Below are 288,358 nucleotides of genomic sequence, written 5' to 3'. Positions count from 1 at the left end.
ACCACAGTGCTGTCATGGCAATGAGGTCCCTTGCAGCCTCAAAGGTGTCTGGGATGGATGGCAATTCCACCTCCACAATGACCTGGCTCAGGGAGTCCAGTTGCACTGGACTCAATGGTCCCCCTTATGGGGCCGAAGTTGACTGTGCTGGCTCCAAAGTCTTTGGCCCTAGGTGCTCCTCTCTGGGACATGCCCCATTGGCTGGTTGCAAAGGGATGGGTCTGAGTTGGAGATCCACTCCTCCCCTGCTTCCGGTGCCACTTCTGTGTTGGGGAATGGGACCAGTGCTGGGTCAATCCCGCCAGTTTCGGCGCCAGGGAGCAGCGGTGCTGTGGGCCTCTTCCAGAGTCCTTCCTCTGTGCTGCTTTTACCACTGCTGCCGGGGTGCTGTGCACTGATGAGCTTGGTGCCGGGTCTTGCCGTGCCGATGTAGGCTGTGGTTTAAGTGCCGCCTCCATAAGGAGCTGCTTGAGGTGAAAGTGTCGCTCCTTTTTTGTTCTGGGGCAAAACCCTTTCCAAAACCTGCACTTGTCCGCTTGGTGTGCTTCCCCCCAGACACTTTAAACTTGGGGTTTGCCTGTTGACATGGGCTTGTTGCAGGACTTGCAGAGTTTGAACCCTTGGGACTTAGGCATACCCCAAGTCCTAACGGGGAACATGGTCGGGGTGAAGGGGAAGACCCCCCACTCCCAACCGCTATCTGCTGTAACAACTGAAAACACTAAAACTAAACTTAATGAGGCTAGGAATAACTGAACTAAACTAAACTGAAAAGCTAGGAGAGCTTGCTAAGCAAGTCACCACAGTTCCAATGACCGTCATGGGCAGTAAGAAGGAACTGGGGAGGCGCTGGGTCGGCAGCGTCATTTATTGAGCACCATGAAGGCACCACTCCAGAGGGCTCCACACCTCACCCAACAGGTGTTGCTAGGAGAAAAACTTTCCAATGACTCTGCATGCGGCGCACGTGCACATAATTTGAATTGATGAGAGCAATCTCTGGAACAAGAAAGTCTATTCCTGCAGCTTTCCCATTTTTTAACTGCTTCATTACTCTTTATTTCTTCTTCTGATGGTGGTGTTAGTGCTGATACTGCTTCTTCCTGCAAGATGCCCTGTTCATCTCTATCCTATCTAAAATGTTTGCATCTGGATGAACTACAAGATTCAGTATTTTATCAAAATGCTGCTTCCATACTTCCAGGACCTCTTCAGCATTGTCGTCAGTTCACTGATAGCCTCTCTTACAGCTTGCGTTGCTGGCCTGATGTACAAAAAGGTTAATCTGTATGAAGACAAATGACTTTTCATATCTTGTTTTCCTGATGCCTCCTCTAGTTGTTGAACCTTTACTTTCCAGAACTTCTGCTTGTCCAATCTTGGTGCTTTCTTCACAGCTTTGTGAACACTTTTACTTTTTTCTCTTTCCCAATAGTCTTGGCTAGTTTATACTTTTCCTCTTTTGTTCTTGTTTCATTGCTTGTCCAGCTTTTCCTTGTTTGCCTATGCCTTGAAATAACACCCTCCACTGTATGTTGTGTTGTGTCCCTCAGTATTTTCCATCCAGTCTAGAGTGACATTTCTTCATCACAACAAATTGCCTGAAGTGCCTTCCAAGCATTACCTTGTATGTCTCCCTCACAAAGCTATCCTTTAACTTCTCAAGATAAAATTTGGCTCCAGTTACACCTATTCTTTTCTTGGAATTTAAATTAATCTTTCCCATTAGTAGTTAATGATCATTGCCACACTCAGCACTTCTATACACTCCATCATCCAACAGTGATGGTCTATGCCTTTTACATATAATAATTTGACTAATCTGGTTTTTGGTTTGACCAGCTGATGAATTCCATATAAACCTTGTGCGTATCTTTGTGAGGAAACCCAGTACCCCCAATAATCAAATTGCGCATCTCACTGCAAGTTCTTAACCTTTCCCCATTATTGTTTGCTGTCCCAATGTCATTGGGTCAAACAGTATTCATTTACTTATCATGTTCGCTACCAACGTTTGCATTCATATGATTTTGGTAATGGGAGCTATTGTGATCAGGAACCTCATCTACAATGCTATTCAATTGTTGATAAAATCTGTCCTTGTCTTCCACTTCTCCTGGTGAGTAACAGCAGATCCCAGTTAGCCATAGTGCACTGTAGGCAGTAGTAAACTTGGTTATAAACAATCTTCTCAGACACTGGTTTCCAGTGTTTATTTTTATCTTGTCCACTGCCATAGCAACCCCATACCTATGCTTTGCTTGTCCACTTGAAAGTGTGGAATAAAGGAAAGTATAATTTCCAACAGTGAGCTTTCTTGTAGCCAGCCAATGCGTCTCCTTTATGGCAGCAAAAGAAACTGGTAACTTCTTTAACTCTTCCGCTAATAACTCAATCTGGCTTGGAGCAAATAAGCGTTCTAACATTCCAGTTCACAACACATGTAATATGTTTAGCTGTTATCTGAAATCCATGATAATTTTCATTTGCTAGGCTTGACAGACCTGGGTTTAAACCACATTAGTCTGGCTTACTGTACTGTTTGTAAAAAGAAAAGGAGTACTTGTGGCACCTTAGAGACTAAGGTGCCACAAGTACTCCTTTTCTTTTTGCGAATACAGACTAACACGGCTGCTACTCTGAAACCTGTACTGTTTTGTGTAACAAGTAAATTTCAGACGTAATAGCTTGTTAGGTCAATCCTCCCTATGTAGCTCATGGGCTTGCCACGCTGGCCTGGTAGGAACAGGTATTAGTGGTTCCACCCTAATCTGCTTGCCTTCCAAGGGTAATGAACTTGAACTGCTCAGATTTGAAATCAGAGTTTCCCTTCTAGATTCTGTTGATTTATGGCAATATTATTCTGCAATATTGAGTACAGGTTTCCCCCATGATTGGCTACCCCATTCCCCACCCAGCGTACATGCCTCTACGCTGTTCTATCCCAGAACAAAGATTGGGGATTAGAAGGTATATATTCATAGAACCATTTAGAAACTATTTTAGAAGCTCCCTTTATGGGAAAATGATAGGCTGAGACTGCAGCTAAATAAACTTTAGCTATTGATAAAGATAATTTTGAACACTTCACCCATTTAAAAAAAAAGTACAGTATGACAGGAACGAGAGAAAAAAATAAGTTCCATTCCTTTTGGCTTAAATAAATCTCTGGAACTACTTCCACTTAGAAGTATAACATTTCCTAGTAAGAGTAGACATTTGCAACCAAAGATGACGTCAGGATGGATCGGACCTGCCAGGACTCAAGAGAATTCTTTCAAGAGAATTCCTAAGCAGATCCATGAACCAGTAGAGCCTCCTGTATTTGGAAAAACAGGAGGCTGTGGCTTTTCTCACCCCTGGCTTGGGATAAAAAAAAAACATGAAACACAGGGTAACATTTTCAAAAGTGCCTAAATGACTGAGCCTAAATCCCACTTTCAAAAGTGATGAAGGTGCTTATGAGGCTACATACTTTTGACTCAGTGAGACTTTGGCTCTTAAGTGCCTACATCACTTTTGAAAGTGGGATTTAAGCCATGTCTACATGGCTCTGCAGTTCAGACTATGGGGGGGTGAATTGTGGCGCACACTAGCATGCTGCACTGTGCTGCAACCACCCTGTATTGACCTTCAAAGAGCTAACTCAAAGGTTAGTCATACTTATTTCACAATGCAGTATTGTTTCAAACTACATTAAGATGAACTAGGTTCTGTGACTCTAAACAACCCTGTATTCACACCTGACATACTACTGTAATAATCTTTGCACAAAATATGTCTTGTGTGGTATTTGAAAAACTAACAACTTGGGGGTAGTTGATTTCCTACCATTACAGACTAACAACTAAACTACTATACTAACACTATGAGCAAATGATAAGCTAACTATATACAAACAGCATGAAGAGGAAGATCTCGATCCACCGGCCAGTGAAACTGCAGTAAAGAGGAACTTAATGATGGTTAAGGTGGTGAGCTGCAGGTAGTGGAATGTGAAGCTTGATGGTGCATCCCCCAAAAAGGTTTTGTGGACAGACACTCAGCTCCCAAAGTGTGGAGGCTAGATCATAAGAAAGAACTGTTATCACCCCTGGTCTGTGCCAGATACTCCTGGTGAAATTCTGCACCAAAAAATTAAAAATTCTGCACATTTGTCAAAATAATACTGTATAATCACACCAGTTTCAATTATTTTGGTCATTTATTTCAAAATAAATATCAGGAAGTATGTCTAACAATACAGACACACAGAAATTCTCCTAGAAGTAGAGAGTTAAAGAAACCCCTACAACAACCCAGTTCCTGCTTCTCTGACCCCTCTCCCTCAGAGCCCAGCAAGGGGGCTAGACACTCACACGCCTACCCCCCCAGAGCCCAACCATAGGGCCCCCCAGACCAATCTCCCCCCACTCGAGGCCAGCTGCGGCCCCTATCATGCCCAGACACTCACCTCCCTACCCCCCCACCAAGCCCAGACAGCCCATCCCCTAGTTGAAACCCCCCCAAGCCCAGACACTCACTGGACTTTACCCTCCTAGACCCCAGGGATCCAGAGGGAGGAATAGCCTGATGCTGGGTCCCAAGCTTGCAAGGAGTTTCCTGCGCGCCGCTACCTCCTGCCTTCAGGGCATGCTGGGAACTGTAGCTGCTGGGAAACCTTCAGCTACCTCCTCCTCTCTCTCCCTCCAGCAGTGTCTATTTGCGAGCTGGGCTCTGCCAGGTCCAATGGTCCCTAGTGGTGGCCAACATCTCTGCAGCCCATTTCTGTGAGGAAAAAAAGGAAATTCTGCATACACATTAATTTCTGCAATATTCTGCATTGTGCAGTGGTGCAGAATTCCCCCAGGAGTAGCCAGAACATGAAATTCCATATGAAGCCTAGAAAGCCAACCTCCTGAAACTATGGAAGAATTAACTGAAGAAGCTTCTCTGTGCTGCAAGGTGGCAAATATATAGTAGTACATAAAAATCAGACCATCCTCTTACCTGATGAGGGATTGAGATCTATGGATCAGACTGAGATCTGTCTGAGCAGCATTAACAGTAGGGGGGAAGAAAAGTTGTCGAAAGACAGAATGTGGAATTTTATATTACCATTATTTTATCCTGTGAGGTAGAACCAAACTCTGTCCCATCCCAGTTGCAGCTGGGGAAATGTCTCTTTTATTGAGGATACAAATTTAAGAGGATCTTCCCTTCAAGTAACATTAATGGGATTTGTCTGTCAAGTTTCCCTTAAGGAATGGTTTCTGGATATTCCCTCATTTAAATATGTCATATGTACTGGCACCCTTTCTCCATGTACTTTGAATGCTCTTTATACCTTCAAAGTACTCATGAACAGGATACTTTTTTCTTTTCTTGAGCTAATTCAGTTCCCAACAATATGAAATTCAGAATTTCTTCTAATTTTTAAATGACAAAAACCTAATCTCAAATGTCTTTCTGAGAAAAGCTAAATGTCTGCTGGCTGAAGTCAATGGAATTATATCATCAGGTAATTTGGGCCATAAACTTCTTGTATTCTTAAAAAAGCTTTGTAGAAAGAACTTTACCCAGTCAGCTTTACAAGTCAGTTTATACAGTCAGGGGAAGTGAATGTTCTTTTTTTAAAATAATGTCTCATTGAAAACAAAACCCTGCATGTTAATGCCTTGAAATCAGGATAGTATCTCCCTCCTCATCACTCGTCTGACAGACTCCTCTGTTCCTTAAGACCCTGATCCAGCACAGCACTTAAGCACTGGTGTAACTTTAAGCATATACATGGCTCTACTGATTTCACTGAGACTAGTCACATGTCCAAAGTTAAGCATGCGCTTAAGTGCCTTGTTGGACCAGTGCCCACCCGAGTACAACTACTGGGAAAATAGGTGTTAATGATCTGTTTTTGACTCAAGCATATGTGTCTCATTTCTTTTAGAGTTTTATCTTCTGAATTTTTTCTCTAAAGTGAGCATTGCTCCAAAGATTTTTGCCTTCATTCTTGCAAGATACATCCATCTTGTTAGGACTTGCTCCTTAAATTGTGAATGGAGGAATGGCCATTTGACCATTGGTGGATTACATTATCCCTGCGGTTATCTTTTACTGCATATAGTTGCCGTACAAAAGATTGGATAATAAAACAATTACTGTGTCCTTCGAAAAGAAGGATCTACCCTGTCCTGCTCTTTAAAAAGACTAACTGGATAGATGGCATATGCAAAAGAATGTTAAGGTCTGGTGAGCTGAGAATATAGCGTTGGTGCCAAAGCCCACTGAGGTCAATGAGAAACTTTTTACTAATTTCAGTGGACATTTAAATCAGGCCCATAAAGATTGCTATTAATCTATAAATCAGCTATTGGAACAGATTCTTGAATGTGACTTTTCATATTCAGTCTAATCACTGGGCATGAACTTGCAAATACTGAAGTCAATGGCAAAACTTCCATTGACTTCAACAGGAGCATTATCAGGCTTGCTGACTTTAGGGTTGATAGGGGAGAAACATTTCTGGTACGGGGAAGAGTAAATTAAACATAATTTAGTCTGAATGCCAGTTTAGCTAAAGCCCCCTATCACATGGAAAAATCAGCAATTGTATGTTGTGTAGGTTATTTAGACATGCATTCGATTGGTATTTATTAGTTATCATTAGGATAGTAACTTAGCATAGAAAAAACACACGCTTTTGAAGAAATCTGAGATTGGACATGGTGACTCAACAATGGAGTTTCCTGCAGTGATGCAATACATTATCTGGGATGAAAAAAAGTCATCTTTACTGTAGCGGTAAACTCTATAGAATTTGGAGAGAGATATAGTTATAATGGAGTCTTGATATCCTGTGGTTAACCAGGCTGTATTATTATTGCTTCATCCTCATGACTTGCTGCTACACGGTTCAACCTTATTATGATTAATTATCTGTATTAAGGTAACATCTAGGGTCTGAACCCGATTGTGTTAGACGCTATACAAACTAAGACAATTCCTGCCTCTGAGAACTTACAACCTGAAACAATGATTTTCCAATTAGACTATTTTTAGCAATATGGTATATCGCGAAAATAGAAATATGCAGGAAAGAAATGCACATGCTGTATTCGTTTTATTGCCCTCATGCAGATTTTTCAAAGTACTTATAGCCTACTTTCTTTCCCCCTTAAAAACTTTTCTCACTCCTGGAAACAGTACCATGTGCTGATCATTAGATCTTTTGTTCAACATATACTTATCCTTTGTGGTCACTGTTCAAGAAAAGGAGCTTAATGATCAAAGAACGAATGTATAACCTTATCTTTCAATGTTATTTTGAGAAAGACAAAGCAAGGAGATAAAAGTAGCTCATTCTAACATGGAACTATGCTAGACAATATCTTCAAATCAGCATCAACCTGGCGTGGATCAAGTGTGTGGTTAAAACATAACCAGTTGAAACAAAAATTCCACTGCTAAGTTCTGACTAAATAACAGAGCTGGCTAAGTTTCAGAGTAGCAGCTGTGTTAGTCTGTATCCGCAAAAAGAAAAGGAGTACTTGTGGCACCTTAGAGACTAACAAATTTATTTGAGCATAAGCTTTCGTGAGCTACAGCTCACTTCATCGGATAGCTTCACTATGACATTTGTGAATAAACCACTCAAATTCAATTTGCTGGTATACATGGGGTCATACTATTCATAAAATACTCAGAAAACCTTTGGATGTCCATGAAAATGTTTACAAATCTGGTAAACTTAATAATTTTCACTTGAAATGAACTATTGCTTGTTTGAGATTCAGTGTTCATTCCTCTCCTGTTGGAAAAAATCTCATTCAAGCAGAAAGTATTAAAATATATGACCAATGAATGCAGTAACAAATAGTCAACATGAACATTTGATGAAAATTTGTCCAAAGCATTCAGAGAATGCATTCAGCAGTATTAGGAAAGATTCCAATGATCTAAAAATAAAAAAGGGCTAAATATTTGGTTTGCTTATAACTGAAATCTTTCCCAGTATTTCCTGGATATTTGGTTACACAAATGATATTCAGCCAGCTCTGCTAAGCATCAACTGGTCAGTATTAATGGACATATGCTATGTCACATTATTATTTCACATATAATTATGAACTCCTTGGGGGCCAAAACCTGTTTTATTCTGTGGGCTGAATCATATTCCCATGTAAATAATGGCAAAACTCCCACTGACTTCAATGAAAGCAGAATCAGGGCATTTGGTTTGTAAAGCACTGTTAATTTTCAATGCTATATACAAGACTATTAATAATTGAGAGAGAAATTTAGGTGGCCAGTGCAATAAGAGACAATTTTGCATATGCAAATAAACATCCACTAGTTTAATGAGTTTTCCAAGCAAGCGCTTCCGAGGCCTTTAAAACAGCTTTTGGAGATCCTTCTGGTAGAGCCATATCTTGCCATTGATTTAAGCATGGAGTTCCATACACAGATTGATGGCAGGATATAGACCTTTTAATTTGCATGAACCCTTAAACAGGTGATTCCATTCTATGGATAACTCCTTTTACAACAATGCTTGAATGGAAAAGCAACTGAGCAAGCTAAACTTTTCTTTCCAAGAAGTGTAGATTCTGGCTCATGAGGCTATATCTGTCTGTATCCCAGATGGATGTATCATTTATTTTAATCTACAATTGTTTGGAAAATAACTTGAAGAGAAAGGTGATGAGAGAGATTGAAGACGGAACATTTTCTTTAGAGAATATCCTCTGACATGAAGTTTAAGCAGAGGTTAATCTTATACCATATCAAATCCAATATATTCCATATTAGTTTGAACTGAAAGACATCATTTGTGTATCTTCACTTGTGTGCCTATTGTAAATTGGACAAAAATGTTATCCTAAAAGCAGGCCTGAGATCTTGGTGAGAAGCCTGCAAAAAAATTTCCTTCAGCAAGTCATCTATTAAAACACCAAGGGCCTGATCCAAAGCCCATTAAAATCAATGCAACTCAAGCCTCACGTCTGAATAAGGTAAAAGCAATATGAGAGAAAGACATATGCTAAGCTGTGGGCATGACGGCAAAGGGAAGTTTCATTACAGTGTGAATTATGTGATAGAAGAAGAGACTCCTTAAGGTTCCCAGGAGATGTGGTTTTCACTCTTAGATTATGGGGCCTTGGTCACATAGATTGAAAACTTATTGAAAAAATTCACCTGAAGGCTACACACACGGATTCATGACTGCGCTTTTGGACCATTGAGAAAGGGACGCCATAAAACAATACTGCTAAATTAAAAGGGCTTCAACACCTGAGACAGCTTTTTTTGGTTGTTGTTGCTGTTTTAAAGCTGGATCTAAGCCTATGTACATACTAAAGCTTAAGATGGTATAAGTTGTCACTCAGGGGTGTGAATAAAGCACTCCCCTGAGCGACGCAAGTTTCACTGATCTAAGTGCCGCTGTGGACAGCGCTATGTTGGTGGGAGAGCTTCTCCCGCCAACATAGCTACTGCTTCTCACCGGAGCTGAGGTATTTAAATTGATAAGAGAGCTCTCTTGTGGGCTTAGAGCAGGGGTCGGCAACCTTCGGCATACGGCCCAACAGGGTAATCCACTGGCGGGCTGTGAGACAATTTGTTTACGTTGACCATCTGCAGGCATCTCCAGGGGCCACGGTTTGCTGTTCCCGGCCAATGGGAGCTGCAGGAAGACTATTTACTGACAGACATTGAGATTCAAAAAGCTAAAGCATTATAATTGTTAGAACACAAAATGTCAACATCACGTGTCAAAATGTACACAGTAATTATCCTTAAATCAGACTCTCATAAGTTCTCAAGCAGCATTTTTCTTACTTTGCCTCTAAATTTTAATTATCTATGAAAATACTTCTTCCTGTGTGTACAGTGAAATTGACATTTACTAACATTTACTAATAAAAATCTAATCTTTCCAAGCCTACTAGTTGCTAAATGCGTCACAAACATTCATTAATTTATCCTCATAATGTAAGGAAGTGTTTTAATCCTAATTTTACAGATGGATAACTGAGGCACAGAGTAATTAGTGGACTTGCCCATGGTCATGGAGGATGTCAGTGGGAGAGCTGAAATAGAACTCAGATCTTCTGCTGTCCAGTCCAGTGTCTTTACCACAGGATGATTATTCTACTGTTTCAACAGTTCTTTCAAACGGCAATTTTATTATAGGGAACCTCCTCTTATAGAGAGTTATTCTGAGCTAAAACTTCACTATAATACAGTGTGGGAGATAGCATTGTTCACTACATAGAGTAGTGGAGTCAGACTAAGACTCGGGCAGTTTGGATTCTGCTCCTGGTCCTGCCATTGATTCATTATAGGACCTTGGGCAAATTCACCTCTTTGTGCCTCAGTCTCCCAGACTGTAAAATAAGGATTTCTTGCCTTTTGTACAGTACTTTCAGGTTGACGGATTTTTTTAAATCTAAGTGCTAAGTATTATTAATAGAGTTCCAATATATTTACCAACAATCTTGACAGACTGGAGCTTTGAGAAGAAGTCTATCTTTCTACCATCAATTACACCAACTGGTTTCAATTACACAAAGTATCCAATGAAGTGAGCTGTAGCTCACAAAAGCTTATGCTCAAATAAATTTGTTAGTCTCTAAGGTGCCACAAGTACTCCTTTTCTTTTTACAAAGCCAATAACTTTTCACATTCTCCACCTCTAATATACATACCATAGAGAAACTGAACCAGCAGTGTTCGGCTTTGACAATATAGTATGTTGGGGAATGAGTTTGTAATAGAAAAAGGTAGTAGGCCTCCGTGAACAGTTCAGCAAGTCTGGTGATCATGTAGTAAAGGTGTGTGTGTTTGGGGGGGTAGGGGAGCAAGGGGAAGGTGGATATTCCTCTCTGTAACGACACCTGTCAGTTTTGGACAAACTTAGTTGTAACAGAATTTTCTAAAATCGCTTTAAACTCTGTGGAAATGCTGAATGTGTCCAATATGACAGTCTAAAAATCTTTAGTTTATTTTACTCTTTGAGCTTCATTTATGTAGCGCAATAGTGGCACCCAGTGGTTGGTTAGTTAATCATGCGTTTTTTCTTTAGCTATCCAACGAATATATTTTCCAGTTCTAACTTTCAAGGTGACAGGCTGCATGTGCACCAAATGAAAACTTACTAGAAAAAAAATGTTCTCTTCATCAACTTAACAGACCAGATTCATTCAGAGCAAAATTGCATTAGTGTGTGCAAATGAAACAATGGGTAGCTGTGATCAAGGAAGGCTGCAGATTTTACTCTTGATTAATAGACCAAAATCATTCCCTAAGTTTTTCTAGGGCTAGCACAGAGTGGGCTCTAGGACATGGGTGAAGTAGCTGGCACCCTGGATTAGCCAAGTTTGGGAAGTTTTGGCAAAATCTACTAAGTCCTGTGCCCTTATTGTCCCTGTTTCTGGCTCTTGCATTCATTCATTTGCAGAGCTTCTGTTCTGCCTCCAGGATACATCCAGGCTTCAAAGCTGTATCTAGAAGTCTTAAGAGCCTGAAAGTTGATTCCTTTGATGCATGAAAGCTCAAAAAAAAAATGATGCAGTCAGCTGCAAGTGAAGGAAACCAGACAGAAGTCATATCAATAAGTGAATTGCAAGCTGCGGCAGGAATGGGAAGACAGGGTGTTTGACAGTCAAATGAAAAAGGATCCTAAGGAAAAGGGCACTACATTTTGGTTTGCCCAGGGTACTGTCTGAGCTATATAGCAAACCTAGTCCAGCCAACCATTATATTTATGCAGAAGATATTAGGAGCACAATGAAGCAATCCCATTTCCTTTTTCAGGCAAGGAGGCGGCTTCTCAGTGGATGCTCATATGCCATTGAATTCAATGGAGCTACCTCAGTTTACATCACCTGAGAGCTTGGATCCCAAATACCCCATTTATGGCAACGGACTTATGGCAGGGAATGATTTATCCCATTGCCTTATAACTAAGCCAGTGCTAAGCAAGCAGTAGCCTGAGTGTCCATGAAAACCAACTCTAAAACCTACAGCAAGTGTTGGCAGAATCCAATGAGCAACATTCTAAGACAGGAAAAGCACATTAAGCAAACTAGCATCTGGGTCACCTACGTCTGTGAATGCCTGATCTAGTGAGGATAGAGGAAATGCAGGACAGTAAAGGGCAGCTTGTCATTCCATACACATTCTATGTATCAGATTGTTTGTTTGGACAATTTAAAAAAAAAAAAAAGTACAGGGCCTTAATCTGCAGCCTTTATTCTGGCAAAACTCCCATGTCCTTGACATTTCACAACTGTCTCCATGCTATATCTAGGGTATTTTATAAATATATTCTGCAACTTTTACTATTCAGCAACTGAAAAAAATACACTAAGTATATTTGAGAAATAAACTATTCATATGGATTATCTGCATGCATTTTTGGAAACATTTGATAAAGATTTACATTTCAATAGGAATGGTTTGGTAAAAACCAAGTTCATTTAAAAAAAAGTGTTATATTCTTAAAAAAAATCAGGACAGGCCCATAATCTACTTTTCTAATGTGATCTCATTTTTTCAAGAGAGTTATGTCAGAGAAACTTCCTAAATTAATAAAATATGGAATAATTTAGGACCCAGCAACTAAAAAGGCAGTCAGGTACCCTTCTTGACCCGTATCTCCATGTGAGAATTCATGGTAGAGATCCTGTGAAGGAACAACCCCTGATGGGACAAAAATTAAAATTAGAAGAACTCCCCCCCCCCAAGTGACCTATGAAATCCAGCTCAGAAATAAGCAGAGCCATCAGAGGAAATGAAGTTAAGGATAGGTTTGAAGGGAGTTTGTTTTCTCAAAGCCTTCTATTTCACTGTAGTCAATTTAAAATGAGTGCTGTATTTCAACACAACCAGAGTGTTCAGGAATACAGGGAGTGAATCAAGCTTGTTTTTTGATTGTGGACAGCAAGTTCTGCATTCAGTATGTAGTCATTTCCCAAGAAATATTTGAGAATAGAATCAAAATTGAACTTACTGCTGCAGTCTGTACCCTGGCCTGAATGAAATCTGTTCCTTCAGCTTTTGTGGGTAAAATCCCAAATTCTGTTGCTCTCATTTAGTCATTAGTTTCTAGGCCCCATCCCTCACCCCCAGTTCTTGCTTACATTTAGCAATGATAGTGGCCAGTGCATATGAACCCCTCGGTGATTTAGTACATTGGTATTCACTGCAAAGTTGCTCAAGGGCCAATCAGCCTACTATCTATGCCTGATGGAGCCATTGCCAAGCCAATACCATCTCTTTTAAAATGGTGAAAATTTGAAAGAATTGTCTTAATATTCCATCAGATCAGCTAGTTTTCTTCCCAAATCTTCTTCCTCAATATTCCTAGAAATAACTGCCTTAGCCTTCATCTCTTGCTCGTTTTTATTTTTTACCCTCCTTTTAGCAAATCACTGCAGATCAGAACTGGAGGAAAATGCTCTGAAATGGCTTAGTTATTTCATTAAAACATCTCTGCAGGTCACCTGAGAAGCCTTTACAGAGCACATGTGACCCTGAGGCTATGTGCTAAATGAGTACTCCTGACCTAGTGTTAAAAATACCAAGTTACCAGAGAAAGAGAGAAAAGGGGGAAGGGGGAGAAGAGAACATGAATGCATTGAACAGAAAAAGAATTTGATCTAAAAAAATCCCATTCACCTCATATAGGGCAAGGAGCCATGAATATTTGCTGCATAGTTCAGAACTAAGATTTTTTAATGGGGGTATGTGTGAAGAGGGTCAGTGTATTTCTATAATATAGCAGAGATTTACATGCTAAAACTAAAGGTACTCTAATATTTGTAATTCCAGAATTTGTTAAGCAAATATCAGGGCTGGGAGTGTAATCCTGTAACCTGAAAAATCCTGAGAAACAGCAGGGGATGGAAATTGACCAGCCTTAAAAACTGTTTTGGCAACTTTAGCCCAAATGTTTAGCATGTTTGCAAGTGTAAATGAACATGTATCCCATTCATTCCGACCCTGTTGATTTCCCTTAGGCAGGAAGCTTACTTACAAATCACTGGTTTCAGAGTAGCAGCCGTCTTAGTCTGTAGCCGCAAAAAGAACAGGAGTACTTGTGGCACCTTAGAGACTAACAAATTTACTTCATCGAATGCATAGAATGGAACATAGAGTAAGAAGATTATATATACACACACACACACACACAGAGAGGCTGGAAGTTGCCATACAAGCTGTAAGAGGCTAATTAATTAAGATGAGCTATTATCAGCAGGAGAAAAAAAAACTTTTGTAGTGATAATCAAGATAGCCCATTTAGACAGTTGACAAGAAGGTGTGAGGATATTTAACTTAGGGAAAAAGATTCAATATATATAATGACCCAGCCACGCCCAGTCTTTATTCAAACCCAAGTTAATGGTATCTAGTTTGCATATTAATTCAAGCTCAGCAGTTTCTCATTGGAGTCTGTTTTTGAAGCTTTTCTGTTGCAAAATTGCCACCCTTAAATCTTTTATTGAGTGTCCAGAGAGGTTGAAGTGTTCTCCTACCGGTTTTTGAATGCATTCAAATCACTAAGCAGCATTTAAACTTTTCATCTGCAAAGTACTTACCAACTGAGCAACTCTGTGAGCCAGCACATTGGTGGAGAGCAACTCAATGATATACCTGGCCCCAAACAGAAAGAGCTGTTTCCCCGAGAATATGCCTACTTCCCCACACAAGTTGCTGCCTGTGAAGTGCCCTGTTGCCCTCACGCACACACACACTCCACCCCCCCCCTTTGCCCCCTAGGGTTCACCCAGCCCACCGTAACAAGATACTTCCTTCCCTCTCCAGAGCATCAAGAAATTGGGCTGGAAACATGGCAAGGAGTCTCTCTCTCTCAGGAGATTTTGCAGGGCTTGCAGATCAGAGATACAGCAAGCAGCTATTTCTCGTAGTATTTCAACTGACAGTCAGGCCTGAAGCCAGAATGCAGACGCACAGCAAACTTTTCACGTTTCCTGTGTTTTGAACACATCCATTCCAGTTCACCCATCCTCAATCCCATACAACCAACAGTTAGCTAACTAGTTTCCTGATGATCATTCAGACTAGTTTCGCCACAATCTTTGAATCCTCCACTGGTTTCCTCTCATCTTCAACATGAAGATCAAACATCTATTCTTCACCTACCATTACCTACCCCTCTGGCCTAATTTCTTATTACCATCCTCCTTTACTCCATCCATGATGCCTGCCTCGCCTCTCCCCTCTCTTCATCTCCTTCTCAAACTCTGTCCTTTTTCCATCTCGCTCCCTATGGCTAGAATTCCCTCCCTAGCCCAGTGAATTCTGCATTTATATTATTACCTTCTCAGGGAAGAGCCCTTCTTAATGACCTATACAGCGCCAAGCAGATGGTTTTAAGACACTGGAATCTACGCACTGTTGGCACTGTATAAATAATGAAATACGATTGTTATTTATACAGTTCCAAATGTGTACTAGGGCATTTTACAGAGACGTGTGAGGACAAAGCTGCGTATTTAGTCTGCAGAAGAGAAGAAGGAGGGGGGATTTGATAGCAGCCTTCAACTACCTGAATGGGGGTTCCAAAGAGGATAGAGCTTGGCTGTTCTCAATGGTGACAGATGACAGAATGAGGAGCAATGGTCTCAAGTTACAGTAGGGGAGGGGTAGGTTGGATATTAGGAAAAACTATTTCACTAGGAGGGTGGTGAAGCACTGGAATGAGTTACCGAGGGAGGTGGTGGAATCTCCGTCCTCAGAGGTTTTTAAGGCCTGGCTTGACAAAGCCTTGGCTGGGATGATTTAGTTGGGGGTTGGTCTTGCTTTGAGCAGGGGGTTGGACTAGATGACCTCTTGAGGGCTCTTCCAACCCTAATCCTCTATGAAAGGCCTTGCCCTGAAGCACTTCATCTCTAAATGGACAATGAGCAGTAAAAGGATGGGATGGAGAAATACAAGTAACCTTTGGCATATTATTGAGCCCACGATTTGTTTTATTCCCCCCCGCATCAAAATAAATGTTGTCAAAATTCTTTAGGCTCCAGTTCAGCAAGGGAGCTGAAGCTCATGCTTAACTTTAAGTATATGAGTAGTTCTATTGATGTCAACAGGGTTACTGACATGCTTAAAGTTAGGCATGAGTTTAAGCTCCTTGCTGAATGGGGGCCTTAGTGTGGAGAAACTAGGGTTTGTTGGCCTCATTAGATAAAGATTTGGGGGGGCATTTAAATAATAATAGAGAGAGCTTTCTACTTAAGGAACTTCACACTTGAAATATTATTGATACTATCTATCTGAAAGTCACTTTGTTTATGGGGAAAATTAAATTACATCATCAAATACTTTAGTAAATGCTGCATTATGAAAGATTCAGCTTTGTCATCTCTTTATAAAAGAACATTTATATCAAATAGCATAGATAAATTCATTACGTTGGGTGGGGACCATCCTGTAATCATGGGCCAGAGAATGCAGAACCTGGTCCTATACCCTTATATTTTGTGGATCAGATGCCCAAGTATTGTGAAGCAATGATGGAACATGAGATCTGCCTCAGGACCCACAGTATCTACCTTCATGTCATGTCTGAGAAGCCTTTATTGCATTGTGCCAACAATCAAGCACAGAGCTAGGAAATATGTGCTTCTCATGATGTGATTTCTCAGATGACATTTTAAATCAAGCTTCTGTCTGCAGGGAGGATTGAAAGATCCATGACACTATTTTTATTTGAAGAATAAAAGCATTCATTTTTGCAACTGACTAGATTCACTGTGCTATCCCAGTAGGGCATCCTCACATAAAAATAGTTGTGTTAAATTGCTGTCTGGAACAGGAGTTGGGGTAAGAAGCAAACTCTATTTGCTGAACACTGATGGACTAATCTAATTCCTGAACTAAATCTCTCTGTATTTTATTACTCTGGAACCAACCTATGGATTAACTGGCAATTAAATAATTGCCAAATAATTGTTTTATTTTACCTAAGACTTGAGACCAATTTTTATTTCCAATGTTCATGTCTTCTGTTTATGTTTTTCAAATCATTCATGGTCAAGAGTGGCAGTGGGAAATTATACAATCACTAACCTTGTATTTCAAGGTTCTTTGCCAAGCTGTCAAGACCACATTTTAATTTTAATTTTAAAAAGAGAAAGGGCTGAACCAAGTCAGTTACAAACAGAAGTGGATTAATATTTTTTTAGATTCCAGTGAAAACAGTGTATTTTATTTAAACTCTCTCTCTCTCAGCTCTATATGCCCTCTCATCATTGGAGCGCCTCATGATCATTAATGGATTTTATCCTCCCTGATGGAGGACTGAGGCACACTGAAGATTAAGTGACTTTCCTAGTGCCACATAGGAGCTCTTGGTTAAGTTAGGAACTGAACCCAGATTTTCTGAATCAAAGTCCAACACCCTACTCACTAGACCATGCTTCTTACCCTTTATATTCTCCTTCTGTGCTGAAGCCTCAAAAACTATAGCCCTGATCATGAAAGCACTTAAAACATGCACTTAAACCCTATTGAAGTTTGGGTCTATTGTGTTGTACTGATGCAGAAGAACCCAGAAGTGTCTCTGACTTGTCTGGTTTCATTGTCTAAGCTGAGTGAAATGTGAAAGACATAAAGAGCAGGAATGGGGAACCCCAAAGTTAAAAACTGTATCAATCCCAATCTATGCTGTTTTGAAGAACATAAGCAAGGAATAAAAAAATTCTGTTTTTAGCCTTCAGAGTAGCAGCCCCCAGTACTCCTTTTCTTTTTGTTTTTAGCCTGTTAATTTAAAATGAATACTTATGCATATACAGCTAGAGGTGTTTATTATATTGTTCTAGTTATAGCTCATTTATGTATTTTTAAATCATTTGAATCTCAATGGCTTCAACAATCCAAAAGGAAGAAATGCACTTAATGATCAGTCTTTTTTAGTCTGTATCAACTTTACTGGGTTTTTCATATCAATACCAGTTAATTATTTTATATCTTGATCTTTTGTACTGTGGTGCACCCTCACGCAGATATAAGTATTTAAAGCTTGAAAGTAAGAGCATGTAAATTATTTAAAACTATACATTTAAACATCTGAGTTTCTTTATTTCATTGTTTCATCATCTCAGCAATTTTCCTGGTCATTGACAAGAAAGTGGGGAGAATCTCTTGATGAGCTCCTTAAAATAAGATCAATTCTGTCCATTGCAAAAGGACTAGACACACCTGCTTCAGTGTCCCACCACCGTCTCATATGTACATACCCACAAACAACTGCAATAAACCTTCTGCCCCTTAATTGGTGGGACAATACCTGTAAGTCTATAGCCATGTTTTGTGTATAGCTACTTCCCCCTGCAAGGGAAAAGTTGAGGGGGAAAAGTTGGGCTTGAAGCAGAGAGAGAAAAATGACTGTCTCCCACCTATTACTTGTAGGGCCCTGTTAAGAATTAGATATGTTTACATAAAATACTTTGTCATTTTGCCCTGAAACTGCATCCCTTACCTCAATTAAATTGAGTCTAAGGAAATAGAAATCCAGCTCAGAGGAGTTTATTACACACAACAACTGCACCTTGCCAGAGATAAAGAAAAATTTTCACAGAAGGTCTGCAGCTGTTTGAGCCAACTGAGAATTTAACTGTCTTCCCCCATGCACTCAAAAGTTTAGATCTCCAGTATCCTCAGGAAGGAGAGAATTAGTTTTGGGCTCTAACCCTGGATTAGGATATCACAGCTTTTCCCCTGTCTCTCCTACCACCAACTCAGCAAGTCATAGAAACTAGGCTCCTGCTGGTGTGGTTTCCACCAGCAAGTCACAGGCAGCAGATATGGTCAGTGGCACAGAGCTCCTGGCTAGTCTTTAGAAGTAGTTTCCAGCCAGGTGCTGGGAAAAGTGCATCCCTGGGTTGCCTTGGAGACACTGCGTGGGTAACTCTTCAAGTTCCAATCCAGACCACGTTCATGTCAGTCTCAGCCTTCACCTGGAGGGTCCATGCCTTGGAGTGGAAGAATAACTCCCTTTCCATACTTATTCAAATTTTTGGTTTCTAAGCTGGGACTACCAAGAAGCCTACAAATTGTGGTGGTTATTCTTGTGATGTGGATTTGCAATAAATATTTGGGAAATAAATATTTAGGGAAATTTGCCATATACCTGCAGCTGTACAGCTCTGACCACAAGTACCCTCCAAGAGTCTGTCCTAGGTGTTGCTGTTGATTTATTCCCTGCTTTTGTGCTGCCTGGCATATCCACCCTCTGATGTAGGATCTGCAGGGCTGTGGCAAGATATCTTGGAAGGAGCAGGTTTGCTTCTCAAGTGGAAGTCATTACCCTTTCCTGGGCTAGGTAAACATGAAACTGGCATTCATGATACAGTCATTTCATAAAAACCCCTCTACTAAATAATCAGAAGGGGCTCCTGCTCCTGAAGTTCCCTTCAGAAAAGTAGTAATCAGGTCACCCCTCCCCACTATGAGAAGAGGTGAATATGGGAATTATAGATCAAATTTTAGGTGGGGCACTTGTGGCCTAAACATGCAACCAGATGGGTATCATCTAGGGTGGGATTTTCAAAAGCATTCACCATTGGTCTTACTCTGGTCCGGCTGAAAGCAACAGTAAAACTCTTATGGATTTCAATGAGAGCAGAGTTAGGCCAATGTTGAGCCCTTTAGAAAATCCCATTCTCAGCCCTCTGCTGTGGCTGCTGGGCTGGGCACCCTTCCAGAAGTCTTGGTGCAGCATAGGAGCCACCCATTGCAATGTGAGCAACTATGTTTGAAGCACTGGAGAAAATGGAAGGGCTACACTGGTAAATTAACAGCTGTGAATGGTGAATAGAATGGTGATAGAGTTTATTTCACATGGTGGTGGCAGTAAAGCAGGGAGAACAGACGTACCAAAGATATTGTGTGTCTACACACACACACACACACACACACACACACACACACACTTTTTGGGTAGGAATTTTCCTTCTCTACAACACTTAAGACCCCGAGCCATGCTGCAGAGAAATCTTCAGTAATCCAAACATGACTTCAATAGCTGTTAGCCACAGGGAGTAAACAAAACATTGGAGTCCTAAATCAGTTTATACAAGAATGACAATCTTATGTTCATGCCAAAGAGTAATATGCACCAATGTATCCTGCAAGTCAAGGATGTAACCACTGAGAAACTAGAGCAAATTTTTTTAGGGTTATTTCATAGGCATCACAGGTGCATTTCAATCTTATGACAGGCTGTTGCTTTAAACAGTCACATGGAAAGCTTTGCAGAAGTTTGAGGAATCCTGATCCAGACCTACAGCCATTTTTCTGAAAATGGTTTCAAAAAAGCTAAATAGTTCACTTGAATTCAAGACAAAAATCCTATTTTTATTATTCACAGAAGTCAGAGATGGAAAAGACCTACTAGATCTAGTTCTGCCACTGCAGGATTGTATCCTGCAGGGTATTTTCCCCTTGATTCCCGACCGACTTTAAACTTTTCAAGTAACTAGGCTTTGCCAAGCTTCTCACACCCACTACACTCCTTGGGAGACTACTCTAGTCTATTCGATCATAGCCAGGATGTTTTCCTGATAATTCAGGCAGCACTTCAATTCATAGATTCCAAGGCCAAAGGGACCACCGTGATCATCTAGTCTGACCTCCTGTACAAACACAGGCCATAGCACTTCCCCCAATAATTCCCAGAGCAGAATCTTTTAGAAAAATATCTAATCTTGATTTAAAAAAAATCATCAGTCGTGGTAAGTTGTTCCGATGGTTAATTATCCTCATTGTTAAAAATATATGCCTGATTTCCAGTCTGAATTTGTCTAGCTACAACTTCCAGCCATTGGATTGTGTTATACCTTTCTCAGCTAGATTGAAGACTCCATTATTATTTGTTCTCCAGATAGTTATTTATAAGCTATAAAAAAAAAGTCATTCCTTAACCTTCTCTTGATCTCCTTGAGTGTATCACTAAAAGATAGGTTTTCTAACCCTTTAATCATTCTTGTGGATCTTCTCAGAACCCTCTCCAATCTATCGACATCCTTCGTCACATTCAGCTGATTATCCACCATGACCCCCAAATCTTTACCCAAAAGGGTAATTAAAAAGTGGTAATTCAATGGATAATGTTTTTAAATTACATGCTGGTATGACACATTGGGGTGCAATCTAGACCAGTGAAGGGCTGTGTCACTTCTGCCCTGCAACCTGGGGTGTCTCACAATGCTTAGCTGCTGTAGCTCCCAACCTGGGCCCCTCACAAACAGCATGCAGGTCACACTCTGAGAGTCTGTGTATAGCTGCAGTCCTGGTCCAGCACACCTCAGTCACACTCTTGTTTCCACCAGCGTTGGTTACCACTTGCGGGGTGCAGTATGCTTTGTATTTCTGTTGGGACATGGCTGTGGTCCTACTGAAATGCTTTTGAGTCAGCAAGTGAGTCTTCCCCGTTTGCTAGAAAATGCCTCTGCTTTTTCAACTGGTGTTAACTCACTGCAAAAACTTGATGCTTTCTAGAGATGAGTCAGTTTGGCATTCAGCCATCAAATCAATGAGGTGATGTGGAGAGGGGAAACTGAGGCACAACAGATCATGTTTACTTATGGCTTCACAGCTGTGATAAGCTTTCAGCCTGTTTACATGTACTAGCTGTGGGACAGCATTACCATTAGGTTTAACATGCGTATCTTCATTCACCTCAAAAAGGTCCTTCCCAAAAATTTTGCATTTTGTACGTTTTCCCCCAGAGATCTTGACACCAACACCAAGTCCCCTATTTAAAAAGGGCTCTTACAAGCATGTTGGTCATACTATGTCTTTTGCTGGGACTGACTGTCCTTGAGATTTGTCTAAACATCCATCATGTCTTAACTTTTTTCTGACCTTTGTGTATATTCAGTTACAGTCTCTTTGCCTCAGTGTCCCCTTCCCAGGAGCATCTAATAAGATTTAGGGGTCCCCTCACTTTCCTTCTATATAGGAGATCAGACGGGGAGAACTCAGTTGATTTTCAGGGCACCTCTCTATAAGCAAATAGCCATTTCTGAAGAGTTTTTAGATTTTCAATGGTCCAACTTTAGGGAGTGACTCTTTGCCAAATTGTCCTTTAATTTGTATAGTCAGGGCTTGTCTACGTGAGAAAGCTTTCTTGACTTAATTGAAAAGATGTGATAAATTGGCACAGAAGGCTTTGAGACACTTATTTTGGTTTAAACTAGACTTACTATAGTTCATCTTAAATACATGAGGAACAGGTTTAAACTAAACTGAAATAAGCCACCCTTTTACGCTGAAATAGGAATGTTCACATAAGAATTTGCACTGGTTTTAACTAAGTTGGTTTAAAAACTGAGTTAAGTTAAACTGGTGCAATTTATGTGTCTAGATAAGGCCTACCTAAAAAAATAGGTAGGAAACTGGTGCATTGTACTTCTAGAGCCGCAAATTAAAAACAGTTCAGTAGGAAAACAGATCCATGCTGACAGCTTCTAAATCAAGTTCCATCCTAATGGAGTTCAAAGTATCCGAGAGGATAAAATTCTGAAAGTCACAGCTTACAATGAACAGCTAAATTTAACTTTAGTTGCCATAGCAATGACCAGACCTCTCACAGGGCAACTCATCCAGTGAAATATAAAATTCCTCAAAGACAGAGCTGACAAGCTGTGAGGTTTGATAGAATTTAGGGTGCTTATGCCAATATTCCATGAGCTACAAAGGCTTTTTCACAGCTAAAGAAAATGTCCTCCTGTGATGGGATCTCCTTATCCTTGTTGAATCCATCCCTTTTCCTGTCTCTGTGCAATCACAGCATCTTTACCCTTGTCTAAACTAGGCTTCTTAAAAAAAGTCTACCATCTGTAGAGGAGTGGACTTGCCACTAGCGCACCCCCTTGTGGCTTGGCTCTTCATCCAGCATCCATTGCCAATAGCCACCTCGGCCCAGGGGCAGTCTGCCTCCTCTCATAACTTAACCCTCCAGCCAAGTCACTATTAGTCCCCCCTGATTCCACCAGGGCAACAAAGTCCTCTTCCTGCTGCCCTTCCTTTATAGGAACCACCCAGTCTGGTTCTAATTCTTAATCATCTGTCTCCCCTCAAGGTGTCACAGAATGGGCTAATTGGGTTCTCCACTTCCCCTTAACCCTGTCACTGTCAGTGTGGAATATGCACCCTATCACAACCATGAGTGCATCTCTACAGGAGGCAGTGAAGATGGGCTAGGATGGCCTTGCGGCTAGGGCACTGGACTGGGACTCAAGTGGAGTGGATAAAGATTGATCATTTAAAAATCAGATTTTTATATAGATTAAATACTAGGGCTGTGGCACAATTAAAACTAATTGCAAGATTAATTGCACTGTTAATAGAGTACCATTTATTTAAATATTTGTGGATGTTTTCTACATTTTCAATTATATTGATTTCAATTGCAACACAGAATACAGAGTTTACAGTGCTCACTTCATATTTATTTTTGATTACAAGTATTTGCCCTGTAAAAAACAAAAGAAATTGTATTACGTAAATTGAAAAATACATGTACTGTAGGGCAATCACTTTCTCATGAAAGTTGAACTTACAAATGTAGAATTTTGTACAAAAAAACTGCATTCTAAATAAAAATGTAAAATTTTAGAGCCTGCAAGTCCACTCAGTCCTACTTCTTGTTTAGCCAGGCTGAAACTATTTTTAATGTCCACATGCTAGAGAAAAAAAAAAAAATCTTACAAATAGGGCTGTGTTCAATCCATGTTATAAGTGGTTATATTTTGTGGTTTAGAAGAGAACTTGGTCTCGCTCCAGTCCTGTAATGCTGCTTCTTAGTTGGCCAGAGGAGTCACTATTGAGCAACATGAGATTCAGACCCAGATCCAAACTTTTCAGCCAGGGTTCATATCCGCGATTAAGTTACGATCCTAGTGCTCTTTAAGATGCTCAGCTGATAGGCAAGTACAAAATATTACGACATAACAACATAAGACATCAGTGGAAGCTTTGCTTGCATAAGGAGTACACAACCGGAAAAAGTGAATGGGAATTTTACCTTGTATAGATTAACAGTGCCTTCTGGCCTTAAAATTCATTATATAATCAGCTATCCTGACCTCCTTTGTAGCACATGCCATGGAACCTCACCCCAAATCATTTACGGTTGAACTAGACCCTATTTTGTACAAAGATGTCCAATATTGATTTAAAAAACCTCAAAGATGGGAAAATTTACCATATCCTTTGACAAAAGCAGGCATTGAACTCAACACAGCACTCCCTATTCACCAACTTCTAGTGCTCCATCTTCCGCTGCTATAGGACTTGCTAAACATATAACCAATATACTGGGAATGTCAATTACATTCAAAGATTAAGTATTTACAAGAGTCAGATATTATAAATAGTTCTAGCCATTCAGGGAGACCAATAGGCCTTTCCAACCTATCTATTCTATGATTCAAGTTCAGTGACTTTACACTCAAAAACCATTCCATGCACAGGAAAATGAAGTGCTAAATTGAAGGGAGCGATAGCTCCTTTCACTCATATTTCTGATGGTTTCTCACAGTTGACATTGGTTTTCTAATTCCTTCGGACATCACTCAGGAATTTCTGATCCAAAACACTTAATATCTGAAAGCCCATCGTGGCTCACAAAAGAAAAGCAAATCTTTCAGGCTAGTCAAAATTAGCTACTCATGCCAGTGACTAAAGAAATCACAGCTGAAGTCTGCCTGTTTCAGGGCCACGTGAATAACACAATGTTTCCTATTTAGTATTTAGAAATAGGAAATTCCCCTCAGCAGAGCTAGTAGTTGGGCTAGTGAGAAGCCTAGCATTCAGTTTTCACAATTCTAATGATCATCATCATTTGTCAGTACCTTGTTTTATATTTCTAAGCCAGAGAGGATACAGATCTAAACTACATTACAGTCAGGAGACAGACCCACAGAGGTAGGGTGGTACCTGGTCCTCTGACCTTTACAATATTGAATTCCCTATTGTTACCAAGAAAGGAATGTAACCCTGTAACCTTAGAACATTCCAGAATGACAATGGAGTGTTGCTGAGGGAACCAGAGATGCAGTTCTGGCATCTAGTTTAATGTTATTTAGCAACTGCCAAAAATGTTAGTTTTACTACAGCTCAGAATAGGGTGGTATTTGGCAGACTTTGTCCCCCAGGATAGCTCCTTAGAAAGCAGGATTGAAGTGCCCAATTGAACAAATCCCATTGCAGGTCACAGAGAAGGGGCAGGACCAAATTAAGATAATCCAGGGCCCTGGGACACCACAACATGGGGGTCTCCTTGGATCCACCCCATAGCCCTCTCATCACACTATGGCCCTGTTCTTCCACCCGTAGAAAGACTAGGCAGAATCACTGGGGCCCTCCACCCCTCTAGGAACAGCAGGCAGGCCTCCTGCCCCCAGGAACAGCAGAGGGTCCTCAGCACTTATACATCCTGGCTGCTGAGGTGTGTTGAGCATGCTGCACTCTAATCCACCTGTCACACGAGTCCTATGTTGACAGGGCCTCCCAGATCTGTGGGTCTTTCTCCAAGTCATATGAGGCAAATTATACTTCAGGGCAATTTTTTCAGGCTTTCTGCAGGCTCAGCCACATGTCACTACATCAGCCAACACTTGGTTCATGTTAAAATTTTCTTCACAATCACGAGGATTAGTATTAAAGAAAGATGAGATTCTGATGTAATCACAAGGCTTCAGAAGCTGTGGCCCTAGGTACAGGCATCTAGTGTCTATGCCTTCATCTGGCCCTGAAATAAAACGTTCTTCCAGATAAAATTTCTGGAAGTTCCGTGGAAGACTGCAATTATTGGATTTCCAAGACATCCTTTAGACACACCTAACAGAAGTCCAAATGTAGCCAGTCAGCGAAGAAGTATTTTTAATCCACCAAAAACTGAGCCAGGACAAGTATTTATTGAGATTTATAATATTAAGAGTAATCCATAATCAACATGGTCTCCAGCACAGAGCTGTTAGCTCACAATGACAATGGAATCAGTGGATTGCAGACTTAGTGAAAAGTAGAGTGGGTACCACCACATTAACCTTTCCCCTTTTTATATAAGCCACATAGTTAGGCATCATCTTGCATTTCTTCTGTTATGTGAAGTACCATGTTTTGGAGGAGGGAGTCCAGACAAATTTGGCTTCTCTCAGCCATTTTCCAGTTATTGCTTCAGAGATTAAAGACAGCAAGGCTTTCGACAAGAGAAGAACAAAGATATAATTCTGCAGTCTACTGCAATCATGGGCTGAATATTTTTAATCTTTGTAAGCCTGTAAAACATGAAGAATGCTTTCAAAAGTAATTATGAAAACACACACTGTTGCTATAACAATGAACTACAGAAAAAATAAAAACTGTCCTATCAATCAGAAACAAATACTTCTGTTAATTACTTATAGGACTCTAAGTTCTGTGGTTGCACAAAAGTGTCAGCTCAGCTCTCATACTATTTTGACGAGCACTATAAAAAAAGTCAATAAAAAACAAACATGAAAGACTGAGTGCACTCATTAGCTATGGTGGATGCACTAGTGTTGGCGCAACATCTGTTCAGAGAGATGCCCGTGTATTCATTTGTTCTTTAAATAGAATATTGGTGCACTTGGAATCACAAACATAAAAGAAGAACAGGTCCCTGCTCCACGGAGCTTACGTTCTGTCTGAACCAAAACAGAAATTTTCCATTATGTAAAAACTTGCTACGGATTTTAGCATCCAGAAGGCCAAAAATTCTATTCAGATAAATCAATAACTCAATAACAGAGTTTGTATTCTCTAGATAATAGGTCAAGTGTATGGTGGTCCCACAGGGAAACTATTTCCAGCTTTGCATGTCAAATCCCATCTGAAAGGAAGGACTCTCTGCATCCATTATAAAGGCTTGTTTCTAGTTTTAAAAATACCTCTTTGACTCAATTGCAGAACTAAAGCAGTTTTTAAAACAATCAGGGCACCACCTCCTCACACAGGGGATCCAAGTTCTGCAGCTACAGCAAATATGCAGCTAACTGATGTGCAAAAAGAGTTCCTACAAAAAGTTTACAGAGCAAGGCACTTGCCCAGATTAAAGTTAAAATGTGCAGAAACAGAAAAAGGCGGAACCAGATAAATCAGCAGGGGTTTAAAACAATCAACTTGTTATGCACTGAACACTCCAGTTTCATATATAATGCCCAACCTCCCAGACTAGAGAAAATATTTTAAAATACCTTTTAATAAGCCTGTGCATTGCATAATGTTGGTGCTTATTAACATTCAACATCTTTGTATGAACATTAACATGTATTTAATGTTTTAAAAACTTTGGATTTTTAAGAATATGGATGCCAATGCACAGAAAACTAATTTTACTCTCTCCATACTAACATGATTTTAGCCTGCATCTGCCTTCAGTTGCTCCTTCCCAACTTGACAACTCCCTACAACTTCCTTTTCTGTTTCTAGACTCACTTTTTCCTCCAGCTCTTAAGATCAAAACCATTTTTATTATAAATATAGCGATTAATTCAGCCCCAGCAAAAACGAGTTATATCAACAGGAATTGCACCTGTCCACGTAAGGGCTGAATTTGGGCCATATTTCCTACAACCCGGTAAAAAAAAAAACCAACACAAAACTGCCCATCCTGCATATCTTTAATAATCCTAGAGATTACTAAAAGCCAAGAGCAAGTAATAGGGATATGCTCCACAGATCATTAGAAAACTCTAAACAAGGTAAGTGAAATAAAAACATCCCTTTGGCTAAATGCCCATATTTATTTACATCATCCTAAATTGAGCCTTTTTATTGTTTTGTTTTCACATCTTCCTCTTCTGAGCCTTGGAAAGGTTTTTTTTGGGTAAAACCAGAGGGGCTTTGAGTCTAAAAGCTTCACTATGTGTTTGTACATTGCCTAGCAGGTGGGTTCTAAATCTGAGGGTCATGATCCCCCTGGGGGTCATGAACAGCTATCAAGAGGTCATGGCCACCCTCCCCTTCCCTACTGCTAAATGGGAGGCTAGATGGAAAGGGGGATGCTAATATTGAAAAGCAGAGAACTACAAGTCTACCACAATGGGACTCCAGTCTTGAGTGGGGCCTTTGAATGATAACAGTATAAATCATCATCATTCTAACAGTATTGAAAAACCCCAGAAGCTGTGCCATAGTAAGCCATGTAGCTGATATTAGACGGTCATTCAGCTTTCATTGCACTGCACCTTTAAATGTAGAGGTGCCTCCCTTCTTGTTGAAGGGGTGCTGTGACTGTTTCATTTCAGATGTAGAGCACTGCAGTGCTTCACTTTGCTCATGTGATCATTCTTATGCTATCTTCCTGTCATGGAGACTTTACTTTTGTTCTTTCTTTGTAGTTTCCCCTAATCTGAAATCAAACCATGTTTTGATTTTTTTTTATTCTGTGTGTATGGGAGGGAAAAAAACACCACTAACAGAAGCGTCACAAGGTGCTCTGAGCAAAGACAAGAAAGCTACCCGGTACAAGGAAAGTACAGAAAAAAGGGAGAGAATGATTTGCATTCATCCAGCACACTCCAGGCAAGTCAGGCCAGCTAACACGTACTAATATGTTTGCAGGACCAGTCCCTAAGTCACCAGTCCCTGTTCTGTGCTTATGAAAGAAGGCCTTACTGCATTACACAATGCTTCCCCACATACCACCTTTTTTTTTTTTTAAAAGCTGGAATGGATGAACCCGATATAAAGAAGTCTCTCTACTGAATACTCGACAGCAATTTATGAGAAGCCATGTATGTCAAGGAAGTTAGAGAGAAAAGCAAGAATCAGAAGGGTCATCAAAAGGAAAGCAAAGCTACCTACAAGAAGAAGCTGGGAAATTTGAACAAAAGAGATGAGCCACATACTGAAGATGGAGAATTAAAGTACTGTCAACACCAAGCATTCAAAAAATTAGGAGTCAAGCCTCAAAAATCATGAGGTTTATTTAGCTCATGATTTTTAAAACAAGAATTGAGGTTTATTTCCCACCCCCTTTTCTTTTAGTTTGAGACCATTGGGTGAGGTCACATTTTCAAGCTTTTCTCCATAACCTTGAAGACAACTTACTTAAGCCAAAAATAGTGATGAGATTCTCACTTGGCTCCAGGGCTGGCACTCTTAAGAAAAACACCAAACATTGCACAAGTGATAGGATGGAAGACGAGAAGCCAGACAGAAAATAGAAGTCAGCAAGATGGAGAGCAAGTAGTGGGAGAAGAGATGGTATGCAATTTATTTTTAAACATAGCTACAGATTATACTGCTCCTGCTGTCCCCATAGTCTATCTTTTGGGGGAGCTTCACTGTCAGAGCTGTATAGGAAAATCCGTTAGACAGCTTCTCTCGTAAGCCACATTTGCCACATGGGTAGGTATTTTGCCAAAATGGACTATTTCCCGTTTCTCTTGGTGGTTCCATGAATCCCTGTACTTCTAGAGTTGGTTTATTGGACATTTATACCTGTGGATGTGTCCAAACCTTTGCTAGGCAATCATCTTAAGCCTCTTGCCACAAGGCCCCTCCTTAGTTAGTCTGAAAGGTTTTGAAACTTTGAAACACTGATGAGAAGGTGTCATGGGTACTCACCACTAGCAGCCCCTCCTGTTGGCCATTCTGGGAATTATCTCCGCCAGGCATGTGCTCTCCCTCTGGTGGTGTCTTCCTCTATCCTGTCTCACTCTGCAGCCCCTCTCACTCCTGGATCTGCAGTCACTTCTTTGTGGTTTGGCCCTCTGGGCAGGTCACTCAGGTCCTCTCCTTGCAGAGAACGCAGTCCTTTCAGACCACTATCTGGCTGGCATCTCCAATGCCCTTGCCACTCCCCAGTGGCTGGTAAGGGAACCCAGGCCTGCTCTCTACACTGGGTTCCAGCTTAGAGACCCTACAACAAACAGCCAAGGTCTCTGCACGGTCTAACCCCTTGCTGCTGTTTCCTGGGCTTCCCCCCTGGCTTGCCAGACTCCCAACCAGAGGTGAAAGTAAGCCGGTATGCCCCGGTATGACGTACTGGTAAGAGCCGGTGCGCAATACCAGGACCAGCTTTCCGAGAGGGCAATTTAAAGCCCTGGGGTAGTGGTGGCGGGGATTTAAAGGGCCCCAAAACTCCAGCCGCTGCTATCCCCCCCCGGGCCCTTTAAATCCCGGCCTGAGCCCTGCTGCTCTCCCGGGGTAGCGGTGTGGGGCTCTGGCAGGGATTTAAAGGGCCCCAGAGCTCCAGCTGCCGCTACTGCCCTGGGGCCCTTTAAATCCCTGCCTGAGCCCTGCTGCCCAAGTCCTGGGGTAGTGGCGGCAGGGCTCCGGAGGGGATTTAAAGAGCCGGGGCAGTAGCAGTGGCTGGAGCCCCAAGCCCTTTAAATCCCCGCCTGAGCCCTGCTGCCCAAGCCCTGGGGGTAGGGGTGGGGGGACTCTGGCGGGGATTTAAAGGGCCCCAGAGCTCCAGCCGCCACTACCGCCCTGGGCCTTTAAATCCCTGACGGAGCCTGGCTGCTGCTACCCCAGGGCTTGGGCAGCAGGGCTCAGGCGGGGAGTTAAAGAGCTCGGGGCTCCAGCAGCTGCTACCACAGCGGAGCCCCAGGCCCTTTAAAGCTCTGCCAGAGCCCCGAGCAGCAGTGGCAGCCAGGAGCCCCCAGGGCTCCTCAGTGATTTAAAGGGCCCAGGGCTCTGCTGCGGTAGTGGCAGCTGGAGTCCTGCGCCCTTTAAATCGCCCCCGAACCCCAGGGCTCCCAGCTGCATCTGCATCTGGTAGCTCAGGGGCGATTTAAAGGGATTTCATACTTGTGTCTGATGACATTCTCTGTCCCAGTCGTTTTATCTGCTAGTTCGTTCCTAACCACTACGGGGTGCGTGTATTGACCCCCTGCCAGATCCATGGTCATCACCGCCATGTCTACCCTGGTGGCCTCTGACATATTCCAGTCCTGGACACTCTCTTCCCCAAACTCTCTGGGGCTGGTGCCTTCCCCTTTGCTACCTGCCCTTTCTTAAAAGGGCACTGCCTTTTTATATGGGCAACCTCATGGCACTGAAACATACCCTTTGCTTAGTCATTTCAGCAGGCCACGTTTTGGCCTCCCCTACTCTAGTCACACCTCCTCCTGGGTTAACCTTCACCCTGCAGCTTATAGATGGGCATTGCCTTCTTAGGTTTCCCTGCTGACTGCAGGCAAGACATGCCCCTGCCTCTCCTGTTCTCCCTACAGGATGGGCTCTTTTGGGCTTCCTTCTTTGTGAGGCTTCTTGTCCCTGTACAGGTAGGGGCACTCTCATTTTAGGCATCCCTATCGCTCGCAAGCATAGTGCTCCCTTTGTTGGGCCTCTGGCCTAGGCACCTCTCTTCCCCTCTCACACTCCACAGCCCCTGCCAATTTCCTCCTGCAGGAGCTTAAATAAGTATTGCCGCTGTTCAACCAGCTGCATCAAATAATTGTACAGGTACACCTGGGCCTCACTATGTCTCTGCTGGTTCTCCAGCATATGTCTCAGCAGGACTTGGCTCCATCCCCACTGTTTGTCAGCCCCGCTTCTGCAGGGATTCTAACTCCAGAGCCCAGCCTGGAAGGGTGTAAGGGCCCTCCACAAGCTTTCTTGTGCCACAGCTCCACTGTGTCTTTTCCTTTTTTGATTTCCTGCTGTGGCCTTTTATACTCCCCTTGTATCAGTGTGACCATCATATGCAGTCTTTTACAGTTCACTCCAGTCTCTTAAACTCCCCTTCTATTGGGATGGCTGCACATCCCTGTTCACCAATTATCACAGGGATTACTGACCACTAGCAGCCCCTCCTGCTGGCTGTCCTGGGAATCCATGCTCTCTCTCCAGTGGTGTCTTCCCCCATTCTGTCTCACTTTGCAGCCCCTTTCACTCCTGGATAGGCAGTCTCCTCTCTGTGGCTTGGCTCTCTGGTCAAGTCAGCAAGGTCCTCCCCTTCTGGGGAACTCACAGTCCTTCCAGACCCACTATCTGGCTGGCAACTCCAGTGCCCTTGCCATTCCCCAGTGGCCAGTAAGAGAACCCAGACCTGGCCGCTGGACTGGGTTCCATCCCAGGGACCCTATAACAAGCAGCCAAGATCTCTGCATGGTCTGACCTCTTGCTATTTCCCTGGTCTTCTTCCTGCTCATCTGACTTCCCCTCTCTGGGCTTGTCAGTCTCCCAACTCCTTCCATTCAGGGAGTGATTACAGCCTACTTCCCTGCCTTCTTACAGCCACCTTGTTGCTTACCCCTCCCAGGCTTTATACTGGCCCCACCTATTCCTGCCCAGCTGAGCCTCCTTCTAATTAGTGTCATGTTCCCTGGCTCCTCCTCCAGGTGCACCCCGTCTGGCCACCTTTACTCCTTTCAACCCTAGATGGGGAAGATGCCCCACCACAGGGGGGTGTATGACTATATTCGTTGTTTATTATCTGAATTATGGTAGCACCTAGGAGACCAGTCACGGGCCAGAACCCCATTGTACTAGGTACTGTGCAAACACAGAACAAAGACAGTGCCTGGCCAAAGAGGAACACATAGGCCCAGATCCTCAGATGGTGCAGCTCGGCACAGCTTCATTGAAATCAGTGGAGTTACCCCAATTTACAGCAGTCAATGATCTGACCCATTGCCTTCAAACAATATATTGTGTGTTGATCACAGTAGCACTGCTTTTCCTTCTCATCAGTGTGTTGTTTTTATTTGACTGGCACGCCCCCTCTCTGATGAACTTAATTTAAAGTTTGTTTGTGCAACATGCTGATCGCATACTGAATTTTTTATCTCACTTTTGCACCCGCACCCTGTCCTTCCAATGACTGTTTTCTTCTTATGTTGAGCAAAGTGATTAAAAAAGTTAAGCGCAAGGGTCTCTAAATGGAAAATACAGTCATGCCAGAACACATAGTGATCAATGTTGATATATTCTGTATTTAAATAAGATTTTTGAAATTAGAAAAACTAGTCGAGGCACTGACTCCTGCTTCAGGACTACTCAAAGTACATGTAAAAAGATGAACTTTTTAGCTAATTTTTTTTAAAGTCATGAGTGGAGAAAAATCAGTGAAAATATTTCTTAATAGCTTGGAAAAAGGAAATTGTTTACCTGTAATTCTAATTCTCAGAAGACACCATGTATCCCAAGGAAGCCCTACTTCTGAGTCTTATACTTCCAGCGTGAAATTATCCAATTAGTACATTGTGATTTGAACAGACTAGGATGAAGAAGCATAACTGTACTGGCCAGATACTGGAGGATCAAGATCCAGAAGTGGGAATCTAATATTTGTGGTGTCTTTAAAGAAAAACACTATCACCTAATTCTCACCCAGCAGAAAATGGAATTTTATCGAGCTTTAAAAAATTTAAAAAAATGTTCTGGGTTGACATCAAGTAGCAGAAGTGCCATCCCCCAAATTGTGTGAAAGTTACAGCGGGCTGTAAATAAAGGTTTTGCATGGAAGTGCCACTTAGTCTTAGTGACAGCATTTTTGTCACAAAAGCTCTAGTGCACATTTGACTTTACTTGCTCGGGCTGCAAAAGTTACAGTAGCCCTGATTCATGCAGCTGTTTGGGCCATTAATAAAGAACATTGTAGAATTCAGGTTTCAGAGTAGCAGCCGTGTTAGTCTGTATTCACAAAAAGAAAAGGAGGACTAGTGACACCTTAGAGACTAACAAATTTATTTGAGCGTAAGCTTTCGTGAGGTACAGCTCACTTCATCAGATGCACTTCCACTGAATGCATCTGATGAAGTAAGCTATAGCTCACGAAACCTTATGCTCAAATAAATTTGTTAGTCGCTAAGGTGCCACAAGTACTCCTGTTCTTATTGTAGAATTCTGTTTTTCTGGGGTTTTTTAATTTTATTTTTAAGTAAGGAAGGAGCCAGGAGCAGCAGGCAGGAAGCCAGGTCAGATTAAAAAAAAACAAAACAAAAACCAAACAGTAAGAAACAATCAGTGACCATGATCAGTACCCAAGAGCACTCTGTAGATCCACTTTTAAAACGGAAACCACTGCTTGAGGCCCAGCTAAGGAAAGCCAAGCTGGAGAGAAAAGCAGCTTCAAAATATGTCTAAGGTCATGACACTTGACCTTTTCATTTCTTTTTCTCTTTGAAACCTGATTATCTCTATTTTTAGGCACATGGCTGGGGGGAGGAGTGGTAAGAGAGGGTAACTGAACCTGGCACACTAGTGCTGCTCTCTGATTTTCTCTATCACTGTATCCCATGTTTGTGTGCACATCTGAGCAATATTCCATGCATCTCTTTAGCGATACCAATTTGCTTTACCAAAAGTAAAATTCGGTATTGAAGCAACAGCCATTTTGTTGTTGCAATTATTTTTTAGGAGTAGATGTATTATTGGATGAGGTGGGGGTGACAGTTTTGGGACGCTGTGCAAAAATAAATGTCAAAACACTGATGGACTGATATAACCACTTGTTCTCTGTGATTATATGACGTGTTGGTGAGTGAAGTGTTGGTCAAATTTCTGATGAGGTACATGTGTAAGATTATTTTGGGCTCAAAATTCGATGTTTCTTCAAGCCCAGGACTTTTATAGAAATACCTGAATACATTAACTTGGTGAATAATATCCATAGCATCTGCAGCATCCACCACATACAGATGTAAAAAATATTTTGGGTACCAGAATTGTAGTAATCAAGAAATGTGTTCATATATGCTGATTCAGACTAGACAGAATGACAGATTGTGTCTGTGCTGACTGTATGCTTCTGTGTGAGTAGGGGTTTGTAGTGGGATAGTTTGATCTTCCCAAATTCCGCCCATATTACAATCCTTCCCTCTCTCTCTCTCTCTTTTGTGAATGAGGAGTCAATATATTGTAGCTGGTTCTTGCTTGGGATTGCTTATCAGTTACATTCATACAGGACTAGCTTCTAAATTGAAGAAGCTTACAGAGCAATTTGGACTAAGGGAGGAATAATGGGTGTGTTTGGAAATTACTCTAGTTTATGGAAAATGACTCTGTACTTAGATCATTCAGTATAAATATAATAAGTGATGATACAAATAAACTGCCAAAAGGAGGTGCGTGGATTCTAGACCAAGATGTCCATGGTGGAATACAGAGACTGACCAATTTAACAGTTTGATTGTTTCAAAACATTGATGTCCAAGTCCCTTATTTCCGTGTAAGATGGCAAACACATGAACTAAAACAACAAAAAGAGGTTTAGCACCCAGACAACATTCTCCATTAACTAATTCCATGATAAATAATCTACATCCAAAATGTGACCTGATAAGGACCTTTGAAATGCACACAAGCCATTCTATTTTATAATTTTAGTTTAAACTCACAATAACCTCTCCTCCCCCTGCCCAGAGATTTTGGCTGAATGCAAAGTGATTATTTAGAAAACAAACAAATATCAAATCCACCAATTGTTTTTATACTGTAACTATCTGACTGGGGGGTGGGGAGGTAGGGGTAACATGGGGTGGTGTTAACCACATCGATTCCTTAGTCATTTTGGCTATTTACCAGTTTACTACAAATCAAAACTATACTGCAGTAACACTCAGAATGTAAGCACCTGAACCTGCCAACTCCTATTAGAATAATCCCATTGACTTCAGTTATTCTGTCAGCCTAGGTACTTGCCACGACCCCCATCACTAATAACGAGCACCTCACATCATTAACAGATTTATCTTCAGTCACCCCTGTGAGGCACTCAGCATGATAATGTAATGTTTACACATTATCGCATACCCTCCTAACACACACCACGGTATTTTGTTATTTAAAATGAGACTAGACTATGGACAACCAATTTCGCTGGCTGCTTAGCAACAGGCAATTGAGAATGCCTATCAATTCTCAGTTTATAATAACCCGAGGCAGACCTAGATTTTTGTTTTCCCTGGAGCTTATGTCTTCCCCTGCCTCGATAATAAATACCAGAAATCTATGGGCAGTGTGTGTCAGAAATCCCCTAGTGGAATATCTTTCATCACACTTGCTGGGTCTGCCTGCCCACTAGGACAAAACTCCTGCTCTAAAATGTGTTTTTATTTGTTAAAAGGATTTTGAGATTAATTTGGAATTGACCCCCACAGCTAAGATAGGAGATATTTGAAACAAAAAACATTGGCATTTTGTATTTTTAAAAATGTAAAGAGAGCAGCTGGACAGCTAGACTAAATACAACATTGTTATTATCAATATCCAAAAGTAACAAAAATAATCCACACTTCCAATGTCCCATAAAAATTACAGAATGTGGATCATTTTACAGGCGAATGGAGCCATTGGTGTTTCCATAGCACTAATACCATAATCCCTAGGCTACAATCTTACACATTGGAGACCATGGCATGATCCTATGTGGTACTGAGTGCCCTCAAGTCCTATTAAGATCAATGGGAGTTGAGGGCACTCAGCACCTGGCAGGATCAGGCCTTAAAGCGGTAGGACAAACATCTTAAAGGATCAGAAAATGAGCCTTTCACTTCCCTGTTTCATTCAGGTCATCTTTACTACCAAGTGTCAGATTTTGTTAGAACTGAAACATAGAAATTTGCCACAAAGGGAGAGGCCAATGATCCACCTGGTTTAGGAGAGCAAATTGGTATAGTCCAGCAAATAGGGTACCGCAATAGGAATCAGGAGACCAGGGGCCTAGTCTTGAGCCTACCACTGACCTGCTGTGTCACTTCACCTCTCTGTGTTTGTTTCCCACCCATACTTAGTCCTGTCTGTTTAGATTGTGAGTTCTTCAAGGCAGGTCTCTTCAAGGTCACTTATATTTTTATACAGCACCTAGCACAATGGGGCCCCAATGTTACTTGGGGTATCTAGGTGCCATTGTAATAAAAATAATAACAGTCTACCTCTATTAGTGCCCACTGCTAGATGCTAATATCTTATTTGCTATTCTCACTGTCACTAGATACCAGGCAGATGTCCTTGGTAATTTATATATGATGTACATGAAGTCACAATCAGTCAGTCGCAGAGGTGAGCATAGAATGCAGTTCTCCTGACTCCCAGTCAGGTGCTTTATCCATTAGACACACAGCTTCCCCAGCAAGCATTCAGTTTTCCTATTTGCCTCAGTCTGATGCATTCCTAACTTGCTCCCAGCAGCCTGCTGGTCTACAAACAAAGCCCTGCAAGTAGTTCTTCTCTTATTCTAACCACCACTTCAGCGGCTGCAGTAGCTTGACACAGGAGGGGGAGCTGTGGGAGGGAATGCTGTCTAACATGCCTAGGAGAGAGCGGGAGCTGCTAGCCTTGCTTAGTTTGTTTGCTGGCCTGTGTCTCACTGCGATCCTGTGATTCTGCAGCGCTGTAAAGAACAGAGATCAAAATATATATTTCTTCTCCCTCTGTGTCACCAGTAGAAGCATGCTGTAACCAAGCCCCCTATCTCAGGTTGACACTGCAAGTGCTGTGGTAGCCCTCCCTCCCCTGCAGCATCTGGCAGCGTGCACTACGTACCATTAGCTCAGAGGCAAGTGCCGTAGGCTGTAGGCTGTACCTCTCAGTAGGCTCCCCTTAACACTCACACATCGTGAATAAGTAACCAAGGATTACACTCCACTTGGGCTGCCAGAAAATAAAGATGCAAAGACTTCAGCACAAATTGCTTTGAACACTTACTTTAAAAAAATCAACTCTGCAATTCTCAGCCCAGCCTCTAGGAGTTGTCCAGAGCAGGATTATAAAGGTAACTCTGTCTCACTTTACCCCTTCACAACATCTTCCTGCCAGCTGCAGGCTGCATTTCTGCCCAGTTCGCAGGCTGCCTACTGTCTGGCCTTCTTTGTACGCCGGGGGCTGCCTCTGGTCTCTTGCAGCTTTTAGCTCTCTTGAGCCTCATCCCCTCTAACCTCAGAACATTGCTGCCTTTTCCTGTATGAGGAGGATTATGGAGCCCTTTACTGGCTGGCTGGATGTTAAACTGGGAAACACAGCCCCCTCCACTGGCTAGACATTCACCTGAGCGGAGGAAAGCCACCTGGTAGTCACCAGGTTCAGTACAGATTCACCAGAGTCTGGGTTCTCACACTCCCTGTGCAGGTTGTTCAATGCCTTGATGATCCTCAGGAGCAATAAAGTGCAACACATGCTTTATGATTGCATACATCCTGCTGTTAAGCCTAATAGTAGAATCTAAAGTACAGGACTGTTCAGCATGTTGGCCATAAGCAGAAACTCTTCTGAAACACCAAAGGGCTTTGTTATGAATTCATTTCCTTGGGCAATCTTAGCCAAACGATGTTGAAAGATGGAATCAGAGCCCATGGTTAAAGGAGCCCCCAACAGAGAAAATTTCCCTTCTGTCAGAACAGGCTTCAACTGAAAAGTTTTTTAGTAAGTTGGAATCTGCTGCTACCTCTTTGGCATGATGATAGTGGGCCAAATTCAGTACTGTTGTACAGAACAGCTCCAGGGACTTCAGTGGGGCTAGAATCCTTATTAAGAATATGTTCAAGTCTATAAAAGGGCTCAAATGAATAAACTAGAATAGACATACAGCTCAAACCTTGAGGAAAAGGCGCTGCTGATGGAGAAGGATCGGAATGAAAACCATTAATCTTAACACTTCCAAACTTCTTTCGGGGATATTGCAGAATTAAAATGTTCATTGGCATCTGAATATTGCATTTGGTCCCTGAACCAAAAACCCCAGATCTCTTTATCTCCAGACTTCGGGGTGTTCAAAATCAATCCATAACCACATTGCTGCTGTGACAGCTAGAACGTTATCCTCCTTTCCTTCTGGTCTCTCCAGAGGCTGCTGGTCCCCAATAACATACGGTTGCTACTGAGCATTGAGGGACCAGCCAACTGTGTAGCTCACTGTACTCACTGCCTAAATCCTGGTTCAGAAACAGCTGGCAAAGCCCCTCCTTTTCTTGATCATCCTATGTGGGCCAACGGCCACTTTGATACAGAGGAAGGCAGAGATCCATGAATGAGACCCTGAGAGATAAGTGTGGGGACTTCCTGCAGAGATGGCAGAAACAGACTTCCACATCACCTGAGCACGGAAAGAACTTGAAGGAACCGAACACCAGCAACACAAGGCCCAGTCCCCTGTAATGGAACAGAGGAAACCTAAGCCACATAAGGAAACAAATTATACAGAGGAGGCATGCAATGTGCAGGTGGCATATAACATGCAAGCAACAGACTAGAGAAAGTTCCCGTCAAATTGATGCACGTATGTGACAACTGTTCCTTCTCTCAAACACATGTGCTCATGGTTGCTGTGCCAGAAAAACTGCCATAGAGGAAGTCACAGGAGGAAACGCTACCTAGGGATTAGCGCAGGGGATTAGGAATCAAGAGATTTGGGTTCTAGTCTTGTTTCCATTGCTGACTGTCTGTGTCACTTTAAACAAGCGACTTAGCTTTTTGGTGCCTCAGCTTCCTCATCTATGCAATGGGAATATTAAGTTTTGCAAACCATGTTGAGCTTCTTGGATCAAAGGGGCTCTGGCAAATATAATTAATTACTGTGTAATTGATCCTCAGAGCTTTCCCTGTGTTTTAATGCCCCTTTCATGCAGTTTTGCATGTTCATGGACACATAACAGTCAGTTTGATATATCATAGACACATAACATCATAGCTTTGTTTCAGTTTGCGAGGAACCTGCTCACTTTGAGATGAGGATCAATATGCCAAGCTCTGAAGGTCAGGAATGCAGTTATCTGAGAAATCATCAGTGGTCCTTCAGCAGGGTTACAATTTGGTGGGTTGTTCTTATCAGCTCTCAGGATTTAAAAGTTCTCAGGACAGCTGCAGGGCGTATGCCTCAGGGATCTGCTACCTCCAGCACTCTTCCAGAGCCTGGGTTTGGTGAGCTTTGGGCCATAGACACAATTTACTTGGTTAATGTTGCTGCTGCTGATGGACCTATAAGATTAGTGTAATAAGAAGAGGGATTTTTTTGTGCATTACTGAGCAAGAGGTTCTGATTTTGTTCCCTTAGGTTGAAAGACTCGTATTTTGTTACCTCATTAATGTTTATTCATCCCAGGTGCTTAGGCAATGGACACTGATCAAAATTTCTACATAGATAAATAAAATGTTAAACATGTCCCCTCCATACTACTCTCTAGTGGCTTGATAGGTCCCAGATGCTTGAGGCTCTAGAAGAAATTGTGTACATTCCTATTGATTCTTTGGATCTGTTTTCTGTCTAATGAAGACAGCAGTTGATCTACTCCCCTCAGGCCTGTGATAAAATGTCACTAGTCAATCACCTTTCAAGTCATGCATATGCTACTGGGAATGAAGCAGGCATTGATAAGCATCAGTAGGGCTTTAGTTAATCTGGTTTTGTATATATTATCTATCTACTAATCAGCAAACAAATGTCCAGGATGGACATAAAAGGCAGATTGCTACATTTCTAATGCACTAAATAGAACATGCTGAGTTTCTTTCACAAGTGCACAATCTTACTGGTAATATGAATGGAAAGTGCTTTCTTGTTTTATTTCTAATGGTAATACTGCAGGGGAAACCATATTTTTGTGGAATTTCTAGTGATGAAAGGGCAGGGTTAAGTGACAGCAAACATTTCCAGAAACGAGAGCACTTTTATTGGGAATGCACACCATTAACGTGAAGCTTCTGGTAGGAGACTCTCTATCAAAACTTGTTGCATTAAAAACAATGTTCACATTCAGTGCAGTAAGAAAATCACTAATAATTTGAAAGGCTCCAATTAAAATAGCCCAGACCCATTTGGCTGTGAGAAGCAGAGTAGAGATGAGGATCTGAGAAGCAGATTTCTGCAATGGAGAAGCAATTTACATCCAAATGGTAGATCCTAGATTTGGGGTTTTTAAAAATCTGTTTAAAAGCTCAAGAAAATTTTTGAACCACCACCAAAATAAATAATTCTGTTGCCCTGACTGCCTATAATATCCTCTTACACTTCAGCCCAAAGGATCACAGAGGATCACCAAAATGGGGCCATTTCTAGGGAGAAGGGCAGCCGTGAATATATAGTGTCCAAGGCCATTAGAAAACACTCCTACTCTTATGAAAGATGTCCTAAAATATTTAGGGCCCTTGCAGAGCAGACAGGATGTTGAGGGTTCATTTGATATCCATTCAGCTGCAATTTACCTCAGCAGAACTGGTCAAAAATAAGGCCAAATTGTGAATTCTCCCCCCAAAACTTTTCTCCCCTTTGCCCACAAAATGAAAAATGTTGTCAAAGTGTTACTGAGCTCAACACAGAAGATTTATCTGCTGAGATCTGAGCCGGTGGTTCCTGAAACTCTAGAGGATCCCGACCGAAGGTGTAGACTACTGTGACACCCTTCCAGCTAAGAGCATGCCACACAAGAGCTCCTTGATGTTACCAGAACAAACAAACTTGAAGCCAGTCACCCCTGAGTCTTGCACCCTCCCTATTTGGCTATGGTTGGCAGCCAAAGCACAGAATAAGGGTAGCCTTGGGTCTCTCCTAACCCATGCCTTGCATTGCCATAAGTCTGTTTGGGGTAGTGGAGAATTGCCAGGGTCTCCAACATGTCCCCTCCTCGCTCGGATGTGCTTTCACCCTAGAACACTTCTTGTACTGGCAACTCTGTGGGGGCAGCATCGTACTTGGGTGGCGTGGGGGGGAAGAAAGGGAAGCAAAGGGAAGTTCATAGGCAGGGCAGATGGGGGGCTATGTGGTCTAGCCCAGAATAATTCAGTTCCACTCTTGGACACAGCTTGCTTAACACACATGCAGCCAAATCCAACTACAGTGTGAGGAGGGTTGGCTCTCAGAGTTTGTAGAATCTGAAGGTCCAGCAAGCTTTATTCCATTTTATATGAAAGCAGCACACAGATGGATCTGCTCAGCCTCGCAGCCATCTGTAGAGTCTCTCTACTTTCTCACAGCACTTCCTGTTCCCACTGTATTAGGCAAAATGACAGTAAAAGCAGGTGTCCTCTTATACACTCAAATATCATTCAAAAATAAAAAGGATGTCCTGTTTCTTCTCTCATAACTCACATGCTATAACAACTGCAGCTATTAATGAGACAGGGCAAATTTTGCATAATCATTTTTCAACAAGTATAAGTTGAACAAGTATAACAATAAATGCTCATTCATCCATGTGAAGCCAAAACTTACGTTCATTCATTCCCTTCTTTTTGCTTTTGAATATCTGCCATTACCATGTTGCAGGTCAGAAATACTCAAGAGTTTGGGAATTCCCCTCCCCTCACTCCAATTTATTATTGGCCCACTTTATCCATGCATGTAATGGAGGTGACTTACTGGTGGAGCACCTCTTTGAGCCCGGGCACAGCATTTGGCCCATTAGAAGCCTAAACAGAAAATTCTTCTGCCCTTCTTGGATTACTTTTCAGCCTGCCTTCTAGACTCAGGTCTCGGCTCCTGTTCACTGACTGCCAGGTTGCTTTCCCTGGAGTCCAGCTCGTAGTCTGCCATTCACTGAAGTGCCCTACTCATCACCTCTACTCCTGGGCCCTGCAGAATTGTTCTTTGCTCTTTTACCTGAGCACTACATCCCAGGGCTTTCTCTCTGCCTCCCCTCCCAGAGCACTCTGGCACCTTTTCCTAAGACCCCCACCCCCCGCTTCCTACAGGCCCTACCTCTGGGCTTCTCACAGGACCCTAACCTGCTTCCTGGAGTTGCTTCCTTATGGAGTTTTCTCAGCCCTTTTTATGAGGCCCAGGTGTTCATCAGGTTAACACTAGACCCCCACTGGCCTCACCCACTCTGGCTGAGCGGCAGATAATTATGGGGTGTGTGTGTGTGTGTGTGTATGGGGGGGGGATTATCCCATTTCCTCTTAAAGGGCCAGTGACCTGTGACAAAGAGCTAAAGTTTTCTGGTCAAAACTAGTGCAATCTGATGCAGCAAATTGGCAGAGCAAAGATTGCTGGATGCAGTGCTGTAGAAAGTATCCTGCATGGATTCCAACAGATACATGCACAAACATTTCCTTTCCCCCAAAACACTGCGTTGACTAGCGACAGTTAGGTCCTAATTCTGCTTAGTTAAATTGGTGTAAAACAGGAGCAACGCTACTGAAGCTGCGTGCTTGTGTATGTGGGAAGGTTATGCTGGTATAAGATAAGGTGTGAATTTAAAGCAGTATAATTGTACTAGTATAACTCCCCCAGTGGACACTCTTAGGGCTTGGCTACACTTGCGAGTTACAGTGCGATAAAGGAGCCCCGGGCTCACTAGCTCACTACCCGTCCACACTGGGAAGGCACATAGAGCGCTCTGAGTCTGCGGCTACAGCGCTGCTGGTACTCCACCTTGGCAAGTGGAATAACATTTGCTGCGCCCCCTGCTGGAGCGCCACAGCACCAGTGTGGACGAAGTGTTGCATTACTGCGCTCTGATCAGCCTCTGGAAAAGTCCCATAATCCCCTTAAGTCAAGTGCCCACTCTTGTCATTGTTTTTGAATCACTGCAGGAATACGGATATACCCTTTGAAAGCTCCGTTTCTGACAACTGTCTGCTTATCTGCTCTGAGACAAAGCAACCATTAGTGTGGAATGCTGTGTGTGAGAGAGAGAGGCAGGGGGGGAGAGGAGGGGGGTCTGCTGCTGTCTGAACTTACAAGACAGCATGCTGACATGCTGTCAGTCCCCTACAAACCCACTCTCTCTCTCACCACATACACACAACACACTCCCTGTCACACTCCACTCCCCACATTTGAAAAGCGCTTTGCAGCCACCTGCTTGCTGGGATAGCTGCTCATAATGCACTGCGCCCAATGCCGCTGCAAGGGCCGCAAATGTTGCCATGCCAGTGTACTTGAAGCTGTCAGTGTGGACAGACTGCAGCACTTTCCCTACTGCTCTCTCTGAAGGCTGGTTTAACTCAAAGTGCTCTACATTTGCAAGAATAGTCATGCCCTCATTCTGCAAGTACAATTTTTTTTCAGATTAGTTTGGGAAGAGATTTAAGCAAAAAAAAAATCAATCTTATTCCAGAATAAGAATATCCAGATGGGTCATTATACTGGTATAACTGGTGACATGTTTTCATGCAGACAAGCCCTGAGTTATACTAGTGTAAATATGGTACAAGTGAGAGCAGAATGAGACATTTTTTCTAAAACAAAATCCATGAAGGAGCAGTAGTGAGTCCGTAGTTAAACTTGAACAGATTCTTTGAGAAAGTGGCTCTGATTTTTAAACAAAACATATCAGAGGATACCAGTAGCTTGTTTGAGTTTGCAGAGAGCCAGAGATGTAGGTCTGACAGGAGCAAAATGATTCACAGCATTTACTTGCAAGCAATTTGTGTGTAAAACCATTTTGATTACATCACACACACACAAAGTGCACAAGATGATGCATATGAATTCCTGCTGGCAAGAAGGCCATTTACAATTAATGTATGCCTCCTCTCTCTCTCCACCTCGCTTCTCTCCCAAGTAACATTTGTAGGAAACATTTACATGTTTATTACCATGTGTTTAGTTAGGAAGTACTAACAGGTTCACAAATCCTTGCCATGTAAATATCAGAAATGAAACTATCATTACAACTGTGAGCTTTTGTTTCAGGGGACATTGTACAGGAATAGATTAATCAGCTCTATCGAATGTTAATCTTAAAAATATTGTGCAGGTCTGGGTCACCCCCATGGTGAATGCACTTTTCATGAGGATTGAATGAAAGATAGATATTTAGATATTTGGGTATTTGTCCTCTGTCTATTTTGCAGAGTATGTAATTGCTGTGTGTATTTTTCCAGAAATACAACCTTTTTTTTTTTTTTTTTTGGAACCATTCCTCTATGGTTGGACTATTTTTCTTCTTCCAACTAGGGGTTATCTGTAGCTGAGCAGCTACTAACAGATGAGAGACAAATCCTTCATTTCCTTGTGTGCGTCTAGGAAGCCCCAGGAGGATTACCAAAGAATCATTCTGTAATAAATATCCAACAATTTGTGATATTTGGTTATGGATTGTATTGCAATACTCTCTAATGACTGGTCATGTCCACAATATATGCATAAAATTGCAGGAAACTTTATTAAATGCAATAAAATATTACAAACAGAAAACTTGAAGAGGGCAATCATGTCCTTTTCTGTTAAACTAAATAGCATAGCCCTGTTGCTAGCATGAGTATAATGGCTTTGAGCTTAGCTAGAAATACATTTCACAAATCCCCATAGTCCAGAATGAATAATTGAAGACAATATATACCAAGATTCTTGTTTGCTACCTGCAGAGTCTGCTCCTAGAGGACCATTAAATTCATTTTTAATAAAGCAGGCTATGGTTAAAGCTATAGAACACAAAATTTGACTCTAAATAAGATCATAACTAAAGAGACAATCCCAAGGTTATGACCTGGGCACTAGGTTTATAATAACAAATACAACAAAAAGGAAACAAGATGATCTTGCATTTATTCCAGTTTGCCTTTCACATTTCAAGTGTTTAGGCTTCCAGATTTAAAGCCACATACCAGATCCCTATACAGTGCTATTGAAGTTAATATTCAAAGTTCGCAGAAAATGCCCAAGTGTTTTTTAGTTTGTACTATCATTTGTATTTTTGAATCTGCTGTAGGAAAGTGGCAATTTCTTTTGACTGAACAGTGTATATGCAACTTTTCTTCAGTATTAGTTACTTGTGACTCTGTCAATGAGGGTACAACCTATATAAATGCCCAATAAATTGACATAAAACAAAAGTGGGAGTCCTAGCCCATTTATGATTATTGATTAACATTCCATTAGTTGGTCTAAATGCAAGCATCTGACCTAGACAGCGTTGGCATAATACTCTATCATCAAGAGACTGCAGAGAGTAATCTTTCCAGTATACCTCCATCTGCTCCCCAATTAAACTCTTTAATCTTCTTTGCAGTAAAGGGGCTCAACCTTCATCCCATAACTCAGAACGCTCTTCAACTTGTTCTGCCAGGTATGAGGCAGAGAGGTTAAGTTACTTGCCCATGGCCATAAAGAGCATCAGTTATCAGAGCTAAGGTTAGAACTCAGGGATTCCTAGCTCCCTCATGAATACATGCATGCACGTGGCACTTAAAAGGACAGCATGGCCAGGATTTGTAAGGAGTCCTAACCTGTCCTCCTTTTGCAGAAAAGGTGTTGGCTGCAGCTTGAAACTCTGTGGGAATCCTTTGGCTCTACTCAGGCACATGGAGCTCTTCCATGATGTGTCTTTGCAAGAGGGGTATCGTGTAGCCTTGGACACAGGATTGGGAGCTAGGAACTCCTGAGTTCTAGTACCACCTCCGTTACCCACTATCTCACTTTAGTGAGGCAAAAATTAGGGTTTGTAAAACTCTTTGAAAATCAAGTGTTAAATAGTTTTATTCAAGGAGTACTTGTGGCACCTTAGAGACTAACAAATTTATCTGAGCATAAGCTTTTGTGAGCAGTCAGTGGGTGCATCCGATGAAGTGAGCTGTAGCTCACGAAAGCTTATGCTCAAATAAATTTGTTAGTCTCTAAGGTGCCACAAGTCCTCCTTTTCTTTTTGCGGATACAGACTAACATGACTGCTACTCTGAAACCTAATTTTATTCAGAAACTCTTTCTTGCTGAGTATTTCCAGTAGCTGTGGAAATATATATACAGCAGACCATTACAAACCACTTTTTACTAGACCTGGGAACATATTACAGAAGGCCCTGTGATACTGTACAATATTGATTTGTTTTATTACAATATACTGCCTCTTTAGCAAGCATGTCCAGATGATCTTTTGCTTTATGGAGTTTGCTACATCTAGATTTTTTTTAAAAATAATGAAAAAAAAAATCAGAGATTACTCTAGAATATTTACAGGTTTCAGAGTAGCAGCCGTGTTAGTCTGTATTTGCAAAAAGAAAAAAGGAGTACTTGTGGCACCTTAGAGACTAATAAATTTGAGCATAAGCTTTCGTGAGCTACAGCTCACTTCATCGGATGCACCCACTGAATGCTCATGAAAGCTTAAATTTATTTGAGCATAAGCTTTCATGAGCATTCAGTGGGTGCATCCGATGAAGTGAGCTGTAGCTCACGAAAGCTTATGCTCAAATAAATTTGTTAGTCTCTAAGGTGCCACAAGTACTCCTTTTCTTTTTTCTAGAATATTTGCTACTGAGCAATTCACTATCTAGAATGGAGTTTCACTTCTCCATAAAATGGTAAAAGGCAGTAAAGGAAGTCTCAGAAAAAGGTGCAGTTATTAATTTAAAAGTCTTCTCATCACCTTGTTCCTCTATAGCGGAGGATGTAAGGAGTGATTTAACAATACTCTGAACTAGGAGTAGGTATACTGTGATGCCAGGTTTCTAACTGATTACATGAGGATCCTTCTCCTGCAAGAGTCTTATATGTTTGGAGTGAAGGTGCTTGGATTAATATTTCATAATGGTCCTTTTAGAATTAGGCAACTATAATGAAAACATAAGATCAATTCCTCGTAGTGAACTCTCTCATGAACAGATCTTATTGCTTGGATTTTTGAAAGGTGATCTTCAGTGGTTCCTTAATAAGGCTTGCTAATATTGAAAAATATGGTTACTAACCTTTCTGTATCTGTTGCTCTTTGAGATCCGTTGCTTATGTCCATTCCATGATATGAGCACACTGCGTGCACAGTTGCCAGAGAATTTCCCCCCCCCGGGGGGGGGGAGGAGACACTCGGGGGGGATGAGGAAAAGAGGTGCAAGCAGCAGGTGTTCTTGGGGAGGGGGCCAAGCTGGGGCTGGAGCATGGGCAGGGCCTTGTGGGGGGGGGGGCAGGGAGGCTGAGCAGAGGCAGGAATGGACATGAGCAAGCATTCAAAGAAGAACATGCATCCCAGTGATAACCTTTTATAAACTTTAACATTTAAATTAAAGGACATTTGAGGCTCACAAAAACCAGAAACGTTCATCTTTGCATCAGGAAAGAGCAGAGAGGTGGATCTGTTTAGTAAAGATGCCTCCTCTAACCTTAGCTCACCCAGCTTGATTATGAAAGTATCAGAATTTTCATAAAGCACAGCTATGTTGAAAAACTGATAGGCCACATTTAAATGCACATCTACTGTTCATTAGGTCCAAGGGCAAGCGGGGTATAAAGATTTTGGAATGAAACAAATGGAGTTTTATTATACTGGGAGGATGGAATTTTAAAAAATGCTCAATATTGACCTAACTCAGTTCCCACAGAAGTTTTGACTTCAGTGGGAGCAGAGTAAATGGGATACTCAACACTTCTGAAAATCCACTCTCAAAGTTGCGGAGTGCCCACCATCTTTGTTACTGTTGTATTCATCAGTTTGGGAGAGCGGGGATCTTTCCATGGCCATTTCAGATCAAGAAGCCTGTGACGACCCCAAGTGGCGCCCCCTCTTGCCGTTCTAGGAATTAGCTCTCCATGGTCAACACCCCTTCCTGCGGTTGCACTCTGTCTCTTTCTGCCTCTGTGGCCCCTCCCATGAACTACAGTCTTCTCTTTGTGATTCAGCCCTCTGGCCAGGTCACCCTGGTTTCTCCTTCTGGGGATTTGTATCAAAGTCTCTGCTCACCAGCTGTCTCAGGCAGCCCTCCCATTCACTGCCTCGGGGACCCAGGCCAATCCTCTATTCCAGGTTTCAGCTCAGGGACCCTCTAAACAGTAGCCAAGGTCTGTTCCCTCCTACACCTTGCTGCCTTTTCTTGAGCCTCTTCCTTACCTTCTGGCCCTCCCTACTCCTTTGGATTTGCCAGCCTCTCAGCTCCCTCCTCCTGGGGAATAACACTGGGCTACTTGTCTTTATAGCACCCCTTCTTCCCAGAGAGTAACTGCAGATTGCTTCCTCTGCTTCCAATTTCCTTTCTTTCTATAAGCCCCGCCTGTTCCCACAGGTGAGCCTCTCCTAATTAGGGCTTTCCTCAGAGGTTTCCTTCTCCCAGATTGCAGCCTATTTGGCTCAATTCAGCTCTTGCAGGGCTAGTGGGGAGTACACCCCATCACAGAGCCAAAGGGAACTAGCACCTGAGACAGCAAAGGGATGAGAGAAAAGGAGGATGATGAGTGGAGAGCTTGCTTAGCGTATGATCTTTCCCTTTTCTTCTCAAGGGACTCCGCCTCTTTTCTCTTCCTTTGCCCTACACAGATAACTTATTCTAAATGTCTATGTCAGTAACAAGTTCCAAACCATGCTCTACTCTAGGAGTGTAGGCTAACGTACCATTCTGGAACTTGCTCATAAAATTCATCCCCATCCATACTGGCCATGCCAGAATACAGTTGGGTAAAAAATCAAAACACAGCACCCCCAAATTCTGTTTTTATTTTTTTAGACAAGAGCAAAGCCCATAGTTTAAAGATGGTTCTTGCCAGAAGAATGCTAACCTGGTTTCCATGGCCGCTGTAGATGGCATGCAGCGTAAAATAAAACAGTTTTTAAACCTGCTATCCAGAAAAGTGGAGAGACAGCGGCTGTAACATGGTTCTGCTGAGACCCAGGCTAAATAAATAAAGAACAGGAAAAACTTCACACGTGGGTTAACATTGTTGACATATTTCTTTTTATTTATGCAAAACTGATACAATTTTAGAAGCAAAGCTCACTAGTGGACAGAACAGGAAAACTATTACCATACTGACAGGTATAAAATTAGATGGGAAAACAAGGTGTAAGAATGCAAACATTAATGTGAAAGAGGACTGCACCATTTTAATTGTAATCACAGAAATCTATGATTTATTAGCTCTTTTTGATAATAAAAATGCAGAGCATCTGTTAGCTGACAACTTAAATGGCAATATTTGCTCCTAGACATGCAATAGATTTATGATATCCTAAATATAAATGAAAGCACCTGGATAACACATTGATTGGATTATGACTACACAAAGGTGCACGATGGGGCATATTCATCTTCACCAATTTATGACCCTGTTGATGTTCTGCATTACTGCTCCAGATTTCCTTTATTTTCACCAGAGGTCCCTCAATTTTTCTATGTGATTGCATCTTTAACTCAGAGGGCAGAGTACCGCTTAGTATTAAATCTTACAGCACCTAGGTTTTCCTTGAATGTTCCTTCCATATATTTATTATGCCTAATCTTGCTTAGTTTATGAGATGAAGAAAACGCAGGCCAAGTTGGTATAGTTTGCAGGGTATTGATCAGATATCATTCTGGGAGAAAATACAGAAATAAGTGATTCAGATCTCAGGCCTCAAAGAGAACACATCTTACTCTGTACATAAGTAACCTTTATCCTAGGGGTGGGCAAACTGTTTCACCCAAGGGCCACATTTGGATGGGGAAATTGTATGCCGGGCCATGAATGTAGGGCTGGGGTTGCAGTGCAGGACAGGGTCTGGTGTGCAGGAAGGGACTCAGGGCAAGGGGTTGGGGTGCAGGAGGGGTGAGGCAGGGGGCTCAAGGCAGAGAATTGGGGTGTGGGGCGCAGGCTCCGGCCTGGTGCCGCTTTGCTTGAGGTGGCAGCAGCACTTACCTCCGGGGTGGCAGCGGCACGCCGCAGGGCTAAGGCAGGCTCCCTGCCTGCCCTGACCCCACACCGCTCCCAGAAGTGACCAGCATGTCCGGCAGTGGCTCCTGAGGGTGGGGCGGGGCAGGGCAGGCAGCTCTGCTGCATGCTGCTCTTGCCTATGGGTACCACCCCCCAAAGCTCCCATTGGCCACGGTTCCCCGTTCCCGGCCAATGGAAGCTGCACTGAGCCCTCTGCCCCCTCTTCCCCAAGGGCCACAGGGACGAGGTGCCAGCTGCTTCCAGGGGCCAGGGGAGGCAGGGAGCTGTAGTTTGTCCTCCCCAGCTTTATCCTAATCTTAGATTACTGCAGCTATTACCTTGGATTTCTGAAATAATGCCCCCCCAACCCTCTTGAAGATATAGAATTTTTGTTTTAGAATCCCAGAGAAGGGAAAGTGTTGACAGAGAAGCACCATAAAAGAAAACTGGAGAGAGTACCAACAACTTCAACTTTTATTCCTGAAGATTAATAGGTGCCAAAGCCATGGTAACTGAGAGGAATGGAAGTTTTTGATAGCGAATGTGTCAATGGGAATAGTGCATTAACCAGCACACAAAGTGATGGTCAGGGAAAAAGAACTACAACCAAGCTAAACATCTGCTTGAGAGGCACAGTGGGATCACAAGGCATCTTTTAAGTTGTGTTACAGACACTATTGACTCATCTTCAGGTCTTGTAAGGACACTCAGTGCCTACACTGAATGCAATTTAAACCCATTTTGTTTGGGTTGCTCCAAGTTTGACTAGTTAAATTAATTATCAATACATTGAATAGTTAAATTACAGTTCTTCATGACATTGCCACCACAGACCCACACGTATAGGAGTTACATGCCTATTCATACTGTCACAGAAACTTTTTGAACTATAGTTTGCATGTCAGGGCATATGGATATGTCTCTTGAGCCCATCATTCCATACACCAACAGTGTAAATACCACATACCTCAACTGAGCCTTAGTTTCTCTGTCCACCACCTGGAGGGTCCATGAAGCTATCCTCATCCCTCTTTCTGTCACATACAAAGATACATCTATGTTCAAATTAACAGATTTATAGTTAGCTTCCATTTCCTCTCCCCCCACTCCTCCAAATACTGAGGAAGATTCAACAGGACTGACCCACTAGACCAAATTCTCAGAATTTCTGTCCTATAGTCATACTGGGGAGGCAAGGTTACACACCCTGAATAGCAAAGAGCTACTAACTACTACTTAGGCTAATTATTTATTGTTTGAATTACCATAGAGCCTAGGAGCACTAACCATGGACCAGGCTTCCATTATGATAGGCAGTCCCTGCCCCAAAGAGCTTTTTGAACTGCTTAGTCATGCTTCGTCTAAGACTTTGTGACCTTTGGAGAAAGTTCTAGAGTTCAAAGGCTAAGTGGGTAGTACTATGCATTCATTCATATTATGAACTGATGTCCCTGTGCATGAACATCTAAGGGCCTGCTTAATTAGGAAGATGGCAATTTTAATGATACGTATCCACAATGCACCCTTATTTGAAATCTGTAGGGCTGCAATGCAGAGTTGGTGCATAACTTCATGAATCATCATAGTCTCAATTCTTCTGGTTTCAGGAAGGCTTCAGTTACTGCTTAATTAGCAAGGTTCCTCAGCCCACCTCTTCAGGGAGGTCACTGTATCTCACCTCAGTGGGGCTCTATAATCAGTGATCATGAAGAAAGAATATTAACTTACCAGTAGTAAGTCTGGTTCACTGGACGTATGTTGCTTTCACAGATACAAACTGACCGAAATGGGCCCTGAATACAGTGTGTCCTGAATGATTTACAATCCAACACAGGAACAGACTTAAAAGTCATTGTTTTAGAAGAGATGTGGTGTTTATACCTTCAGTCTACAGAATGCTGGGACTTAGGGGTATGCATATGAACACCCTTTAATGGCCAACTACTGCTCAAAGAATCTGTGACTGTGGCTAGAAATGTAACTCCTACAGTTGAGCTCTTGAATGTCAATATATTCAGAGAAAAAAAAAATAACCCATGTTCTTGGTACATATCATTAATTGGGCACAAACATTCAATATGCTCCTGTTTATAAAAACACACTGAATTAGAAAAAAGTATCCCTGGAGCATGGCAATTTGATGGGAAGAATAATGTGCAGCAGTTAGATGCGGTATCAAGGAAGTGTCTTGATAATGAACTATATTTATGTTTAGCTAGTAAATAGGTGCCAGATCACAGAACGTGGGTCTACAATAGCAGACTTGAAGGAGGATACCAGGTAACCATTATTGGCTCTAGTAATGAATCCCAGAATGTTTCATTATGTGCTGAAGATACACATGCCTCTAATGTTACTAGCCTGCTGTTGCATGCTGCAAGAAAAATGAATATGTATAAAAATGAGTCGGACAGAACAAATGTTTAAAAACAAAACATTACCCAGAAATAATTAAAAAGAAATCAAATGTGGCCCAGTTAAATCTAACTGCCTTTTGTTCTCCAAATCAGCTGTAAATACAGGAGAGGGTGAAGACAAGGTGGTACTAAAACTAAAAAAAGATGGATTGTTTTCTTATCAAACCTTGCGTCAACTTAAATTTGAGATTGTGGTTGAAACCACTCACTTTTGCTCAAGCTATAAAAGGAAATACCTACCACTACTGTTGATCAATACCATTCACTCCACCTGTTTAAACCCAAGCTCCATGTCTTTGGTAGGAGTCTGATAGAAACAGGGTTGCAGCAACCCAAACCACTTGTAACCTACAGTGTATTAGAGGCTTGAAGTCAGCCAAGTGGTCAGTACAGTTCGCAGCATGGGATGAGCTATCCCAGGAGAGGCAGGGCCAGCTGTATATAATTTAAAACAGCTTTCTCATGGCAAAACATTCTGGGAAGGGCTAGGGTAGTACAATCATGCTTTGGGAATGAATCCCCCTTACAACACAGCTGTTTCAGCCAACTTAAAAAGTTAGAACAAGAATCTTGTTCTAATATGTCACTGGAGTTTAGCTTAATGAAATCTAAGCCTTCCTCTATCCTATAAACTCTGCTGAAGTTTTATAAATATAGAAAAAATAAACCTATCATTAATGATTTGCTATCCTTTTTAAGACATGTCATCAATAAGAACTCAAACTCTGATACAAACTCTTGATTAACTCAGAGAACTATTATATAGATTTTTTTTATTGTCTGATATTGTTAATTTTTAAAACTATGTACGAGTTCAGAACATCAGATAGGCACTTAATTTCTAATCTTATAAATCAAAATACATGGATAAACTCTAACTCTACCTTAAAAATGCATATGCTTGAGATCTGTATATAGTGTAGATTATATAGTTCTAATTTCATAAAAAGGTGGAAAGAGTCCAGAGAATGGTCAAACTCAGGAAATGAAAGAACATTACAAGAAAATTTGTGGAACGTGAGAGAGAGAGAGATGAAAAAACCCCAGAAAAAAAATCAATCAAAACATTTAAGTTCCACTAAATAAAAAGATGATTTTATTGAAGTAAGGAGCTGGTAATGCAACCAACCTGACTATTCAGCAATTTAGTACCCCATTAGTGTCTTAGCTAAAATTGAGCACTAAATTATTTGTTATTTAAACAATCACATCAGGAATAAACATCTGTAAAAACAAACTGCATGACAAGAGCATTTCTCTGTTAGTCCAGGAAAGGATATGCTCTTTACAACTGTGTCTTTTCAGTGAAAAAAAAAAAAAGCTTTCTGTAGAAAACTTTTGGGTACCGCAGGGATCAGTTCTTGGCCCTATGCTATTTAACATTTTTATTAAGAAGAAAACAAAATAATCACTGACAAAGCTTGCAGAGGACACAAAAATTGGGGGAAATGGTAAATAATGAAGAGGACAGGTCACTGATACAGAGCGCAGTAAGGTAGGCACAAGGAAACAGAATGCATATAATATGGCTAAATGCAAATGTATTAATTTAGGAACAAAGAATATAGACCATACTTCTAGGATGGGGACTCCATCCTGGGAAACAATGACTCAAAAAGATTTTGGGGTTGTCATAAATATAAAGGGAAGGGTAACCATCTTTCTGTATACAGTGCTATAAAATCCCTCCTGGCCAGAGGCAAAATCCTTTCACCTGTAAAGGGTTAAGATGCTAAGATAACCTCACTGGCACCTGACCCAAAATGACCGATGAGGGGACAAGATACTTTCAAATCTGGAGGCGGGGGGGGGGAGAAAGGCTTTTGTCTGTCTGTGTGATACCTTTGCCGGGAACAGATCAAGGATGCAAGCCCTCCAACTCCTATAAAGTTAGTAAGTAATCTAGCTAGAAAATGCATTAGGTTTTCTTTTGCACCTGAGAGACTAACAAATTTATTTGAACATAAGCTTTGAGCTGTAGCTCACGAAAGCTTCTGCTCAAATAAATTTGTTAATCTCTAAGGTGCCACAAGTTCTCCTGTTCTTTTTGCGGATACAGAGTAACATGGCTGCTACTCTGAAACCTAGGTTTTCTTTGTTTTGGCTTGTAAATTCGCTGTGCTGGAGGAAATGTGTATTTCTGTTTTTGTGTCTTTTTGTAACTGAAGGTTTTGCCTAGAGGGATTCTCTATGTTTTGAATCTGACTGCCTGTAAGATTATCTTCCACTCTGATCTTACAGAGTTGTTCTCTTATTTTTTTTGTCCAATAAAGTTCTGATTTTCAAGAATCTGATTGGGTTTTTTGGGTCTTAAAAATCTAAGGCTGGTTTATGCTCATCTTGTTTATTCTCAAGCCGCCCCAGGAAAGTGGGTGTAAGAGCTTGGGAGGATATTTTGGAGAAATAGGAACTCCAATTGGTCCTTTCACTGTTCTTTGTCTAAATCACTTGGTGGTGGCAGCATACTGTTCAAGGACAAGGCAAAGTTTGTGCCTTGGGAAAGTTTTTAACCTAAGCTGGTAAAAATAAGCTTAGGGGGTCTTTCATGCAGGTCCCCACATCTGTACCCCAAAGTTCAGAGTGGGGAAGGAACTTTGACAGGGGTTGTGGCGGATTCAGCTGAATATGACCTCTCAGTGTGATGCTATGGCAAAAAGGGCTAATGCAATACTTGGATGCCTAAACATGGGAATCTTGAGTAGGAGTAGAGAGGTTATTTTACCTTTGTATTTGGCATTTGTCAACTGCTGCTGGAATACTGTGACCAGTTCTGGTGTCCATTAATAAATTGGAGGGAATTCAGAGAAGAGCCACAAGAATGATTCAAGCATTAGAAAGCATGCCTTATAGAGTGATAGACTAAAAGGAGCTCAAGCTATTTAGTTTACCCAAGAGACGGTTAAAGGATGACTTGATTACAGTCTGTCAGCACCCAAATGGGGAACAGATATTTGATAATGGGCTCTTCAATCTAGCAGACAAAAGGTATAACAAGATCCAATGGCTGGGAGCTGAAGATAGACAAATTCAGATGAGAAATCAGGGGCGCCGGAATGGGAGGGTCAAGGGGCCATGGCCCTCAAACTTTTGAAAATGGATGGGTCTGTCCTGTCCACTTTTCACCATGGCCCCACCCCCCTGCTCCTTCTCTTCCCTAAGGCCTCATCCCCTGGCTAAGTTGGAAGCTGGAGCTCAGCTCAGGTAAGAGTAGCCTGGGGAGCCTGGGCAGCTGTGGGGAGCCGCAGCTCCTCCACCAGCTGGGAGGGGGGTATGAGAGCAGTCCCTGGCCCATGTCCCTGCTCTCCTGGTCCCCCATCCATGGCAGGTGGAAGGTCCATGGCTCCCCACGGCAGCCAAGGCAGCTCTTACCATAGCCTAGCTGCAGCTCTTTGGCCCCTGAGGCCCCATCCCCAGGCCAAGCCGGCAGTCAGAGCTGGATTAGGGTAAGAGCCATGTGGGCAGCTGTGGGGAGCTGCACACCCTCCACCTGCCCTGGGTGGGGAGCTGGCACAAGAGGCGGGGACTGCTCTCGTGCTCCCCCATCCCGGGTAGGTGGAGGAGCCCAGGCTCCCTGCCCCGGCTTCACTGGGGTGGAACCCTCCCCACCTTTTAGGAAGAATCTGTCACTCTGCTGGAAATAAGACATTTTTAACAGTAATTTAATGGTAATTAACCATTGGAACAATTTCCTCGGGGTGTGGTGGATTCTCCATCACTAGCAATTTTAAAATAAAGAACTGATGTTTTTCTAAAAGATCTGCTCTTGGAATTATTTTGGAGAAGTTCTATGGCCTATGTTCTGTGGCCTACAGGAGGTCAGACTAGATGATCACAAAGGGCCCTTCTGCTCTTGGAATCTATGAGAAGACAGATTCCCAGTTTTTCATCTCAATCTTGGAAGAACTAAACCAAGTCCTCTCTGTAATATTCAACTATTCAGCTTATGCAGGGAAAGACTGAATCTGTAACTTTCTAAATTTATATTAAACTTTTTGCCATAATTAAACTTTATCCTTGCCAACTGGGTCAGATATGACTTGGCCTATAGCATCACCAAAAATGCATATTTATAAAGAAAAAATTGAGACAAATTCACTACTACATACATTTACAAATCACACAATGTATAAATATACATATACCCATGAAATCATACAAATATCCTCTTTATGGACAAATGCTGCATATTAGGAGAATGAAAAAAATTTTAATTAACAGTCTTTAGTTTCACCTTTTCCTCATAAGAGGAACAGTTTTTCAGCTACAGTGAACACAATTTAGGTTATATACCTAATTTACTTTCTGCAAGAAAAATGAATTATTAATCCCCTAACAATGTAAATCAGCCACTTGTCCTCTATAGGAGAATTTTCCTTTTCTATCCCATCCACACATCGAATATATGCTTGTCCACACAGCAGCAAGCCAGGGTGCCGAATGCAGAGCGCACTAGCCTGCTACGCATTAACTGGCTGTGTGGACTCTGTTACTGTGCATTCAAAGTATGGAACTTTTAGTGTACGGAAGCAAGGTCTACAAGGCCAATTAGTGCACAGGCTAGCATGCTGTACATTCACACCCCAGCTATCTAGTAGCCATGTAGACAAGCCCTGAGATTCAAAATTGAAACTTCAACACCTTCTAAATCGTAAGTGGATACAAAAAACTGTTAGTCCATGAGAGTACTTCATAGCAGGTAAAAGCCAAAAGTACAATGACAAGATGGGCAACCGTTTCAGTTTTCATACACAGCACTAGGAGTGAAAGAGGCATAATGAGTAAATATGGGGGGAGAATGTTTTGGATACTGGAGAAATGTCTTAGCCATATAATTACCAAAATTAATGCTCCTGTTTGCCAAAACATGATCATAAAGCCACAGTTGTACATAGGATTGGAATTATTGTTGGAATTAGTCTTTAAAAATTAAATGTTTATCAGTTTGTAAAGATTAACAATCTCTTCTGTTTAAGCATCATGTCTTTTCAATTTCCCTTCGGTAGCAATGGTGTGGAAAAGAAAAATCTACTAAGGCCCTTTCACCTAAATCTCCCTATTGCAGAATAGCTGTATGTGCTAAGGAAGGATGAGGTCATATAAGTATATAAGTGGGTGGCCAAGGGACGCTATGACAGCAGGGGGGTTTCTAAAAGTCCCTGACTATCCAGCCAGTTCCACTTAAAAAACCCGACTGCAATATTGCAATATACAACCCATGGTCTACAGTCAATCGCACTTGACCTACTGTTTAACCTCAAAGCTTGCTCAAAACTAGAAAAAAGTTGCTTATTGATGCAGTATGTATGATATTGTCCTTATAAGACATAATTGGTAGGGTCTGTTGGAAAAGTACTCATGCAAAGTGTATTGTTCAAAATGCCATTGAAAACCCTATACAAGTTTGTTGAAGTGTATGGAAAGCAGAGCAGCTTGCAGCCTTGCATGGGGCTATGCTGACTCTCCTTGCATATATGCTTGTATAAAATAAAAGAGCCTCAGGCGATTCTGATTCTTAAAACAATGATTTCAGAGTAGCAGCCGTGTTAGTCTGTATTCGCAAAAAGAAAAGGAGTACTTGTGGCACCTTAGAGACTAACAAATTTATTAGAGCATAAGCTTTCGTGAGCTACAGCTCACTTCATCGGCATCCGATGAAGTGAGCTGTAGCTCACGAAAGCTTATGCTCTAATAAATTTGTTAGTCTCTAAGGTGCCACAAGTACTCCTTTTCTTTTTTTAAAACAATGAGTGGTTAATTTTCAACAACAATGGTAAAGACTAAACTACTTCTTGAAGTCTGAATGACATGAACTGGAATGTCCTGGTTTGATAATGGATGGTCCACCTCTCTTAAATCTTTGATCACTGGTTGAGATTCAAGAATTGTTACCTACCTTTCCTTCAAGTATTTGGTTTTAAGTAGTCAAAATTTCTAAACAAGAGAGAAGAAAAAGTCTCAAGTCTCAGCCAATATGATTATTAAACATTAAATCACTGAATACTCAAAAATAAAACTGGCTTTGGATTTTTATTAGTTATTGATCACCGCCCTTTTTTCTCATTCCACACAAAAAATAGATGTAAAGAACACTGAGGGCTGAGTTAGGCAATCTACATTCTGGTATTTCCTAACTTTTGAGTGCTTAATTTTGCAACCTTATTTTCAACATTGTTTGTGTATTATTTCCTAGTTATTTTTTTTAAAAGAAATTGAAAACACAAATTCCACAATGTGACATCATATTGACAAGCCATGGGTCAACAACAGGGTTGAAAACTTTAGATTCACCACACAGACCTCTCCAATAGAGTAACTGATAGCAGGAGTAGGTTGTCATCCTCTATGTGGACCAGTACTAATGGGAGATGGGACACACACTATGACAAGGGTTGCACAGATGTTTGCTGACAGCAAAGAAGTGTGAGACTCGGCAATCTTGGGTTCTATTCTAGATTCTGAATGGGGAGTCTAGAATAGAACCCATGCTCCAGTGGGCACAGACTCTCCTTCCCATTTCCCCCGAGCCTGACCCCTTCTGTCCCATCCCGTCCCCTCCAACTTATCCCAGTCCTGTCTCTTCCCCAGCCCTGATTCCTTGTGTCAGTCCCAATCTCCTCATCTTGCTACTCCCAGCCTCCGTTCCTTAAATCTTGGCATCTCAGTCTCCTTGCCTAGCCAGTCAATCTTTTCCCCCTGGGCATGCTGTCCCCATCCCCTCTGCTCCCTGGCTCCCCGTCTCTTTCCCTCCCCACACCCAGTCCCAGTCTCGTCACCCAGCTAATCCCAGTTCCCCACTCCTTACCCCAACTCCTTGCCCAGCCAGGCCCAGTCTCTCCGCACCCAGCTTTTTGACTGGGTCTCTCCCCTCTCCACACTAGCTCCTACTTTCAGTCTCCCTTCCTGGGCTCCTCATCCAATCTCGGTCCCCGCCTCCCACCTAGGCTCCTTGTCTCAGTCTCTTCAGCCAGCCAGTCCCAGTTTTCCCCTATAGCCAACTCCTTGACAGATGTCTCTCCTCCCAGGTGCCCTGCCACATTGGTTCCTAGTCCGTGTCTCATCTTAGTTCCTCATCTGATCTCAATATCTTCCCCTCCCAGCAAACTGACTCCCAGTCCCAGTCTCCTTCTTGCCCAGTCTCTCCCCACCAATCAGCTTCTAGTCAGTAACTCCCCCATTCCAGTCCCACTCTCAGAAGACTCCTTGTCCCAACATACTCCTTTCTCTCCCCTCGGGTCCAGCTTTTGTTCCCTCTACCTTCAAATCAATTGGCTACATTGTCCATACTGCCTTGGTGCGGACTTCAGACGGAGTGACATTGAGAGCAAAGGAGAGACAGGCTTCCTGGTCAGTTCTGGTGCCTGGTGTTTCCCTGGCCTCAAACAGCTGTTACAAGGAAATTTTGAGCCCTCGTAATCCTGGGCTGTAGCATACTCAGCTGTTCTGAGGGGCTGGTACATGCACACACCAGAGCGATAAGGGGCTGGAGCATATACTCAGTGAGGATGGAATTTTTAGAAGTTTTAGCAGTTAAGCTCTAGCAAGGCTCTACTGTGCATGTGCAAAATGCAATTCTTCAAAGACTTAAAACTTGGCCAAATTCAAGTGGATTTTCATGGGGAAGACAAGAGTCACATCCTTGACACAAAAATCAACCCTCTTGCTCCAAAGCATAGGGGTGCTAAGGCAGTTCAGAAAAGAGCAAGAAATATTTAACATGGGCTAAATATTTTTTCCTTTGCTTCATTCTCAGAAATGGTGAACCATTTCAGCTGAAGTTTTCCAAAAAATTCAGCAGAAGGCAGACACCTAGTATTGAAAATTTGGGCCCAAACTGTTAAAGTACAGCAAAGTTATAAGCACGTGAAAACATGATCTTATAATGGGAGGTGGTGGGCAATCTTAACACAAACAATAATGTACATAATTTATACATATTTATTTTACAGTATTTTTGCCAGTTCTGAAAGATGAATCCAAGTCCAAAAAATGTTAAATGGCTCGTTCCTTTCAGATGATTTCGCAAGATGTAGAACTCAAACACGGTGTGTATTTTAGAGTGAAATACAGTGAAACAGCAGCTTTTTAACGTGTCTAACATTTACTCAGAAAATAAGCTCTCAATCAGCTATTGGAGTTATCAAGTATAAATAAAATTCATTATGCCTGATCCTCAGGGTTGATTGTGAACCTCACTTACATTAGTGAGCTCTTACTGTTATGAGTAGTCACACTGACTTCTACCACCCCTAGACTTCACTGGGACTAGTCATACAAATCAGCGCTCACCAGTGTGAGTAAGAGTTTCATGGTCATGCCCGTAGCTACAGTGTACTTAAAAACAATTGATGCATTTTATACTCCAGTAACAAATGATAGTAACAATAATGTAAGTTGGAGATATATTTACAAAGAGGATGTCAAATATTTTTTAAGTGTGAACACCTACTCCAACGGGCAGATCTTAAATTGATATTTAAAATAAACTCCTCAAACAAATGTTCAAAGTACTGTTCCTGTCTGCATATAAAACACTGAAGGGTTTTTCACTCTTCTATATTTCTTATATAGTAAGATATACAACAATATGTAACTACAATATTGGCACCAGATAATTAATGATATATGAAGGACTCTAGAATTACTTCTACAGCTTTTAAAACTACTTTGACAAGATATTTCTTAATTTTTGAATCCAGTTAGTTACCTACTTTAGATAGTACATAGTGCTTGGCTTTAAAGGTACAATTTCTATGAACTTAACAAAATCCATCCTGGAATATTCATGTACATTACAAACAAACCAAATTTGTAACCTTCAAATCCAATTCAAAGGTTTTGTTTAACTATCAAAAATGCCCTTTCATTACCCCTTCCCTATGATGGGACTTCAAGAGGAGTATGGAAACCGTACAGAACTTTATGCATGAACTAGCAATACTGTACATTATTCAGTAGGCTGTCAAGAACTGAAGTTCTACTTTCTGAGCAGCAATTAAAAGAAATTCTTAGATTAGTCAGAATACTGATATCAAAATACACGTTTAAATAATTTACTCTAAAAGAAAATAATTCATGTTTATAGCCTCTTAGTGAAAATAGACATTTCCTCTGATTATTAGACAGGCCTCAGCTTTTCCAGTTCCAAGGGATACAGAGGTCTCCATCTTGCAACACTGAGTAAAAGTGTGAAATGCAGAGGTGCATGCCTTGCAGGTATGGGAGCGATTCTTCCAGCAGTCGCTTACAACAATCTATCATCTGTGCATGGGAAATACTTGGCTCCTTATACAGCTGTTTCAGAGAAAATTTTTCAGTGGAAGCACTGATTAGCTCTTTTTCCATCACTGTCAACCTAGTATATTTTAAAAAGTGAGAAATTAGCACTAAATATGAGGACCAAATACAATGATAAAATTAGTGCTTGGGCCTTTCCTCTCCTCCCCCCAAATGTCCTTGAAAGACAAATATTTATACACAGTGTGCATTTAGTTTCAATTTTTTCATGTGTAGGTATAGTGTGACAGTTTTGAACATGTAAAAATCTAACGTTTTTGTGTACAAATATGCAAACTTTGTGTGCGCAAGTGATTATGCCAAGTTGAATACCTACAAAGGGAGACCACATTTTAAAAACATTACTGACTCACTTATTTGAAGAGCACTGTGTCGTGAAAAAAATAAGAAAGTCATGAGACTTCATTTTCAAGGCATCTTAGAGATAAAAAATGTTTGTTCCTTTTTGAGATATTTAGTCAGCATTAAGAAACCAGGCTTGAAAGTATAAAAATAATTTCCTCGTGTACCCACCTATCAAACCCTATATTCAGTATTCTGCAGGTGACTGAAAACACTGGATGACATCAAACAAAGGGGAGTGTAGCCACCTGCTCTATTTTAGGTGTTTGTAATATAGTTTTACTGTGCAAAAATACAGAATTCTTAACTCAGGACAAATTAAATTATTTTTCAGTTCACCGTAGACAAAAAGGAAGAAGAATAAAACGACAGACAAATCCAGCTTCTTTTTCTTTAAAGAAAAAGCTAGTAGGTACGTAAATTTGAGAACTGTAGTTTTAAAAAGCTGTCATATAATACAAATCTGACAGTGTTGGTACAGATAAATGATGGACAAACTGAGCCATTCTAAATCCTGTATTGCTAAAACACTTTTAAATATCCTATATGGGAGGATATACAGTTTCTTTATTTAATACACTCCTTAGGAGAATGCAAACAAACAGCCGACAGAATCAGAGAACAGAAACCCTTTCTTATTATTAAAGAAAGTTTCACATGTACTGTTCTTAAGATCCAGATAATAAAGAGGATACATGTGCAGACTTAGGATGTGTCTACGTTATGGAGACTATAGCAACGTAACAGGTTTCAGAGTAGCAGCTGTGTTAGTCTGTATTCGCAAAAAGAAAAGGAGTACTTGTGGCACCTTAGAGACTAACCTTAGATGCTCTAATAAATTTGTTAGTCTCTAAGGTGCCACAAGTACTCCTTTTCTTTTTGTAAGGAGAGTGATCACTTAAGATGAGCCATCACCAGCAGCGGGGGGGGAAGGGAGGAAAACCTTTCATGGTAACAAGCAAGGTAGGCTATTTCCAGCAGTTAACAAGAACATCTGAGGAACAGTGGGGGGGTGGGGTGGGGGGGAGAAATACCATGGGGAAATAGTTTTACTTTGTGTAATGACTCATCCATTCCCAGTCTCTATTCAAGCCTAAGTTAATTGTATCCAGTTTGCAAATTAATTCCAATTCAGCAGTCTCTCGTTGGAGTCTGTTTTTGAAGTTTTTTTGTTGAAGGATAGCCACCCTCAGGTCTGTAATCGAGTGACCAGAGAGATTGAAGTGTTCTCCAATTGGTTTTTGAATGTTATAATTCTTGACGTCTGATTTGTGTCCATTTATTCTTTTACGTAGAGACTGTCCAGTTGGACCAATGTAGAGGGGCATTGCTGGCACATGATGGCATATATCACATTGATAGATGCGCAGGTGAACGAGCCTCTGATAGTGTGGCTGATGTGATTAGGCCCTATGATGGTGTCCCCTGAATAGATATGTGGACAGAGTTGGCAACGGGCTTTGTTGCAAGGATAGGTTCCTGGGTTAGTGGTTCTGTTGTGTGGTTGCTGGTGAGTATTTGCTTCAGATTGGGGGGCTGTCTGTGAGCAAGGACTGGCCTGTCTCCCAAGATCTGTGAGAGTGATGGGTCGTCCTTCAGGATAGGTTGTAGGTCCTTGATGATGCGTTGGAGAGGTTTTAGTTGGGGGCTGAAGGTGATGGCTAGTGGCGTTTTGTTATTTTCTTTATTGGGCCTGTCCTGTAGTAGGTGACTTCTGGGTACTCTTCGGGCTCTGTCAATCTGTTTCTTCACTTCAGCAGGTGGGTATTGTAGTTGTAGGAATGCATGATAGAGATCTTGTTCTAAGTCAGCCATAAAAATGTTGGCATACTGTGGGGCCATGCAGGTACCCATTGCAGTGCCGCTGATTTGAAGGTATACATTGTCCCCAAATTGTCATTATGCAAGGCACTGAATTTAGCCGTATAGAGTGGAAATCTGTCAACTTCATGAAAAAACTCGCACAGATACAGACAGACATCATCTTCCTCTCCAAATGCAAACAGATGGACATCATACCAAAAGGACTGAAGGTAAAAAATCCATTACAATCTACATACCACACAGACTATGCCGACAGCTTGTGCCACACACTCTCAAAGAAACTGCGGAACCACCTGATCAACATCCTCTACAGCAAACAGGGAAAGATTAAGAATGAGCTCTCAAAACTGGATACTCATAAAGAACCAACCTTCCACACAAACTTCCTCGTGGCTGGACTTTACAAAAACTAGACAAGCCATCTACAACACACACCTTGCTTCTCTACAAAAGAAAAAGGACACTAAGCTATCTAAACTACTACATGACACAAGGGGCCACAACAGTGGTTCCCGTAACCCACCCAGCAATATTGTTAATCTATCCAACTATACTCTTAGCCCAGCAGAAGAATCTGTCCTATCTCGGGGCCTCTCCTTTTGACCCTCCACCCCCACGAACATGATACAGTTCTGTGGTGACCTAGAATCCTATTTTCGACGTCTCCGACTCAAGGAATATTTCCAACACACCTCCTCTGACCAACATATTAACCCACAGAGACCTTCCTACCAACACTACAAAAAGAAGGATTCTGGGTGGACTCCTCCTGAAGGTCGAAACAGCAGACTGGACTTCTACATAGAGTGCTTCCGCCGACATGCACGAGCTGAAATTGTGGAAAAGCAGCATCGCTTGCCCCATAACCTCAGCCGTGCAGAACACAATGCCATCTACAGCCTCAGAAACAACTCTGACATCATAATCAAAAAGGCTGACAAAGGAGGTGCTGTCGTCATCATGAATAGGTTGGAGTATGAACAAGAGGCAGCTAGGCAGCTCTCCAACACCACTTTCTACAAGCCATTACCCTCTGATCCCACTGAGAGTTACCAAAAGAAACTACAGCATTTGCTCAAGAAACTCCCTGAAAAAGCACAAGAACAAATCCGCACAGACACACCCCTAGATAGAATACCCCAGGTCGGGGTTCTACTACCCAAGATCCATAAACTTGGAAATCCTGGACGCCCCATCATCTCAGGCTGATGACTTTGTCCTCATCCATAAGTATTTCACATTTGGGGACAATGTATACCTTCAAATCAGCGGCACTGCGATGGGTACCCGCATGGCCCCACAGTATGCCAACATTTTTATGGCTGACTTAGAATAACGTGTCCTCAGCTCTCGTCCCCTAATGCCCCTACTCTACTTGCGCTACACTGACGACATCATCATCATCTGGACCCATGGAAAAGAAGCCCTTGAGGAATTCCACCATGATTTCAACAATTTCCATCCCACCATCAACCTCAGCCTGGACCAGTCCACACAAGAGATCCACTTCCTGGACACTACGGTGTTAATAAGCGATGGTCACATAAACATCACCCTATATCCGAAACCTACTGACCGCTATTCCTACCTACATGCCTCTAGCTTTCATCCAGATCATACCACATGATCCATTGTCTACAGCCAAGCTCTACGATATAACTGCATTTGCTCCAACCCCTCAGACAGAGACAAACGCCTACAAGATCTCTATCATGCATTCCTACAACTACAATACCCACCTGCTGAAGTGAAGAAACAGATTGACAGAGCCCGAAGAGTACCCAGAAGTCACCTACTACAGGACAGGCCCAACAAAGAAAACAACAGAACGCCACTAGCCATCACCTTCAGCCCCCAACTAAAACCTCTCCAACGCATCATCAAGGACCTACAACCTATCCTGAAGGACGACCCATCACTCTCAGATCTTGGGAGACAGGCCAGTCTTTGCTTACAGACAGCCCCCCGACCTAAAGCAAATACTCACCAGCAACCACACAACAGAACCACTAACCCAGGAACCTATCCTTGCAACAAAGCCCGTTGCCAACTCTGTCCACATATCTATTCAGGGGACACCATCATAGGGCCTAATCACATCAGCCACACTATCAGAGGCTCGTTCACCTGCGCATCTATCAATGTGATATATGCCATCATGTGCCAGCAATGCCCCTCTACATTGGTCCAACTGGACAGTCTCTACGTAAAAGAATAAATGGACACAAATCAGACGTCAAGAATTATAACATTCAAAAACCAATTGGAGAACACTTCAATCTCTCTGGTCACTCGATTACAGACCTGAGGGTGGCTATCCAACAAAAAAACTTCAAAAACAGACTCCAACGAGAGACTGCTGAATTGGAATTAATTTGCAAACTGGATACAATTAACTTAGGCTTGAATAGAGACTGGGAATGGATGAGTCATTACACAAAGTAAAACTATTTCCCCATGTTATTTCTCCCCCCCACCCCACTCCCCACTGTTCCTCAGATGTTCTTGTTAACTGCTGGAAATAGCCTACTTTCCTCCCTTTCCCCCCCCTGCTGCTGGTAATGGCTCATTTTAAGTGATCACTCTCCTTAAAGTGTGTATGATATAACCCATTGTTTCATGTTCTCTGTGTGTGTATATAAATCTCCCCTCTGTATTTTCCACCAAATGCATCTGATGAAGTGAGCTATAGCTCACGAAAGCTTATTCTCAAATAAATTTGTTAGTCTCTAAGGTGCCACAAGTACTCCTTTTCTTATAGCAACATAGCTTTGTTACTGTAGCTATGCCAGCATGATCCCATATATTGTAAGTGCAGCCTACACCAAGAGAGGGTGTTTTCCACTGATGCAGGAACACCACCTCCCCAAATTATAATAGCTATATTGACAGAAGTACTTTTCCATTGACATAGATGCGACTACACTTCGGGGTAGGTCAACAGAGCTATGTTGGTAAGGGGTGTACATATTGACTCTTGAGCAGCATAGCTATGTCTGTCTATTTTTAAGCGTAAGGCAGGCCTTAAAAATTACACCTTTACACCATGATCCTGCAACTGGATTAGTGCAGGCATCCCCTTGCACCTGCCTGGAACTCTGCATGAGCTTCAGGGGCAGCCTCTTGCATTGTTCCAGCTGCAAGTTTGGGTCCTTAAAGATCAATTTTAATTGGTTAGATTGGTATTCAAAAATTTTGGGTTCTTATTTTCTCCTGAAGTACTGATTATATGGCAAGCTCTCGAACAGTGAAGGGAGCTGCATCATTATGCTGCATTAGGTGTATGTGATTTCACTAACACTAACTCTGAATTCAGGTCTTGCCAAATAAGTAAAAAAAAAAGAGGAAAATTTTCGGCTGTTTTAAAACATACTTATTTCTAATTTGAGTTCATATTAAGGATTCAGGACCTTAAAGGAAAATTTTAAAAACCTTTACTTGTATGTAGCAAAATATTTCCATATTCAATAAAGAATGCTCAATTGTAGAAATTATTGAGTCTGTGTACTTTAGCAAGATTATTACAAAATCAAGAGAAAGTTTCATTGTATCTTATAAACAAAAAAAAATTAATTTTGTAATGAAATACAGCTGCTATATAAACTGATAAGGAAGTAGTCGGCTGAACAGCAGTTCATAACAAATGACAGTTGGATGTGGCAATATATTTTATTGGACCAACTATTGGTGAGAGAGACAAGCTTTCAAGTTGGGTAAAACAGCAGATAGAACAGTGGCGGGAAAGGTGAGAACTTTTTTGTAGGGAAAAGTTAACTCCCTTTTATACATCCTCAAATTTCTCTTATTGTTATAGATGTAAAACAAATAATTCAGTAATACAAAAAGTAGAAGAGAAACACAAGAGCTAGTGTACAAACTTGTTGAGAATACTTACTCTTCCTTTCTTTTCAGATTCTCTCTTGCTTGCTGTGCTTTGGTAATAATAAACCACTGAAGGGTTGCTGGATCACACATTGTTGGGATGTTAAAATGACCAAGTTCATGCAAGCTTGGAGCATACCTATCACTGTAATGAAACATGATGCAAGTCAAAATAGGTGTATCTTATCAATTCTTGTACTAAAATATTTGTCATGGACAACAGAATGAGAAATTAAGGATAAGAAAATCCCATCTGATCAATAAATTCTACATAATTATTTGGTAAAGGTTTGAGGCATGAGTACAGAATGTTATTTTAGGTGTTCTGATTTTTTTTTTTTTTTTTTTTAATTTCAAGGAGTGTGGATCAGCAGAAGCAACTCAAAAGATACATATTAGTTTCCTACTGCAAACAAACTATTGACTCACAAAACTCACTTTTTCCAGATAATTTCTCAGAGATTTAAACAAAGATTTAGATTTCAGAGGACTTTCTCCATTAGTTTAGCAATTTTAAGATATGTTAAAATTTTACATTTAGCAGTCTTGTCAGAACCCTAACAAAACAACTGCAACTGAATTTCTTGAATCCTGTGTTCAACCAGTCCAATGATCTTATTAGCACAATATGTGGATGAAAAGCTTGCTCTGAAATCAATTCAAGCCAAGTACTCCCTTAGCAATAGCACATTATCTTAGTCACATAAACAAAGCCTAAATACATATGCTCTGGGCAGGGACTTCTAACCCCATTGAACTACAGTGGCTTATTAGATGCACATACTTGTGCATCAGTGTAACAGCTGTTCATATGCTTGACAGATTGTTCAATCTATTCAAGGCTATATTCCGTACAGATGAGTTTAGAACGACAAAAATGCAATCCTCACTGGATGTGCACGATTTCCTTCTAGCTAACGACTCTCCAACTCAAGAGAAACAATTTGACACAGTTACATCATTTAGAAACAAATCAATATGATTCCATAACTACAAACATGACTGATAGTGCCTAGTAAGTTGTAATGTGTGCATATTGTTTACAGGTTGTGCAGTCTTAATTAACTTGATGCAGGCAGTTAATATTTCCTGAAGCTACTTTAAAAATGTAAAATGTATTACAATCAACAGGGGATGTGAAAATGCCAAAGGAACAATATTGCAGCAAATGAGACTTTATGTATTGCTCTTAGTAATATTACAATCAGCATATATTGTAAAATGACCAAAAAGCTTTATAGAAGCAGCTATCCTGCAGACACATACCTTTCTAGAATCATTTGCAAGCCACGCAGACTACGAGGGTGAAAAGATAGCCTACTGTTTAGCAATCTATTATAGAAAGCATCAAGAGTGGTGTAATACTCTTCAAGAGTTAACAGTGGTTGCAGCTCTTCAATGTATGTTATTTGTATGCCTCCGAGAAGATGACTTATACGGTCCTCCAAAAGCAGCATCTTCTTTTGAAGTTTATAATAGCTAGGCAATCTCTCAAAAATCTGCACACACAAAAATACATTTCCTATAATTACACAACATGTGATAAAACTCTCTCCAAGAAATTAAGCGCTTATTAATTCACAACAGAATGAACCCTGAAAAAAATGAAGTATCTAATGATTCAAAACAGAGAATTTAAGTGTTACAATTGAAATTTTTATGCACTGTGAACACAAACTTGATTGACAGAACTGGGTGAACAGACAATGTTGTTTTGGGGGGCCCATGAGAGAGAGGGGGGTTACACAGAATCTCTATGAGAAGTTATGCTTTTTTGCTGGATTTTGTCCTACAAAGTAGCATTCATGTGCCGCCACTGACATGAGGGCTCATACACAACTGCTGACAGATTAAAAATTGTTCTCTCACTGCATTTCTAGCCCCATGTGCATGGTCCATAGTGTACAGTAGAAATGGTAACAGTAAGCTGTGTGCTTGTGAATGAAGAATGAGAGGGCGTGATTGTTAGGCAGCTAAATCTATTTCTGTGTGTGCACGTCACATTGTATATATAGCAACCCTGTTTCAGAATGACTTTTGTGTCTTTATATATAAAAAACTCAGGACTGCTTGTGTCCCATTATTATACACATTACCATGATATACTAAATGAGATGACTAGTATGACACAGCCTATGAATTATTTGTTGTGTATGTGCTAGTTTATCTAAAGTACATTAATTATACACATTGAATTCTTAAGTGTGCACATGGACATAAATGAGAAAGAAAAAGTTTTAGCTATAGGTACTGACGCCAACGAATACTAGAATTGCACACAGGCATCAGCATACTATGCTGCAGTGTGAACTGAAGGATCTTTCTCTTCCTTTTATGCAAAAAATCTGAGCTATCAGCTTGACAGAGTAGAGAATAGTTTCAAAAGAAAAGACCGTGACAAACACTCAGTGGTACTAAAGTGGAAGTACAACCTTGTATACATACAGATTTGCTCTGGTTTAAATAAAGGTGCGTTTTTAAACCAATTTAGTTAAACCAGTGCAAGACTATGTGTACTTTTATTTTGGTTTAATCCTATAAAAATGAGAGATTCAGTTCAACTGGTGAAGTTTAGCTGTAGACAAGACCTTCCAAACAGCAAATGCTGATCAGATAAGAATGAAAGCAGATCTTGCCAACAGCTATTATATCCCAGAATGGACAGCTAATTTATCAATATTCATCAATGTTGCATTATTTTCATCATGAAGAAGTCAAAGCGAAAGCTGCAATTTCCAATGATGATTTGCAGCAGGAGGTCCAATCTGGTTATACAGATAATGCAGTTGTTACCTTTTGCATATGATGACAAAGCTATTTTAAGTTGTTTTAATTATGCTGGCCAATTTCTCATTAGTTTTAACTACAATATTTCAAAAAGAAGTGAATTTACCCTTCAAGAACTTAAAGACTTTAAATCACACATTATCCTATACAAGTCTCAAAACATCAGCTTCCTACTCAATGTTTAAAAATACATTTAAGACACTAAATCATTAGAAGTTGTAATTTTTCTTTTTAATTAGACAAGGTGGTAGTTTGGAATCTTAACATACAGCTTCCATTAAAAAGTGTGAACATTCAAAGCACCTTCTCTCAAACGTTTTCTATTCAATGTGCTTTTGAATGAATTTTGCATTTAATTCCAATTTCTCAATTTACCAAATATATAAATCATTCATATTAACAAAACAGGAAAGAGAGAGTTAACAGAAACCTCTCACTCTACTGAGCTTACATAGACAAGGAACTAATCATCTGCTATAGAATTTTGTGTTGAGTAGTTGACTGCAATGTTAACTGCAGGATGTAAGATAGGAATTTTATGGTCCTGCACTGCAACACTGTACATTTCCAAACAAGATAACTCACTCTACCCACCTCCCCTTCTTTCTTTTTGAATTTTATCCACATTTAACTCCTTTTATGTAAGTCCTTTAAAAGGAACAACTCCTCAGGTGACCAAATGCTACTTACTTATGTGGGCCAAGAACTGACAATACTGAACTAAACTCACTGGTGCGAAGAGTGATAATTCTGCATATGCCCTATGTAAATCTCCTCTTCAATGCCTACAAATCATATAATTGAACTGTACATTGCTAAATTTAAATTCACTGGAACTATGAAATATATGAAAATCATGTTTGAATGAAGTGACAAATATTTTCAGGCATTTTGTTAAGTGATATCCTGGTGGTATCTGTGTATTATATTAAAAGATTACTCCCTATAGTTCTTTGGAAACTATATATTATTATTAAAAAAATGCCATAGAGTTTGCCACAGCCTGTTGGCAACAACAAACATTGAAATACCTATAGAAGTATGTAAATAAAGGAGACACAAAAAGGGATTCTTTCAGTCCAAGATGGCTAGTTAATGAACAAGATGGAGTGTTGGGTACAGAAAGAATAGTTTAGTAGATGTTGCAAAAAGAATTTGTGATCAACACAGCTCCCACTGAAATAAAGAGCAAAAAATTCCCATTGAGTTCCCAGTGGTAGTGGGTTTTTTTTGGGTTAGTTGAGACATTTTAGGAATGAAGAAACATTTCACCAATGTGTGATCATGTTGCATTCTAGTTGTGAAAAAAGCCAATTTTGTTCACCCTTAGCATTAGACCAGAAGTTGATTTACTAGCAAAAACTGTAATAAAAACCCAACCGTAAAGATTATGGTTATTAACATCTACTGCAAAGAATTCGGTTTATAATGCAAGTATCAAGTTACACTGAACATAGTAACTACATGCATTACGTTAAGTTACTTACCAGTTACCTGTAGTAATTAAATGTTTTGGTTATAAACCTTTTAAAAATAAGTCATTTATACAAGGTGCCATTAACTAAATTAAGAAAAATATTAATTATCCTTTATCTGAAATTCTCTTACTTCGATCCAGTGGTGGTGAACATCCATTGTGCCTAGCATGACATGGCCCGTTGCACTCATACCTGAACAGTCCGTGAATACTACTGTGTGTCCTAATAATGAAACACAGTTTTTAGTCACTTTCCACAACTATGTAAGCCTTAACAATACTATTGCGTTTCACCAATAGTAAATCTTCACAGCAGAGACAAAAATAAGTAGACGCTTTTGCTACTCCCATCAATTGGAAACTCTCGTTCTGAAAGCTCAAATTCAAGGATTTTTCTACATGAAACTTGACCTAGTATTTTCCTTCCCTCCCCCTGTGTAGTTTCACCACTTAGAGTCTTATCTTACAGAGAGATTATTTTTGGACAACTATCAATATTGGGACAATACCATATTTAAACAACCCAGAGAACACTGTATGCACTCAAGAAACAAATCATTAGATCACTATTATTTGTATTAAATAAAGTAACTTTAAGCTGAATATGGTAAATATTGCCCAGATCACCACTATAACATTTCCCGGGGGGTACCCAGGGTTGTGAGGCACCTCTCTACCACTTGCCCTTAGAGTGAAGAAGCCTTGTCTGTGCCTGCCATGGATCAGCTCCCCTCATCAGCCTCTGGCAATATAAGCACTCCCCTCTAGGCCTCTGTCACTCTGTAGGTTCGTGATAGGCATGCTTCAGCCCTCCAAGTATCTCCTTGGAGTGTCCAGCCCCCGTCTATTGGCCACTTAGAGTATTCACTGATTTGCTGCTTCCAAAGAAACAGTACATCCTAGTTTACCAGTTGCACCTCAAATCACTACTCCACTTAACTCACAGTGTTTAGGTTTGTTTACAGTGACATCAAATACAAGTTTATTTAACAAAGCACAGAGATTCAAATAGTAACAAGGAGAAATATTGTAAACCAAAAGTTGCATATTAAATAAAATCGTAACAAGCATTCTAGAGCCAGACTCAACTAACAAGATACTCTCCTGTCTAGTACAGTATTGCTCACCCAAAATCCTTGCAGCGCTTTACAGCTAGGTTGGCTGTGACCCTTTTTTCATGAGACATGCATGCTGTCAGTTTGCGTCCTAGATGAAGGATTTTCAGTCTCTCTCTCTGCACTCCAAAATATACTAGAGCAATCCTTTGTCTTTATTCATAAAGAGGACACCCCCCCGCTGTTAGTTTCTTCCTGCAGATTTTCTCTCTTGTAGATTTTCCAATCTCTCAATTCGCACCTGGCTCAGTATGCAAATAAGCATACGATATACAAATGGCCAGACAAGGAGACAGGTATGTTACCTTCTTCCTGAAAGGAACATCTCCATGGTACATCACCTCCTGGTGACCTGCCTTAAGTTCAAGACCTTAAGAGCATAATTTTCAGTATAGATACATAACTTCTTAAATATTATATGTACATACATTTCACAATGGATTATGACAAGCACTGGATAACTGGCTCTCAGTAGAGAACTCACATGCCACCCTTTGGTGAACTTTTATGCAGATATCTGACTCCAGTGTATACAATCCTACACACCCTCTGTGCTGTTTGACAGCCTTCTCTCTCGCCGACATAGTGCTGTGCACACGAGTGCTTACACTAGCAAAATTTGAGTCACTCGAGGTGTGTGCTTTTTCACACCTGAGTGACAAATGTTTTGCCGTCAGAAGTGTTAATGCAGACATGGCCTTAGTTTTCCATGAGAAAGACAAAGTTGAAAGGAACACTCCCAAGGAGTCATCTCAAAAATAGGGATACAAGGAAGTAAAAGTATTCTCATAATGACCTCTACCTACCTGTAAGTTAGTAATTATTCCTGGGGATGGGAGAGAAGGCTGAGACTGTGGACACAGTTAATCATCCGAGTATTCATCTAGGGCAGGCGCCAAATTTGTAGGGTCCAAGGAATAATTGTATACACAATCATATATTAGCATATTGATACTTCTCATTGATAAACATTACCTTTCCAAGGTTCTTTAGAAGGCTGAACAATGTGGGACAGTCTCACCTGTCTTTTAATTTAATAAGTGTGTTCTCAAGTGAATGAATAATTATTCAAAACTGAAAATCTTGAGAAAGACCAAGTGTGATGCCATGTGTGATGGCCAACAGTTATTGCCACAGATCAAGCTGCCATATCAGAGGAGTCACATGGTAACCTGAAAGTGTTCAGAGATGCTCAATCCTTCTTGGACAAGAGATTTGATTTCAGAATGTAGGTCTTCCGGAATATGATCTACAAGAGAAGGTTACTTGACCCAAGTAAAAAAAGTTCTTAGCAGCCCTACTGGCCAGGTAATTGGGTATTCTGAGAGTTAGTGATCCATCTTCTTGTCTCCTTGTCCCTAAGGAAAGATTATAAATTACTATACCAACTTACTCATTTCCAGGGCAGCAGAGACCATAAGTGAACCCAGTATCTGGTTCTGGTAGAAGAACTTTTGTCCTGCCTGGGGCACCTGTTAGAGTTTATCATTCTTCGTGGATACTGGTGGCATGGATGAAGCAGAGAGCCACAGATCTCAGGTAGTTCCAGAAGTCCCTCTGACAGAAAAAGCTATCTTAGAGTTATTTGTCTGGACTGCGTAACTATTTGTGGGATTTCTCCTCCATAGTGCCAACAGGCAAATGTAGTTCTTTCACCTGTCTATCCAATAAACCTTAAATAACTTGTATTCATAGATACTAAGATCAGAAGGGACCATTATGATCATCTAGTCTGACCTCCAGCACAACGCGGGCCACAGAATCTCACCCACCCACTCCTGTGAAAAACCTCACCTATGTCTGAGCTAATGAAGTCCTCAAATCGTGGTTTAAAGACTTCAAGGATAAGAGAATCCTCCAGCAAGTGACCCGTGCCCCATGCTACAGAGGAAGGCGAAAAACCTCCGGGCCTCTTCCAATCTGCCCTGGAGGAAAATTCCTTCCCGATCCCAAATATGGCCATCAGCTAAACCCTGAGCATACGGGCAAGATTCACCAGCCAGATACCACAGAAAATTCTTTCCTGGATAACTCAGATCCCACCCAGCTAATATCCCATCACAGGCCATTAGGCCCATTTACCATGAATATTTAAAGATCAATTAATTACCAAAATCACGTTATCCCATCATACCATCTCCTCCATAAACTTATCGAGTTTAATCTTAAAGCCAGATAGATCTTTTGCCCCCACTGCTTCCCTTGGAAGGCTATTCCAAAACTTCACTCCTCTGATGGTTAGAAACTTTCGTCTAATTTCAAGTCTAAACTTCCTGGTGGCCAGTTTATATCCATTTGTTCTTGTGTCCACATTGGTACTGAGCTTAAATAATTCCTCTCCCTCTCTGGTATTTATCCCTCTGATATATTTATAGAGAGCAATCATATCTCCCCTCAACCTTCTTTTAGTTAGGCTAAACAAGCCAAGCTCCTTGAGTCTTCTTTCATAAGACAAGTTTTCCATTCCTCGGATCATCCTAGTAGCCCTTCTCTGTAGCTGTTCCAGTTTGAATTCACCCTTCTTAAACATGGGAGACCAGAACCGCACACAGTATTCCAGGTGAGGTCTCACCAGTGCCTTGTATAACTGTTCTAAAACTTCCTTATCCCTACTGGAAATATCTCTCCTGATGCATCCCAAGACCGCATTAGCTTTTTTCACAGCCATATCACATTGGCAGTTCATAGTCATCCTATGATCAACCAATACTCCAAGGTCCTTCTCCTCCTCCGTTACTTCTAATTGATGTGTCCCCAGCTTATAACTAAAATTCTTGTTATTAATCCCTAAATGCATAACCTTACACTTCTCACTATTAAATTTCATCCTATTACTATTACTCCAGTTTACAAGGTCATCCAGATCCTCCTGTATGATATCCCGGTCCTTCTCTAAATTGGCAATACCTCCCAGCTTTGTATCATCCGCAAACTTTATTAGCACACTCCCATTTTTTGTGCCGAGGTCAGTAATAAAAAGATTAAATAAGATTGGTCCCAAAACTGATCCTTGAGGAACTCCACTGGTAACCTCCCTCCAGCCTGACAGTTCGCCTTTCAGTAGGACCCGTTGTAGTCTCTCCTTTAACCAATTCCTTATCCACCTTTCAACGTTCATATTGATCCCCATCTTTTCCAATTTAACTAATAATTCCCCATGTAACATGGTATCAAATGCCTTACTGAAATCTTGGTAAATTAGATCCACTGCATTTCTTTTGTCTAAAAAATCTGTTACTTTCTCAAAGAAGGAGATCAGGTTGGTTTGGCACAATCTACCTTTTGTAAAACCATGTTGTATTTTGTCCCATTTACCATTGACTTCAATGTCCTTAACTACTTTCTCCTTCAAAAATTTTTTCCAAGACCTTGCATACTACAGATATCAGACTGACAGGTCTGTAGTTACCCGGATCACCTTTTTTCCCTTTCTTAAAAATAGGAACTATGTGAGCAATTCTCCAAATCATACGGTACAACTCCTGAGTTTACAGACTCATTAAAAATTCTTGCTAATGGGCTTGCAATTTCAGGTGCCAATTCCTTTAATATTCTTGGATGAAGATTATCTGGGCCCCTGATTTAGTCCCATTAAGCTGTTTCAGTTTCACTTCTACCTCAGATATGGTAATATCTACCTCCATATCCTCATTCCCATCTGTCATGCTACCATTATCCCCAAGATCCTCTTTAACTTTATTAAAGACTGAGGCAAAGTATTTGTTTAGATATTGGGCCATGCCTAGATTATCCTTAACTGCCACTCCATCCTCAGTGTTTAGCGGTCCCACCTCTTTCTTTGTTTTCCTATCTATATGAACCTTTTACTATTGGATTTAATACCCTTTGTAAGGTACAACTCTACTTGACTTTTAGCCTGTCTCACTTTATCCCCACATGTTCTGACCTCAATAATGACAGGTTTCAGAGTAGCAGCCGTGTTAGTCTGTATTCGCAAAAAGAAAAGGAGTACTTGTGGCACCTTAGAGACTAACAAATTTATTAGAGCATAAGCTTTCGTGAGCTACAGCTCACTTCATCAGATGCATCCGATGAAGTGAGCTGTAGCTCACGAAAGCTTATGCTCTAATAAATTTGTTAGTCTCTAAGGTGCCACAAGTACTCCTTTTCTTTTTGACCTCAATAAGGTAGCTTTCCTTGCTGATCCCTCCCATCTTCCACTCCATGAATGCTTTTTGCTTTTTCTTAATCACCTCTCTGAGATTCTTGCTCATCCAGCTTGGTCTACAACTCCTATGAATTTTTTCCCCTTTCTTGGGATGCAGGCTTCCGATAGCTTCTGCAGCTTTGATTTAAAGTAATCCCAGGCCTCCTCTACCTTTAGATCCATAAATTCTTGAATCCAATCCACTTCCCTAACTAATTTCCTTAATTTTTGAAAGTCAGCCCTTTTGAAATCAAAAACCCTAGTTGCAGATTTTTGTTAATCCTTCCGTTCAGTTTGAACTGAATTAGCTCATGATCACTTGAACCAAGATTACCCATACAACCATTTCTTTTATGAGGCCCTCACTACTCACCAAAACCAAATCTAAAATGGCATCCCCTCTAGTCGGTTCAGCAACTTCTTGATGAAGGAATCCATCAGCTATCGCATCTAGGAATATCTGAGCCCTATTATTATTACTAGCACTGGTCCTCCAGTCTATATCTAGGAAGTTAAAGTCTCCCATGATCACGCAGTTTCCATTATTATTTACTTTATTAAAAAAATTAAAAAGGGCTCTATCCATATCCAAATTAGATCTCTGCAGTCTATAGCACACCCCAAGCACTATCCCAGGGGAGGCTCTACTAGTTTTCTTCCTCAATGTAATTTTTGCCCAGACAGACTCTGTCTTATCCATTCCATCGCTTCTTATTTCTTTACATTCTCCCTCATCATTGATATAGAATGCTACTCCACCACCTTTACCTTTACTTTGGTCTTTCCTAAACAGCACATACTCTTCAATATCTGTAGTCCAGTCACGACTACTATTCCACCATGTTTCTGTTATCCCTATAATATCTGGTTTCACTTCCTGCACCAGTAGCTCTAGTTCCTACATTTTGTTACGTAGGCTCCTCGCATTGGTGTACAAACATCTTAATTTTTGCTGTTTGGCCTCGCTCACATTCTGTACCCTATTAGGCACAGTCATTCTACAGCTAGTATAACGTATTATACAAGTATCCACACTGCCCTTCCTCCTTATATATATTCTCCTACCCACGGCTGTATCCTTTCTTACTTTGTTTTCTTCCCCCTCAATGCTAAAATCTGGCATGGAGATTACCTGGACGTCTCCCAACCATCTCCCCCAAATTCCTAGTTTAAAGCTCTCTTAATCAGTTGTGCCAGCCTCCATCCTAGAAGTCTATTTCCTTCCCTACTCAGATGAAGTCCATCCCAAGAGAACTGTCCTCTGTCCATGAATGCCTTCCAGTGGCCATACATCCCAAAGCCGTCTTTATAGCACCACTGCCTAAGCCATCTGTTGATGGTCAATCTTTTCACACCTTTGTTGCCCTTCTCTAAGAACAGACAGAATCCCACTAAAGATTATCTGAGCCTTGATTTCCTTAAGCGTCTTCCCCAGCCTAGCATAGTCTCCCTTAATACTTTCTAGCAAGAATCTAGCCATATCATTTGTTCCCACATGAGGGATAATTAGGGGATTCTTTCCTGCTCCCTTTAGGATCCTTTTCAACCTCAGGTCTACATCCCGTATCTTAGCACCCGGAAGACAGCACACCCTTCTATTCTCTGGATCAGCTCTAGTTACAGGCCTATCTATTCTTCTCAGTAAAGAGTTCCCAATCACATAGACCTGCCTTTTCCTTGTGACGGTGCTATTCTCCAGTCTATCCCCTGTTCCCTCTGGCTGCAAGTTCTTTCCATTCTTATTCTCCCTTGTAATCCTCTTCAACCCATCCTGTATCCTCCTGGGGCTCATATTTGGTGTAGTCTCCATTGACTCTTCCCCTTTTCCTATAGGACTAGCCACTCTTCTCTTCTTCCTTGCCCTTCCACCTTCAGCGACTACCTGCTGAGCCCTTTTTTCATTTCCAACTCTGCAAACCTGTTTTTGAGCTCTATTTCTCCTTCACTAGCCCGTCTTTTCTTCTGCCTGGTTCTTTTAGTCACATGCTTCCACTGACCACTTTCCTCACCCAGTCTCCCCTCAGAATTCCCCAGCCCTGCTTCCATCTGCAAGTCTGAGCTTTTCCCTTCAGATACCTCATGTCTTTGCTCCATAACCTGCTCAAACCCCTTCCTAAACTCAGCCAGACTTTCCACCTGAATCTCCAAACCTCGGATCTTTTCCTCCATCAGCTCTATCAGACAGTATTTCATGCAGACAAAACTCTTATCAGGTCCCCCCTCCAGGATCATGTACATACCGCAGCTTCCACATCCAGTCATCCTCATCGTGTCTTCCACTACATGGGTCACTCCCACTCCCATTGCTGCCTCTGTATCTGTCATAACCTTCCCACCTACATCCTATTAATCTGGGAAACACAAACCACACCAAAACACCACCACCCACAGTAAAACCAAATCCCAAACAAGCACAACAATACAAACTCCCCCATTTACCGCTCTGTTTGCTGGCTCCTGTGCCGCTGCAGCTGTCTGTGCCGCTGCCTGAATAGCTGGCTACCTTTTAGGACCCCTAGTCAGAGAAGCCCCGCCCCCTAATCAGGGCTCAGCTTCTCTTCCAGCACAAAGCCCCTACAAGCCTCTACACATACAAGTAGTAAGACAGAAGCTGATTCTAGTGTCATCTAGGTCAGGAGAGCTAGAGATGGAGGAAGGAGCTTCTAATCCTTTACTGCAGGGGTAGCCAACCTGTGGCTCTGGAGTCACATGCAGCTCTTCAGAAGTTAATATGTGACTTCTTGTATAGGCACCGACCCTGGGGCTGGAGCTACAGGCTCCAACTTTCCCATGTGCTGGGGGCTGCTCACGCTCAACCCCTGGCTCTGCCACAGGCCATGCCCCCACTCCACCCCTTCCCACACCCTCCCCTGAGCTTGCCATGCCCTCTCTCCTCTGCTCCAGAGCCTCCTGCATGCCATGAAACAGCTGATCAGGAGGTGCAGGGAAGTAGGGGAGGCACTGATCGGTGGGGCTTCTGGTGGGTGGGAGGCGCTGGGAGGAGCTGAGGGGGGCTACTGGTGTATTACTGTGGCTCTTTGGCAATGTACGTTGGTAAATTCTGGCTCCTTCTCAGGCTCAGGTTGGCCACCCCTGCTTTACTGAAAATAACTTCCCAATGATTCACCCATTTCTAATCCGAAGGATCCTCTTGAAGAGCAGCCATCGCTACCCTTGTGAGTTGATCTGGGGCACTTTGATGACAATACATCTCGATTCCTACATGTATACATCTCTGAAGGAATGCAAAGAGATGGGGCATTAAGCCCAGGTTTCACATGGGCCATACGAATAAGGGGGTTGTGTATAGGAATCTCAGGTTCTAAAGCAGGAGTGGGCAAACTACAGCCTGCAGGCTGGATCTAGCCTGTCAGCCGTTTTAATTTGGCCCTTGAACTTCTGCAGGGAGCAGGGTCTGTGGCTTGCCCCGCTCCAGCACTCCAGCCAGGGAGCAGGGTTGGGGGCCGCTCCGTGCGGCTCCCAGAAGCAGCTGCATGTCCCCCCTCCGGCTCCTACGTGTTGGGACAGCCAGGGGGCTCTGCTCCGCACATTGCCCCGGCAGCTCCCATTGGCCAGGAACCGCGGCCAATGGGAGCTGCAGGGGCGGTGCCTGTGGATGGGGCAGCACAAAGCAAAGCTACCTGGCCGTGCTGCTGCGTAGGAGCCAGAGGGGGGACATGCAGCTGCTTCCAGGAGCTGCTTGAGGTAAGTGCTGCCTGGAGCCTGCACCCTGAGCCACCCTCCCATGCCCCAACCTCTTGCCCCAGCACTGATCCCCCTCCGTCCTAGCTCAGAGCACCCTCCTACACCCCAACCCCAGAGCCTGCAGCCCCAGCCCTCCCACTCTCCATGTCCCAACCCCCTGCCCCTATCCCCCTCCCGCACTCCAAATCCCTCGGTCCCAGCCCGGAGCCCCCTCCCGCACGCCAAACCCCTCAGTCCCAGCCCCACCCCAGAGCCCTCACCCCGGCCCCCCCTGCCCCAGCCTGGAGCCCCTTCCCATACCCTAAACTCCTTATTTCTGGCCCCACCCCAGAGCCCACACCCCTATCTATAGCCCTCACCCCCTCCCGCACCCCAACCTCAATTTCGTGAGCGTTCCTGGCCAGCCATACAATTTCTATACCTAGATGTGGCCCTCGGGCCAAAAAGTTTCCCCAGCCCTGTTCTAAAGTGTCTGTGCCTTCATACCTAAACATTTCTCTGGCAAATAAAGTACAGCTCAGTATCTGGAAGCATGGAGTTGACTAGCGTTAAGACTAAAAATACTGAAGCAAGGGTTAACACTTAGTGTACAAATCAGCATGCCAATAAAAAAAAAAAAATCAAATATACTGCATCTATGGCTGCTTCTTTACAAGGAGTGTACTTTCAAGGTATTCAAATACTCAAACCTCTTGAGGTATTCATTAAGCATTTATGTTTAATATGGCTAATATGAATGAATGTCAACTATATAATGTGACAGTAACAAGAAATGCTAAGAATCATATTTATAATTATATTTTGTGATCACTGATATGTTGTGACTATTTTTCACTTGTCATTAAACATATATAAACATATGTATATTTATTGTAAGACTGATAGTATGAATACCTTAAATTGTGAGTTTCTGAATATCTGAAAGTACAGTCTTTAAATGAGTCAAGATGAAGATTTCAAGCTGAAATAAGCAAGTGCTTTTAAATCCTGATATTGTAGTCAGTTACCAGACAATCGTCAGTATTTTAAATAACTATGAAATAAAATAATTTGAATTTTAAACTATGTATCTCCGCTAATTTCTTAAGTAACTCAGGCAGGTTGTTCTATGCTTTCATGAGGAACACCATAAGATTCATGCTTATCTTTACATGATTACTATATCATGACACACAAAAGAGAAAAAGTAATAGGAAATATACCTTTAACGTTCCTTAGTACTTCTGGGCTCTGCTGAGCTAAACGACCTAGACTGTGTAGCTGGCTACAACGATGGGCAATACCCCAGCTTCTTTGCCACCTAAAGAAAAATTACTTGAGAATATCACTAAGTCTTTTAAAAGGATTTTTTTTTAAATGTAAGACAGTGCCCAAAGTGTGCTAAGACCTTTACAATAAAACAGTAATTCATAGCAACAAAAATCACAGTCACTGGAGAGGAATAAATAGCAAATAACCCAACTGGGAATGTGTATAAAGTGATCTGAGTCATACACTACTCAAATTTTATATATAAACCAATAATTAAGGTAATTAAAATGGAAAATGTATAATTTCTTTTGCAGTGAGTGCCATATTGAAGATGGTGCAGGTGAAATGGGGAAAAACAAACTGAAAAAAGCTAAAAACTATAACTTGGATATGCAAAAAGCAGCTATTTGTTTCTCTGGATACTTTCTTTGTATTTTTTTCTATGCACAGAAGGGAGTTCAGTACAAAAGTTTTATTCATAAAATCTTACTGATTTCTTAGAAGAGGACAAAAGGTTAGGATTGTGAAGTCTATTGCAGCCTAAGCCCTGTTCCTAAAAAGACTTACACATGTACTTTATGCAGTGAGTATATAGGCACCAACTTCATGCATGCTCCAGGGCTAGAGTACCCCTGGAAAAAAGTTAATGGGTGCTTAGCACCCTCCGACAGCCAGTGCCCACCTTCCTCCCCAGTGTCCCCAGTCCACTGGTGGCTCTGCCAATAAGCACCTCTTGCCCAATGTGATCAGCTGTTTCATGGGATGCAGGAGGTGCTGGAGGGGAGAAGCAGGGACAAGGCGCACTCAGAGAAGGGGTCGGAACTGGGTGGGACGAGGTGGGGTGGAGACAGGGCCAGAGCAGAAGACTGAGCGCCCCTGGGGCCTGGAGGAAGCTAGTGCCTATGAGTATGTCCATTGATTTCAAGTGGGTTACTCGCATGACATGAAGTTAAGTAGGTGTACTTACTAGTAATTAGCCCTTACTCACTCAGATATACAGGTGCTTTACAGCCAAGCAAGGAAAGATTCCTTTCCCCCTTGAATCCTGGAGAATTCAGCCCAGTATTTAAATCACATACTGGATGGGTTGATTTGGCTTGCTATTAGGGGAATTACTGTACTGGAATTGAAAGTTTTATATGCATGTACTACAAGTAAGTAGTAAAAACATCTCTAAAAAATATCCTGCATTATATTGTGGAGAAAGTAGTGTCTTTGCTTTTTTATTTTTTTTTATTTTTTTTTTTTGAATGTCCAGCCAGAGTAAGTTATCCTTTCATAAGAATGGCCATACTGGGTCAGACCAAAGGTCTATCTAGCCCAGTATCCTGTCTTCTGACAATGGCCAATGCCAGGTGTCCCAGAGGGAATGAACAGAACAGGTAATCATCAAGTGATCCATTCTCTGTCGCCCATTCCCAGCTTCTGGCAAACAGAGGCTAGGGATACCATCCCTGACCATCCTGGCTAATAGCCATTGATGGATCTATCCTCCATTCATTTTTCTACTTTTTTGAAACCTGTTATAGTCTTGGCCTTCACAACATCCTCTGGGAAGGAGTTCCACAGGTTGACTGTGCGTTGTGTGAAAAAAAATTCTTCTTTTGTTTGTTTAAAACCTGCTGCCTATTAATTTCATCTGGTGGCCCCTAGTTCTTATAAGAAGGAGTAAATAACACTTCCTTATTCACTTTCTCCATACCAGTCATGATTTTTATAGACCTCTATCATATTCCCCCTTAGTTGTCTCTTTTCCAAGCTGAAAAAGTCCCATTCTTATTAATCTCTCCTCACACGGCAGCCGTTCCATACCCCTAATAATTTTTGTTACCCTTTTCATAGCTGGATTCATACAGATGTTTATGATTTACAATATTAATTGACATTAGGATAACTTTTGTTGCTATCAAAATGTGCCTATATTACAACCACAAAAATACATGAACTTTAATTCACCTTCTGTTCAGGTATTATAGCATGTGTATATTAAAAAAAAAAAATCATTCACTATTTTGAGATCCCCTCAACACTGACACAGAACAAGCAAGTTAAGGATAATGTTTCAGATAGTGATTAAACTCTGAGGTTTCTTGGTCACTATACCCTCAACATTATGTTAACACAGTTTACAATTATGGGCCAGATCTTCAGCTTGCCCAGGTCCCTTTTCAGTGTATTTAAAACTGCCTCAAACATAAAACTGACTTACCACAGAATGGGAGAACCCTCAGTAGGCATAAAGCCAGCGTAGCAATTCAGTATCAGGGGCGCAGAGGGATGGTACCATGCAAGGGCCCTTTTGGGACAACTACAGCAGGCATAACTCAGATCAGCCTAAGAGCTACTCCATGTTACACTTTCAGGCTGCTTTGACCCTCAATAGTTCCAGGATTGGGGACACAAAAAAGGTGGCTTAGAGCCTGTACCCTCTGCTAAAATGTCCCAAGCATAAGCTTGAAATGGCTGAGGATCAAGCCATTTATTTACTTTTAAAACCTCCAACCATGTTAGTATTGATCTGTAAGAGTTAGAAGTAGCAGTTTCCCATTAAGATACAATTACTTCTCAGTTAGAAAAATTTATGAACAGGAAGCTGCATTTTTTTTTGTAAATTTTTTCATTAAAATGTTAACTTTCCATAAAATCTAACAATATAGTATTACAGTATTTTGAAAGGTTTCAGAGTAGCAGCAGTAGTGTTAGTCTGTATTCGCAAAAAGAAAAGGAGTACTTGTGGCACCTTAGTGACTAACAAATTTATTAGAGCATAAGCTTTCGTGAACTACAGCTTGCTTCATCGGATGCATTTGGTGGAAAAAATGGTGGTTTTTTTCCACCAAATGCATCCGATGAAGTGAGCTGTAGCTCACGAAAGCTTATGTTCTAATAAATTTGTTAGTCTCTAAGGTGCCACAAGTACTCCTTTTCTTTTTTAGTATTTTGATAACTGACTATGAAAGAAAAATTAAAAACCACAAACAAGCAAATTTAATTCAATGTTTAGAAAGATTCTATCAACTTGTTTTGATTTGGTTTTACTATGCAGTGAGGACTTCATAGAAGAGCTAGTCTTAGGAAATAACCTTGGATCGAGCGATCATGAACTAATCGAGTTTACATTAAATGGAAGGATAATCAAAATCAGCTCGTCAACTATGACCTTTTATTTCAAAAGTGCAGACTTTGGGAAATTAAGGGAATTAGTTAAAGAAGTCAACTGAAAAGCTCAAGAACTTAAATGCGGAGGAGGCTTGGAATTTTTTCAAAATCAACTTCTAGCAGGGCATTTTGAGTCACGAGTTGACTCAGCACCCCGTCACTCAAATCCTCACCAGTATACATTAATTGGGACTGGACTGAAAGACAGGTAGTTGGCAGAGCATGCCAATTAACTGAGTAAAGATATAGCTAAGAGCTAATTGGATGGAAGAAACCCCTGCAGCTGGGACTATAAGTAGATAGGGAGGAAGTGCTAGGGAGGAGAGTAGGTAGTCGGAAGGAAGGCAGTAGTAGACAGGACTGGCTGCTACTAATACTCCACCCTTTCCCCAGAAGCAAGTTGAGGAATCTAGCTACTGACGGTAAGCAGTATGTAAATAACGCTCCAAGCTGTGGCCTTCTGAAGGAATATAAAGCATAGTGCTGTTTAAGACAACTTGGAGTTATTGTGGTTAGTCACTGAGGCTGGAAATGACTGTCAGGGGACCACTCTATGACACAATTATACAAAAATTACCTGAAATTTGCATCCCAAGCAAAGGAAAAAAGCTTGTAGGGAAAGGCTCCACACCAGCTGGATGAATAGCCACCTCAAAAGGATTATTAAAGAGTAAGATGAGAGTTTGTAAGGAATGGAAAATAGGGTTGATCAAAAAAGAAAGCTACATCTGGAGGTTATAAAAATGTAAGAATAGTTAGAATTGTTAAAAATCAAGATGAATTAATTCTTGCAAAGGAAATTAAAATCTTTTTAGTTTACATAAAAATAGAATAAGGGTGAAGTTAGGCTGTTATGCAGTGAGGATGAGAAGGAAATTAAAGATAATCTAGATATGACTCAAACTAAATGAATTCATTGCCGGGTTTCAATAAGGATGATCATATGGAACACGTGCATGAAGGCAGTATAGTTGATGAAAGAGAGTGTGTAGAAATGGAAATTAATACATCTGAGGTGGAAGAAAAACAGATCTTAACATGCTTGGATCAGGGGCCTGGATAATTTCAATTCCAAAATATGAAAGAACTGGAACATGAGATTGCTAGTCCAGTAGCAAGGATTTTTAATAAAGTCAGGGCTAATCTCACGTGACTGGAGAATAGCTAAAGTCAGACCTATATTTAAGGTAAAAGAAGTGATTCAGGCAGTCAGAACAACAGGTCAGTAACTAGTATGTAAGGCTTTAGAACAAATTGTGAAGGAAAGAGCAAGTTCATGGGAGATAAAATGCTAAAGGGATGTAATGCAACATGGATTTACCAAAAGTAGATCACATCAAACTAACGTGATCTTCTTTCAGAAAATCTCTTATTTTAGATGAGAGAAATGGAGTAGATCTTATATACCTGGACTTCAGTAAAGTATTTAATATGGTACCACATGAAAAATTATTAGTTAAATTAGGGAAGATGGAGATCAGTACAAGATCTGTAAGATGGATAAGGAGCTTGCTAAACGGGAGAAGGCCATGGGTTGTGCTGAAAGGTGAACTATTGGACTGGAGGGAGGTTTCTAGTGGAGTTCCTCAAGGATTGGTCTTGGAAACAATCTTTTTCAATATTTTTATTTATGATCGTGGCACAAAAAGTATGTGAGTGCTAATGAAATCTGCTGATGATACTAAATTGGGAGGCATCGTCAATATAGAGGAAGACTGGAACATTTTACAGGAAGATCTGGATTACCTTGAGGACTGGAGTGACAGAAATGGGATGAAATTCAGTAAGACAAAGCAAATAAGAATTTTTGCTACAAGCTAGCAGCTCGTCAGTTGGAAGCAACAGAGGAGAAGAGAGACCTGGGTGTGTGGGTTGGATCACAGGATGACTATGAGCCACCAGTACGATGTGGCTGTGAAAAAGTTAAATGAGATCCAAGAATGTATCAGGCAAGGCATTTCCAGTAGAGATAGAGACATATTAATGCCATGTACAAGGCACTGATAAGACCTCATATGGAATATTGTGTACAATTTTGGTCACCCATGATCAAGAAAAATGAATTCAAACCAGAAAAGGTGCAGAGAAGAGTTAATAGGGTGATCAGGGGAATAGAGGGCCTAATCTTATGAGAGAAGGCTGGAAGAGCTTGACTTGTTAACTCTAGCAAAAAGAAGGCTGCTCTCTAAAAATATATTAAGGCAGTAAATTACCAGGGAGGCCAAAGAGCTATTTAAGCTAAGGAGCAGTGTTGGCACAATAACAAATGGATATAAACTGGCCATGAACAAATTCAGGCTGGAAATTAGAAGGAAGTTCCTAACCATGAGATGGGCGAGGTTGTGGAAAAGCCTCCTAGTGGGAGTTGCGGAAGCAAACAACTTAGTTAGTTTCAAGAAGGAGTTGTACAAATGTATGAGTGAGATTGTATGATGGGGTTGGTTGTGACAGTAAGGTGCAGCTCAGTCCAGTTTGTCTGATGTTCCTAAAAGCTCATGCTTCAGGTTTTTAGCCAGCCACCTGCAGGGGTCAGGAAGGGATATTTCCCCAACCCTCTACTTCCCCCCAGTGGATTCTGGATTTTCTTAATATCACTCCTGTGAAGCATCAGGGACAGCCATGGCTGGAGAGGGCCATTTGACCAGGACTCTGAGGTGGCACCAAGCACTCTCTCTGTCTCTCTCAAATGCCTGACTAGCTGGTTCTCGCTCCTATGCTTAGGGTCTAACTGATCGCCATATGTGGGGTTGAGAAGCACCTTGGGGGTTTTTCACCTTCCCCTGCAATGTGTGGGTGAGAGTCACTTGCAAGGATTATCTGGGTATTTCTCATTCATTTCACTATCATAGGTGCACCTTGGTCCCTCCTATTTTCTGCCTGTGGCACATAACAGTCTAGTCTTCTGTGGGCTGAAATACTTGAGTTTAATTTCAGTTGCTGGGTTACTGTGTGGCTGTTGGGTAGTGGTGGCTTGTGATATATAGAAGGTCAGACTAGGTGATCTGGTGGGCCCTTCTAGCTTTAAACTCTATGTTACTGGACTAAACAAACCTAAAAGCTATTTAACTCAAAACTTTCACAATATACCCTGAAGAGATGCATTTTTGTTCTCAAATATTAACGACCTGTATTTTCTAAGAAATATTCTGGAGTAAAGAAACCCAAGTACAGAACCCTGCCTGGTTTTTAAAGCTATTACAATATTCCCTCTGTGGATTCTTTGTTTCTGATATTTTGGACAACAATACCTTTACTAAGTATTCACAGGTTGTCAATAAGTACTATATCTAGCATCAGTAGAAAAGTTAAGTTGTTTAAACTAAGTTAGTTATACAAGAAAGCTCAAGCCCTAATTCAGTAAAGCAATTTTATTCAGCAAAGTACATAAACACATGATTAGGTCCTATTGACTACAATAGGACTGAAGCACATGCTTAAGTGTTTCCCTGAATTGGTGACCAGTCTACTAGGTAGTACAATCTCCTGATTTATAAATGCAAATTTTTAGTCCCATACAAGTTTGATGAAAACAATCTTATTCAGTGGAGTTCTGCCTTTATGACTACATATAAAATAGACATTTTGCTGGAATGTTTTTTTTTAAAGCTTAATTGCATTACTTTTAGTCTGTGGCCTTACAAAATTGTAAATTATGCTTGTTTTGTCCCTTTTAAATTAGATCTTCTGTACTTCATTACCTGATATCTGAGAGCTGTAGCTGATGAGTGAGTTCATCTTTTAAACGGTTTAGTTCTTCCCTAAGTGGTAAGCTGTTTCTCAGCTTCTTTACTGCACTTTTTTCACTATTATCTAACCAGGAGCTGTAAAAAAGAAAATATATGGCTATTCAAGACCATATTTCTCAGGCACATTGTATTGCTATTTAAAAACATTAATGTCTACTTCAAGAATTATGTCAAGTTACCAGATCAGGTAATGTTTTAAAAGAATGTTTTTTTGAAAAGAGTAAATCTGTTTTTAGGGTAACATTTCTATTATAGTATAACCAACAGACAACTGTAGATCAGTCACTGAATCATGTTCCCACGGGTCTAGAACACTTTGAAAGCAGCATCTTAAGAGATTTAATGGATAAAACATTTTGAAATGATCTAGTTTATCATCATCATGTTCCCATTATGCCTCTGGTGTTTAGGGCAGTGACAAAGCTCCTCCACTCCTGTCTGTTTCTGGCAAGTCTTTCAATGGCTCCCCAGCTGTGCCCCAGTTTTTTTCAACTCAGCTTCCACAGCTCTTCTCCATGTTTTTGGGTGGCCTCATTTTCACTTGCCTTCAGGTGTCCATTTTAATGCTATTCTGGTGATGGAATCAGTTTCCATCCGAAGCACATGGCCAATCCACCTCCAGTGCCTCCTCATAATGATGGTGCTCTTATCTTCTTGGCTGAACTGTGTGAATAGGTCTTGGTTTGAGATTGTACGGAGGCGACTCATAGGAGGTTCATGAAAGATCACGTGCCCTCCCAGCAGCAAGTCTGGGCGGGGAGAAGGGGCAGGGCCAGAGCCGGTAGTCACATTGCCTGGGATGCTACCAGTGCAGCACAGTGTCTCGGCTGACGGGGAGAGCACCTGGCTGTGGCAGCAGTACGCTGCCCTCCACCAAGGCTCAGCTTCTGGCATGCTCAGAGTTGGCTCCTGTCCCAGAAGCTGAGCCTGGGCATTGAGCAGGCTGCTGCCGCTGCCACTCCCTCCCCTGGCTCAACTTCTGGGGACAGGAGCTGACTGAGCATGCTGGGTGGGGCGGGGGCACCGACTTGCTCAGCTGCTATCCTGGAAGCTAAGCCTGGGCAGGAGGCAGCCTGCTGCTGCCACAGCCAGGCATTCTCTCAGGCAGCAGCTGCACTAGGCGGTAGCCAAGAGTGGCTCTGCCCCGCTCCCTGCCTGGCTCTAGCTGCCAGGAAGAGCAACCAAATGTGCCGGAGGAGGAGTCAACACAGCGAGAGGACAGAAACCCCCTCACAGGTAATGTGGGATAGGGAGAGCATGGGGGCCCTGGGCTAGGGTGGAAACACATGGGGAGGTCACATATCCTCCCCTATAGCTGGTGCCCCCGCTCCCTCAATAGTGGGGGGGGCACCAGTCATCATAAGGATTTTTCTGAAGCAGGTTGTATGGAATGAAGACAGTTTGGACATGACATACTTTCTCATTCCCCAACATTCTACATTATAAAGTAGTATTGAAAGTACACAGCTCAGATAAATCTTGAGTTTAGTTTTGGTGTTGTATTTTGATGATTTCCAGAGACTGTATTTGAGCTCCTAAAGGTGTTCCTAGCTTTACTGATTCTGTTCTGGATGTCGTGGCTTGTTCCACTGTTCTGGCTGATGGTACTGCCTAAGCATGTAAAATGTTCCTACATTGGTGAGAGCATGACCCTCTATCTGTACTGGTGATGGTGATCCAATATTAAAGGTCATGATATGTCTTACTGAGGTTGATTTTCAATTTGCTGGATGAATGTGTTGAGTCGAGTTGTTTTTTCTTGTATACCGTGTTGGGTATGTGATAGGACGCTGAGATCATCTGTGAAGTCCAGGCCTTCAAGGGATGAGAAGGGTGTTAATGCCTCAATAGGTCTTCTCTTGTACGCCGCATTACCCAGTCGATGAAAATATGGATGAGGACTGCAGACATGATGCACCCCGATGTACTCCTATTCTGACTTCAAAACTGAGCTCACTGTGATCAACACTACATGTAAAGTTGGAAAAGAAGCTTTTGATGATGTTGATTATACAGAGAGGGATTCTATATGCCCGCAGAATGCGCCGTAGGCTGGTCCTGTGAATGCTATCAAAAGCCTTTTCAAAGTCTATGAAGTTTATCTAGAGTTGCCATAGCCATTCTAAGTATTGTTCTATTATGTTTCGTAGAGCGAAGATCTGGTCTGCGCATCCAGGCTCTTTTCGAAAACTGGCTTGCTTTTTTCTAAGAACGCCATCAACTGCCTCTAATATACACTGGACTATGATCTTACACAATACCTTTGCTTGGAACAGATAAAAGTGTGATATCACGCCAGTTATTACAATCACACAGTTCCTTTCTTTGGTATCTTCACTATAACCCCCATTGGTCCACTTATCTGGCACTTTTTCCCTTTCCCAGACAGATGTAAATAGATGGGCCACTATAGATGCTGATAACTCAGGTTTTACCTTGAACAATTTGCAAGTTATCCTTGCCAGGAGATTTCCCATTTGTTAAGGATTTGATGACTTGAATGATCTCTTTCGGAGCTGGGGTGTCTGTGTTGATATCAAGATAATCATCTTCTCCCTCCTGAATGTTTGCTTCCTCTATAGGTGGCTCCCTGTTCAGCAATTCTTTGAAATGTTCTGTCCAAAGCATTTCTTGTTCTTTTTCTGTTGTCAGTAAGTGGCCTCGTTTGTCCCTGATGAGAATGTTTGTTGGTGTCTCCTGTTTGCCACTGATAAGCCATGTTATTTGATAGACAGTTCCTTGCTCAACACGAGCAGTTGCATCCTCTGCTTGTGTTGTCAGATTATCAATATAATGTCGTTTGTCCGCTCTCACAAGGCGTTTGACCTCCTGGTGTGCCTTGCTCTACTCGTGGTATTTGTCCTTTAGCTTCTTGGATTTTGTGTCTAAAACTTTTTTTCTTCAGGGCTCGTCTGATTTATATGATGTTCCATGTGCTGGGTGTAATCCATTCCTTTCTTCTCTTCTGCCGGTAGCCTAGACAGGCTACACTGCTCTGTTTATAGATTGTCCCACTTCTTGTTGATCTCCTCATTTGCATTCCCCTCCTCTTCATCAAGGGCTGCAAGTGCCTGAAACCTATTCTTTAACTGCAGAACGAAAGCTTTATTTCAGGGGATTTTAGATTGTCAATATCATAACGTCTATGTCTCTTGTTTGGTGGACTCACACTTCTCAGTTTTAGTTTGATGGAGGCTGTCACAAGGTGGTGGTTGTGGCCAACGTCTGCTCCCCTTCTCACTTTCACATCTGTTAGCAAGTGTCGTCATTTGCCATTGATCATTGTATGGTCAATCTGGTTCTTATTTCTGCCATTTGGAGAACCTCATGTCAGCTTGCGAATTTCACAATGTTGAAAATAGGGTTCCACTGATGCCTAGATCATTCATATTGCAGAAATCAACAAGCCTCTCCATTTTCATTCATGGTGCCACACTCATGTCTTCCCATTGCTCTGTCATTGTTTGTGTTGTCCTTACTGACCTTGGCATTCACGTCTCCCATGATGATAGTTAGGTTGTGGTGTGGTACTCTCTCTAACTATGTCTATAGTGCAAGGTAGAATTTGTCCTTTGATTCTTCATCACTGTCATTTGTTGGAGCATAGCACTGGATCGGGGTGATTATTGTGTTTCCCTTTCAGTCGGGCTCTCATAAGACCGCTGCTGATTGACTTCCACTCAAGCAGGGACCGCTCCACTCCCTTCTCCAAAAAGACGACAACAACCTCAGAATGTTGTCCATCATCCCTGCCAGAATACAGCAAAGTTTCTCCCAAGACTGTTAATCTTTTGTCTGGCCCCTCCCCTACAGACCAGTCCTGCATGGTTGAACCTGCCAGGAGCAAAAAGTCCTTGCTGAGCCAGACTCTGGGGATTGTTACAGCGTGCAAGCTGTCTTGCTATGACAGGGCACGGACACCAGAGGGCAATTAGCTGATACAGAAATATTAAATTTGACCACTCTTGTGGCAATGAAATGTGTTCAAGCTCTTTCCCAAGTCTTTGTACCAACTATGGCATGACAAAACAATAGTCTGAAAGTTTAGTGCCACAGAAGCTCCATCTGTGTATGTTATCCCAGCTCTCAAGGCACCCAGAGAATGCATCAATTTATTGAGTTACTTAAAAACTACAGCTACACCTCACTGGCAAAGTCAGCTACAAGTTGAAAGTCTTTTCAGCCCTATTGGTACCGAATGAGTTTAAGCACTATGGGAGTATTATCAAGCCTCATTTAACCACAGAAGTCAGCTTCAAGAACCACATGCTGAGGACATGCTCATTGCACTACAGCAATATTGATACTGTACATCTAGCTGACTGCTCTGAAAGGATGGAAGTAGAATGATGAGATCTATCCCATCAGACCTACACCACCATAGAAAATGCCAACCCCAGTCTTGATGTGAAGTAGGACCAGCCTTAGGGAAAATAGCGCCCTGGGTGAACTTGTATTTTGGTGCCTCTGGCCCCCACTGCCTCCCTGGACTCCCCACCCACCCCCATTGTCCTGGCCCTCACTGCCTCCCTGGGCTCTCCACAATGGGTCAGCAGCCTAAGGGGAGGTACAGTGACAGGAAGGCACCAGAGAGCTTTGGTGGCAGGGAAGGATGGTGACCAGAGAGCCCCAGAAAGGGGAGAAGGAACCAGAGGAGTACAGATAGTTTGCTTATGTGGGAAGGCAGGGAAGGGGTAGTGACAGGTAGTGAGGGGTAGGAGGCTCCAAAAGGGCAGATCTCTCCCCACACCCCAATACTGAGCAACCCCAATATTCAACTGCCCCTTCCCAGTCCCATAGAAGGGGGGTTATTGGGGAGCAGGGAAGGTTAAAATGTACTCCTGCACACTGGAGATAGCTAGGATGAGTGGTGATGGTGGAATGGTCGCTCCCGAAATATCTCCAACCCCCTGCAGTGACAATTCCCTTTAGGATGAGCAAGAGAAAGGTGGAGCCCCTGAGAGCTGGGGAACTGGGTGGTCAGTGTGTGGAATGGGTGGGGGGGAACCTCAAAGACCTGGGGGATACCCTGAGAACTGGGGAGAATGGGGAGGCCCTGAGAACTGGGAGGCTGGCACCTGGGGGGCTGAGAGAGGGGCTTCCTGGGAGCTGGGGGTATAGGGAGGGTCCCCCTGGGACCTGGAAGCCCTGGGAGGCCCTCTGAGAGCTGGGACATGGGGTCAGGAAAACCCCTCCCCCATACTCCCTCTTGCAGTTTCAGCTCCCTTCCTCTTCCAAATCAGAAGAGGCCAGAAATTTCTAGTTCTCACTGGCCAGCTGAAATGCCACACTCATCTTCTATTGGGAAGCACTGCTTTCATTCAGGCCACCCATGGAAGGAGGAATGGCCCAGGCTGGGACAGTCCCAGAGGGTGAGGGGAAGAGCTCATTGGCTTGCAGAGTGCAGAGGTGGGACTGGGAGGTGGGCTGGGGAACCAGGTGTGGTGGCAAGCAGGGGGCATCTGCTCCGGACCAAGCAGGTGGGCGCTCCTATCATGCCAGGCTGCACCCCACAGGCAGCGAGGGAGAGCCTGAGACCCTTGCTTCTTCACCATGGTACCCTCCTGACTACAGCACCTTGGGTGGTTGCCCAGGTTGCCAACCCCTAATGCCTGCCCTGATGTGAAGCATGAGGTATCAATTCTGACTCATTTGAGGCCAAATTCTCTCCAGTCTTATCAGAAGCACTGGAATTTATAAGGAGGAGCTCCCACTGGGACCTAATGGCTCACACTGACATCTGTGATCATCTCACAGCCTAGTCAATCGTGATCCTCACTGAAGCAGGACACAGCAATCATGCCTACTTGTGAGGGATATAGTAGGACCACATCCACCTTTTTTAAAGTTGCAGGGGGCCTCTCTCAATCCGAAAGAGAAAGGGAAGCAGACAGAAAACACAACACATGATCCAGAAAATGTGCTGAGAAACATGCCACTGGTGCTTCAAAGATAAAGCACAGCAGTGATGTGCACTCTTTTCACACTCGGAGGAGCAAGACCTTAAGGGCACTGAAGATGCCCTTGCATTAAGGTCAGTCTATGAAGCTCAGTGATGTTCCAATGGGAATGAGACATAAGTGACTGAAGCTGCTGAATGCCTCTGATGTACCTATAAGTGAGAACTTGAGCTCCGCAAAAGCTGTGCACCAACTGCCACACAAGTTGCTTTGAAATCTCTGGTATTAGAGATGCACTCTATTACCTCTAGCTGTTCTGAGGGGTGTGAAAGGTAGAAATCTGAAGACTGGTGTGGTTTACACGAGCAGCTCTAAAACAACTCTGTCAGATGTCAGTGCCTCTGAAGACTAACACAAAAAGTTGTGGTGTGTTTTGTTTTGAAATTTAAGGAAACTGACACCAGAGCCAAAGGATATAATAGAGCGCGGGGAGAGATATGAGGGATGAAATACTTTGATACCTCACATGAGCTAGGATGAACACTGATGAGTAGAGGTCACAGTTCTAGGGTTCCTTCACCATTGATAACCATCAGGAATGAATTGACTTCTGGAACATACAGGTATGGCTCTGGGGCAGGAGAGGGAAACAGGGCAATCTAAATATCTAAGCAAGGACAACGTGAAGTACGTACAACAGCACGTAATTTTAAAACCGTTGATGCTTTTACCAGGCCCACTGAACCAAAAGAGAGGGATCTATTGAGTGCAAAATCTCAGGTCTTAGCAATTGTGTACAGTGCACATAAATAAAATTAAGGCCACATCTACAGTATTAAAAATAGCCCATTACTTTTGTGCTGCACAAATGTGAACAGCAAAATGCAAATATACATTAGTAATACTAGAGCATTATTTTACAATCCTAAAGTAAGAGAAAAATTATTCCACTATCACATTACATATTTTAGTAATATTTCAGATATGAACGTTTTCAGATACTACACCTTTTATCAACTTGTTTTCTGAGCTAAATCCATACCATTAGCCAATATTTTGCCCCGATTGTGACCACTCTGAGCCCCCTGCAGGCTACCTGTCTTTGCATGCCATTCAGTCCTCTGGCTGAGAAGCTGCTAGTCCAAATCCCTTTCAGTTTAACAAAATGTTCAAGCATAATCCAAAACTACCAAAAAAATCAATCTATCTTCTGGGCCCCTGTGCTTAACCCTTTCCTTGGGGTTTCACTGCCTTTCCTCATTTCTGGTATCAAGCATTGTCCCATTGAGTCAAATCTTCCTGAGGCCTCTAGCCTCCACTATTATCTAGCACTTTGGCTCTTAGCAGGAACAGCCACAGGAAGCAGGAGGGTCTTCTCCCCAACACTGAATTCTCTCAGCCTATTTATAAGGCCCAGGTGTCTGCTGAGTTATCTCTGGATTTTTTTTTGTCCCCTCTCTCTGGCTGATAATGATCTAATTTCCACCCATGTGGAGTGAATGTGCCCAACTGGCCTTTAACCCTTTCTTGCCAGTGATGGGGATTCAGTTGCTCACAGGAAGGTATTTTGACTGAACTGTAATTTTGATACAACTTCAAGCAGCAGATGGACTTCTCAGGGCTTGCCCACATGGAGACCACTGTGTGGCAAGCCAGGATGTGACTCTACAGTACACTAGCTTGCCATGCAGTAACTGGCCATGTGGAACCTGCTAATGCACAATAAAAGTTCTGTAGTTCTGTGCAGTTCATCAAAGCATACTCTAGAATTATTAGTGCACAGTAGCAGTCCACATAGCCAGTCAGTGAGCGGTCAGCTAACGTGCTGTAGATTCCTACATGGCAAGCCAGAGTGTGAAGTCTCAGTGTAGACATGCCCTACGTCAACAGTGTATACTGTTTTCTAGTCAGAATACAGATCGATAGGAAATGTTATTTTTACCACAGACACAGACAGACACAAAACAGTAAATGATGCTTGTAATATTGGTCAGAAACCTGGTAGTAGAGCTTTTCCTATAACTGGAAAAATATTTGAGACACTCAGAGAAAGATTAAAATCAATTATTTCTAAGAGATACTTAATTATCTCCTTTACTCTATTTACCCTTTTCAACCATTTCAGCTATCCAAATGCCCACTATACACAACTGATTGATTGCAGTTTCTTGTTTTTACAAGAGCAATATTATACTCCACCACTAAGAAAAAGTACTAAACTCAAGCATGAAAATAAAACAGATACAAGAAAAAGGTCCATCTTCAAATGACAATTTATACAAATCATGAAGTAATCATAACAGGCTCATGATATAGAAGAAAAGGATGTACAATTACACACAGACAGAAAATAAAACTCATGTACAACTTAGATCTGTTACGTGTTTTACAGTAGTACAATGACCTTATGTGCTAGGTATCATGCTCTCTGCTCTGAAGAGCTTACACTCCAATTAGTTTGGTACTTGGAATAATCACCACACATTTTGCATTGTATTATATTCAAGGGAATAAAAATTAAATTGTATAATGCTGTTTGTTTTAATTCAGTCATTTTTAAAAAGTGTCTCATGATTAGTAGTAAGCTTATTCAGGATTTATAAACAATTAAGAGTACTAAGCAATTTTCAGCAGTTGATTTCTAAATCACAATTTAGTGTAAGTTAACTGCATATATTAAATTGCCAAACCTTTGGATATTTAAGATGGTGCCCGAAGGCTGAAACAGACGTTAGGCACCGCAAAAAACAAACAATACAGATTTAAAACATTTTTATAGGGCTCTACAACATGGTGCCCAATTGATGTCTTGACTTGCATAGATTTAAATGTATTATTTTGTGTTCCGAAAGCTCTAAGTGATGTAGAATACTGACTGAGTTTTAACACCTGAAATCTGTTGACTACCCTGATGAATCTACAGTGGTATTCCACAGCAAACTAATGAAAAACTAGGATTAAACATCCACATTTGAAACAATCATTGACTATGAGCCATGACATTCTTTGCCCATCGTTCACCAGAGTCTATGATTACTGCAGTTGCTCATCTGAGCACCCTTCAATTACATCACTATAGGGTAAGGAACAATACTTGGGGGTGATAAACATTTTGCAGTTTGTCAAAAATTCTTAGCCTATTTTACCACTATTAAAAACAGACGAATGTATATTACAAAACAGTAGTTTAGTTAAATAAAAACCTTTACCTACATTAGAGTAATTTCCACCCTCTGGGCTTGTTCTAGTTCTTCCTCAGGATCCTTGAATCCAGTAAATGAGTAATAAGTCTTGTCCCATTTGATAGGCCTGTAAAATGTCCCTTTTACTTCTTTGTGAGGCTGAGAGTTCACACTTTGGACATGCTCAGTAGATAAGCTGCAGGAGTTGAGAATATCTAACACTGTGCTTAGTAAGTCCCTGGTGTGCAAAGTAAAACTGACGGCTCGAAAACCTATAAAAAACGCAACCGTCAAAACAATTAATATCGCATTCAACTGAATGGCTGAGCTTTAGAAGCATTCACTAAATGTTGTGAAGATGTTTCATTCTTGTCTTAAAGCTGAAACAAACCATACATGTATTATAAGTTTCACAGTGAAATTATAACATTTATTTAACAAGTACTATAGACTTCAAACTATTAGCATGGCAGAAGGCATCAGAATATAGTTTAATATTTACAATTGTACAAGTCCAGAGCTATAACTACTAGGATATTTCAACTATTTGGTTCAATGGGTAAGTCTGAAGCTTATCTGCAATTGTGACAAATAGAAAATAAATATGAAGGAGGCGCAAACATTTCTATTGCTTTAACTCCAACAGTTTTGTTCGAGAGCTCTTTATATAAGATTTATTAACAAAAAAATACTACTTTGGATTAAATATACTGTAGACAGGCAAGGATCTAAGACTACTTCACAAACAGTAAGCCTCAACACCTAGGAAATTCAAGAGACAAGCATTACACTTGTTATACAGAAATGTAAACTAAGGCACAGAGATGTTAACTGACTCGCATAGTGTCACAACAAGTCAGTGGCAAAAGCAGGAACAGAACCATATAGACCCAGTCCCTCCTGTTCTAACTACTAAACAACCCCCCCTTTAGTCTTATATCTAAGTGGCTCAAATATACCACTATTTTTCTCTGCAGGCTAGTATGATTTTCTTCTTCTAGCAGAATGATCACTCAAAATTCATTTGTGTGAGAATTTTCTGACCACTAGAAAATAGAACATGAATTAAAATACAGCCTAACATTTCATTAGACAAAATTATAAAAAAAATCTGAGGAAAATTCAGAGACAAGCATACCAAACTTGCCAGTGAATTATCCTATGTTCTCTTAAGCGAATATTAACTGAAATTTACAAATTGCACTTTAAAATGTACCTCTGCTGCTCTAGGTCATTCAGCACTTCTATAACATACTGAGAGTCTACATGCTACAGCTAGACTAAATAATGAGAAAATAAAAGTAACACCCTAAACTATAACTATCTTCAAGTTATAGACAGACATTTGAATTAAAAGCATTGATATCTGGCAAGTTATGTCAGGCTATTATTTCAATTTCATTGTAAGATTATCGACTGGACTCCTACTTACATTTAAACCCATTATAACCACTCGCTCTTAAAAAAGATTTTCCATTAGAAGAATGTGTAATTACTTGGGATGGCCTTTAAGGGCCTGATACAATGCCAATTGACATCAATGGGTAGTAGATAAGGCAGTATAAAAAAGGGGTGAATAGTACAAATGGAATGGATTTTCAGTATTTAATTTTGCAAGAGAAATTATCAGATTAAAAAAAGCACCTGCAGCACTGAAGGATTCTTGGACATCAGAAGAGTTTTGTTCTCTCTCTCTCACGTAAAAAGTGAGTTGAGTTGGCTTAAAAGACTTAAATCCTGGTTTCTGGAGATTCTCCAAATAGCCATTTAACCTCTTAAGAGAGTTTTCATTGATTTCCTGTAGAAAACAAAATAAGAGCCACTGTAAATACTTAATTTTGTCTCCTTTATCAACATGGCATATTTATTTAAAAGTAGGCTAACAGTGTTAGTTTAATAAGATACAACTAAATTTCAGCGTATTAAACATAGTTCATAATTCCATGAAACACATCAATGTATTCCAGATAGAAAGGTGACTGAGTAATTTCATTAAAAAATTATCTTCATTGCACGAATAGCTGCCTTGATGGTAGATAAGAGTAAAACAGAAGTTAAAGCATATATAATGTTCAAGATAGCTTCCAAAAACAGGTAAAAAAAATTAGGTTTGATTAAAAGTAAAAGGTCATTCTTTGTAAGGGCTGTCACAGGTTTAAAAAAAATAAAATGGAGTGTTGCATTAGTTCTATGTTTTGTATGGTTCAAGACTCCAGATTGTCAGAGAAAGCAATGCACAGTGAAAGGCTGATTAGTGAGTTTGGGGATATAAAAAGAAAAGGAGTACTTGTGGCACCTTAGAGACTAACAAATTTATTTGAGCATAAACTTTCGTGAGCTACAGCTCACTTCATCATATGCATCCGATGAAGTGAGCTGTAGCTCACGAAAGCTTATGCTCAAATAAATTTGTTAGTCTCTAAGGTGCCACAAGTACTCCTTTTCTTTTTGTGAATACAGACTAACATGGCTGCTACTCTGAAACCTGTCATTTGGGGATATACTTTGTCCAAATTATAAGAATTTGCTGGAGAATAAGAATTATCTTGTTAAAGTTGTATTTTCCTGATCACCATGTTAGTTCTACAAATGGTAGATCAAACTTTGACAGTGTAAAATCTAAACTAATAAAATATTTCCTTTCTTCATATACCATATACATGAAAAACACCTTTAGAAACAAAAATATATTTTTACCCTCTCTCTGGGATGCTGACCAAAGAAATCTGGATGCACAGCAAAATAGAAAGGTCTGAGAGCATTGAAGGCTTCGGCCCCTGACAAAGGTCTTGCCTGAAGAACCCACTGTAGCAATATTTTCTCCAGACACAACCTAACAAGAAATAAAAGCTTTATGTATTAAAGTAACCACCAAATGACGAAGTAATATAAACTACATAAAAGAAATGTTACCAAAATGGTGCAAACACTCATCTGAAATACAATCACTTAAAAATAAGCCGTACTAGAAGGCTGGATTTTGTCTCATAGGATCAACAAAATTCTATTTAACCATAACAGGCCTATTGTGTTACAAAGATGGTTGATGCTAATGGTTCTGATTAGTGGCATTCAAAAAGTGGTATTTGGAGAAGGTAACGGATGAATCTTACAAGTTCATATATGAAATTCTCCACACAAATACCTCTTTTAAACACTGGTGATTGGAATAGTCAGAGGTACTGAGGGCTGCCATCTTGGAATTGGCATTTCTCAAAGTCAACTTGAAGGTTCGAAAGTAGCTAAAAAGTTTAATATTTGTAAAGCACTTTGCTATTCTTGGATTAAAAGTGCTATAAAAACAAAGCATTAGTTCTGGACTAAAAAAAACCTGAGTTACTTACCTCTTTTAACTGTTGTTCTTTGAGATGTGTTGTTCATGTCAGTTCCAATTAGGTGTGTGCGCACTGTGGGCATGGCAGCCGGAAGGTTTTTCTCCTAGTGGGCTCTGTCGGGTTGGCCTGGGCGGCCCCTGGGGTCACACCTTCATGGCAATCAATATAGGGTCCTGCTGACCCGTGACCCCCTCAGTTCCTTCTTGCCGGCTGCTCTCACAGATGGGTAGGAGGATGGGTATTGGAATAGACATGAACACCACATCTCGAACAACAGTAACGAGAAGATGAGTAACCGTTTTTTCTTCTTTGAGTGCTTGTTCATGTCAATTCCAATCAGATGATTACCAAGACCAAGTTTTGGAGGTGAGGTCAGAGCTCAAAGGTTTGCTGACTGTAGCACTACTCTACCAAAGGCTGCATCATCTCTGGTCTCTTGGGTAATAGTGTAATGCGAGGCAAAAATGTGCACTGATGACAGCATGCACCAGGAAATATGCCGCTGAAGGAAGCTTGCGCCCTCATGGAGTGTGCAGTGAGCGGAGGAGCAGGACATAAAGTTGGAAGATAGAGTTTGCGACATCCGAGTGCGAGAACCATTCATGGCCGTGGAACAACCTATTGAGATAGTTTGCCAACTCGTTCTGTACTCCAGGGAGGATAGAGTGAGCTATGCAAAAGTCCCACAGTCTAAGGGCTTCCTGGCACAGGGGAGAGGAGCATGCACCCTGTCTGTTTATATAAAACATCACTGTTGTGTTGTCTGTCATGACCAATACACATTTCCCCTCCAGATGAACTCGGAAGGTCTGGCATGCTAGGCGGACTGCTTTCAACTCTCTGATGTTGATGTGAAAGGAACTTCACCTGGGACCAGAGACCTTGTGTCCTGAGGTCTCCTAGGTGTGCCCCCAACCCCAATGCTGACACATCCATCACCAGCAAGGAGGATGGGTGAGGCCTGGTGAAGGGGACCCCGGCACACCCTACCTGTGGGTCGAGCCACCACAGTAGGGAGTTGAGGACTGGATGAGGCAGTGACACAATCTTGTCCAGACTGTCCCGAACCGGGCGATACACTGAGGCTAGCCACACCTGAAGAGGTCAGAGTCTGAGTCTGGCGTGCTGTACTACATAGGTACAAGCGTCCATGTGTCCCAGAAGCTTCAGTTAATTCCTTGCTGTGGTTGTAGGGAACTGTCTGAGGTTTTGAATGACATCACCTAGGGACCAGAACCACGATTCCGGGAGGTATGCAATGGCCTGTGTGAAGTCTAGTACCACTCCTATAAACTCTATCTGCTAAATGGGAGAGAGTTGACTTCTGCACACTGAGAAGGCCCAGTTCGTCAAAAGTTGCTCTTCTGAAGCCAAGTTGTGCCTCCATTTGTGTCCTGGAGTGGCCCTTGATTAGCCAGTTGTTGAGGTATGGAAATACCTGTACCTATTGCTTGTGCAGGAACGCAGCCACAACTGTGATGCACTTGGTAAACGCTTGAGGAGCTGCTGACAGGCCAAAAACGGGAGGACCGTAAACTAGTAGTGATTGTGGATCACCATGAACCCAAGGTACCTTCTGTGGGATGGCTTAATTGAAATGTGAAAGTAAGCATCCTTCAAGTCGAGGGTGGCATACCAGTCCCCTGCATCCAAGGAAGGGATAATGGAGGCCAAAGAGACCATGGGGAACTTCAGTTTCTTCATGAACTTGTTGAGATCTCACAGGTCTAGGATGGGCCTGAGGCTGCCTTTGGCTTCCGGTATTGGGAAATACCAGGAACAGAAGCCCTAATCCTTCAGCTCGAGGAACCTCTTCCACTGCCCCAAGCGACAAGAACAAGTGCACCTCCTGTATGAGGAGCTTCTCGTGAGAAGGGTCTCTGAAGAGGGATGGGGAAAGGGAGTGGAAGGGCAGAGAATTGGTGGGCCTATCCCCTTTCTACCGTGTGGAGTACCCAGGGATCCAATGTAATACAAGCCGACATGGGGTCGAAAGGGGACCGTCGGCATGAGAAGGTAAGGTGGTATGGATCCAGTGTCCAGACTGGTGGGTCGCCCACGGCGCATCTTCACAAGGTCTGCTTCTGGCCAGCAGACTGCTTCCCCTGACCAGAGCCCTGGCCTCTTTCTGTTGTTTCTACCCCACCCGTGGGAGAAGTCCTGCCTAGTTTGAGGCTGGTATGAACAAGGCGGGGGTCTGCGGCTTAAAATGTTTCTGCTGGTTTGCTGGAGTGCGGAGGCTCAGAGACTTGAGGGTGGCCCTTGAGTCTTTCAGGCTATGAAGCTGGGAGTCTGTTTTCTCTGAAAATAGGGCTGAACCCTCAAAGGGGAGATCTTGAATTGTTTGCTGGACCTCATAAGGAAGCTAGACACCTGTAGCCAGGTGATTTGTTTAATGGCTATCCCCGAGGCCATGGTATGGGACACTGAGTCTGCCAATTCAATGGCTGCCTGAAGTGAGACTCAGGAAACTAGCTTTCCTTCCTCTACTAGAGAGAATTCTGCCCTGGAGTCCTCCAGGAACAACTCTGAATTTGGCCATCATTCCGCAGGAGTTGTAGTTGTACCTGCCGAGGACAGCCTGGTGGTTAGAGATCCAAACTTGTAGCTCCCTGGCGGCATAAATTTTCCTCCCAAAGAGGTCCATCTTTTTTGCCTCCCGATTTTTGGGGAGGGGCCCTGGCAGCTTTGGCACTCCCTAGTGGTAGCCACGGCAAATGAGCGGAGGGTGGGTATACAGGTGCTCGAACCCTTTAAAGGGAACGAAATACCTCCACTCATTCCTCTTTGCCATTGATGGCAAGGAGGCTGGAGTCTGACACAATGTCTTAGTGGTCTCTTGTATGGTCCATATTAGAGGCAGGGCAATACGGGAGGGACCAGAAGGGGCAAGGATGTCCACCGTCAGGTCAGAGGACTCGATGACCTCCTCAGCCTGGATGCTCAGGTTTTGTGCCACTTTGCACATCAGTTGTTCGAGCACCCTACTGTCCTCTAAGGCTGGGGCCATTGATATGCACGCCACTGTCTTGTCATGTGAGGAGGACGACAAGGCCCTAGTTGGGAGTGGGTCCTGCTTGCTATCCCCGGAACTGAGGGGAACTCCTGGCACAGCTGGTGCCAGTGTGGCCAGGGCTGGTGCCGCTGTTGGCGCCCCAGTGAGCACGGCCAACATCAATGATGCTGGAGGTACAGCGACCATCTGGGAGGCCGAGGGCACACATGTCGCTGACCTAGAATAGGACCAGTGGCTGTGGACCGGGCGGAAGGCCCAGGGGTCCAAAACGGCCACTGGGCAGGGGGCTGCCACTGACCCGGCCATGGTCTCAGTTGGAGTTGGTATCCTTGTCTGTGGGACCTCAAACTCCTGCTCCTCCTGGAGCAGTAGGAATCTGCTTCCAACTCCGAGGATTTTGTGTAAGACGACCAGGGAGGAGTGGAGCCAGTCTGTGCCGGAGTGTGGCGTTTAGGTCTAGGACTGGTGTGGCTCTGCTACCTGCAAGCTCGTTGATAGCACTGGTGACCTGTGCTGAGGAGATGGCAATTGGCATGGCATTATCACCAGTTTGCCCCTGGACTGCGCTGGGGTCTCATGGGTGCTTTTAGACTGCTGTGGGCGTCCTGTCCTGTTTCAGGAAATGGGGGAAGGCAGTGCTGTGAGGGTGATCAGGTCTTCAGCTGCCTCGAATGCCTCCGGCATGGACAGTATCTGCAAGTCACGGCTCTCCCAGACAAGGGAGGGGAGGGTGTCCAGACTCAAAAGGTCCTAGGGAGAGTCAGGAGTCAACACAACCCTCAATGTGGATGCTGAGCTTGTGTGGCCTGATGCAGGTCTCACAGTGGTGGGCTCCTTAAGTGCTGCTCTGGGCGTGGTGGAGCGTCCCCTCTCGGGTCTTCTCTTCTTGTGGGGGACTGGAGAATGAGTGTGCACGGAGCTCCTATGAGGAAACGCCTGCCAGTGCCGAGTGTCTCTATTGGAGTCCTTTCTTGGTGCTGTCTCATGCCCTGACAGTTCCATGGCACTGTGCCCCGGTGCAGTGTTGGCTCCACCGAGCTGGGGTCCGAATGGGCATGCAAAGCAACTTCCATTAGCAGTATCTTGAGGTGCTGCTCCCTCTCTTTTTGGGTCCTCAGTCGAAAACCTCTGCAGACTTTGAAGCGCTCCTTGAGGTGGCCTTTACCCAGACACTTCAGGCAGGAAGCATGAGGGTCACTTTTTGGCATATGCTTGCCACAGTCTATGCAGGGTTTTAACCCTGGGGACAGAGGCATACCCCAGTACCAGGGAAAAAAGGGGGGCCCAAAAGGTGCACCCCCAACTAAACCTTATCTAAAATTATACAAACTATTTACACAAAGAAGTTAAAGAAACTAGGGGAACTACACTTGCAGAGCAAGAGCCACGAGCGTTCAGGCTGACTGTCACAGGCAGTAAGAATGAACTGAGGGGGTGGCAGGTTGGCAGGGCTCTATATTGAGCATAATGAAGGCGTGACCCCAGGGGCGCGCAGGCCAACCCAACGGAGGCTGCTAGGGGAAAACCCTTCCGTCTGCCGTGCATGCGGCACGTGCACACCTAATTGGAATGGACATGAACAAGCACTTGAAAAAGAAATCATCATATTTCAACATAGAGAAGGCATCCCTTGTTCCCTTCTGAGAACCATGGCTATTTTTAAACCTGAGCAAACCTATACAAGAATATGCTTGGGAAATGAAGTAAAAGACAAAATAATGGACTGGAGGGAAAGAAAATAAGCTTATTTGAAAATGAGAGTGCTGAAAGCGAGGAAAGATGCAAGAACAGAGGCAAGAAGAGAGATGTTGACAGATTTAATTTCCATCATAGATAAAGAAGATTGTTTAAAGTAAGATTTGAAGAGAGGGAGTGTTTGGATAGATAGATCAGAAAGCACAAGTTAAAGGGCGAGATTCAATTGTGGATAGTTAAAGGAGAGAGTTCAAGGTTGTAAGAGCAAGTAGTGGGCAAATGGGAAATAGTGTGTCTTTAGAAATTTGTAAATACCAGGATTACAATTCTGAACTAATGTGAAAACTAACAAGATGCAATGAATACGATATGGTTCCATTTCCTGGAGTGGCAGAGTTATATGACCACAGCACTCTTGATCGCCCCAGAAGGATCTCAGGAGGCAGAGTTGAAGTAAGGGCAAGTTCTGGCAACATTCTGGAAATGACGAAGAGCAGACTTGCATGGCAGATTAGAGAAACGAGAGGAAAAGGCAAATTCTGGGTAAAAGATCACTAAGGTTTCTGACCATAGTACAAAGCTGTCTGAGTTATTGTGTTAAATGAACAGGACAGCACACTTATAAATACCAAGGCCAGCATGTAAATGGTAAATATTTAACAATGGATTTTTTCCTTCGCAACTGATCTCACATAGTATACTAATTAATTTACCAGGAGAAATAATTTTTCCTTCCATCAGCATTCACATTCAGTTTGAAACTAAGATGACGAAGAGCACTTCAGTTCTGTTAAGCAGTAAAACACTTACATTTATGCAGTGTCTTTCATTTAAACTATAGACCAAAACAAACAAACAAAAAAAAAAACAAAACAAAAAACAAAAAAAAACACTTCACAAAATTAAATACAAGACAGACAAAATCATAGTATGATCAGAAGTTGATAAACTCAAGACAGGCGAATAAATGAAAGATAAGAGGCACAGTTGCATATCCTTCACATAGAAATGATGACCATATAAAAATAATAAGATAGCCTTATAAAACTCCATTCACCTGATTTCCTGGGGTGAGTAATTTTACTGGAGAATAAATTATGAACATTTCTTTTTGTCTACTCCTACTCTATAAAAAGTTGGCTAACAGATTTTTTTTGTGTGGCAGGGAGAGGGAGGAGGGGAGTTGGGTAGAGGAGTATGTGCCTGGACTGTTGCAAAATTATCTTGATAATTTTGCAAGGCTGAAATAAGATGACCAAAAGGGAGATCAATCAATCAAGTTTTATTGCACCAGCCAAATGCCTTTGCAAACAAACACCATAGCCAAATCGCAGTTAGTTCAAATTTTATGAGATCTAGTAAAACCATCATCAACAAACCCAAGAAAGGCAATCAAAGTCTGTTTTAAAAGCCAAGATCTGTGCAAATATGGATATTCTGAAAATCAAATAACTTAACTTCATATTGTACTTTCTCTTAACAACCAAATAATTTGGTCTTTGGGGAAAAAACTTTTATTTTCTAAAATCATTAAATAGTGAGTCAAATTAAAATAGAATTTACTTAGATCCATAACATTTTAGGGTCATCTCCAAATATCTTTTACAGCACTTGGGCAGCAGATTCATTCATGTGAATACCTTTCCATCCAGCAATTAAAACAAGGTCAGATATCAGAGTCTCATGTGCATGTTTAAATTTTATTTTTAACAATTTTTTAAAACAAGTGTTGAGTTCTCAAGTTGAGATAAGGACTCTGATCTTGTTTTTCAGTATCTCTAACACTTTGTCAGGGCTTAAATTCTCCCCAAGTATTTCCTGGGGCTTGGCGCCAGGGCTCCCGCAGGTTTGAAAATATTTAGCAATATTTACCCAGCGCTCTGTTCTGGATGGCTCTGGCTGAATTTAAGTCCTGCCTTTAGTTAACAACAGAACAACTGATGAGGCTAATAAAAAAGGGTAGGTGAATAGTTAAGATTCAAATAAACTTGCAGGGCTTGAGGAATCTGACTGTGACAAGCACAAAGCTTTCTCTGGCAAAGATGGGGAGCCCTTACAGTTATAAAAATAACCTTTGAAATGTGAACTAAATGTAAACCAAGCAACACAGTCTTGTATGGGCTGAGAGACAACTCTCCCACCTCTTCTGTTACTCCTAGTTTTGTCAAGAAGCAGAGTGAAATTACCAAGACTGGTCAGCTTCACCACTGTTATTTAGAAAAGGACAGTAGTAAAATTTATCCCCTCCCACATACACCATCTTTACAGTAACCAGGAGGCTCTGAGACACTAAGAGAAAGATTTTCCCTTCCAGACACTCTTAAGTACTTTACATTTAATCAGACACCCACTAGCTAGAAGCTCAAAAAAAAAAAAAAAGGTAGAGTCTGAAAAAAGATCCATGGACAACACCCATACAAGAATGCCAGCACCCTACTCCTTCATAGCTGCTTGGCAAAAGGCCTAGGCTTCCTGTACCTTACCTGTTCCCATCTTTAAAAGTTACCTTTAAAAGTTACTGAACATAAAAAAAAAAGTTATGAGGAAAAACTTGTAACTGAATGCATGTCTTGAGACATACAAATCACATTTGTCCAAGATCTTAATGAGAAAAATGGCGATAGATGGAAACAAAATAAATAAAACTGCTATATGTAACATTACCATGGTAGAAGATAGTTTTTTGCTAGGATCCTCAGCCTATTTTGAACTTACCCAAAGGAGGAACACTCACAGACCATAATTAACCTAACAGAATGAAGAATATACACAGAAAAGATGGAAGACAGAGCTTTGAGGCATCCCATAGCTGTAGGGTCAAATTAAGAAATTAAAAATGAATTTAGAGAAAAAATGCAAAGAAGGTGTCCTTGACTTTTTGCTCAAGGAGTGATAATTTCCCCCCAAAACCACATTCAGATTAAGGAGGATAAGAAGAGACAGGGATTCATGTTCAAAAGCAAAATCACCACCACCTAGAGTAGGGCAGTCTCACTATTGTGAAAGATATTATCAAACAAAATCTCTGCAACAAGATGTTATGCAATAGGATTGCAAGACAGAATTATTGATGAAATTATACCCCCTATTGAAGATTGGTGTCAAAATTTATTAACTTAATTTTTTCCTGTAGTTTTCACATTGAATATCTTTGGTAAAAGTAATTTACTTTATCCTTACAGTTCACTTTATCTGTAATACTGAACTTTAATAGCATAAGAATTCAGTTATATTTTGGATATTTAATTTTAGCTTTGTCATATCACCTTATTTCACACAACAAAGCCATACTCAAACCTATGTTCTGTTTAGCCTGTGTCTGAGTACTCATCCTCCATTGGATGATTGAATGTTTATTGCAGCTATTGTGGTAAAAACGGCACATGGATAACAAATGATTGATTCAGAGAAAAATTGAAAAATATTAAACACAAAACCTTCAGTTTTTAATTACAAAGTTAAAGCGTAGATTAATTTGGCAATCAGTCTTACCTCCTCACAGACCCCAAATGGGAAAACATCTCACTGATTATGCTCAAGTCAACTTTCAGACATCCGCTAGATCACTTAAAAGAAGAATACAGAAGGAAAGTATATTTAATGATTGTATCCATGTATATTTTCCCCTTTCAGTTCTCTAAAAAACTGTTCTACAATTGAAGTAACAGTGGTAATGAACAACTAAGAAAATCCACAATGTGGGATTTGGTTTTACACAAGGTTGCTTTTAGATTTTTTCCTAAGCTACAGAAAAAAAGTATCCTTTAGTAAATTATGTGATAAAATGTGTACTCTGTATTGACATAAGTGGATCTGAACTGATACTATTTAAAAATCTTAAACAGAATAATTTAAAGATACTCCAGTTTCTAAGGAGTATGGCTTTTAAAAAAAATTCCTTTGAGATATTTAAAATGTTTTTTAGTTTCCCTGTTGATATTTATAACTGTCTTTTCAGCACAGGAGAAATTGACTGGCTACACAGGGGAAAGCAGTGACATTGACTATGCACAAAGTGCTATCAAATCCACAAAATAGAACAAACAAACAAAAAACAAACAGAGCAAAACAGTTTTTCACTCAAACTTCTTCCAGTTATCTTAGGTGCTACATTTAACTTCATATTTGTTTTGAAAAATCTGATTTTCAAGTTGGTTGTGTCCCTTGAAAAACAGGTGGCAGACACCTTTTCATACAATGTATAATTCGATATGAAATCCATTCCCACAAGAGATCATTGAGGCAAAAAGCTTAGCAGATTCCAAAATGAAATTAGCAATTTTTTGTATGGATAACAAGAAAAATCTAGAATCACAGTAGTAAACACTAAATAAAAGAACAAAGAAAAGCCATCAAACAGTTTTGGAAGGGCTTAAGCCAATTTCTACTGAGGGTTAGGAGGGAGTACTTCTGGAGGCAGATTCTCTCATAATTGCCTGCTGCAGTTTTCTTCCATCTTCCTCTGAAACATCTGGTGTTGGCTACCGTTTTATGTTATTAAACTGATCAACTGAACACACACACACACACACACACACACAATTATTTCATCTGCACCCTAATCAAAAGGCAGTTGTGTATGAGCAAAACACAACTTTATTTCCTCAAACTAGATTTATACTCCACGTCTAACACCAAAAAGTCTTTGAGAATAAAGCATCATTTATGCCTTACCACTTCAGAACTCAAAGTGAATATATTTGGTTTCATATTCCTATTGAGTCTTAGTTCTCAATCTTAACATGAAGGGAGAGTGACATGCAAAAAATTACTGCATTTAAAAAAAAAACAAAACAAATCCGAGTCTTTAAATTTTAATGTATTTTTTAATTTTTATAGAGTGATAATCAAGTGATAGCTAGGGCAGCTTGAAACAAATTGTGTTTTAATAGTCCATTCACCATATATTTTTAAAAACAGTCCTAATAATTTTTGCTTTAATACTTTTGGAATTCTCCGTAGATGTAGGGCGAAACACTTCCTTACGTCAAGTATAAGGGTATTTGCTAATATGTATGTAGGCCCTTTTTTCCTCTTGGAAAGGCATGAAATAGTTCAGCATAATTGGCAGTCTCCTCAAGGGAAGCAGCAGTGTGTGTATATGTCAGCTCCTCGCATTTAACTGAGCACTTGATTGCTGTGAGCATTCCCAGCAGCATGCTGAACTGAATAACTGAACATTCCAGGTATACAATGTTAATAAGAATGACAGATGTCATGAACAGGCAAAAGCTGAAGGAGTTTAAATACAAAGGAAATATTCACTTTTCTCATACAGCACAAAATCTGCTTTGGTTAACCAGTTAAGTCAACAATTTGATTACTTTTCTAAAACAATTTAAAAAACCCCAACACTCTCTTTACAAACATCTTTCACCAAATCACACACTATTGTAGATTCTAATCTTATGCCTGCTGAAGAAACTACCCATTTCCCTAATTAGCCAGACTGCAGCATGTCTATTTCAACAACAGTATATAGGGAATTAACTAAACAAACATATAAATATTTTAGCTACAACAACATTTCCATAGGTTAGGAGTACAACACTAGAGCTGGTTCTGTGGCTTTTTGCTACCTCAGGCAAATTCAGAGTGGTCATAAGCAGTGCAATGTAAATTACTCAGGTCTTTGAATTTTTGTAAGTTTTTAAAATATTTCATGAAGCATCAGCAAATTCTATCTCCAGACTGCAAAAACGGCCTTAAAATTAAGATCTAAAATGTGAATCTTTAGCTCTATGCAAGAGAGAATGAATCAGGACTGATTTGCCAATAGGAAAATTTAAAAGACACAAGGCTGAAACCCACACCATTAACCCGTGACTAAACATTTTGCTGCCTCAGGCGAACACCTGTTGGGCCTATACTGCATTAGGTGAAAATAATAGGAGTACTTGGTGCTACTCTGAAACCTGCATTACGTGGGAGATCCGAGATGCAGTCATGTACCTGCAGTTCCAAATCAAAGTCTCTTGCGAGAGGCAGGAAGGGTGGAGTTTTAGACTGGTCTCCAGATGAGCTGGGCAGGGTGCCAGAACGCACACGGCCTGGCGGCTTGCACTCTCAGCATAACACAGAAGAAGTTCACAAAACACAACACAAGCCAAGTGCCTTCCAACTCTTGACCATCCCTAGCGTATAAGGCCAGAGAGCACCATGACCTCTTGTATATCACAGGCCCCCACCATCATCTAAACCACCCACCTAAACTGGCCCCAAGTATTACAGCCCAGGGGACGTGAATCTGCATCCAGCCCCTGAGCAGAGCCCACGAAGGGCGCCCAGACACAGCAGCCCCGCCCCTCCCAGCGGACTGCGTTTCCACGGGGTTATCGGTTTAACACCCAGCCTCTCTGAGGGTGCGTCCGAGCCAAAGCGGGCGTGGGCAGCGCTCGTCAGCTGGCCCCGCACAACGCCGGGGTTACAATCCGGGCACAAAAAAGGCTGCCTTCAAAAGCGGCAGGGGCCCCGGCCACCGCGTGACGGGAAAGCAGCGCCGCCCCCGGCCTCAGTCCCCGGGACAGCGGGCCCGGCGGAGCAGCGGGATCCCGCGGGAAGTTTTAAACGAGTCACGTGGCGACCGATCGCGATCTGGGCCCCGTTAGGAAGGTCAACGGGCAGCTCCCGAGGGCTCGTGGGCCTAGGAAGGGCCCGTGGGCGCAGAACCCCGCGAGGGCAGCTGAGGCCCTAGCGCGCCCCCCGAGATAGGCAGGGGGCCAGCAGCACCTGCCGCCGTGCCGCGTCAGCCCCCCTTCCCCGCGCCTCCTTACCTCAGCGTCGTGACAGCGGCCCCCGCCTGCCGGGGCTCGGTCCCCATCGCGGGGCAGGGGCGCAGGGAGCTGACACTAGTGAACCCCCCCGACAGGGAGAAGGAGGGGCGGGGTCGCCGCCACCTTCCCACCTCCCGGGCAGGTTCCTCCTCCGGCTCCGCCTACGCTCCGGAGTCGCGCGCTGGTCCGTGTTCGCGCGCAGCCGCGTCACCTCGCGCGTTCCTCCAGCCTGCGACCGAGAGAGAGAGAGAGCGCGCGCGCGCGCGCGAGTGTAGCCGCGCATGCGCGAGAGCTCGCCAGGGCCCGAGCAGCCCGGGGCGGGGAGAATGTTTAATTCTCGGAGGCAGAACGTAACGCTCCACGTGCCGAGCGACGGCGGAGCCCGGCCCCGCAAACGCTGATGAACGGACTCTCCCTGCGCCCCGCCGCCGTTACCGGGCTCGCTACGCCGCCGCCCCGCACTCCCATCCCAGCGCGGGTGATTTCAGCCGAGCGGAACCGGAACCGGCCGGAGTTGAGCGGGCCCCTCAGGCTTCCACCGCTCCCGCAAGAAAGCGCGCGTGTAACGTCGGGGCTTTCACCCTGTTACCTCTAAGGCCTTGCCAGTAACCGCACACGCCGGAGCAGCTGTGCGGGCCGCACGCCCCGAGCTCCCGCTGCTGCAAGTTCTTCCACGGGATTGGGGGCTTGGCAATGTCTCCACCCACGCACCGGGAGTAGCTAGCCCCACGCTGCTCTTTCTCTGAGCTGGAAATCAGTTTTCACTGCTTGTGAACGCAGCTACCCAGCAACAGGAGTCTGGTGGCACCTTACAGACTAACCCATTTATTTGGGCATACGCTTTCGTGGGTAAAACCCCCACTTTTTCAGATCAAGAAGTGGGGTTTTTTTACCCACGAAAGCTTATGCCCAAATAAATCTGTTTGTCTTTAAGGTGCCGCCAGATACCTTGTTGTTTTTTGTGGATACAGACTAACACAGCTACCCCTCTGATACATGGCAGCTACCCAGCAAATTGGTATTTATTCCGGAGCTAGAAGTATAAGCAAAGGGGACATTATATTCCTTTTAAATAAACACACAAAGTACAGCCTTGAGGTTGGTGGCCAGATGCTAATATGGCCCTTATCCTTATTTCTGGCAAGTTGGTGAGCAAATAGAATTCCTCAACATTTCAATACAGAGATTATTGAGCACTTTGCATACACAATAGCAACGGTGTTTGGGATTCAATGCAAAGCATAAAAAATGGTTAAATTCAATAGTAATAGGCAATATATGAAGTCCATGACTATTACCTAGGATTGACAGAATCTGATTTTTTTTCTTCATAATTTTGATGAATATTGATTATTTTTGAACTTTTTTTTTATCAATTTAAATGTTAAGTTGTGGGATGTTAGGGCAATGGTCAGAAAATATTTAAAGAGTTAAGATTCAAAAAGTTAAAAGTGTTGTAACTATTACAACATGTCAGCATCACATGTAAATCTATACAAAGTAAATATGTTTAACTCACTCCAATAATTTCTCAAGCAGCATTTTTCTTATTTTGCTGATTGTAAATTTCAGTTTAGGAGGTGAGGAGAATGGATCAGTGTTCATGGTGCACTCTATCAGCACTGGGCCCAAGTCAGGGAAGCTAATGATCCAACCAATGGACCAAATGCAGTGATGAATCCTGGTCGCTGTCACCTGAGGCACATTGCGCATACACTAAAAAGTAGTAGTAGTTTGATCAGTTTGTGGGTGTGGTGAAATCAATGTTTATAGACATTTACCAATAAGCTTATCTTTCCAAGCCTACCATAATCGCCTTCCATCTTGTAAATCAGAATGTTAGCATTTTACAGCCACTTTACAGCAATGTGTGATTACACCAGAGGCAAGAAAGTAGAAAATTTGTCCTCAGATTTTCAGTTAAATCTAGTTTAAATCACTGCTTCTCTAGTTATCTAAAAAAACAAGGACTACTTGTGGCACCTTAGAGACTAACAAATGTATTTGGGCATAAGCTTTCGTGGGCTAAAACCCACTTCATCGGATGCATGCAGTGGAAAATATAGTAGGAAGATGCGTATACACACACAACATGAAAAATGGGTGTTGCTATACCAACTGTAATGAGACCAATTATCAGCAGGAGAAAAAACCTTTTGTAGTGATAATCAGGATGGCCCATTTCAAACGGTTGAGAAGAAGGTGTGAGTAACAGTAGGGGAAAAATTTAGCACGGGGAAATAGTTTTTTCTTTGTGTAATGACCCATCTATCTCAAATTTCTCATGCTAAATGCATCTAGGACAAGAAAGTGAAATTCCTAACATGAGAAATCACTACCATCAAAGATAAATATGGGAAATGAAAGGCATAATCAATCTAAACTAGGTAGGGATATTTCAAATTCCCTCATTTGGTATAAAAGGAATATCAAAAGGAGTGAAACCAGCATCACCAGTACCATGGTCTTTTGAGGGGTAAACAACAATTATATCTGTGAAATACAATCATACAAATAATAGTCATGCTACAATATATTTTTAGATGGTACTTGGGACTCAATCAGATTATTATAGATAATTGTAACAACCTCACAGTAAAAATGGTGTTCACTGTGGTAAAAGTTGTATAGCAGTAGTATGATATATGGAGAAACGGGGAGGGAAGCAGGGTTTTCCTTGCAGAGTCTAGGAATCTGTGGAGTTTTCAGGATCCACTTCTTTCCCACAGCAAGAGATTAGAAAGAGGGCTGATAAGTTACAGGACCCATCCATATTTCAGTGAAGCTTTAAATTAAGTCAGCATCCACTCATTATCTCTGTGGTGTTCTGCATAAATATTCCTACATGCACTCTGGTGTTTTTGCATCCTAATAAATGCCAATCAATAAGTCATGTAAGCAAATTGGTTGTATAATTATGCAGATTTGTGTGATGTCACCTGCTGATTCTCTCTCTCCTCCATTGACTTTACCTTTAGTAGATCAAACATTTTCCACTGAAACTGGTTTTTGACAAAAGCAGGTTTTTAATTACATGAAAAATGTCTTTTCTCAGTAGATAATTTTGAGTTTCTGTCAAAAAAATGGAACCACCCCATAATCCCCAGCCAAACAAAAAATTGATTAGGAATAGTGCCTCCTGGGGGTTGTTGTTTGGCTGCTTCATGCCTCTATTCTCCTCTGTGGCTGAAATTCCCCAGTCATATGACCTCTCCCACGATACTTCACAGCCCGTGACTTCCATGATGTACTGCAAGTGCTCAGTAAGAAGGGAAAACATGGCACATCATGAGAATTATAGTTCAGCCAGAGACACCAGCCCATAGAGGAAAATGGAGTATAGAGCACCCAAACAACAACTCCTAGCATTTGGCAGCATTTCTGAATTGAAAGTTTTCAAATAAAATGTTTTGATTTTTCACCGAAAATTTAAAATTTTAAGCAGAAAAAACCATTTCAGGAAACTCAGGGTTTACAACATGTTGACTTCAGGGAATTTAGAGCTACAGAAGGCCTCCAGCATCTTTGGCCTGTCCCCAAGCATCAGGTGATGAGATACAAGAAATCTGGTGCACCACGGATTGGTTTCATCCACTATATCTGGTCACCTAGCTAGTCTGTTCTTTTGGTGCAGAACTAGCAGGAGTTCCTAACCCATGTAGAGAATTCTTAGTAAAGAAGGTCTCGGAGAGATGGTCCAGAGGTGACAGATGCAGGGAAGACTACAAACACTGCATAAAAATACAGATTTTATTAGGGTTATTGGATGCTCTATCTAGGATGGAGGCAGTTCTATTTAAAGATGCATTTGTTGTGGCCTTTGGTGCTTTTAGGGTTAGTGAGCTGGTGCCACAGGCAGCAGGGGACAAGTCCAAGCATGCATTAGAAATAACTGATTAAGGTTTACACAAAGAGCATTTTGTTTCCATTTGAGGTATTTGAAAACAAACAGGAAAAGCAGCCTTGGTGCTGCTAAGAGAACGCTTGGATGACTATCATAGAAGATTAGGGTTGGAATAGACCATGGGTCATCTAGTCCAACCCCCACCAGATTACTATCTGTGCTGTATAAATGCAGTCAAAGCCTTTCTAGCTATATGGGAAGTTGAGCCTGGCCCACTATTTGTACATTGGTTTGACAGCTATCTGACCAGATATCCGTTTGCTGCTGAAATGGAGAAGGCATTATTGGCCTTAGTTCTTCATCTTGGTACATTTTCCTTCAGTATTAGTGCAGTGACATTCATAGGTGCCAACTCCGTGGGTGCTCCGGGGCTGGAGCACCCACAGGGAAAAATTGGTGGGTGCTCTGCACCCACTGGCAGCTCCGCAGCCCGCCCCATCTCACCTCCGCCTCCGCTCCACCTTCTCCCAAGTGCGCCGCTACGTCCTGCTTCTCCCCACTCCCTCCCAGCGCTTGCGCCACGAAACAGCTGTTTTGTGCAGCAAGCCTGGGAGGGAGGAGGGGGAACTTGGAGTGCTTGGGGGAGGAGGCGGGGCTGGGTCAGAGATTTGGGAAGAGAACCAACAGGGGCAGGGAGGGGTCGAGTTGGGGCATGAGCACCCACCGGCGCCGACAAAAGTTGGTGCCTGTGGTGACATGCACAGCATCAGAGGATTCTGATTCCCCGAGAGTTCAGGAAATAGGGTGCTAGAAACCAAACTGTTACAAGACTTAGTTTGTCCCTATGAAAGCGTTGCTGGGGTCCTTTCTTTGTGATCGCAGGAGACATCCCAAACAAGGCTGACTCTTTGTAACTGCAACACTGTGTAGCGCATTGGGCCCACAGGAGGGTGGCCAGGTTAGCAAGTTGATCACAGCTAAGCTCCAGGGCTGAGACGGTCTGCATTCAGTAGTTCAGCAGGAGAGATGGGGGAAGGGGCAGTACAGACGAGGGTGAGAGGATTCAGGAGTGAATTGAATCCTTGGAGTAGGCTGAGAGAGAGAGGTTATATAGTGGAGCTCTGTAACTCCACTTTGAACCCACTTAAATGCCTGGTACATGAGAACTGGGGAATAAGGGCAGATAATACTGCAGAGAGGCATTAAATTAATAAAACTGCAGCCTGCCACTTAAATCCATCCCTGTGTCTCTCTTCGTGTATCTGTATGTCCTGATCACTAATTTATGGTAAGCTTCCACACCACATGTCTCTTTATTCTATCTGAGAAATTTCAGGTCTGGCCCCTCCTACTTAATAAAAAAACTAACCTTTTTAAAGAGAAAAATGTGTAGTCAGAGATGTAACAGATATTCAGAAAAAGGGAAAGTGGGGGCATGTCCTGTGTCCCACCTACTAAACATTTATGACTATATACAGGCCAAAGTTCATAAATCTTCTTACTGAAGGAGACTGGTTGGGAGTTAAAAGGGATCATTCAGCTCTATTAAGAGAAGAGTATCTGGAATAAGGCACCTCTAAGCCAATTATTGTTCAAAAGTAATCGGGGTGAAAAAGGCATTCATCTGGAAAGTCTTACCAATAATGTGCCCAACAGATATTCCCTTGCATTTTAAACATAGGGGACTAGCTTCAGCAACAATCTATGAAAGGGAGGAATGGGAAGTTGAGCTTTTTTCCACTTTTGAAATTATGACCATTCAACACTGTTTTACTCATACTGTCTTCAGCCTTAACTCAGCATCTCCCAGGCCTTTCTGAATATTTGCCTAGAGATACAGGTAGGACAGGATCTATTTCATTTTCTATGTAGGAAATAAACTAAACCTTTAGTTAGAGCAGATTATCTAAAATTACTTATGCAGCTGAACTAGATTACATTTTATTTTATAAATTTGTGAATATAATGTTGAAACAATTAAAAATGAACAGGAGGGTAAAATATATGCTGTAGGTCCATGAAAGCATAGAGGCCTCGCACACTGAAAACATCAGAACTGCCAAAAATCTCTGCATGCCCATATCATTTAAAATATAGGTATGTCCATGGGGGAAAACAAAATAGGCTGTAAGGGAGAGAAGATGACTCACCACATAGTTACATAAGATTCTCCAAAATCATAAAGGAGTTCTGAATAAAAGACTTTTGGTTTATATGCTTGGGGATTTGTGTTCCATGTAATTTCAGCAGAACTTTTCTCATAGGAATTTCTCTAATGATGTGCGTGTCTAGCTATGTTTTAATGGACTGGATCAAACAGAATGGTCTAATCTCTTAAATTCAGAAGCTTGATAGGCACCTAAGAAAAATGGCAGTTTGCATCTTAGTAAAAATGACAAGGCAGATAAGAAAGGGAGGTGTCATTTCTATTGGATGTCTGGCATTGCTTAGGTAAGTGCCAAGATGCGAGTTCTGTTCTACACTATTTTGTTCATTATATTGTTACTTCAGCTTCCCAACTCACTTCCACTTCAGATGGAAGTCTGTGTCCTGTCTGACAAGTAGACTGTGAGCTCTCTGTGACAGAGACTGTTCTATTGTTTGTACAATGCTTATAGGGTTCCTAGTCACTAGCATAATTCAAATAAATAGTGATTGGTGGTTTAAAAAATAGAAAAAATATGGCTACTTCAAAAAGTAACCTAGATATTCTGAAGAACTAAAACAAATGAAAATCTATTATGATTCTCATTTCTCAGTTGGAAAAAGGAAATAGTTAACTGGCAACTGTGGAGGATATTCAACCATATTCAGGGTATTTCTGATGTCAGTCACTGGAGGCTAACGTGACTCTAGTGAGGTAATCTATGCAATGATACCTGCCTCAAGAAAAAAGTTATTCTGGTTCTATGTTATCTCTGAAAATCTACAAACGTTCCAAAAACAGGTTAAGATTTGAAATCTTATCTAATCAAGTGTTGACTCTTACAGTTAATCAATAACAGTCTGAACACAGTGGGAACTATCTATTGATTTATTATTTTCAACAATGATTACTTCAACTACTCAAAAAAGAAAAAAAAAGAAGTCTTTACCAACTAATGACTACTGAAAAGCCAGACCTTTCCAGCCCATTTCATATTCTCTTTCAGCCATTTTAGAGCAGAATTATGTTCCAAACTGTAAACCTGTTCCATATTAACATTCATTGTCATGTGCTTAAGAAAAAGCTTTGGATTGGATATACGAGCAGCTTGAATCAGTCTCTCAACTGCTGCTCGATAGTCATCTTTACTCCGCATTTTTTGTTCTTCGGATCTGCAAAAGAATTTTCACAAGTTCAAAAATCATGGAACACAAACACTAAGATATGTCATTCATACATGGTTTTCATTTATTGGCATCAAAATTACTAAAACAGTAAAAAAAATCCTTGTGTTCATATTTCCTAATGCAAATATTGTAAACTGCTAGACACTGATAGCTGATTATTCTGAAGTTTATGAACTAAGCACCTATCAGAAAAAGTAAAATGCAACACATTTTAAAATACTGGTGCTTTCAGGAGTTTAACATCTCAGTGACAAATGAGTCGCAAGCTTCCACAATAGCACACTCCGTCATGAGTTACTAAACTCTGGAGTGGGAGAATTAGAAACGAGTGGTAGAGCATCTTAGGCACTGACCTGGCAAGAACTTGGGCATACCTTTGACTATATTCACGGTACATAAAGTTAAAGGATGTGCTTAAGACATTTCAGGATAGGGGAAACCAACAAGAAAAGTTACAGTAGTACAGACTTGAATCTGGCTATCTAATTTGGGCTGTAGTTTTTTAAAAAATGACTTGCTATGTCCAATGTCAGTAGCAGATTTTGTTCTACTTCTCAATAAAGGGAGTTTCTGCTTAGGGGGCACGAACAAGCTGGAAACTGGATTGCTCCTTTTCCTTCTGTCTCAGGTAGCGCCACCTATGAGCAGATAAAAGACTGGCACTTTTCTGTCCTCAGCTAACAACCTGACATCACTAACCAAGGACTGATCAAGAGTTGTATTATTTATCCAAGACAAACTACAAATACATATTAATAATTTAAGAATTTTAATAGAAAATCATAGTTCTAGAAAAGTGTTTAAGTCTTCAACTCAATCCCAGAGGCAATACATTTCTTAAGACACCCTGGGTAAAGAAGGATGTATCCTGGAAATAATCTGGTTGATGACTTATGGATAAAGATTACTGGAGGAGGGCAGGAGGAAGAGCTCAGAAAAAAGTTATTCATTTTCTTGTAACTGTTGTTTGAGATGTGTTGCATATGTCCCCTGCATTAGGTGTGGGCATGTCCCATGCAATGGAGCTGGAGAGTTTTCTCTAGCAATACCTGTAGGTGTAGCCATACCTGCGCCCTGATATTCCTAATACGCTGAGCCATGTTATAAACGTCAGAGCCATCCTTGCCCATCCTTCAGTTCCTTCACACTGGACTTTTAGATGATAGACTCTGACATATTGGAGAAGGAAGATGGATCATGCAATGGATATGTGTAACACATCTCAAAGACCAACAATTACCCAAGTACCTGCCAATGGGGGGGGGGAGGGCCTAGGAGTCTTATGGGAAGAGAGATTGCTGAACTGCTTTCCTTAGATTCACATCTTCCCTTGATGTGGTAGTCATTGCATAACGTCTAGCAAAGGTGTGGACTGAAGACTATGTTGCTGTTCTGCAGATATCCCTGTTGTGGACATTTCCCACAAATGCCCTAGAGGCTGAGCATGCTCTGGCTGAATGTTCAGAGTGCTTTTCCACAGGCATGATGCCCTTAATCTTGTAGCACATGACAATAAAGCTGATGATCCACCTGGACAGCTATTGTGCTGTTACAGGATGCCCTCATTCATTCCACATAGGAGAAAAGCTGGGAACAGACCCCAAAAAGCTTTGTTCTTTCCTGATAAAAAGCTAGTGCTTGGCCAATATCCAAAATGTGGAGCTTTTGTTCACCTTTCTGAGCATGTGGCTTTGGAATGAAGACAGGTAACTATAGAGGTTAGTTGAGGTGGAAATCAGATACTACTTTGGAGAGAAACTTAGGGTTTGGCCTAAGCTTTACACTGTCTTCATAAAAAACAGCATACAGAGGATCCATCATCACAGCATGAAGTTCCTTTTTTTGCTGAGATGATGGCTATTAAGAAGGCCACCTTAGCTGAAAGAGGTAACCATGAGCAGGTTTGAATGGTTTAAAAGGGGGACTCCATAAAGACTGATAACACGAAGTTCAACTCTCACTGTGGATAGGGTCCCTGATAGGTGGAAACAATCTTTCTAGGCCTTTAAGGGACCTGATGGTCATAGGGTTAGAGAATACAGTCCTACTTGTAACATAAGGGTATGCAGCCAGGTGCATTTTGCTAGAGCTGATTGCCAAACCTGACTCTTAAGGGTAACAAATAGCCTAAAATTTTTTATCAGAGGGGTAGCTGTGTTGGTCTGGATCTGTAAAAACGGCAAAGAGTCCTGTCGCACCTTATAGACTAACAGATGTATTGGAGCATAAGCTTTTGTGGGTGAATACCCACTTCTTTGGATGCATGTAGTGGAGATTTCCAGAGGCAGGTATAAATATGCAAGCAAGAATCAGGCTAGGGATAATGAGGTTAGTTCAATCAGGGAGAATGAGGCCCTCTTCTAGCAGTTGAGGTGTGAACACCAAGGGAGGAGAGACTGCTTTTGTAGTTGGCTAGCCATTCACAGTCTTTGTTTAATCCTGAGCTGATAGTGTCAAATTTGCAAATGAACTGAAACTCAGCAGTTTCTCTTTGAAGTCTGGTCCTGAGGTGTGTGTTTTTTTTTTTTTTTTTTTTTTTTTTTTTACTGTGGATGGCTACCTTTAAATCTGCTATTGTATGTCCAGGGAGATTGAAGTGTTCTCCTACAGGTTTTTGTATATTGCCATTCCTAATATCTGATTTGTGTTCATTTATCCTTTTACATAGGGACTGTCCAGTTTGGCCGATGTACATAGAGGGGCATTGCTGGCACATGATGGCGTATATTACATTGGTGGATGTGCAGGTGAATGAACCGGTGATGGTGTGGCTGATCTGGTTAGATCTGCTATGTACATGTAGGTGTGATGCTTTGAAAGTCAGGGAATTTTGCATACAGAAGTTCCAGACCCTGACTGCCTCCTCTTTGATCTAGCACCCCCAACTTGCTAATGCTGAACATTGCTTTTGTTGTTGTTAAATACTTGGATAGTTCTGCCTGTATTGAGGCAGAAAGTGGTGACAGGCTCTAGTGCCTGTAATTCTAATAAGTTTATGTGCAGCCTGACCTCTTGGATGGACCACAAGGCTTGAGCCTGCAGGTCCCCCAGGTATACTCTGTACTCCATGGCTGAAATGTCTGTTACCAAAGACACCGAGGGAAGAGATGGGGGGGAAGGGACTCCCCTGAAAATGCGGTCTTGGTTCAACCACCAATCTAGGGATAATAGAGCCTTGCATGGATTCAAAATTTGTATCCGCATCCGATCCGCAAACATAGTCCATGGATATCCGCAGATATAAAGTGGATATCCGCAGATCAGCAGGGCTCAAATAATAGTACTTTGTCTGGGATGCATACTTGTGTGTTCGGATGATGTAATTGAAGATGGTATGCTGACTCGAGCTATGTCTGTAACCATCTAAAATGCAATGTGGTAGGGGGATCACATAAGTACACACTACCATATGCCTCAGAAGCCTGAGTCAATTCCTCACCAAAGTTCGGGGATGGTCCTTGAAGGAGGCACAAAGATCTCGCAAAGCTAGAAGCCTCAGAAGAGACAGAAAGCTCTGGCTAGGGTTGAGTCTAGGACTGCCCTGATAAATTTTATTCTCTGGAGGTGTACGAGGATCAAGTTCTCTTTGTCCATGCCTAAGCATAAAAACAGGTAGAGCGTTTGATGGACACTTCTTTTTATGTGCTGATGAGAGTGACCCCACCCCTTCCAGACCAGGTACTGATATACTTGTACATCTTGATAGCAGAAATAGGCTGCTACTACCACCATTCATTTGGTGAAAACATTCAGCGTGACTAACAGGCCAAACGATAGAATTGCAAACCGGAGGTGGTGTTCTTCTATGAACTTCAGAAATTTCCTGGGGCCAGGGTAGATTGCTACATGGAAATAAGCATCCCTCAAAGCTGAGTGCAGCATACCAATCTCCCAGATCCAGTGAAGGAGTAATAGTTGTGAGGGAAACCATATGGAAGTAGCAGGAGTACAACCTCCAGCCCCAGTACTGAGTAGGCTTCTCAAAGAATGTAGCATCTGCACTTTCTTGCTTTAGTAGATTCATGAGATAGATCCCTGAAGGGGGACAGGGAAGGTGTGAGAGAAACAAGAACTGCAGAGTATATCCTGATTCCACCATGCTTATCACCTACTTGTCTGAAGTGATGAACTACAACGCACTTAGGAAATGTGACAACCTGTTCCTGAAGGATGGGTGATTCTCTGGTACGCTGTCCTTGACGAAGGACTCTTAACACTGCTTTGAGGCATGTGGATGCCTCCATTGCTGCTTGTGCTTCTGCCTGTACTGATCTGCCTGTCTAGGCATTGTAATACTGCTGCCTTGGTGGAAATGGAGAACAAAACTTTGTTCTTTTCGGGGCTGGTGTGTACAGACTCAGTGATTTCAGCACTGCCTTTGAATCTTTTAGCATACATAGAGCTTCATCAGTCTTTGAGGAAAATAAGGCACAACCCTCAAAGGGGAGATCTTCAATAGTTTGTTGTACTTCTTCAGGAATCCCTGATCACTGCAGTCACAATAAGCAGGACATGGTTACTACTGCCACTGCCATGACTCTTGCAGCTGAATCTGCAGCATCCAAGGAAGCCTGCAGTGTGGACCTTCCAGCCCGATGAACTTCCACAAGGAGAGACTGGAACTCACCCTGGGAGTTCTCTAGCAGCTTGTTAAGGAATTTGGCCAGTTTATTCCAATTGGAATAATTATAATGGGCCAAAAGGGCTTGACTATTCACTATGCATAGTTGTTACCCTGCAGCTGAATAAATCTTTCTGCCAATAAAGGTCCAATATTTTTTGTGTTTTTGTCTTTGGGATTTGCTTTTGCTCTATCTTAGTGGTGTCTTTCATTTACTACCACCACTGCCAGGGAGCCCAACATGGGGTACTGATAAATCAGTTTATAACTTTATGAAGGAACTTGGTTTTTGCACTCCGTGCACTTTTCCATCAGTGTGAGGGATGACAGAGTTTGGCATAAGGCTTTCATAGGCTACATAATTACCTCATTTATAGGGAGAGCAACCTTCCCTGATGTAGCTGGGTGCAAAATGTCTGAGTTTGGGGGGATTTTCCTCCACAACCTTTATTGGTATCCCTAGAGATGTAGCCATCCTTTTTAGGAGCTCCTGGGAGGATTTAAAATAATCTGGTACCGTAAAAGGTTACTTCAGTTTTAGGGCCTCCGACAGTGAAAAGGACAAGGTGTTCAGAAGAGGCAAGTTAGAATCCTCCTGAGGCTGGTTTTGCATTTTTGATGTTAGAGGCCTGTCTGAAGCAGGCAACAGGCAGGGCTGATCTTTATGTCCTGCAGAAGATTGATATCAACATCAAGCAGTCTATCAGTACCACATGCAGAAATGTTCTCCCTCAGGGACATATGTTTCCACAGTGTGGTGGTTGCCCAGCACCAATTTTGGACGGTCTTTTGGTACCAGGTGAAGAGACCTCTCTTCTTGAGAGCCTATTTCTGTAGTGCAATGGAGAAAATGATCTAGATGCCAGAGGCATCCCTCACGGTACCCAGTAGGGCCAATGATGGAGTTGGTATGGTAATGAAGGCTAGCTGCATCTAAACCAGACACTCCATTCTCTCGATCTGCTCTCGTCAGGATGACTCCTATGTTGTTACTATGACGGGGAGATGTTCCCTGAAGAAAGTCCTGGATTCCCTGAAGTGGGAGATGTAGAAACCCTCTTCAGACTCTGAGGAATACTCTGAAGGCCAGGGTGTAGCAGTACTGGGTGTTTTCATGGGAGATTGGGACAGTGCTCTATGAGGGATCTGCAGTACCAGAAGCAACATCAGGGGCTTCCTAGCTATCAGAGCAGAGCAGTTACTGCTGGTCTCAGAGCGAGCATTGAGATTGCTTGAAGTCATTGATGCTGTAGCAGATCCCAATAATGTGGATTCCCATGTGCAACAGGTTTGGCAAGACACTGTCTTAATCAATCAATCAATTAATCAATGAGAGCGGTTCCAAGAGGTTCAGCAGATCCTTCCCAGCTGCGTACGTCTCTGTGACAAAATGGGCCTTTGCCCAGTTGTGAGCAGAAGTGAGGTTCCAGTGTCTTCAATGAGGAAGGAGCTGGCCTTGACGGACCCAGCACAGGAAGTGGAGTCAATGGCTCTGGTCTGGTCAAGCTGCTACTAGGATTCAGTACTGGTAAGCAATAGGCCAAAGGGCGCACTCCATCTTTGGTATCAGAGTGGCTTGCCTCTATAGTTAAGAAGTCAAAACACTGTCTGCTTCTCTAGCTTCAGAAGCTAAGGGTGCTCTAAGTGGTTGTGCCCTTTGAGGACTGTCCGAACAAAGGGAATCTCCCTTTGTCTCTTTCCCCAGTTAAGACATGGGGAGCACTCCCAGATGGGGAGGAACTCCCTCTAGTTGACTGAGATGGTACGGATGGCAGACGAAGAGTAGCCTCCATGAGGATGTACCAGAGGTGCTGTTCCCTCTGCTTTAGTTCTTGTCTTGAAGCCCCAGCAAATTGTACACCTGTCCCCGCTATGACCCTCACCCAAGCACTTCAGGCAGTGAGAGTGAGGGTTGCTCATGGGTATCAGTTGTAACACCTGGAGCAGGGTTAGAAGCTAGGGGACCTTGGCATAGGGTTCCCTTGGTACTGTGTGGAGCATGGCATCCATGCACTATGGACAATCAGGGAAAGAAAAAAGATCCGAGGACCCCAAAACAAGTATCACTATATAACAATATAAACTAACTAAAGATGGCATGTTTGCTGAAGGAACGAACAGACAGCATGCTCCGACCACCAATCATGGACTGTAAGAGGGAACTGAAGGGGTGGCTTCGCCCTTTATACCCTTAGCTTGGCGCGTGAGGAACACCAGGATATAGAGATGGCCACCTCTATGAGTACAACTAGGGAAAACTCTCTGGCACCAACACACAAAATGCCCACATACCTAGTATAATGGACATACGCAATTACTTGAAGAAGAAACAAGATTACTAGTCTTGGGAACAAAGTGAAGGTCTAAGTTAGCAAGAGTGGCAGTGGAGTCGGAGACAGAGGGGACAACTTTAGTTTTAACTAAAGAAGCAGAAGAATTGAGGAGAGGATATCATCTGTCTACAAGGGCTCTCCAAAGCTGTAACTAATGAAATATTCCAGACAGAGAAGGCAAGGACACAGGGTTGGGATATTCCGTAACAGAACAGACAAGGTGTTTCTTTGAAAAGTGTTACTATGTTTTCTGATTCAACCATATATTTCTATATGCTTAAGTATAGGACAATGTTTTATACAACAACATATCACAGAATCCTATTCTTTTTGAGAATATGGTGCATTGTTACTGTGCTGGACACTTTGGGAAGGTATCTAGTCTCCCTATTTGAATCTGAAATAATTTTTTTTTTGAAGTTCATGTACATATTTACTGCCCTCTGTAACCAGAGGAAAAAAAATGTTATTTTTTTAAAAAAGGAATTTTCTTTTCTAATCACAATAGCAAATTAAAATTAAATGCATGAGCAAACTTTTTCTTTTCCAGATATATCATCATATACTGAGAATCAGACATAAGAAAAGTACTAAAAATTGACCAACTAACCTTTTCAGTACTATCTGAAGTGTCTGATTGGTGGCACCCGGACTCTGAATATTACTAGCATTTGAAACTAGGAATATTTCAATGGCCAGCAACATCTCAATCTCTGACATGTAAGAAGGAATCAGTAAAAGTTTGCGGTATAAATTTCCCTCTAGCGGTGGGTAGCAACCCAATGATAAAGCACCTGACAGTGGAAGCATAAATGCAAAAGTTAGGTTAAAATTGAACTATTAGCTATTTTGAATGTGTGTGTGTGTGTAGCTTGAGATGCGGGGAAAAGCAAAAAACCCCAAACCTCACAACCCTAAGTATCTGAACAGACTTTTTGGTTACAATGATGGTCACTGAGATCTTTACTTTTCCAAAGCACTAAACTTTGAAGAAAGTAATTTCATACAGGAGTTTAATTCATTTTCTTCCCCAACACTAATTTTTAGTGCAAAATCCTGACCCCAATTGCACCTGCTATGCTTACCTATAAATAAATTGTGCCCGTGGAATTAATCTGCTTTCCCCCAAAATACCACGGATTCAGCATTTGTCACAGAATTCGCCACATACACAGCATTTTGTTTTGTTTCCCTGCTTTATGGGGATCAACTTGCAGTTGCCTCTTGCTTACTTGCTTCCCTACAAAGAGGATTTAATTGGATTACAGTGCACATTCCCTTCACTTTTTTGTGGAGCCAGGCAAATGGAAGATCAGATACTCGTGGGGGAATTCTGTGCCACTGTGTAAGGCAGAATTTTGCAGAAATTCATGTGTTTTGTGTAGATGGGCTACAGTGCTGCCACTAGGGGCCACTGGACCCAGCAGAGCCCAGTTCAAACATAGAAGACACTACGGAGAGCGGGAGAGAGTTCCTAGCAGCTTCAGTTTCCCACATGCCCTGAGGGAAGGAGAGAGCAGCGCACAGGAAACACCACACAAACTGGAGACTGAGCCGTTTTTCCCTCTGGATCCTTGGGCTCTGGGGTGCAGGTCTCTGGGCTGCTGGGGAATGGCTGGACTATGTTGGGGAGAGGTGCAGGTGTTTTTGTGTATGTCTGTATTGTTACAGACATACTTGCTGACAGGTATTTTGAAATAAATTACCAAAATAACTGAAACTGGCATGATTATGTAGTGATAGTTTGATAAATAAAATTTGAATTTTGAAATGTTCTGTGCAGAATTTTTAATTTTTTGGCACAGCATTCCCCAAGGAGTAATCAGAGAGCTAAAGACTAGATTGCAGCTAGCGAGTGGGGAGAGACAGAAGTGTGGCATGCTAAGCTGGGCAGCTTGAAGAACAACACAGCAGCTAAGGACTGGAGTGACAAGCTGCTGAAAGCAGCTACAAGTTTCCTGCTACCATGGGGGAAAGAGGTTCTGAGACTAAGAATATAAGAACGGCCGTACTGGGTCAGACCATAGGTCCATCTAGCCCAGTATCCTGTCTTCTGACAGTGGCCAATGTCTGGTGTCCCAGAGGGAATGAACAGAACAGGTAATCAAGTGTTCCATCCCCTGTCGCCCATTCCAAGCTTCTGGCAAACAAAGGCTAGGGACACCATTCCTGACCATCCTTGCTAATACCTATTGATGGACCTAGCCTCTATGAATTTATCTAGTTCTGTTTTGAACCCTGTTATAGTCTTGGCCTTCACAACAAACTCTGGCAAAGCGTTCCACAGGTTAACTGTGCGTTGTGATGAGCAAAGAAGAGTGGAGTGGGATGCCTGAAGGCATAATAAAAACCCCCATCTGCTGAACAATCCCCATAGAAAATCAACAAATTTTACACCAATGAGTATTTTCAGCTGAGCCATAACTGTGTGTCAGAAGCTGGGAACGAAGGATATTTCACAAAGACCATATAAATTAATAGTGCAGGGAAATTTAGGAGGAGTTCGTTGCCAGTTAGAATTTGGTCCCATTGTGCCATGAAATACAAGGGGCTCTCGTCCACAACATTTACCAACTGATATTTAATTGTAATTTTAAAATAAAAGGCGTATTATATGTTAGAGCACAAAATAAGAAAATGGGATGTTACAATCGCCTTGTCATATATTGTTTTGAGTGTCACATTAATGAAAATGATAGGGGATCAAAGTTAAAATTGTGTGCTGAGGCATAACTTTCATGGGCGATTGAAATGAAGAGGAAATATGTGGAATAAATAAAATGGATGCATTCTTTAAATGTTCATTTTCAGAGCTTCAGATTTGTGATATTTTGTACTGAAAAAATTTTATGAAAATATATTTTCAGGGTGTTGGGTAGATTCCACTGATTCACAGTTTCAATCTTAACTGTTTTCTATTGAAGTTTTTCTTTACAATAAAATAATGCTCAACAATGAAGCAGACAGGATTATTTTCTTCTCTCCACCAAAGATGAGGCTGATAGTTCCATGATATACTCTGTCAGACTGATGCCTTTTAACTCTGTATAGATTGAACTGTATGAATTTCTGATTTTACATATAAACATTCTGTACTAGGAAAAACGTAAACACTTTTACTCTATTTAATTTTCTGAAGTCTCAGGGTTAACTCCTGGCTCCTCTTCTACACCACTCCAACTTTATGAAGTAGGCAGGAAGCTATTCTATCTGACTGGTTAGTAATTCCCCAGGTAAAGGGGAATTCCCAGCTGAATGTGTGCTCCACGCCACATCCTCTGGCCTTGGCATAGGTTTGTGCCTAGAGTACTGCTATGCTCTGGTGATCCTCAAGCATCGGCATGACCCCCTAAGGGCTCTTGTAGCCTGTGACACTTAGAGCTGCCATGTTTCTCTCTGTGACTGTCCTGTAACTCAGAGCCACCTTTGGGGACCTATACCCAGCCCAACACCAGGCATAGAAAAGTTGTCTATGGGGTCTGGCCCTCAGTTTAGTGCGCTAAATGTCTAATGTTACTTTTCTAATTGATTTACCACAAAAATGTATTTGATTTCTACCAGTAGTCTTACCCATTATTTCCCAAAATATTAAGTTCTTATGAGTACAGCTTATTCTAGGATCATAAGCAGTGAATAAGATTTCAAAGGAAACTTACTTTTGTAATAGGTCCTGGCTTTAAGCCACAAACAGCTCCTTCCCAATGCTGTAATTAATCCTCTAATTAAAGTAAAATCAATGGGGATATTCTTTGACAGCATAAAGTCTGTTACAGAAGAAGATATACCAAGGCTCTTGCTCTCAATACAGGCATCTAGAAGTTTGTTAAAAAGAAGGCTGTACTGGGAGACATCTAGAGTGTCTGAAATGAAAAAAATGTTAATTACTGAAATTAGTCAAAAGCAATCCTAATTGCTGGATATGTTCCCAGTACTTCCTATAAACATACCAAAAGTTCAATCTCTCCAACCTTAAATCAGAGCAGTTGGTTTCAGAAACAAAATGGTGCAAATAAGAGTAAATGCCTTATGATAATGATGCACTTTCCTCCCTGTTGGAAGTTCTCTTTGTGCAGATCCCAATGACACACATTCTGTTTACATTGGTTTAAAAAAGTGTTAATGGATCAAGTGATAATTAGTTTCAGTTTAAAATAATTTAATGCTGAAAGCAAAAAAAAAAAAAAAAAGCCTTTAAGATGACACTGAATTCTGATGGTGTATTGAAAACGGATTCCTAAATACTATGTTATGTTAACATGCATGGAAGCAACACATTTCCACACTGAGCAATAATGCTATCATTACCAACACCAACTGTCTTTTCAAGGATATAAAATAATATTAAGGTCTGTAGAAAGGGTGTTTGAATTTTGTTAAGCAGTACAGGATCCCTAGATCAGTTTTATCCTTCAGCAGAGACTTGAAGTACTGGGGGCTCTCCATCGGGTTCAAGAAAGGGAGAAGCAACTGGCAGAAGGCTTTGAGCATCAATGGTAATAGAGAAAGACCTCCCCTCCAATTCCTATGCCTTCCTGGCTTCAAATGAAGAAACCCCTGCTGTGCTTCTTGGACAGCATTAGGACCTGGTGGAAAGACTAGGGAAGGCATTATTCATCCAAAGGACTCTTCTCCTCCCCATTTCAGCCCAATATGCCTTGTTGGGCTCTTCAGCTTCCCAACCAGGGTGGATAAATATTAATGTTTAACCCCCCACCCCCATCGGATTTTTTTTTGATAAAATGCTTTTTGAGGAAAAAACCTCTCTAAAGATAGCTTTAATTAAGATGCATTATAGCTCAAAGATATCTCATCATGGAATAGGGATTACAAATTCTAATTCTATAGTATGAGACAATATATTTGTGTAATGTTTAAGTTTTGTAAATGAGTTCCAATAGTTCATGGATTAGGGACCCAATCTTATGGAGTTCCAGGGGCTTCTGTATAGATTATTTAGATTATCTTTCTATCTACCCAATGGGACTCAGTGCTCAGTCTAGAAGATACCATTAGACATGCTTAGTTTTGCAGTTCTCTAACTGTGGATTTGTGTCTCCAGAGATAACATGCTTGTTAACAGCAAACATGGTTTTAAATAAATAAATAAATAAAATAAATAAATAGAGAGGTGAGAAATAACAGACCTCAACCTTATTGTCCCTTTACAAATTTGTGTACTCAGAGTCAATCCCTTACCTCTCTCTAAAAGTGCAAAATTTCAAAAAGTTCAATGAATAGAAGATTGTTGGGGGCAGAATAGATCTGGACAAGGAGAAGAAGTCTGGAGATAAATGTGAGAAGGGAGGGACAGGCAGTAGAAACAAAAGTGAAACTGTTTGAGCAGCATATTCCAGAAGTCTGGAGGTCTTTCTGAGTGTAGCCTTCATTGATTTGAGATCTACAATACCATTCTGTCATTAGAAGGGAAAACCTATAATGGGAGCAGGCTGTAAAAGAGACCCAGTTTGGGAATATTTTAATGAAGTTCCTCTACCTGTGGATAAGACAAGCATGTGTGCAAAATGCAAACAGTGCAACAAAGAAATGCAAGGCCTGGTTGCCCAAATGAAACAACATCATAAGTGTTCCTTCTCAGACGGAAGCTGCGTTGAAGATGATGGAAGGAACATGTCTGAACATGCAGGATCTTCAGGTTGGTAAAGTTTTTTATTTCATACTTCTTTCTTAAGGACTGCCTGTCTTCCTTCTGGACTATTCTTGAATTCTCATGTTTGAGCAAAAAATATAATTGTTACTCTATGGTACTATCATTTTAGATGCAGTTGCGATAAAAAAAAATAAATAGCTGAAATAGGCAGATCTTCCTTTTACAATTTCACCTTTAAAGCAGTACTGAGTGTCAGGGAATGCAATGAGTAATACTATATGAGCAGTATGGTAATAATAATTAAATAACTACACTGACTTATTTTGTTTAGGAGAATCCATCCTCAACATGCAGGATTCTGAGGACTATCCACCTTCAAGATCACCTCTTTTTCTATAGTTTCAGAGTTTTCTGCTAACGATAGTGTTTCAGTTACATCATGTATGTCACATAGCCACAGTATATCATCTGTAGCAAAAAGAAAAAAAAAATCTCCATCACCCAGAAACAACCATAGATAAGTTTGTGATAAGAACCAGCAGATGACAAAAAGAGGTAAGTGATGAAAAAATTGCTCCATTTGTTTATGCAACAAACTCTCCTTTCCGTATGATTTAGAACCCACACTTCATTAACATGGTTCAGTCATTAAGACCAGGATACAGGCCACCCAACAGAGCAGATGTCACAGGCAAACTGCTGGATAAAATGTATGAAAGAGAAATTGAACAGTGTGCAAAAGGTCTAGAGGATAAAATTGTTAACCTGAGTCTTGATAGGTGGAGCAAGTCCACAATGATCCTATTGTATATGCTTATGTGACAACAGAAGAAGGGAATGTCTTCCTTATTGATACATCAGGAAATGCACACACAGCAGAATACTTACAAGAAGTAGCAATAAAAGCTATAACAAACTGTGAAAAAAAATTCAAATGTCTAGTATGCAGCTTGGTCACAGGCAATGCTGCAAATGTATCCATGATGAGAAGAAATTTAGGAGAGAGTAAAGAGAGTCCCAAGCTTGTAACGTACGGTTGCAGTGCTCATTTGATGCACCTCCTAGCCAAAGACTTCAGTGTTCCAGAAATAAAGGCTAATGTTGAAATTGCAAAATACTTCCGGTAACAACCACTTTGCAGCAGCTGCTCTGAAAAAACTGTGAGGAACCAAGCTAACTCTCCCACAAGACGTGCGATGGAACTCAGTAATGGACTGTTTTGAGCACTATATCAAGAACTGGCCAAATCTGATGACAGTTTGTGAACAAAATCGTGAAAAAATAGATAGCACTGTCACAGCCAAAGTTCTCAGCAATGGGCTTAAGAGAAATGGTGAACACATGTTGAGTACCCTGAAGCCTATTTCTGTAGCCTTGAACAAAATGCAGGGAAATAGCTGTTTTATTGCTGATGCTGTTGAAATTTGGAAGGAACTGAGTGAGATCTTAAAAAGAGAAATATGCAATGACAGAGTTAAATTACAAGCATTAATAAAAGGAATGGGACAAGCACTATTTCCAGCTCATTTTCTTGCAAATATTCTCAGAACTCGGTACCAGGTCAAACCTTAACTGCTGAAGAGAAGTAGTTGGCTATGACATGGACATCCAGCAATCATCCCTCCATAATGCCAACTATAATAAACTTCAGAGCTAAGGGTGAACCATTCTTGCTAGCACATTAAAAAAAGTATGGGTTGGATGAATGGACTATAAGATGGATAGAAAACTGGCTAAACTGTCAGGCTCAACGGGTAGTGATCAACAGCTCAATGTCTTGGCAGCCGGTATCAAGCGGAGTGCCCCAGGGGTCGGTCCTGGGGCTGGTTTTGTTCAACATCTTTATTAAAGATCTGGGCAATGGGATAGATTGCACCCTCAGCAAGTTCATGGATGACACTGAGTTGGGGGGAGAGGTAGATATGCTGAAGGGTAGGGATAGGGTCCAGAGTGACCTAGACAAATTGGAGGATTGGGTCAAAAGAAATCTGATGAGGTCAACAAGGACAAGTGCAGAGTCCTGCACTTAGGACGGAAGAATCCCATGCACCGCTACAGGCTGGGGACCGAGTGGCTAAGCCACAGTTCTGCAGAAAAGGACCCGAGGATTACAATGGATGAGAAGCTGGGTATGAGTCAGCAGTGTGCCCTTGTTGCCAAAAACACTAACGGCATATTGGGTTGCATTAGTAGGAGCCTTGCCAGCAGATCGAGGGACGTGATTATTTGGCACTAGAAAGGTCAAATCCAGACTAAAGACTGATCTTGATTAGCTCTGAATGATGGTAATTGTCAAAGACTAAGCATGCGGCTTGTCTCAGGAACAGCAACCGATTGACTCTGTGAAGTTGTCCTTTTAAAACTTTTCAGGAATAAAAAAAGGATGAAGTAAAGGAGAAAGCTAGTGACACTATCTGCCAAGTTATTTGGGAGAAAAGAAACTTTTGCTGAGAAGCAGAAAGTGAAATATAAAATATTAGAAGGTTGGAAGTCTCATTAAAAGTTTTCATGGCAAAACTAGAGACATACTGTGAAAGGGCATGTAGTGACTTTGTAGGACAGAAACTGCAAGTTATAATAATTGTAGAATTCAGAATGTCAAGTGGGAAGACCAGATTGAAAAATATTAGTGATGTAAGGCATGTGGGTAAATACCAAACAGCTGTGGCCTATGCTCTAGCAAAGGGGTTTTCAAACAATGTACTGCCATGGGGGAGGGGCATGAGAGGGTTGTTGGGGGAGCTCATCTGGAGTATTGCATCCAGTTCTGGGCCTCCCACTACAAAAAGGATATGGACAAACTGGAGAGAGTCCAGCAGAAGGCAACGAAAATGATCAGGGGGCTGGGGCACATGGCTTACGAGAAGACGCTGAGGGAACTGGGCTTGTTTAGTCTGCAGTAGAGAAGAGGGAGGGGGGATTTGATAGCAGCCTTCAACTACCTGAAGGGGGGTTCCAAAGAGGATTGAGCTCGGCTGTTCTCAGTGGTGGCCGATGACAAAACAAGGAGCAATGGTCTCAAGTTGCAGTAGGGGAGGTCTAGGTTGGATATTAGGAAGAACTATTTCACTAGGAGGGTGGTGAAGCACTGGAATGAGTTACTGACGGAGGTGGTGGAATCTCCATCTTCAGAGGTTTTTAAGGCCCGGCTTGACAAAGCCTTGGCTGGGATGATTTAGTTGGAGTTGGTCCTGCTTTGAGCAGGGGATTGGACTAGATGACCTCCTGAAGTCTCTTCTAATCCTAATTCTCTGATTCTCTATGAAAGGCCTTGCCCTGAAGCACTTCGTCTCTAAATGGACAATAAGCAGTAAAAGGATGGTATGGAGAAATACAAGTAACCTTTGGCATATTACTGGGCCCACAATTTTTTTTTTCCCCCAATCAAAATAAATGTTGTCAAGTTCTTTAGGTTCCAGTTCAGCAAGGGAGCTGAACTCATGCTTAACTTTAAGCACATGAGTAGTTCTATTGATGGGGGTTGGACTAGATGACCTCTTGAAGTCTCTTCCAACCCTAATCTTCTATGATTCAAGAAATACGTTTGCTGATGATGTTTAAAAGTAAGTCACACCAGTGAACTGGTGGAAGTCACTTAAGCACTTGGATTCAGAGACTGTTGAACTAATAATCTCACTTTTAACAGCAGTAGCTTCTTTTGCCAGTGTAGAAAGAATATTTTCTTCCTTTGGAAGAATTCATTCCAAATTGAGAAATCGCTGAGGACCGAAAGAAGCAGGAAAGCTTGTTTTTCTTTTCCAGATTATGAACAAACAGGAAAATGAAGATGAAGATGACTGAGTTAGCTGCAGAAGCCAATATTTTAAGTTTCTCACGTTGACCTGGCTGACATAGTTGATTTTTTTTTAAAATATTTCATTTAACTGTTTTAGTTAAAAACAATTTTAACAAAAACAAATCTGATTTTAAAAAAACTTGAACGTTTAACTAAATTTAAAAATTCATAAGCTTGTTTTGTTAAAATATTATACGTTTGCTGTCGAAGACAGAAGTCCAGAATACATAACACTGTTGTTTTAATTAAATAAAGCCATTTAAAATGTCTGTCTGATGATGTTCTCCTCCTAATACAGCATGGCAAGAAAATCCTCCAAATATTAATGATTAACCTGTAGAATTGGAGATAGTTCACCTCCCAGTGACTTCATAAATATCTGCTTCAGTTACCTTTGGTAAATGAAATAACCAAACAAGCATTCATTTTCAAATATAGCCGTAAAACTAATCTGAAAAGTTTTCAAAATAAATCGCTTAAAAAAATGTGGTGTCGACCTTCTAAAAATGAAACCTACATCTATCTCTGAGTTGTGAAGAATATGTATTAAGGTTATAACAACCAACAAGAATGCACTTTTATGTAGAAATCCATGATTAAATCAAGTCTTCCTGACTAGTGATTTAAATCAAACCTACCTTGCTCCCAATAATCATAGTTAGAATGGCCAGCCTTTGGGGGGAGGATGTTGAAAGATCAGGTAAAGGTAGGAGGCTTCATTCCCCAGGATCACTGAATGGGGCTCAAAAACAGTAGGATAATGACAAGGAAGATGATGCAGGATTTCTTAATTCCTGTCTATCGGGGTAGAGAATAGGACAAGACAGATAGGGAGTGAAGAATCCCTTTCTTACACCCCTCTATGCTGCCTCATACTGCTCCCCAGTTCATGTGGGTGTGCTGAGAAATGAAGATTCCCTTCCTCACTCACCCAACAATCACTAATAGGCTGTTGAACTCCTTGGTGGATGCAACAGCTATTTGAGGCTTGTAAATCTAAACAGGCGTGTCAGCTGAATAAGCTTTGCTGTGATGAGGTGAAAGTGGAAGGGGAACTGGGAAATGATCACCTTTCCCTAGATGCTACTCAAGAAGTAGTCAAACAGTAGATCTTCATCCCCCACTTGGAGAGCAGCTGGGTACAGGAAGGCCAAGGGAGCAGGATGACAGGGGAAGGGTGTTTTCAGGATGCAGTGGGTCCGGGGGAGCTGTAGGTAGTGATAATAGGATGGTTACTAATGTGATATCTATCCATCTTAGAATGTCCCTATTCCATCCCTCTTAATAGACAGCCTAAAATCCTTAGGAGATATACAGGAATTGTGCTCCATTTTCATTGACCTCAGGGAATTGGGACTGGCTAAGAATATGGGAGAAGTAGGGGATGGATATGGTAACCCAACTTGCAGTTTTTTTTTTGGATTATAGATTTAAGTATAGTTATCTATATTAATTTTGAATTGTCATGTCTCCTCTAAGAAATAAGAGTTCTAAATCTGCACTGCTCTGCAACACATCTTAAAAAACTGAATCAGAAAATCAGATATGATAGAAACCATGTTTACTAGTACCAGATTCTCATCTTTTAATTTGTTGGCTCTTAACACTAACTTTTCTTACTTACCACAACAATTTTGGAAACCTGGTAGATTCTGCAAAACTTCAAATGCTTGTCTACATAGATTCTTGGTCAAATATTCACATGCAATTGCACACAGCAGGTTGTGTCGATTGAGGACATCCATTCTATCACAGGGCCACAATGGAGTATTTATTATCCATTCTGACTCTGAAGCGAAGACAATAGAATTGTTTTGAACTAAAATTGGGAATAATAAATAATAGACTGTGAAACCCATACTGAATACTGACATGGAAGAGGAGTTTCAAAACTTCACAGAAAAATGCACCATTTAAATTACCAGGTTTTTGTTAAAAACAAACAACAGTTTCTCACAAATTTGATTTTTAAGAAGCTTTATTCCTTTAATCTAGGCTAAAACCACATGAAATTGGCTCTTTCAATAGCTTGCCTCTTTTAAAGAGTAATAATAAACTCTTCTATCAAGAATTATGTGAAATGCCCAAATTTTGGATCTCCACTTTCTCTATTGCCTCACCACACCCTTGTTCTCTTTGACTTCTGTGCATTCTCTTTTCTTTCAGGCCCAGACCAGTATGCATGCCAAAAGTACAATGATGACAGATTGTTTTATGGTAAAGTATGAAAGAGTACAATATTCCAATTTTATTTTCATTACACACAGTTAGCACTATACTTCTGGACTAGAACATGTCACTAATGTGGCTCTTGAAAACTTTTGATGCTAATCATCATTTTGGTGTCCACTGGGCTAAAGGAGACAGTTTAACAGTCAAAGTGGACCCCAAACAGGCAGGTTATCTGTCTTTTTCCAATACAGTTGCATGGGTTTGGGTTTTTTAATTAAAAGAAACCCATGTATGGTAGTCTTTAACTGAGTTTAGTCTCCTGTAAAAGATATTTCTGAAAATAATTCCCATTTTAATTAAGATTAAGCATAATATTTCTTATATTATCAAGAATAGTATTAGCATTTAAGGCAGGTCACATTTCCTTTTAGTGCTCTCAATATTAGTGTATTTTCTATAATCTAACATGTGGAACAGACTATAACCTTGAACTCAAATATTTCACAAAGAGAACGGTTTAAAAACAAGCAAGTTATGTTTTACCAGTATATTATATACAAGTTTAACTACAAAACTTGACTCTGATAAAATAACATTACCTCTCAATACCCATGTTGCTCCATCCAGACTTCCACTTTTAAGGAAGATTTCTGCAGAAGAATTAACAATTTGGCATCTTGATGCTAACCTTTCTGGACCAGTAAGTCCTTTCAAGCTTGTGAAATGAATCTGCAGTTCATGTAGTTTATCCAAAACCTTCCTGCCCTAAAGCAAGAGAGAAAAAAAGCAGAGGTGCAAATGGATGTAGCAAATACATAATTTTTCATAATTAAGCTAAGTGTAGCAATACTAGCCAACTGTTCAGATTCTAGGACCAGGTTTATATTAAAAAGATCAATTTTAATATGTATTAAATATGTATGTTTTAAATTTTAAAACAGAACTTTTTTCATCTTTTCAAATTGTTTAATTGATAATCTTACAGAGATAGTCTAATTGTGATTCTACTCTGAAAAGTGACTATGCAAACAACATACCTCTTATTGACACTATCTGTTACACTTTGTGTAATTCAGTCATATTTACTTACTGGATTAAACTAAAATAAGTTTTTACTTTTTACTTCAGGTAGCACTACAAACTGGATTTTGTTCCTTTTTGTATATCAATAACAGAACTATTTACTAAGGTGTATCAATTGCTCCTGTGCAAACCTGCTAAAGAGTTGAATTGCACAGTAGTCATTCCGGGCATAATTTGGTCTGCAGAATCTTTATTTAAGGTGGTGATGTGCAAAGAGATAACCCAGCTTGATTCTTGCATCCTTGCTGAGTTTGTAGATCTTGAGGTTAGGAAAAAACATGTTTTTATTTCTGCATACATAATATGGGACTCAGATGCAATAAGTAGACAACTGTAGAGTCACTTTTCAAAGCAGAATGTCAACTAAGATGATCTTTTTGAAGGTGCATCTTTAAGTCAATTAAGTAGGATTGACAACAAATATTTTCTTTGTCAAATTAACCTTTTCAGTTAGAGAAACCCTGGTGTTTAAAATTTAATAAGAATTGGCACAGTCTCCCCATCAAATTATTATAACCCAGTAAAATACCTTTGACCATTGCTGTACTGTGTGATAAGAATACATTACACTGATCCCAGTCCTTCCCAGGAAATCTTTGTCTGCTTCATTATGTTGTGGATTTTTGATAACTGGGTGGAAAAAAAAGATTGATGACTGCTATTTTCAAATCCTGGCATAGGACTTTTTTTTTTTTAATGTAAGCTAAGTCTAAAGAAAAATATATGTTCTAAAAAAACCCTATTTCTCAAGTATATAAGATATATTTTTTGAACACATGGCACTGGGCACAAGTATTTCTTATGTCTTAATACAAAAGTTAAGGTAATTAATCCATTAACATTTTTATTCAAAGTACATCACTTTATTCTCTCACCCATGACAATAAAATGCCTGAATAAGTGATGACAATACAGAACAAGTTTTTGTTTTTAAAGTGAATTCTGTGACTCTGAAAGCTTACCAAAATGGCCTTACCGGGGAACGAAGTCCAGACACAGAACTGGTATAGAATGGGTGTTAGTATGGCAAACTTCTCCATACTATGCTACCAATCTGTCTCAACTTCATTATGGATGTAAGCCTCTAGGGCAGAAAAGGTAGTCCAGGCTCCCAACTGTATTAGTGATTTTGTGATATGAAAGCGTGAATTTGGACTAAGACCACAACCATATTATTGATTCATATAATTTGAGTCAAACAGCCATCAGATAATTTTTGGTTAGTAACAGTCCAGGCTAGATTTGAACCAATAACCTACAAAGACAAAAGGCTTACTGCTATCCCACTGTCAACATCCTGAGCTATCCAGTTTTCCAGAATGAAAGTTCTGATAGGAGCAGTGCCATGAACAGGTAAGAGAACAGGTGAAGAGGACTAAGGGCTTGTCTACATTACCCGCAGAATCAACAGGCAGCAATCGATCCAGCGGGGGGTTGATTTATTGCATCTAGTCTAGACATGATAAATCGACTGCCGAGTGCTCTCCGGTACTCCACTAGAGCGAGAGGCACAGGCAGAGTCAACAGGGGAGCGTCAGCTGTCGACTCACTGCAGTGAGTAGATCTAAGTATGTCGACTTCAGCTACGTTATTCACGAAGCCCTTAAGGGCTATTCCTTTAGCCCTTAAAGGATTAAACAATTCTGAAAATCCAAAAATGAAGTTAAACTAATTGCTATGTAATCTTGTTAAACAAATGTGTGTACAGGCACAAACAAATATATCTAGTAAAATTTTCAGTTTTAAAAGGAAGGATTTTTTTCAAATAATCCAGAATATTTAAATTACCATTACTGAATCCCTTGTCAGGAATCAAATTTTTGACTTAATTTATCATCTGCAAAGACAATATGGAAGAACGAGGAGTACTTGTGGCACCTTGGAGACTAACAAATTTATTTGAGCATAAATTTGTTAGTCTCTAAGGTGCTACAAGTACTCCTCGTTCTTTCTGCTGATACAGATTAATACGGTTACCACTCTGAAAGACAATATGGGGAACTGTTACCATGAAAAAATAATTTAGTTGAGGAAAAAACACTTTTTCAGCTTAGTGAATTTTGAGATGAACTACAATGTTTTTTTTTTTAAAATATACGATGTTTAAGTTTCCAAACCAATAAAAGAATGTTTGTGTAAACAGCTTACAAATAAATATTTTAAAGATTTTTGCAAGGTTTTTCCTGCAAAGATCTGAGGTCAGAAATGTGTGCTTTAACTTGCTGCTGTTGATATTAAGCAAAAATGAAGATTACACACCTGCAAAAGGAGTTCTTCAAGATGTACTCTGCATTTTCATACTCTTGGGATACTCCAACCAGTGCAGCCTGAACAGTAAAGCTCTAACAGTAGCTGTTGGAGCACTCATGCACTTCCATCACCCCTTCCCTCAATGAATGAATGTTTCAGGGCAAAGGTATAAAGGGGTGTGGCACTCCAGCCGCCTCAGTTTCTTCCCCTACGACAGGACTTTGAGATAGGGGAGAAAATCCCATGAGTGTGAATACGCAGAGTCCATTTTGAAGAACACTGGTTACAGGTAAGTAACCTTCATTTCTCCTTTGAATGTTCTTTGCATACTCCCACTCATGGGATAGATTAAAAAGCAGTACTCTGATCCAGGATTTTGGAACCACAGAATTCTACTTGAACAAGGACCACAGAACTGGCTTGCCAAATTTTGCATCAGATCTAGATTCCAAATCTAACAAGTGGTGTTTAGTAAAAACGTGTACTGAACTCCACGTTGCCGTTCTATATATCTCTATTAGAGGAATGTATCTAAAAAAAGCCACAGAAGCTGTCTTCAATCTAGTACAATGTGTTTTAATTCCCTGTGGAAGAGACAAACCCATCAATCTATAAACTTCGTAAATACATAATTAACCATCCTGAGAGTGTTTGAAAAAGAAACAACTTTATCCTTGTTTATTGCATATGAAAAAAGGAATTTTAGAGATTGTCTTGTTTATTTCTGTCTAAATAAAAGGCTGAAGTCCTATTAACATCTAGGATATGTAATTTAGCTTCCCCATCCTGAGCATGAGGCTTGGGAAAGAATATTGGTAAAATTATAGACTGATTTATATGAAAATCCAAGACCATCTTTAGTAAAAACCTTGGGTGCATACGTAAAATTATCTTTATAAAAAACAATAAATGGTGGATAGCCAGTAAGGCGTGTAATTCATTTATGTGTTTTGCTGAAGTGATAGCTATCAAAAAACACCGTCTTAATAGACAGGTGGAACAATGTACAGTTTTCCCAAAGGTTCAAAGGGAGGTTTCATCAGTTGTGAAAGCACTGTGTTCAAATCCCAAGATCGCATAGGGTGTCTTATTGAAGGATATACATTAGTAAGACCTTCTAAGAATCTTATAGCTCTTTCATGAGTAAAAAATGATTTATTTTCCAAAGCTATACGGTATGTTGATATGGCTGAAAGGTCAATCTTCATGGAAGATAGTGAGAAACCCACTCTCTTAAAACAGAATACATATTCTAATATATAATTAATGAGTGCTGTATATAGCTCTATATCATACATGGAAATCCACAGTAAAAAATCTTTTCCATTTATGACTATAAAACATTTTCATCTGGACTCTTTTATTGAATTTATCAGTACATTTTACACCTTTAACAAATAAAACTTTTCTATCAATCCCAGAGTTTTATTCCCCAGGCCGTTAGAGACACACACTGATGATCTGGGAGATAACACAACAAGAAGGGATGGTCTAACAAATCTGGTACAATGGCAGAAATTCAATTAACCCTCTGGACAGGCAAATTAAGTCCAGGTATCACTGTTGTCTGGCTCATGCTGGTGCTATTAAAATTACTCTGGCTTTGTCTTATTTTGTTTATTACTCTTTAAATGAAGAAAAATGGGGAAACACATACATTACTCCTTGACCCCAATTTATTAGGAATGCATCCGACACTGCTCTCAAACAAAATCTGATGCAAAAAAGATTACAGGATTCCCCCACAACGTGAAAAGGTGTGTTACTATTTTGTCCTTCCAAAGACCATTCTTGTATTTGAGAAGTCAACCTATTTAGATGACCTGTAGGGTATTTTGTCTCCAGAAACATGAATTGCTATTGGGTGAATGTCTTGTTATATACACCAATACCAAAGATACCTTGCCACTATGCACAATCCACAGAATGAGCTCTGCCTTGTTTGTTTAGCTAATTTAACGCGGTCATACTCTGTCACCACCTGCATTCCCCTGGTGTTTGACCCCAAGCAGAAATGACTTTAGAGCCAACATGATTGCTCTCAGTTCTAAGATACTGACATGTTCCTTTGGTGACCAGTGAGCTCTGACTAAACGTTGTTTAAATGGGCCTGCCATCCCAGAGTAGACGCACTGGAAGTAGGGGCAGTCAAGGTAAAGCAGCTTATGTCGTCCTAAGTATGTGAGCCTACATAATACAGTGTTCCTTCTGCTGCTATAATTTGCCCACTCTGTCAACCTAGTAAATCCACCTCGATGAGAGGCTTAAGGCTTAGGACTATGTAGTTTGGGCGATGCAATGTCTGTACAGACCATAGGCTGCAGCACCCACGGGGAAAAATTAGTAGGTGCTCTGCACCCACTGGCAGCCAAGCTCTCCCTACCCCCACCTCCTCCTTCGAGCACGCTGCGTCCCTGCTCCTCCCCCTCCCAATGCTTCCCGTCTGCCGCCTAACAGTTGTTTGACGGTGCTTAGGACTTTCCAGGAGGGAGGGTGAGGAGTGGAGCGCGGTGTGCTCGCGGGAGGAGGCAGTAAAGAGGCAGGGCAGGGGTGGGGACTTGTGGGAAGATGGTGGAATTGGAGCAGGGCCAGGGGGTTGAGCACCCACAGGGCAAAGGTGAAGTCGATGCCTATGGCACAGACACTGTGTTGCTTGCATCGCCTGTTGGCTGGAGCTGTGAAATTGACTTCTTGACAAGAATGCCAATTTCACTGCTGGCAGGGTCCCTGTTTTGAAACTGAGGGGGGAGGAGGAGGGGAGGGAGGGTGTTTCAGCTGCGAGCTCCAGCAGAACTGACAGCTGGAGCCTCGCTGTCCGGCACTGAGAGCCTGGATGTGGGCTCCTCACAGAGCTCCCAGCTGCTGCCAGGGCGCTCAGCTCACAGCCCCTCACCTTAGTTCTCTAGTTGGTGCAAATGTTCTTGGTGAGGACGCACACCACAGACAGAAGGAGGATATGTGGAAATGAAAAATCGCAGTAATTACTGCAGTGGCTGTAAATCAACCTAACATAGGTCAACTGAATTGTGTAGTGTAGACATGGCCTAAATACCACTGATGGCAGAGAGAGAGAGAGAGAGAGACTGAAAGATATACCCTTCATTATATTTAGAGCACATGTCCACGATATCAATGTTGTCAACAACTGCTGTGGAATTACTAATCTGCCATGCTTGTTGTCTAAGCCTGTTTTGTAATATCTTGCTAGCCAGTGTTGCAGGTCAGTCATCCAAAGTATGGCACCACTCATGTGGTTGATGCTAAGAGACCTAGTGAACCAGAAAAAAGGAGTATTGACTGTTATGGGGACTTCAGAAGGAGATGTATAAACTATTTCATTTTCATAAAGCTTTCTTCTGGGAGAAGGCTTTTGCTGAAGTCGAGTCTGATTAAGGCCTTATGAAAAGGAGCCTTTGAGTAGGATTTAGGAACAATTTTTCCCAATTTCCCTAACCCTAACCCTCCCAATACCAGGTTTGCAAAAAGTAAACATATTTGTTCCACACACAGTAAGACTTCTTACTTCAACAACGCTTTTATTAAGCGGTCATCTAAGTAAGGATATACATAAATTCCATTCCTTTAGATATGCTGCCACTACAGAAATACATTTCGTAAATATCCTTAGAGCTATGGATAAACCAAAAGGAAGAACCCTGTACTGAAAATGGTCCCCTTCTACCACGAAGCACAGGTATTTTCAATTACATTGTTTTATTAAAATATAGGAATATGCATGTTTTAATCCAGAGCTGCAAACCAATCCTGAAGGGAAAGATAAAAGGATCCTAGAAATTAGAGATAACATGCAGAACCAAACCTTTTTATGTAGGCGTTTAATTTTCTGAGATCCAAAATGGGATGAAGATGCCCATCTTTTTTCAGAATTAGAAAATAGCGTAAATAAAAACTCCGCCCTTTGTGTCTGAAAGGCACAGTTTCTAATGCACCCAACTGTAATAGATACTGAATCTCTTTTCTGAGCTAACTGAGTTGAACCTGATCCCCAATCAAGGAAGGAAGTGGTAGTTTTTTGGGAAGGAGAGTTATGAATTGTGTTGAATTCCCATTTGCAATAATTTCCAGAATTCACCTCTCTGATGCTATTAATTTCCACTGATGGTGAAAACAGGACAAATGATCCCCAAAGAGAGAGGTAAAAGTGTGTAACAGGACTAACTTCTGGCTGGGTCTCTTGCCAAATCTGAAACCTTGCAGGAATTGCAGAAGATGAAGTCAAAAATTTCCCTTTATTGTTACAAGGTTTAAACTCTCTCTTCTTCAAACGCTGATGTTGACAAGAATAATATTGAAGGCTGGTGGTAATAATTCCTTCTTTGACAGGGGTAAGGAACTGATGAAGAATATAATGGGTATTGCCTTTGGTATCTGAATCGTGGAACCAAAGATGATCTTTATGCCATATTAAAGAAATCTAAAGATTTAGCTGACCTCACATTCTTCATTTTCTCTAGCACCTCATCTGTCCGCATGCTAAACAGACCCCACTCTCCCATAAAGAAAGATCCTTGATTCTCATCTTAATCTCTGGAGGACGACCCACTGATCACAGCCATGCATGCTTTCTGAATGCAATAACCAAAACTATTACCCTAGCTGAAGCAACCAAAGAATCAAATGCAGCCCTTAGCTGATGTTTAGCAACATTCTGCCCCTCCATCAAAAGGGCATTTGCTAACCTGCTATGCTCTTCCAGTGAAGAACTGAGGAATGATGACTTTCCACCCACAGATGATTCTGGTATCCAACCAGAGAGATCTTCATGATTTTAAATATGCATGCCTAACATAGCTGAGGGAAACATTTTTTCCCCTCACAAATATATCCAGTTTTTCCCCTTCTTTATCAGGAATACAGTGAACTTGGGCATCTTTCCATCTATGTAGGTCAGCCTCCATCATCATCAAAGTAGGAGATGGCAGAGCATAAAAGTATAAATATAGCAAGATCTTTCTGAGGGAACTGGTATAATTTGGCAGTCTTTCAACATAGGCAACTGAGGGAGCATTCCAGCTTGTTTTTGCTGGTTAAAGCCATCATTCTAATAAGGAGAAAAATATCAAAACACAGGTGAGAATTCCTCAATAGGTACTGACATATATGATGTCTGTGTCATGCAATCCATAATTCATGAAATGACACCACATCCTCTGATGGTGGTGCTGCTGAAGTGTTGCCCACATTTTCCCCTAGAGAAGGCACCCCTCCAGAGTCTGGATCTGACTCTTGTATTGCTACTAATTCCTCCTTGTCTAATAATAATTCTCTTACTACTGTAGACTTATCAGAACTTAGATGCATTGGTGGATATGTATCCTTCAGATCTGATAATATCATCTCAGTACCAAACTGGCAATTGTCTATTGCCATATAGAGAAACATGCTGATAAGATGCAAGAGATAGCCAATGACACCTGAAAGCAGTACTTGCCAGTCAGGCCAAAACTCCATACTCAGATCAGTTGGACATTTCTTTGTCCATATGGATCCAGAACACATGAATGAGGTTGCTGATAATACTTTTTCTCCAGATCAGATCTCTGAGCTGTACTACTTCTCCAATCCGAGCCCATTCTCAGTTCAGATGGAACCAGAGACAGCAGTCTCCTTGGTTGAATAAAGGAGAACAGAGAAAAACTCTTTTCTGGAGACCCAGAAGGGGTCTTAGACGGCGGAAGCAGAAGAGAACCTGAATTCTTCAACTCTTCCTCTCTGCCTTGGGGGAGCATCTAATTGAATCGGTTGCAGCAAAATGTCCAATTCTGCTCAACTGAAATACATGGGTTAATTACCAATGGAGCCAGATCCAACTGATGAAATTGTGCCATAACTACTATTTGTTGCAGTGCTGTGTCAATATTGTCTACCACTTCCATATATTTTTTTCCCTGCCTCAACAGATCCTTATCTCATGCTTTTGGAACTGGCTCATCTAGATCAGATGAAGAACGTCTGACTCTACCACAAGAATATGTATCCTGCATATGTTCCCTGAAGACCCTTTGGTCAGATGTCTCTCTCTCTCTCTCATGGACTCGCTCTTCAAAAGAAGCCGACACCAACTAGGACTAAGCGCTAATGCTCTCCATAATAGCTGTGTCCTTTTGCAGTAAACTGGCTCTGGAAACAGAAGCCAGTACCACAGTAGTTTTCCTCTTCAGATCCTTCCCACTTTCAGATCCTTTAGTACTGGGTACGAAGGTGGAGGATTTGTCCTCCTTCCTTACAGACTTGCTCGGCGCTGACACCGGTCTTTGAGACTTGTTTGAAGCTTGTTTGGTTCCATATAGTTTTGCTGACAGTGCTTCTTGTAATAAAGTCACCTGAAGTCTATTCTGTCTCACCTTTGTTGCTTGTTTTATGAAAATAAAGCAAATAAAGCATTTTTTAAAAGTGAGCGTCTTTCACCCAAGAGCCAGGAATGTGAAGATGCCAGAAATAGAACCAGATTTAATACACCTTTTTAAAATGGGGCTTTTTATTCTTCAGTTTTATCTCAAAACCAAAATATTTACAACCAAGTTAATCAACACTAACAGACAATTAATTAATTCTAACTAGAAATTATTAACTAGCTGACAAGGTATGGATCCGGAAGCAGTCCAGAGCATTCCCTGATTTGTTCAGCTGTTTTCAGTTTGAAAGACCTGAGGCAGCTGAAGCACCATGCCCTGGAACAACTGACATTCACAGAGGGGAGGGGGAAAGGGACATGTGAGCTGCTACTGCTAGCTAGAGTTCTACCATTCAGGCTGCACCGGCTGGAGCATCTCATGAGTGCTAACATGCAGAGAATATTTAAGAAGAAGGTGCTGCATTTCTTACTATAAGTGTACATAACGTCACTAAGGACTTGTTTACACTTACAATGCTGCAATGCTATAGCGCTTCAGTGAAATTCTCCCATTGGAGCAGGTACTCCACATCCCCAAGAGGTAGTAGTTATGTCAATGAGGGAAACCCTTGCATTGACACAGTGCTGTCTACACCAGAAGTTTGGGTGATATAACTGCATTTTCCACACCCGAGCGATGTAGTTATACCGAAATAAGTTTGTAGTGTAGACCAGGGCTAAGAACTGAAGAGAAAACAAACTTCTCAGCCAATGAGTAAATGAAGTACCAATGTTCAAGAATTGTTTGAAATGTATTTGAAATTAAATGTTTGTTGTCAATAATTTGAGATCTTGTAACTTTTTGAACTTTAAAAAATTAGGTTCACCTTCAAGTTTAATTGAAATTGTCCCGCTGCAATATATACATTTTCATTAGGTAATAATACACAAGCTTCAGCTTGAGTCTAACAAATAGGATAGTATTCAAGAACCCATAGAACATGGCAGTCCCCAGAAGACTCAGATTATGTGTTTGATTACTCGACTGATATGCATCAGCTCTCCAAATATGTTCTGTGGAAGATATCACATGTTGTGTTAATAATGAGTTGGTTATTCTTATCAAAATTCTCACTAAACTGAGATGATTTTTCCCCTTTTTTGTGCATTAACATTACTAAAACTCTAAGCATGCCTGTGGTGCAAACTGCAAACGAACTCTTAACAGCCAGTCATCTAAATAAGTGCATACAAAAGTCTCTTGTAGACTGTCACTACACCTGAGTACCTGATGATAATGCTTGGAATTAGAAACATCCAAAAGGAGGATCTTGTATTGATTATGATTCTCACTTAGGCAAAATCATAGTTACTTCTATGTGTTAGTCTGATGGATATAAAGCATGCACCATGACAAGAGCTCCAAACCAACTGCATATACTTAATAAGAGAATTATGCAGGGTACAGTCATGGGAATAGAAAATACTGAGAGCAGACTCCCCATTCTCCCAATACTGCTTTAGAAACTTAGAATGTCCAGAACAGAAGGGAAAACTTCATCTCAACTTTCCAGGGAAAAATGTTGGGGGCAGCATGAAGTAGAAATAGAGTAACCTCTGAATAATTTCCAGCACCTATTTTTTTTGAACTCCCAGAAACACCTTCAAGTCTGATGTATGAAAGATGAAGTAACAAAAGATGTGCTAGGAGCACAGTGCCTGATTCTCTATATCCACACAAACAGCTTTCTTTTGGAAGAATCCGAGAGGACAATCCAATGGCTACTCATATTACCTTTGCTACTTTTGGACCAAAAGAGAAAATTGTTTTTTTTATAAAAAAAGATGATTCAGCCCCAATAAAGTGTGGATCTAAAGTATTATAGTTTCTGAAGAACGTAATTTACTTTCCAGCCTAAAAGCTCTAGTCCCTCAAATCAAATATTTTCCACCTTACTTGGAATATTCTGCTGAAGGCAAGAGCACCAAAGGCAACACAGCCTTTCTATTGTAATTAGGGCTGCCAAGTGATTAAAAAAATTAATAGTGATTAATTGCATGATTAAAAAAATTATTCACGATTAATCGCACAATTAATCACGTTGTTAAACAATAATAGAATACCATTTATTTAAATATTTTTGATGTTTCTAAATTTTCTACAACGTCAAACTTTGCAGAGGTTCTCAAACAACGGTTCGGGACCCTCTGGGGGTTGTGAGGTCATTACATGGGGGGGGGATCATCCTCCAAGACTTCTATAACAGGAGATAGATGGCAAAATGAGGGTAAAACAGAGCAGGAGACATACAATTCTCCTCCAAGGGAGTTCAGTCACAAATTTAGTTAACACATTATCTTTTCTGATTTAGACACCTTTGAGAATGATTCTGATTAGAACAGATGTTCATACTACTGTCTCCAAGATGGGCTGAAAACACAAGCCGTGATAATCATAGAACTGGAATGGACCTTGAGAGCTCATCTAGTCCAGTCCTCTGCACTCAAGGCAGGACTAAGTATTATCTATACCATCCCTGACAGATGTTTGTCCAACCTGCTCTTAAAAATCCCCAGAGATGGAGATTCCACAAACTTTCTAGGCAATTTATTCCAGTGCTTAACCACTCTGACAGTTAGGAAGTTTTTCCTAATGTCCAACCTAAACTGCCCTTGCTGCAATTTAAGCCCATTGTTTCTTGTCCTATCCTCAGAGATTAAGAAGAACAATTTTTCTCCCTCCTCCTTGTAACAACCTTTTATGTACTTGAAAACGGTTATGTCTCCTCTCAATCTTCTCCTCTCCAGACTAAACAAACCCAATTTTTTCAATTTTCCCTCATAGGTCATTTTTTCTAGACCTTTTATCATTTTTGTTGCTCTTGTCTGGACTTTCTCCAATTGGTCCACATCTTTCCTGAAATGTGGTGCCCAGAACTGGGCACAATACTCCAGCTGATGAGGCCTATTCAGCATGGAGTAGAGCAGAAGAATTACTTCTCATGTCTTGCTTACAATACTCCTGCTAATACATCCCAGAATGATGTTTGCTTTTTTTGCAACAGTGTTACACTGTTACATCTCCTGGTTAAGCAAGGGTGGTCTCTTGCCATACTTCCTATCTTTCCTATGCAGTGGGATAGTTTGCTCTTGTGTCCTTAATGTCTCTTTGAAAAACTGCCAACTGTCTTCAATTGTTTTTCCCCTTAGACTTGCTTCCCATGGGATTCTACCTACCAACTCACTGAGTTTGCTAAAGTCTGCCTTTTTGAAATCCATTGTCTTTATCATGCTGTCCTCCCTCCTACCATTCCTTAGATTCATGAACTCTACCATTTCATGATCACTTTCATCTGAGTTGCCTCCACTTTCAAATTCTCAACCAGTTCCTCCCAATTTGTCACAATCAAATCTAGAACAGCCTCCCCTGAGTAGCTTTCTCCACTTTCTGAAATAAAAAATTGTCTCCAATACATTCCAAAAACTTGTTGGATAATCTGTGCCCTGCCATGTTATTTTCCCATACAGACGTCTGAGTAGTTGAAGTCCCCCATCACCACGAAGTCCTGTGCTTTGGATGATTTTGTTAGTTGCTTAAAAAAAAAAAAAAAAGTCTCATCCACCCCTTCTTCCTGGTTTGGTGGTGTTTAGTAGACCGCTACCATGACATCACCATCATATTGACATAATGTTGCACAATGGCATGGACCCAGCAGTATAAAACACAATTTTAGTCCAATTTAACCTAAAAAAACCAAAACAAAACAAAAATCAAGAACTATACATAAATAATTTAAAGAAATTAGGGTAGTTGAGATGAAAGGGGACAGACCTTGCTCTGTCAGCTTGAACAAATGAGTAGTCTCACTCAGGGCCTGCATCTCTTTAAACCTCCCCACACTGCATGTTAGTACAAAATGTATTTTCCTCCTTAATTGACAGTATTTATACAACAGCATATTACATCTCTGCTCCAGAAACATTAATTGCTTCAATTTGTTTGTGGGTTCAATTCAAGGTGTTTGCTTTGCCCACTGAAGTCCTTAATGGTTTGGTCAAGTCGTGTGCACTTAAGAGCCTATGTCTGCCTCTCCTTGTGCCATTACCCAAGACGGAGGCAAGCTATTGGCTCTTATATTTGTTTGTCTGGAGCACGTCATTCTCAGTAGAGGGCCCTCAACTCTGGAACATGCTTTTCTTCTTGGCCAGACAAGCAAAGTTTGCATCTTTTAGGGCACGCTGAAAGGCCAATAGATTTACTCTGATTTTTTTTTTTTTTAAGGGGTAGTTGAATGCGATGGATTTTACTTTTTCTTTCTGATCTGGGGGTCAGGGAATTTAGCTACTATTGAACATGTTTACTTAACGTTAATTTTACACGTAGCAAGAGGAATTTTGAGTAGTGCACAATATACATTTAAATAAGTAAGGTCAAGAAAATGGTAGCTTTATAATTCAGCACATAATTTCAGTTTTCTTCTTACACCTGTTCAGTGTAGAGAGTGAATGCTAAAATGTCAAAACGCAACATATAGATTATCTTAGTTTTACCTGCTTCTGCAAATTCACAAAAAGGAACTCCTGGTCTCTCTTCCTTGGAGTCTCTTGTTAGTATGTCAGCAATATATACACTCAATTTCTGAAGGTCACCAAAATTTTCACATCCTATTCTCATATTAACATACAAAGTTCCCAATTTGGCCCAGTCACTTTTTTCTTTACAGTGCTGTTAAAAGTCAAATAATAAATGTAAATAAGCTTGCAACAAAACATGATACATTAGTTAACTCAGATGGTACAGCTGGCAGGAACTAGTAGGTGCTCAAAATGCACCTTGTACAAATTCTCCTCTTATATTCTCAAATATGTTATCTAACCTTCTGAACATTTCCCTCAATGATGTGTCAATCAGCTTTTATAGTAGGCTGTTTTATTGCTCTTATTTTGTCTAGATCAGATAAGTTAGTTAGTTTTTCCTAACTTTAATTTAAAAACAGTAATTCTTGTAATACATCTGACTAGCCACAAGTAGGTCATCCCCTCTTTTGTATTATTTCCTTTCAAATGTTCATACTGTTTTAATTCCATTTCTCTATGATTCTATTAGTATCTCCTCATGTATCATGTCTTCCAACCCTGTTTTCTTTGTTATTCTTCATGCTGTTTTATTTCCAGCCTTTTTAAAGTGAAAAACCACTAACTGAACTAAAATGAGGTCTCCATCACTACTGGCAAAGGAACATTAATAGTATTATATGCAATACCTCAGTATGCACATTCTAGGTATTTTGTTATAGCCTCACATTCCAAGTTTCTATAATCTGCTTTTCAAGTCTGTTAGGCATGTTCAACCAACTCAAATGTTTTTCTGCAATGTTTCTAACACATTCTCCCATTTAATATTTTTGTTTAATATTGACCCTTTCCAAATGTATACAATTAGAGTTGTTTATCAAACCAGCCCTTCAAAATGTAGCTCTTTATTCTTCTTGTACCATATACTGTGTTTGCTATACATGGAATTTCTGAATCATCTGAAAATTTGATCTGATAGCCTCACAAATCAGATAAATTTATAAACATTAAATATTTTTTTCCCAAACATACACTCAAAGTTCTGTTCTACTCTGAAAAGTGACTTTAGAAGTGGCACTGTATGGTTTCATGTTTAGTGTGTCTCCATTTTCATACTGAATTTACTCAGTTTTACAAGTAAAGCGTTACTAGAAATAACATTTTCACTTGAAAACTGATAAAAACAAACTTCTTAATGTATATTTGTTTAAACAGATACACTTTTCAGACAACAATCACACGTATATATCAGTTCTGGCGTATTTACTGCCCTCTAGGCAGATTAGGGTCTGGTCTACACTAGGAAATTAGGTCAGTATAACTATGTTGCTCAGGGATGTGAAAATCCACATGCTGAGCGACACAGTAAAACTGACCTAATGTCTGGTGTAGACAGCACTAGGTCAACAGGAGAATTCTCTCATCAACCTAGCTACCACCTCTCGGGGAGGAAGAGTACCTTCGCCAATGGGAGAAGCCCTCCCATTGGCACAGGTAGTGTCTTCACTGAAGTGCTCCAGTGGTGCAGCTGCAGTGGTGCAGCTGTCTCACTGTAATGGTTTATGTGCAGACAAGCCCTAGGGGTAGGATTGAGGTTCAAAACCAGCCAATACACAAGCTGGAACTCAGCTGCCCCTTCAAAACAGTTAGTTTATACCATTTCCTATTTGAAATACAGGAATAAAGAGAATGGCGTTTGTTCCCAGAAAAAATGATTACCTACCTTTAATAACTGTTGTTCTTCAAGATGTGTTGCTCATGTCCATTCCAAGTAGGTGTCTGTGCACATGTGCACAGTCGTTGGAAGATTTTTCCCCTAGCGGTACCCATTGGGTTGGTTGTAGAGCTGCCTGGAGTGGTGCCTTTATGTCACTGTATATAGGTCCCTGATGACCTGCTGTCTCTTCAGTTCCTTCTTGCTGGATACTCTAAGAGAGGGAAGGCGGCGGGGAGGTGGGGTCCTTGGAATGGACATGAACAGCGCATCTCAAAGAACAAGTTACGAAAGGTAGGTAGCTGTTTTTTCTTTGAGTGATTGCTCATGTGAATTCCAAGTAGGTGACTCCCAAGCAGTCCTCTGGAGAAGTCAGAGTTAACCGATTTGCAGACTGAAGCACTGCTCTACCAAACATGGCATTGTCTCTAGCCAGCTGAGTGATGGTGTAGTGCAACATAAAGGTGTGAATCGACAACCATATTGCAGCCCTGCAGATGTCCTGAATGGGGACCTGAGCCAGGAACACTGCAGAGGAAGCTTCCACTCTTGACAGCGCACTCTACAATGGTGGAGTCGGAATCTTTGCCAAGTCATAGTACATCCTGATACAGGCTGTGATCCAAGAGGAGATTCTTTGGGATGAGACAGGAAGACCTTTCATCCTCTTGGCAATGGCCATGAAGAGCTGGGTCGACCTTCTAAATGGCTTTGTCCGCTCAATGTAAAAAGCTAGCATGCGTCTAACGTGCAAGGAATGGAGCATTCGTTCCCTGTTATTAGCATGTGGTTTGAGGCAGAACACCGCCAGAAAGATGTCCTGATTCACATGAAATTGCGAGACTACCTTTGGGAGGAAAGCTGGGTGTGGTCATAACTGCACCGTGTCCTTATAAAACATGGAATAAAGGGGCTCGGAGTCAGAGCCTTGAGCTCAGACACTCTTCTGGCCAATATCATAGCCACTAGGAACACTATTTTCCATGAAAGGTAAAGGAGAGAACAATTGCCAGAGGCTCGAAGGGAGGGCCCATCAGCCTAGAGAGCACCAAATTGAGAACCCATGGGGGGATTGGTTGCCGTACTTGAAGATACTTGAAGTCTGTCTACACCCTTGAGAGAAGGGCTGATGACAGGGCTAGCAAACACCGAAGCGGCCCACTGCACAGGGGTGGAAAGCCGAAATCGCAGCCAGATGAATCTTTATTGACGATACTGCCAACCCCTGCTGCTTTTAACTGGAGTAAATAGTCCAGGATGAAAGGAACTGAAGTCTGCAATGGAGGAATGCTCTTATGAAGTGACCAAATTGAAAACCTCTTCCACTTAGCCAGGTAAGTGGCATGAGTGGAAGGCTTTCTGCTGTCGAGGAGAACCTCCCTAACTGAGCCTGAGCATGCAAGCTCCAACGGGTTTAGCCATGGAGTTTCCATGCCATGAGGTGGAGAGACTCCATGTTTGGGTGCTAGAGGCGGCCGTGGTCCTGGGTGATTAAGTCCGGAACCAGGAGCAGAGTTATAAGTGTGTCCACAGACAGGTCCAGCAGCGTGGTGAACCAGTGCTGATGTGGCCACGTTGGAGCTATCAAGATTAATGACGTTTTGTCCTGTCAGACCTTGATGAGGATGAGACCTTTGTGGATGAGACGGAATGGTGGGAATGCATACAGCAGGCACCCTTTCCGTAAAAGGAGGAAGGCGTCTACGAGCGAGTCTTCGCTGTGATTCAGGAAGGAGCAGAACTGCTCACATTTCTGTTGTGTCGTGTTCATGACACAACAGGGAGAGCCCCATCTTTCGAAAATACTGATGGTAACAGCTGGGTGAAGAGACGAAACATGGCCGTGAAAGGATCTGCTGAGGCAGTCAGCTAGTTTGTTCTGTGAACCCAGAAGGTATGAGGCCTCCAATTGTAGTAAATAGGCAATGCAAAATTCCCACAGCTTGAGGGCTTCCTGACACAGGGGGGTAGGAGCGAGCACCATCTTGTCTGTTTATATAAACACTGCTGCGGTGTTGTCCATCAATACTGACGCACATCTACCCTGAAGATAGGTTTGAAATGTATGGCAAGAAAGGCGCACTGAACGCAGCTCCTTGATGTTGATATGCAGTAAAAGTTCTGCCTGGGACCATAGACCCTGAGTCCTGAGGTCGCCTAAATGCGCTTCCCATCCCATCTGTCAAGGTTCCTTTCCCACTCTGAACTCTAGGGTACAGATGTGGGGACCTGCATGAAAACCCCCTAAGCTTATTTTTACCAGCTTAGGTTAAAACTTCACCAAGGTACAAACTATTTTATCTTTTGCCCTTGGACTTATTTGCTGCCACCACCAAGCGTCTAAAAGATATATAAAAGGGAAAGACAGGAACAGGAAACGTCCTTCTCCTCAAAATCCTCCCCAAACCCTACACCCCCTTTCCTGGGGAAGGCTTGATAAAAATCCCCACCAATTTGCATAGGTGAACACAGACCCAAACCCTTGGATCTTCAGAACAATGAAAAAGCAATCAGGTTCTTAAAAGAAGAATTTTAATAGAAGAAAAAGTAAAAGAATCACCTCTGTAAAATCAGGATGGTAAATACCTTACAGGGTAATCAGATTCAAAACATAGAGAATCCCTCTAGGCAAAACCTTAAGTTACAAAAAGACACAAAAACAGGAATATACATTCCATTCAGCACAGCTTATTTTCTCAGCCATTTAAACAAAACCGAATCTAACGCATATCTAACTAGATTACTTACTAAGTTCTAAGACTCCATTCCTTTCCTGTTCCCGGCAAAACATCACACAGACAGAGAGAACCTGTGTTTCTCCCCCCCTCCAGCTTTGAAAGTATCTTGTCTCCTCATTGGTCATTTTGGTCAGGTGCCAGCGAGGTTATCCTAGCTTTTTAACCCTTTACAGGTGAAAGGGTTTTTGCTCTGGCTAGGAGGGATTTTAAAGGTGTTTACCCTTCCCTTTATATTTATGACACCATCGCTGACACATCCTTGAGTAGTGACAGTGTCAGCTGAGGTTTGGAAAAGGGTATTACTGCATATACTGTTTGTGGGTCAAGCCACCACCAGAGAGACTCGAGAACCTGAGGGGTAAGAGTGACCAGTCTGTCCAGGTGGTTTTGGTTCAGCCTGTAGACCCGGGCCAGCCAACCCTGAAGGGGACAAAGCTGCAGTCTGGCGTGCTGTACCACATATGTGCAAGCAGCCATATGTCCCAGTAATTTTAGGCAATCCAGTGCCGTTGTGGTGGGGAATCTCCTGACACTCATGGCAAGGAAATGAGTTTCCGGAAGAAAAGTCCTGGCCTGGGTGGAGTCTAGCAGGGCTCCGATAAACTCTATCCTCTAAGTGGGGGGTTATAGTTGACTTTCAGAATGAGACCAAGCCTGGGGAATGTCATGTGCACCAGACTCTCATGGGCCTCCACTTGGGCTTGAGATTGACCCTTGGATTAGCCAGTTGTCCAGGTAGGGAAATACCTACACCTGCTGTTTCCGTAGGAATGCTGCCATGCACTTGGTGAATACCCGAGGGGCGCCGAGAAGCCGAAGGGGACGACCATGAACTAATAGTGGGTGGTGTTTACCATGAATCGAAGAAATCTTCTGTGGGATGGAATTATGGAGATGTGAAAATACGTGTCCTTCAAGTCTAGGGTGGCGTACCAGTAACCCGGATCCAAAGAGGGGATGATGGATGCCATGGGCACAGGTTCCTCCTGATCCTCCAGTTCATGGGGTTCCTCCCCACCATGATGCAGTCTATATGGTGGCAGGCATGGTGCCAGCCACCACCTCGGTGCCAACTGTGGTGCCGGGTTGGGTGTCAGGTTCCGATCCTTTTGGAGGTTCCCTTACCATTGAGGAAGGGGGGGGCCCCGCCTGTCTGAGGCAACAGCCAAGAATCTGGAGCTTGCAAGCCTGCCATTGAGAAGGCCAGGGTATCATAGGGACCTGGTGTGCCTCCTCCTGCCGGGAATGAGAATGGTGCTGGCTCTACCTGGAGATGTAGGACTCCGATTCCAACGTGGAGTCCGACCTTGAGGACCATGGGGGTGCTGTGAGGGATGGTGCTGTAGAGCGGTGCCAAGGAGAACAGTGCCCCGGTGAGGGGGACCATTGCCAAAATATGGCTGGTTTGCCCTTGGAGAGAATTGGCCCCTTGTGCAGCGCTGGCACTGGTTCCGGTGCCGTAGACTGCTGGGCCATCTCCTCTATAAGGTCTCTTGTGGCCTAAATGTATTCGGGGTAGATGGCATGTCCAACTCCCTCACCTGGCTCTCCCATGCCAGGGAGTCCAATGGGACTCGACAGTCCTTCCTGAGTGATCAGAGTCAATAGTGCCGGTTTCGCCTGAGCAGGAGCTGAATGTCCTGGCACAGGACGCACTCTCCGGGCCCCATTGTGCTCCATGGGTTTTAACTGTTGGACAACGCCCCCTCTCGACTCTTCTTTGCTTCTTATGCGGCACCGGTCAATGTGACCAGTGCCGAGAGATAGCCGAAGTTGTCTTTCATGCTGGAGAGTGTTCGTGCTACGAGTCTCTGAGTTCCTTTGCTGGTGCCGTGGCCTCCTTTACTGAGGCCGGTGCACACTGAACTGAAGTGCTGGGTTTCGGCACCAACACAGGCTCTGACAGCTGGGGGCGAAGAGCCAACTCCATAAGGAGAAGTTTAACTCTGAAATCCCTCTCCTTTTATTTTCTTGGGTGGAAGCTCCTGTAGATCCTACACTTATCAGTCTGATGGGCTTCCCCCACACACTTTAAGCAGGAATTGTGAGAATATCCCTAGGCATAGGCTTCTGACAGGACCCCCATGCTTAGAAGCCTTGAGACCGAGGCATGCCCTGGTCCCCAAAAGGAAGAGCATGGGGGAGGGGAGAGTGATAGCCCCCAACAAAGACTTAACTATAACTACACTAAAAATCTAACAATACTATGCTAATAAAAATATTTACAAAACAAAAAAAAAAGAGAATGCTAGGGAATCACTTGCCCAAGGCAAGAGAGTAAAAGAAGCTCCAACGACCGTCACTAGCAGTAAGAAGGAACTGAAGAGGTGGCGGGTTAGCAGGGCCCTGTATACACCAGCATAAAGGTGCCACTCCAAGGGGGGTCTCCACAGCAAACCCAACAGGTACCGCTAGGGGAAAAATCTTCGGACAACTGTGCACGTGGCGCACACACACCTACTTGGAATTGACATGAGCAATCACTCGAAGAACTGAAGGTGCTCTTCTTAGACTCTCTACATTCAGCCTTGTTATGCACAGATAGAGTGATCTCTCTTTCAACAGCAGACTGTCATTTATTATTCCTGTCAATGGCCTGATTCAGAATATTGCTTAAAATACAAATATCTTGCGTCATTTTTACCTTCACTGGCTTTCAAAAGCAACATGTTTATCTACTTTCTACATTCAATGATATATGTTTGAACTCAAGAAGGGCAATTATGCTCCTAACTGGAACCAATATGCAAATTCAATGCTCCTACCAATCTTAACATCAAATTAGCAATGATTCCCCTTTTAAAAAAAACAAAATAATACATTGTGGGGATAAATTAATGCCTGACATCTGAAACTTCAAATTACCATGAATAACGATTTGTTGATATGTCCAATAGCAATTACATCACCATCCTCCATTCCGAATACAAACCAAATGCATATATAGCACTCACATGTTGCATAACCCACGAGAATTATAGAAACCTGGTTTCTTACTAGAGAAGTGTACAATACTGTGTACCACACAGTGCTCTTACCTTGTGATTTGTCTATTACAGCACTTCAACTAATCTAGGTAAAGGTCTTTTTATCATTTTTTTTAATGAAAATAATTCAAGAAGGGTAATGTAACAATTACCATTCATAATAGACAAGGAAAGGAAGTTTGATGGAAAACAAATCAAAATCCACTGCAAATTCTGTTAACTAGAGAAGTTTTTAACCCTTGTGCATGGCAGTCACTGTAGTATGTATGTATTTGTGGCATGTCTAAGGTGCTTAACTCTGGAATTCAAGCATTGCATAGTACTAGGACCTAGGTGCCAGATAAATATTTAAAGATTATGAAGGAATTTTCAGTTAAGAGCTCTGCTCTCTGATGTGTGGATCAGGTGCTCTCCACAGGTGTTTTGCATCCTCCTCTTTTCCTCCCACCTTATTTTTCCTTTCATGAGGAGTGCAAGATTATGATGTCATTGTGAAACGACTTCTGAAGAGGTATATCTCACATCATGGCTTAAACATGGTTAGACTCTAGGATTCATCTTGATGTCTGAGAGCACGTAGTCCTATAGTTTAGGGCCTTCTAATCTGGATGCCCTGCCTTCTATTAGGTAGGGTTTCTACCCTCGTCACACACAGATTCACTACCTCCAATGAATTTAGTGTCTTTGTGTGTCACAACAGAAAAAAAACAGAGGTTTTTTCCACCAAATGCATCCGATGAAGTGAGCTGTAGCTCACGAAAGCTTATGCTCTAATAAATTTGTTAGTCTCTAAGGTGCCACAAGTACTCTTTCTTTTTACAACAGAGAAATTGTCTGTAAGAGAACAAGCTGGAGTAGAGCAAAGAGTCTTAAAGATTAGGACCACAATCTTGGATTGGACCTGAAGTTAAATGGGGAGCAAATGGGACACTGACATTTGGTGTTGCTGGTCTTTCCTCCATAGGAGGCAGGCAGCTGTATGTTGCATGAATCAAAACTTCTAAGTGGCCTTCTTCTTTAGCCCTAGGTGAAGCAAGTCACAGTACTCAAACTGGGAGATGAAAGAGTGGAGCACAACTGTCTGGTCTGCATCTGAGAGGAATTGGCACAATCTCCTTCCCAGCAGAAGGGGGAAGACAATCTTTCTTTTTACTATTGCTATGTGTGTCTAGAAGCACTGCTAAACCCACCACAGTGCACTATTTTGATATCTGGTGTGCAAAAACTCTCAATAGTGGATGGGGACAGAGGTCTCAGATATAGAAAGACACTGAAAAAGAAGAGACAGATTGAGTTTTGAGAGAACTCTTGGAAATGTAAAGCAGTTACCATTCACAATTCTCTCAGAAATATCAGACAGGAATGATATTGCCAGCTTGGTGCTTCATCATCTATTCCAACTGTCTCATATATGTGAGGCCATTTCAAACAATGCTGTAAAATCAGCAGCTGCAGTGTGCGTTATCTCACCAGAGGTTGGTGAAATGCTTGTGTAGTACTCTCATGCTCCTGTTCAGTATGAAGCTGCTTCATGCTGATTAAGTGCTATGAAGTGTCAGTAACTTGAGCCCCTCAAAATAGAAGAGATTTTGATTCTTCATCATGACATTAATTGGGGTGGATTAAAGGTTCTCCCCTCCTATTTAACAAGAAACCTCCATCCACTATTTCCTTAAATTCTTGCTCAAATGCACACCAGCTTTGGGGACAGTTCTTTAAAAACCATAGTATTACTGTTAGTGCAAACAACAGATACTACAAAATAAAATATGTATTAATCAGAAAAATAATCACATTGCTGCTCTTATTTATAATTTGTTAACCATTATCACTCCAAATAGGCCCCTTTTGGAATAGTTTTTTGCATAAGACATGAATCGTATTAATTGTAAGTGAATATAAAAAGTATTTTCTTGTTAAGGAATGATATACCATGACAAATCAAAAGCACCACAAATTCCAAAAAGGTGAGTCATACAATTGTTTCAGCCAAAAACAACAAAATTTATTAGGCTCCTTAGTAGGCTCTATTTCAATTAAACTAATTATCTTCCTGGTAGCACCATAATCCTAGCTCTCAGCACTAAGTAATGTAGATCTTGTAGAGCTTTAGGTATTTGTTATGTTACCTACTATTCTAGGAGGTGCTTGAATCTGAATCGTGGTATTGTCAGATAAAAAGTTCTCAGTTTACATTAACGTTTTAAAAAGGTAAACTGAACCACATGCTATTAAAGAAAAATAGTTTGAAATCCAAAGTCATTTAAGACAAAGACAATCTACAAATATCCACAACATTAAAATCACTTTAACTCATCACTTTATAACAAAGATAGTCTTCTTACTGGATGTTAGCCATCCTTGTCTACAATTTTGCTTTGACTAAAGGAACATATTTTCATATTCTTAATAGTCTTCAAAGTAAAAGTAACTAATATTCCTTTATGACTGACAAAACATTGCTATGCTCTATGACTTTAAAGAAATAAAACCAGCTACTACACTAACAAAAACTCACTCATTAAGTACTATATATTTTGTATGGTTAATTCTGAAATTTTTTTCCAAAAACTAAATGCTCATACTGTACCTGAATTTCAGCTATTGCCAAATTTAAGTCACAAAGCCAGTTCTTTTTAAACTTTCTTGCCTGGAATCTTCAACAAGAGAAAATTGTTAATTATAGTTACCAGTTTAAGATTATAGTACTTTGTATTATCACTTTAAAAAATATACTGTTTTCAGTCCGAGATCAATACCTTTTTAACCCCCCAGCACCATGGCTTACATACACCGCTCAAGAGGGAAAAGGCAAATATATTTAATCGTATTAAGAATGTTATTTGTGCTTCAACAGTGTACTATTGTAATGAATACTACACAAATCATTTACAACAAATATTTTACTAGACTATGTATCATATTTCTCATAAATATTATTCTAGTGAGAAAATTATTTCCACAGAAAAAGGCACTCACTTGCAATAGAAAAGATTTATCTTAATGTAACTATTAATGAAAAGGCAGTGATAAGACAAAATGTAAACTGAATTTTGTATATCCCACTAAGTTCTATAACAGTCTCAAATTATGTCAAATTACACGAAGTGTGAACTACTGAACAGAGCAAGAGCATGGTTGTAAGGTGTTTTTTTCTAGCTCTGCAACTGACATTCTGTGACACCGTGCATAGCATACTTAATTGTGCATCAGCTTCCTTATCTGTAAAAATGATACAACCTACCTCACATAGGTGTTGCAAATAATTTAAAACACTGAGTTCATTAGATGATTTTTCCAGGATCACACCGTAATTTGTGCGTTATATTTATTTATGCTATACCCAGCTGTGCTAATCAGATTTAATAATCATGAATGCTGTGGAAAATCTAATAAATAAACAAAAATCCTGGCCTTCCGATTCCCATTACTTGGTGTTAGCATTCTCCATTAAACTGGCAGCCCTTTTAAATATTATGAAAATGTAGTTATTGATTAATTAAACTTCTCATTTTTGTAGAAAGTGTATAAAATGTGCACCTTTTTACCATGCTTTCTAATTAGCCACAAATCCAAAAAATGGAATGTACTTTGTCTGTTCTTTACATAATTTTGTATTAAATGAAAACCAGAAGAAACCATTAAATATATTTCGCACATTAACTGTAAAATAACTCCCTAAACTAAATACGCACCTTGATTTCATGTTCAAAACAACATTAATTTCTTGACTGGAAACTTGCAGTTGGTGAAGGAACTTAATAATACAGTTAAAATGTTCATGCTCAAAAACCATCCCAGCATCAAAAAGCTGTAGCATCAAAAGAAAAAATGCAGATGTATATACAAATTAGCATCTCTGAAATATTTCCAGAACCAAGCACAATGGAGGCTATAACATATAACATAAGAAATAAAGGTGAGAGAGAAGATTTTAAAAAAATAAGAGATAAAGAGAAACCTGTACAAAGAACCTAGCTACATTAGAGAAAAGACGCTTGTTTTAAATCAATCTTTAAAAATAGGCAAGATCTTTTTGTGAAACTGCCACACAGAAGGAGATAATGGAAAAAAGTCATACCTTACAAAAGATATCTATTAATGAAGGCACAGCATCTCTTATATTCATGGAAGCCACATGCTCAAACACCTTCAGGAATACATCAACAGCTGGCTAAATAAAAAAAATATAGTATTTTAAAAAATTCTAACCGTTTAATCATTTGTCTCCCGTAAAGGTTTTAGAGTTTTCATAATAGTAGTTTAGGAGTTGCCTTATGTAGAGTTTTGTTTTTCAAAACTGAGCCCACGTACACAAAACAGAAAACTTAGTACAGTTAACTTCATAAGTTTTAGGAGAATTATGATCCCCTGAATCCAATAGACTTTCAAAATGTTTCATGGTCACTTACCAGCATTTTAATCATTACAGCAACATTTAACAACTGAAATACTTCTTTCAACAAACAACACTTGATCAAAGAAATGAGAAGATCATTCAGCACTTGTGAATCAAAATGCACACCCGGAGTTACTTCTCTGTAGTAATTCATAAATATCTGGACTGAAATTAAAAAAATGGAACAGTCAATCCTATTTTCAGGTATCTGAAATTCTTAAATATTTAAACAATTTATTTCCTGAAACAGAAGTTATTTATTAATACAGGCTCTATATTAAAATACAAAAGTGAAAACAAAATATTTTGCAATAAATTCTGAGTTTAGTTGTGATAATGGGAGCCAGACTGACTCAGATTCCTGAATTATCCATAAAACAGATACTATGAAAGGATCAGCAGTGCCATACTATATTGCCACACAGACGAGCCTCCACCATGCACTGGAGAACACTTAAGAGAAGGTAGAGTTCAACCTCCATATCCATTTAGTGACTGGCAACTCTACTGAGATAGACGAGAAAGATACAATGCAAACTGAGATGGTGGTTATGTCATGTCAATACCTGTCCACTAAATAGACCTATTTCACACAGGCCACACAAGTGTCAGACAGCAATCACTTTTTGTCAATCCCAAAATCAGATATTAATCAGAGAGAATACTAGAGATTAAAAGATCCATATTCTATTATCAATCCTCAGAGCCATTCAGCTTTGCTCATCATATTTTCATTGATCACAGAAACTATCAATAAAAAAGTTATTACTAGAAGATCTATTACTATTCTACAGTAAATTTAGTCCAGCCTCACTGGAAATACAGGGAATCTGACTAGAGCACTTGTTCCAACTGATTTAAACTGCCCCAAACAATATGGCTTCACTACTTTGGGAAGACAATTTAGCAACACCTCCACTGTCAGCAAGCATTCCACCTGACATTAAGTTTTAACACCTTTCAAAGAAACACTGTCAACTTAAAGTCAGACTTCCATCTGAATACTTTTCATCTACTATTGTAACTAAGATTGCTAAAAATGAAACAGAGAAAAACTGTCAATGCACTTTGTGCCTCAGACAACATTTGGCATTTGTGTGAGCCTTCTACGAAAAACCGGAAAGAGAAACATTTTAACACACAAAACAATGATTTATTTGACCAAAATTGGCAGAGACTTAGAAACATCATATTCCCTGAATCTGCTATTTTTTTTTGAAAACTAAACAGATTTCAAGTTCAATTTGATCCCATTACTCCCAGTTATAATTCTCCTGTTCCTTGTGTACCAATCTTTATGGCCGTAAGCCTGCAACTGAATAATGCGAGCAGAGAATTCTATTGAAGTCAACAGAGCTCTGTATGCATGCATAGGTATTTCTATATGGATCTGATTCCAGGATCAGGGCCTAAAATTGCTGTCCATCTTTGGCATTTGCACCCTTCAAATACCTGTACAGTGTTATAGTCTTCACACTATCTCAGAAGCCACACTATGCTTATTTAGCTTTTTTAGTCTTCATCAGAAATCCATTTCTCCAACCATTCTTATCCCTATTTTTTAAACTCCCTGTTGTGATGTCATGAGATGGAAAAATATAAAAAATCCTGAATGTATCTGGAATCAAATACTAAAATGCCTTAATCATAATTGTATGGTTACTGCTTGGTTTCATTACAGGGCACAGTTAAAGTTGTTTGGGTGTCTTAACTGCATTTTTTTTTTTACTTTAACATGTTTCAATTTCTTTTAAATGTAACTTTAACTCTGAATTTCCTAGGTCTGTAATGCTTGGTTTTGGAATGATTACATCTCTGTAATATTTTTTATCTTTAAGTATTGATATGCACTCTCAACTTTAACTTTATTTTAGCATAGTTTGTCTGGGAATACATTTAGGACCACGTACAGCCATCAATCTACAGCAAAGCTCCCACCGTCAATGAGAGGTTTGCACAAAAAAAGGACCAATCATGATTCTCATGCATTAACTAACTTGTAGTTATCATTACTCATTGTGATTTCACATGACTAGTCTTTCTCTCTGCTCATGGCTCCTGTCCAGGACTTACTTTATAAATCACTATATTACACATTCATTTTCTGTTGTATCATACCTGAACGTTGTAGCAAACTTGATTCATTGATATTTATATACGTCTTAAGTATTGCCATGCAAATCTAGAAAAACATAAGCAGAATCCATTACAACAATGTAAGATGTATTCCAACATATGAGTAGTCTGAACGTCAATTTTATATTGCAAGTAAGCATTAGGTTGCTTCTGGTTGTTTAAATTACATATGACAATGATAAACTCGTTGGCCTATAGTCAAAGCAGTGCTAAAGCAAGACAGATACTGTCAACTTTAAAAGGTTTTAAATGGCTGCTTTGGGACCTTCCTGAAGGAATTGTTGGGAATAACTGCATATGTGTATAAATAGACCTATATGAGAATTTCCCAACAGATATTTGCATCAAGCAGGAAATAAAAAAGGCTACCATGGTATTACCAGAGTTCACTAAAAGGTGAAAACAGGCATTCAGGGAAGGGAACAGATAAGGGTAGAAAACACAAGTTTGGAAGAAAAAATGTACAGAGACCCCAAGTCAAAAGGATGTCCAGAAATAAAACAGACACATGCACATATTACCTTTTTCCTCATAAAGCAATATAAGGCAAGGCATGTAAGAAAATTGTCAGAAAATTGACTTGAAGTTATTTCACTAGAGACCAATGCCAGTGATAAAGAGCCTTTTAAAATAATTATTTTGCAAGATTAAAATTAGGTTTTAAAATATTGTCAAGAATTTCATTTGAAGATCTTAAAATGCTTTATAACGCTAATGAATTTAGCTTTGCAATATAGAAGTATTCTCCTGTAATTTTACAGATGAAGAAACCAAGGCCCAGTCAGATTAAAAGGACACTGTCAACTTGAAATCTTGTATGCAGTGTTGTTGTAGCCCTGAGACAAGAAGGTGGGTGAGGTAATATCTTGTATCAGACAATTTTCCACTGGTGAGGGAGACAAGCTTTCAAGCTCTGTGTAAACTTGAAAGCTTGTCTCTCTCACCAACAGAAGTTGGTCCACTAAGAGATATTACCTCACCCACCTTGGAAAAAGAAGAGAGTCAGGGGAGATATGATAGAGGTATATAAAATCATGAGTGGTGTGGAGAAAGTGAATAAGGAAAAAATTTATTTACTTGTTCCCCTAATATAAGAACTAGGGGCCACCAAATGAAATTAATGGGTAGCAGGTTTAAAACAAATAAAAGTAAGTTCTTCTTCACTCAGCGCACAGTCAGCCTGTGGAACTCCTTGCCTGAGGAGGTTGTGAAGGCTAAGACTATAACAGGGTTTAAAAGAGAACTGGATAAATTCATGGAGGTTAAGTCCATTAATGGCTATTAGCCAGGATGGGTAAAGAATGGTGTCCCTAGCCTCTGTTTGTCAGAGGGTGGAGATGGATGGCAGGAGAGAGATCACTAGATCATTACCTGTTAGGTTCACTCCCTCTGGGGCACCTGGCATTGGCCACTGTCAGTAAACAGGATACTGGGCTGGATGAACCTTTGATCTGACCCAGTATGGCCATTCTTATGTTCTTCTTCTCTCTCTCTAACTTGAAATCTTGTCAGTTAAAAAAAAAAGTTTCAGGTACAATTGCCTTTTCAATTTTTGTGGATTTACAACACATTCCCTTATATTTAAATGTCTTTTGCTCCCCTATTGTTCTGTGAAAGACACAAAAAAGGGAACTGACTGACTATTCCAGCAAATAGTGAGACTGAAAATACATAAGTATGCTATCAAATATACAAAGTAAATTTTTTTTGCTGTATCCTTCATGTTAGACTTGTGTGTTACTTGTAGCAACTATAAGAAACAAAAAATAGACAGTTTAATTTTGAAGTTGACGTGTCCCTTCCAGTACCTTGTCGAAGGTGACACTGAGTTAATGTCAGAACCTGAGCTATGACTTAACCATAAGTCAATCTTTATTCCCTAAAAAAAAAATGAACATCTGCAGAGCAGCAAGGCTGATAGTCAAAGAACCAGACACTCTTAATACTTTAGAATCTTAGTACTCCAATTTATTATAAATAAAACCTATGCAGAACATCACAAATAATAGTCTGTATTTAATTTTTTGAGTAGCTATTAGTACCACCTTTTGTTAAGGCATAAAAAGCTCCCTTTTGGAAAAAATTCACATGGGATCTTTTACAGTTAAAAAAATGCAATGTCACTTGGCACTGGATGAGCTAATTTAACCCAATCTAAAAATCCAGGTGGCTGAGGGCATTTAAAACAAATTTTAGCACAGGCGGAAAGTATGTAAATTAATTTGCTTTCTTTTGGAATCTATTTTCCTCCTCCTTTGGACTGATGCCCAAAAATACCAAGACTGCATCTGGAGCAATCATTGTTCCAAATATTAGTGAAATTGCTTGGAAAATCCAGTTGCAGAAAGGTTTAATCATGGGACAAGTCCACATTACATGCATAAAAGAGCCTAATTGTGAGCCTCATTTCCAGCTTGCATGAGACTTTCCTTGATTTAATTGTCTCAATTTACAAGGGGTATAATTGAATCTATGGACCATGTAAAAATAGAAAAGTCTAAATTTAGAGTTAATTGTAATAAATTTAGATGGGAGAGGATATATAAACTTAAATTTCTATTGAGAATTTAGTCCAAGCCTGCCTCTATGACATAGTCTTATTGAATGATGGACAGGGACAATAGCTTTTGGCATCTGAAAATGCAATGGATTTTAAAGTCCTTGATTCCTGTATGGAAGTGTTTCAATTAAGTCATTAATTTGTAGAAAACAGACAGTTTCAGAAAGAGCCACATCAACTCTAATTCGAAAAAAGTTGACAAGATATACTTTTCCATGCATGAGTAATTTTGAGGAGATCAATATGCAGAAGTCCAGAAGAATTTTAATGACAACGCTGGATTCTAGACTAGGAGTTGATGCATCCATCAAAAAATAGGTCAATTGAAGCCTAGAAGTTAGTAACATTTAAAAATCAGAGTGTGATAATCTTCTGATTTGAAGTGGGATTGGAAATCATGCTGCTTATTAAAGGCTCCTGTTGATTCCACATATAGTTTCCCTTACACAGGGCTTAATTTTATGAAAAAGAAGCCAACATGATTGTGTTTCATATGGGAATAACTGATTAGCATGGCAGATCTCTAAGGATCACCACACATACAATGATCCACTACATTAAAAACAAAAACAGCAGCACATATGAATTCATTTAAGGCACTACTTTAGTATGAGGATTCAATGAAGAATGCGTTAGACTGAAACCTCCCTAGTTTGTATTCACTGTGTTTTCACTTGAAGGTTCATAGATCGATATAGATGACCATAACTAGAAGGACAGAATAATAAGGACAGCAGTAATTTGCAAGAGACATTTCCCTTAACAGATGCAAAATAAAGACCCAGTGAAGTTACTGGGCAAGAGAAAGAAAGGGCACTACTTTGTGGCATAAAGTCAGGAAACGGTTCTTAAAGTAAAAGACAAAGCAAACCTACAATCATATTTCTAATGAAAAACTTATGTTTAAAAAGCTACACTGTGCATATCTGTACATTTTCTATACGACTATAATGGAAAACAGCCATCCATGCCAGAGTTTGAAGTGGCATGTAGACTAAGTTTATGTATTATAGAAATTTTTGTACAGACTATAGATGGGCACAAAGAGGAGTCTATATGTAATACCTGTTCTTGGAAGATATTAATACATTATTTTTAATTTGATCAATGCACACAAACAGAATTGGACTGTTTAGAACAAATCGCTTAGCAGTTAAAATATCTCATCAGCAGGTGGTATGCATCTACTGTGTCCAATGACGCTTCACAGCCAGTAACTGTCTGCTCCTTTTATAGCAATTGAAAAAAAATGAAAAAAGTTTCAGAGTAGCAAAAGTCCTTCATGACTGTGAGGTATTAAGATAAGAAAGAAATTTTCTTGCTTAGTGACTTTTCTCTTCCAAATATCAAGCTTCACTGTTTCTATCAGTGGGCTTTTCCTTTTGCCCCACTGAACATTAGATCCACGCCAGATCCATCGCCAGAGACAGAATAATGGTTACTCTACTTGGAAGCCCTGCCCGAAACAATGTTTCTGGGATAGTAATATATTCTAATTGATAAGATTATGCATTCCACTATATTAAAAAACCTTAATCCTGTATCTGTTACATTTTGTGGACAAGGGAAGTGATCAAATGAGGCCAAGATAATCCATCCAGAATGGATAATTAGCCCTTTGAAATAAATATCTGGCAAGCATATTTCTCTCCCCTCAAGGCCAGATTAATTACTGGTAGCAGCAGGATTTTAACAGCAATGAGATTCCAAACAAGTATGTAAACAAATCTGCAGCCCGGAAAGTGGTTTCACCCCGAAAATATGCAGTAGCTTTCTGCCAGTTTCTGTGTCTACTGAAGACCGTATACTTAGAAAAATGTATTGACAGATGACTAAGTAGCCAATTCACAAGTCTCAGAGGCATGAAACTTTTCTGCACAAAGTAAGGCTAATCTTGTCTGATAATCAGTTGCTGATTCAAGGGGTTTGATATCTTTAGAATTCTAAATTTTGATACAGAGTTTTAACCCTTAAATTAAGAACTTTACAACTTTAATCCTTTTAACTGCTGAATGACAAGCTGAACAGAGGATCTAGCCCTTTCTGGATATGTTCTAATTGCCCTTCATATATCCAGTCAATGTCATTCTTTTTCCATAGCAAATGTTTTCTAACAGAAGGAAGCACCACCTTTTAATTAGGAATGAAGATTGGAGCCTCTAAGAATGGAAAGTTTAATACTAGGACTCTATAGACAAGATTAGTAGTTCAGAAGTTGGTCATAGTGAAGTAGCTGCTACTAAGAAAGTTAACTTGATAGAAAGGTAAAATAGCATAGGAGGTTCACAAAAAAATTTTAGGGCATCCACAAGAGGGTTAAATTTTCCATTGCTTTACTTGCTGGATTTCCTAAGGATTAAGGAATGCCACTACTCTTAATCTTTTCATATAGGACAGCGAGGAAATCAAAATTGGTTTACTTACCCAGCATACTTGAGAAAGCAGAGGCATGTTTGACTATAACTATTTAGGTAGGAAATTGAATATCAAAGGAATTTTGGCAGGTCTGGTTTATAAATTTTTCCTCTTCAATTTACCTCATATCTGGTGATATTCTGACTTAATCTATATATCTGTCTGTCTATATACTAAAGGCAAAAGTGTGTTTATGACCGCTGAAAATATTCTCTCTCCTTTCAAATTACAAACTACCACATGGGGCTTCCCTGGGTTTGATGGCCTTAGAGGATAGTATCCAGGAGATACTCCCTGACGGGAAGATAAAAAGAAATGTCTCAGATAATGATTAGATCTTAGAACCAAGGTCTGAGAGGCTAGTGTAGTATCTGAGCACATCACCAGCTTTACTGTAATTTGTCTTCACAACACCCCTATGAAATAGGGAAAGAATGATTACGTGTCCTACAGTACCTCTGGCTCTTCAAGATGTTGTAATCCGTGTGGACCCCACTGTAACCCGGCATGCACCTCATGCACGTGAGCTCAGAATCTTCTGAACAGCAGCATCCGTTAGTGCCATGCATGTGCCTGTGTCTCCGTTTGCTCCCATGTGAGGGAAAAAAGAGCAGAGTGGTTTCCACCCTCCCTCAGCAAACCTGCAATTCAAAGCCAATGGTAACAGAACTTCAAAAGCAGGGATGAAGGGTGGGTCCTAGGATCCACACTGACTAACAGTTAGGGAAGGACAAGTAACTTTTCTTCTTTGAGTATGTGTTGATGTGGATCCCACTGTAGGTGACTGGCGAGTAGAATCCTCTACACGATGTTGGGGATGAAGAGTATGAGGGGCATCAGTCGAATAGGGATTGGAGTAATACCCCCACACCTCCAAATCTGTGATCGAATCTCAGAGCTAAATTCAGCACATATGTGACAAACATGAGTAGGTTGCTCCACTTAGTTGCCTTGCAGATTTCAGATATCAGCACATTGTGCAGACGGTGACACTTGGGCTCTGGTGGAGTGCACTTTGATGGAAGAGATGCATCTTATAATCTGTTTGGAAAATCTTTGTGATGAAATGGCCTGACCTTTGGAACAGCCCACTATAGCCACAAATAGACATGTGGACAATCTGAAAAATACTGTTCTGTTGATGTACAAAGAACTCTGGATATGTCCAGAGTGTGGAGCTTTTTCTCCCCCTGTATGGAATGAGGCTTTGGAAAGAATAGAGATAAGCTGACTAATTGGTTTCAGTGGAACTCAGAGACCACCTTGGGGATTAAATTTTGTGTGACATCTGAGTACAAACTTGCCTGTATGAAATGAGAAACAGGGTTCCACCATGTGTGTCTGAATCTTACTCGTTCCATTGGCCAAAGCAATGGTCACTAGAAATACTGTTCTGAGAATAAGATGATGGATGGAGCACCCTTGAAATGGCTTGACAAAGTTCAGGTCCCTACCTAAGTTCTCCAACTGGCAGGTAAGTGCATTAAGCCTTTAAAGAATTTGGATACGGACAGATGAGAGAAGACTGAGAATGGCTGTGTGGAAATGATATTGCTAGTATTGTTGCCAAATGGACGTACACTGAGAAAGTTCAGAATGTTTTAACTTCAGCAAATAGTCAAGAATCTTCAGTATTGGGACATGCACCATGGCTGGGCTATGTTGGGCCACCCACATAGAGAATCTTTTCCATTTGGAGGCGTGAGTCTTTATTGTGGATAATTTCTTGTTCTGTGCCAGGATTTCATCAATGCATGAGAGGCAATCCCTTTCCACAGAGCTCAACAGTCCACAACCAGACTATGGAGGTGCAGCAACTTCAAGTCTGCAAGTAACACTTGACCCCAATCCTTCAACAATAGGTCTGGGCAATCTGATGAGTGGTTATGTAGACATTTATCACTGATTTGTCAGCCAGAACTGCTTCAACCAATAAAGAGCTGTGAGGATGAGCATGGCCTTGTCATCTCTGGCCTTGGCAATCACTCTGGGGATTAGGACAATTAGTGGGAAAGTGTAAAGGAGGCCCTGATTGCACTGTAGAAGGAAGGCGTCCAGTAAAGATCCTGGGATCTTGCCTTTTCAGAACAGAAATTTGAATGCTTGGCATTGTTCATGGTGGTAAAGAATCTATTACCAGTTTCCCCAATGGTGTAATGTAAACTTTATACAGGGATTTCTGTAATGATCGCTTGTGGGTTGTTGAAAGACTATCTGCTTAAGAAGTCTGACAAGTAGTTCCTGGTACATATAGGGCTATTGGGTTTATGCCATGCAGGTAGCATCCAATTCCATAGCTTGATTGCCTCTCTCTAATGGGGGGGGGGGGAGAGAAAGAAGAGAAGAGCAGGTGCCACTGTTAGCACAGGTCAACTGTCATATGATGTATGCTACACCAGGGGTTAGGTCAGCTTAACTACATCACTCAGGGGTATGGATTTTTCAGACCCCTAAGCAATGTAAACCTGGCCTAAGTGACCTGTCCATGGTCACACAATCTGCGGCAGAGCAATGAATTCAAACCAGATCTTCCAAGTCCCAGGCTAGAATCCTAACCTACTGGACAACTATCCTTCCTCTGCTAAGCGGAGAGGATGTCATTCCCCTTGTTTATTGCTAAAGGCCATCTTAAAAGGTAATGTGCTATTTCTTAATTACATTAGAGAGCTGAACATGTGGCCATCACTTCCAGCCAGTTTATACTACTGGAGGCTTCTACTGATTGCCATCAGCCACACACTGAGTGGGTGTGATGAACTGATATCTATGCAACTTATGAATTATGATTGATATTATGAAGTTATATTATGAAAAACAGCTATTATGAGTGTCTATCTGTATATGGCTCCACCACTGCTGACAGGGGTTGCAGCATGTACACCCCAAACGAATACACAGAAAAATATTTAAGGTTAACTATAGTAATTAGACCTGAGAAAGATTATTAAAAAAAGCAGCTGCATCCTTAGAAAAACCGGTTTAGCTGACTCATCTGAAGGGAGGGGGAAGAAAAGAGCAGTGTAAAGTTAGCAGGCAAACAAAAGAGGCCAGGTGACCAGGATGGATTTAAAATGAAGAAACACAAAGGAACAGGGCCTAGACAAGAAGAGGAATCTTCTAGTACATAGATGTTTCTGTGATTATTAACTGACTTGTGAAAATGTCTGTTATCCCTTTATTGCAGGAGAGAGACAGTTGCAGCTATTTCCTAATTTGTAATGGATTAATTTGGAAATCTTCCAAGAAGGGGCAGATATGAATTCCCTTTTTCTGAGGTCTATCACTAAAACCACAAACACTTCAATGAATACTTTGCCAAGTATAGCAAGCCTTATACTAACAGTGGCCTTAGTCTTATTAGAAGTGGAGCTATTTCCTGTGTGAGGTCCTTATTGGAATATATAGATTTGCTTACCTCATGTAAATACAGTACAGGTGACTGTTCTGAGAAATGGATGCAAGGGTATACCTTAGAGTTTCTAGTTTGTATTTCATTTCCTTATATTTTTGTTCAAGTTCTTTAGACCTAAGTCAGTCTGATCGCCCTAGATTGTACAGGCAGGAAAAAAAGACAGTAAATTCCTTGACAGCAGAGCTGATTCTATTGCTCTTATCTGCAGCACATATATAATTACTGGCTTAAGTGTATTTGGTACATATGGAGTGGGGGAAGAAATTGGTTGTGTAACATCCTCTGAAGTTCAAAGGTATAAACCTTGCTCGTATTGTGGAGGCCCCTCTTTATGGAAAATGCAGAAGTTACTGTTTTGAGCAAACAGCTCTGAATCTACCTTCTCTAAGCTCAGCTTCACTCTTCTCTGAAACAGTTGTTGTGTCTCTCTATCAAAGAAAGTGAGTAGGCATTCATTCGGAACCTACACCTTTTAGCCTAGTTTAAAATCCCTTTTCTGTTTCCTGAATGAAGGAAGCTTCTCAACTGAAGCCAACAGAAAAGAACAATATTATGGCATGTAAAATGTTGATAGAAATCAAGAGGAGTACGAGTGAACTGAAGGTCCAAATACCCAAAGACATGAAAGGAGAAATTCTATGGGAGTCAGTGGGTATGCTGGTCTACCAGGGATTAAAGACAGCAATCAAGGGAGATAGGGGAAATGATGCAAAAAATCCATTTAGCTTCTCTGCAATGTTACAAATGATACTGGGAAGATATCTATCCCCAGACCTATTCTTTACATGCAACAAAAAGAAGGCACTGTCAGACTCAGATGTCAAAGGAGGAAATGTAAAGAAGCTGATAAATTAAAGAAAAATCAAGTACCAGGATCATCTGGTATTCATCCAAGGATTCTGAAGGAATTTAAGAATGAAGTGTCTGAGTTGCTAACAAACATATGCGATGTTTGATTAAAATCAAACTAATAACTAGACGCATGGAGGATAGAAAATATTGCACCTATCTCTAAGTAAAGTGTGAGGAGATAATTGGTGGATATTACAGCCCTATTTCAGTATTAGGAAGTCTGTTTGAAACCATTATTTAAATAGAGTTATAAAACAACTAGATGAATGAATCTCAATTTTTCCATACCATGCTGTAACTGAAAAGTTTCAGGACCCTTTTCATCCAGCCATAATGGAAGAGAGGGTGGCTGCAACCCCCTCGGAACATAATTTCAGATTCAGAAGCTCTCACCCAGTTTAATATATGATAGGGACACATCAGCATAGTTTATGTGAACAAAAATTGTGCCCCTTTAATCTACTCAACTCTTTATGCAGGTCAACAAGATAGACACAGGAAAACCAACTGATATAATTTATTTGGACCTTTCTTATCATTCTCTTGTGAGGAAGGTTTCAAAACTATGGGCTTGTCTTCACTGACAGTTATCTTGAGTTAGTACACTTGAGCTACTGCATTTGAGCTACCCAAGCTCGAGTGAGAGCAACCAAATGGCAAAACTACACAGATTAGATTAGCAGCATAGAGTGATTGGATTAACAGTGACTGGATTAGTTGCTGATGGATTGCTTATAACAATCTGTTATATCCCCACTGCATTATTAGTTTGAGCACCAGCACCACTGGAGTGTTAATCAACCCTCCTGAAGAACCAGCTGGTTTAAATTTAAAGCACCACCTTAGCTTGAACTAAGTTTTTTTTGCGTATGAAGAGGAGTTGAGTTTGGGTTAGTACTCAAATTTTAACTCAAGCTAACTGTGCTGCGAAGACCCACCTTAAGTAATCAATGGTGAGAGGTGAAGTTCAGAAACTGGCAAAGAGAAAACAAAATCTAAATGTTGAATTTTCAACACAGAAAAAGATTATGGTGGATGCCCCACGTAAGCATACTATGTACAATGTATTTGTTAAGTGATCTGGAAAAGTGAATCGATAAACTGTGAGGTAGCCAAAATGTGCATCTGAAAAAATATTTAGGAAGGTTAGGACCACAGAAGACTGAGGAACTCTAAAGGTACCTAACAGAGGGTTAAATAGAAAGCATGATGGCAGACTAAATTCAATGTTGATAAATGCAAGGTAATGCATAAATAGTTCAAACTGGTCCCTCCAGTGTTGGATTCTGAATTAACTGTAACCACTCAAATAAAAGACATGCTCACTATTATGAATATATCAATGAAAATCTCTAATTAATTTACACTAGTGATTAAATACAAATAGAACATTAGAAAGTATAAGAATGGGATAAAAAATACTGAAAATACGCTATTTTATAAAAAATGGCACATTCTCACCTGGATACTATATTCAACTCTGGTCAGCCCATCTCAAGTGGTCTAAGTTCCTAAAAGATTTATTTTCCTTGGTTTTGGACTCAATCACTTCTTTCTTTTTGCGAATACAGACTAACACGGCTGCTACTCTGAAACCTGTTCTTTTTCACTGATTCACCAGTTTTCCCATCAGTATACTCTGATGCAACCATGAAGCCTGCTTATTAGCCTTCAACCAATATCTTCACAAAATACTTCCCTGGCTACCATGTGGGACATATGCAAAACAATAAGTCTGATACAATGTTGCCACTAAGGAGATCTTATAGAGAATAGATTTTAAATATTTCGTTATTTTTTAGGACATCTTGAAATACAGAATCACTAATAATCACGGTGACTCATGTAAAATAGGTGGAAGCTGTGGATACTTGTGAACATGCCAAAGATGCTTCATAGTTGGGACACAAAGCCAGTTCTACTCAGTCTGCCAGTTCTTTGAGGAGGATTATATCATCTGTACATGCCATTGCTACCTACCTTTTGGAGGATGACACAACGCAGATGGCCTTGGAGCATATACAATTTCTGGGATTGCTTATCTGGTCTTTTGGGTTTACTGAGGCATTCCCATTAATACATCATTACCTTCTACAGAGAGTGGGCTAGTATATATTTTTCTATATAATTTTGCTGCAGTCCACTCTCTTGAAAATATGCCGCCTCAAGTCCTACAGTCTCTCTAGGGTAACATTTTTTAAAAGAATAGTTAAAAGCACCTGGAAGGAAGAGTTCTCCTGGGTTGCCACTTCGGATTTCTCACCTTCAAAGGTAACTCATACTGAACTAAATTGAATACAAAACATTTTATACAAAATAGAAAGTGTTAAAATTGAGGATTCCCTCTCGCAAATTAAACCCCTTTTACCTTTTCATCTCCTTGTTCAGGAACATGCCAAAACCAACATTCCACTCTCTCACAGCCACGCAACGTACTGAAATAAAATCTGCAGTATTTACGGGGCAACTCAATCATCCCAAGGTTCTGCTGGATCAGATGGGAAACCTAAACATCAGATAAATGGAGGGTTACTTGTCTATAACTGGAGGTTCTTAGAGATGTGTGGGGTCCCTGTCTGCATCATGCGCCCGAGTCCAGATATTTTTCGTAAGCACTGTCTGTTGGTCAGCACATTTGCAGTTCTCCTCATGCTCTGATCTGAAGTACTAGGGCAGTGCAGACCAGCACCATTACAGTTCCTTCTCTTTCCACAAATCTAACTATGATCTGCAGCAGAAGGGATGGGTAGTGGAATACCAGAGGATGGGTAGTGGAATACAGATAGGAACCATACATCTTAAAGAGCCACCTGTTACAGATAAGTAACCTCCATTTCTTCTTCAAGTGTTGGTTCCAATCTGTATTCCACATGTGGGAGATTAGCAAGCAGTAGTCAAACAGGAGGTAGGTGCAAGAATGCAGAAGTGATGGCTGTCTAATATTGCTGTCCCTATAGCTGTGTCTGTAGCAGAAGATTGGAACAAAGTGTGATGGTAAGGAGCTCCAGGTAGCTGCCCTACATATTTCTAGTAGAGGTACATCTTGCAGAGATGCAGCAATGGTTGCTTGGACGCTGATGGAATGGACCCTCATCCTCTCCAGCGGAGGGAGGTGAGCCAGTGAGTAACACAGGGTAATGAGATCCATTTAGAAAGTCTCTGTGTAGATACAGCTAGACCTCTTGATCTCTCTGCTATGGTAACAAAAAGTCTAGGTGTCTTTCTAATTGCTTTTGTTGTTTATAGATAAAGGCCAGTGCTCTTGGGATGTCTAGAGAATGATGCTTTCTTTCTGCATCAGAGGCATGCAGTTTCATAAAAAATATCAGTAAGTGGATGGTATGACTCGTGATACTCTTTGTCCCCTGGATTGCCAGGGCTGAGTAAGTCTACTGTGAAAAGTGATATTTGTGTGTTTGCTAATATCACTTTTCACAGCAGACTTAGTAGCTAGCAAGTCTAAAAAAAAAAGCAACCAAAAAAAAAGCTAAAGAAACAGTAAGAAAAAAGGCAAGAACGTGCAGAGCATCTTATTTGTGTTTCTCTTCCGTTTAGATCCAGTAAAGAACAGAGACAACTGTATGTTATTTTTATTATTGAGTATGCTAAAAAAACCCTACATAAATAAATTACAATGATTTGGGACATGCATATATGCATATTTATTTGTTTTTCCTAAAGTTGATTAAGTATTTTAGGAAAAATTGTCTGAGCTGGTGGCGGCACTCTGAGGCCGGCAAAAAATGTTACGAGAACCCCTGTGCCAAATGAACCAAGAGGGAAGTAATTGAGAGAACCAATGTGTTAACAGTAAATAGATAGTCTAAAATAGCAGGGATCCCAGTAGAATCTGGAGATAACTGGTATTGCTGTGCCCAAAAGGAGAAAAGCTTCAATTTTGCTAAATAGAATCTTTCCTACTTCAGTAGAAGATGGATTGAAATGCCCTGGGGCATAAACACTCTACATCTGATGCCCATCCAAATACCAGGCCTTGAATTGCAGTGGTTCTGGGTTGGGGTGCCTGACGGTGCCATTGTGTTGCATTAGCAGGTCTGGAAATGGTTGGATTTTGATGGGCAGACAGACAAAATCTCAGTGGGTCTGTGAACTAGAACAGTCTCAGCCAACTGGGCAAAATAAGGATGACTGGAACCCTTTAATGACAGATTTTTTGCAGGACATGTGGTATTAATGGGATGGGAGGGAAGGTATATTTGAGGTGGTCCTTCCATGGTAGTAGAAGGTTATCTCCCTTTGAGCCCCTACCTAGAGCTGCTCTGGAGCACTACAGAGAAAGGTTTTTTTTGCTGCTTGTGAGGTGAAAAGGTCCCAAGATGGCATTGTCCACTTGGTGAAGATCTTATTCAGGATCGAATCATGAATTTCCCATTCATGGTCTACAGAAAAATATCTGCTGAGACTGTCTGCTGCAGAGTTCTGCAAACCTGACAAATATGCTGTTGAGAGGGTTTTGTGAAGTCTGATACACCAAATCCAGAGAATGACTGTCTCTACACACAGAGGAAGGGATCTTGTTTCCCCTTGTTTGTTTATATAAAAGACAGTCATATTGTCTAAAACTATCCAGATGTGCTGGGACCAGATGAATGGACGAAAGCACTGCACGCTCGATGGACAGCTCTTAGTTTCAGTAAATTGATAGGCATCCTGGACTCCCAAGAGGTATAGATGCCTTGTGCAGTATGATTGTCCATATGAGCTCTCCAACCTAACAGGAAAGCATCAGTAATGATGATAACCTCAGAAGTAAGTGTGAGGAAAGGAGTTCCGACTTGAACTTTCTCTGGCTTTGTCCACCAGATGCGAGAGCCCAGAACCCTAGATGAAATTACTTTGGCATTGATATTGATTTTTTCTGGTGAGTACACAGATTAAAGCCAGGTTTGCAGTCAACAGAGATAGAGCCTGGCAAATGGCATCATGTGTGTGGCATGAGGCAGAGAAGGAAAAGGCAAGTTCTAATTGAAGTCTGAGGGTGACCTGTTTTATAACATTGCCCCTGGCATGGAATCTCTTGATAGGCAGTTGCTGTAGTCGAGTCCAAGGTTGATTCTTGGAAGGTGAAGGACCTCATGGGGGATTCAAAGTGGACTTTTCATGGTTGACACAAAGTCCCGGGGAAGGTAGAAGATGGAGCAGGAGTCAGGTTGCCAACTGGACTTCCTTGTATGATCTGCTGTAAGTAGTCAGTCATCAAGCTATGGGAAGATGATAAAACCCATTTCTTCTCACCCAAGTTGCCACCAATGAAAAGACTTTTATAAAGACCCTGGATGTCATACTTAGCCTGAATGGAAGGACTCAACTGGTACTGGTCGTGACCAAGGAGGAACCCAAGGGACCTTCTGTGTGATGGGTGAATGTTTATGTGAAAGTATGTCTCTTATGTCGAGAACGAACCACCAGCCTTCTCCCAAAGAGGGAATTATTGATGCCATTGTGACCACGTGGAATTTTAATTTTCAGATTAATACATTTAGCCAGCATAGGTCAAGAATCAATCTCCATCTTTCATTTTTTTGGAGGACTAAGAAGTATGGGGAGTAGAATCCTTTCCTTTGATGTTGAGGTGCAACTCTTTCCATGACTCCCTGCTGGAGAAAGGAGTCCACATCTTGACACAGATTTTCCTCGTGAGAGTGGTCCCAAAAAAAGGAACTGGTAAAGAGGCTTATGGGTTTGGGTGGACAGAAACTCAGATAGCTGTAAATGGAATATCATCCATTTTCCATTTGTCTATTGTAAAACCCCTTCAGTTTTAAGCAAATTGGGTACATTGTTCTTTAAAAAACTGAGGGGCAGGATGATGTGGAATTAATAAAGGGTCTGGACAGTCCTAACAAAAAAATTATTTGGATGTGGGTTAGAGTGATGTATGGCAGTGGATGTCGCAGAAGCTGTGTATTTGGGCCTTTGTACCCTCTGTCATTTGTGTGATGGTTCCAGGGGGTGTTGATAGCAAAATAGTTGTCGAGGTGGTCTTGGTCCTGGAGATGTTTCCTCTGAGGGGCAGGGGCATAGATACTCAGAGAACAAAAGCATTGTATTTGAATCCTTGAGAAAGTGTAGAGATTAATCCATCTTTTCATTTAACTAAGTAAACTGCCTCAAAAGACAGATCCTGAATGGTACTTTTCACCTCTCTAGGGAAACCTGAGGATTATAACCGGGAATATCTCCTCATGACAATGGTTGTATCCATCCCTCTGGACACAGTGTCTGCAGCATCTACTTTGGCATGGAGAGAGGTTTTGGCCACTAATTTGCCTTCAATAATTAAGGACTGAAACTGAGCTCTATCTTCCTGAGGAAGCTTGTCCTTTAAATCCCACAACTTTGCATTATTAGTGAAATCATATTTAGCTAGGAGTCGTCTGATAATTAGAAATTCTAAATTGGAGAGAGGCAGAGGAGAAGACCTTTCTCCCTGGGAGTCATTGGGTACCTCCATCCAAGGGTGTAGTTTTGGGTTGATGTAATGTGGATCTTTTAGTAACTGCTTGTACCACGAGACAATTCAGCAGTTGGTGAGAAACTAGAAACTATACCCCCTTACGAGGAAAGTAGCAGCACTTCTCAGCCCTCTTTGGGGGTGGGAGTTCAAGAAGCAGGTGCTTGCCACATTGTTCTAGCTGGATCCACAGTGGCCTCAATCTGGAGGTCTACTCGACTGGGACCCAAAAGTTGCAAGATGTCAATCAATCTATGTTGGGGCTCCTGAACCTCTTCAAGCTGTATCTGAAACTCAGATGCCACCCTTTTCAGGAACACCTGATTGTAGTCATCAGGTGGAGATGGTGAAGATGGGGTATTCTCCTCATCTATGGAAGATGATGAAATTGCTCCCAGAACTGTTGGATCCAGTTCAAATTCATCTTCTGCATATGCCGATGGGGCCAATTGCTGTTAACCAGGAGATGGTAAGTAAGGCAAATGTATTGATCCTAGGTGCCTAGAATAGAGCTCCTAAGGAGCCCAGTAATATCAGTACAAGAAATCAACCAGCTGAGAACTACCATCTGGCACTGGGTACCAAATGTCTCTTGGAAAGTCATATGTGGTCACAGAACAGAACCCAGATACCTTAGGGCTTCTGTCCAGCCTCCTTCTGTATGATCTGCCTTCTTCTGGAATCGCTGACTCATCAGATGAAAAAACTGGATCCCAAACTTCCGCTGGAACCAACGGTACCAACGATTGAGTACTCAGGCTCACGGATGGAAGAGGACAGTGGCTCTGTGTCTCCAGGATAGCTTCTTCCTCCTGCATAACCATCTCTGAATAAAGACGGACCTGAGAGGAGTGGGGAGTGAGAACAGGAGAGAGCAAAAATGTCCTCTGGGGAGATGTAGGTCTCAGAGTGTTCTGGGGCACAGGAGGAGTCAGTTAGTGGAGCCATTGGATCCGGTGCTTCCCTGGTCACAGCAGAAGTCAGATTCCTCCGTGGCTATGATGATATTGGCACAGAAGCTGATCTAGATGTCGAAGGGAGCAGTGGATGTTTGTCTTTCAATCTGCACATTCAAACTGGTATAGAAACCAATGAATCTATGCTCCTTTCCCCACTGAACAGGTTTACCCACGCCTCAGTCTTTAGGACCCATGCACGAGAACTCTCCCGACTTGGAAGGAATCAGGGAGGAATCTCTTTTCTCTGGGGCAGATTTGGAAAAAGGCAGCTTGTCTCTTAATCTCATGAGAAGCCTTCTTCTTAGGCTTGGAAGTTTTAACCTCAGATCCTGAGCTTGTGCTGCCTGTTGATTGAGGTTGATATACGGGGAACAGTGGGGTGTCTCCATCAAAATGCTTTTTTAAATCTTAGTTCTTGACCCTCACAAGTTCTGGGAGGGAAGAAATGGCAAATGTTGCACTTATGTGAGGCTCACATTTCAGCTATGCAGTAAGGGCAACGTTCATCACTCACTGAAAAGGAAACAATTCTTGAACCCTAGTTATAATACTCGCCTCCCAGGAAGAATTTCCCCAGGATGGGGAAAAAACAACTACACTAGTACTTAAGACCAAAGAGTAAATGAACAAAATAAACTATTTACAATACATTTACAGACGGAAGCAGTCAAAGGAAGCTGTGGACAGATGCAGATTCTGACTCAGGCCACGTGGCGGTAAGAAGGAAATGGAGAGATACTGGTCTGCACTGCCTCTTATACTCTCAGTTCAGAGTACAAGGAAAACTGCATGTGTGAACCAATGGGCCCGGCTTACTAAAAATCTTCAGACTCAGGTGCATGGCACGCATGCATACCCATATGTGTAAAACACATAGGGACCATCACTCAAAAGTAGTATAATTTCTCCTTTCCATCCTTTCTCATTTTCCATCTTTCATTAGAAAAGAAGTGTATTTACATTTTAGAAGAAGTTAGACACTAACTATATTTTAAAGTGTAACAGACAAACTGACAAAAACATAAAAAATCCCCTAACTCTGTGTTAGGCACTGTACACATACTCACCGTAAGAGTCTCCACCCCAAAAAGCTTATAATCTAAATAAGTAAAATGGACTACAAGTGGGAGAAGTTATGGGCTCAGAGAGTTGAAATGACTTGTCCGAAGTCACATAGTAGGTTAATGACTCAGCTGTGATGATATCCCAGGTCCCCTTATCCTCAGTCCAATGACCAATCTAACAGACATTGCAGCTTCTGCTAAACCTTAAAAAAATATAAGCTACTATCCCTCCCAATTAGCAAAAAACACTGTTTTTCTAGTTTCAGAGTAGTGGAGCAGAAGCCAACACGGTTGCATTTTGAACATGTTTGTTCATCACTGATTATGCACTTTATTCACTATTTATTCACTAAATTATGCCATTTTTAAGGTGGTTGAAGTTTTGGCTGATATCTAAATATTTTTATGAAGAACTGTTTAAATGTCCATAATGAACAAAATTAACCCAATATTACAAGCGTTCATTAAGTGTTGGCAACTTACCATCACATTTTTGTCCATTTTCCATGGTTCATAACAGTCAGAATTTGGCAACGGCAAAAGAGAGCTTTTTCCTGAGTATCTGAAATCTAAGATTCAGGATAAGAATATTTAATGGACTGTGTAATAATATGGGTCATATACTAGTCATGAATCTTAGTTTTCTTTAAATTAATTAAATCCTGAAAACAGCTCATTATTATTTTCCTTTAATGACATTTCAGGTTATTTCCTACATATGTAAGACAGGTCTACTTTTTGCACTGTAGCAGGAAAACCGATCAGATATACTATAAATATTTTCACCATGAAAACATGAAATTTTAAAATGACTTGAATAAAATCATATTTATCTATACACGTCATGTACACACCACCCACCGTATAAGACACAAGACTTTTTCTTTTGAATAATAGTTAATACAAGTATTGTTTATATATCTGAAAAAAATAAACTAAGATTTTCAAACAGTGAATAGTGTTTTTGCGTGCCTCAACTTTTGGGTGCTCAATTTGACTCCTTGAAAGGACCTGATTTTTAAAGGGCAGGTGCTCAGAACTTTCTGAAAATCAGACCCATTTATGGTGTCTCAAGTTGTGCACCCAAGAACGGAGGCACCCAAAAATCACTAGTCACTTTAAAAAAATATCTTTATACTTCTCATTCCAAATAACTAACTGGGAATATAATGAGTAAAATAATCGTATTGCTCCAGTCACAATTTTTTCCCCCTCCCCAGCCTCTTCCCTGGGGGTTCCTCCAGTTAGTTCAGAAAGTATCATTTAGAGCTTTTTAGATTTACTCTTTATTTTTTCAACTTTAAGTATGGGCAATCATTCAAGAGCAAATGTTTTCTAAGGGGGAGTTCTGGTCACCCACATTAAATCCAACATATTTGATAACTCAAATCAGAAATGACAGCAAATGCATATTAACAGTTTGAAAAACCCGATTCTAAAAAAATAAAAAAAACTGTAGACCACACAATGTGAAAAAATCATGCTAAGATGCTGAAATGGAGCCCCCTAACAAACTCAAAATATGCAGATATTATGGAAGAATTCTCTATAAATGCCAGCTAAAGGGACAATATAATCAAGTTTCTAAAGAAGCATGAGCCCTAACAGCTGAAGTTAAAGTGCTCTAATTAAAATGTAGATTAAATAGAGCATGAAGCTAAAGCACAAACTACTGAATTACAGAATAAAATACCATTGATCCAGGGTTTCAGTACTGTCTCTTCCTGGTAGGCATTAATTTGCAGTGATGGCGGTTGCAATCCTAACTGAAGTTCACTGCTCACAAATTCTATATATTTAGAATCATTGCTAAATAGTAAAAGAAAAACACATGTTTAACAAAATAAGACAAGTGCTTCTCTAACTCATGTCATGTATTAACTATAAAACACTAGATAATTTCTTCAACGATAAAAGCAAAACTTAAATATTCACTGTAAATTTAAGTAGCTGAAGAGCAATCCCCCAATATTGCTTTAGTGAAAGATGATCTTCAAACTTGTCCATAGTTATATTAAAGCAGGAAGAAGGCGATAGCAACTATGTAACCAAGACTTAAAGGCAGTAACTTGGTGGAGGGAGCACCTATGAGCCACTTGTTTAAAAATCTGCCATAAAACTGAAAAGAAAGTTGGGATGACTGAACTGTATGCCTGAGTTAAATCCTTTTCTAAGTACTGCTAAATCTTCCCTGCCAGAGATGAAATCTGTGGGGCTTATAAAGTTGCTTCTGAAGAGCAAATATTATTTTCTAATGGACAAATTACACTAAAAGGAATAATTTTTTAACAATTTCTCAAAGGAAAAATATTCCTGAGCCCCAATTAAGTGTTCTACCTCACAACTGATTTCAAATATATATGCTCAACACTGTTAAACAGTATATTTTTGAGAAGTATGAATATTTTCAGCAAGTGCAGCAAAATATATGTTTGTTGTTTCCTTCCTTGGTTATAGTTAAAGAAATAAGAAAATTTATCCCTACTTACCTGAAAATTTCCTTTCTTTGAGTAATAAGGCACACAGATCCATCACAATGGCATGTCAGCCTATTTGCAGTTTGGGGGCAGAACCAGACCTATCAGTCACTGGCAGTATGGGAATGTCCCATCCCTGCAAAGTTCAATCCAGTGAGATAACTTCTACAGCCAAGGTGATTCAAACAGATTGTGCTTAATATACTTTGAGGAAGAAGCATGGATTTCTCCTACTAAAGAGCATGGCAAATTACACCCAACAATGACAAATCCAAATTCTTGGATGTCAATTCCCAACTCTATTCTGAGGAATCCACTGGTCTCCCATGTGGTCCGCATCTGTGGACCTTATTACTCTAAGAAGGGAAATCTTCAAGTAAGCACAGATAAATTTTCCTCTTCTTCGTGCTAAGGTTCACAGACCCATTACAATAGTATTTTCATAATAGTGTACCTCTAGGGTGGGAAGCAGGATCATCTTTTAAATGCAGCCATCCAAAACAAGGTAGATTATATATAAACTACATCTTCCCTGAGGCACCACAGCATGGAGACTTCTTCAAAAAGAGAGGAAATGGGGCTGGCTAAGATTGGATGACCAATATGAAGAACTTGGTGAACTTATGAATTGATGGCTATGTGGCTGTAACGAGGAGGCATGGCCTCCTTCAGAGGTTGATAGGGAGGGACCAAAACACACCCTCCCCCTCTGGTGGGCAGAACCAGGAAATCTACGCCCACCCCCCCCCAGAAGCTATGAGGTGCGACAGGAAGTGGAAGTACAAAAGGTGGGCCCTGGAGCTCAGGTGGTAGAGCTGCCAAGGGAGACAGACGCATCCAGCCTGCTGCTGGGACCTGTAAGGAGCTCCATCGTGCTGAGGACTGATCAGAGTTCCCCGAGGAGACAGAGGATCCCCACAACAGAGGTACTAAACCCTGGGGATGTAGGAAGTAGCCCAGGGGAACTAAACGATCGTCTGGTTAAGTGCTGGCCTGATCCTATGTCAGCATGTCATCACTCTGCCACTGTAAGGGCCTTGGGCTGGGACGTGGTGGAGTCGGTGGGCCCGTGTCCCCCTACCACCCCATCCCTGGGGTGAAAGCTTCCCCACCTTAGGCCAGGAGGCCTGTGTTGGTCTACCGCCCCTGCCTGATCCCTAGACTGCTTTGGTGCTCGCCTCTGCCTGAGCCCCAGACTGCTTTGGTGCTCGCCTCTGCCTGAGCCCCAGACTGCTTTGGTGCTCGCCTCTGCCTGAGCCCCAGACTGCTTTGGTGCTCGCCCCTCCCCGGCCAGTAGAATAAGTTGCATTTGTTGTCTTTTTTGGGATCCATGAGAGAAATAAGTACTTTATCCAAGTATTCATTTCAAGCCTGTCTAGTCCCAGATGGAAGATTGGTTTTTCAACAACAGACTTCCTCTGCAAAAAAGAGACATCTGAAGATAGAATGCTATCAGGCCACTGAGCCATAGCCCCTACAACAAGAAAGGCATAAAAAGTATATCTTCTTCTATCAAGTTCCTAGATTTTGTACCGTCTTGCGGGGCAGTGGAAAAGCTGGGAAGACAAAGCAGGGTCCTTCCACAGCTTTAAGAGGGAGGTCATTCATCCCCTCACATTCTGGGTCCTGACAGAGGCTCCCAAAAGTACTTTTTCCAAATGCAAAGAGATTGATTACAAGTCCACTATATTGACTTATGATGAGTGAGAATACTTATGGACACCGGTTCCACTCTGCTACTCAGGCTTCTGCCATGTAAGTCTTGGTGTTCCTCTCTCCCTTGGTGAGCAGTGCACATAGGAGATAAAGGAATTTTGTTTCACCCAGAACAGGAGAATTTCTTTCTGGGGTAGGATTGTTTGTGTTGTTCTCAATTATAACAACCCTATCAGACACACTGAGTATCGTGACAAGAATAGGTCTGTTATCCATGAAAGGAACAGTGCTCTGAGATCTCAATGAATCATTACATGCCAAAAAAGAAAAGGAGTACTTGTGGCACCTTAGAGACTAACAAATTTATTTGAGCATAAGCTTTCGTGAGCTACAGCTCACTACATCGGATGCATTCAGTGGAAAATACAGTGGGGAGATTTATATACACACACACACAGAGAACATGAAACAATGGGTTTTATTATACACACTGTAGGAGAGTGATCACTTAAGATGAGCTATTACCAGCAGGAAGGAGGGGGGGAAAAAGGAAGAAAACTTTTTGTGGTGATAATCAAGGTGGACCATTTCCAGCAGTTAACAAGAATATCTGAGGAACAGTAGGAGGGGTGGGGGTGAGGGGAGAAATAACATGAGGAAATAGTTTTATTTTATGTAATGACCCATCCACTCCCAGTCTCTATTCAAGCCTAAGTTAATTGAATCCAGTTTGCAAATTAATTCCAATTCAGCAGTCTCTCGCTGGAGTCTGTTTTTTGAAGTTTTTCTGTTGAAGGATAGCCACTCTCAGGTCTGTAATCGTGTGACCGGAGAGATTGAAGTGTTCTCCAACTGGTTTTTGAATGTTATAATTCTTGATGTCTGATTTGTGTCCATTTATTCTTTTACGTAGAGACTGTCCAGTTTGACCAACGTACATGGCAGAGGGGCATTGCTGGCACATGATGGCATATATTATATTGGTAGATGCGCAGGTGAATGAGCCTCTGATAGTGTGGCTGATGTGATTAGGCCCTATGATGGTGTCCCCTGAATAGGTATGTGGACAGAGTTGGCAACAGGTTTTGTTGCAAGGATAGGTTCCCGGGTTAGTGGTTCTGTTGTGTGGTTGCTGGTGAGTATTTGCTTTAGGTTGGGGGGCTGTCTGTAAGCAAGGACTGGCCTGTCTCCCAAGATCTGTGAGAGTGATGGGTTGTCCTTCAGGATAGATTGTAGATCCTTGATGATGCGTTGGAGAGGTTTTAGTTGGGGGCTGAAGGTGATGGCTAGTGGCTTTCTGTTATTTTCTTTGTTGGGCCTGTCCTGTAGTAGGTGACTTCTGGGTACTCTTCTGGCTCTGTCAATCTGTTTCTTCACTTCAGCAGGTGGGTATTGTAGTTGTAAGAATGCATGATAGAGATCTTGTAGGTGTTTGTCTCTGTCTGAGGGGTTGGAGCAAATGCGGTTATATCGTAGAGCTTGGCTGTACACCATGGATCGCGTGGTGTGATCTGGATGAAAGCTAGAGGCATGTAGGTAGGAATAGTGGTCAGTAGGTTTCCCATATAGGGTGGTGTTTATGTGACCATCGCTTATTAGCACCGTAGTGTCCAAGAAGTGGATCTCTTGTGTGGACTGGTCCAGGCTGAGGTTGATGGTGGGATGGAAATTGTTGAAATCATGGTGGAATTCCTCAAGGGCTTCTTTTCCATGGGTCCAGATGATGAAGATGTCATCAATGTAGCGCAAGTAGAGTAGGGACATTAGGGGACGAGAGCTGAGGAAGCGTTGTTCTAAATCAGCCATAAAAATGTTGGCATACTGTGGGGCCATGCGGGTACCCATCGCAGTGCCGCTGATTTGAAGGTATACATTGTCCCCAAATGTGAAATAGTTATGGGTGAGGACAAAGTCACAAAGTTCAGCCACCAGGTTAGCCGTGACATTATCGGGGATACTGTTCCTGATGGCTTGTAGTCCATCTTTGTGTGGAATGTTGGCGTAGAGGGCTTCTACATCCACAGTGGCTAGGATGGTGTTTTCAGGCAGATCACCGATGGATTGTAGTTTCCTCAGGAAGTCAGTGGTGTCTCAAAGATAGCTGGAAGTGCTGGTAGCGTAGGGCCTGAGGAGGGAGTCTACATAGCCAGACAATCGTGCTGTCAGGGTGCCAGTGCCTGAGATGATGGGGCGTCCAGGATTTCCAGATTTATCGATCTTGGATAGCAGATAGAATACCCCAGGTCGGGGTTCCAGGGGTGTGTCTGTGCAGATTTGTTCTTGTGCTTTTTCAGGGAGTTTCTTGAGCAAATGCTGTAGTTTCTTTAGGTAACCCGCAGTAGGATCAGAAGGTAATGGCTTGTAAAAAGTTGTGTTGGAGAGCTGCCTAGTAGCCTCTTGTTCATATTCCGACCTATTCATGATGACGACAGCACCTCCTTTGTCAGCCTTTTTGATTATGATGTCAGAGTTGTTTCTGAGGCTGTGGATGGCATTGTGTTCTGCATGGCTGGGGTTATGGGGCAAGTGATGCTGCTTTTTCACAATTTCAGCACGTGCACGTCGGCGGAAGCACTCTATGTAGAAGTCCAGTCTGCTGTTTCGACCTTCAGGAGGAGTCCACCCAGAATCCTTCTTTTAGTAGTGTTGGTAGGAAGGTCCCTGTGGGTTAATACGTTGGTTAGAGGAGTGTTGGAAATATTTCTCGAGTCGGAGACGTTGAAAATAGGATTCTAGGTCACCACAGAACTGTATCATGTTCGTGGGGGTGGAGGGGCAAAAGGAGAGGCCCCGAGATAGGACAGATTCTTCTGCTGGGCTAAGAGTATAGTTGGATAGATTAACAATATTGCTGGGTGGGTTAAGGGAACCACTGTTGTGGCCCCTTGTGGCATGTAGTAGTTTAGATAGCTTAGTGTCCTTTTTCTTTTGTAGAGAAGCAAAGTGTGTGTTGTAGATGGCTTGTCTAGTTTTTGTAAAGTCGAGCCACGAGGAAGTTTGTGTGGAAGGTTGGTTCTTTATGAGAGTATCTAGGTTAGAGCGCTCATTCTTATTCTTTCCGTTTGCTGTAGAGGATATTGATCAGGTGGTTCCGCAGTTTCTTTGAGAGTGTGTGGCACAAACTGTCAGCACAGTCTGTGTGGTATGTAGATTGTAATGGATTTTTTACCTTCAGTCCTTTTGGTATGATGTCCATCTGTTTGCATTTGGAGAGGAAGATGATGTCTGTCTGTATCTGTACGAGACTCCAATAGACTCCAACGAGAGACTGCTGAATTGGAATTAATTTGCAAACTGGATACAAACAATTAACTTAGGCTTGAATAGAGACTGGGAGTGGATGGGTCATTACATAAAGTAAAACTATTTCCCCATGTTATTTCTCCCCCCACTCCACCCCCTACTGTTCCTCAGACATTCTTGTTAACTGCTAGAAATGGTCCACCTTGATCACCACCACAAAAGGTTTTCCTCCTTCTTGCTGGTAATAGCTCATCTAAAGTGATCACTCTCCTACAGTGTGTATGATAAAACCCATTGTTTCATGTTCTGTGTGTGTGTGTGTGTGTAAGTGTGTGTGCGTGTGTAAATCTCCCCACTGTATTTTCCACTGAATGCATCCGATGAAGTGAGCTGTAGCTCACGAAAGCTTATGCTCAAATAAATTTGCTAGTCTCTAAGGTGCCACAAGTACTCCTTTTCTTTTTTGCTAATACAGACTAACACGGCTGGTACTCTGAAACCTGTCATTACATGCCAGCTGCTGGATGTGGTGTTCTCTTTCTGGTACCCAATTCCCTGAACTGAACTGGGAAGGTCCCTTAAAAAAAATCTGACTCCCAGTATTCCCCAGTTGGGGGAACAGAAAATATACAATTAGAGCTAGATCTCTGCCAATGGATAAGATAGGTAGATACACAGAGGGATACCTGGAATTAAAGGATAGGTATATGAACTCTCGACCATTGAAGTATACTTGTTTATGAGATCAGCATTCCAATAGGCTCTAATAAGAACTGGAATTGTTTTTGTAGCCCCACTTATTTTCTATTACAGCCATCTTCATCTTCTGAAAGGAGATCATGTACTGGATTGTATTCATCCTCAGCCCAGGCCTATGACTGACTTCCCTGGCACCACATATGAATGTTTGTTCTAAATCCAGGATGCTTCAGAAATTGTATCACTTTGTTCTGTACAGAGAAAGCTGGAGCAAATACACTGATAAAAAAAACTGCCCAGGAAGATGTAACTGAATTTCCTTCTTCCCTAAATCCAGTATTATTGCTACCATGGTCCCAAAGAGAGAACCAGAGAGTGCAGGTAAGATCAAATGGTGAAGCTCAAAACTGGGAAAACAAAAAGGCAATCTATCTGCAAAACATAATTATCTGGGGATGGTAAAATGGGAATACTTTGAAAACAAGCTTCCTTTGGGAACTTATTTGTGTGTCTCAGGCAGAGCCCTGCTCTGCTTGCCGTTCATTCTCTGAGGCTAAAAACAGGAAGAGCAGGTATAATTCTCCAATCTGAAACAGAGGAGAATAATTTCATTCATGTTATCACCTCTCTGTGGATTGCTGAAACAGGGAATGGAACAAAGCTGTTCCTGAAATTCTTGCACAGCTCCAAAAGTTCCATCCTTTTGACAATGCCCAGTGACCTTACTGATCAAAGTTACAGCCAGCCCTTTGTTCCCAACATGAAAGAACCTCACACAAATCGGGAACCTGGTTGGAAGACATGTAGATAGTTCTGAGACAGCTACTGGTGCTGCACTTGTTCTAACTACCATATGCAAAAAGGTATTTTTTCCTGTTGTACTTCCTGGAATGTTTCAACCCACCACATGATCTGTGTCCTCTATGTAGTACCTGGCAGAATTCTAAGTTGACTCTTCTCATGATTCTGAATAACCTCAGCTACCAGTTTCCATTATATCAGTAAGATAGATGGGAACTGATTTGTTTGATCATCTGACCTCAAGGATCAAAGCTCCACAAAACTGCATGAAACAGATGTGAATACCCCTTATCCCCAACCAGCGAGTAGCCAGCATTAGGCCATGCGATTTTATTTTTTACGTTGAGAGGAGCTGTACTTGCAATATTGTCAACCCACGTTAGCATTGCTTGTGAAAGCATGCAGGGGCACACTGGATGTCAGATGACAGCCTGTGTTTGTCTATTTTTGTTGTTCTGATGCCCCTGAGAATTTGCATACGTGAAGAAGGGATTGTAAAGGGCCAGTACAGTGAGATCATTCTTTCAGGTGAAATTCTTCCCCGTTAGAAACGAGTCCCTGATCACCAGGAAAAATGGTCACATTTATCTTTGGTAGTGGTACCATGTTACAAAATGGAGGCTCAGAGGAGGATGAGGTAAAAAGAGCAGAAAAATTTCTTACTGATAATTTCCTTTCTGCTAGTAACGTCTCCCACAATTCTTGACATCTGGGCTACTCTCCTCCCTTCAGCTCATGAAGGCAGATCAGCATTTTGGAGCTGCATGGTCTGTCCATGCCCCAATAGCTCCTGTTTGCTTCCAAACAGGAATGCTGGAATCAGGGGTGGAGGGGTGGGCAAGGGAGCTATGCCCTCCTACACACACACACACACACACACACACACACTTTTAAAAGTGGGAGGGCCATGCCTGTCCACTTTTTAAACACGGGCATAGTACCCTCAGGTAGGCATGGCAGGGGAACTAATAAGGTGATCTGTTCCCCCACCGCAAGTGCAGCCCCTGCTAGCAGCACCAGCCTCTTCCCAGATGGGGGGCTGAGGTGGGCCTTAGTCCCACCTCACCATGGGGCCCCGCCCCTGCTCCTCCTCTTCCCCCCAAAGCCCCACCCCCTGGCCAGAACAGAAGACAGAGCCAGGTAGTAGTAAGAGCCATCTAGGGAGCCCAGGCCGCTGTGGGGAGTTCCAGACCCTCCACCTCCATGGGATGCATGCCCTAGAGGGTGGGGACACGGGCCAGGCGCTGCTCTCGGGCACTCCAGCCCTCCCAATCAGGGCAGGTAGAGGGTCTGAGGCTCCCCACAGTGGGCCAGACTCTCTGGGCAGCTCTTACCACTGCCTGGCTCTGGCTTCCACCTGGCCAGGGGTCCAGTGGGTCACGGTTACAGCACCAGTGCCCTCCCCTGCCCATTTCTATACAGGTTCCAGCGCTCCTGCTTCCAGATGTGTTATTCCCAAGCTGTAAAACCTGCATAACATCATTATTAATATTTCAGAGATAACAAAATAACTAAGTATATTAGAATAAGGAAGATGGCCATATGGTAATGATTTCACTTAATATCTGGCCCTGACTCATGAGCCCTCATGGGTAGGTAGAATCGTTGGAGACGCTGCTAACAGAAATGAAATTACTGGTACGAAATTTTCTGTTTCTCACAATTCTTGATGTCTGAGAAATAGCAAGCAGTACACAAAAAGTCAGAAAAAGGAAAAACTGTCCCCTCCCAATCTATAATATTTGCTCAAAGGGCAAAATCATATCTAGGCCACCGCTTTCAGCACCTTCCTGCCAAAGGATGACTCTGCAGACGGCAGGAAGTCTATCTTGTAGTGCTTAATAAAGACGGTAACATCTGAACACCTTACACATTTCTGCTGTGGATGCATTAGCCCTTTCCGTATGTTTGAGGTAAATTTTCAGAGCCCTTTTGACATCTAAGGTGTGCCACCTTTCCTCAGTAGGATGTTGTGGCCTTGGACAGAATGAAGGTTCCTTGGGAAACATATAAAAAAAAAAAAAAGAGTTCACCTTTGGAATAAACAATTCTTGAGTCCTGAGCACCATCTTGTTCTCATGAAACACACAATAAAGTTCCTGAATAAAGAGTGCTGCCAACTCTGACACTTGCCTGGCTGATACGATGGCTATCAGAAAGCAAGTTTTGATATACAAATAAAATGCTCATACTGACATCAATGATTCAAAGGGATAGTTTCTCTGGACTCTCAGTACAATTTGGGGGGGGGGGGGAGAAAGAGGTCTAATTGCTGGCTTGGTTAACCAGACTGCACTAGGGAGTGTGTGTACCTGGGGATTCTCTACCAAAGAACCCATAGATCCTGCAAACATTGTGCTACTAAGGACAGACACCTGATGCACAATGATGCTGGATTAGAGACCTCTGTCAAATCCTTCTTTAAGAAAGTCTAAGAAAGCCATAATTCCTGGATTTCTAGGATTTACTTCATATTCCTGGCACCAGTTGTAAAATCTAGTCCAAAAATACGCTTTCAAAGTCAATACTCTTCTAAAAGACAATGCAATGACACAATTGCTTCCCTTTCAACAGCCAGGCTGTTACATGCGGCCAGTTTGGATTTGGATGAAGCAGAGGCACCTGGTGAGGATGTCCTGTCTCTTTGAGAGCTGTAGAGGCGGTCACAATTTCAGCTCTACCAGCTCCAAAGACCATGGTCTCCTTGGCCAATGTAGGAGGTACCAATATTACTGTTGCCTGTTCTAGTTTTAGTTTCTGGACTACGTTCCCAAACAATGGGAAGGGTGGAAATGCACAGAGGATCCTGTAACCATTATGGGATAGGGCACCTACCCCATGATCTGGGGCCTACTTCCCTGGTGAAATACTTTGGTCTCTTTGCATTGATGTGGTTCGTGATTTAGTCAGTTGAGGGCATGCTGAATGACTGAATGATTAACTCAAAGACTTCCTGATTCAGCTACCACTTGGGGTTGTTCATCTTGCTCCTGTTGAGCCAATACGCCTTCTGGCTCAGGACTCCCTTTATGTGAGCTGCCCTCAGGGAGAGGAGAGAATGCTCTCCTCACTCCATGATTTCCATTGCTTCCATATGTAGCGCTGGGCTTCTTGTCCCCCTTGGTTGGTCATGCTGTCTGACTGAATTGGAATGTTTCTCTTTAGGCTGGACTGGAACTTTCATAGTGGCAGCTTGACTACTCTTAGTTTATGAGGTTTATGCTGTAAGGTCCTTTCCTCCAGATTCCAGATGTCTTGAACTGTTTGGGATCCCAGGTGTGCTCCCTAGCCCCCCAGGAAGGCCTCGGTTGTGAGTATCAGGGGTTCAGGAAGTCACATGGGTATGCCCTTGTGGACATTGCCTTAGGTTGACCACCATTTAAAGAGTTGATCTCCTGTGTCAGAACCATCACTTGATATTTTGTATGTTCCAGGGAGTGATCCCATACCTTTAAAATGAAGCCTCAAAGGTGCCTGATGTGCGACTGCGCCCACAGAGTGCTCCCCATACACAATACCAGGAGACATAGCAATTGAAGGCTCAGTTCAATAGTTGGTCTCTTGCAGTGCCAAAACAATGCAAGGAGGTCTTGAATCTTCTAGAACATCTCAAGAGATGGATATACGTTGACTATCAAGATGCCTATATCCACTCCCAAAGGTATTATTTGAGTGGACAGAATCAGTGAGCTTTTCCTGATTTTGATGATAAAGCCATGCACCTGCTGGAGATTCAAGGACAGGTATGTAGTTCTATGTGCCGTTGCTGTGGATGGAGCTCTGATTAAGATGTCCAGGAAGATGTTCAGTGAATCCCCTGTGACCTGAGCCTGGCTAGGATTACCATTAAAATCTTTATAAAGACTTGGGGGGGGGGGGTAGGAAGGACAAGCCAAATGGGAGCATCCAATAAATGATATTGCTTCCTGCTACTGGCAAACCTTAAGAACTTGCGATGGCACAGTGATGGGGATATGGAGGTATGCATCCACCAGATCCACTGAAGTCAGAATATCCTTCCTGGACAGGGATGACAGTGTAGAGGTTAGGGTCTCCATCCGGAACTTCATTTTTCTCATCAACTTGTTGAGCCTTTTGAGACCTAGAATGGCTCTAATTCCCCCTGTATGTTTCTGAAAAATTAAGAAGATGGAGTAGAACCCTGAGAGTCTTTCCTCTGAGGGAACTCCCTCTTACTTCCATATCCAGGAGATAAGAAATCACATTCTGGATTAGACCACGCTTTACGGAGTCAATAGAGAAGAGAGACTGGATGAAAAATAGATGAGGAGCCTGTAACTCGAGAGTATTCCTGGTTCACTAGCTCTGTGGTTCATGGTCAATGCAATGAATGTTGCCAATTCCTCCAGGAAATGGGAAATCCTGCCCCCAAGCTTCAGCTGTAGGCAGAGACCTATGCATTTCTTGTCATAAAAGAGGTTTTGAGAGCAGCAGGATTCCCTTGGGGCTTTCCTCAGGAGAACTTGCTGTTTCTTCATTGGTATTTCTGCAAGGATGATGGCCAAAAGGAATGCCCTTGTCAGAAGGCTGGTCTCTAGTCTCTCTTAGCGGCATTGTGTGGGATTGGAAGGGACCATTTAGATGTTGTGGCATTGTCCGCTACTACCTTATCTTTGAAAAGCAAGGCTCCGGGGAATTTGGCAAAGCACAGCACCTGCTTCAAGTGTCCAGGGACGAACACATCAGTGGCACCTGGTTACTGAGCTGGAGGACAGGGCTTTTGCTGAGAATCTCATTGCATCAGCAACAACACTGTTGCCAGGGAAACTTTATTTAAAGCAGAGCCAAAGTCAGGTTGATCTCTATACGTGAAGGCTATGAGATCTTTCCAGCCAGGAGAGAGATGGCTTTGCAAAGCAATTAGCTGTTAGGGACACCCTGAGGAAGCCTCAAAGTCTTGAGAGTGGTTTTTCCTCTATGAGGTCCTTAGGCTAGAACTCCCTTCTGAGGGGACAAACATAACTTTAGCAAGGGACAATGTCAATCTCTGGTATCTCAGTAATTGACATTTTTGGTTCCTGGATCCTATAGAACCTAAGATCTCTTTTGTTAATGTGATTGCCCTCATCTGGCTTATCCCATTCATCCCTGATTACTTCCTCAAAAGTGGAATGTAGGGGAATCATGGCCCCAGGGAATGATTTCAGGGGAAAAAATTTGCTCAAAGGCTTACTCTTGATAATTTTGTTCAGGTTGAATCAGAACAGTGGATACAACCTTGTTGCACATGGCCTCCAATTTCTCAGGGGAAAAAAAACCTTTGCTAAGGCTTCCTCTGGTCCTGATTGGAGTTAGAGCCCACCCTCCAGACAATTCACCATCCTCTGTTATGGAGGAGGAGAAAGAGGAGTCAGGAATCATACCTCCTAGATCTTTTATGTTTTCCTTTGCATTTTTTGCTATCTTTGATTTTTTAGCTTGCTTAGAGCGTACAAGCTGTTGCGGCTTTGGTGATGTCTTTTGCAGGTAGCCTTGCTGAGGGCCTGAAGTCCTCTCATGAGCTTTCTTCCTGAGATCTCGCTGCTTGGATCCCATTCCCCCATGGGGGTGCGGGGGGAACTCTTCCAGAGCCCTCCTAGCCAAACTGCAAAGGGGGGTTGTGTGCTTATGAGCCCTTTTTTCCCCCAGGGTGCTCAGGACCCATTTTAGGACTCGGGCGGGGGAGATTTGTGACTTCACAAATCTGCCCTCTGTTCTCTGGGGACACTTGAGAATTACCCCTGAGTTGGTTGACTGGGGTCCTCCTTGTCCTTGGAGTCTTTTCCTGCTCTACTCAGACTCCTGGTCCATTTTTCCCATGTCAGAGTTGTGGAAGAGAATCCACATGCCTGACCAACTCCATGCCCCGCGACCTAACAGAGTTAGAGCCGGAAGGCTGGGTGCAAGTTAGGCATAAATTGTTGTCTGCCATGCCTGGAAGGGGAGTCACATAGATGAAGCACTGTCTGGATTTCATTCAGTGCTTTTTAAGTCACTCTGCCATACCTGGAAGCTGCAGAGGAGCCAGTAGGGAGGCACCACAGCTGAGGCTCTGGGGGGTGTCAAAACACAGCTCAAAAACTAGCCCAGGAGGGAGAAGGGGATGGGAGGGAGATCACAGTTCACCACTACTCCTCATTTTGACAAAAAAAAGTCCTCCTAGACAAATGATGTGAAAGTGGGAGCTGCAAAAACCATCATCTCTGCACTGCCACGAAGGCAGAGAAACTGAAAGCAAGCAGGAATTGAGGGGGCATGGCCAAACCATTTGGCTCCAAAACTCTGATCCTCCTTTGAACTGCAGAGAGAGAGAGAGACGAGAGAGCAGCTCAGATGTCAAAAATTGTGGGAGACGCTGGCATGCAGAAAAAGTGGGCAAGAGGCCCCTTACTGCCTGCGGGTTGTTCAGCATCTGGGCCGTTGTCCCTCATACTCCACAGCCGTTTGCTGGATGGAGGTGGTAGAGGTGAGACATGGCAACCTGTTATAGAAGCTGGGAACAACAACCTGGACGTTAGGGTATGATGACCTACAGCAATAGCTGGGAATGACAGCCCAATAGTTATGGTATATGACCCACACTAGCAGTTCAGGATGACAACCTGATACCTTTCCAGTGTTTTAGACATGGCAGGAAATTCCTATCCCACTATTACAACTTCCCAGGATGCATCAGAATGGATATATAACTATAGCTCCCCTAAGGCAGTTGCCGAGCTCCTACGCATAGTTTTAAAATACCCACTAACACTTCCCTGAAAGAGTCTATCCTTTGGTTTTTGTTTTTGTTTTTTTGGTGGGGAGCAGGTGATTGTTTCAAATATATTTTACTATTTGATTCGCTAACTCAGACTTGAAATGCTGGGCCTTCCTCCCTGAAGGAGAAAGAATTCCCTTTGTGGGGTGGTGTGTACCAATGCCTAAAGGAATCCGCACGCATTTATGTCCTGGTCTTTTCTGCACTGATCTGCCATGCTAAACCCTTTGAGGATGAGCATGGAAACTAGGAGCTAAGGATTATCTGCCCTGCTGCACGCTGTGAAAATGAGAAACTCCCTTTGGGAGTTTGTCCGCATAATAGTGCTTCAGAGAGAGTGAAATTGAGCTCAGATTACTCTGAAAATATTACACATGGCTACTGATCTCCCAGTCCTCAAAAAGGCTGGGTTTATTTGCCTCCAGCATTTACCTTAAAAGCGTGAGCTCAAATGTGAAAAGTCTATTAAATGTCACAATAACCTAGAACAATGTGTATTGATGGGAAAAGGTGCAAAAGGGGCAGAAAAACTAAATTAGTCCAAACAAAGAGGCCTACTGATATAATTCTAGGACTGGGTTAAGAAGAAGCCTGGTAAATAAGAGAAGTTTGGGATATCCATGAACCAATATTGGTTTCTCAGAAATTGGGCCTTATTAGCAGACAAAATAATGAGAAGATAGGCTATTCCACCCACATTCCTTTTGGGGATCCTCAAAGAGACTTTGAGGGAACATATATGAACACTGGTTGACTAAAAAACAAGATAGAAGGGGAAGGAGCAAGCTTCACCATCAAGCCTGTGACCAGAGAGGCAACTAAAAGCAATACCCTAAATAGACTGATGCTGGTACAAGTGTGCCAGCTCTCAGAGTGGCTGATAAGACAGTGTGATGTATCAGTGTTTCTCCAGCAATAAGGTTGCAAGTGAGTCAGTAGCAGAGAGATCCGCTGCATTTTCTCTCTTTGCTTCTCTTTTCTTTCCCCTTGTGTGTGTGTGTCTTGTTTTGTCTTCTAGGAAACAGGACCAGATTTCAACAATAGCTCCAGCCCATCTCAACTAACTTCCTCTCTCTCTTTCCCAAAAAGGACAGTTATTACCATCTAAGAGACTGTTGAAATAAAGGGATTTTCCCTCTAAAAATTTCTGTACAGCTAAAGGAAAAGGGAATAGGGGATGTTGTTAAAATGAAAAAAATATTTTATACTTTACATTTCAAGTTGTTTTAACTGTTTTCCCTTGGTTTTTTGTATCTTTAACAAAAAATTAAAAGATTTTTAATTACACGTGTGCAATAGTACTAAGTAGGCTGAGATCAGTTGACTAAACCCCAAGCCTTGTTTAAAACAATTTAGCGTCGGGCAATTACAGGTCATGTCAACACTTTTTACTCTTTGGGCCCATTTATTTAATCTAAATTAACATAACATATGTTTACATGTGCCCCTTGTGGGTCTGTCAAGAAAGGCACTGGTCTGAGGCTCATGTATGGGCTTCCTAGAAGCTATGCCCCTCTACATTGCATGGAATCTATAGGTCCAGACAGGTCTGATTTGCTTGGTGTTCTCAGCCTGGGGTACGAGTCAGGATTCTCTTGGGTGGAGGGAAGATGCTCCTGCTATAGAGGTGACAATAGAGGGAGAAGGCTAGGCCCAAAGACCCTGTTACCACATTCTCCAGTGTTGGCGGTATCCATGCTGTCTCTGGTGTCTTCCATCCACAACCAGTAGGGAAATGGAGGGAGAGGTTGGAGCAGGAGGTGGCTGAACTCCACAGTCAGAGGCACGGTGGCTGGTAATGGACTATAGGGACTTCAGGTGCAGTCTTTCATTTGTCGTGTTGCCCTCCTGAATCCAGTCACCTCATGGAGATGGAGAGAGTGGGGGCTACTTGTCCCAGAGCCAGTTCTTTTCCAATCTTACCTGTCTCCTTTCCTGCTGGGGGGGCAGGGAACCAAAACAACTCTGCCAAGGCTGGGCTGCTTCTTGCTCAAAAGAGTCAGCTTTTCTGATCCTGACAGGCAGTTCCCTCCTTTCCCAGGGAAAGGGAGCTGAAGTCACACCACCAGAGTGGGTTGTAAGGGAAACTACCTCTGCCCACAGAGCCAGACAGACAATCTCCCCAGTGAAGAGCACGAGAGACTTTTTTTGGCCTAGCTCTGACCCTGAAGCTTGCAGGAACACCCGCTACCAAAAATGCCTGAAAAGCAAAGTGGACCAATCACCCCAAAAATCAAGTGCATCCCTCAGACATAGCTGGACACGGAGCAGTTACTGAAACAAACTGTTGGTTTAAAAATTTGAAATAAAGTTTGGAATTTTCCTCAGGAAATATCTAAAGCAAGGGGGTATGACCGAGCTGCTACCTGCTGTGGTGGCAGGTAAAACTAGAGGGAACTTCAGGAGAAGGAACATTCCTATGCTGCTAGTGACTGGTTCTGATTCTGTCCCCAAGCTGCAAAGAAGTTGAAGTACACATTATAACAGATTTGTGAACCTTAGCAAAGAGAAAGTGTATTTGTTAAATAGGAATAAAAAGTAAATTTATTCCCCAGACCCTATTGCAGTTTGCAAACACATGCACTGCTGATATGTTGGAGTTTTGTGTGTGTACCTTGTTAAGAGCAGTACATCATCATTTTAGTTCATTCTTGTTGAAAAAGTTTGTTTTCTTAATTATTTCTGTCCTAATCTTTCCAGGCTACCACTCTTCTAAACTTGTTCACAATTTTTTATTTGTCAAGATGGTAAATTAAACTGGTTCACAGTCAACCTTTTTTGCTCTGATGCTGTAAGTAGATTGTCACTAAATCAAATTTCTTTCAGCTCAGCAATGTAAAGTAATTTAGCTGACTACCACACAAGCTGAATTTTAAGATAGTGAGGTCTGTTTGTTCTCTACACTGCAAAATGTGCATTGCAAGTAAAGGAGTACATCTTTATCTCCAATGCTATATCAGAAGAAAAGCTAAAGCAATGGGATTTTACTACTTGCATAGAACAAAAATCAGATGCAAATACATTTGTGCCCAGTGTAGTCTACTTACCTGTGTAGTAGTGACACTATAAAGACCTAAGTGCCAGTTTCAACAGTACTATGTCAGCAGGAGAGCTTCTCCTGCTGAAATAGCTACCACAGCTCACAGGAGCTATTGTAATTAAGTCAATGGGAGAGCTATTTCCCATTGGCTTAGAGTGTCTGCACTAGCAATGCTACAGTGCAGATGTGACGCTGTAAACTCTATAGTGTAGCCATAATCTCTCTCTCTTTCTCTCTCTCTCTCTTTCTTTCCCACTCTCCAGAGCCTCCTGGTTGCTGAGTGAGTGACTCAAACTTCAGTTACCCAACCTTTCCTCCAATTTCCTGGACGCTGCACTGGACACATGTATTTCTCAGAAGTTTTTCCCCACTCTCAGCTTTTGGGTCAATCCCAGTTCACAAAGCACACAAGCACATGTTTCAACTGGACATACTTGAATTTAAGTATGTGCTTAAGTGTCCTGCTATCTCAGGGACACAGTACATAGTTTCTGCAGCCTGCCTCTGCTATAGATCAAAGAATTCCCATGCTAGAATGGACAGATATTTCCATTCCATTCCACAGCCAATTCTTTGACTGCTGCACAGTTCTAAACAGCAGCAGTGAACATTTACACTCTTTATTTTCACTCTGACAGTTTAGAAAATCTTTGAGCAGCAACAGACACACTTGAGCTGTCTGTGAACTGGCAGATATTACTTCATGGTTTAACCCTGGGTTCACATTTGCAAGATTTCTTTTGCAATCTTAAACTTAATTAAGCTTAAGAACAAAAAGCTTAATTAAAAAAATGAAAGCTTAGTTTCTGCAGAAGTTGATGACATTAACCTGAAAAAGTTTCCTACTGGTCAAATTACAAGTGGATTTTTTAAGCATTGATAATAAATTTTGTCAGAGCCTGGGGAATCGTTTTCAATGGAAATAAATATTTGTAGTGTGACAGATATACAATTTATCTGAATACTAGGGTTAGGAAACAACTATTTCTATTATTGAAAATATTGAGTGAGATTAATAAGAATACCACCTCTGTCACTCCCAATATCTATATTGTAAATACTGAAGAGCAAAATGTCCAGTACTGCTAGAACTGGTGACACTACAGAATGAAAGACTCGTACCTCTATTTTTGCAACACTGACACTACCCACAGTTAGCAACTGATTATAATCTTTCATAGTTATGAGAATTACAGCAACTTAAGCATTTTCCCTGTTTTTGGAAGAACTAGGTTACAACTTGATTTGGAAAAAAAAAAGTCTCCTCCCTCTTCAGTTTCAAAATTTCTTAATTTTTCCATTTAGATTTCCCCTCCATTTCCAATCTTTTATTATGAAGTGTCGAGACACCAAATAATGTCTTGCAGTTCCAAACAAGCTATTATGATATAAATCAACATAATAAATGTAAAATTCTGTTTTCTATAGAGTTGCTAGAATTTCACATTGCCATATTCTAGTAAAAAAACTAGCCAATACATGCACTTGAGCAGTTTTAGACAAAATCTTATCATAGCCAATTATTTCCTGGATTATTTAATTTGGTCAAATTATTAGTTCTACAAAACAGCAAATCCAAATATAGTCAATACTACTGCTTTATAGTTAACCACCTCAAGACTGATCATCCATACTGGAATACATTTTCAACTGCATCCATTCTGAGATGCTTGAATAGATAAGACACCGATATACATCAGACAAAATAAATCAACTGCAGACAAACAAAATTCTGTCCAATATACCAGAATATAACAGTAACTACATTTCACCTCTGATACTTCTGGCTCTGTAAACATATTAAGTTACGTCAGTTTAATTTTCTACATAAATAGTGATGATGTAAGCGAAAGAAAAAAAGAGTAAATAAAATCAGGCTGATGAGATTTGGTTAAAAAAAAAGAAGAAGTTGCCTTTCACTTTATCATTAGCATACATTACTCAAGAAGAAATGGCATACATTACTCAAAGGTATGTCACGGCACATACCTTTTTTCAGCTTCATGAATATTAACTTTTTCTTCTTTTATAGCGGCCAACTTGCCTGAAAATCTGTACTGTGAAATGATTATAGTTTAAATAAACATAAATTCAGATAACTCTATCCTGTATATCAAACAATCTTTCATAACTGTGCCCCATGTAAGAACATAAGAAGGGCCATACTGGGTCAGACCAAAGGTCCATCTAGCCCAGTATTCTGTCTTCCAACAGTGGACAATGCCAGGTGCCCCAGAGGGAATGAACAGAACAGGAAATCATCAAGTGATCCATCCTGTCGCCCATTCCCAGCTCGGAGGCTAGGGAAACCATCTCTGCCCATCCTGGCTAATAGCCACTGATGGCCCCATCCTCCATGAACTCACAGGCGCCAACCCCGTGGGGGCTCCGCAGCTGGAGTGCCCACAGGGAAAAATTAGTGGGTGCTCTGCACCTACTGGCAGCCAAGCTCTCCTCACCCCCACGTCCTTCTCCTCCCCTGAGCACACCATGTCCCCGCTCCTCCGCCTACCTCCCAGTGCTTCCTACCCTGCCACCACCAAACAGCTGTTTGGCAGCATTAGCACGCTCTGGGAGTGGGAGGAGGAGTGGGGACATGGCGCACTCAGGGGAGGAGCAGGGAAGAGGGGGGCTGGGGCAGGGATTTGGGGCAGAAGTTGGAATGGGGGTGGGGAATGGGTAGGAAGAGGCAGGGCCTCATGGAAGGGATGGAGTGGGGCCGGGTCGAGCACCCACAGGAAAGAGGGGAAGTCGGTACCTATGCTTGTTCTTGTTCTTTTTTGTACATATAATATATTTACAAACACTAAGTTTCTGCATATCATCTTCACTTTAATGGGGGCTCAAACATGACCAATTATCTTTTACTACATAAAATCTAATGCAGATAATGGCAACTACTGTTATCTAAAGGGAAACAAATTTAAAAATACATTCTGACTTTTTCTTAAATTAATATTGCTACAAGTAAGATTATTATAAATGAAATAATAGAGGAAAAACACCTTTTCAGATTGTGCATAGCCTGTTTCATGTTTTTCCCATATAGTTAGTTTCACCTGAGGTTTGTTGGATTTTTCCCACAACCCCAGGAAAGAGAAGAAACAGGAAAATATTGCTGAAAACACAAAAATTGGTAAGGGGACTCGAAACAAATATTCTTCATTCAACCATCTCCTTCTCCAAACATGAATGACTGATTTTCCATCCCTGGGGAAGAGTTGAGGTTATGATGTGTTGTATGTGGTAGATGACGGTTGTTCAAGTGGCAAGGTTTATACCTTAGGGTGAAGAGTAGAGGGTATATACCAGGGATTGCTGAACTTACTGAGTCTCTGAGCCGTGCATGACAATCTTCATTGGTTCGAGAGCCGGTGTGCACCTGCTGGGGCTTGGGGCTTCAATCCTGTTTCTGCTGAAGACCTGATCCCCAGCAGGCGTGCCCCGTGGCGCTGAAGCCCTGAGACTCCTCTCCCCACTAGGCAGAAGCCCCTATCCCATCACCTGCTGCAAGGCAGAGGTCCTATGCTTCCAAGTCTGATAGGTGGAGAATGGTGAAGATGTAGGGGGTTCTGTGAGCTGCACTGTAACTATTAAAGAGCCGCATGTGGTTCATGAGCCACAGTTTGGCCACCCCGGTATATATTGCTGTCTTGTCGTCTTGTAGTGTCCAAAACAAGACACCAGGAATGGGGCTTAACTAGGCTGCAACTTTATTAAGTAACACATATAGGAGCTATCTTGGAATTACTCATCTAGCACAGGTCATCCTTTCTTCTTCTGTAATCCATACCTTACAGCGAAGTACTATTATCACTCCTCTCACCCTGTTAACCTGGTCCCAGCCCGTTGCAGGGGCTCCATCGCCCTCCCTCATATGAGGGTTAAGTGTGTGGTGAAGAGAGGGTTTGTCTATCCACTGCCTCTGACATCAGGAGCCCTGACCCCATTCCCCATTTTCTTTAGGAGATAGAGTCACAAGTTAAGGCCAAAAGGGACCACCAGATCTGACCTCCTCTGTATCACAGGCCATGAGTACCACACAGCACCCACACAAATTTTAAAGCAAATTTGCTTCCAATTTCAGTTTATCAGGGAACCAGATCCTCTGTTGATCACTACCTGAGCTGAGCACCTGCCAAGACACAACAGAATTTATTTTACAACTTAATCTACCCTGGGCTGCTTAGAGGAAGGTGAAAAAATCCACAGCACCCTGGCCAATCTGGCAGTGAGGAGAAATTCCTTCCAAACTCAAAAAGGTAATTAGCATGAGGCCACAAGATCCAAAAAACCCAGTCCTACTCTAATTTCAAGGGAAGGAAGAATTTTTCTTCCTTGTATAGAATGGTCCCCTTGGGCAGGGGTAAGGGCTTATAAACTCCCCTGTTAGGTTCTAGGGAGCCCACCAGCTTATATGGCATCCCTTCTGTCACAACCAATTAGCCACAGAGCAACTGTCTTCCCCTTCTTAAGTCCAGCAGAAGAGGGGTGTGGGGCAATTCTTAAAGAGGCCAATGCTTTTTTTTCCCCTGCAGGTCCAAAGCAGGCTGCAACATGGAGAACATCTGATGCCGTAACTTCACTTCCTCGCTTTTCTTGCTTTTTGTTAGGTACGTTATATACAGACCAGTCTTAATGGACATATATGCAGTGTTTGTGCATATTTTTATTAGAATAACATGATTTATATTATTGGTAAGACATGAGTAATGTTACTGTAATTGATGTGGTAATATCTTATTCAAGTTAAAATTTTAAAATTGAAGTGTCAGTAACAAAACAGAAAAACAGTTTGTCAAATAAGACTCTGAACGGGTCTACAGAACATATCAATAAAACCCTCTTTAGAAAAGCTGCTGTACTCTTTCATACTCATGTTAAGACTTTAATTTTATGTAGTACATACCATTAATAATTAGGATTTTCTGTGTGGACTACTGTCTTTCCTGCCTAGATTAGTTTGTGAGATAATGCAATGTACTTTCTTTAGTACCTTCTCATCCATGTGAGAATCCTTTAAGAGTTCATCTGATTCAATCAGCTGCCCATCCTCGAAAGACTCCTCAATTACACCTCCCAAGGGACAGCTTCCACTTGAGGAATCATGTTTTTGAATCTCATTAGCTGAAAAGGTGGAACATATTACTGCAAAGTCTCCCATACTGAGCTGTTATAGCAATGAAATTTAAGAACTCCTATTGCTTTCTATATGTGAAATTTGTATAAAATTATTTCAATATGAAAGCTTAAAGAGTTTCTTCAAAGTAAATATTACAGCAATAGAGAAGCAAGAAGGGATATACTATTGATCTGACAAATATTGTAATTTATTTTAGAAAATGATTAAGGTATGGGTTTCGCTACTGAATACCTATATATCTGTTCTCCCTAACTACGCATTTTAAAAATTTCCATTCTTACCTATCAGCAGTGCATCATATGAATCTGTGACAGATTTCAATGTTCCAGATTCTTGAATAGGACTCCCTCTGTTTTAAACAAAAAGTACATTTAAAATCTCTAGTAAAGAGGCAGACTAATCTAACCTAAGTACACAAAATCAAAGCTTTCCAGTCCAACAATGAATGCTTTCAGCTATGGACAGAACATGTTTACAGCATAACAGTCCCACTATGAGTTGGTTTTTCTACACTCACATATTGCTTTCCTTGAAAACCTCCCCTTCTAAACACATTCACAATTGTTTTAGTATTATCGTAAGTATAGTACTAATATTTACATTATTAAAGTTCTTCAATTTTGGCTTTTCTCCTCATCACACCTTTGCCTAAAATATTGTTGGGGGAATCTTTCATATCATAAGTCAGACAAATCCAGCAGTTACAGAAAATAAGGAAGATTTGTAAATACTGTGTTAGTTAACCAGTTCACCAATTTCAAAATATTTATAACACTTTCCTGCTAGATGAATCCCAAAAGGTATTTATTGAAAATGTTACGCAGACTTCACCCACTTCTGGAGTGAAACACAGTATGGTAACACTACACAATTTAAGCGAGGAAAAGAAGAATACTGCATTCAACAAACATTGTGGCTTAAAAATTGGTACAGTCTGAAAAATTACTATTTCCCAGAAACCATGAACAAGTAAAAGGGTTATCTGAAAAGTGCAACCAGACTTACTCAGCAGGCAAGAAACTGCACAAAACATCATGGCACAGCAGTAATGAGCTGCCAGTCTTAGCAAGGTGATCAGAGGGGGCAGGTAGGAATGCAAACATTCTACCTTGGGGAAATTTAGCAAACAGAGTACAAGGTTTTGCATTATGTGCAAGTTGATGTATACAGACTCTTGGCTTAAATACAAATACCTCAGTGGACTGACAAAAATTCATAGACAGTTAATTATCCATGAGTTTCACGTCAAACAACATGTTTACTTTGCAGAAACTATACGGAGCTTTCTGATAAAAGGCAGTCTTTTTACACTTATGTTTCTCCCCACAACATGTATGTGACATCTTTGCTAGTCATATGAAATTCAAAGGATCAGACAATGTGTTATTTTGTTCACAATTATTAACTGCCCTGTAAAATTAATGTCGGGAGATCCAGAAGTTTGCCACCTGGTTATCATTGCTTACCGGCCAAACATGATTTTATTTTTAGAGATTTGAAATACTTTGCAACTGGCAAGCCAAAAATAGCCCTAAATCTTGGCTCAAAGTATCTTAAAATAAGTATCCAGTGTGAAAGACTTTATAAAAACAACTGAGGTTGTCTCAGAAATTGAGATTAATTACTGTACTTGCTGATGATCCATTCATAGGCCTACATCTGAGTAACGAGCCCATGTACGTCACATTCATGCAGGACTGAAAAATATACTGTCTTTGTTGATGTAGCACATTAGAAATATAGAACAGCTGATGGTATCCCATAGAAATAGTATTAGAAGGTCTAGGAATTAGAATAGCTATAGTCAAACATGCTTGGCTTGAATTTAGATGGTATAGTGAATGTGGGCTGTTCAAATGGCATGCTGCAGGCCAAGTTTAGACAAGAACTTTACACGTTATTGTGTATTGAATCAACCACAAACTGTGAACTTTCTATTCTAGGTAGCAAAAAGAGATTTCCCTATCATAAAGACTGAATTTAGAACAATTTTCACACTTTACTGTTTAAGTACAGGAGCTCTTGTTGATGCCTTAGAGGCAAATGAGCTATTTTTGGGTGATCTTCACCATGGAGATTGCTTTGCTAGTCAGGTCTGAACACTGGAGACAATGATCAAAAAGAGATTATTTTGCTTGTCATCCACACACTGAAGAAGCAGACTCAGGGTCATTCTTAAAGAGATCAAAACAGACAAGACACAGGGCATATTGTATTGTATCAACTTAAGTCATCAGTGTGACTGAAGCTAGAAAATGCTATGCTGGAACTCATAAAGCAGAATTGTTTCCACTGCTATGTCCAAAAACTTACCAGAGATGAAAAATGTGAAAGGGTAAACCCTTAAAGTTGCCCTTGCACACAGAGAACAGATTCATCAGGATACAGCAACTACCATTCACATGCTTTCAATGCTTTGACTCCTCAAAGAAGCCTAGAGACAAGAAAGAACTGGCCCATTATAGCAACTAACAGTCTATTAGCTCCTCGATTTTGAGTTAGGAGGAAAAAGCTAGTTATAGAACATAAATTATAGACTGTATGATGCAAGAAATTGGCAAGCAGATATAACTAACTTTCTATGGCAAATCAAGGGAAGGTTCTGACAAGACACAGAATCCTACATTTTCACTGAAGAGACAAGCTGGGTGAAGTATCATCTTTTTCTGGATCAACCAGACTGCCAACCCCGGCCATCAACTGGGAAGGCCTGAATTAGAGAGTGTGCCCATATCTAAAATCCTTGGATAATCTTGTTCTTAATTTATGAGCCTCAATTTCACCATTTATTCAATGGGAGTTACATTTACGTACTGTATAGAGATGCTGTGAAACCTAAGAAAATTTTATTGAAGTACTATATAAAAGTAAATATTACACAGCAACTAACAGGGAAAAGAGCTCAGAAGTTTTAGGCTCCCAGCCCTGAGTATTTTACTCTAGGCCTCATGGCCTAAACAAACAAACTCCAGCTTTTAAGCATTTGTATGTTTTGACCAGCCCTGCTATGTAAATCACTATACAGTTAGCCAGCTTTGTATCATATCAACATTTAAGGCCACCTTTTAAAAAGTATTTTCAGCTATATATGCACCATGATATTGTGTATTTCGGATAGTTTTAAAATTAAACGGTTCTCAAATGTTTTTTCTAGCTTTCCCTGATGACTGTTTAAGGGGGGGTTTTTTTTTGTTCGAGGAAAATTTAACTGACGTTTTTCTCCTTCAAACACCAAAAAGTCATATTGGGGTAGAGACCAAGAATAAAAAGTTTCAGCCCAAAGATGAGTATTTTGGAATGAGCCTGGGTTCTGCAACAGGTGGGAGAGGGGGGGTGTGTGCTTACAAATTAACTGTACCAGCACTTCTCTGAAGCTACTACTTTGTTCTTCAGAATCACAGCTTCTATTTAAAAAACAAATTTTCTAGCTGTTATAGTTGTGAAGAAAACATCAAAAACATGAACCAAACATCACCAAGGCAGAAAAATCCGGTCTCTAGAAACTGGGAACAATAGGTCTGATATTTGTTCTTTCATTAAGATGTTAATTCATATCCCAGTGATAGTTAATAATGTTGACATTTCAATTATTTCATTCCTCATGTAAGGAGAGGAAGAATGACAGATCTATACAATATATTGTGAGTCAAGTCTCGTTTTGATGCCAAAAGAGGGTGGCATTTGGGAGATACCACCAATTATTTTGAGTTTCTCGAATCAAGGAGCCCAGCAAAGCCCATGGCACACTGAAACCCCACCAAGGGGGAGCCAACTTCAAAGAGTTCAGTGGAGCTTAGAGAGCACGCAAAAATATATTCTGAACATCTGCAAAATGCATGGTGGGCAGCATCTCATTTTGGTGCCTTACAAGGGAAGATCTTGGAAGAGCACCCCCTACCTTTCCCCTGCTCAACCTGACCCCTGGTTATGAGCATGTGATAACTGGGATCTCAAACTACAGCAGTCACCACAAGCTATCACTCTTGGTTATAAGCATATGAAAGCCCATGTGGACTGGATGTCTCAGGAGTTTGGTAATGGGCATACAAAGCTTTACACAGGATTTCAATCTGACAAGATTTCAGTATTACTATCTGACATCCCGATTATGTGAAACAATGTGATCTCCATTCAGCTCTTAGCAACGCATGTTCATATCATAAAACACACCATTAATTGGTATTCTTGATGCCCCCAGTAAAAAGGGCAAGGAATAAATGGGTATGGTAACTGAGCTTTAAACATATTTCCCCCAGCTCATGGTTAAGGATCAGCGGTAAGGCAACATGTGAGAAATATTGTTGCAACACTAACAATGATCTATCACTTGTTCTGGGAACAGAAAACTTCATTTTCTATTAATAATTATGTCACCTTCTTGGAGCACTAAACTGTCAAACCCTGAGACCAACATTTATCTGCATGCATTAAGAAACTTTCCTAAAGGTCTTTGGATTTGTTTTTGTTGGGGTTGTTTTTTTTGCTGCTGCTGCTACTTTACTTTCTCAAAAGTTAGATTCCAAGATACACAGTTAAAATTACACTTTAAAGTGGATATTTAAATCACACACTTCAGCACTACACTAAGCAAAATTCCTACTTTCATCCTTTGTTCACCATAGTTTCAGGAGAGGAAGAGGGAAATACCTTGAAATCCTCCTTGACAGTTAAGAAATTGGCAATATTTTAAAAAAATAGTTTAAAATGTTAGTTGTAGTATTAACCTAAAAAAGGTTAAGATGACAGGGAGCAAAGAGCATGCACAGAGGAAGCAAACACAAATTGAAGGGGAAGGCACTTGTCTTCAGGTCTGGAGAAAATTCTGTATACTATAAACCTCGATGCAAGTTTTATACTTTTCTCATAAGATGACCAATTTTGTACAACAGCTAATATATCAAGCAGCTATAAAAAGATTTTGAGTTTAGAGAGACTTATTAAATATTCTCTAGAACTTCAGGGCTGATCAACTACTGAATCACACACACATGGTGAGCTGCCATTTATAGAAGTTTGCTAGTACATTTAATTCTCCTCTCGCCCCCTTACTGTACCCTATGATCTCAATGTGTAGATCAAACACCAAAATGCAAGACTGGTAAAAATACTGACTAGAACCGAGTAGATAAATTATAGTTTTAAAAACTATTAAGCATGTGAGAAAAATGTATGGCTATTTGGATAGCCAAAATCACTTACGCATGGGAATGCAGAAACAGCAGAAGTTATAGCCACAGAAAAAAAGTTATAAATATTTTGAAATGCCATACTACAACCTAAAGCTATCATTAAGGGGACACTGATGAGATAATTCATAAATACATCATTACAGCATTACCAGTATTACTCCCACACCTTACTTAAAAAGAATTTTAAATAATTAATGTACTTTTCAGCATTTTTTTTTCATTTCGCTCAGCCTGACCAATTCAGTTACTTTGGTTTATAATCAGTTTTACTTTCTGGTTCTCATGCAGTAACCATACACTGTGTTAGGATTCAGAACTTTGCCAAGAAATGTTTCAATTCCCAAAGTCCATTTTTACTGATTTTTTTTTTCAATTTCATGAAATTGTTTCTGTTCACATTGAATGCATAATTGTGCTGCCCACTCTGCTAAACATACACATATACAGTGTTTTTGGGGAAACCTGAATACTTGGAGTAAACTAAGTTGATGTCTCAACATACTCACTAGAATAATTATGAAGGTAAAGTAACAATATGCATACCTAAAGTAATCCCTTGAATCCTTAGTTTCTGGAAGGACAAGGCATTTTGGCTTGACATCCTGTTTTTCCTCTGGGGTAGTACTGATATTACAGCACTTTTCAGTCACATGGTTCATTGTGAATGCAAGCTCCCCTTCATCAGTGTTTCCAAAAAGGTCAGGGTCATCCTGAATTACATCAATCACAAGAATATCATCTTCATAAGCCTTAAGAACATCTGGAAAGTTTTTAATCTTACTCTGTGAAAGATCCATTCTTGATTTCTTTTTATCATCATCATGCATTTCTAATGAAACAGAATGGTCAACTGTTTTACTGGAATAATCTAGTGTGCGACTTTGATCTATATGTGCAGTACCAGAAGAGTCAGTAACATCTTCAAGAGCAGATGACTCCAATTCTCCCTCAAGAAAAGCACACTGATATGTAGAAACATGTTCAGAAAGTATATTCATTTCATTTGAAAGACTTTCAGAATCACCACTGCCAAAGTCCTTACTGCTCATTTGGTCAGCATTTTCCTTTAAGGGGCTTACAGAGATATCGGCCTCTTCAGAGACAGGTTGCTGCTCAGAGACTACCACAGAGGAATTCTCCTTGGATCTGTTCTGCCTTGCTGGAGCAGCAGCAGAATTGTGAAGGCGTTCCAGTGGACTGTATGTTTCTTTATCTAATGATCTAATATAGTCCACTTTCCTGGATTCAATTTTATTTTTGCGTAAAGGAATTTTGAAATTTGATAGATTTCCTGTGTTTAACATTTTCATTAAGTTTGGAATTGTAACTGTTTTTTTCACCATTGATGTCTTATGATTAACAATGATTTTACTTATATTGTCATCTTCAGGTATGCCATCCTGGAGAGCCATCATCAGATTTTTCTTTGTTAAAGCTCCTTTGTTTTTATCATTTTGCTTTTGTTTTACTGCCAAATTTAAGGTCACCTGAGCTTCACGGATACCTTCAGACTTAGAAACTATGGGACTACTATCCACTGATGACTCTAGATTTTCATTACAGGTGACCCTCAAAGTCCCACAAATATCCAATAACGATGACTCTGGTGTTCTAACAGAAGTCAGACATTCAATGTTAGAATCCATTATTATTTTACATGCAGATTCTTTGACACTTTCTGCCTCTAGCATACTTCGATCTAATTGCCTGGAGTTATCAGTTAAAACCATATCTCTTAAAGCTTCAGTATTGTTTTCATATGAGCATTCCTGAGAACCAGAAGTTGAAGTTTTTCCTTCCAGGAGAGACACGTGATTTTTATGAAACCATTCAGAAGTCCTAGCACATGATTCACGAGGCCAAACATTTTTACCAGACATTGGTACTATTCTTTGACAGCTATATAGTTGTAATTTCTCAACATTAACTATCAGTTTTTCATTTGACACTATCCTCTCTCTCTTTTGGCAACTGGCATCATTGTAGTAATCAGAAATGTGGTCATTGACCGAAGTAACCACTTCTGGACTATTTGAGGTATTCAAGCGGTCTTGTTGTTCTATGCTTTCTGAATCAAAACCACCCTTTTCTCCTTTTGCAATTTCAGATAGCTCAAGTCTCTTCTCAAAACTATCTTCTGTTGTACAGGGTTTCAAGTGCATTTTTCCATTAACTGAGGCAGTACAACCATTTTGTGCTCCTTGAGTATTTGGTTCTAGATGGGGATTTGATTTTTGATCAAACGAAGATGAGGAAGTAGTTTCATTGCTATTTAACTCTAAAACTGCTAAAGAGTCTGTTGTGGCAGTTTTATCTTCCGTATGTAACTCATATTCACAGTATTTGTTGTTCATAACTGGGAGAACATTCTGGACTGATGATTTTTCAAAAAGTTTCATCCTTTTCCTGGGCTTTCTATCAATACTCCACTTTCTTTCCCTCAAGCACTTACTGTTTTCATTTTGACCATTTTTTCTATTTTGGCATATTCCTTCTTTATCAAATGATATACTTTTCTGTGTGGGAATTTGCATTACATTAAGCTTGCTATTCATGTCACTCTGTCCCGTAACACTGTCAGGACAAAACCTCTCTCTCTTACCCTGTGCTACATGCAAGAATCCACCACCAATTTGGTAACTGCTGTTGGTTGCATCAACTGAAGACTTTACAAATGTATTAAGGTAACGACAGTCATATAATTTTACAACTGGATTCTTTTCTACTGTGGATGGCATGCTATTATGATAATTTGGGGCTTCTCTGCACTTTTCATCCTCAGACTCTACCAGTCTGCTCTTTGTCACTTTATTTTCAGTTACTTTTACATCCAAATTCTGTAAACATCTGATCTTGGTGATTGTATTTCTTCTCCTGTTACATTGTACTGCAAATCCCCTTGTTAAACCGGGGCATACTGGTATCTTGCTCTGAGTTCCATCTGACTTAGCTACCTGGAGATATTCCGAGTACGCTACTAGTGGTTTCTTTACGTTATAATCTTTTGATTTATTTAGATTAGTCTCTAGCTGCTTTCCATCCTGTGCATCTGAGTCTTCCTTAACTGTTATTTTTTTCTTTGCTGATTTAAAAAAAAAAAGAATCACAGTCAGTCTTGCACCCTAATACAAGTGTTTTAAGAAAAAACTGAACTATTGCCTTTTTAGAAAAAATACTGCAAACATGGTTCTTCAAGACTATTATCTACCAAATAAAAACTATAGAGATGAAATGTAGTTGTGCTACATTCTGACTAACATTTTTACATAAAGAAAATAACTAGCATATTAACTGGCTTAAAATATCTATTATATAAAGTCTTTACAGAATGCTAGGCTGTTATAAGAAAAAAAATTGAAAGAATTGATAGTAACTTCAAACATATCCCAACTGGCAAATCAAACTAACGTATTTTTGCAAGATAACGTTAGATACTATTCCCACTTTTAAATTTTAGGTAAAACCTTTTATTCACATATTATGTGTTGAAATAAATATATTCAAAATTACAATGTGTTCAAGATCACCTGAGCAAAGAGCAAAAAAAAAATTTAATAAATTTTTAGAACTACAGTCCCTGTTCAAGAAGAACCAGAAAGACACATTCTTTATTATACTAAGCAAATTAGTGTTCTTTTAACAAGAAGTATTCATTAGATCTAAAAACTATTTGTGAACATTTCAATGCAAATCTCAAAACATCTTGGTTAAACTTTGTGAGAAAATTAATAATACTTCACATAATGTATCAAAATAATTAAACTAAGGCAATGGTTTTCAACCTGAGGTCCGTGAATGCCAGAGGAGGTGGGGGGATGACACCACAGACAATGTAAGATTCCCGAAGGGGTTCGCACCTCCATTCGAAATTTGTTAAGGGTCCGCAAATGAAAAAAGGTTGAAAACCACTAAACTAAGGTGCCTGTTTAGTAAGATCTTAAATTTTCAAAATAGGTCATAATTTCATTCTTACAGTTTTTCCTATTGCAATAAATCATGCCTGTATGAAAAAGGACTCAAATACATAATACTATTTTTAACAAGAATACAGAAAAAAGTTTGTATTTCCATCAAGAAATTAGAGGCAACAACAATGCTCCTAGTTCCCAACCCGCATATTTATGCGCATAGACCTGATCCAAGTTTCCAATTCACTAGAAAGAAATTCCTTCACAAATGGATTCATTTTACAGGTATATTTACAATCTCTCCCTCTTATGAAGATTTTACTTTGTATCTTTCAGCAAAATTTACAACTTTGTTCATTTTTAAATATCTCTCTAGTTCAATTTGTCCCATTTTGAGAAAATCACTACTAACATGCAAAAAACCCACCACTCGCAAGTGCATTTTTTGTTTCTGTTGCTAGTGGGATATTATTTTGAATGGTATTTAAAAAGAGGCAATAGGGTTGAGAATGTAAAGCAATTGGGACAGCATCCTACAAACTAGAGGAGCAATAAGAAAGACAGCAACATATACGCAGGGGAAGTGGGGGGTATGGATATAAGACAGCAACGTATAAATATATAGGCAGATACAGAATAAGATCTTACTAGGCTTTCTGATCTTTAATTTTAGTTCAGCTGAAACCACAGCCTCTTCCTTTCCATCTTTTTGTCTCTCACCATTGTCCTCTATTCTACTACTGAACAGATCATCAGTGGGTGTAGAACCCACTTCTTGCCCTACAACCTGTTGCTGCTCCATCTTCCCTCGTCTGCTCCCTCGAGTATTTCCAGCAGCAGAACCCCTGCCTTGCCTCCAGCGCTGGTCTTCATAATCCTTCCCACATATCAGCCTTGGCTGAGAAGCAGCCCGGGTCACCATCTTCACCCTTTCATCTGCTGAGGAGCCTCTGCTCCTCTTCCTGTGTTCTGAGGTTCCTGTCGCCTCCAAGTAAGTCCTACCCTTTTCCCCACAGGCTTCCTTCTGGGGCCCTGGTAGCCATAGTTCCACAAAAGAGCTCCTGCCTCTCCTTCCTGGGCTACATGCTCCCTCATGGAGGCCTAGACTCTGTGGCTGCAGTACCACCATGGAATGCCTGTCCCTTATCCTTAGGCTACCTGTACTCTCCTGGGGACCTGAGCTTTGGAGATGTGATTCCTCAGTAGTGCATGAGTGCTTACCCCTCTTCCCCAGGCTTCCTACTTCCTCCTGGGGGCCTGAGCTTTGTAGTTGCAAGGAACGCCTGAGCCTCTTTCCTGGGTTTACTGGTTCTTCTCGGAGGCTTAGTGTCTGTGGCTGCAGCACTCCCAATGAGTGTCTGCCTCTCTTCCCTGGGCTCTTTAGTTTCACTTCCACCAAAAACTGCCTACCCTTTTTTCCCAGACTCCTTTTTTCATCTAGAGGCCCTGACTCCCCCATCTCTGTTAAAACACATCTGTCCCTCTTCACTGGGCTCCCTATTTTCTCCTGGGGTCTCGGGACAGATGAGGAGCACCTTCCCCTCTTCCCCAGGCTCCCTGTTTTTACCCAAGACTCTGTCCCTGCCAACGAACATCTGTCCCTTTTCACTGGGCTTTCTTCTTCCTCCTTGTGCCTCAGCACTCTTGGTTCTGAAAATGAGCGCTGGCCCCTTTTTCCCTGCTTCCTTACTTCCTCCTGAAGCCCCGGTTCTACCAAGGTGTATTGGCTCCTCTCACTCAGGCTCCCTATTTCCTTCTCAGAGTCTGAGATTTGCAGATCCAGTGCCATCAGGCTCCCTGCATCCTTCCCAGGCCCCAGCACTTCTGGTTCTGACAAGGTGCATCTGTCACTCCTCTCTGGGCTCACCAGTTCTTCCTTGGGGCATGGAATTTGTAACTTTAATTCCATTAAGGAATGTCTGCTCTTTTCCCCTGGACTTCCTAATCCCTCTTGGGGTCCCAACAGTCCCAAATTTGTTGAGCAGCTACTACTTAGTTTTCCCTCAATCTCTGTTGCCAATTTCTCTTCCAACCTAGTTCCAGAGGAAAACTGCTGCAATCCCTGTCCTTTCTTTCTATGGATAGCCTTTTCCCAACTCCTCCCTACTGGCACCATCACCTTGTCCCAGACTTCAGTTGCAGCATGGTCTGAAACCTGTAAAGCTGCTTCTCTTCTGCCTCCAGCAGCAGCAATGCCTCTTCCTCTGCGGCCTCGTCTCCCTTCCTTTCTTTTACCTAGAAGCCTCGTATTAGTCCCATGTTGCTCCTCCATAGATGCTACTCCTGGGAGCTGCTCACATGGGACCCTGGAGAACAGGATAGGTGATGAAGAGCAGGATAAGGAATGCATTGCTCTCCTCTTCGCCTCCCGCTGAGGGTTCCCCCTGGCCGCAGAGAAGTCCCCAGAGTGCGCACCCATCCCTGCATCTACAGGTTGTGGGCAGGGCCCCATCGTAGCAGTCAGTGCCTCCCTACTTAGCTGCACTTTCCGAGGTCTTAGCTGTGGCATCCCGCAGGCAAGGAAAGGGCCCCCAGGCTCTGCAGAAAAACTGCCTTTAGAAGCAAGCAGCCACGTCCTGCAGCTATACTACAAACCAACCTGGCAGTAGCCTCAGTATCTGGGGAGAGAGCAGGACCGATGGTGAGGAAACTCGGGGACAACCTGAGCAGCCTCCTAAAAACAGCTCCCAGGGCGCCAGGAGGGCTCCGACTTTGAGCGGCGGCGCCCGAGGCAGAGCAGCGGGATTCTGCGGGAAAGCTCCGCCCGCCTCTGGAGTAGGCGCGGATCACCCAGCCCCCCGCGCGACACACCGCCCCCTCGAGCTCGCGCCAGGGGAGGAACAGTTACAGCCACCCTCAGCCAGCCGCCTGCGGTGCCTGGCCGGGGCTTGGTCTGAGTCTCTTGCCGATTTCAGGGGCTCCACGCCGCCCCGCGGGCTCTGAATTCCGCGCCCTCCACAAACTAAAGATCTGGGAGCTCAAATACAGATGCCCCCGGGCAGGACCGCTGCCTGCAGCCCCTCACAGCCAGCAGCAGCCGCTCCCGCTCTCTCTCACGCCCGCCTGCCTGCCTGCCTGCCTGCTCACCCTGCCCGGCCGCTTCCAGCCGTGTCCCCGCAGCGCCCCGCCCCACCACTCAGCCAGCGCCTTCGCCAGGGCTAGGCCGCGCCCCCTCCCGCGCTCGCGCGCAAGATCACACGGCCGCGGGGAGCTGCGCAGGCGCAGGGCTGAGGCCGAGCTGTGAAAGAGGCGCGTGACCGGCGCCAGCCGCAGTGTTTCTCGAGCTTCTCTAGGGAGCGGGTCCGGGAGCCGGCGCAGCACCTCGCGAGGCTCCTGTGCCCCGTCTCCTTGTCGCTCGCTCGAGGAGATCTGCTCAGCTGCTCCCGGCTCTGTGCGCCTGGGGCACCTGCTTCCGACCGCTGCCGCGCTGGCTAGGGGGGGAGGTTGGTCCCTGCTGGGTCCAAGCCAGGGCGGGGTAAACCGAGCAAACGGATGACAAAAGCGCGACGTAGCGTGCACGGCATAGTCAGCGTTAGGGAGCAAGAGCTCGGGCGAGAGAAAGAGGAATCTCTAGGCCCTTTGCAAGGAAAACGTGGAGGCTACAGACCTACTCAGACGCCCGGGAAAATGGCGGGGCCCTCCACTGCCTAAAATGGGAACTGCCTAGTTAGGATCTCAACCTCCCCGCTTCCTCACCAGTAGCCCTTGTTTGTATCCGGTCACAAGTTATTTACCTTTTGTGGCGGAGCCTTTCCCCTTCTTTTTGTTTCTTTAAAGCAAGACGCTCACATACAAAATCATCACAAATAGCACATTATCGATACTAAATACGGTCTGAAAGTTTACTTTAAAACGAATATGGATTAGACGCTAGGCGAGGCCCGGAATGGAACCTGACAACCCATTAAGTAACAGAGTTTAACCTAACACTAGTTGAGGATTGGTAGTTGCTTAAGTTATCTCCATAAGTTCACAAACCTGCAAACCCCCCAAAATGCTTATTTTTAAAAATCAAGCCAGTTTGCAGTGTACTCAAACATGAATTTGAAGAACATTAGGTATTCATCTCAAAATTAGTAAAAAAGCGCTTTATCCAGTGAAAGAAATTAGCCTGCATTTCTCTTTTTGTCCACAATGAACTGGATTCAGTGTCAGCAGAGTTTGGCTCATTCTCTGTATCTACTTTTAAGAAAGTTAGAATTCCAAAGAGATGACATGTATTTCTTAGTAAATACTACAATGCTGGAAAGTTGTTAGCTTGCGAGAGACATAGCCAAAGAGACAGCTTCAGTTTCAAATTTAGTGATAGTTCATTTGTTAGACACAAAATTCACAAAGTAAGAGAAAAATGTTCTTCCATGTTTTAGAATTATGCAAACATTCTAAAAATTTGTAAGTGTACAGAATAGTACACTGGTATAAATGAATTATTCTAAAGGAGTTTTACATTACCAACACATGCTAGCAAAATTAAAATAATTATAGTTAGCAATATTTAATCATTTTAAACTAAAAATAGCAGCAGTGGCACCAACATTGTACATACCTTAACAAATGTGTTTAACCCAATAGTCCCACGCTATTCTTGGATGTTTGAAAGAGAAGGCACCTGATTAAAATCCAGTGCACCTTGACTTGTTGCCTGATAGCATTAACATTTCAGGAACTCTAGACCTGGGATCTGGGAATAGTAAATAAACATTTTTATTTTAATATATTCTAAATAATAGGACTAATGAGGTAAACTAGGCGTTAGAGTACAGTCTGGGAGTGAATAGATTTAGATACTAGTCCAACTGACTGGCTCATTAAGTGACTGTAGTCAAATCAATTTTACAATGCCTCTATGTCTCCATCTGTAAAATGGAGATAATGTATCACTAATTCAAATGAGGCAGAGGAAATTTAATAAGATTTTTTAACATAAGCCATCTGTGAATGAAGAAGCAGCATGTAGGCTAGGAAGCAAACCGTATGCAGTCTTCTATTGCTTATGATCTTTTTTTAGACTGAGTGCCTGTGTGTGTTAAAGATACTAGCTGCAGAAAAGGACAGTGGGCAGATAATTAAAGCTAATCAAGGCAGAGAGTACAGATAACCAAGGTTTTATCTGAAGTGTATGGTGTTCCAGGTCCTCAGAACCAAAAAAGATCCAATAAGAGGGTTTAGCTATACAGCATTCAGCAATAACAGCATTCTTCAGACCCAGTGTTTGTAAAAAAGTGTAATGTCTGACCTATTTGGAGAGCAAATTTCAACCTTTCCCAATTCAGATGTATAACACTGGCTTTTAAGGTGCGTAACAAAGATCAAGAAAGGGAGAGACACAACAGAAAGGAATAGAGGAGGAACTATGAAATGATGTGATAGTAATTGCTTTATTGATTTGTAACTTCAGATTGAGTATTTATGATGTCAATTATGTACAATAATGAAAAGTGGGATCAAGCCAGGTTTGTGTGAAATGGATGTAAATGTGTACTTTAAATGATTCTTTCAAAATGAGGAACAGTTAAGAAGTGTAAGCACTGACTTGAATCATGCTGCTTGAAAATCTCTTTTACAAGGATCATAAGGGAAGGCAGACCTCCAGAAAGGACACGTCAGCAGCTATGGATTGTGTTGCAAAAACCAGGTGGTGCTCCATTCAAAGAATTTTCTAAAAAAAGATGGCATGGAATGGGCCCGTCTAAGTGCCTCAATTTGACTGTGCTTTAGAATTCTTGAAAGAAGAGTCAAGACTTTAAAGAGACACTGTGAGGTTAAAAATATTTTCATAAAATCTAATTTCTTTACCGCTATTATTAAAACCTTATGTTATTAAAAAGGAAACAATTTTATAACCTGACTCAGTTTGCACAATTAGCACTGTTCACTCTTTTCATTCAGCTCAGATAAAGACAATAAAATAAACTAGTTATTTTCACTTTCATGTACAGTCAATTTCATATTTTGGTTCCCATGCATTAGCTAGCATACTTCAACAACATACGGATTGCAAACACTACAGAGGAATGTGTCTACATTTTTTAAAAATGCTGTTTTAATTGGAATTTAAAAGAACATGTAAATATTTGTTTTTGCTAGGTTTTGTGAAATCTCATTTCTCAAAGTACTTACATTTTAGGTTTAAATCAACTTTATAGGATCCCCTTAATTTCTTTATTGTACTTTAGAATATAAAAAGAAAGCAGGACCCAATCCTTCTACAATTAATGCAAAATAAAATATGAAAAATGTAGCACACAGTGGGACAGTGTAGTCCTTCCTCTACCCTTCTAAAGGCTAAAGACTCAATAAGATAAGATTATTTCCTGCTTTGATTATCCAGTACGCCTTTCTCCAGCCTTCTTGCTCTTATTGGTATCTCTTTCTCCTCTGGGTAATCAGAATGCTGTCTTGGAGATCATTTTCCTTTCCTGACACTCTGACAGTGTTTCCTCAGATCTCTCTAATAGCGTGGTTCCACTCTTCTGTAAAAATTTCAGGTTTCCATCTCACCTGTAATGCACTCCATAAATCCACTCCACCATGATCTCTGCTCTCATTTACACCTCTTCCTCCTCTCTGCTTTATCCATGCTTCTTTCCTGATGATTATTTTTGTCTCTCTAACCCACTCTCAACTTCATACTTCTTTTCATGTGGCGTTGTATGCCTAACTCTGTCTCTTTCTCAATATACCCCAATCTTTTCTCCTTAAAAAAACAAACTTCTAATGGCCACAACACAATTTGTACTCATTCTATACTCTATGGCATCAGCCTGTGCACTTAGTAAATCAGGGTAGAGATTTTGTTACTAGTGTGGTCCAGTTCACATTCTGTGCAGCACGGTGTATTTCTATGATGCAATATTCATTATGATATGATTTTAAATACTACTTAAAAATCAAATGAGATCACGGCGAGAGTGTTGCATCAAAAGTAGTTCTGTCAGACTCCTGTTTGACCTAGACAGACCAAAATTCCAACTAATACCTTTTCAGATTTGTACTGTGTCCAATAAATATCAAGAGCTAACATTTGGCATTTCACTGAATGCTAACTAAATGGATTAACTGCATCTCTAGAAGAATCAGAAAGACCATGGTAATTTTAATGTAAGAGAGTTTATTCTATCTTGATGCTGCTACTCTTGGTCAGAGCAACAACAAATTGAATTTAAATAATCATCTGTATAATTATAAAAGTGATTATTACATTATTTCAGGTTAGAAGGAAGTAATTCCTTGGATTGTAATAGCTTATTATACAAGAATCACTGATAAAGTTTTCAGGTGACACAAAAATTGGGGAAGTGTTAAAAAATGAAGAGGACAGACACTGATACAGAGCAATCTGGATCGCTTGGTAAACAGGGTGCAAGCAAATAAGATTAATTTTAATACAATAAATGTAAATGTGTACATCTAGAAGAAAATGTAGGCCATGCTTACAAGATGTTGGCTTCTCTTCTGAGAAGCAATGATTCTGAAAAGATTTAGGGGTGTGAACATGAGCTCCTAGTGAAATGTTGGGGCCAAAATGGGTAATGTAAACCTTGGATGCAAAAACTGGAGAATCTAGAGTAGGAGTAAAGGTTATTTTACCTCTGTATTTGGCACTGGTATGACTGCTGCTGGAATATTGTGACCTGTTCTGGTGTCCACAATTCAAGAAGGATGTTGATAGATTGGAGAGGGTTCAGAGAAGAACCAGAAGAATGATTAAAGGATTAGAAAATGTGCCTTATAGTGAGAGACTCAAGGTAATCTGTTTATTTTAACAAACACAAAGGAAAGGGTGAATTGATTATAGTTTTAAGTATATATATGAGGAACAAATATTTGATAAATGGTATCTTCAGCCTAACAGAGAAAGGTATAACACGATCCAAGGGCTGGAAGTTGAAGCGAGACAAATTCAGACTGGGAATAAGGCATACATTTTTAAGAGTGAGGTTAATTAACCATTAGAACAGTATATCAAGGGTTGGGGTAGATTTTCCACTACTGGCATTTTTAAATCCAGATTGGATGTTTTTTCTAAAAGATCTGCTCTTGGATCATTTTGGGGAAATTCTGTGACCTGTGTTATACAGGGGGTCAAACTAGATGATCACAATGGTCCCTTCTGGTCCTGGAATCTATGAACTTATGAATTTACGTATCACACGGCTGCAGACCCTGCAATAAAAAATATTTCAGCACCTTCAGTGAAGTAATACTTGCCCTTCCCTGTACTCAGCGTGTCTCCTTCTCTACAGCAGCAACAGCAGAAAATGCCAGCAATTATCTGGGGTCCCAGCACTTCTTTGGATCAGTGTTCTGGAGGCTCCCTTGTAGATATTACACCCCTTTGCTCTTGGGCCACCAAAGCTTTGTAGGATTCCTTATATCTCAGTTCCTGATAGTGCCTCCATTACCACAATAGCTTGACCTCTCAGAGGGCTTAGAAACCATTGCAGCATCCCTGTTGGCCCAGCAGAGAGAGGGGATCCCCCTCTTCAGAAACAGCAGTTCCCTGCTCCTTCCCTTACTTTCTGGTTAAGATTTATTTTGCTTAGCTAGGCACAGTGATTCTCCACCTCAGCTACTTCTCAAGCCCACTTGAGTCCCATTTCATCCAATGAAGCATCAACTGTCCTATCCCAACAGCCATGGAACTGTGGGCTCCAGCATTCCTTCTAGTCATGGTAAAATGGGGCTGCACTAAGAAAAGGGGATTTAATTCCCCTGTTAAAATTTCTTCTGCTCTTTCTACTAATTTGGCTCCAGAAAGAAATTACATAATGGATAAGCAAATTAGCAGAGTTTTGTAATAGGGATTTAATTTAAAATCCAGTGAAGTCAAAGGGTAAGGATTTTTGGCTCTTTTAAGGCAAGAGAGTAGTGTATATGAACCTCTCAAACAGATGGATTCAAAAATGGGTACTCAAAATTTCAGAAGCATAGGAAGCATTCAGGAGATTTTCATCAGAAATTATGTATTCCAGTGTTTCTCCGCGACCTGTGCCTGTCCCTGAGATTTCCCTGACACAGTTTAGGAAGGCAGCAAGCTGGGCCCCGGTATCAAAAAGGCTGAGAAACACTGATTATAGACTATAGGAGGAAATCTGAATTATTGAAGACTGAATTGCTTCTTGTGCAAACTGTGAACCCCTGTTCTCAAAATGGAAGAAAAGAGTTCCTAGAGGATTGTCTAACAATAAAAAATTATTATAGCTATAGGTTTCAGAGTAGCAACCGTGTTAGTCTGTATTTGCAAAAAGAAAAGGAGTACTTGTGGCACCTTAGAGACTAACAAATTTATTGGAGCATTAGCTTTCATGAGCTACAGCTCACTTCATCGGATGCATTCCAATGAAGTGAGCTGTAGCTCACGAAAGCTTATGCTCTAATAAATTTGTTAGTCTCTAAGGTACCACAAGTACTCCTTTTCTTTTCTTATTATAGTTATAGATGGTCTCAGCTTACAAAAAAGCAGCTGAACCAGACATCTTTAGTATATAGTTTTATTAAATACAAATCAAATAAAAAACAAAGACACTTGCAGATAGATGTACAAGCCAAATACTATTCCATAGACTACAAGGACCAATTGGGAGCTGTAAAGAAAAGAATACCCAATAATAATATAGAGAACTTGACGGTAGTGGACTCTTGCTAATTCACATTAATAAGTGGATTGGAAATTACTAGATTTTATAATTTAGCAAGTAAGCAAACAAATAGTAAAAAAGGCAAGAATAATGCATCATACAATGTACATTTTTCAATGGTTTGATAAAAAAAGTTTGATTTTGTTTGTAATACTTCAGAGTATACTAGTAAACAGATAAATAAGTTTAGAGCGGCTATGTGATGAAGTAAGTACACTATGGGGATAGAAGCCAGGAACTACTGAGTTCTAATCATGACTCTTCTACTGACTTGGCATGTGACCTGAGTAAGTCACATGAATTCCTTTGTTTCAGTTTCCCCATCTGGAAAGTGGGGTTTATATTGTCTTACCACACAAGGATACTGTGAGGATTAAACAGATCAAGTTTATAGAGTCTTTTGAAAATGTGAATGCAAATGATTAAATGTTCCACAGGATAGTTTGTAAAAGCAACTGATCTTTTTAACGAGAGTCCTCATTTCAGCACTTTTGTTTTAAATTCTTGCTAAGAAGTGGAGAGAGCATGCTGCTTTTTTGTGTGAGAGAGAGAAAATTACGTGGTGTCCTGAATAGCAAAATCTAGCAAAGCTCAACAATAATACTTAGAAAATATTGGATATATTCTTCTAGTTGTAGATATGGTCAAGTCTTTTTCACTAGCATTAATTGGAATTTCTTACATAAAGTATTACTGATTTGGTTTTTGCTTCTATAAAATTAAATTAAAAAATAGATACCCATTATGTATATTGATCTGAGTGTAGCACTTAATGTATATGATACATCATCAGTGCTGCCTTTCCTTTAGAATTGAGACAAAGTAGGGAAGCCCTCTAATCTGTCTCCTGTTTGTTCCCACAGCAGAGACACTGAAAATAACAGAAAGGAGTGACTAATGTCAGAAAGCACAAAATTAGTTTTTGCTGGTGGTCTATTTCTTTGTCAGTGATCCCTCATTCATTCTTGGTGGTAAGCATTCTGACACAATATAAATGTCAGGTTTAAAGTGTCAGTCAAAAACTGAAGGATTGTAAGTCAATCTAAATAAAAAACCCCTCCTGTCCACTTAACTTCTGATAAAATGGATCCATAAACGCTTAAATTACATAGGGACATATAGCATACACAGACCTCAGGTCATTAGCTAAAAATCTATATGTTATATATACCATTAAGCAAAATATTATAAAAATCAGTAAAATGAGTTTGATAAACATGACCTCAATCTCAAAGACTAGAGACTTACAAAAAAAAGTCTGTAGAGATTTTGTCCTACAACTACAGTACCCACCTGCTGAAGTGAAGAAACAGATTGACAGAGCCAGAAGAGTACCCAGAAGTCACCTACTACAGGACAGGCCCAACAAAGAAAACAACAGAACGCCACTAGCCATCACCTTCAGCCCCCAACTAAAACCCCTCCAACGCATCATCAAGGATCTACAACCTATCCTGAAGGACGAGCCATCGCTCTCTCAGATCTTGGGAGACAGACCAGTCCTTGCTTACAGACAGCCCCCCAATCTGAAGCAAATACTCACCAGCAACCACACACCACACAACAGAACCACTAACCCAGGAACCTATCCTTGCAACAAAGCCCGTTGCCAACTCTGTCCACATATCTATTCAGGGGATACCATCATAGGGCCTAATCACATCAGCCACACTATCAGAGGCTCCTTCACCTGCGCATCTACCAATGTGATATATGCCATCATGTGCCAGCAATGCCCCTCTGCCATGTACATTGGCCAAACTGGACAGTCTCTACGTAAAAGAATGAATGGACACAAATCAGACGTCAAGAATTATAACATTCAAAAACCAGTTGGAGAACACTTCAATCTCTCTGGTCACTCGATCACAGACCTAAGAGTGGCTATACTTCAACAAAAAAGCTTCAAAAACAGACTCCAACGAGAGACTGCTGAATTGGAATTAATTTGCAAACTGGATACAATTAACTTAGGCTTGAATAGAGACTGGGAATGGATGAGTCATTACACAAAGTAAAACTATTTCCCCATGGTATTTCTCCCTCCCACCCCACCCCCCACTGTTCCTCTGATATTCTTGTTAACTGCTGGAATTAGCCTACCTGCTTGTCACCATGAAAGGTTTTCCTCCTTCCCCCCCTGCTGTTGGTGATGGCTTATCTTAAGTGATCACTCTCCTTACAGTGTGTATGATAAACCCATTGTTTCATGTTCTCTGTGTGTGTGTATATAAATCTCTACTCTGTTTTTTCCACCAAATGCATCCGATGAAGTGAGCTGTAGCTCACGAAAGCTTATGCTCTAATAAATTTGTTAGTCTCTAAGGTGCCACAAGTACTCCTTTTCTTGTCTAGAGAAGGTAAAGGGGGAAACCTAAGTTTTATTTCCAGAAGTAAAAAGATAATACTGTTGACCAATCAGAAAAAAATAGGTTTGCTAGCATAATTGAGATACACTGAGGAGTGTCTAAGAGTAGATATCTGGGCAAATGTCTATTTGTGTAAGAACACCAGGCCTATGCAGGCTACCTGGCCACTTACACAAGCCCCATAGAATGCCTAGTTCTATTCTATTTTATTCTGTTCAGGATAGGGTTTTTATACCATGCTCATCACCACAGTATCTGACTACTTTCCAGTAGTGCATTAAGCAACATGATTAACATCTATCCTGTTTTTGTTCTCTCTCCCAGGAGGAGAAATGCATGCACCCAGTAATGTCACTCAAGTGTGGAAAAAGTGTAATACTTACAGGTCTGCATGTCCAACAGTGATGAATTTTATTAACCACCTGTGGAAGAAAACAGAGTCTTCATGCTGAGTTTGTCAGCAACAAGTTAGAGACAATTTATTCATGCAATTGCAGGGAAGACAGCAATTGGACAGAGTGCCTGTCCTTAGGCAAATCTTCAAAGTACAAACAATATAAAGCATTATTTATACCCTTTTGTTACATATAGCTGTGTCCTGTTTATACATTTTTCTTCCCATTCTCTTAGTCAACATTGCATTTCATTCTTATCTTAAAGCAAGGTCCCTTGTAGTTTTCCCATTCACCTTGCACAAACTCCGCTTCTACAAATTTCACGTTAGTAGGGTTAAGGTTGGCCCTTTTCTTGCTCTGTCTCTTAACCAAGCTAAAATAACTGCACACAAATCCTCTTTTCCCTTTCACATTTCCACAATCCCCCCTTTTGTGCTTTCAGCACAACTATTCTTCTTAAACCTCCATTTTCATCAAACCTTGTATTTCTGACTCCAAATCAAATGGATTAGCCCCATAAGCTTTGGTTGGATGTAATGATAATGCATAGTTAGTATGGACATGAAAGGTATTTTTGTTATTACATTTTTTACAGCAACAATAACATATTTCTAAACTACACAAAAGCAATAAAAGCATTAACATTTCCATTGTAATAATACGATGAAGTTGTTTTGTAACCTTAGTTACATAACACAATACATCATAATTAGTACATAAAGTAGACAGTCTATAGGCTGTATGGAAAGCATATTTTTTAATTTGATATACATTTTGAAGCACATGGATTTGACCTTGCAATTCAGAGATTTTCTGAACCTCTGGTTGAAGGGAGAGTAGGTTTTGGAATTGGTCGGGTATTAAGGTGATCCAATTAAAAGGTACATGAAACCTAAGGTATAATTGTAGGACTCTATTTGCAGGCCAATAAATAATATGATTTCCTCCAGCAGTGGTAAGATTAATATGTATGTCCTACAAGGTGGTGGTCTTAACATTTACACAGCTATCATTTGCTTGGAAAAGCAGGTGTTCTGTCAGGGTAGTTCCTTGTTCCATACCTTCCCAACAGATGTTGTCATAAGCAGTGACAACTTCTCCTAGCTTCAGCTTTTGTACCCACTGAAGCTGCGGGGCTTTAAAGACCAAAATGTCCATTGGCTTCCTATCCCTATCCAAACATTGGGTTTTATTCCAGGAGCACTGACTATGAATCAACTAGGCATACCAGGTAGTTTAATTTCCCAAATATCACTGTGAATTATCCAATCCCACATGCATCCTCCCCACAGACCTGGCAGGATTTGGTATGTGGGAGCCCAACGCCCCCTCCAACTGGCCCGTATGCTTGGAAAGAGCACTGTGAGCATCTGCACTTCCACCCTGAAAATCTCCAAGTATGTCTCCACGGCCACAGATCAGATGGCATTCCTGAAGCACTAGTAAGGGCAGTGGGCCAAGCCTGATTCTCAAAATCACTCCGAATGGCCATGAGCTGATCATTTAGAAAATCCTGAATTTCTGAACATACCAGATCCCACTGCAATTCCTTTCCTGCCTCAGGAAATTTCTCATCATGTTGTTGGCCTTTGTAAATGTTCCAAATTGCTGTTGCACTATTGGCACCATCCCATAGGGATGACTAAGGTGCAAAGGCCTTGGCCATTGGGTTTCATCAGAGTATATGGTATTGTCTGTATTTGGATGTATTACAGGGGTGGTAGTGGTAGTGAGGATAATGGCAGGGACAGTGGTCATGGCAGCAAGGTACCTTTGGTATTCGTCGTCTGAAAGCCAATTAAGGAGGGCTCTATATGCTGAAGGTACTTGTCCAAAAGCACAGAGCCCAGTCCTCGGAATAAACCCAAACCACCACTCAATACCACAATCCCAAGCGCGGTCCCCACAAGTTCCTCCCTGCCAGGTTACAATACTCCATCTCTTCCACCAGGGCCTATTCTGAATGTCTTTTGTAGTCAAGAATCCCTGGACTTTGGCAGTTTCAGCGGAACTAACATAACTTCTTTCCTGAAACAGTCATGGTTGAGCATCATACAGGGGAGAGGTTACCAGCATGTCACCCTGTAAGAACTGGGTTCCTCCAGCAGATGGTGAATGTATGGTGGTTCTGTTAGTGGACAAGGGAGAGGTTACCAACACTTCACCTTGTCCTTTTCTCCTGCTGTCCAGAAGGAGGAAAAGTACCACCATAAGGAGGGACAGGCTGATCAGCAGTCGGAGGGTCATCTTGAGGTGGAGGGGCCTTCTTGCAGTGAGATGCATGAGTCCAGGCAGTTAGTCCTTGGCACTTCACAGTGATGTTGGTAGTTAGCAGAACTTGGTTAAGGGCCTTACCAGTGTGGAGCCAGAGCAGTCTTTCGCTGATGGACCTTTATGTAGACCCAGTCTCCTGGTTCTAATGAATGACAGGGTTGCTCAGGATCCTTGAGTAGTGTTTCTTTCACCTGTGAATAAAGAGACCTAACGCATTTCATCAGTGCCTGGCAGTAATGGAGCATTGTGTCATACATCAGATGAATGTCCATCTGGGCTAAGGCCAGCGGAGGTGCTGCCGGAAGTTGCCTCGGGCACCTTGTCAGGATCTTATGTGGGCTAAGTCCAGTTTTTCGGTTGGGGATGACCCTTATACTTATCAATGCTAATGGAAGGGCATCTGGCCATTTCAAGTTTGTTTCTGCGCAAATCTTAGCCAGTTTATTCTTCAGGATCCCATTCTGACATTCCACTGTCCCGGCAGACTGCGGGTGGTGGGGAAAGTGGAGGTTGTGTTGGATCTGCAAGGCTGCACATAACTCCTTTACAATCTGTCCAATAAAATGAGTACCATGATCACTGTTGATACTCACAGGTATGCCAAACCTTGGAATGAAATCCTTAAGCAAAATTTTCACAACAGACTTGGCGTCCGCCCTTCTTCAGGGGAAGGCTTCAACCCAGCTTGAAAAAACATCAACTAATACTAACACAACATACTCATAGTTACAACATTTAGACATTTGGATAAAATCAATCTGAATATTTACAAAAGGTCCCCAAGGGGTGTGCTGCCTTTTTTTTTTTTTTAAAGCTTTAACTGCGTTTCCAATATTATGTTGCTGGTAGTATTATTCCAATATTATATTGCTGACCCTCCTCCCTCAGTGAGTCTCCAGGGAAGGCAGATAAGCACTATATGTGGCCAACACTGTTGCAAGCATCGCAGAGCATTTTGGGGAGGGTCAAAGGTGTGTGAGTGGAAAGTGGAAGTTTCCTTTGTAGATACGAGAGGCCGAGGGGGGGAAGAGAAGAAGAAGAAAAGAGTAGAGAATGAATGAATTCAACACTGCAGCTAGCAAGATCTGTCCGAAGATAAGATGCTGGCTCCCGCCCAAGGACACTACTCACAGCCGAGACTTGGCTGACAGCCGAGAAAGATGAGGGCTTGAATGTGCCCGAAGGAAATCCAGCTGTACAGGCCTGCAAAACAGCAAGGCCAGCAGGAAGGAGAACAGCAGATCTAAGACTACAAAAGATGGAAAACACAAACTACCAGGCAAATTAAAATTAGGTACATACCAGTCTCGTACCAGTCTTATTAACTGCAGCAGTCATCCCCCCTTTGCTCACGTGTGCCATCCAGTGGTGCACGCGAGCAAATACGGCAAGAGCACCTGAGGCGCAACCAGGCGGCCATCCAAGGAGCGCTAAAGGTGATCAGGGTGTAAAGTGCACCCAGCAGCACTCCAAGAACATTCTCAGCTTTTGGCACAGCCTCTGTCACATACATTAAAACCTTAGTATTTCCTGATAGTATCCAAAACACTTTGTATTCCAAGCTGGATAAAGCAAGTATCTGCATTTAGCTCTGACCCTTCCATTTGGTTTTGAACTAGGCTGTCCTGTAGAAAATTAAACAACAATTCTAGCCACAAGACAAAACACCACAAGGACATAGAACACAGAACACAATTTCTATTGTGCCAGTAAAAGCATGGTATGTTGGATTGCTCTTTAGTTGGCATTAGCTTTCTCTAATTTTCTGAAAGACAAAAACATTTTTCTACCCCTTCTGGGGCAATCGGTCATTGTTTAAAATATTTCTTTCTTATACAAATACCCTTGCTGATTGCAGGCAAAACAGAGGAATTACCCCCATATTTTTCTGTATTTCTTTCATAGGCAGGCTAGATTTCAGTGGCTTCTACCTTTATCAATTAGGTAATTTGCTTTAACACAGATGCTTTCTGGTTTGCTTTGGATCCAGAGCCATTCATAGGTAAACAACTTTTACTTAAAAGGGACACAATTAACTTTTACCAGAGATTTGATTGCCTGTTACCTTTAACTCCTGTTTTCAAAACACACAGTAATCCGAAAAGGAAAACACCTCCTATTGTAGCCTCTTGGAGTCTAATAGGATTTTAATTAAGTAGCATTGCATATTTGCATTTTCCTCACCCCTTTTACAATATACACTACACATGTTCTTTTCCTTGATATTCCTTTCATATATTTTGGGTGGTTAAATTCCAATAGACACCCCATATGTTTTCTCTACTCTGACTAAAATGTTTATAGCCAACTGATTTTAGTCAAATCTCTTTGCCTGGATTTATTTACAGACATTTCTTTGGGAAAAGGGCCCATTTTCCCTTCAGAATGGCTGCAAAGAAACCAAGAATTCTTTTTCTTTAGCGTTTTTACAAAATTCAACTGATAACTCTATGGTTGCTGGAGGAAATTAACTTCTCACTTTCTTTCCTTAAATCACTTGCTTATTTTCTCAACGACACCCCAATCAACTCAAATTTTACCATTCCCATTATTGTTCCAGGGATTTAAATTTCCCATGCCTGTGATTACCTTCTCCTTTCCTTCCACTATGCCCTCTGAGTTTCCAACCTGTTTTCCAATCTCTCTATCTGTTGCCTGCCTGCTTGCCTGGGTCCGATCCTCCTTTTCTTGTTGAACCGTTTCTTTCCATGGGCACAGGTTTTATTCCACTACCAATTTAGCAAGGAGGGTGGGCTTTTCAACTAGTCCCGACCCCTCCTGGTCTTGTCCTTAAACATTCTCACTCGCAAGGCTACCTGAGTCCTCCCCTATGAGGCTTGCCACCTGGACAGAACACATGGCCAATTAGCATTTTAACTGTTCAGTTTTCTCTAGCGGTCAGATACACATCTCTTCCCTTTTCCACAACTCCTCTTATTGCCCAGTCCTGCTACGACTGGGGGTAGACCCACCTGCAATCTTTTTCATACTCACAAACACGCTGCTCCGGCTGGCCAGGCCCGGGGGTAGGAGAGACAGAGAGAGAGAGAGGTGGATCTGGGAGGTTATCCTGTGCACAGGCTGTCCAGAGGTACACTGCAAAAAAAAAAAATCTCCAACCTCCTTCTGCTCTTCAGAGGGTTTTTCGCCCTGGGGTCTCTTGGGGCATCCCTTTCAGAGACCTTTGCTCAGTATTCTAGTCCAGGTTGGCTGCCTGTGGCTCCTTCAGCATCCCCAAACCACACCTGTTCCAGGGTTGCAAAGGTAGACTGTTGGGTCTCACTGGGCCGCCAACCTTTGCAAATGTAATCTCAGTCCTGCAACTTGTGTTGCCTTTGTTTTGCCTCTGTCTATATTTTTCACAGCCAGCTGGGGCTGAAAGCAGTTTTTTTTTGTTGTTGTTTTTTGTACTTGGCATGGTCTGTGTTGATTCTTGATCTTGAACACAGAGCAGCTTTCTCTTTATCTCTAGGCCAAGCTGACTTTTCAAATTAACCCATTCCTTTCCCTCCTCACTTTCAGCCTTAACTAATTGGGGTTATAAAGGAGCCAAGGGAGTTGATGCAGTAGTTCAGGTAGGGAGGCATCCGGATGCTTTACATTTTGTTTTTTTAAATCCTGCACTTGAGTTTTTAATTTTGCCTGGGAGTCATTCAGATTCCAGACTCATGGAGTCTCTTTCTGGCTTCATCTGAGATGTATGATTTTATCTATATCAAAGATACCTTCTAGTGGGAACTATTTAGATGGATTATCACCTATCAAAAATTTCAATTCTGTAAATACCTGGAGGTCCTAGGACCATAATGCATGTACATGTAGTATGCAGGGGTATTCTTAGACTGTCCCCCACCCATTTTCCAATCACACAGGAGTGGCCTGTCCACTGAGTCAGTGGCTCATAAGCTAAAGAAGGGTTTCACACACTCCGGGGAAAGGTGCCCTGTCCGCTGAGTCAGCAGCTCATAAGTAAGGGAAAGTTCCTATCCGCTGGGTCAAAGGTTCGGCTGACCCCCCTTGCTTTCAGAACTCCCACATGGAGTAGCCCTGGTGCGGCAGGAGTCAGCTTAAGCCTTAGACCTGGTCAGCGGCTTATACCCCCCCTTCATTAACTCATATTCACTCTCATTCATTTCCCATACCTAGATGCATCTCATTTACAATAACATTTAATTCCCAAAGTCCAGACTTAATACAACCTTTCCCTTATTTGGGGCAACGAAGCCCCTCAGCACTGATTAGGTCTGACCTTTTCCATATATGAGGCAACAAAAGTTCCTCTACACAACCAACTAACCTACTTGAGCAGAAAAAATTCCTCAGCACCACTTTACACTACTAACCTACTTGAGGGCGGCAAAAATAAATCCTCAGCACCGCCTATGACTAACCTTATATGAGGCCAGCAAAAAGTTCCACAGCACCGCTTTGCATCTGACCTTGTTGCAGATTTAATAAGTTCGCATGGCGTGAGCCCAAAAGGGACAGATGGTTCCACGGGCAGTCCTCCAATACCCCATTAGAGATTTCAAAAGGTCTCTTACCTTGATTGGCGCCTTGGGGTGCGAAGGGGAACTGTCCGTAGTAGTTGTCACTGTCTCAGCCGGGAATTGCTATCCGAGTCACGGCACCAAATTGTGGAAGAAAACAGAGTCTTCACCCTGAGTTTGTCAGCAACAAGTCAAAGACAATTTATTCATGCAACTGCAGGGAAGACAGCAATTGGACAGAGCGTCTGTCCTTAGGCAAATCTTCAAAGTACAAACAATATAAAGCATTATTTATACCCTTTCGTTACATATAGCTGTGTCCTGTTTATACATTTTTCTTCCCATTCTCTTAGTCAACATTGCATTCCATTCTTATCTTAAAGCAAGGTCCCTTGATTTTTTCCCATTCGCCTAGCACAAACCCCGCTTCTACAAATCTCACGTTATTAGGGTTAAGGTTGGCCTGTTTCTTGCTCTGTCTCTTAACCAAACTAAAATAACTGCACACAAATCCTCTTTTCCTTTTCACACTTCCACACCCAGAATTTGTTGAGACTCATTATAGTCTCATCTGGCAAACATAAAAATGGAGAGAGAGAGAGAGCCTGTATTAATGACAGCTATGTAAACAAGCAGCTAAAATCTTTCAAATAGTTCTGGGTCAATGTTTTATAAGACATTGCTGGTGTACACACACGTGAAATCACAAGTTGTCTTCTTTTTTACCCAGGGAACAAAAGAGAATTAACTTCAAAATGAATTGTCTTATAAGGCAATGTGGGGAAAAACCCTCCCCTTGGACTTCTTCCTTTTTGCATTGCTTATATCTTTGCTATAGACTAGGGATTAAATTTGTCAATTCTAGCAAATCCTTGGGAGAAGGACTTTGGCTGTGCTGTAATAATTGGGATTGAGCTCTGCAGCATGTATATAACCTATTAATGAGCCAGATTAATCCTTACTGTAACATCAATGAAGTCAAATAGGGAAGAATTTAAGACCAATAAGTCTAAAAATGCATCATTCTATACTTCATCTTATTTATTATTTACTATGTTTGAGACATACATTTTGAAAAGACCTAGCACCCAAGCAAAGTAAATATAGACATGTTTTTTTCATATATTTGTATGACTAAGAAAAAGATTATTTTGGGGATATGCTCTGTGTTCCCTCGGGTCTGAGTGTATACAGCCACCTTAAAATTTTTTGACAGGGGATCAAGATTGCCTAGGAATTAATTCTGACAGGCCCTCATCACGCAATCACAATCTTTCCTGAAATCTCATCCAATATTTTAAAGGTAAGCAGTGATACTAGAATCAAAGTTAGGTGGCATACCATTCTTTGCTATAGACGTTTGAGAATATTCTTCAGTTCTCCTCTTATCAATCTCTTATCAATTTGATGATATAGGTATATAAGTTATTTGGATAGAATTTACTAGCACAAATATTTGTGGAAAGTGAATGTCAAAACAAACTTCAGTATTCACACCAGAAGTGCCTGTGTTTTCTCATGCAATCAGGGAAAAGAAACAATACCATGTGATCTATCTGATCAATCACAACTAAGCAACACAGCTCAAATTCAGAATATTTGCGATCAATCCATATAGTAACAAATTTTGAAAATCTATTAATAGAATACTTTTGAATAACATATACAGTATATTGAAGGAATCTGATATCTGCTTATGGATGTTTTGCAAGCAGAAAGAGGATCAATTTGTCAAATACGTTGTTTGCTGTGAAATTTTTACTTTGCTCTAGTTTCAAGCAAGCAGAATACTTTCTTTATTCTAGGGTCGGGGTTTTTGCATCTAAAGAAAAATGATATAGAAAATCCTGTGTCAAGATAAAAGGTTTTACTGAAAAATCAGATAATTACTCCGAACCCAAGATCTGAGAGAGCAATGACTTAGTTATTTTTATATATATTCTGTAGCTCATATCATTGCTCAAAGGTAGCAGAAGCTTAATAGTACTTTTACCTTTTGTATTTTTTCTTGATTCTACAGAACAAAGAAAAATATAACCAAAATAAAGACGACAGATGAAGAAATACAATTATCAAGAAAATGAAGATGAGTAAGGGAATTATCCATTGTTTGTTAAATCACTTCTTATCACTAATTATTTGTCCTCTGCTGTTTTCATATTGACTTTACTAGGTCATTTTAAATGGCTGTTTTCTGCCCTACACTTTGGACCTGTATTGCAGCATTACCATACAAGTTTTCCTACTTCCATTTTCTTTTGATCACTACTTCATGTTAATGTTTTGTTTGTATAATATAATCAACACTATTTTATTAATTGGTGGTCCTTATAAAAGGTGCCATTTCTAAGAAAAAAAAGTCCTCTCTATCTAGGAAGCACAAAAGCTTGTGGTTTATGTGTTGTGGATTCACCTGAGGGAAAAACATTCCTGAGCTCATCCAGAAAACCTTATACCCTCTTTATATCCAAGGCCCTCCTGAAGTACCCACCTCTATCATGATGCCTATTTAAAACTGATACTGTCACACACTTGATGAATAACTTAGATATAATATCCTACTTATATATTTACTAGCCCAACTGTATATTTGTTGCTTCATTTTATCCTAATAGCTATTTGTTTACTTATCTATCTTGAGACTCTGAGCTTCTTGATCATGTCTTTATTTGGAAAGCAACTAGCACACTATTGGCACTACAGTAATTATATACAGACAGTGCAGCACCTGGTGATACGCATACAACCAATGTGGCTTTAGGAACAGAGGCATGTCAGAAGACACATGCAGCGTGCTCTGTTGAGCAGGAGAGTTCCACTAAAATCTTAGCAGTTCACATCATAGAGGAATTTAATCTGAGGGCACATTGGCCGACTCCACAGTCAGCTATCAGGATAACTATGTTTTGACCCACATGTTGTTGCCACTTTCTCTTTTTGGGCTCTTTTTAATGGATTCAAGAGGTCTACGTTTCACTAGTTTAGCAGATAAATGAAAGCGGGGGGAGGACAGCTGGTGCATTTCATAATGTACCTTATGGAGTCTTTTGGCAGCTCTTATGATTCCTAATTTATCACGGAATTGGAACAATATGAAAATTAGGGTGAGATGTGTTTTTTAAATAAGAAAGAAAGTCAACAAAATGGAGAGAGGGAATAGAGATGCAAAGAACTGTGGCAAGAAAAGGAATATCATTTATAAACAGTAGCAAAGAATAAAATTACAGAAAGAAAGAAGATTGTAAGAAGGCAAACAAAGGGATTGAACAAGGGCACGTACAGTAGGGAGAAACGAGAAAAGAAAGATAGGAAGGACTGTTTAAGGTGGTACCATTAAATGTGAGAACAAAGGGATTAAGAAAGAGGGTAAATGTGAATATTGAGGCAAAGCAAAAGAGGAGACATTTTTCATAGTTTGGACTGCTTGAAGTGGCATTGGTAGAAGGTGGCATACCAGCCTCAGTACTGCACATAAAATAAAGTAAACAGATATGAACATGGGATGATGTCCCTACCTCATCACAAACTACTGTCAGAAGCTGAAGGAGTCTTCATTGAAAACAAGTGTTGAAAGTTAGTGACATCCCTCCTTGGATGGTTGGTTGGCTGCTTAAGTGAGATTTTCTGTACCACATTCATCCTCTTTCTAATGCCATACATATATGTCCACTTGATGTCAGTGCAGCTGTCTGGCTGTGTGATGCACAAGAATCAGGAAAGCGTACCTGCGAGTTCTTTCTTTCTTTTTGATGAGCCAGCCATGAACCCTAAAACACTTAGGTAGCTTGCATTGATGTGTGAAATTGGGATATGTGCTTGCAATTATTGAAGACTCTTGAAATGAGTTTGGTACAGGTCACAGCTACTAACTCGTGAAGTGACTGCTACTAACAATATTTACTTCATTCAGTAAGCCTTTTTTCCTTAAAACTAACTTTAAATATATTGAAGTTTCACAGTTGGTAACATACAGCACTAACACCTCTGCTTATCTTACTGTTAGAGCAACAAGCACTACATTGAATAGCTTACTGACTGAAGCATCAAGCTGTCCTCCCCACCCAAATACAGTTCACAATCAGTTAAAAACTTCAAAGGTATTTCTGCTCCCTTATCCATTTAACATATTATTTTCTTTTCGTTAGCATATACAGTGTAGTCTATGGAAAGAGTACACATATAAATTGGTATTATTAGCTCATAGGCACAGCAAATTGATGTGTGGTGTGTGAGAGGGAATCAGGATATTGGCCTACTTTTATACTTAAGTTTGCTTCGTATGAAAACTAATTATGCCTTCCTGAAAAAAATTGAGAAATGTCCTTCATAGAAAACAGGTGGACACTATGGGCTGTCTCTCTCTTCAGTAAAGGCCTGAGCCAATACCCACTGAAGTTAACAGGAGTCTTGCCATTGGCTTCAGTGGGTGATTGAAGCAGGGCATAAATCCTTTGGCTAAGAACTTCAGCTTACACATGTTCATGTTTTTAGTAGCTGAGTGGCATGGACTGGTGGTACATCAGCCACTGGAGTCTGTGACAAGACTGACTCCTCCAAAATCCATTGGCTCTTTGCAAGGACCTTCTACTATCTAGCAGATGTTTGGGGCAGGTTCCCTTTTTTTTTTTTTTTTTTTTTTTTTTTAAACTCTGTTCAGTCAGATGAATGTTTCTCTAGTCAAAAAGTGCATTGCTTTGTATGGCAGTCATTCAGGCTCCATATTGTATAAAATGTAAGATTGTCCACGTAGTCTGCTTGGCTGTAATTTGATTGGTAGGACTGAGCATGCAATTAATTGTAAGGCCTTTCATTATTGCAGTCAGTGTTCCAACAATCAGCAAGTCCATCCAGTTCTGTATCATCTGAATACAGAAAGCCAGCTTAATTGTCAGGAATAGAAGCATATCATACTAGTGAGGTAGTAATGTATATCTCTGTTGAAGAAAGAGGTGTTTACTAGACTGCCCTTCAGCACCTTGGGCAATCCCTTTAGACTATAGTAAAGGTAAAATCCCTTACCAATATTCATAGCAGCTCCAAAGCTCTGCAAAAAGTCCTACCTCAGTTGTAGGTTTTCCTGCACATTTTGCACAAATTGTGATTTATATTGGTAGAATTCTGAGCTAAATGATTATATTTTAGGATGCCTATTGTCAAAGAACAATTAAATGAATGGTTTAAACAGCAATTTGTGTTAGGAGCTCCTAAGTGAAGATTGAAAATTGATATTAAGATCTTCACTTGCAGATATTCTGGATCTGGTGTCTATTCAGACTACAGTTTTATTGCTTATTTAGTATATTTCTTACATTAGAGATACAATCTGAATGTCTTGCAAAATCTGAGGATTAATGGCCAAGGTATGATGCTTTGGTGGGTGCCTGGAATAGATGCTAGTATGATACAGAAGTCTAAACAATCACAGCAACAGATACATATCTGTACTGGAGTGTCTTTGCTTCTCACATCCTAGTGAGGCCCCATACAGTTTGATTCTTGGCCCTATGCTATTCAGTATTTTTATCAATGACTTGGAAGAAAACATAAAATCATCACTGATAAAGTTTGCAGATGACAAAAGGATTGTGGGAATGGTAAATAATGAAGACGACAGGTCACTGATACAGAGTGATCTAGGATTGCTTGTAAACTGGGTGCAAGCAAATAATATACGTTTTAATATGGCCAAATGTAAATGTATACATCTAGGAACAAAGAATGTAGGCCATACTTATAGGATGGTGTACTCTATCCTGGGAAGAGGTGACTTTGAAAAAGGTTTGGGGATCATGGTGGATAATCAGCTGAACATGAGTTCCCAGCGTAATGCTCAAAAAGAACAGGCGTACTTGTGGCACCTTAGAGACTAACAAATTTATTAGTTAAGCTTTCATTGGCTACAGCCCACTTCATCGGATTCAGATACAGTGGAATTCTGTAGCCAAAACGGCTAATGTTGTCTTGGATGCAGAAACTGGGAAATCTTGAGTAGGAGTAAAGAGGTTATTTTACCTCTGTATTTGTGAAAGTGTGACTGCTGGTGTACTGCTATGTCCAGTTCTGGTGTCCACAATCCAAGAAGGATGTTGATAAAGCGGAGAAGGCTCAGATAAGAGCCATGAGAATGATTAAAGGATTAGAAAACATGCTGTATAGTGATAGACTCAAGGAATTCAATCTGTTTAGCTTAACAAAGAGAAGGTTAAGGGGTGACTTAATTCTAGTCTGCAAATACCTACATGGGGTACTGTGTAATGCTAGATTAATGGTATTGCTGTGTCACCTTTATATGTCAAAGGAGTAATGTGGCTTATTTCCATCATGGCGGTTGTGATTTTAATCCCTTGAGTAGTTATCAGACTATTGAGTAAGTAGCTGAGGACATAATTTGTTATTTGGAGAGCTTTTGCCTATGAGAAGACCTGCACTGGGAGACAGCATGCTTCCTGCATGTTTAACAGCAGATTCTGGCAGCAGAAACTCATGACTGTTACTGAGGAACAGAAGGGTTTAGAGATCGGCCTGCCCTCTCTTCCCTGAATAGCTTTCCCCACTCAAGTGGTGTTGCTGTCGTTCAAATTGTTTCATATCTGTCTGTATCTAGTCCATTTGCTGTTAAGATTTAGTACTAGCTGAAAGTAAGTATTGCTCTGTAGAGGAAACTGAATAAACAGGCTGAATATGGCTGCTGCTGAGCATAGTTGTGGACTCTCACAGTGATGGGGATGATATGATTTGTGCAGCTTGTAGTGTTCTCCCAGGCTGGCTTTTTTTAAAAATGCTTTTCTATTATTTTTCCACATCTCTCATTTCAGTTCTAATTCCTGGTCCACTCCAGACAACAAAGGTGTCAATTTCATAGAAATAGTTGCATTTGCTTCAAAATCTGGAAAAGTTTTTTACTAACCAACAAATATCCATAGTGTAAATTCCACTGGGGTCCTGTGGGATTCAAAGTCTGACATGAAGCAATATATTTCTTTCAACAGAAAACTTCTTATGAGTGCGTCTTTGCAGCAGCATAATTATACTGGACATGTAATGGTAAATTATTGAAACTATAAAAACTGTAGAATTGAATTTACACTTCCATCCTAAAATTTAATTTCAGAAATAAACTACATTTACAATTTTAATTGACAGTGCTGCTGTAACAAAAGTCACGTATTAATATCTGGTAGAGGTAAGCATGCTCTTCACATCACTCTGAATGTGGCTGGAGGTATCTCTTATCCCAGGAGTTCTCAACATTTTTCTTTCTGAGCCCCTTGACCCCCACGTGTTGTAAAAACTCCTCAGCCAACAAGTGCCACAACAACTATTTTTCTGCATATAAAAGCCAGGGCCAGCATAAGGAGGTAGCAAGCAGAACAGTTGCCCGAGGCCCCACCCCACAGGGGCCCCACGAAGCTAAATTGCCCAGGCTTCAGCTTGAGCCCTGGCTGGCGGGTTCAGGGTCCTGGGCTTTGACCCCACATGACAAGGCTTCAGCTTTCTGCTCTGGGCCCCAGAGAGTCTAACACTGACTCTGCTTGGCCGATCCTGATAGCCCATCTTCTGATAAGCAATTTTAGTTTAATCTGTCTCAGGCTATCTGCAAGTTTTACCCCCCATCCATATCTATTCAATGGTCTTTAACAGTGAATGAAAACTTAGGCAGGATGAAGGTGCAAACAAGATAACATTTATTGCAGTAACAGGTGATACAATAAGGCCAAGACCACAATTAAACTAGTAAACAACAATGAAAAATGGCTTGGTTGTTAACGGACGTTATGTGGATATGAAACCCAGAGCCCCAAAACCCTTATTACAGTTACTAGGGAAACTGAGGAGACAAGTAAGGGTAATTACAGTACCATCTCTTGTAGACACAGGAGAGACGCTGACGTCGATGAGGACGGGGAGCAGGAAGACAGGAACAGGAACACAGGATACACAGATGATCATTTAGGCAAGTAAGTGGCCTTCCTTCTTCCTAGATCATCTTTTATTCTTGAACATGACGTCCTGTGTGCGGTATGTGGATTGTTCTCTGTACAATGTTAAGACATGTGCATGCAATGAGTCCTTACAGGGAGCTGGGTGGATCCTGAGAATTCATCCAAATCCTGGTCTGCTCTGGGGCTCATAGGAGCAGACTGTGTGTGTGGGACCCTAGCTGCCACTCTGATGGACAGCCCAGAGTGACGTGCATGCCACCCTTAAGTAGTCTGCAGTTGCCGGGTGGACTTAGGCTGTCACATGACTCTACCTTTCCCGCTCTTTGGGGGAAAAAGGCACCAAACACTCCATGAAGGAGGGGTTCTGAAATGAAGGACTAGTTGTTCTTTTATAAATCCAAAATAGCAACTGAGGGAAAACGTAACAGAACAAAGTTTAACCCAACATTTCCCTTCCTTCATGACGTTGCTACCCTGTCACAACACCTGCACTTAACTATACTCCAGGTGAGTTAGAACATCTAGATTAGTTAGTGATTTTTTTTTAACTTCAACCTTATCCATCTCACCACCATTATAATTAACACAAGAGTAAGACGAATGATTAAAATTACAACAAACGGATGCACAAGGACATGCCATGTTTGGGATAACTCTGTGGGAATGGGCAAAATTTGAACTTTTTCGCACTCTTTTGAGCACCTGTTCTGTTTGTGCGGTTGAATGATGCACAGTGATCATTAAATTGCTGCCCTGTTTTTTCCAAATTTTTGATATGGGCTTCCAAATCAGAATGCTGCATCAGCTGTTTAAAAGTGTCAATGTTGACTCCTATGTTGAGTGGGTCAACATTTCTATACAGCTCATAAGTTGCCTTGATACACTGCACATTTAATTTTTCTGAAATAAACATGACATCACATACTCGAACAACTAATATGAAACAAATACAAGGTTTACATGTGGATCATTTTTAACACGGTAAAAGAAATTCCCAAGAAACTTTTTACAAAGACTACGAATGCAGATTCAGTACTATTTACAATGACTACCTGGGACTGGTTTCCTTTGTGTGGCTCTAAGTCATAGTGACATTTGCCTTGATCGTAGTTAAGGCAAATGTGGGGACCCTGGTATACATTGGTGGAACAAATGTAACTATTGCCTTCCTCCCAGACGCATGCGTCTATGTTTACACTGTTGTATTCACCTTGGCTTTCAAGAGCCCACTTAGGGATATCTATTGGAGTTAAGATAGTGTTGTTGACAATAACTCCAAAGGAAATTAATGGATACACCCAGTTTGTGCAGGCATTGGAAATGGTAAGAATAGGTGCGACTATTTCTCTAGAGCCTGGATTGTAAACAAAATCTAAAAGTTTCCACCCCTGATTATGTCCTTTTTCAAAAGGTTTTGCATCTTTCATTATCAGGTACTTGATTTCAACAGAAATGACTCCTTGGTACCCTACTCTAAGGCTACCCACTGCCATGTTCTGCAACCAGGATTGAACCTGTATGCAGGCAAGTGCCCATGATATATTTTTCTGTAAGCCACTTATGGCATTGATTATCTGGAATTGACTCTGGTTTTGGTCATCCAGCCCAAATGGTAGATATATATTGTAGGTAAATCATTCATTTGAGTTAGGGGTGCTGTTAATGGTTGTTCCAACTCTGCCATGTTATGGCCCATGTTACTAACTCTTTGTGGTAGTGTGCCAGCACTCCTGGCATTAACTACCCCTAATCCATTGCCAACTCTGCCCAAGACTTTAGCCGTAAGATCCTTTTTAACTCTGGGGTATCTGGGCTCATTACCAATCACTCATACATCCCAGCCCATCATAGATGGCTTTAGATAGGATGCACGATAAGGCTGTATATCCTTGGCCTGAAGTTGCATGCTTACTACAACTTTTTTGGGAGTGTGTAAAATCCTGCTTAACCACAACTGGACCCATTCTGCTAATATGAGGTTTGGGAATGACAGTCACCTTTTGGCATGTTTTTGCCTCAAACATTCCTGCCATGTACCAGGTCCCAGAATCATTTGTGGAAACCAAAATAGTTATGAAACCATAACAGTTAGTTAGCTAAAAACATAACTTTGTTGAAAGGACAGAAATTATTCACATTGCCAGAACAGTTTCATCGATGGGCATGAGCACTACTACTACAGTTTAATTTTACAAACATAGTTGTTGTGGGAGAGTGTACTCTTACTCTGGTAAAATGTATATTGTCTTGAGTGCTGACGAATACCCCTACCTGTAGTGTCCCCTCCTTGACTCGATGAGTCAGATTTGAAGACACAGAAGTGCCTCTAAGGGGGCCTTTGGTTACTAACCCACCAGAGCAGTTTACCACTCTATCCTGGAGCTCCCAAACGCAGCTATTTTTGAACTTTACCACCCTACCTAAGGGCTCTGAGTTCTTGTCTAGCAGAGCAGTTTGCATACTGTTGTATTGGACCATAACCATATTTGACCTGTCCCCAGTTCCTCCTTCCAATACAATATGCAATTGGGACCATTTTTGTATGCGGAAATCATTATAGGACCAATGCTGTTCTCTAAGACTAGGCCATGGTAAGCTCCCCACACCTTAACTGGTTCTTTACCAGTCGACTCAGCCTTTGTGATATCTTTTATCAACCCAATTGAACAAAAGTAGTGCTTTCTCTCCTCTATTAACAATGCACAACATATATTTACAAGTAACATAGTTAACAAAAGGCAATTGGCACACTTTGGCTCCTGTGATGCAAACAGACAAAGAGAAACAATTACATGATGAAATGACATATGCTCAGCTTCTAGCACCTTTCCACTCCTTTAATTGGCTCCAGTGGAACCACTTAAGCTGTTTCTTTCCCTTGGCACCTTTAAGTTCTACCTCATAGATGGTTGAGCTTGTCTTATTGGTAATGCATACAGGCCCAACCCACCTGGGGCTGAAGGTATGCCCTTGCTCTGAATAGTATCTGTAGAGCACCCTATCCCCAATTTCCCACTCAATAGACTTAAGAGAACTTCCCAGACTTTTGTGCATAGTTCTCGCATTGGACTTCAGATGGATAGCTACGTTGTGTTGGATGGAGCTTATATCTTGTAAAAGTTTCTGCATAAATTTATCAACCTGGAGCTGAGATTTATAGTCATCAGGTGGAGCCCCATCTACCCACGAGTACTCAGATGTTTTCATAACACCCATCATAACCTCATGGGGCATAAACCCATGCGAGGCTATTGTTGACCTAAATGCAATTAGGATTATGGGCGGTTTTAAGTCCCAGTCCATTCCTTGGGAGTTGACAATCTTTTGGAGCTCTGTTTTGAGGTGCGATTTGTGCGCTCCAACAGGCCCAAGCTCTATGGGTGACCCGCAATATGCAGCTTCTGCTGGATCCCCAAGGCTTGGCATAATGCTCTGGTGACTTTACCCATGAAGTGGGGTCCCTGGTCTGAGTCAATACATTCTGGCAGGCCAGACCTCGAAAAGGTTTGCTCTAGAAGGACTCTGGGTTATTGTTATTGCCGTATTATTCTTGGTGGGGAAGGCTTCCATCCACTAGATGAAGGCATTACAAAGGCAGTCCACAATAATTAGGCAATACCTGTGGCCTCTGCCAGTGTTTGGCAGGGGGACTATTAAGTCCATCTGAAAGCACATCCATGGTTCTCTGATAAGTTGGTGATGCATCAGGCTCTTGATGACCTTGGCATCTGGGTTGTTTTTAGCCCAGTTGAGGCAACTAGAGATGTACTTAGTTACATCTTGCATGATACTTGGCCACCATGCCACAGTCATTATTCGATTCACAGTCTTGTCTACGCCAAAGTGGCCATTGCTATGTACAAAGCCAACCGTCTCTCGGCGTAAACATGTAGGTAGCAGAAGGACAGGTGTTGAATGTCCTTTTTCAACGACATTCTGTCCATCTGTCCTGGAAGATTTGGTACTCCCAGTGCTCTTGCTTTCCTAACAGACCTTGGATTTCTTGATCTCTTTTCTGCAGTCCTTTAATGTCAAGCTGATCAGAGAGATCCTCAGTCTCAGGTTCCATTTTCACCACCTTCTCCTCTGAGTGGACCCAAAGTCTCTCTTCCCCTAACAAGGCCGCCTGTTTGGCCAGCTAGTCAACCTTGTTGTTGAGGCTGGAGATTTCTGCAAAGTCTCGGTGATGGGCTCTCACCTTGAGCAGGTGGGTGCCACTGGTCTATTGGTGGCCAGCTCCCACGTGTGCAACAGATATTTTGTGTGCGCAATGGACCGACTGTCTGGCGACTTCATCTTTCACTGGATCCAGAATGGCATCCACTCACTAAATGCCTAGATAACCCCATTCGAGTCTGAGCACACGCAGTTATTGGCTTCAGGATCTTCTGTATATAGGACAGCCAATACCGCTACCACTTCAGCTGCCTGGGCTGAAAACTGGCATACCGTTCCCTGCAGGACTTGATGGCACTCTGGCTGAAGTGCAGCATACCCTGCATGAGGGCTCCCCTTTTTGTGGAAGCAGCTACCATCCACAGCCCACATCTTCAGGCCCTTTTCTTTTGCTTCCTGATAATTGCTTTCCACAATAAAAGGCGACTTGGGTAAGTTGCTTTCCAGACTGGGGATCGGACACTCATGATCCTGTCGCTCTGTGAGTAGAGCATATGGGAGGATGGCTAGTTGGGGAGTCTTTCGTACTTCCAGGTTTCTGTTGATGAGGCTGTGTCCAGTTGGCCAGCCTAAGACTTGACACAAGTCCTTCTTTGATGCATCCTGAGTATGTATTTTAGTGGGGTATGAGCTATTTCAAGGATCACTGAGGACATACCTATAGGTATTCCCAGTGTCCAAGTGACCACACCAGGGCTAGAATCTCTGACTTGCAAGTGTTAAACTGCTTCTCAACTTCACTCAGAGTCTTCGACCCACAGGTGACAGGTCGAAGGCTGTTTCCCTAATCTTGTAGGAGCACTGGGCTTATACCCTTATCCGATGTTGCCAACATTAGGTGAAATGGCTGGTTGGGCTTTGGGTAAGCCAACGCTGGTGCCTGGGTGAGAGCCTGCTTTAGATCACAGAAAGCCTTCTGATGCTCGTCGTTCACCCTCCATTCTTAGTTCTTCTTTAATAGCACATACAGTGGCCTGACCATCTCAGCATACCCGTCTATAAGTTCCCTCAAAAACCCTGTGAGTCCTAGGAACGATCTAATCCAGAGATATCTTGGGGATACTGGAAGTTTACAGATTAAGTTGACATGCTGAGTATCTGGACATTTGCCTTCTTTACAAATTGTCATTCCCATATAGCTGACTTCTGGTTGCACAAGCTGAGCCTTTACCAAATTGATTAGGAAGCCTGTTTTCTTGATCTGATCCAGAACTGCGTCTAGCATCTTGAGATTTTCCTCCTTCATGGCAGTTGCCATGAGGATGTCGTCCATGTAGCTAAGGATTTGACTTCTGTTCTTCAGGGTGCTCCAAATACTGGAGAAGTGGTGATGGCATATAGACGGCACATTATGTTGTTCCTGTGGGACCCGGCTGAAAGTGTACTGCTTGTCGCTATAAGTAAAGGCAAATTTATGCCATGCTGAGGAGTGCAGGGGAATGGAAAAGAAAGTAAACCATTTAGCCCCTGATGAGAGGGCAGCCATCACCTTGTTAAACTTGGCCGCTACAGGGGCTAACCAAGGTGTCACTTTGTTAAGCTCCCTGTAGTCGACTGTTAATTGCCAAGTCTTGCCATCCACTTTCATGACTAGCGGCTTTCTGTTGTCAGAAGCACTCCCTGTTTCACCAAGGCCTTGTTGGTACTTTGGATGCCTTCCTCAGCAGCAACAGGGTATCTATATTGCCTCTGCGGCTTTGGGTCAGGTCCGTTGACTCTGACCTCGCTGCTATCTTGCCGCACTGCAACTTGTTCCTGGCAAATACCATCTGGTGGTTGAGGGCAACCTTGGCCATGTCCTCTTCCCACGTTGGCATCTCTAGAACTTCTGGTGCCTTTACTGTAACCACTCTATGAGATGCTGGTATGATCTCATATGACGCTTGCTGTTTTTGTCCTGGACCAAACTTCTATTGGGAAGGTCTACAGTGAGGCTCAACTTGGAAAGCAGGTTCATTCCTAAAATGCCTTGACCTCTCAGGGCTTGGAGCCCAAAGGCAGCCTTAGCAGCTATAGTGTGGGTTTTGCAATTGACGGGCTGGGTGAAGGGGAACACACTTTTACCCATATTGAAGCCCTCTAAAACCTTGGTTCCTTGTTTGGGGATCTTAGCTCTTGGCTCAGCGTCTGTGCACCAGATGGACACTGAAGCATCCTGTCAACTAACATTTGCTGATGGAGCTGTCCAAACTCTCCCTCCATGACCACAGATATTGAAGGTCTTCCCCACTTATCATTGGTCAAGGTTGCTGTTACTGGGGAAGGAGGGGGAGCCTGGCCCCATCATAGTAGATCTGGAGCTTTTTCCTGCTGCTGCTAATTCCTCTTGTGATAAGCCAGTCTCTGCAGCAGCTCCTCCATAGGCAGTCTGTCAATGCTCTTTGGTTTTGTATTGGAACAGCTTTTTCCAGAGGGTGTTCCTAAATGACCTCTGCTTTTCCTTGTTGAAGTTGTCAAATGCCTGCTTTTGCTCTGATAAGCAGCAGGTCTCTTGTCTTTCCATTGAAGTTTGGGGTTTCTTTTTGGAGACTCCTTCCCTCGGTGGTTCCTGTTGGTGACCGCTGCCATCTTCTTCCTGGCTCCGAGGGCTGGGGAAGCCTCCTAAAGTTTCTCTTCTAGCTCTCATAGGGAGATGGATAGGTGGTCTACTGGCCCTAGAGCCACCTTTAGGATTGGGGACAATCCAGGAATTTGGGAATGTTACAAGTCAGGGCGCCCGCTAGCCAGCATAAGAGCCTTTCGGTTCAGGTATTTTTCCCGCCTTTCATAAGGCTGCTGGCACTCGTAAGAATACCTGCTGATTAAGTTCTGGTGCAGGTGGTAAAACCTTAGAATGCCCTCAAACAATTTCAGTGAGGATTCAGTGTCAGCCACCTGGATGTTAATGGGAAGCACACTGAACACCTCACTGGACATGCACTCCCTGGCTATGGCAGAAACATCTTCCTTCCCTATTCCAGGAAGGGAGTTCACCTTATCTGCCCAATCCAGTGTTGTGTCCTGATTGAGTGGGCCGAGGACCTTCCCAACCACGCAAGCCTGCTTGGGAGGGTGTATGTTTTAATTTCATGGCGGGTCTCTGGTGGTCGAGACAAGCCAGGTCTATAACTAATTATGGTGGTTGTCACTGACGCCAGGGGCAAATTACTCCCTTCCTACACTGATGATTCAGGAGGAGCTGAAGGCTGATTTCCTTTTTTCCACCCTCCTGGTCTCTAGTTGTCTCTAGGCAATCTGCGGAGCCGTTCTGCCTCAGAGTCATCCAAGCTGCTGGACTCCTCAGTGCTCTTCCTCAGAGGGTCCCTACTAATAGCTCTTAAGAGCCCCTTGGTCTGCTGCAGCTCGTATTGCAGCTTTTGTAGCTTGGCCTGACGATTAGAGTGCTCTGCTTACTGTGACTGGCTAGAGCGGAACTCCTGGATGAGTTCCAGAATCGTTGCCTGGGTTTTCTCCTGCTTCACGTTAGCTAGGTGAAGCTCCTTGTCTTTTCTTGTAATCAAATCACTGAGGTCTTGAACATGCAAGTCCAACCTACTGATCTGTGTAACATATCCAGTGTTCTGTGTCTCTAAGGCTTCTACCCGTCTGCCCAATTTCTCCAGCTCTAGATTGTTGGTCCTGATCTGTTGGTCAAGCTGGGCTGCCTTGGCCACTTGTACCCCAGTAGCCAACTGGACTCCTCGTAGGTCTGGGTACTCATCCTGGTTAGAGTAATTCCAACCCGATGGGACCTGAGACTCTTTAGGTCTCCCCGCTGCAGCCGTTCAGACTACGGGACCCTTGGCACTCAGTGACGGCTGAGTATCGCCGACAGGTTGCAGCGTGTCTTTCTTGCAGGATAGGGGCTGCTCCTGCAATATTGAGTCAGGATTTCACCAGCTCGACCCCAAACTATAATGCTGCTACTCGACCGCAGATCTGAGCTAGCCACAATCTATGGGAACTGTGCCTGTGCCTCAGTCCGCTGTATAGTTGGGCTCTATCTGCCATAGTCTGAAGCTTGCTTCCTAACACACTAGGTTAGGAATTTAGGCAAGCATAACCAATTCCACAGCACGTCTTGTGCTGCATGGGCCCTTCACAAAACCAAACCAAGGGAGGTGGGTAATTCACCTCCCGAGCAGCATACAAGGCTGCTTCTATGGCACGCAAGCCGTATGCCCCTCCTGAATACTGACCAGGCAGAGACTCGGTGGGGCACAAGCCTCACCTCAACCCAAACGGAGAGGGTAGTCCTCTCCATACTCCAGCACTCAAACCCGACTATCCTTAGCAGGCTCCTGGCTCTTATGCCAGTGGCTCCTCCTACACCCACTAGGCAGGGCAGCCAGTGGCTCACTGCCACTCTGCGGGACTCTATGGCACATCAGCCATTGGCACCGAGGCATACCTGCTGCGGGATTTTCTACAGTCCACCAACCGTCTGCACTGAGGCCTAACTGTGGTCACCGCTCTGGCATCCTTAGTAATGACAACCCTCCCACACACCCTCTAGATGCATGTTAACAGAGCCGAGAAATCAACAAAAAACACAAATCACTGTCTAAACTAAAAGGGGGGGGTCCTGCCAAAGTCACCAAATCTGTTAGCCCAAGATAGATTAAACTAAAATTGCTTGTCAGAAGATGGGCTATCTATTCAACAGTGTTTAACAGTGAATGAAAACTTAGGCAGGATGAAGGTGCAAACAAGATAACATTTATTTCAGCAACAGGTGATACAAGAAGGCCAAGACCACAACTAAACTAGTAAACAACAATGAAAAATGGCTCAGTTGTTAACGTTATGTTATGTGGATATGAAACCCAGAGCCCCAAAACCCTTATTACAGTCACTAGGGAAAGTGAGGAGACAAGTAAGGGTAATTACAGTACCATCTCTTGTAGACACAGGAAAGACAGTGACGTTGACAAGGACGGGGAACAGGAAGACAGGATCGGGAACAGGAACACAGGATACACAGATGATCACTTAGGCAAGTAAGTGGCCTTCCTTCTTCATAGATCATCTTCTATTCTTGAACATGATGTCCTGTGTGTGGTACGCGAATTGTTCCCTGTACGATGTTAAGACAGATGAGTGCAGGTGACTCCCTACAGGGAGCAGGATGGATCCCAAGAATTCACCCAAATCCTGGTCTGCTCTGGGGCTAGTAGCAGCAGGCTGTGTGTGGGAGAGACTGACTGCCACTCTGATGGACAGCCCAGAGTGACGGGCATGCCACCCTTAAGTAGTCTGCAGTTGCTGGGCGGACTTAGGCTGTCACATGACTCTACCTTTCCTGCTCTTTGGGGAAAAAGGCGCCAAATGTTTCCATGAAGGAGGGTTCCCAATATGGAAGACTAATTGTTCTTTTATAAATCCAAGATGGCAACTGAGGGAAAACATAACATCACAAAATTTAACCCAACAACCCTCTGAAACCTGCTCACAGCCCCCCTAGGGGGTCCCAGACCCCTGGTTGAGAACTGCTGTCTTAACCCAGTCATGCCCCTCCACTTTTTTCTACCCAGTGAAAACATTCAATGAAACTTCCCCTTGTTGGTAAGATAATATACTTTATTGGCTATAGTATAGCTGCTGTTGAAAGAGACAAAGCTTCCGAGCTTGTACAGCACTTTTCCATGGGCCACACAATCTCATATTGTACTGCCTCTCAGTTGAGCCTGGGTAAACATTCTTTCTGCTTTTATAGCAGCATGTTCCCCAGTCTCTACCTACTTGCATCTGAGATGAGCACCAAAGGAGATGCTGATATAATATTAAATAACTCCTTATGTACTGCTGCCTGTGGTATTACTGAAAAACTACACCCTGCAGAGAAATGCAAGGCTCTTCTGTTGGATCATCCTAAATTCAGGTGCTAAAATCCTGCATAAAGTAACAAAGTAATTTCTGCTGACTCATTCTGACAGGTGGATGGATCTTGTTATTTCCAACCCATATACCATAAGAGGGACTAGAGTGTTCTCTTTGAGACAGAGGGAACTAGTGTTTGGGACAGAGGACATTCAGCGTGAGAAACCCTAGGAACTGTGAAGATAAGATTAGGGAGAAAATTTGTGCTGAGGTTTGTTTATTAACAAATGACTCTCCACTGAGCATAGCTGACCACCAACTTAATTTCATTTAGGCTGGGGACTCTTAGCTCAAGGTCCCTAGCTGAACTCAGTTGCTATGATGGTTCCGGTAGCTTGTCAGAGAGCCATGACCCAAGGGCTATATATAGCAAAATCTTGAATTCTACTTATTAGCAACAGGAAGACAGTATAGCTAGCAAAGAATTGGAGTAACAACTTGTCTGTCACTAACACTGCCAACCTGGTGGGCAGCCTCACGCTACAGTAGCTGAACTGTCTTAGTGGTTGTTTGGTGTAGCCCCAAGTAGAGTGCATTGTGGTATTCCATTGTGGAGGTCAAAAGATATGGATTACTCAAGGACTGAATCTGAGAGAAACAATCAGAAATACTCAGCTAGTTGAAAATGGGAAATCATGCTTTCAGCTACTGCTGCTACCCGAGACTCCAGAAGAAGTCAGGGATCCAAAAGCTGGAGGGTGAACAACTTGAACTAAAGGGGAGAACAAATTCCCTCAAAAATGGGAATTCATTCCTGCTGTACCTGGACAACCTTTCCTCACCCCACTAATATTGCTTCCCCATTTTAAAATGTAAGCTTACATTGTTTCCTATTTCCCAAGTGATTAAGTGTTAGTCAGCTGGCTAGTATTCATATCACAGTCTCATCTAGACTGTGCAAAGCAAAGACATTATTCCATTCAGAGATGATGAAAGTCACAGTCACAGAACTGCATGACATCTACATGCCAATTACATAGTCCATATGACCTTCTATATATGTCGAAAAGGAGATGAAACAAAAGAAAACATTATGGTACTACACATGAGAAACTCTTCAGGAGAATGTATGAGAGTTACAACCCAAACCAACTCTGGGATTTCTCAAACAGGAAAGAATGGAATCATTCAAGAGTGATTCCCACTAGGGTTCACAAATGCATCAGTAAAACCTCATGATCAAAAGCATTACCAAGTTCACTACCATACAGTTTCAGTGCATGCAGTAGTAAACTGAATCACTAAGCCATAATCTCACCATATTCGGTTGTTTGCTATATTCTGGGCAAATCATTGCTGTCCATCTGCATATCTTCCTCATAGGGACATTGCCCATAGTTCCTAATCGCACCATTTAAACTCTTCTCTTCTCCCATCAGTCTTCTGGTTTCAGAACTTTGTTTTTCCGTGCATGATAGAACAGACCAACTGACCCAATTTCATGGAAACAGAGCCAAAAACAAGTTCTGCATCAACAAGAATATACATGGCCACATCTTAGTAATTGTTTTTGTATCACCTTCCCTGACTGTAGCTATAAAAATAAAAAATAGTAATAAGTCTAGAACACTCTTCTTTGTAACACACACAGTTACATCTGAATTTTATTTTGCACATATTCCAGATGCCATCCAATACATATTTATGTATTTTATATTTAGAGCAGTGAGTTTCACATTGAGTTTTTGATCTTACAAAGGCCTGAGTAATGTACATCTGCCCCCATATGCTCAACAATCTGAGAAAAGTCAGAAATGGTCTCAATCAATTGTATCACTCTGGAATACTGGAGTACTCATGATGCCCACAAAACACTGCCAGGGTGATCATGGTTAAACAGTTGCTGAGCAGAGACTACTGAGTGTGATATTATTTTATAGTCATCATTTCCTCCCCTTCTCCTGATCTTTCTGTTTCAGTTGTATGTTGTATTTTGTTCTAAATCTAAACTGTGATCTCCCTGGCATAGAGACTATCTTCTTGTTACTTGTTTGTTCAGCGCCTAGTGCAATAAAGCCTTAGTCCTTGAGCGGAGCCGCTACGTTCCACCATAATATAAATAATAATTATGACTCATGTTGGATATTTCCCAATAGCACATTTTCTTAAGTGTAATTATAGAGTTGTAAATACAGTATGTTCCATAACTTTATAGGATAAATTTATTAAAGAAGTAGGATGATAATTTAACACAGCTACTATCTGATTTGAAAAGTCAGGATAGTGTGTTCATTATTTACTTTTGTTGCAGCCCATCAGACTCTATGTAGTCCTGCTTCCTGACAATCTCATCCTCTTCCTTTTCCTCCAGGGTGTGGTCTTTTTAGGGTTTTTAGCTCAGTGCAAAATGTTTCAAGAAGAGGGGGAATAAAGAAGATTTATTATAATTGATATGTTGGCTGTGTTGAGTTAATGAATAGATTTTCAGTGATTATAAGGGGTACAAACAGATCGAGTTAGAACACTGAGCAAATAAAGCTGACACGCAAACTTAGCTTAATATACTTAAAGAAACTGGCTACAAGTAGTAATTTCTCACCCTAAATGTTGTTTGAAGCAGGTTGCAGAGATTCTTGAAGACAAACTTCTTTTGCTTGCAGCTTAGAACTCCAGATATTCCCTTCACAGGCCAGATACCTTCTAGCCTGGGTCCAGCTCTTTCACAGTTCACTCTTAGGTGTTTTTAGCAGTCATCTTGGGTGGGGATTCACTGAAGAACCGACCCTGATTAACTCACTCCCCAGCCTTAAATAGGATTTACATATAGAGGGAATCCTTTGTTTCCCAGTTTGCTCCCCACCCCCTACCAGTGGAAAAATACCAGCAGTCCAAGATGGTGTCCAGTACCAGGTGACATGATCACATGACCCTGCAATGTCAAAGCAGCATTCCAGGAAGCTTCTCAGGAAAGTGGGAGATTAACATCTTCAAAGTCCTATTGTCCTTCCTAATGGCCCATTCAGGCTGATTGCCTGCTGTCTAGTGGACGTTTCCCAGGTGCAAACACTTTAGTAACTGATACATAGTCAATATTCCTAACTTCAGATACAGAAATTATACATGCATACAAATAGGTTAATCACATTCAGTAAATCATAATGGTCCCAATGATATTTCACATGACCCATCTTGCATAAAACATATCTTAGGTATGCCATATTCATATCATAACAATATATCTATGAAGAATATGGGGCATAATGTCACAATGGGACTACTCCTTTAAATGAGTCTTTGCAGGATCTGGACCCCAGTATTTGTAATAAAATGTGTTTCACAAGAAATATGGAATCAGAAGAAATTACCCAACAAGAAGCTGAAACCACTGCCCACAATTTCAAATTATATTTTATTTTAAATTTTAAATGCGTCATGCCATTTAATAAACCTCTGAAATTCTGATGAAGTAAATTGTGTCTGATGGTCTGCTGTGGGATACCAGTCCTTTTAAAAGAATATCCTTATATTTCAGTGGCATATGCTATTGTAGATAGTATGCACAATACATCAGACTTTTTGAAGAGTCATTGATCACAGCAAAGGACATGAGCCCCTGTACAGATCCCACAAAATCCATATGTATGCACTAGCATGGTAAGTATGGCCACCCTCAAGAGTGATTTGGTGCCTTGTTTGTGCCCATTGACAGATCTTACATCTTTTAGTCAATTTTTCAATTTGGCTATTGGTGTTTGTCCACCAGACAAAACGTCTAACAATTTGGGAATTTGCCTGTACAATTTATGAATTGTGTGAACTCTATGAATCTTTATCAACCAACAAATTCTATTTTGAATGTGCAGCCTTTTGGCTTCTCTGTTTTTGGTTTGCCTCCATGTTGGGCTGAAATTCCAGAGGCTGGAGGGAAAAAAAATAACAAAAGAGGGTTGTTGACTTAAAATGCTTGACCACTGAAATGTAATTGCTCCAGATAATAGCTTCCAACCAGGACAACTGGTTTAGTCTGTGAGGGGTCACCCTGGGGAGTATGCACTGTGTATTTTCTCCACACAACAAATGTTGAATCCCTGCTGTAAGCACAAAATGGAACTCAGCTTTAATTACGGAATCACAATCATCTCCTCCACAGTACTAAACACTAGCTAGTTTTCCACAGTCACTGTCACTATCATTGGCATAGGATCTCTTGTCCACAGCCTGGCCTACTTCATTTGTTCAGCTGAATTAATCACTTAATATAGAAGTACATTTACTTCTATAAACATATTGCATTTGTCCTTTTTCATGGCACTTCTAAAACAATCATCCAGTTTATGGCTAGGTTGCTCAGCCTGACTCTTGGCTAACATAGCACTGATTAGGACAGGCATTTAGTGAGGTGTCTAAGTATGCAGTTAGGTGCCTTACTTCATGTGAGTGGGAGCATGAGGTGGTCACGTGCCCCCCAGATTTGTTGTTTGGCTTGAACTGAGCATGCTCACATGGCCTGAGCATGCTCAGTAACACTGCTGAAGCCAGCTGCCCTCACTCAGCCTCCCCACTATCGACAGGCACAAGTCATCTCTGCTCCCAAGTTTGTCGGTTTAACCATCTAACTTCAAATGCTGGTTTCTCTCTGAAGTTTGTGCCTCATGCATTTAATCAGGAGAAAATGTAGATTTATGCATATTTTACATCTCTGTTTCCTGAGTGATCATAGAATCATAGAATATCAGAGTTGGAAGGGACCTCAGCAGGTCATCTAGTCCAACCCCCTGCTCAAAGCAGGGCCAGTCCCCAATGTTTGCCCCAGATCCCTAAATGGCCCCCTCAAGGACTGAACTCACAACCCTGGGTTTAGCAGGCGAATGCTCAAACCACGGAGCTATCAGCTTACAGAGGAGTTGTCACTTCGTAAGCCATCAAAAGCCTGAACCATGACACACTATAGAATAGTCATGGCATTTTATAGAGTGAAGATTTAACAAAAGCTGAATACTCCAAATTTCCATGGCTCACACCCCTAACTTATACTTTGCCAATTTTTTCTTAGCCACGGAGCTGCAAATGATTACAATATTCTGGCAATAGCTAAATCTTTATTGCTGAATTATTTTATCCATGCTGGGGGGAAAAAAGAGTCCAGAAGAACTATAAAATTCTACATGTGGCTGTTCATAGAAAAATGGCTTCTAGATGAAATACACATGCTATAAAGATTTGTTCGCATGTTTTTCTTGTATCCCACTAGATGGTGCTGTGCTGGTGATCATGTGTAAGGATACTGCATGAAAAATTAATCACACTATTTTTTCTTCATTGTGTCAATATTTGTCTAGCAGTTTGTGATGTGAGAGTTCTAAGGCATTGAGAATATATATACATTATTAAAAAGGAAATGCTCAGGCATCACAAGGATAATATACTCTGACAATTATTGAGTGTTATTTGTGTGTGTGTGTGTGTGTGTGTGTGTGTGTGTGTGTGAGACTATATATACCCCACACATATTATACAAAATCATTCTATTTGTATATAACATGCAATCTTAACATTCTGGTTTTTTTGGCATTTGGTTGTGCTTGTATAAATCTGTAATTCATTTGCAGTACTGTATTTTGTACTATATTTTCTTAATGGTTGAATGCTTCATTATATTCGTGCTCCATAATTATAATATAAATCTAGTACACTTTTAGTGCTATGTAAATCAGTAGAAACAATAGTGCATTATCACTTGCTGGGTAGATATTTTGTTCTTTAGTGTCTAATGTGAAAAAGTCTCTCTACTTTGGTTGTATTGTGGAATATTAAATACTCAGTCAAGAATATAATTTAATATATTAGATTTACTACTTTGGACCAGTATAATCCAACTATATACTGAAAGAATTTATCCAAAACTCATCTATTTATGAGACTGTTTTCCTCTGACTTCTTTAATTTCTTTAGATTCATAGATACTAAGGTCAGAAGGGACCATTCTGATCATCTAGTCCGACCTCCTGCACAGCGCAGGCCACAGAATCTCACCCACCCACTCCTATGAAAAACCTCACCTATGTCTGAGCTATTGAAGTCCTTAAATCATGGTTCAAAGACTTCAAGGAGCAGAGAAGCCTCCCTCAAGTCAACCATGCCCCATGCTACAGAGGAAGGCGAAAAACCTCCAGGGCCTCTCCAATCTGCCCTGGAGGAAAATTCCTTCCCGACCCCAAATATGGCAATCAGCTAAATCCTGAGCATATGGGCAAGATTCACCAGCCAGATACTACAGAAAATTCTTTCCTGGGTAACTCAGATCCCATCCATCTAATATCCCATCTCAGGGGATTAGTCCTATTTACCTTGAATATTGAAAGATCAATTAGTTACCAAAATCACATTATCCCATCATACCATCTCCTCCATAAACTTATCAAGTAGAATCTTAAAACCAGATAGATCTTTTGCCCCCACTGCTTCCCTTGGAAGGCTATTCCAAAACTTCACTCCTCTGATGGTTAGAAACCTTCATCTAATTTCAAGTCTAAACTTCCTGGTGGCCAGTTTATACCCATTTGTTCTTGTGTCCACATTGGTGCTGAGCTTAAATAATTCCTCTCCCTCTCCTGTATTTATCCCTCTGATATATTTATAGAGAGCAATCATATCTCCCCTCAACCTTCTTTTAGTTAGGCTAAACAAGCCAAGCTCCTTAAGTCTCCTTTCATAAGACAAGTTTTCCATTCCTCGGATCATCCTAGTAGCCCTTCTCTGTACCTGCTCCATTTTGAATTCATCCCTTTTAAACATGGGATACCAGAACTGCACACAGTATTCTAGGTGAGGTCTCACCAGTGCCTTGTATAATGGTATTAAAACCTCCTTATCCCTACTGGAAATGCCTCTCCTGATGCATCCCAAAACCGCATTAGCTTTTTTCACAGCCATATCACATTGGCAGTTCATAGTCATCCTATGATCAACCAATACTCCAAGGTCCTTCTCCTCTTCCGTTACTTCTAATTGATGCGTCCCCAATTTATAACTAAAATTCTTGTTATTAATCCCTAAATGCATAACCTTACACTTCTCACTATTAAATTTCATCCTATTACTATTACTCCAGTTTACAAAGTCATCCAGATCCTCCTGTATAATTTCCCGATCCTTCTCCGAATTGGCAATACCTCCCAGCTTTGTATCGTCTGCAAACTTTATTAGCACACTCCCACTTTTTGTGCCAAGGTCAGTAATAAAAAGATTAAATAAGATTGGTCCCAAAACCGATCCCTGAGGAACTCCACTGGTAATCTCCCTCCAGCCTGACAGTTCGCCTTTCAGTAGGACCCGTTGCAGTCTCCCCTTTAACCAATTCCTTATCCACCTTTTGATGTTCATATTGATCCCCATCTTCTCCAATTTAACTAATAATTCCCCATGTGGCACGGTATCAAATGCCTTACTGAAATCTAGGTAAATTAGATCCACTGCATTTCCTTCATCTAAAAAATCTGTTACTTTTTCAAAAAAGGAGATTAGGTTGGTTTGGCACAATCTACCTTTTGTAAAACCATGTTGTATTTTGTCCCATTTACCATTGACTTCAATGTCCTTAACTAATTTCTCCTTCAAAATTTTTTCCAGGACCTTGCATACTACAGATGTCAAACTAACTGGCCTGTAGTTACCCGGATCACTTTTTTTTTCCTTTCTTAAAAATAGGAACTATATTAGCAATTCTCCAATCATTCGGTACTACTCCTGAGTTTACAGATTCATTAAAAATTCTTGCCAATGGGCTTGCAATTTCAGGTGCCAATTCCTTTAATATTCTTGGATGAAGATTATCTGGGCCCCCCGATTTAGTCCCATTAAGCTGTTTGAGTTTCACTTCTACCTCAGATATGGTAATATCTACCTCCATATCCTCATTCCCATTTGTCATGCTACCATTATCCCTAAGATCCTCTTTAGCCTTATTAAAGACTGAGGCAAAGTATTTGTTTAGATATTGGGCCATGCCTAGATTATCTTTAACCTCCACTCCATCCTCAGTGTTTAGCGGCCCCACTTCTTCTTTCTTAGTTTTCTTCATATTTATACGGCTATAGAACCTTTTACTGTTGGTTTTAATTCCCTTTGCAAGGTCCAACTCTACTCGACTTTTAGCCTGTCTCACTTTATCCCCACATGTTCTGACCTCAATTAGGTAGCTTTCCTTGCTGATCCCGCCCATCTTCCACTCCCTGTATGCTTTCTGCTTCTTCTTAATCACCTCTCTAAGATGCTTGCTCATCCAGCTTGGTCTACAACTCCTTCCTATGAATTTTTTCCCCTTTCTTGGGATACAGGCTTCCGATAGCTTCTGCAGCTTTGATTTAAAGTAATCCCAGGTCTCCTCTACCTTTAGATCCATAAATTCTTCAGTCCAATCCACTTCCCTAATTAATTTCCTTAATTTTTGAAAGTCAGCCCTTTTGAAATCAAAAACTCTAGTTGCAGATTTATTTTTGTTAATCCTTCCGTTCAGTTTGAACTGAATTAGCTCATGATCACTTGAGCCAAGATTGTCCCCTACAACCATTTCTTCTATGAGGTCCTCGCTACTCACCAAAATTAAATCTAAAATGGCATCCCCTCTAGTCGGTTCAGCAACTACTTGATGAAGGAATCCATCAGCTATTGCATCTAGGGAAATCTGAGCCCTATTATTATTACTAGCACTGGTCCTCCAGTCTATATCTGGGAAGTTAAAGTCTCCCATGATCACGCAGTTTCCATTAGTATTTACTTTATAAAAGACATTAAAAAGGGCTCTATCCATATCCAAATTAGATCCCGGAGGTCTATAGCACACCCCAAGCACTATCGTAGGAGAGGCTTTACTAGTTATCTTCCCCAATGTAATTTTTGCCCAGACGGGCTCTGTCTTATCCATTCCATTGCTTCTTATTTCTTTACATTCTACCTCATCATTGATATACAATGCTACTCCACCACCTTTACCTTTGTTTCTGTCTTTCCTAAACAGCACATACCCTTCAATCCTGTAGTCCTGTCATGACTACTATTCCACCATGTTTCTGTTATCCCTATAATATCTGGTTTCACTTCCTGCACCAGTAGCTCTAGTTCCTCCATTTTGTTACCTAGGCTCCTCGCATTGGTGTACAAACATCTTAATTTTTGCTGTTTGGCCTCGATAGAATCTAGGGCAGTGGTTCTCAAACTTTTTTTTCCGCAGACCACTTGAAAATTGCTGAGGGTCTCAGTGGTCTCAGTGGACCACTTAATGATCTTTCTAAATGTTGTTTGTACTGTTAGCTAACTATTGTAAAGTGCTTTGGCTAAAAGTGCTATTAATAATAATTAACGTTTTTTGTTCTACAAATAAAAGCACAAAACTCATATTTTAATATCAGTAGTCTTACCTTTCTAATGTGATGGATGTGTCCTCTCTCCCCTGCCTTGGCAGACCCCAGGCTGGGACTGGGAAGGAGGGGGGTCTCTCCCCCACCTCAGCAGCCACAGAGCAGAGACTGGGAAGGACGGCTGTCTCTCCCCAGCAGCTGCAGCCCTGGAACTGGGGAAAATCACCTCTTTCTCTGGCCGCCGCAGCCCTGCATGTCCCAAATTCCTCCCACCCCCTCTTTTCACCCCACTGCCCCCTCCCACCTACCTCCTATTCCCCCAAGGCTACCACCTCACTTTACATGTGCATCTTCTCCGGGGTCCAGGCACTTAATTAGTGAAGCCAGGCCTGCGTGGCTCCACTAATTAGGTGGGTGGCCCTTCACTCTCTTGTGTGCGGCCACCCAGGCGCACACCTTAGAGGGAACCATCCGCCTACCACCTGAATGGAGCTCACGGACCACTGGTGGTCCGCGGACCATAGTTTGAGAACCTCTGCTCTAGGGTACTGGATAGAAGAGAAAGGAGTATGATGATCAAAACAAAACAAAAAAAGAAGTGTGCCTAACATCATCTTAGAAGTATTGCTATATTTGTAACTCCTTTCCATGTCCTTTGTCTGTCGTGTCTATTGAGAAGGAAGCTCTTTTGGACAGAAACCACATTTTTTCTTTGCTCGATGAGGCACCTAGCATGCTTTAGGGTGCATAACAATTGTATTTTTAAATATATGTCAATGACACCTCAAGCCTATATATATTTATTAAAAAGAATCGCATTTAGCAATTTATCTTCCATGAAGAAAATCTCTAAAACTGCTTAAAGGGAATTTCTTTAACCACAGAACTCTGTGGGAATAATAAAAGGAGATTTACCATATTTAAAGAAACTCCCACCTTAATTTTTATTCTCCACAAACAATACAACAAGGTCAATACAATGTTGTTTACTTTTCAGGACGTTTTCATTTCCTTCACTACATTTAATTGACTACAAAAATATAGTCAAGTTACAGCCCTGTTCTTCCATCCATAGTACACAGGACTTCATGATTATCATTAAACCATTAATCCTTTGCTGCTTTGCTGTTTTTCTTCCAGGAATTATTTTATACAGACTTAGAATATAAAGCCTTCATATTTTTTAAAGGAATCGTATTATGTATAAGTGACTCAATAAAAAGGCCCATTTACCAAGTGGCATTTCTTTGTTGAAGGACTGTAGATCATATTCTCTCTCCACTCTTCCTTGTGGGAAGGACATGGAAGGCATGTGCATTACCTCCACAGTATCATACTGCCTTGGTAGTCCCTCAGTTTTGGAGGAGGTGGGTTGTGGATGGGATACACAGGGAATTTAACATGTATATATTTGGAAATAAAGATATCAGTTCAGTAAAGTACTTAAGAATATACAGTAAATGGGACTTATGAACATACTAAGTAGCACCCAAGAGATTTCCATGCAGGAAGCCAGTTTATATAATTCACTTCCCCTCCCCAGATGAAATCTATTTCAGAAGTTCTGTTAATCCTGCTTCTTGTAGGTCATTTCCTAGGGTAGCCTAGAGAGAGTACTCAGTGTTTTAACATGTACATGAGGGTAGTGAGCAGTGCATATTTCTACACTAAATCTATTCCATGTTCATTGGACCTGCTTAAAGATAGTAGTAGATACCAAGTTCTTTAAAAGCTACATCACAAATTACTTAAGATATTATTTACATAAGGTCTGTCTTTGCCTAAATTTATAACAAATAAGTACTCCTTGAAACTACTTTTTGCATATTTTAATTTCACGAATTTCTTTCCCCTTCTGCACAACCATGGCATTATCAACAGTCCCGAAAGGTGCTACATAATTTAAACGGAGGTAATGTGGGAGCTGCAAATCAAAAGCATCAAGATACAATAATAATGTACATAGCTATGAGCTTTGCTGATCATGTATGCACTGCCTGGGGAAATGGCCTGTCTCCACCCAAATAAAGCATCAACCAAGGATTTTCCATCTAATTTCTGAACGAAATTGATCACTTTCAGATTGGGACCAGGGTTAATGAAGTGAGACCCAATCCTATCGAGCTGAGTTTCAACTAGTCCTACCTATGCAATTTGTGGAGGTGTTGGGGTGTTCAACAGCCTATGAAATGGACTGATAACCCTCATGGCCAGTAAATAGGATAGGATTTTAGCCCCATAATTTATAGAGATTGTCAGCACTTCTTTGTGGGAGATCAAGATGCCAACATCTCATTACATTAGACCTGTACTTGAAAAAATATCCCTTGATGTTGACAATAGGTGTAGTTTTGCATAAATTGACATAAATGTCAATTTATGGTAGACTGACATGATTGTGGTGATACTATTCTGGGGCCCATTTTCACTCAAAAATAGTTATTTTTATTTTAAAAATTAGTTGATTTCACAATTTGACATTCAAAATTTCATTTAGACAAACCTCAGTTTTCACAACCAGATATAGAAAAATTCAAATTTTCTCATGCTTTGATGAGAAAAAACAGTTACCTACCTTTTAGACACTGTTGTTAACATAAGAATGGCCCTATTGGGTCAGGCCAAAGGTCCATCTAGCCCAGTATCCTGTCTTCCGACAGTGGCCAGTGCCAAGTGCCCCAGAGGGAATGAACAGAACAAGTAATCATCAAGTGATCCATCCCCTGTCACTCATTCCCAGCTTCTGGCAAACAAAGACTAAGGACACCATTCCTGCCCATCCTGGCTAATAGCCATTGATGAACCTATCCTCCATGAATTTATCTAGTTCTTTTTTTAACCCAGTTATGGTCTTGGCCTTCACAACATCTTCTGGCAAGGAGTTCCACAGGTTGACTGTGCATTGTGTAAATAAATACTTCCTTTTATTTGTTTTAAATCTGCTGCCTATTAATTTCATTTGGTGACCCTTAGTTCTCGTGTTATAAGAAGTAGTAAACAACACTTCCTTATCTACTTTCTCTACATCACTCATGATTTTATAGTCCTCAATCATATCTCCCCTTCGCCGTCTCTTTTCCAACCTGAAAAGTCCCAGTCTTATTAATCTCTCCTCATACAGAAGTCGTTCCATACCCCAATCATTTTTGTTGCCCTTTTCTGAACCTTTTCCAATTCCAATATTTTTTTTGAGATGGGGCAACCACATCTGCACACAGTATTCAAAATGTGGGCGTACCATGGATTTATAGAGGCAACATGATACTTTCTGTCCTATTTTCTAACCCCTTCTTAATTATTTCCAGCATTCTGTATGCTTTTTAGACAGCCACTGCACATTGAGTGCATGTTTTCAGAGAACTATCCACAATGACTCCAAGATCTCTTTCTTGAGTGGTAGCAGCTAATTTAGACTTCATTATTTTATATGTATAGTTGGATTATGCTTTCCAATGTGCGTTACTTTGCATTCATCAACATTAAATTTCATCTGCCATTTTGTTGCCCAGTCACCCAGTTTTGAGAGATGCTTTTGTAGCTCTTTGCAGTCTGCCTGGGTCTTAACTATCTTTAGTAATTTTGTATCATCTGCAAATTTTGCCACCTCACTGTTTATCCTTTTTTCCAGATCATTTATAAATATGTTGAATAGGACTGGTCCCAGAACAGACCCCTGGGGGACACCACTATTTACCTCTCTCCATTCTGAAAACTGGCCATTTATATCTATCCTTTGTTTCCTATCTTTTAACCAGTTACCAATCCATGAGAGCATCTTCCCTCTTATCCCGTGGCAGCTTACTTTGCGTAAGAGCTTTTGGTGAGAGACCTTGAAAAAGGCTTTCTGAAAATCTAAGTACACTATATCCACTGGATCCTCTTGGTCCACATACTTGTTGACCCCCTCAAAGAATTCTAGTAGATTGGTGAGGCATGATTTCCCCCTACTAAAACCATGTTGACCCTTTCTCAACAAATTATGTTCATCTATATATCTGACAATATTGTTCTTTATTATAGTTTCTGCCATTTTGCCCGGTATTGAAGTCAGGCTTATAGGCCTGTAATTGCCGGGATCATCTCTGGAGCTCTTTTTACAAAGAAAATTTTGTTCTTCAAGATGTGTTGCTCATGTCTATTCCATTTTAGGTGCACATGCCCACGTGCACAGTCGGAGATTTTTACCTTAGCAGTATCCTTAGGGTCAGCTGTGGTGCTCCCGTGAGTGCCGTGCTCCTGCGCTGGTATAGTAGGTACCACCAACCCTATGCCCTGTCAGTTCCTTCTTGCTGGCAACTGTGACAGAGGGGCAGGAGGATGGGTAACGGAATGGACATAAGCAACACATCCTGAAGAACAACAATTATGAAAAGGTAAGTAACCGTTTTTTCTTCTTTGAGTGTTTGCTCATCTCCATTCCATTCTAGGTGATTAGCAAGCAGTATCCTCAGAGGTGGGCTTGGAGTTCATGGTCTTGCGGCTTGCAGCACTGCTGTACCGAAGCCAGTGTTGTCTCGGGCTTGCTGGGTAAGTGCATGTGACGCTCTGTACCTCGTGGGAACACCCAGCACCCCCATGTTCATCCTTGTAAAATGATTGTGTGGTATCCAATGCAGAGTTGTCATGTCGGGTGTCTTCGGAAGGTTCATGATGAACTGAACATTGTTGTTATGGTGATGCTATAGTAATTGTTACAGTAATGTGTGACAAAGTTCCTCCTCTACCTTGGTGGGTCTTGCACTTATTGGCAGATTTGCTCGCCTTGGAGCTTCATGGCAGCCCTCAGTTTGGCCATTTTCATGAACCCAGACAACTCCTGTGTTTGACCAGGAGTTGGGAGGTTTGGGGGGAATCCAGGCCCACCCTCTACTCCGGGTTCCAGCCCAGGGCTCTGTGGAATGCAGTTGTCTAGAGTGCCTCCTAGAACAGCTGTGCAACAGCTACAACTCCCTGGGCTACTTCCCCATGGCCTCCTCACAATAGGACCTTCCTCCTGGTGTCTGATAATGCTTGTACTCCTAAGTCCTCCAACAGTCCGTGTTCTCGCTCCTAGTGCCTCTTGCTCCCAGCTCCTTACACGCGCACCACAAACTGAAGTGAGCTCCTTTTTAAACCCAAGTGCCTTGATTAGCCTGCCTTAATTGATTCTAGCAGCTTCTTGATTGGCTTCAGGTGTTCTAATCAGCCTGCCTGTCTTAATTGTCTCCAGAAGGTTCCTGATTGTTCTGGAACCTTCCCCGTTACCTTACCCAGGGAAAAGGGACCTACTTAACCTGGGACTAATATATCTGCCTTCTTTTACTCCCCTGTAGCCATCTGGCCCGACCCTGTCACAAATGTTATAGGTTTTAATTTCATGTATATAGTTATGAGGCTGAAGATGTATCCTCATGGCTTAAAATAAGCCCAGGCAAAAACTCTCCAAGAGCAGAGAGGAAGTTCAGACCTCATCAGAGCATGTATGAGACAAACCCAGCCTAGTCTCACTGGAACAAAGGATGCTGGCCTAGGCAGCAACAAAAGGATCTGTTCGAGTGAGTCACCCCCCTTCAGTATGGGACTGTGATGAGGTAAGGCTCACTTGATTCTGAAGGGGGGATGGAAGCCAAGAGGGAAGAAAGGACATGATGAAAGGGAGAGACATTTGCCATGCTCTCTCTCTCTCTCTCTTCCACCTACATCTACAGACACCACACTAAGCGACTGAAGTGCTGATCAAAGGGGAGAGCCTGGCTGAAGAGCAACCAGCCAGCCTGTGGTGAGAAGCATCTAAGTTTGTAAGGGCACTGAAAGTGTTAAGATCAGATTAGAATGTGTTTTGCTTTTATTTCATTTGACCAAATCTGACTTATGTTTTGACTTATAATTACTTAAAATCTATCTTTATAGTTAATAAATTTGTTTGTTTATTCTACCTTAAGCAGTGGGAGGGAGGATTGGCCACGAACCTCAGGGTATAACCCGTAGATATTACGTTGAGCACCCAACGGTCTCAGGTTCGCTGTGACCAGGCCAACTGGAAGGGGCACGGGCGGTTGAGGAAAGAGTAGGAGGGTAGATCCTGGGATGTAACTGGGACACCATCCTTGAGCGCACCCTCAAAATGCCTGCTTCTGACCTCCTTGGTTCTCAGAAGGGCAGGCTGAGCAGACAAACGGGAAAATGGTGGCTGTCACTGCTTAGACTCCTTGTCTCTATCCTTTTTCCTGTAGGTGCTCAGCCGGGAGTCCCCCAGGACCTAGACTGGGGAGGCAGAGGACAGACCAGCTTTCTGGCCTGCTGAGGGATATGAAGGCCCAAGGAGTGGAGGGAGTCTTGTGTCCATGGGCTTGGAGAAGAGGTCCTGAATGGTGGCCTGCATCTCCTGGGATAACCCGGAAGACTGCAACCAGGAGCTGCGCCTCATGACCATCGCAAAGACAACCACACTGGCCGCCAAGTACATAGCATCTCAAGCCATGTGGAGGATCCCTCTCACCACAGCTGTGCCTTCTTCCACTAACACAGCGAACTCCTGGGCTCGGTCCTGTAGGAGAGCCTCCTTGAATATGCTAAGGGAGTCACACAGATTAAAATTGTACCTGCCTAACAGGGCATGGTGGTTAGACACCCGAAATTGCAGGCTGGCCATTGAATAAATTTTCCTGCCAAACAAGTCCAATCTCTTGACGTCTTTGTTTTTTGCCATGCCACTGACTTGGCCTTGATGTCCCTTTCATTGACAGCAGACACGACCAGTGACGCTGCTGGAGGGTGTGTATACAAATATTCAAACCCTTTTGTAGGGACATAGTACTTCTTTTCCACCTTCTTCGAAGTAGGTGGCATGGAAGAGGGGTTCTGCCACAGCGATTTGGCAATCTTAAGGACCCCTGGGTGGACAGGCAGCATGACCCATGCCAGGGTGGAGGAGGATATAACATTAAAGAGGTTGTCTGACTCCTTTGCAAACTCTTCAATTTTCAAGTTCAAGTTGGTAGCCACCCTCTGAAGGAGGGCCTGGTGCTCCTTGAAGTCATCGGGGGGACCTGCCACTGCTTCATCCAGAGTCGATGACAACAATTGCATCGTCGGGAGGGCTGGGTTCCCCTTCCCTCTTCGGGAATGGTTCTTTAGGCATTGGAACCTGCTGTGCTGCCCCCTGCATTGGATTAGTGTTCCAGTTCCGGCACCGGGGGTGGTTTGTCCGAGGAGGCCAGGGAGGAATGGTGAGAATATGGGACCAGCATTACGGGCATGCCCCATGGGTTCTAGTATGGCCATTGAGCAGGCCACTGGTGCAGATGCCATACCAGTCTTGGGGGTCAGCAGTGAATCACCCCTCCTTGGCAAGGGGCTGAACTCCCAGTCTGACTCAGGCCATTGACCTTCCAGTGACCAGGGCGAAGCTGTAGAGGCCTGAGTCTGCCGACTGATCCTGGTCAGCAACTGGTGAGACAAGAGCGAGGATTGGTACCTGCCCGATGAGTGGTACCAGGGAGGTGGAGACCGGTGTCATGATAGGGAGCGATCCCGCCCTGGTGGGAACTGATGTCTGGGACACCATCTAGGTGATGGTGACCTGTGCTGCAGCGATCTTTGGCAGGAAGCTGATTGGTAGCTGGGATATGGAGACCGGTTCCTCAACTCTGGTATCCCATGCCTTGTAGGGGGAGAGCACAGCGTCAGGTACCTGGGCCTTCTGGCTGGAGACCAAGGGTGCTGTTCCAGGGTCGTAGGCCGTGGAGATGGGAATCTATGCCTGAGGTCCGGGACCCAAGGATGCTCCACTACCCTATGGGGCAGTCCCATGACGGGCTTGCCCTTAGGTGTTGGGTTCTTAGCCAAGTCCAGTGCCTGGTGCAGCGTCAGCAGTGCCGGCTGGCATGCTTTTTTTTTAGCCACCACGGCTGCTTCAGGCAATGAGAGCCCTAAGAGAAGCTGGGGTCCCCTGCCTTCCAGGGTAGGGGTCTGACCACAGCAGTGCCCCCGTGAAGCTCTGGGGCAGGCACATGGGCCCGACATAGGTCCTTTGGCCGAAGCCCCTTTCCGCTCTGGTGCCAGGGGAGCTGCTCTTCTTTTTCCACTTCTTAGGCACCAATGAGGGGGAACGGTGCTGGGCAGAGCCCGGTGCCAGCGGTGTGCTCCACACCCAATGCCAAGATGCTTGGTTTGGGGTCTGAGCAGGAGGGCTCCAATTCAGGACAAAGCGCAGCTCTCAAGCAGAGATCTCACTCCTTCAGGGTTCTAGAGTAAAAGTTCTCACAGATTCTGCACTTGTCGTTTCTATGGGACTCCCCCAAGCACTTCCAACAGCTGCCATGTGGGTCATAAATAGGCATTGGCATGTTGCATGAAGAGCATGGTTTGAAGTCGGGGGAACGGGGCATGCCCCACTCTGCGGCAAAGTCCCAGCCGGGACTCTAACTATCAGATGAACCTAACACTTAACTTAATAGCTAAGCACCTACAAAAAACATACAAAGAAGACAGACAATGGGTTGTAAAGAACCGCTAACGCGCTTGCAATGCAAGACAAGGCGCTCCAACCAACCGTCCTGAGTGGTAAGAAGAGGGCGTAGGGCCGGTGGCGCCTAATATACCCACGCATGAGCTCAGAACTCCAGGAAGTGCCACAGCCAACCCCAAAGATACCACTAAGGCAAATATCTCCAACGATTTTGCATGTGGGCGCGTGCACACCTAGAAGGGAATCGACAGGAGCAAGCACTCAAAGAAGAACTGCCAGTTTTGCTAAGATTATGTGAAAAATGAAATTTGCTGGACTCTGAATAGCTTGGAACATAACCGGAAATCACTCACATTCTCACATACACATTTTATAAAATGACAGGAAATAAAATCTAATTGTTGCACACAACTTCTCCCAATGGATCTTTTAAAAAAGAAAGCTAATTTTGTGTATTATCATGATCACCATTGCCCATTAGTTCATTTTCTCCATGGAGCTTATTCAGAACAAGTGTTCTGAGCTTTATACTATTTTCCGTTTTGACATTGCCAGTGTATGGCATGTACAGTGGACTTACATAGGAATGCTCGTGCCCAGAACTTCCCTTACAGCAGCTCAGCAAGCTGCCATTTATTTTTAATTGCTCCCCACCGTGTAGGCCAATTAAGGATGAAGTCAGCAGGGCAAGGATCACTCACAAACCCTTTGAAGGGAGCAGACCCAGCATTTGCTTCCCGGAAGGCTACCATTCATACATTTGTGCAAGAATGCAAACAATTGGGCTCACTCGGTAGGATCAAGTGCTATCAAGTTCAGTTTAAGCTAAATTCTAGAGCAGATGGCAATAAGAGTGGCAGTGATACTGAATATTATCCCTGGGGTTAGAAACTTTCAAAATGAGATTTAGATTCCTGACCCTCCCAGTTTCAGCAGGAAACACCTGCTAAAGCAGCTTCGGGAACTGCCTCTCATTATCAGCTTCTGTTCAGAGATCAGATTTTCACAGCCCTTGTAGAACAGCAGGTTTAAGACCTTGATCTTTTGAAAGTTTCCCATTGAAAATATTGGAGGATGGTACAAGTTCAACTTTTGACTCATGTTTTGTACTATAATAACTAATGCCTTAATACTCATTTGGCTCATTGTTTTCTAGCTTTTGAATCTTGAAGAAATGATGGCCGCTGTATAGTTTTTAATTTGCTAGCAGTGGGAGAACTGGGGAGAAAGGTTTGGTAGTTAGTTTGAATTAGGAACCAACCATTTAGATGTTTATCTGAACCTAATGAGTCTGTAAAATTTGATTGGAAATGTCATAACATGTCTGTTACCTGCTTCTACAGAACAGAGCTTCTATTTTCACTTTGTCAGAATCAGGAAATACAGATGTCTATAAAACTGAAAAACAATGGGGTCAACAAGCTAACTAAGTTCTTTGGAAACCTACTCTTCCCCCAAAACTTTGGGTCTTATGTTGTCCCAGTTGGTTGACTTGTTCTTGAACTGTGCACGTATGAACTGCACACTATTAGTACCAAAATTTATTTCAAACTGTACCAAAAAATGTGGTAGTACAGAGAACATAAAAATAGAAGTATTTGTGATATGAAAAACTAGTTCTCAGAGAGCTAAATGAGTAAGAGGGGGACAGGAGCTCCTGTGCTCTAGTAATGGTATGACCTTCTGTTTAAAATATATGTGCAATGGAGAGTTGCAAAGTATTAAATCTAGGTGTAGTTGATCACTTTAAACAGTTCTATGTAATTTTCCAAATGGATTTGTACCATGAATTCTAGGTCTTGGTTTCTCTATTTCACAGTGAGAGAGAAACAGACACTACTACTATTACTATGCTGTTATTATTTTATTACAGAAAACATACATTGTTCCCAAATTGCTCATTCCCTTCCCATCAGAGCCTCCTGTTTCTATACATGCAAACATCTCATTAAGGGGCTTTTGCAGATAGCATGAAAGGTGAATATTGCAACTTAGACTCAAACCCCCACCTGGTTTGAAGGAAAATCTACAGTTTTTCACTCCCTATGTGGGGAAAAAATAAAGGAGGGTATAATCTGTCCCAGGGTGCACATCTTTGCTAACCTCTAGAAATTTTTTTTAATACCGCCTATGATAAAATTATCTGAAAGAAAAATTTCCTGTGGGTAAGATACATACTAGAATATTTGGTCTGCAACCTGGTTCATTTGTTGTTGAAGACAATGGTACCTACTTTCAGCTTTACTATTTCAAATACAGGATAGATTAGGGTGACAATTTTTTTGCCATTTGCTGGCTGTTTGGTGGCTAATGTGATATGAATTTGTGGACTTAGTCCAATTCATAATGGATAAAGGTCCGCCTTACAAAAGATGTCACTCCATTGTTGACTTCTTGTATTGATACACACACACACGCATCCACAAACAAAGTACTAACACACACTCCAGGCAACATATGATATCAAGGGATATCCATACAATGAAAACCCCAAATCTCCTGTATGCATCAGAAGCCCTCTATGACCCCTCCCATCTGAAGGAAATAAGGCAACATCTCAGACTGTCCATCCAGCATCCCTTCCCATGTGGCACAGAGACCCAAACCATAGTTAAGTATGTTAGTGTAAAACAGATCTCTTAGGAAAGTACTGAATATCTATACTGTGTTACACAAACAATATTCTTATAATGTGCAATAGGCAAAATATAACAGGTGGAGGAGGGATTGGTCACGCCTGCTTGGACCAAATGCCTTACATGTTAGTTGATCTCCTTTTGGATGGAGGCAGCTGGGGGGCAGGTGATGGAGACTGGTGCAGGAGGGCTTTGGCCAAGAGGATGGTGACTGCTCCTCTAATGGAGGATTCAGGGAGTGAGGAGCCAGATTTCCATCCCCTCTCCTGATCATCCTCCTTTTTTTACCTCCTCAAGGTCTGTACCCCTTTTAGGACTTGATGGTGGTTGTATCTTCATGGCCTGCCTAGTGCTGGCCAGTGCTGGCTAGGCTGCCGCTGCCTGCATGATTCTGTATGGATAAAATAGATAAACTGTGTCAGTCTCAATACTCACAGAAACAGGGGCTTTAGGAACATGCTGTGTGGACACCCGTCATAGTCTGTATGTCTGCTTGATCTTATTAACAGATTCAGGCTTTTGCTTTATAGAGGGAAATGGGGGAGGGAGTTGACAAGCATGAATGCTCTCTCTGACTTATATCAGAGCTGAGTTCAAGGACAAAAAAGGAGCAGAATGAATGCTAGGAACTGATGTTCAGTGGGACAGTAAGGGCACAGGTGCTGACTTTTCAAACCGCCATGGGGTGCTTGACCCATGGCTCTGCCCCCACTCCAAATACAGGACAGATTAGGGTGACAGTTTTATTGCCATTTGCTATGAAAGCAAACTTTCCCCAAGACCCCACCCCGCCCCACCTCTTCCTGCCCAATTCCGCCCCCTCCCCTGAGCGCACCGCATCCTTGCTCCTCCTTTCTCCCTCTCTCCCAGCACGCCACAAAACAGCTGATTGTGGTGGGTGGAAGGTGCAGGGAGGGAAGGGGAGGCGCTGATCTGCGGGGTCCGCTGGCGGGTGGAAGCACTGGGGAGGGGTGGTGTGGAAGGAGCTGATAGGGGGGCTGCTGATGGGTGCTGAGCACCAACCATTTTTTCCCGAGGGTGCTCCAGCCCCGGAGTGCCCACAGAGTTGCTGTCTATGCAGTAGGGAGCTTCAGGAGCAGCAAGGGGAAAGATTATACATTTCATAAACAGTCAGGATTATGTACACAGACACACTGCATATTCTGTTATACCATATAATGGCAATGCCTTTTTACATGGCTCATCATGAGATTGCTGTCCAGTTCCTCTGCCCCCTGGATGACCACAAGGTGGACTATAGTGCTTGCAATTGATTACAAATAGGCATGAATCCTGCCTTTGATCTTTCTCCATGTATTGCATGGCAAACCTGCAAATTTCTCCATGAGGAGAATGAACGAATCTTCGGAGGAGCAATCACATTTCTATCTATCTAAACACTTAGGAACTCCTCTGCTCAAATCACCATGGTATCTGAGCACCTTGGCAGTTGGTGCTGTCCACCTCTCTCATATGACCCTGTCCTTTTCTATCTGATAATATCTGCATTTGTCAAGGTTATTAGCTCTACAGTATCCATCAGGAGTGCAGGAAATTAACCACAAACAACATGGCAAGTCCAGACTGCCTAATCAAACAGTATTTCTTAGGATGTATATAGTCTTCATAGACCCTTTTGAAAATTCCAGTTAGGTGCTCTATCTGTTTAGTTTCTGCCCTCTCCATCAAACCTAGTATCTATATACAAAATTATATGATCCGATTTTATAAACAGATAAGTGCTTAAACATATTTGAAAAATACTATGCGTCTTTCTAGCCATTTAGCTGCAGAATGTCTGAATTTGTAAATCCTGTCCTTTGGTTCTTAGTGTTAGCCTTTTTTTTTAATACACGGAAAAGTTCACAGACCACTAATGTAAAACGATGATAACATTGCTGAGTTCAGACTGATATTCCATTACACAGAGATTGGTTTAATTATAGGTGAATGCTAGTTTGGTCAGCCGTTACCATGACTCAATTACAGAAACAAAGCAAACTCCGGGTAGCATATCAGCTGGAATTTTCTTAAGGACACTAATGCAAATATAAAACACATTTAGAACCTCACTGTGGCTGGAGCTGCTCCCTGTAGAGTTCCTCAGAGCTGTCTGCACATGTAATACCTCAGTGCTCCTTATGTGGTCCCTGAACTTGATTGATAGCTCAGTAAGTAGCTATAAGCCAGTCAACAGAGAAGGTGAGCAACTTCCTGACATTCACACTAAACTCCAGAACTGTACACTTCCTTAAAGCCACAGGTCTCTGACACTATTTCATAAAACAATATTGATTATGCTAATAAAAGAAACATGTACAATAAAAAAACAAACAATAGGGTTACAGTTGCTCCAGGTGTGCTGGAACAATTTGTATGGGGGGGTGTTGAGAGCCATTGAATCTGAAAACGAGTATTTGTGGCACCTTAGAGACTAACACATTTATTTGAGCATAAGCAATTTGATGCATCTGATGAAATAAGCTGTAGCTCACGAAAGCTTATGCTTAAATAAATGTGTTAGTCTCTAAGGTGCCACAAGTACTCCTTTTCTTTTTTGCGAATACAGACTAACATGGCTGCTACTCTGAAACCTGAATCAAACTGAAAACCCTGTATATGATGGAAACTGCTTCAAGCCATGGGGTGCGGCAGCATTCCCCACACCCCTAGTTCCAGCACCTATGGGTTGCGCTACTCCTGGTTTGTCTCATTATGTGACTTTGGGCAAATCATTTAAACTTCCCCATCTATAAAATTATGGAGATACTACTTTCTATACCTACTATGGATGTTGTGAGGATTAGCTAGTGAATGTTTCTTAAGTGGGTTAATTGTTAGTGTTAAGTCCTAAGTAGTATTAATTATCTTAGTATATTAAGTATTGAACTTGAATAAAATCTCAGTAAAACACATAACCTGCAGGTCATCAACAAGCTGTTATTTTTTTAACTGAGCACCCAGTCTAATGATAGGTTACCCTTATTGTTAAGAAAGATTGTTCAGGTGGACTGTTTGTTCTGCAGAAAGCTGCATGGAAAACTAATATGTATTGTATTTTTCCTTTAAATACTTGTAATATTTCCGTACTCTAAAATGGATATGAATATTCTTAAACAACCTTTTATATAAAATATCTGTTATGTTAAACTAATAAAGTATCATAAAACTTTAGACTGACATCAGGATGCAGAAAAAAACTACCTGATTCTATTAATAATATAATAATGTAATAAACGTGTACTTTGTAATGTGTCTTTTAGCGGTCATACAGTATGTTGATATAGATTGACATTAGACGTCATTAATTGAATCTTCAGAAGATGGAGTCACCGACAGATGCAAAGTTATTTTAAACATGGTAGAGAGTCATACCTAGAAATAAGTCAAAACTGGCCATTATTAGAGGACTGTTTATTTCTGAGATTGCAGTCAGTGTATGTTTTGTAAGGTTAGGATTGGCCTGAGTGTCTATCCATATTGCTTTAATAGAAACATATACAATGTGTGGTTGGAAAGAGATTTTTCAAGGGGGAGTTGGGTATGTAGTCCTGTATGTAACTGGTGATCCTGATATACATCATGAGCCTCAACAATTGTATAAAATGAAATAACCAGTACATTATGATAATTCTTCTTGCTTTCACCACAATTGATCAATTCATGGTGTTTCAATAGATCACCACAGGAAGTACTTATAGTAAAACAAGAATATATCATGCCATAATGCAATAAAAATCAATAGACACAAAAAGAAAAGGAGTACCGGTGGCACCTTAGAGACTAACAAATTTATTAGAGCATAAGCTTTCGTGAGCTACAGCTCACTTCATCGGATGCATCCGATGAAGTGAGCTGTAGCTCACGAAAGCTTATGCTCTAATAAATTTGTTAGTCTCTAAGGTGCCACCGGTACTCCTTTTCTTTTTGCGAATACAGACTAACACGGCTGCTACTCTGAAACCTGTGATTATGCAATAGACACAAAGAAATTGATAATTTATATTCATGAGCACCCATCAATATTTAATAAAATAAGGAAATATCTGATATAACCTAAGAACCAAATGCTGATGTCCTTGCTTATTTCTTACTCAGACAAACTCCCAAGCCCTCAATAAATGCAGGATCTACACATTTTTTCCTTTCCATGTTTTTGTAGTCAAGCCTGCAGAAGTGTTTGAAGTAATTTTACAATATATTCCCTTTTTGAAATAAGTTAAGGACCCTGTAGTTTTATGTCGACCTGTATTTTTTAAAGAAAAGTTTCAATCAATTTTTTTCCTCAACAGTACAATTAAATTCACATTTCAGCAGCTGAGTTAGATCAAAAGTTCCAAAACCATGGTCCTTGGAGCACTGGTAGTGCACAGAGCACTTGCTTATGTCTACAAAGTGTTGATCTCCTGGTAGCCTGGATATCTGTAAAAGCATCTGGAAATAAGGAGCGGCCACCAGCCTAGCTATCGTTACTCTGGGGATTGCTGCTACATAAATGGAAAAAACACTGGAACTAATCTCAGGGACCAGAGCCACCAGCAGAAAAGGAGTTGCTAACCATCAGTGAGAGAAGAATGTCTAGGGGATAAGGGAAGAAGGCAGCCAGGAAATGTCTAGGAAAAAAGAGAACTAAATGGCAGGAAAACATATTCAGGGGGAAAGCATGACCAGGCATCAGAAAAACACATGAAAGGATGCCTTTTGTTAAGGTTGTGAACTGGGTTAAATTCCCACTCTGCCACAGATATATCCTGTGTGACCTTGGACAAATCACTTAATCTCTCTGTGCCTCAGTTTCCCATCAGTAAAAGAGGGGATAATAGTATTTCCCTACCTTCCGGGGTGTTGGGAGAGTAAATACACTGATTGTGAGGCACTCAGTTACTACAGTGATGATGACCTTAAGAGAAGGCGATGAGAGGGAAAGAAAGGACCAGCATAGAGGGGAGAAGGAGATGGACTGATCAGCTGATGTAGGCAGTGTGATTAACCTTTTTTCAAAACACTTAGAACAATAAAGACTGATAAAAATACATTCTTTCCTATTAGGACCTTCCCTGTATGCATTTGTACTTGCCACAGCGATGTATGCAATCACAAATGGGAGGGAAGTTGTTCCACACACATGCAAATGGTAAATGAGACACTCTCTCATTCAAATGCTCACAATATGCAAAAGTTTGAAAAGGTGAAAGACTGAAAAAGGTGCAATAGCTAATTCACCAAAGGAGTAGGGCATAATATAATCTTAGGTAAAGTACAAGGGATTTCAACATGATGTTCTACTCCCTTGTAAAGTGACATAACCTGATCACCATAAAGTGCATCGAAAAAAAGGAGTATAAATATGTTTATTTTGGCCCATTTACCCAGAAAATGTTTTTATTCATTTGCTGGTTTCATCAATGTCCACATTATATTAATGTAACAGCAGTATTACAGTAAAATTTTCCGCAGCAGAACCCTGGACAGTCCAGGCCATAGATGTTGCAGTATTCAGGTACCAGAAAGTCATATTTTTTTTTAATCATTTTCAGCAGAGGTTAAAAGAGCCCCCTGGAGACACAGGCATTTTCATGTCACTCTGAATCTGATCCTGAAATGCACCCAGTGTGAATTCATATCGACTTCAATAAGAGCACAGAGTGTTCAGCTTACAAAATCAGGCCATATGTTTATACATTTGGACTTAGCAGGAACAGGGCACACAACTAAAAGTAAGGCATTTTAGATAAGGATGTGACAGATGTCTGATTCCAAACTGAGTTGTTTCACCTCTCAGAAGACGCTCCGCTGGAGGCCTCTACTTTTTAGGGAATTTAGCAAGTTAAAGCTACTGCTTATCAGACGTATCGCTAGAAGTTTTGAGTATTATCGAGCAGTGACCATGTATGATATACTTCTTAGTGTTAATAGCATGCTACAACATTTTTATTGATATTGTGCACTTTTCTAAACCTCATTTTATAATGTGGACTCGGAAAGTTATCACAGATATGCTCTGTAGCGTAGTGTCTTGCATAGATAGTCTTCAAACCACTGATTTCAGTAAATAATTCATTACTTCATACCAATTGTGACATATTTTGTCCTAATGACTTACTGTGTAAATGTATTTCTTGTATTTGATGTATTATATACCAAGTATTTTGGTACATGATTTTAAAGAGAGAGAGAGAGAGAGAGAGAGAGAGAGAGAGAGGATTATCACTTTGGTAATTTTAGGCTAGTGGGCACAGCCGGCTGAAACATTTTAAAACCATAAATATTTATGGACACTCTACTCCCACATACCACCAGTATCAGCAAATATAAACACAGTATGTCAAATACTCGTACATCAGCTATAATATATGTACTGCAAAGTATCTGGAAAAATAAGAGACATGGGAAATAAAACAAACAGGAGAATATAATATTATTATTACTTGCCTCAGTAATACCTGATCTGAAAAGTCTAATGAAGAAAAGTAGAAATAAATCCTGGACTGTTCATATGAAAGACAGCAGAATAGTAAACCACTAAACTATGTAAACCTTCCAATATCATATATATATATTTATATTTTTAAAACTCCATATGCACCAAACAGCAATGAACTAGAATTTAAACACACACAAAAATAGCACTAAGAAATATTTTGAAACTGCCTAAAAATATTGTAAGATCATGTGGGACTGTGCATGGTTCTGGGAAATCTAAAGCTATTAGCTATTCATTTAATTCATCCTAAATACCCTACGTGGTTTAATTCCTAGCTGTACCATAGGTCCTTTCCTACGTAATCAACCTAATTTGTCTTCAGCTGCAAGCAAGTGAACCAAGATTCATTTAGTTAAGCAAGCTAAGCAAAAACATTCTTTGCTCACAGATGGCTAAATCAGCCAACATCCTCACCCAAATAAGTAAATTTGGTATTCTTTTCTTAGCTAACTAAGGAGTCAGGCAGATAGACTGATGACAAAACAAATGAGATGTCCATCCAGCTGTTTTTCTTATTGGACCAAACAGAGTAATAGATTTCAAATTGGAAGTTTAAATCAAAGCAATAGCCAATATGGTAAAGTAGAGTTCAAACTAGCATTGTAGCAAATATTCTTTTCACTGGCAATACAAAGAGTTTTTCAAAAAGACCATGTGTAATATTAAGTGAGAGGCACCTATTTAACACAGTAAATAGCTAGCAAATACTTTATTATCACTGCCTTTTCCTGGATTTGAAGTAATAAACGTGAAAGTATTTTCCTTCTGCTGGCTCTTTGGTTGCTCACATGAGATGAATGTGGACTTAGTATTCACCTTACAGAAGACACTGCCACATTTTTTTTATACATTCATCACACAGTGAGTACAATCAAAAAAAAAGTGCAAACATAAAATCCAGGCAACATAAAGACATCAAGGAGTACCCATACAATAGAAACCCAAACCTCTCCTGCAGTCCAGAAGCCTTCCATGACCTTTCCTATCCACGGGGAACACAGCTTCATCTGAAACTGGCCATTCACCCATCTCTACCCACATAGCCAAGAGATCCGCACTATAGCTAAGTACATCATACTTCAAGAAAAGATCGTACACAAAAGAAAGTACTGCAAACCCACTGACCATTAAGTCAGCTTAGTTTCAGAAAGCACTTTGGATGCACTATGGTTTACTGCTAAAACAGCCATGCAACCAGATTACACAAAAGAAACCCCAGTCTGGCTTCTCCTAGGCTATAAGCAGACAAAGATGCAGGAAGAGGGAGAAACAGAACGAAGCTAAAGCTCATCTTCACTAAATAAAGAAATCTTCACAAATATTGCCATCCCACTGGTGACTATACAAAAGCATCAGGATAAGACATCTGTGTCTCAGTCCTACCAACATGTTTTGTGCTCTCATATCCTGAGAAGGAGGAGAATGAGTATGGATAATACCATTATTGGGGCACTCTTCGTCTCCTCAGGAGAGATTTAGGCGGGTGCTACTTCCACATATTGCACGTGAAACAAGGGACTCTACTTCCCCTCTTAAGAAATGTGAACTCCTCTGGATTACATTCAAGCATCAGCCTCCTCTTAAAGGCACCTGCAGGAGTGACAAATCCCAGAAACCACTTCAGTGCTCCCAAAGGGATGCAAGAAGTCTCACAGACTACAGAATTCAGATGAGGAAAAATAGCACGTGTCCCCAAACCCAACATTAAGATTGCCTTCTCCCAGAACCTCACTCAATCTTAATACTCCTAAAATAACTCCAACTCCAGTCACCTTCCCTCCATGCCCTTTGGCACAGAATGCCGTACAGTTCCTCAGAAGCCATGACAGCAAACAAACAACGTAACATAGGTTTCAGAGTAGCAGCCGTGTTAGTCTGTATTCGCAAAAAGAAAAGGAGTACTTGCATCCTTTTCTTCATCGGATGCATCCGATGAAATGAGCTGTAGCTCACGAAAGCTTATGCTCAAATAAATTTGTTAGTCTCTAAGGTGCCACAAGTACTCCTTTTCTTTTTTCTCTTATACCTCAATCCCAGAATATCTCTAACTGACAGTATATAAACAGATTATACTAGGCAACCCTGAACCTGGGCTTTTGGCATCTTACAGAGTCAAAGCATCATCCTCTGCTCTGACACCATTATCACCATAATGTCCCTGATCAAATAATTATGATGTGGCACAGAGAAGTGCTGGTAAATGAGCAATCTTGTTTTCCTGCACCCAGCCATATGACATGGTTCTGGGTTACAAAATGTTTAATACCCTGTGTCATATGGCAGAAGCTAGTATTTACTAGCTCAAATGATTACTGTAAGATGTAAGCATGATTTTCCCTTTCCAAACCTGTCTCTACCTTCTCCAGACCTTTCCCTAATTCATCACAGTTCTTAACAGTTTCAGCTATTCCTTCCGATAGGCCTCCATAAGGCAGTTTTAAGGTAAGGATTTTGTGCTTCACCATCCTAATATCCTCCTCCATACCATTGTAAAAGTCCTTTTCCTGTCTCCCTGTCTTGGCCAGCCGCTAAAACAAACACTTTGACTTCATTTGATCCCATCATTCTGCAAGAGGAGGATTTCACCTGCCAAAGTTTGGGTCTCTGCAAACTCTGCCAGGAGGCAAAAGCCTATTCACTCTCTTAGCATCCATCCATTAGTCTCACACTCACTTCCCACACTTCATTTCTAAAGTGAAAAGTAACAAAGGTTGGAATGCTCAAAAGGAGTTAGGCTCCAAACTTCTGCTTAGGCACCTAACTTCCATTGATTTCATGGTAGTTAAGAACCTATATAGAAGTTCGGAGCCTAACTCCATTTGAGCATTCCACCCAAAGAGACCAGATGCAAGGTAACAAGGATTAAGTGATCTGATACCTCATTATGTTTCTGGTATGCTCTTTCTTGGCATAGATTATGGACCATAGACCCTTCGCCCCAGATAAAGAAAGTGAATCCTGCTGCAAATAATCATTTTCTAGTAGGACGCCTTGCTTTGCCACTTGGAGAGGGATTAGAATCCAAGAAAGCTGTTTCCCTTTTCTCACAATAACTTTTCTCAGAAGAACTTCTCCTTCAAACCCAACCGGTGGATCCCTCTTCTCTATTGCCTCTCCCCACCAGAAAAATCCCTTCCAATATCACAATCCAGCACATAATCAAATGAAGAGCAATCTCCTACAGCAAAGACACTTTCCTTTTGTCAAGAAGTCCCATCTTTCTCAAACTCAACCATTGGCACCTTTCCAATGATAATGTGCAGCATTCTTGGTCTGTGAATTTTGAAAGTAATGCCGTCCATTGTATCTTCCCATATAGATGGAGTTGTCCAACCCCTCCTCCGGACCAATGACATATAATCACTATTCTTGTCTCTAGAGTCTAGTATCCTTGTACCATCAGTATATCAATCCCTTGTGAATCATGCAGAACAGTCTAATTCCATGATCTTAGTTGCTGGTGTAAATACTGTTTAGTTTCAGGGAGCCTACCACAAAATTAACCTCCTGCTCAATAGGATTAGTCTTGGCTCGCTGAGGGACAGAGGGCCTAAAACCAGTAATAACTGAATTAGCCATTATATTAAAGCTCACCAATGATATTCTCAAAAATAAAAACAATCTGTTGCCTTTCACATACTAATGTCAGCACAACTCCATTACCAATGACTGTCTACACCAGAGCAGGGCATCTATTATACTATTGGCAATGAATGCAATTGCTGATAATCACAGTGTACTCATTCTCAATATTCAGAAGCTGAACATCCTGTGTAGGATCATCTGTGGTGTCCATGTTGCTACCCAGTGCCTCATCAATTGATGACTTTTTTTGGTATGTGGCAATGTTGTGCAGCAGGCTTGCACAATTAATGGCCTTGCAAACTTTGTGGTATTTAGAAACATATGATATATTCCTATTGGCTCGGGATTCTGGGCACTGGTGAGGTCTCAGGGATTTCAAAAGTCATAGGGTTCGCCTTCTATTATACTGACCACTGACAAGTGTTGCTAATATGTGAATATTTCCTGAAAGGAATAGAGGAAGATAAAGATGATTGGCTGTGTAGTACCTGTAAGAGACATGACCTCTGTGTACTTGGGGAAGCGAGTGTGACAGTATGTGAGATCAGGTCACTTAGCTGCGGACCTTGTGACTTAAGTAATGTTTTAACTAAATTGGGCTACATGTCATCTGCTGCATTTTTGTGGGAAATGTGCACTGAGTGGTAGTGACCATTGTAGAATAGCATTCTGGTCACTTTGGCTGGTTGATAACAGATTTTTTATCTATTATTAAGCTTGTGGATTCAAACTGGTAAATTATTGTCTCGATTGATAGGAAGCTCTGGAGCAGCATATCTGTGGTCTCACCAAAGCAATCTCTGAATCTACTTGCATGACCCCTGCCTGTATTTTCTTCACTCAGACTTCTGAAATGTGGGTTGTAGGATGCTACCACATCACAGGAGGTGATGGCCTTTCATATAATGGATATCTGCACAGACACTGCAGTGAACACAACTGCCTGACTTATTTTCAAATCCCTCTACAAGAGTTTATTTCACCAGTATAGATACAATTGTGATCATGATCATCCAAGAAGTACAATTAAAAGGGATGTACATCCCTTCTGGAAATGGCCTTGACATATGACTATGAGGTGATTGTGAAAGATGGTTTCTGATGCCAGCTTTGCTGGTACTACAACTTATTAACGTACAGTCAAAATGTTTTCAACTGGTTGCAATTCACTTGCTGAACATATAGCCAACATCATAACATTCAAATAGATGTTAATGAGACCAACATTACAAAAGTTTCCTTGTCTTGTACTACCTACAGTGCAGAAATTGTGACAATGACAGACCAGCTCCCCTAAAAATAATACACTGAGTAATAGAGACAGCATGTTCTACAACTCACATGGATGTAGTCTTCTTGCTTACCTGACCCTTAACTGCTGCAGCTTTTCCTTGCAATGCAAAATGGTTTGTCTAGGTATGTCAAGAGACCATCACTTCTGCTCATTGTTTGTAACGTATTTAACAATGATTTGTCAGGATGGGTTTCTCTGATGCCTACTTGGTTTTTGTTTTGTTTTCCATGTTACCAGCATTGATCTCAAAGGCTAACAAAGCAGTAGTGGTTAGCTGTACCTGCATGTTTAATTCCAAACACAAGATTTGCTGACTCCTTGCAAACACTTTGCTTCTAGTAACATTCATTAATCCTCTGTAAAATCATGAAAAATGCTCTCTAAAATCTAAACTTCTCATCAACAATACGTTTATCCCTAGCAAGGTACAGATATATTGGAAAAGTAGCTTTGCATAGCACAGTTTTTGCTCCTGCCTGTACATTCTGGGTGTATTGGATTGCTCTGAGACAGGTGGAGGCCACAGTTCAAGCTTGGGTTCTCAATGAATGCTGGCATCAGCTGTGGATTGTTTACTAGTTGATTCAACAATGCATCCAGGAGTCAGCAACACCTACTTCTGTAGGTTGTTCTCTCCCATGTAAATGAAGGAAAGAGCAGTTTATTTCTGCTCCAAGGAGCTGCTAATGCCTTTTGCTAGCTGTGTAGTTCAGCAAGGTGAGGAATTTCTTACAGTTGCTTTTCAATGGACAAATGTGCTGTGGAGTTAGCTAAAGTTACCTGTTGAGAGATTATCACAATTTGCCTAGGCAACTCATTACTATAACTGTGCCCTGCTTTCAGTAATCTTCATCCAGTTTGCATTGTTACTCATCTTCAGCTGCTTCCCAGGTCAAGTGCTACCCATGCATTTTCCTCCATATGGTCATAATCAGCTACAGATGGAATAGATGGGTAAGTTACTGCATTACCCCTAAAAAATTTTTTTTAGCTTGCACCAATACCCCTCTGATGTGCTTGTGCAAGTCTGCTGTTTTGGGGAGACAAATCTGTGGGTTTGTACTTTTTTAAACTAGCCAGGCTTGTCATTTTTCAGGTATTTTACATCTGTCATTCAAATTACTTGGCTACTAGTATAACTGAAATAAGCAATTAATTTATAGGCACATCTGGGTTACCCAGTGCCATATTAGTGCTGCTTTTGTTTAATCAAATAGATTTGTTCACTGTAGATGGATTTGAGACCCCCCCCCCAAATTATTTATGCTGAAGGTGAATAATACACTGATTGACCAAAACCTCCTGTAAAATTAAACACCATGTGTGATTTAG

The 288,358-nt window shown here is 41.4% G+C and overlaps 2 protein-coding genes across 11 annotated transcripts; both read right to left on the bottom strand.

Moving 5' to 3' along the window:
- Positions 1 to 60,811: 60,811 nt before the first annotated feature.
- Positions 60,812 to 113,817, bottom strand: TCAIM (T cell activation inhibitor, mitochondrial). 4 transcript variants are annotated; one of them, XM_038390619.2, is made up of 11 exons: positions 113,542 to 113,808; positions 110,261 to 110,334; positions 101,420 to 101,555; positions 100,367 to 100,520; positions 98,754 to 98,994; positions 89,593 to 89,715; positions 82,687 to 82,784; positions 72,628 to 72,719; positions 69,499 to 69,731; positions 68,246 to 68,377; positions 60,812 to 62,242 (listed from the first exon to the last, which is right to left on the bottom strand). In XM_038390619.2, exons 2-11 carry the CDS (start codon positions 110,287 to 110,289, stop codon positions 62,017 to 62,019), a joined length of 1,464 nt encoding a protein of 487 aa, XP_038246547.1. In that variant the 5' UTR covers positions 110,290 to 110,334; positions 113,542 to 113,808; the 3' UTR covers positions 60,812 to 62,016. The 4 variants fall into 4 exon arrangements, with proteins under 4 accessions (XP_038246547.1, XP_043364918.1, XP_043364919.1 ...); XM_043508983.1 differs by lacking the exon at positions 113,542 to 113,808 and adding an exon at positions 112,721 to 113,300; XM_043508984.1 differs by lacking the exon at positions 113,542 to 113,808 and adding an exon at positions 112,684 to 113,294 and having other exon boundaries at positions 110,261 to 112,637.
- A 6,588-nt stretch (positions 113,818 to 120,405) lies between these two features.
- TOPAZ1 (testis and ovary specific TOPAZ 1) lies at positions 120,406 to 221,315 on the bottom strand. Of its 7 annotated transcripts, none has more exons than XM_043508976.1 (20): positions 218,784 to 221,315; positions 214,771 to 217,309; positions 209,320 to 209,387; positions 208,892 to 209,022; positions 205,885 to 205,952; positions 186,916 to 187,031; positions 185,706 to 185,791; positions 179,093 to 179,230; positions 167,468 to 167,531; positions 165,363 to 165,514; positions 165,032 to 165,124; positions 164,646 to 164,761; positions 163,541 to 163,607; positions 153,488 to 153,662; positions 140,861 to 140,961; positions 139,848 to 140,013; positions 138,701 to 138,865; positions 131,329 to 131,532; positions 128,283 to 128,466; positions 120,406 to 120,703 (listed from the first exon to the last, which is right to left on the bottom strand). In XM_043508976.1, exons 1-20 carry the CDS (start codon positions 220,642 to 220,644, stop codon positions 120,484 to 120,486), a joined length of 6,714 nt encoding a protein of 2,237 aa, XP_043364911.1. In that variant the 5' UTR covers positions 220,645 to 221,315; the 3' UTR covers positions 120,406 to 120,483. The 7 variants fall into 7 exon arrangements, with proteins under 7 accessions (XP_043364911.1, XP_043364914.1, XP_043364915.1 ...); XM_043508979.1 differs by having other exon boundaries at positions 138,701 to 138,895; positions 219,357 to 221,315; XM_043508980.1 differs by having other exon boundaries at positions 219,357 to 221,315.
- Between the last annotated feature and the right edge of the window lie 67,043 nt (positions 221,316 to 288,358).

The sequence above is a fragment of the Dermochelys coriacea genome, chromosome 2 (assembly GCF_009764565.3).
Source record: "Dermochelys coriacea isolate rDerCor1 chromosome 2, rDerCor1.pri.v4, whole genome shotgun sequence".
Classification (NCBI taxonomy): domain Eukaryota; kingdom Metazoa; phylum Chordata; order Testudines; family Dermochelyidae; genus Dermochelys; species Dermochelys coriacea.
The sequence above is the reverse complement of the archived record's forward strand: the minus strand, read 5'-3'. Positions and strand labels throughout refer to the sequence as shown.

Coding starts and splice junctions, on each gene's coding strand:
- TOPAZ1 (XM_043508975.1), bottom strand. CDS start 220,644: ATGCCACAGCTAAGACCTCGGAAAGTGCAGCTAAGTAGGGAGGCACTG. Junction 164,762..165,031: donor TAATAGATATCTTTTGTAAG/GTATGACTTTTT, acceptor TTGATGCTACAG/CTTTTTGATGCTGGGATGGT. Junction 140,014..140,860: donor CAGTACAGCAATGGTCAAAG/GTATTTTACTGG, acceptor CTCTTGCTTTAG/GGCAGGAAGGTTTTGGATAA.
- TCAIM (XM_043508982.1), bottom strand. CDS start 113,588: ATGGGGACCGAGCCCCGGCAGGCGGGGGCCGCTGTCACGACGCTGAG. Junction 89,716..98,753: donor AGGGTGGAAATTACTCTAAT/GTAGGTAAAGGT, acceptor TCTTTTTTACAG/CTCCTGGTTAGATAATAGTG. Junction 72,720..82,686: donor AGTACTAAGGAACGTTAAAG/GTATATTTCCTA, acceptor TTTCATTATTAG/GACACACAGTAGTATTCACG.